The sequence below is a fragment of the Bubalus kerabau genome, chromosome 2 (genome assembly GCF_029407905.1).
Source record: "Bubalus kerabau isolate K-KA32 ecotype Philippines breed swamp buffalo chromosome 2, PCC_UOA_SB_1v2, whole genome shotgun sequence".
Classification (NCBI taxonomy): domain Eukaryota; kingdom Metazoa; phylum Chordata; class Mammalia; order Artiodactyla; family Bovidae; genus Bubalus; species Bubalus kerabau.
Genome location: NC_073625.1, coordinates 72035589 through 72323946, shown reverse-complemented (window position 1 = coordinate 72323946; position 288358 = coordinate 72035589). Strand labels below are relative to the sequence as shown.

The 288358-nt window shown below is 38.0% G+C and overlaps 1 long non-coding RNA gene and 1 other non-coding gene across 2 annotated transcripts; both read right to left on the bottom strand.

Moving 5' to 3' along the window:
- Window positions 1-49952: 49952 nt before the first annotated feature.
- TRNAG-UCC (transfer RNA glycine (anticodon UCC)) lies at window positions 49953-50024 on the bottom strand. The gene has a single exon. It is a non-coding gene; the product is annotated as a tRNA-Gly (tRNA).
- Window positions 50025-239982: 189958 nt separating this feature from the next.
- LOC129644763 (uncharacterized) lies at window positions 239983-244455 on the bottom strand. The gene is made up of 3 exons (XR_008710969.1): window positions 244319-244455; window positions 244031-244108; window positions 239983-240291 (listed from the first exon to the last, which is right to left on the bottom strand). It is a non-coding gene; the product is annotated as an uncharacterized LOC129644763 (long non-coding RNA).
- Between the last annotated feature and the right edge of the window lie 43903 nt (window positions 244456-288358).

Below are 288358 nucleotides of genomic sequence, written 5' to 3'. Positions count from 1 at the left end.
CACCTCTTGGCATTGGCAGGTCGGTATAAACCCGTGACAAGTTTCTGCCATAAGCAATAGGAAGTCACCACGGAACCACAGAGCAGGGCTTCTCACTTGCGTTGCACAGGGCGTTTCATTCATTCACATAAAGACCCCGGGATTCTTGGCCTCCAGAGGAGAAGAATTCAATCCGGGGCCAGAGATGAGGCTTGATCGCTCAGAGCTTTTGTCTAATAAAGTTTTATTAAAGTATAAAGGAGATAGAGAAAGCTTCTGACATAGGCATCAGAAGAGGGCATAAAGAGTACCCCTCTGCTAGTCTTCAGCTGGATGTTAGTCACCAGCAGTCTGTTAATGAAAGAAAGGAATGTCTTAAAACTCAGAATGGCACCAGGCCCCTCATCCATAAGATGTATTTTGGGATAATCTTGGCACCAGACAAGTCATCCCGGGCCATAAACTGATTGACTTGAATCTTGTAGAAGGCAGATTACCATAAAAATAATTTTGTTTACATAGATTAGGGGAACAATGTCTGAGTATAACATAATGGTTTGTCAAGTAGGTTCTGAGCCATTAGGCAAACCGACTTGAATACAGAGTCTGGGGTAAATGCATAGCATATTAACATAGCTTAAGACAAACATTTCCATAAGAAAAATCCATTGGTTAATACAAGGTAACTTCAGGTGAAACCAGGTGTCATTATGGCAACACAATATTTTAAGAGAAACCTTTTAAATTTGTATAGAGAAGGAAAAAAATATCGCTAGTTTGTTTCCTCCTGCTGCTTAAGAGAGATAAAAACGTCTGACACTTGCAAGCTATTTTCTCTGTTTGGAGACCCTTGGCCTTCCTGCCTGTTACCCTCTCAATGCTATCTAGGTTTGTCATAGCTTTTGTTCCAACGAGCAAGCATCTTTTAATTTCATGGCTGGATTCACCATCTGCAGTGAGACCAAGAAAATAAAGCCCATCACTTCATGGCAAATAGATGGGGAAACAATGGAAACAGTGACAGACTTTATTTTCTTGGACTCCAAAATCACTGTGGATGATGACTGCAGCCATGAAATTAAAAGATGCTTGCTCCTTGGAAGACAAGCTGTAACTCCTTTGTTCCCCCACCCCAACCTTCATAAATAGGCCTGTGATGCAATCTGGGCAATGAGAAGCAAGAAGAATTTGGGGAAAGAGAAAATTTATACTTTTTTCTCAAAGAAGTTACTAGAAGAGATTTTTTTCTTCCATAGGATGGAATTGTATGGTTTGAGAATATGAAATGTGATTTTCATAGCCATTTTGATTCCATTCAGAGAGAGTGTTCTAGAACTTTTGAGAAGAAGCCTTTTACAAGCCTAAGGATAAGGTAACAGTATGAAAAGTAATGTGGGAAGGCAGAGAAAATTTGGTCCATGGTAACATTATTAAGATGTAAGATCATGATAAAAGGGCTGCACTACTTTTAAATTTTTACTCATGTAAGTTAATTAAATTCCCAGTTTAAGTACAGTTTATCTCTCCTTATGACACAAAAGTCTTTAGTGTTATAATTGAGACTTCTATTTTGATTTCATGACTTCTCCTGTTCTGCCAGATACAGTTTATAATGTCCTTGGAAAATATAATACACATATGTTAAGAAGTAATTCAGGAGGTAATTATTTTGATTTAGTTTTTATTTGAGCCAATCTTTTGGTTTCCATTTTCTGGTAGAATGATTTAAAAATTCATCTGTATAAATCCATAATTATAAATAAAGTTTGGTACTGAATGATTTATTAGAGGATGTAAAATTTAAAAGTGTAATTTCACCAGCTTATTTTGTGTGCTGATTTTACAGACTACAGTGGGACATGCATTAAATTCAATTCCAGTGTGAGCAAAAATAGCAGTTTAAAATAATTTTCTAGTCCATATTTACAATAAGTTGACAATTTAACTCTCATGTTCACCAGTGAAGTTTATTGAATTGTTTAGCATAATTTTCAACTTTATAAGTCACATGTTAATTCGGAAGGTTTATTGAGAGACAGCTGAAATAAATATTTGCCTTTGCTCAAGATTAAAGGAGACATCTATTAATGATTTTAAAAGATTGAAGATAGAGAAATTTGAAGAGTCAAAGGAAGAAATCTTATGGTAATGAGTGAAAAATATTAATTTTCCACATTTTGAAACTATTGAGAAAGAGAAACCATAAAGCTGTTTATCAATATATTAATAGTAAATCTTTCAATTTCTAAACACATATTTATAATACATAATTGTGTTTCAGCATGATTTCTCAGGACAAAACAACAACAACAACAAAAAGAATAAGAAAAACCTTGGATGAAGCTATTTATTATTGATTACATTTCTTTCTAGAGAGGAGCATATTTTATTGACCTATACCATACCTGTGACTATACAAATTTTAAACTGGGCAGTTTTCTCTTAAAATTATTGGTAGCCATTTGGTGAAACATGCTTATTTTAACTTTCTTTTAAAATATTACAGCAGAGTATTCTCTAAAATATGTGTAGATAAGTTTTTCTTGAGTGTGATTTAAGTATAAAGTCTTCAGATACTTTGGAAAGATTTCTTCAGTAGTAGAGAGGATGAATCTTTATTCAACCAGGTACCATTCAGATGAGTATTGCACGTTACAGCCCTTTACGGAAGTGGTACTATCCCTGCCTTTAGAATAAGGGACGCAAAGCTTAGAGGAGATTACAGAAATGTTCTAAAGTCAGTAATCTGAAAGCTAATGTTTGAATTCAGAATTAATATCATACTTTACATTTATAAAATTCTTATATCCCTTCTTAAACAGAATAAATACACTAATGAGTTTTAAAGTAATATTCCTTTAAAATTATTTTTTTAATTAACATGCAGTAAAACTGGCATTTTTAGTGTGCAGTTCTATGAAATTTAATACATGTACAGATTTGCATAGCCATCGCCTTAGTTTGTATACAGAAGTTCCATCATCCTCCCAAACTCCCTGTACTAACCCTTTGCAGTTACACTCTCCCCATCCCTAACCCCAGGCTACTTGTGATCTATTCCCCATCATTATGGTTTCATCTTTTGAACATGTTTTATAAATGGAATCATGCAGGTACCCACTTCACTTATCTCTGTTCTGTCTCTTTTATTTCTTTTCTTTTGCTTGCTCTGGCCTTAGTTTCCTCTTCCTTTTTCCAGTATCTTATAGTTAAAGCTTTGGTTATTCATTTGAAATATTTCTTCTTCTGCAGTAGAACATTTGACTTTTAAAACAGTGTTTCTCTGTTTAGTAGTTTAACAGGGAAACAGTTTAGCTACATGCTACAAATTTTTTTGTGTTGCATTTCATTTTTTTTTTTTTTTTTTGCAGTTTACAATATTTTCTAATTTTCTTTGAGGTTTCCTCTTTTATCTTGACACATTTAAAAGTACATATGCTTTTTAGTTTCTATGAGTCTTCTGTATCTTTTGTTATTAGTTTTAAGTTTAGTTTCATTATAGTTTAAAAACATACTTTGTATGATATGGATTCTTTTAAATATGTTAAGATTTGTTTAATGTCCTAGGATATGATCTATTATGATGAAAGTTTCATGTGCACTGGAAAATAGTATTTATTTTCTGTGCATCAAACTGAAACTGGAGGGCTTATCCTAGGACTCTCTCTATGCCAAAGCCTACTTCTGGACTTTTGCCTTGAGTACAAGCCTCCAGATAAAAGGGGAAAAAAGGTAAATTCATTACTGGATTTGAGGCCCTTTAACTCTTTTCTTGGAGAAGGCAATGGCACCCCACTCCAGTACTCTTGCCTGGAAAATCCCATGGACAGAGGAGCCTGGTAGGCTGCAGTCCATGGGGTCGCTGAGTCGGACACGACTGAGCGACTTCACTTTCACTTTTCACTTTCATGCATTGGAGGAGGAAATGGCAACCCACTCAAGTGTTCTTGCCTGGAGAATCCCATGGACAGAGGAGCCTGGTGGGCTGCCGTCTATGGGGTCGCACAGAGTCGGACATGACTGAAGCGACTTAGCAGCAGCAGCAGCAGTGGCGTAACTCTTTTCTACTGCAATTTCTGGCTATTATTTCCTTTCCAGACTCTTCAAATAGTGGCTTCAGGCATTCTCTCCAGATATCATAGCTGCAGTCATTAGAAGAGATTGGGTAGGATGTGCTTACTTCATCTTAACTAGTGAAACATTTATTGCATTAAACTGTTATTACCATTTTTACCACATCCAAAGTCAGACATGCCAGATATTAGGTAAAATCCCTTGTCTATAGAAAGTGATTTTTTGTTTATTCATTCACAAATATTCATTTAGCCCTTTTCATGTGTTGACCCTGTTCTAGGCATTGAGGATATACCAATGAATAGAAGACTAAAAAGATTCAAGACTATGTTCTAGTAGAAGAAGACAGAAAAAATACAACTGAAAGTATGTAGAATGTTTTTTGGTGGTAGTTGTGATAAATATATGTGGAGGCAGGTGATTTCAGGTATTGTGGAAAGAGGTAATAAAATTCTAAAAAGGATCATGAGGAAAGTTATTATCAAAAAGGGGACATCTGAGTAAAGAAAAATTAGTATTTGATTGTGCAAATTTTGATTACCATTTTTGAAAACTGAATTTGAAACAAAGTTGAGGATATATATATATTTCAATTATCTATTCAATTAAAAGTTGTAGTCTTTCATATATGTATACCTATATCTGATTCATGTTGTGTATGGTAGAAACCAAGGCAATATGTAAAGCAATCATCTTTCAATTGAAAATAAATAAATAAATAAACTTGTAATCTTTCAATCACAGGTAATTTTATTAAATATCATTAACTAACTAAAGTTATATGCCAAATTTTAAACTTATTTTAGACAAAGTAATCCTAGTATTATGTAAAACTAAACTGAGTTGGCTGTAAATGATTTTAACATTGGTTGGTGTCTAGTTTATTTAACATCTAGTTGGTGTCTGGACTAGTAAACTTCTATGACTCTACATGTAATTGTTTTATTTTTTTTCTCTTATTCTACTCAGTAGTTTTCAGTTAAATTTTGATATTGCTTTGTCCATATGAATTGCCATAGTGGGAAAGTCATCAAATTAAATTTATGGTTAAGTTATAAATAGCATCTCTGTTTTTCAAATGCTGAAGCATACCTCTGAAGTCAATATTAAATGCCAGCTCCAAACAGTCTTTAACTGCTTGAACATCTTACCTCACCCTTTGTCAGAAGTCAGGAGAGCAATATAGACATGCTATGACAAAGTCAGCAGCCACTATCTTGGCTATAATTCCATGTCCAGATGTTGTCCTGTGCAGTTGCTGTGTAATTCTAATTGACTCCTTGGGGAATCCCAGTTTGTGCCGCTCAGGGCCCAATTCAGCCTCGGAGCTGTGAGTGAGGAAGTGGTGACAGGGGTTGACTCAGTGTGTTTGTGTTTGTGGAAGTGCTGAGAGTAGAAGGTTATACAAAGGCCAACAGTCATTACTTTCACGGCCCAGTGGAACTCACACCTTGCTTATCAGCTTTTACCTTAACATAATTACGTATATATTTTGAAATATGAAAACACCTGAAATTTATTAACTGAAAGGTAATAAGTCTTTCAAAAACAACTAAAAGCTAGTATGTATAAACATGCATATTTATACATACACTCATGTATATATGCATATATTTGAAACTATGCAAAGTTTTTAAAATAAATGTAGGTATTTTATCTGAGAATAGTGACATCTTTCCTGGAGTTTCACATATTTGACATTTTCATTGCTGTGCCAAGTAAGTGGTATTGATGTTGTATACGCTTAGTTTTTCTTTTTGTTCTTAAATACAGCTTAAAATATATATTCTCTGTTAAGAAATTAGTGTATCTTCAAATTCTTAATCTTACTCTAAATTCTCAGCTAAAGGAAACATATCCTAAATGTCAGTATGAGAATGATAAAAAGTATCTAGGGTGAAGCATAGGGAAGCCTGGTGTGTTGCAGTCCTTGGGATCAGAAAGAGTCTGACATAACTTAGCGACTGATCAACAACAACATCAACGGCTCTATTTTTCCTACACAAGTCGCCATCATCATTATTTGAATGTGATCCAACTCTTAAACTTCCACACGGTTTGATGCATAAATTTTGACTTCTGGAAAAAATTTTATTTAAAAATAGCTCAAGAGTTTTATAATAGAAAAAGAAAATATAACTTTTCATCAAATAGTGTCTTGAATTTTATACAGCAGTAATTAAAGAGAATGGCTCTTAAAATATAACTTAACTTTTCATAACTTTTTATCTGAATAATCTGATATTATTCTGGAGAGAAAGACTAATGTGAAATGAAGATGTATGAAGAAATGAAAACAAATCCATAGAAAGATATGAAGGTATAAAATCATAGAGAATCTACCTAGTAAAAAAGACTCATAAGCAGAGGATAAGAGAGTAGTTTGCTTTCAAAAGATTGATCTAAATTAAAATGTGCTGATAAAAATTGCATATTCTTTTGCTCTGAACTCTCTTAAGGAATCTTTTTCCTATAATTTCACGTACATGTAGAGAACATTTGATATTGTAAGAATTAAAATAAAAGAAAATTATAGGCATAGTTTTAGGCTGTTTGTATGATTATAATTAGTTTCTTTGGGAAATAGTTATGCTGTTAATTTCTATATATACATCTAATGAAAGAAAAATCTCATAAGAATATTAATACCATTTAATTTTAACAACAATGCCAACTTATTTATTGTACACTTTCTCTGGAATAAGTGAATGTTTCATATGTAATTAAAATATTTATGATAGGCTATCAGTTACATGAAATGAAATCATCTAGTTATTTGACAAATACCTTTATCAATAAGACAAACAAATAAGATTTCCTCTCACATTTGTGTGTGCTAATTTTATTTTTTTTATCAAATATAGTTCATTCTTTGGGCATATATATTGTGAGTTGAAATCTTCTTAGTTAACACTGAGGATGTATCTATTTTGCTACTTAGATATTTCTTCATGAACTTTGTTATAACTGTTTTTTTAGTCCTTTATTAACCACAGTTAGTAGTAAAGATAGAATGTCAGAATGAAAAGAAAAGTTTCAATTTTTCAGCTTTGGAGTTTTGGTATGAATAATTAAGAGTAAATAAGTGTTGGTGTGTGTATGCTTAGTTGCTCAGTCATGTCCAAATCTTTGTGACCCCATGGACTGCAGTCTGCCAGGCTCCTCTGTCCATGCAATTTTCCAGGCAAGAATACTGAAGCGAGTTGCCATTTCCTACTCGAGGGCAACTTTTCCAACCAGGAATGGAACCTGTATCTCCCACACTGGCAGGTGGATTTTTTATCTCTAGTGCCAAGTAAACTAGAAAATTAAACAGAATAATTTAGAAAATGTTAACAATAGGATACAACGTAATATTTGGCATAGTACATCGCCCTATGGCATAGTACATTATCCTGAAACATAACTATATTATACTTAAAAGTATATCACATAATGTTGAGTCTTTAAGAAAATGTTGAAATATTCATTATATTGTTCAGTGTTAGTAATCTCCATTTCCATGGTTCATTGTTCTTTTTTTTTGTCTGTTTTCAAAATTTTCCTGCATGTTCTGAAAGTTTTTTTAATGTGATCTTAGTGTTTTTCCAACTACAGGTCAAAATTCACTAATTAGTGTCAGGGACTTTTAAAAATTTATAACTACTGAATGGAAAATATTACAGTGCCTTTCATGCATTTAAGGATATGTTTCATGGGAAAATTTGCTTCACTTATATATCCTGGGTTGCAAGGGAAATTGAATTTCTTACTGTAGATTTTGGTAAAATGTTACTGAAAAGCCATTGGGCTGGATGAAAAGCAACTGAAGAACAGTGTGTATATACTGTTATTGCTTATTCCAGTAGTTCATTTACTGTATATTTTGGAATATACACAATTAATTTGATCAAGTGGCCCACTTTCAGTGCTGCAAACAAGATTTTGCTGATAGTTGATGAATTGCTCATAAGGATAAAAAATGAAGTGTTAGACTTAATCATTTTACTGTCAGAGATCTATGTATCAATCTTTAGTGAAAAACATCCTTGAGCAAAGAAACTGGCTATTACTTAATTAGCATTGGAATATTACAGGCACAGATTTTCATTTCACAACCGTATTTCAAATGAATTATGAACTAAATGAAAGTCAAAGATGTAATACAAGCTGTAGACACTGCAAAATGAAGATGGGTTTGGCCATATATAACAAACTTAACTACACTCCTGTGAATTTGCAGAAGCAATCACCACATTTAACTGAACTAGGTTAATGTGAATTTGAAAGAAAAATCCCTGAGCACAGAGATTCAGGGTGTGGATTCATTGGTAAAAATCTTATACTAAAGTACATGCAATATTCTGTGTTGCACTGGAATAATGTGACATTAAACTCTGTTTCTTTTTGTGTGAGACGAAAATAAGGTGGTGGTTTTAAACTGATAGAAACATTATACCCATTTTGGATTGTGAGGTATTTATGGCAGGGTTGTTTTAAGTCAGGGTGTTAAAATGAAAGTGGAAAAGACATTTTGATTCCTGCTCAGTACCATTAAGCCATCAGGTTATACTATCGCTATGAATGAATGAATAAATAATTTTAGAAAATGATAGTTGTTTCTATAAGCTGATACTCTATATACTCTATATATTTTGTTCATTTTTATTGTTTTTCAAAATTTTAGCACTAAGTCTTATTAATTTGGCTTTAAGTTTTTATAAAATTGTTGATGTCATATAATACAACAATATTACATAATTTTTAATATGAGTTTAGTCCAATTTCTACCCTGGCACACAGCTTCTGTTATTTGTCCATCTGCATTGTTCTTATAATCAGGGCTATAAAAGGACAACCAGATAGTAGTAGGTATAAACATAAAACTATAACTATAGATGTATAACCAGACATACACTTTAGTAATTTTAAAGTGAGGGTTTCCAACACCTTTGGTTATTTATGCTTTAAGTAGATCCTTGAACTTTTTTTCTTGATACACACAGCAGTTTCTTAGGTAATCTTTCCTTCCCTTCTTGGCTTTTCACCTTGAGATTAATTCTCCTTATAGAAAATCCTCTTCTGGCTCTCATTCTTTGCCCACTTTCTGTATTTCCTTCCTTGCTTTCGACTTAGACACTCTCTTCACCAGCCCCAGCCAACTCTCTAACAGGTATACCAGACTCAAGGGTTATGCTTGCCTCAGTGGTTTTCAATGTTGGCTGTCAGTTGGGAAACTTTCAAATAGTGTGAGCTCCATTCCAGAACTGTTATATTGTAATCTCTGGGGGTTGAGCCCTGGTGTAGAGAGACTATTTTAAAATTCTCCATTTCATTTTAACCTGCAGCTAAGGTAAAAATCATCTGCCCTAGAGCAGACTACCTCAGCCTCAGTACTATTGATCTTATGTATTGGGTGGCTCTTTGTTGTGGGAAGCTGTTCTTCTTGTGCATTCTAGGATATTTAGCAGCATCCCTTGCCTCTACCCCGTGGAGAAAGCAATGGCACCCCACTCCAGTACTCTTGCCTGGAAAATCCCATGGACGGAGGAGCCTGGAAGCCTACGGTCCATGGGGTCTCTGAGGGTTGGACACAACTGAGCGACTTCACTTTCACTTATCACTTTCATGCACTGGAGTAGGAAATGGCAATCCACTCCAGTGTTCTTGCTTGGAGAATCCCAGGGATGCGGGAGCCTGGTGGGCTTCCGTCTATGATGTCGCACAGAGTTGGACATGACTGAAGTGACTTAGCAGCTTAGCAGCTTGCCTCTACCCACTAGATGCAGTGGTAACTCCCCCAACCCAACCCTGTGACAACAAAAAGTATCACTAGACATTGCATAATATTTTCCTGGGGTCAAAAGTACCCCCATTTAAAATCTATTTTTACAGCTAAAACAAAGATAAAAAGTTTATTTATGAAACAAAAATTCTCAAGTAAAGTAATGAGGAGGACCAAGTGACTTGGGGGATGACGTCTTTCCAGACAAGTTGGATATAACTTAGGTGGAATTGACTCCAGGTGGGAAACCTGACTCTGACCACTTGTGTGGAGTAAATACTGGGGAAGCTGGGCCAGGATCAAGGTAATGGATCCAACATGTGTAAAACAACCGGTGCTGGATGCTTCCATGTGGCAGAAGAGGTGCACTGTAGGGAAATGGTGTACAATAATGATGGCTCCCAGGATAGGAGATACTCACATGTCCCACTGAATAGGGCTAGGGTTAAGGCACAAAACAAGAGAGCAGAAATAAACAGTAGACCAATGAGGGACTGCACTATGTAAATCAGGCAACATGCAGAGTGTAGGCAGGTCAGGGGTGACTTCAATCATGTGATGAAGAATCTGCAGTAGACAGTTGAGAACTGGTGTCACTGTTCAAGATTTTGCAATGACCCAGAATCTCTGTATTTTCTCTGTCATCCTTACACTTTCATGCTTATGATCACAAAGTGTCTGCTACTGCTCTAGGTATTGCACTAACATTTTGGACAAGAAAAAGGAACAAGGGTTAAGGGCCAAGAACAAAATCTCAAAGGATTTTCTCTTAGAAAGAAAAAAAGATTGTATAACCTCCCAAAAGATATCTAATTACATCTTACTGATTGCTGCTGCTACTGCTGCTAAGCCGCTTCAGCCGTGTCCGACTCTGTGCGACCCTATAGACGGCAGCCCATCAGGCTTCCCTCTCCCTGGGATTCTCTAGGCAAGAACACTGGAGTGGGTTGCCATTTCCTTCTCCAATGCATGAAAGTGAAAAGTGAAAGTGAAGTCGCTCAGTCGTGTCCAACCCTCAGCGACCCCATGGACTGCACCCTTCCAGGCTCCTCTGTCCATGGGATTTTCCAGGCAAGAGTACTGGAGTGGGGTGCCATTGCCTTCTCCGTCTTACTGATTAGGCTTCTGCTAATAGATATCCTAGCTTCAAGGGAGACTGGGAAAAGAAATGTTTTAGCGAGACTCATTGCCACTCTGGGGGTAGGAAAAAAGGCCATTAATGTAGAAGAAGGCTTCCCAGGTGGCGTTAGTGGTAAAGAACCTGTGTGCCAATGCAGGAGACATAAGAGACATGGGTTTGATACCTGGGTTGGGAAGATCCCCTGAAGGAGGGCGTGGCAAGCCACTCCAATATTCTTGCCTAGAGAATCCCATGGACAGGGGACCCTGGCAGGCTACAGTCCATAGGGTTGCACAGAGTCAGACACGTCTGAAGTGACTTAGCACGCAGCACATGCAATGTAGAAAGAGAGAGGTGGAAAGAGTATTGGGCAGGCCACGAGCAGTGTCTACAACAGGGGATCTGGAATCTAATATTGTAATCTTGAAGACAATAGTGCAGAAGAATTCACGGAACTAACTCAAGCAGTGGACGTGAGGAAAAAAGAAGATACCTTGTAGCCAAGTCAAACACCATTCTCAGTCAGGACGGTTTTATATATTCTCTGCAGAGTGGTGAGCCAATTTCATGGCACAATCAAACCAAAATCTAGAAATTGGCACAATTAAGCTATCATACAGAGCTGGCTACTGGTTAATTTCCTGGAGAAGGAAATGTCAGGACAGAGTCTGACTAAAATCTTACTTGTCACTATGTAATTTGTGAAATGCTTTCCATTTTCTCAAAGCATGAAGAAAGAAATTGGTACAAATTTAAGATGTCATAGAATTATAAGATTCCAGCTCTCTTGGGTTAATTTTGTTTCTTAAGATAGGCGCTCTTGTCTGTTTTCTAAAGTCTTAGTTTAAAAACATTAAGCATTTCTAAAGCACCACTAGATATGTAATTAGGTTTGGAATTAATTTTTTTCCACTTGGATTTTATCTTTTGTTGGAAAACCATAGGCCTTAGTGTGTTTCTTTCATGTCCATGCTCATTAGTTACAGGAAGAAAGGGCTAGATATTAGTTAGTGGATAATGGCATATCTCATTTTACAGAGATTTTTATATTTTAGTTATCCAATCAGGAACATATTTGTTTATGCACTCTCTTCTAGTCTTTTAGAGTTATAATATTGAGTATATGTTTATATGTATGTATATATATATTCAAAATTCTTTAAATATTTTAGATTGTAGTTCATTTTCTAAAAGAGAGTACATAAATTATCATAATGGATTCAGAAAAATTTTCTTCATTTTTATTGGAATTTAATTACTTTACAATGTTGTCTTAGCTTCTGCTTTACAAAAATGTGAATCAGCCATGTGTATACATATATCCCCTTCCTCTTGAGCCTTTCACCTACTCCCCCATCCCACCCCTCCAGATCAATATAAGGTCATAAAATTTATTCATGTAACTTTATGGTAGTAGTTTTCAGTGGGGTGTATGTAATTTTGTGCCCAAGGGAACATTTGGCAAAGTCTAGAGACATTTTTGACCATCACATCAGAACTGGGAGCAGGATGCTATTGGAATCTAGTGTTCTGGAAACTCCTAAGCATACTGCAATGCATAGGACAGTCCCCCACAACACAGAGTTTTCTGGTCTAAAATGTCAATAAATCCAAGTAAAACTTTGGATTAAGACAGTTGTTTGATTTTTAAAAATTCATCCAATAGGTATATATTTGTGCTCTTTCCATTATAACCCTCACAATGGTACTTTTTAAAGTGATATTTAAAAATTGTTTATGATATAGTTCAACATTTTCAATTCTGGATTCAAATCCACAGAAAAAAAATGAATGGACTGGTATTAAGCCTTTAGTTTTCTTTTATTATTATTATTTTTAAAATTAATTAATTTATTTTAATTGGAGGCTAATTGCTTTACAATCTTGTAGTGGTTTTTGCCACTGATTCATTCACATGAATCAGCCATGGGTGTACATGTGTCCCCCATCTTGAACCCCCTTGCACCTCCCTCCCCATACCATTCCTCAGGGTTGTCCAAGTACACTGGCTTTGAGTGCCCTGTTTCGTACATCGAACTTGGACTAGATAATACACATATTTCAATGCTATTCTCTCAAATCACCCCACCCTTGCCTTCTCCCATAGAGTCCAAAAGTCTGTTCTTTATGTCTGTGTCTCTTTTGCTGTCTCACATATATGGTCATCATTATCATCTTTCTAAATTCCATATATATGTGTTCATATACAGTATTGGTGTTTTTCTTTCTGATTTACATCACTCTCTACAATAGGCTTCAGTTTCATCCACCTTATTAGAGCTGATTCAAATGCATTCTTTTTAATAGCTGAGTAATACTCCATTGTGTATATGTACTACAGCTTTCTATCCATTCATCTGCCGATGGACATCTAGGTTGCTACCATGTCCTGGCTATTGTAAAAAGTGCTGCAAAGAACATTGGGGTACACCTGTCTCTTTCAGTTCTGGTTTCCTCGATGTGTATGCCCAGCAGTGGGATTGCTGGGTCATATGGCAGTTATATTTCCAGTTTTTTAAGGAATCTTCACATTGTTCTCCATAGTGGCTGTCCTACTTTGCATTCCCACCAACTGTGTAAGAGGGTTCCCTTTTCTCTGCAGGCTGTCCAGCATTTATTATTTGTAGACTTTTTGATAGCAGCCATTCTGACTGGTGTGAGATGGTACCTCACTGTGGTTTTAATTTGCATTTCTCTGATAATGAGTCATGTTGAGCATCTTTTCATGTGTTTGTTAGCCATCTGTATGTCTTCTTTGGAGAAATGTCTGTTTAGTTCTTTGGCCCATTTTTTGATTGGGTCGCTTTTTTTTCTGGTATTGAGCTACATGAGCTGCTTGTATATTTTTGAGATTAATATTTTTTCAGTTGCTTCGTTTGCTATTGTTTTCTCCCATTCTGAAGGCTGTTTTTTCACCTTGCTTATAGTTTCTTTCATTGTGCAAAAGCTTTTAAGTTTAATTAGGTCCCGTTTGTTTAGTTTTGTCTTTATTTCCATTACTCCGGGAGATGGGTAATAGAGGATTCTGCTGAGATTTATATCAGAGAGAGTTTTGCCTAGGTTTTCCTCTAGGAGTTTCATAGTTTCTGGCCTTGCCTTTAGATTTTTAATCCATTGTGTGTGTGTGTGTGTGTGTGGTGTTATGAAGTGTTCTAGTTTCATTCTTTTACAAGTGGTTGACCAGTTTTCCCAGCACCACTTGTTAAAGAGATTGTCTTTTCTCCATTGTATATTCTTGCCTCCATTGTCAAAGATAAGGTGTCCATAGGTGCATGGATTTATCTCTGGGCTTTCTATTTTGTTCCATTGATCTATAGTTCTGTCTTTGGGCCAGTACCATACTGTCTTGATGACTATAGCTTTGTAGTATAGTCTGAAGTCAGGCAGGTTGATTCCTCCAGTTCCATTCTTCTTTCTCAAGATTGCTTTGGCTGTTTGAGGTTTATTGTATTTCCATACAAATTGTGAAATTATTTGTTTAGTTCTGTGAAAAATACTGTTGTTAGCTTGATAGGGATTGCATTAAATCTATAGATTGCTTTGGATAGTAATCCTCATTTTCACTATACTGATTCTTCTGATCCATGAACATAGCATATTTCTCAAGCCTTTGCTTTTCTTATTTATTCTGTGAATTGATTGCTTTTTTTTGCAATAATCACATTTTTTTTAAAATAATCACATTTATTATGAGTTGTTTTCTGACTAAAGAAGTACATAGAAATTTAATATGAAATATAATTATGGATATTAGTAATCATTGTCAGTATTTTGGCACATATTCTTTAAGTCTCTGTTCTATACATACACACACACACACATATGCACACCAATGCACATTTTATTTTTTTAACAGGACTGAGCTCATGCTCAAATAGACTGTTGCTCCCTGGCATTAAACAGACAAAACACTGATTATTCCTGATAGTGGAGGATTCAAAGCATAAATGTACAGTTCTGGGAACTGACTTCTAAAACATCTCAAATTAGCACAGATTTAGGTCCTTCGAAGCTATTGTATTAAAGTGAATGCACCCTTTGATACAAAAAGGATTTGAATATAAGCTCTTTATTTTCCTAAGAAGTTATATTTTGAGGAGAAAAGTCTTTAACTTTATTCACACATTTATAGAATTTACAAATAATTTTTACTTGAGATCTCCAGTGTTCTCAGAGTTATGGTGCAGTCTGCTGTTGGCATGAGAAAAAAAGTCTAAGTAAGTATTATCATCTTTAAAATATTAAAATAAAATCTTTTAGAGCACTTTAGGTTCTGAATTAGCCACCTTGAGAGGAAGGTACTGATTTTTTCCACATATCCCTTGTCCTACACATGCATAGCCTTCCCTGTTATCCACATTCACCACTAAAACAGTACATTTGATTCAACTGAGGCACCTACACTGACAGATCATTATCATCCTACTCCATAGTTTACATTAGATTTCACTCGTGGTTTTGTATATTCTATAACTTTAGACACACTTCTAATGTGTCCACCACTATGGTATCATACAAAGTATTTTCACTACCTGAAAAATTCTCTGTGCTCCACTGAGTCATCCTACCCTGCTCCCTCAGTTCAGTTCAGTTCAGTCACTCAGTTGTGTCCAACTCTTTGCAACCCCATGGCCTGCAGCACGTCCTCCTCCCTAACCCCTAGCAACCCCTGATCTTTTTACTGTATCCATAATTCTGCTTTTTCTAGAATGCCAAATAGTTAGAATTATACAGCATGGAGCCTTTTGAGATTGACTTCTTTTACTGAGGAATACGTGACTAAGTTTCTTTCAGGTCTTTTCATTATTTAATAGTTCATTTCTTTTTAATGCTGCTATTTTAGTATCTGGATTACCTCAGTTTTTTTATCCATTCACCTATTGAAGAACATCATTGTGGTTGCTTCCAAGTTTTGGCAGTTGTGAATAAAGCTGCTATAAACATCTATGTGCAGGCATGTATTGTGTGTGGACATATACTCTTAAATTTTGTGTAAATACCAAGGAATGTGATTGCTAGATCATATGGTAAGAATATATTTAGTTTTATGAGAAACTGCCAAACTGTCTTGCAAAGTGGCTATAATATTTTGCATTTCCATCAGCAATGAATGAGACTCCCTGTCACTGCACATTCTCGTCAGCATTTGGCACTGTTAGCGTTTTGGATTTTGGCCATTCTAATAGGTTTGTAGTGGTATCTCATGGAGAATCTTTTAATATAACTTTGGCATCTGTATGTCTTCTTTGGTGAGGTTTCTGTTAAGGTCTGCGGTTCATTTTAAAATGTGATTGTTTTCTTATTACTGAATTTAGCATGTTGTTTGTGTATTTGGATAGTAAAGCTCAACCAAATATGTCTTCTGCAAATATTTTCTCCAAGTCTCTGGCTTATCTTCTTATACTTTTTTATTTCCTTTATTTTGAAGGATATGTTTTAGCATTCCCCTGATGATTGAAGCCCCCAAATTTTTATTGATTCTGTAGGTGCCTAAATTGTATTAGGGTTTAATCTACTACCCTCTGGAGCACTTGTGTTTTAAGAAGATTTCCAACATACTTGCCCCTTCTTACTCATCCACTCCAAATAACATGATGTCATCAATATGTCATATATAATATGTGACCATTACACACTTTTGAAGAATATCCAGATGTTCCAGGTCCCTTCCAACTATATTTTAACAGAGGTTAAGATCGTATAACCATGGGGAAAGATGGTAAATGTACATATACTCTTTTTGTCCTATGTGAACACATACTCTTTATACTGCTTCTTGAGAGGAATAGCACAAGATGCATTTACCAGATTGGTGGCCATCTACTATGTATTAGAGAACTTGTTAAGCTATTGCATCAAAAATATCACATTAGGTACAGCAGGTTTATTTGGGTTTCCTATTGGTTGAGTTTATGGTAAGCCACTATCATTCTTCTGTATCTCTTTGGCTTTTATAGAGTTCAAGATAGTAAATGAAATGGCTATATATTAAAAAAATTACCATTGCTGCATTATTCAGATCTTAACAGATGACAGAAATCTCTATTATTCCCTGTAGGATGCAGTATTGTCTTTGATATACTCTCTTGGCCAGAGGTGGGGTAGGTTGTGATAGAGACTTTCACTTGACTTTTCTCATTGTAGGGTTCTTACCACAGAGGTCAAGCAGCCAGTCTTTGGGGTTCTGCTCATCTCTAAGTATGTTCATTCCAATTTTACATTTTCATCTTGGAAATTGAACCTTGGGTCTGTAGAATTAGTAGAACTACTGTTGAGTTGGATTTGGTTCAGAACTCACTAATATTTTATTTGGATACATATAGGTATGCATATAGGTAGATTCATATAGGTATGCATCTACTCTACCATAGGGTCAGTGATGCTGCTGCAAATCCTTCAAGTCCACAAATATCATCATCAGAGCAAACTGATACCCTTAATATCCAATAATGACTCAGTAGTCCCTTTACCCCAGTGTGAAGTTATCTGAGTAAATGGCTTAGGACCCTTTGGAGAAGGACTGGAGGAATCATTATCAGGTATCAAAGTTCACATCATGGTGGATGTGGTGAAATGCCATCCATATTCCCTTCTATAAGGGACTTGCTGTTCCAGCTGTTGAGCATCTCTTCAGGAACAGCCTTAGCTGCAGAAAGTCACTTTACCAAAAGTCATGCCCTTTCTCTGGTCAGTCCACTTCCAGGGACTCATCAAGTGAGAGAAGATAAAGATTCTACCATAATAGGTCAATTTAATACAACTCTGAAGGGCTATTCTATCTCCCTAGCTCTCTGTAGAGTTTGTAGAGTAGACCAACTCTGTTGCCATCATAACACTCGACTTCAACTTCTGACACTTTTTTTACTTGCCTCTCGTTTCCACAGTTTTAAATTCTTAGTAGTCTCAAAATCCTACAAATTAAATTACATTTAAATTTCTGTTTCCAGGAAATCCAACTTGTAATGATTCAAATTCTATGTCCAACAGTTTTTGAAATGTATGAGTTCATCTCTTACTCCAATTTAGTTACACGCCCTTTGGACTAAGTCTGGGGAAATAATCACTGTGTACACATATTGGGGTTGAACAGGATCCTTCCTCCTGGGGACAAAACCTGTGCTTCATTCAGCAGATCTGGGTCTGAAAACTGATCAGTTCTGGATATTAGGAACAGATTATAAATTTTTAATGGGATTGCTTCCCTTAGCCTTCTGACCTACACTTGAATTCTTATGTTTGTACAAATTGAACAAACACTTTTTGGGCATCACAGGTTTCTTTAGTACTATTAAGCATCTCCAAGCAATCTGTAGGTCAGGCCCTCAAAGCTGACATTGCAACCTTATCACTCATTAGAATCATTGTTCACACTTGGCTTCTGCAACTAAGTGCACTGGTGGGCCTTTATTATTCTGAGAATCTATCAACCCAGTTGAACATAGTTTTATAAAAGCATCTCATACTGTTAGTTTTACCCTACAAAGGGGGATCATGACTGAGCTTCTTGGTGATACTGGTGTCCATCTCACCATGGCATTCCTCATTATTTTGGTAAATGGTGTCCTCTGGTCTCAACCAGGAAGAAAATGGTTATCTGGTTGTGTAAGAAGGGAGTCTCTGTCCTGCCAGGAAAATCCTCTGACTTTCATAATTAGCCTTAAAAGTGAAGTGAAGTCGCTCAGTCGTGTCTAACTCTTTGTGACCCCATGGACTGTAGCCCACCAAGCTCTCCCATCCATGGGATTCTCCAGGCAGGAATACTGGAGTGGGTTGCCATTTCCTTCTCCAGGGGATCTTCCTGACCCAGGGATCGAACCCAGGTCTCCCGCATTGCAGGCAGATGCTTTAACCTCTGAGCCACCAAAAGTGGTTATTAATCACTCTCCATCTTTTATTGGCTTTTCCAGTGCACTGAATACTCTCAGCAATAGTTCTCCAAGTTCACTGTTCTCATAATTACTATTATTTCCGGCACTTCTTAAACACCTGAAGCACTGCAAACATCACTTCCTTCCCCTTCACTGGAATCAATTCCCAGTGCACCACTGGTGAAAATTTTAGTAATTATGTCAGGATTACATGTAAGGACAGATTCAGTGCTCCACCTGGGTGATAAGATCCTCGTAAGTCTGGAGGTTGGTCATCCAACACCAAAATCCTGCTTTGGCACTTGCTTTCTAGTACTAGAAAATATCAAGTACATTTTTTGGAGCAGCCTTTGCAGATCAGGTTCCTGAAGAAACAGACTCTGAGAATATAAAATTGGTATTCAGGTGATTTATCATGGTGTTCCTTTGGGAACAATATCTGTGAAAGACTAGATTTTTAAATCTAGATTTTCCTTTTTTTCAAACCTCTGCTTTTACTTTTGGTATTTTCTTCTTCAAGGGCTATGAAAGATTGCTTTTTAAAAGACAGACTGAATAATGGAAATACTTCATAAAATATTTATGGAGGAGTTAATGCTTGTCTCAGAATAACAGAGGTCTAGACCCTTTTTTGGTTTGATGGTTGATTTTATCATTGCTGTGTTGGCACATATTCTTAACAGGGTCATGTCAATCTGTTTGGTTGTCAGGACTGTTTGAGTGTACAGGGTTAGGACTCAGTCTCCTATGGTGTCTGGCAGTGGTGCTGAGGGCTGGTGGGGAGTAAAGACAACAGTGTATTTAACAAGGGTTCAGAAGTCAGAGGACAAAACAGTACTAGGAAATCTCCAGAATGGTCTGAAAGACATGGAAATACTGAGAAATAAAGTGAATCTATAGCAATGCCTTCTAAATTTTTTTCTATGATCTTTCCACTCTCTTGTAGTACATTTTAGACACTTATTCCTCGTATTTATCTCATCATTTTTTTCTTTGCTCATTATCTTCATGCAGGTAAAAAAGCAATCGAAGTCATCTGCAATTAACTTGGAAGATTACACTATAGTTATCCCTTCTCCAGCTAGTTAGCAGATATTAGATCTTGTTCAAAATGTTTCAAGATAAAAGGTCCTTGAAATTTGGAATAAGCATATTGGATCCAGGTTAAATAATTGTAGACATGACTGAATATCAAGCACCTTTTGGCATGAACCAAATCTCTACAAGCTTCCCTGGTGGTTTAGCAGTAAAGAATTCACCTATGATGCAGGAGATGCAGGAGACATGGCTTTGATCTCTGGATTGGGAAGATCCCCTGGAAGAGGAAATGGCAACCTACTTCAATATTCTTGCCGGGACAGGCCCATGCACAGAGGAGACTGATGGGATATAGTCCATGGGGTCACAAACTGTTGGACCCGACTGAGTAACTGAGCATACAAATGTCTATGGATGATTTGAGTAGTACCAAATGTCCTGCAAGGCTCCATTCACTAACCCCTAATAATCCTGCTTCCTTGTTCACTATTCGTTTCCTCCTCTTATTTTGATGACTTCATTTCAGACAATTCACTCTGGCTCAGAGGTAGCTTCCTCTTAAAATGTAGATGTTGGTATGGTCCTTCAGGAGGCCCATCTATAAGAGGTATCCTGTCTGCAGGCCTTGTCTAAGCATTTTGGACACTGTCCTTGCTGGGGTCACAGCACTCCTTTGTGCTGTTTACCAGAGCAACAGGATCAGCCTTGTTGGTCCTGGAATGAGTGGCTATGCATACTCTGTCGTATTCTTAAAGATGTGTGCTTTTTGGTAGAGAACACACTATTTTACAACTCTATATAACAGTTTTCAAAGATGAAGTGAAGGCACACATTTTGAGGGTCAAAAAACTTAGTTGTTCAAATCAAACCTACAATGAGATATCACTTCACAACAGCCAGAATGGTCATCATTAAAAAAATCTACAAATAGTAAATTCTGGACAGGATGTAGAGAAAAGGAAGCTTCCTACGCTGTTGCTGAGAATGTAACCACTATGGAGAACAGAACAGAGGTTCCTTAAAAAACTAAAAATAGTTGCCATATGATCCTTCATCCCTACTCCTTAAATTTATCTGGAGCAAACTAAAATTTGAAAAGATACATGCAGCCCAGTGTTCATAGCAGCACTATTTACAGTAGCCAAGACATGATATTAAGAAGAAGTGGCAAGAATACACAGAAGAACTATTCAAAAAAGTTCTTAATAACCTGGATAACCATGAAAATATGTTCACTCAACTAGAGTCAGACATCCTGGAGTGTGAAGTCAAGTGGGTTTTAGGGAGCATTACTACAAACAAAGCTAGTGGAGGTGATGGAATACTAGTTGAGCTATTTCAAATCCATAAAGATGCTGCTGCTAAAGTACTGCACTCAGTATGACAGAAAATATGGAAAACTGAGCAGAGGCCCCAGGACTGGAAAATGTGTTTTCATTTCAATCTCAAAGAAGGGAAATGCCAAAGAATGTTCAGACTACTTCATAATTGCACTCATTTCACATGCTAGCAAGATCATGTTCAAAATCCTTCCAGTTAGCTTCAACAGTACATGAACTAAGAACTTCCAGATGTAAAAGCTGGATTTCGAAAATGCAGAGGAGACAGAGATAAATTGCCAACATCTGGTGGATCATAGAAAAAGAAAGAGAATTCCAGAAAATATCTAGTTCTACTTCATTGAGTATGCTAAAGCCTTTGACTATGTGAATCAGAACAAATTGTGGAAAATTCTTAAAGAGATGGGAATACCAGACCACCTTACCTGCCTCCTGCAAAACGTGTATGCACGTCAAGAAGCAACAGTTAGAATCATACATGCAACAACGGACTGGTTCAAAATTGGGAAAGGAATTAAGTCAAGGCTGTATATTGTCCGCCTGCTTATTTAACTTATATGCAGAGTACATCATGTGAAATGCTGGGTTGGATGAAGCACAAGCTGGAATCAAGATTGCCGGGAGAAGTATCAATAACCTCAGATATGCATATGACACCACCCTAATGACAGGAAGGGAAGAGGAACCAAACAGCCTCTTGATGAAGGTGAAAGAGGAGAGTGAAAAAGCTGGCTTAAAACTCAACATTCAGAAAACTAAGATCATGGCATCTGGTCTCATCACTTCATGGCATATAGATGGGGAAACAGTGACAGACTTTATTTTCTTGAGCTCCAAAATCATTGCAGACCATGACTGCAGCCATGAAATTAAAAGATGCTTACTCCTTGGAAGAATTGCTATGACAAGCCTAAAGAGTATATTAAAAAGGAGAGACATTACTTTACTGATAAAGGTCCATCTAATCAAAGCTATGGTTTTTCCAGTAGTCATGTATGGATGTGAGAGTTGGACCATAAAGAAGGCTGAGTGCTGAAGAATTGATGCTTCCAAACTGTGGTGTTAGGGAAGACTCTTGAGAGCCCCTTGGACAGCAAGGAGATCAAATCAGCCAATCCTAAAGGAAATCAACCCTGAGTATTCATTGAAAGAACTGATACTGAAGCTCCAATTCTTTGGCCACTTGATTAAGATGAGCCAACTGACTGTAAAAGACCCTGATGATGGGAAATATTGAAGGCATGAGCAGAAGGGGATGACAGAGGATGAGATGGTTGGATGGCATCACCAGTTCAGTGGATATGAGTTTGAGCAAGCTCCAGGGAATAGTGAAGGACAAGGAAGCCTGGCATGCTTTAGTCCATGGGGTCACAAATGGTTTTATATGGCTAAGCAGCTGAAAAGCAACAATAAAAAGACATGGGAACAACCTAAATGTCCATCAACAGATGAATGGATAAAGATGTGATATATACAAATATGTTTGTGTGTATATATATATACATGTGTATATATCACATCTTTATCCATATATAATGGAATATATATAATGGAATATCACTCAGCCATAAAAAGAAGAAAATAATGCCATTTGTAGCAACAGGGATGGACCTAGAGATTTTCATATTAAATGAGGTATGTCATGCAGATAAAGACAAATATTATATGATATCACTTATTGCAGAATTAAAAAAATTATGCAAAGAACTTATTTACAAGATAGGAGTAGACTCACAGACATAGAGAACAAAGCATGATATCTAAAGGGGATTGCAGGGTGGGAGGAAATGAATTAGGATTTAGGATTAACATATCCATTCTACTATATGTAAAATAGATAAAGACCTCCCATATCACACAGTGCACTATAGTCAATATCTTATAATAATCTCTAATGGGAAAGAAACTGACAAAGAAAAATTATATATGTATATATGTATAAACCACTTGATGAATACCTGAACTAACACATTATAAATTAACTATACTTCATGAAAAAAGAGGTCAAAATTTTAAAAATAAGAAACCTTAGTTGTGCTGCTGATTTGGGATGACTGATATAATTCAGCATTAGTATTTGGGATGGTAGGGATGATAATAATAATGTGAGATGCAATAACATGTATAGTCATATTCCATTACACTTCTGCAAACATGAATTAGAAAACAATTTCATTTTGAAGTGTCTACCAGGAGAGTGAATTTGCATGGGTTTAAGAGTATATATGGATGTGGAAAGTAAATAGAAAACAGAAAAAATCAAAGCAGTATTGTAACACTCTGTCAATCCTATTCCTTTAAAAAAAGGCTACTCAGATTCACATTCTGAGAAAAATGCTCTGGTTGACAACCACCATGAACATAAAGCTGTCACTAGATTAGACCTGGATATCTTGCATCAAGTCTAGGATGGTACAAGCTGTAGAGACAATGGGCATACACATTAGGAAACAAAGGAGGCCTATAAGCAGCACGTTGCATATCTGCACATAAGCCTAGCATCTGCAATCCCCCCATGACTGTGTATAAAAAAACCCATGAAAATGAAATATCTCAAGTATATGTTGAAATGACAATGGACTGCCTTTTGCCTTTTGCCTCAGCAGAGCAGGCCACTTTTGGCAGCATGTAGGGACAGTAAATTATAGGCATGAACACGTGTGTGTGTGTGTGTGTGTGTGTGTGTGTGTGTGTGTATGCCCAAGAGAAAGAGATTGAAATTAATGAGAAACAAAGGTAAAATTTTGTGATTAATAAATTGACTAAAATGTACATAGAGCACCTTTTAAAATTTATTTGTAAGGCTATATTGCTGGTGGACCACCAAATTCCATTCTTCAATTGACAAACAAAGAATTTCAAACTTTACAAAAATATTTGCAATTTTGATAGATTATTTCAATATGTGGCTTTAAAACTGAGGTTCACCTTACTGTAGTTATTCCTAAAACTGAGTTCTGCCTCAGGGTTCCTAATATGTTCTTCAGGAAGCAATTATCCTGTTACAAATATCTCATTTGATTCCTACAGGAATCTATACAGTAGGCGCTAGCATCTGTCTCACTGAGGGAACTAGAGCAGAGAGGCCCACAACTGCCAAGAAGCATAGCCAGACCTCAAAGTCAGCTTTCTTTCTTCAAATACTGTATTTTTTTTTTTTCTGCACAATCATTATTGTTATACAATGATATGACAATAATAATTCATGTCTGCTTGGCGACTGAAGAGTTTTCAAAGTATTTCATTACATTATCTCATGCATTAAAAAAAAAAATTCTGCCACCTAGAAACTATTTTTATTCCCTATCATATTTTTTACAGATAAAAAGTTTGTGTTCAGATAGAATAACTGACAAGCTGAAGATAAACGAGCAAGTCCTGAGCCCACAGCCTCTTATTGTGGAAGCCACATTCCTGTCATACTGCTGACCTGTTTAGGAAGCTTTCATTGTTACAAATAGCAGTGAAATAATTCTGAAATGTAAATGTGTGTTTTTGAAAGACGGATTGCATGCAAAAACAGAAGCTTGGGCTCCTGTTAAAATTTTCAAGTGATAAAACTTTAATTCAGAGCCCTTAAGCAGACAGAAACAAGGCTGGCTAATCAAATTCTGCCTGGCAATATATAAAATAACTGCAGTTGTCTGTATGTCTCAAGAGACTAATGTTCTTATATTTGTCTTAGATTTAATTTTACATAAGTCACACTGTCATTTGTTGTTTCTATATTTTTTCAAATGTGTGCCTTGCATTGTATTTCATGTCTGTCTTCAGGAAACTAGGTATTATCAAAGTACTAAAATATTAAAATATGTGTGGGATTCTCTCTCTGTCTTTCTGTTTCTCTCTTTCAGTCTTTCTCTTTTTACATCTCTTTTTACATCTCTCTCTCCTCAATACAAATGAAAATGGGCCACACAAGGGCACAGAGTAAGTTTCACTGAGTAAAATACTTCAAATCAAAATCATTCTCAATAATAAGATAGTAATTTTATAAAATTAAGGTTTTCAATAGAGAAACAATAGAAAATCCATTTCTTTTGGTTAACTTCCAACAATGAACATTATCAAATAAATGAATATTTTTAGTTATTTGCATGGTATTTCCTAATGATGGAATGTTAAATAAAAATCATTTGAAAACTTAATTTGATAAATTCTTCAGAAAATTGTTCTAGAGATGTTAATAGAAGAGCCTTGGGGTAATGGGGGAAGGTTGAAATAATAAAGCTGAAGAGGTTTATTTACAGCATTATTTCTTAGAATTCTTAAAAGGTTTTAAAGTTGCTTAATCAGAATTCCACTTCTGAATCACATTTTCATTAGGACTTCTATTAACATCTTCATTTCAGTTCAGCTCAGTTCAGTCGCTCAGTTGTGTCTGACTGCGAGCCCATGGATTGCAGTGCACCAGGCTTCCCTGTCTATCACCAACTCCCGCAGCTTACTCAAACTCATGTCCATTGAGTCAGTGATGCTATCCAACCATCTTATCCTCTGATGTCCCCTTCTCCTCCCGTCTTCAATCATTCCCAGCACCAGGGTCTTTTCAAATGAGTCATTTCTTTGCAGCAAGTGGCCAAAGTATTGGAGTTTCAGCTTCAGCATCAGTCCTTCCAATGAATAGTCAGGACTGATTTCCTTTAGGATGGACTGGCTGGATCTCTTTGCTATCCAAGGGACTCTCAAGAGTCTTCTCTAACACCACAGTTCAAAAGCATTGGTTCTTCGGCGCTCAGCTTTCTTTATACTCCAACTCTCACGTCTATACATGACTACTAGAAAAACCAAAGCTTTGACTAGATGGACCTTTGTTGGCAAAGTAAAGCTCTCTGCTTTTTAATATGCTGTTTAAGTTGGTCATAACTTTTCTTCCAAGGAGCAAGCATCTTTTAATTTCATGACTGCAGTCACCATCTGCAGTGATTTTGGAGCTCCCCTCTTGCCAAAAAAATAAAGTCTGTGACTGTTTCCATTGTTTCCTCATCTATTTGCCATGAAGTGATGGGACCAGATGACATGATCTTTATTTTTTGAATGTTGAGTTTTAAGCCAGCTTTTTCACTCTCCTCCTTCACTTTCATCAAGAGGTTCTTAGGTTCCTCTTTTCTGGCATAAAGGTGGTGTCATCTGCATATCTGAGGTTATACTGATATTTCTCTCCACAATCTTGATGTCAGCTTGTGCTTCATCCAGCCCGGCATTCCACAGGATGTACTCTGCATATAAGTAAATAAGCAGGGTGACAATATACAGCCTTGACGTACTCCTTTCCCAATTTGGAACCAGTTCTATTAACATCTTCTTCAGTAAAAACCCTTAGAGTTGATCAGTGTTGTGGTAGAGCTATAGACAGACTCCTTGTTAAAAAAAAATATGACTTGTTATCAAGGACAATTGTAATTTTTGCATCCGTTTTGTAGATTCCCTTATAGTTTCCACATTTCTGATAAAAAATGAAGATTTCATTTTCTGTATCTGTAAAACAACCTTAAATATTTAGATCCATAGTAATCATAATTTAATAGTGAATAATCAGATGGGAGATTTTGAAATTCAGAAAAAAGTAGGCTTTCCCTTATTGTTATATTCTAGTATCTCAGAGAAAATGATACTCAAACTACTCTCTATTAGTAAGAGCTTTCCCTGGGGCTCTTAACTGCCCCAGGGACCTTGCACACTCTCCCCATCCAATACCATCAGTCTCTTTTTGACTCAAAAATGTTTTTTTTCTTCTGTAAACTCAGCATAACTTAAAGCAGTCATGTTACACTTAACATCAGTATAAACTCAATTTCCACATTACTTTCAAAATCACCATCTCTTTTCCAACTTCACAGGCTTCAAGTTTATGCTTATTTGACTGCATTCTCTCCATTATCCTGTTATTTCAGTTTTAAGAACCCCTTGAAGCTTTATTGAGTGTCTTTCATTCCACACACTGTGCTAAGTGCTCAAAGTCAAATATTGAGTGATAAAAATTTCTGGCTTCAAGGTACCATTTAGCTGGGAATAAGTCATGGAAACAAATCAGTATAATGCAATGCCACAAAAGAAGTGTGTACTCAATATAAGGGAATGCTGGTCACTTCCTGACAATAGGAAGGGGCTGGAATACACAGGAAATACCCCACAGAGAGAAAAGGTCATATCCACAGGTCTTAAGTGGTGCCATGATTTGAGAGTGATGGCTATCCAAGTACAGACAGCACTGGAAATAGACATGGGAGGAAGACAGTAGAGTCTGTTGGTAGGGGAAAAAGTTTGCTTTGGAGTCTTCCATGTCATGCTAATGGATTTGAACTTTTTCTTATAGGTATACAATGTAGGCTTTCATTTGGTATTAAAATAAATGATTGAGTTTTCAAAAGATTGTGGACAAAGTTATACATAGAAGGAGAAGCCATAATGAGATGGTAGCAGGGGTGCGATCACATTAAATCAAACCCCATATCGGCTGGGTGGGTGACCCACCAACTGGAGAACAATAATACCAAAGAAGTTATTGCACTGTTGTGAAAGTTCTAGGCCCCACTTCAGACTCTCCAACCATGGGATCTGCCAAAGGGACTGGAAATCCCCAGGGAATCTGACTTTGAAGCATAGCAAGATTTGATTGCTAAACTTCCACAGGACTCGGGAAACAGAAGCTCTTGGAGGGAATAAACAAAACCATATGTGCACCAGGACCAGGGGAAAGAAGCAGCAATCCCACAAGAGACTGAAGTAGACTTGTCTGTGAGTGTTTGAGGGTCTCCTGCAGAAGCCTGGGTCAGCAGTGGCCTACCATGGAGACAGGGCCGCTGGCAGCAGCAGTCCTGGGAGCATATTGGCATAAATCCTTTAAAGGTCACCTTTAGCCAACCTTAGAGCCTATAGGAACACAGCCCCACCCATCAGAAAATTGGATTAAAAATTTACTGAGCATGTCCCTGCCCACCAGATCAAGATGCAATTTTCCCCAAAACCAATACCTCCCATCAGGAAGCCTCTTATCCTCACCCATCAGAGGACAGACAGAAGAAGCAAGAATTACAATCCTACAGCCTCCAGAACTGCAGTCACAGTGCTTTATTGTCACTTTGCTTATTTAAATTATATGCAGAGTACATCATGTGAAATGCTGGACTGGATTAGCCACAAGCTGGAATCAAGATTGCCAGGGGAAATATAAATAACCTCAAATATTCAGATGATACCACTCTAATGGCAGAAAGTGAAGAGGAAATAAAGAGCCTCTTGACTAAGGTGAAAGAGTGAAAAAGCTGGCATAACACTAAACATTGGATACACTAAGATCACAGCTTCCAGTCCCATCACTTCATGGCAAATAGATGGAGAAAAAGTGGAAACAGAGACTGATTTTATTTTCTTGGGCTCCAAAATAACTACAGACAATGACTGCAGCCACGAAATTAAAAGAAATTTCCTCTTTGGCAGAAAAATTATGACAAACCTACAGAGCACATTAAAAAGAGACATCACTTTGCTGTCTAAAGTCCATATCGTTAAGGTATGATTTTTCCAGTAGTCATGTACAGAAGTTGACAATTGGACCATAAAGAAGACTGAGCACCGAGAAATTGACACTTTCCAGTTTGGTGCTGGAGAAGACTCTTGAGAGTCCCCTGGACAGGAAGGAGATCAAACCTGTCATTCCTAAAGGAAATCAACCCTGAATATTCATCAAAAGAACTGATACTGAAGCTGAAGCGCCAACACTTTGGCCAAGTGATGTGAAGTGCCAGCTAAATGGAAAAGACCCTGATGCTGGGAGAGATTGAGGGCTGAAGGAGAAGGGCCAACAGAGAATGAGATGATTGGATGGCATCACTGGCTCAAAGGACCTGAGTCTGAGTAAACTCCAGGAGATAGTGAAGGACAGGGAAGCCTGGTGTGCTGCAGTCCATTGGGTTGCAAAAAGTCAGACACGACTTAGCTACTGAACAACAACAACAATTGAGATAGAGTGAGGATGAGTAAATCAAGAATCGGGGATAGTAGTTAGGATAAAATGTCAGGTTAAAGTGAATGATTATGAGGGCTTGAACTAAAGTTGTAATCGTGGGACAAAAATGGAGATGATGTAAGTTGCCATGTTGATAACATGACTGGTTATCAAAAGAATCATATGGCCAATGATCATGTTAATGGGGATGACCTATTTAGTATCTAAATTTCTCAACAGACTTTTTTAATGGAAACACAGTTTATTTTGCTCTCCTCATTCACTGACTCTCAGGGTCAGAACCTGAATCTTACATACTATGAAATGGCTGTATCTTTGAAATATTAAAGAAGTACTACTTAGTCTCCAGCAGCAGCTCTATCCCCCCAGTGATTATGCTCAGCCACTCCTGCAACTTTTGTTTTTGACCTTCATTGAGTGTCCTAGTCATTGACCCCTTTCCTCAACTTCCATTCCTTCTGAATTATCTTCCTTCTCTATGCATTTTTCTATATGTCTGAATGTATGCATTTACTTTAGTCTCACTTTCATATAAAAAACTCAATCAAGTATCTGTCTTTTCTCTGCTTGCCTTGCTCAGATAAATACTGCTTGGGAGAAAAATCACATAATGGGCAAGGGCAACTTAAAATGCATTATCAATAATGTTAACCCAAAGTACACAATGTGACAATAATTTTCTATTGAACTTATCTCTCTTGCTCTTCACAAAGTGTGTTGGAGGTTTCCTGCCAGCTTCTCCAGTGTTTTACCTATTTCTGCCCCTTGGGGTCATTTAGTACAATCAAGGCAGCCAGGGCCTGGTTGCTGGTATAGCAAAGGTTCTGAGTGTCACTTAGGGAAAGATGGAGATGGGTTATGGGATAGGAACACAGAAAAGGGACCTATTCCATAAACAGTTTACATTCTATAAAAATTTCCAGTCACAATAGCTGAAGCAACTTTAGCTTAAAAAGTTTACTGGAATATTGTATTTCACAAGAATTACAGCTAATTGAAGAAGAAATCATTTATCATATCACACTCATTATCTGCCCAATTAATCAATAAAGTAACATAGGAAAAAGAACAGATTAGTTGCTCTCATCAAAAATAAGTGCAAGCACTTCTCCTACAACCATAGATACAAGTCCACTCTAATGACTCATGAGTCAGAATATTGTAGCTATTTCATTCATCTAAACATTTCAACACCTTAGAAAAATGACATTTTAAAAACTAGGAGAGTTGTCCCTGATGTTTTTGAAAATGATGAATATTATAGTTAATTGGTAATCTTGTACACAAGACAGCACCCCGAATTACATTTTATATCTAAAAATGTAACTTTCACATCACTGATATTGATTCAGAGAGTAGTTCATCTAGATACTTTCACTAAACTTGAAAAATATTTTTCCAGTAATATTAAAATATTGAAAATATTTGGTCTGTGCAGATATACTAATAATCAATCAAATTACACAATGAAAAATTAAATCATTTTATAATTTCAAGCAAATGTATAAAATAATAAAATGACATCGTATTGTAAGTCAAATGTCACTGATTCTTCAATTTACTAAGAAGTAAGTAGTTTAAATACTTGTTTGAATAGAGTAAATTTGCATCTAATTTATATTCAATGTCATGTAAAAATAAATCTACTTTAAAAATAATTTCTTACATGAATAGTCTGTATAAATGCTCAATTTTAATAGCATAAATGAGAGCAATTTAGAAGTGTTTCCAGTCTGAAAGTTCTGTTTAATGAATTATTTGAAATTGACTGAGTTACTTTTCAGATCAAAAGCCCACAACTAACATTTTTTTAATATACATCAAGCTACAAGTTTGTTTTTATCATTTTAATTTTAGAATATGTAAAAATTATTTTAGAAGAGATTAAAATGTTTTTGATTGGAACTAGGACGGCTGTGGTGTTGGAGAAGACTCTTAAGAGTCCCTTGGACTGCAAGGAGATCCAACCAGTCCATCCTAAAGGAAATCAGTCCTGGGTGTTCATTGGAAAGACTGATGCTGAAGCTGAAACTCCAATACTTTGGCCACCTCATGCAAAGTGTTGACTCATCGGAAAAGACTGATTCTGGGAGGGATTGGGGGCAGGAGGAGAAGGGGACGACACAATGAGATGGCTGGATGGATCATCGACTGGATGGACATGAGTTTGAGTGAACTCCGGGAGTTGGTGATGGACAGGGAGGCCTGGCGTGCTGCGATTCATGGGGTCGCAAAGAGTCGGGCACAACTGAGCAACTGAACTGAACTGAACTGAAGACAGCTTAATGACTGAAGTGACTTAGCAGCAGCAGCCTCAGTAGGACAGGTTAATGTTTAGACTTGAAAGAAAAAATTGTCAAAATCTGTCGTGTTTTTTTTATAGCATGAAAATTAACGCAATTTAGGTCAACAAAAGAGAAACAAATAAGATGAGGGAAATGCATATGAAAGAAGGTAGAGGAGGGGGATTAAGGACAGAAGTATTTTTGTAAAGGGAAGCACAGAAAAAAAGGAAATAGGGGATGAGAGAGAAAAAAATGAGAAGATGAGAGAAGCCAGAAAGGGAGGTGAGGCAAAGAAAAGGATGAGGCTGGATGAGGAAGAGCTTGTCAGTGCTCACTAACTGTGCATTTGACACAAATAGCTGAACCTCTCCCAGTGGCTTATGATATTACTGTCATAGAGCTGCTGAGTCGGTGGACCTGGCAATGGAGTCCAACCATGTCTCTATGCTGGTCTTGCTTTTAACTCAGCATTTCCCTGAATCTTTTAGAGAAGGGTGAGAAATGTGAGTAGAAAGAAGAGTGAGAAAGACAGAGAATGACTGAAAGGAGAGAAAAGAAGAAACCTGAACAGGGCTATGGACATTTTCTGAAATACCCTTCAGAGTAGTCACAGTTTTGATGACAGACATTTTACAATTTAGTTAGGTGCTAGTAAGAATAATTTTGAAGCACTTTAGTTGAGATGAACAAAGACCTTAGAAGATGGGATTTGGAAGATATTTTAATTTCTGCTAATTCTACTCTCTAGTCACTGCCCTCTAACAGACATACTTTACAAAAGTCTTTCCAAAGCATTTTCGTTGAGAACCCAAGAACAAGGAGGGTTTACAAAAAATACCATGCATTGTACAACATAGAGAGGTCTATGCATTATACACAAATTTTTTGTACATATTATATACAAAACTTGCATCACTTTAAAAGAGACAGAGTTGATTTTTGTCACTGCTTGTCCCACCACCAAGAATGTATCTTGTCTGACTCTGCTTAAGGCAAGACCATTGGTAAAAGAAGGTACGGATTCAGCCCTTACGTTCAGTGTTGACAAATGGCATAGATATCAGAGTGTTAGATAGGATATTTTGATTCTTAACTGTGGTCCTTAAAAGAAGGTTTGAGGGAGTTTTTAATTCTAGGTCTTAATCTGTATGCAACCTGAGCAAGCAGCTGCTCTTAGGACTTAATGTACTTCTCTTGGACAGCTCTGTGTGGAGATAATCAGCCTTCACTAGAGAGCGAGGTAACAGTGCTTTCCTCAAACTTGCAGAAGTCCATGATGTGTGGTGGAAAACTGGATTCTTCATAGAATCATGGATACTAAACTCTCTCTACTTCCATTACAATTTTTTAAAATCATGGAATAGGGCATTTCGTAAAGAATAATTGGGTTGATCTCCAATTATTTCAGAAGTGTGGAAATAGGAAATAAGGAACACAACTCTGTTACTTACTAATGGCCTCCCTATGATAGATTTTTTTTTTGATGAATGAAGATGGTTTGTGAAATTATAATTAATCTTGTTCTTTTAAGAGTCCACAGAAACCAGAATTGAAAATAAATCAAAATTTATAGTTAAGATCTAAAACATAGAATGATCCCATTCTTTCTTAGTTGTGTGCCCTCTCAGCCTCCATTTTCTCATACTCAAAAATGGGAAAAACAAAACCTACCCCCGAGACAGATAATATATGCTTCAGTACTTTGAAATTTTAAGCATTATGTGAGTGAAATCTAATATCATTACTCCCATAACTTATATGTTACTGTTCCCCCAAATATTAAAGGCTATGATGGACTGCTGTTCTCTGAAATATTAAAGGATGCTGCAGCATGAACCCTGGGGTAATTGCAAACCTAATCATAAACTCCTGTTAAAAATGGGAGTTAGGTTCAATGAGGGCACAAAAGTTTTGTGACAGTGTACGAGAGTGAACTTACATTGATAGATTTTGTTAAAGCTATCTTTTCTCGCCGTGTTCTATGGTGATAAACTGCAGCCATATGTAACAATTCAGATGCATCTCAAAATCAAATGATTTGGATTTATAATTGATTTGATTACGCCACTGTCTCTTGTGAAGTTTGTACACACCATTTAAAAATAGCTCCACTCCCCACCAAGTTTACCAGATTTAAATGCTGCATTTTGCAGAGTGTATGATACCATCAAGATGAAATTACAGTGGTGTGATGGAAGACAGCCATGCTGAGAAGCAATATGAGTAATGCCCGCTTGAGATACTGATGGATAGATGGTCAGGGATCTAAGGATCAGTCATTGTTATTAATCATGTACTGTAATATAACTGATTGTTATTACTTCATACACTAGGTGGCTAGGAATGCAGCCAGTTCAATAAAATCATTTTAACTTCCTTTTCATGGTGGTCATTTTTCTTGTGTCTGCTTTCCTCCTTTGGTGTTCTTCAATTAAGGGAGAAAAGGACTTCCTTTCATTTCAGTGTTAGTGACCCATAATTGGGGTTCACTGGGAGAAAAAAATATGACCATGCTATTCAGAGTATGTCTTCTCCTGTGATGTGAGGGTTCTGCAAGGCTGGCTCTAAACCATAAAAAGAATTAGGTAAGCTGCATTCCTCCCGACTCTCCACCTGTGGTTCATAGTCTTATTACTAAGGAGAGGTAAAGAAACACAAATTTGTCTTTTTTTTTTCTATATGGTAAGTACATTCAGATTTTTCTGTACATATTTAATGCAGAAAAATTTCTCTGTAAATGGAAAAATAAAAGAACTTCTAAATGTGGAGTAGACCATATGGTTTGCTATTTGAAATATCCCCATTTGAATTTTTCAGGAAATGTAACACAGCTAATAAAACGTGGCCATAAGTGTTGCATGTTCTGGACTAGAGATGTTTTAAAGGCAACTTATGGCCTTGAAGAGTCCCAGAAATTCTAAACTGTAGGGGATATTATTTTGCCTTTGCTGAATGCAGTGCTACATTTTAGAATTATTAAAAATTCAGATAAAAATGACTTTAATTTAGTAGAAGTGGAGAAATATCAATGAAACTCACCTATGGAGGAAAAGGGCTTTCCAGGTGGCTCAGTGGGTAAAGAATCCCTCTGCAATGCAGGAGACTCAGGAGAGGTGGGTTCGATTCCTGGGTCAGGTAGATCCCCTGGAGAAGGGCATGGCAACCCACTCCAGTATTCTTGATGGAGAATCCCATTGACAGAGGACCCTGGAGGGCTACAGTCCATAGGGTCACAAATAGTTGAACATGATTGAAGTGACTGAACACCCACACACATGGAGGAATTGTCATCTGTGCATGGCAGCATATTTTTGTCTGATGTGAATCTAAAGCATATTCAAGACCAGTGTTTGATTATACAGTATGCTTGCAAAGCTATACTGTAAATGTTAGAATTATGTTACATATTCAGTCAATCAGTTCAGTCGCTCAGTGATGTCTGACTCTGCGACTCCATGGACTGCAGCATGCCAGTCTTCCCTGTCCATCGCCAACTCCTGGACCTTGCTCAAACTCAGGTCCATCGAGTCTGTGATGCCATCCAATCATCTCATCCTCTGTTGTCCTCTTCTCCTGCCTTCAATCTTGCCCAGCATCAGAGTCTTTTCCAATGAGTCAGTTCTTCACATCAGGTGGCCAGAATATTGGAGTTTCAGCTTCAGCATCAGTCCTTCCGGTGAATATTCAGGATTGATTTCCTTTAGGATGGACTGGTTGGATCTCTTTGCAGTCCCTTGTTACATATTCATATATACACAAATACAAAACAATTGGAAAAACTTGCTACAAAAACCACAGTGGGGAAAAAGAATGGGAATATAATACATAATTTATTTGGTCATAGTCATTTTGGTAACTGATATTAAGTTTAAATGACCTTCTCTCCCATCATTTACTGTTGCTGTGAACCCAGATTTTGAGTTATTTTAAAAAGGGGCTGTCAAGTAGTTCTGTCCATTTGCATTTGCTGGTAAAGAATAATCCTTTTGATTGTAAAAATTCCAGGCACTGACAGTGAGAGATTAACTAAGACGGTATTTTATTCCCTGCTGTAATGGTGAGTACATAGCATTAAATGTACTGTTAATTCAACAAAATATTTTTATACTAATCCATTTGAATCCATCAGTGGGCCCCATTGTAATTGATGGATTACTGCATTACCATTTAATTTAGTTTTATTTTAAAGGCATAACACTTACTATCATTTTAGTTAATTGTACAACCAAATAAGGAGAGAAATTGCTTCAGGAAAATGAGTAATGTGAAAGAGGATTCTTGTTGTTAAGAGAATTATTATAAATTGTTTTCTTAAGGGCTTTACACCTAGAACTGTTTACACTCTTAACAGTAACCTTCAGTGTGACTCAGAGAGGAGGGGAGAAGGAAATCCAATTAGCGTAGTTTGGGAGTTCTACCTCTCCCTTTAAAATATCAATAATAATATATCAGGTTAGTTTTTGACTTTAGTTTTTTTCTCAGAGCAATTTTCAAATACAAAACACACTGTGCTCAGAAGAATTACTGGAAATCAATTTCTGTTTCATTTATGATACTTAAAATTGCACCTCCTGCTATTTCTGCTCAGTTATGCCAAACTCAAATAATTTGTTAAATATCTGCATGTTATTGACTCAATTTATGGAAGTGAATGCTACCTATATGGTTGTGATTTTAGAAAACAATAGAAAACTCTTCCTTTGATGAAAATTGCTTGAATTTGAGACTTCTGAAATTCATATTGAATTGATCAGTTATAATTCTTTCAAATATGAGAATAATTTAGACTTTCAGAATTATTGTGAAGTGTACAGAGAGTTACCATATATGCCAGACTCAGTTTCTCCTCTTTCTAACATCTTATATTCCTATGGTATATTTGTCACAATTACTAAATGAACATTATTATATTATTGAATCCCAATCTTATTCAAACTTTCTCAGTTTTTCCCTAATGTCCCTTTCTTGTTCTAGGATCCCATCCAGATTACTATATTAAATTGAGAAATCACATCTCCTTAGGCTTGTGTTGATTATGGAAACTTCTGAAATTTCCCTGTGTAATGTTGATAATTTCCAGGAGTACTGGTCAGGTATTGGGTAAAATGTCCATCATTTGGGATCTGTCTTATGCTTTCATGATTAGACTGGGATTATGGGTTTCAGAGAGGAAAACCACAGAAGGGCAATTCTCATAATATCCTATCAGAGGTACATGCTATCAGCATGACTTACCATTCTTGATGTTGACCTTGATCATTTGGCTGACGTTGTTCTGTCAAATTTCTCCACCGTAAAGTCACTCTTTTTTGTTTACTTCTCACAGTGTATTGTTTACTAGGAAGTTACAATGAGCAGCCCATACATAAGAAGCGGGGTGTTGTGCTCTCTCTTTTAAGGGCAGAATAAATGCATAAATCATTAAGAATTTTTCTGCATTGGAAATTTGTATCTTCTTCCCACTTACTTTTTTATTTAGTAGTTTATTTATATAAGTACAAACTAATGGATATTTGTTTTATACCTTGGGAGAGAAGCCAATACTATTCCTTTACTTTTATGTGTGTATATATGTTTTGCATTTAGCTGATATTGTTCCAGTTTTGGCAATTGAGAACTCTTGCTTGGCACTGATATCCATTTTACATATCCCATTATTGTGTGGGGTTTTTTGATTTGTCTGCATTTTGTTTTGCACTTCCTTGCTTTCTGGAAATACAAGATGCTCAAGGCTCTTGTTATATATTTCCTGCCCAGTGATAGAATCAGACATTTCTTCAAGGAGCCCTGGTGTTTGTATTGGAGAATGGTTTTGTATTGGAGAATGGTTTTGTATTGGAGAAAGCTTTAGGTGCTAAGTGTGTTCGATGGGTTTTTTGCTCTTCATGCACATCTTTGGTGAGATGCCTTGGGAAGTTTATCTGTATGTGTTTAATCAAGAAAAATTGAAAATATTAATGCATCTTAAAATACAATATAGATTGTATTTTAAAAATAAAATTTAAGTGACTTTTTAGAGATGCCTAAACATAGCCTACCAATCTCTGAGATTACCTTTGATCTTTGAAAGACAAGCAATTCATGCTGAGTTAGATCAACAAAAGGTAGACATTTCAAAGCAGGGAACTATTGTAAATGTTGTCTGAGATATGGATTCACTCACAAAAGTAGATCAAAATAGAGGCATGATCCTTCTACTGAGGTTTAGATAAATTATTTCTCTAAAAAATGTCCAATTTTTACATTCAAACAGCTCTTGTGGTTAATAATTTACCCTGAAATTTAAGCAACTCTCCTGCCTCAGACAGAAAAATTTTGACTTAAAGTTGACTGTCATTAGTTTGTTGTTGAAAATTCTTGCTTTTCCAATTGTGTAGCAACAATTATCTGGAAAGAATTTGTGCACAGGAAAAATAAAAATGTGTGTTCTTTCCTATTTACAGTAGACTTGTGTTGATTTTGATTCTCATTTACTAGTCAGTAAGTGTTTTAAATGAACACTCTGATAGTCTGCAGATCTTGTAAACTTTAGTATTTGTTTGTTATGTAGTTAGTGAACAATAAGATTACAGTGTGTTCTCTGGAGATGAAGTAATAGCAAAGATCTATCACACTGGCTTCAGTAGGAATTGACTATTACCAAGTTAACTAAACTTACATGTCTCTTGAACAAAGTTCTCAAAGACCTAAAAGAGCAAGATTTATGGGTATCTAGTTTATAGAGTGATACTGCAGTTTTTAAAAGTATCTGACATTTAAGGAAAATAAACTACAAAAGTTTCATCACCACACTGGAATTAATGGCCAGGGTGATTGACTAATATACTGAATAGATCATATTTTTACTAAATTTATTCTACTAATAATAATACTCAATAATCACTACTAATACTATTTGTTCAATAATATTAAGTTCAATGTACCAGCCATTAAGCTATCACTTTGCATATAATATGAATTTAATGTCTACAACAGGATCACATGTTTAATACTTAATTCAAAAGTGAGGAAATGGAGGTTGTAAAAGAATAGTTAACTTATTGAATATCATACGGACAGCAAGGAAAAAGGCTGGTTTTCAATACAAAGGACTTCAGATTCATGTTCCTAATTGCTAGACCATATCACCTCATTGAACATGACAGATTTGGGGACATAAATCCATTTATAGCTTAAGTAAAAATTTGTCTGGCAGCGTTATAAAAAGCCTAATCAGCTATATAAGGATGCTTATACAGATGCTAATCAGTCTCTATAAGGTTGTATATTGCTATTATAGAGCTATGCGTGTACACATATATGTGTGCATATGCACATACATAAATATAGAGCAAGTGGGAGAGAGAATAAATTTAAATTAAATGTTTTTATTAAATTAATTCGACAGCATTTGGAGATTTTACTAATTGCTAATATGGCTTTCTAAGTGAATTTTGCTGTGGTTATTAGGATATCCCCTTATAGCTATTAACAACTCAGAGAGAGAGAAAAAAAATAAGAGCATACTAATGTAGATGAGAAATTACTCATGTTGCTGAAACATTGTTCATTTGCTTCTGGCATAAGTTGAGGGAAGAGACCATATATTTATGTCACAACATAATGGCATACTGCAGGCTATTTCTATATGCATTCTCATTCCAGACTAATTTGTCAATTGTCGGTAAATTCAGCATCTTCCACATCCCGATAAATATAGATTTCTTTCTCGGTTGATGGTAAATACATTGCAGCTGCTCTCTGGCAGGCAGTAGATAGATGGAGACGTTAAGGTGACTTTCTTGCTGAGTGTAAAGTATAAAATCAGGCACTCTGTAGACAGTGTATATGGAATACGTTAGAAAAATAAGCTAAAGTCTCAGACCAGTCTGACCATAATCATCATGATTCTTGCCTTGGCCAGTGTGGTCACTTCAGTGGTGGGAAGGTAATTAGAAGCAGGAGGATCAGTCCACAACAAGGGGCTAAGGAAATCAGGCCTTGATTTCAATAACTTTGTGGTTTAATTAGCTTTGCTTTGATCTATCTGCCTCAAATTTTGGAAAAAGGTGAGAAATAAACATCTAATTAACTAAGAGCATAATACAAACTTTGATCTATAGTCATCTTTGATTCATTGTATAGTAATATTATCTCAAAAATGTTATAAAAGGGGAGAGAGTTCAAGTAAGAAACAGATATTAAAAAGAAAAGCATAGAAAGAAAATGTCATAATCTTTGAATAATGTAGTCCTAAGTATTATATTCAAATAAAAGTATAGCACCATAAAAGAAATTAATTTGGGGAGATTCAAAACAAAATAAAGTTTTAGAAAGTAATGCACAGGACTTCCCTGGTGGTCCAGTGGCTAAGACTCCACACTCCCAATTCAGGGGGCATGGGTTCACTCCTTCATCTAGGAACCAGATCCCATGTGCTGCAACCAAGACACAACACAGCTAAACTGATTAATTAATTAATTTTTTAAAACTGGTGCATATGGTAGTATAGTGATTCTCAAAGAATGACATCAGGACTGGAAGCATCAGGAATCTTCAGAATATGTCAGCAAATTAAATTTTCAAGTCCCAACTGAACCTGACTGAGTCTGAAACTCTGAGGATGGGGCCCAAGGATTAGTATTTCAATAAACTTTACTGGTGATTCTTATATGAGAAACATTGGTTAAGTTGCATTCACTAGAGTTCCTGAAAATAGAGTAAGACTGAATTTACCTGAAAGGAACAAATACAAAACTCTTGTGTGAATTAATGATATCAAACTGAGTTATTTGTAGATGTTATTATCACCGATATGGATTTTATTGTTGTTGTTGTTAAACAAATTCTTTATCTAATTTATTGGGTATCTTGGGTAAAAATAACATTCCACCTACTCAGAAGTGAGGGCTTCCCAGGTGGCTCAGTGGTTGAAAATCCTCCTGCCAATGCAGAAGACACAGGAGATGTGAGTTTGATCTCTGTTTGGTAACCCACTCCAGCATTCTTGCCTGGAAAATTCCATGGACAAAGGAACCTGGCAGGCTACAATCCATAAGGTTGCAGAGTCTGACATAACTGAGTGATTGAGCTCAAGCACAAGCACTCAGAAGTGATTTCCATACATTTTCCCATGTAGATCTCATATCTCAGATTTGCAAAAACAGATATGGTGATCTAGATAGATGTATAAGGTCCCTAAGAGTTAACCTTCCTAACAACCCCTGAATTGAAGGGATCAGGAATCTAGAACATGTTATTGGTGTTTGGTGGCCAAATTCTAATTTAATTCATTAAATACTTATTGAAGGATGATTGTTAGTATGCCAATGAAGTTGGTGATTTGGAAAATATATGAACAAACCATGACTTCTGATATTAAATTGCTTACCATTTTTATTTACTTAAGAAAAATCTTGGAAAAGATGTATTTTACTAGAAGGTATTTGCATAACTATAAATCATCCAAGCTCTCATTTTGTGTTGGCATTCCCTGAAATCAGAGCTCAAATTATTTTAGATATCCAGCCCAGGTAAATCTGCATAATGATCACTTTCAGAAAAGTCCCCTCATGAATACAAATTTATGATTTTCTTTTAGAATTCATTCATTGTTGAGGTACAAATTTAGTAGTAAATAATAAATTTCTAGTGATCTTAGTCTTCAACAACAGAAGGTCATGAATTCTCAGCCTCATTACATTAAACACAAATTTTTGTGAATGATGTTTAAAAGCAGCAAATAGGTCAATTCCTAGTGTAGAAGTAAAAAAAACCCTGAATTTAGCATGAAGGAATAGAACATACCATATCCTTGTATAAAAGAAGGAGATAGTTGGATGACCAAAGAGTGGAAATTAAATGCCAAAATTACTGAAGTAGCTATGAACATCTTTTTAAAGGGAGCAACTAAAATAGAACTCAGTAGTGTACCAATAACTGGAATAGACTTATAATGGTAGGGAAAGTATGGATTAAAAACAAAAGATTAGGCCTAATGGAATAAATTAGAATACAAATGTAGTCATATATATTTGGAAATGAAAACAGTTAATTTTTATTAGACTTGAATGAAAAATTGATGCTGGAACTAAAATAGAAAATCTACTGAAGAATTGATTAAAACTCTGGTGATGATTAGGAATAATTAACAGGAACTAGGCTATCCTAAACTTGGAATCTAATAAACTAAGATAGAAATAAAAACATTTTTTGTTAAATGTACATTTAAGTGGTCATTTCTGATCACCTGTTCTTTACTGAATCCATGGAAAACTTAAAAGTCAAAATTATTCAGTAAACTATAATACAAAAACCTCTGAGAAATTGACTGTAAAATTAATATGAAAAAGTTAACATGTAAGAAGATCCAGGATGTATAACTGTTTACAACAACTTAGTGGAATAAGAAAATTTGAAAATTCTTTCCATACAATATGTAGAAATTCTGGAAAAATATAGAAAAAACTTGAACTTCTTGTTGTTGTTCTTCACTCATTCAATTGTGTCCAACTCTTTGTGAACACATGGACTGCAGCACACCAGGTATCCCTGTCCTTCACCATCTCCTGGAGCTTGCTCAAACTCCTGTCCATTGAATCAATAATGCCATCTGACCATCTCACCCTCTGTCATCCCCTTCTCCTCCTGCCCTCAATCTTTTCCAGTATAAGGGTATTTTCTAATAAGTCTGCTCTTTGCATCAGGTGGTGAAAGTATTGGAGCTTATTTCAGCATCAGTTCTTCTGATGAATATTCAGGATTAATTTCCTTTAGGATTGACTTGTTTGATCTCCTTACAGTCCAAGGGACTCTCAAGAGTCTTCTCCAGCTTCACATTTCAAAAGCATCACTTCTTCAGTGTTCAGCTTTCTTTATGGCCCAACTCTCACATCCATACCATGACTACTCGAAAACCCATAGCTTTGACTAGATGGAACTTTGTTGGCAAAGTAATGTCTCTGCTTTTTAATACACTGTCTAGGTTTGTCATAGCAGTTCTTCCAAGGAGCAAGTGTCTTTTAATTTCAAGGTTGTCACTGTCCGGAGTGGTTTTTGAGCCCAAGAAAGTAAAGTCTGTCACTGTCTCCATTGTTTCCCCATCTATTTGCCATGAAGGGATGGGACCAGATGCCATGATTGTTGTTTTTTAAATGTTGAGTTTTAAGCCAGCTTTTTCACTCTCCTCTTTTACCTTCATCAAGAGGCTCTTAGGTTCCTCTTTGTTTTCTGGCATAAGGGTCATGTCATTTGCATATCTGAGGTTATATTGATATTCCTCCCCACAATCTTGATTCCAGCTTGTGCTTCATCCAGCCTGGCATTTCACATGATGTACTCTGTATATAAGTTAAATAAGCAGGGTGACAACATACGGTCTTGACTTACTCCTTTCCCAATTTGGAACCAGTCTGCTGTTCCATGTCTGGTCATATCTGTTGCTTCCTGACCTGTATCCAGGTTTCATAGGAGGTAGGTAAGGCGGTCTGGTAGTCCCATCTCTTGAAGAATTTCCCACAGTTTGTTGTGATCCACACAGTGAAAGGCTTTTGCATAGTCAATGAAGCAGAAGTAGATGTTTTTCTGGAATTCTCCTGCTTTTTTGTGATCCAGCAGATGTTGGCAACTTGATCTCTTGTTCCTCTGACTTTTCTAAAGCCATCTTGAACATCAGGAATTTCTCGGTTCACATACTGTTGAAGTCTGGATTGGAAAATTCTCAGCATTACTTTGCTTGCATGTGAAATGAGTGCAGTTGTGTGGTAGTTTGAATATTCTTTGACATTGCCCTTCTTTGGGAATGAAAACTGATCTTCCAGTCCTGTGGCCATTGCTGAGTTTTCCATATGTGCTGGCATACTGAGTATAGCACTTAAACAGCATTATCTTTTAGGATTTGAAAAAGCTCAGCTGGAATTTCATCATCTCCACTAGCTTTGTTCATAATGATGACCCATTTGACTTTGCACTCCAAGATATCTGGCTGTAGGTGAGTGATCACACCATTGTGGTTATCTGGGTCATTAAAGTTTTTTTTGTATAGTTCTCTGTATTTTTGACACTTCTTGTTAATTCTTCTGCTTCTGTTAGGTCCATGCCATTTCTGTCCTTTATTGTGCCCATCTTTGCATGAAATGTTCTCTTAGTATCTCTAATTTTATTGAAGAGATCTCTAGTCTTTCCCATTCTATTGTTTTCCTCTATTTCTTTGCTTTGATCACTCAGGAAGGCTTTCTTATCTCTCCTTCCTAGTCTTTGGAACTGTGCATTCAGATGTATATCTTTTCTCCTTTACCTTTAGCTTCTCTTCTTTACTCAGCTATTTGTAAGGCCTCCTCACACAACCATTTTGCCTTTTTTTAATATATATATACTTTTCTTTTTTTAATTTAATTTTATTTTTTAAGTTTACAATATTGTATTGGTTTTGCCATATATCAACATGAATCTGCCACGGGTATACACGTGACACTGATGTATAGACCATTTTGTCTTTTTAAATTTCTTTTTCTAGGGGATGGTCTTAATCATTCCCTATTGTACAATGTCATGAACCTCTGTCCACAGTTCTTCAAGCACTCTGTATATCATATCTAATCCCTTTAATCTATTTGTCACTTCCACTGTATAATAAGGGATTTGATTTAGGTCATCCCTGAATAGTCTAGTTGTTTTCCCTACTTTCTTCAATTTAAATCTGAATTTTGCAATAAGGAGTTCATGATTTGAGCCACAGTCAGCTCCCAGTTTTGTTATTGCTGATTGTATAGAGCTTCTCCATCTTCAGCTGCAAAGAGTATAATCACTTCACACACTTGCAAAGTAATGCTCAAAATTCTCCAAGTGTGACTTCAACATTATGTGAACCACAAACTTCCAGATATTAAAGCTGGATTTAGAAAACACAGAGGAACCAGAGATCAAATGCCAATATCTGTTGGATCACAGAAAAAGCAAGAGAGTTTCAGAAAAACATCTACTTTTGCTTTATTGACTATGCCAAAGCCTTTCACTGTGTAGATCACAACAAACTGTGGAAAATTCTTCAAGAGATGGGACTACCAGACCACCTTACCTGTCTCCTGAGAAATCTGCAGGCAAGTCAAGAAGCAACAGTTAGAACCAGACATGGAACAATGGATGGGTTCCAAATTGGGAAAGAAGTAAGTCAAGGCTGTGTATTGTCACCCTGCTTATTTAACTTATATGCAGTGTATGTCATGCAAAATGCCAGGCTGGATGAAGCACAAGCTGGAATCAAGATTGTGGGGAGAAATATCAATATAACCTCAGATATACAGAGGATACCACCCTCATGCCAGAAAGTGAAGAGCCTCTTGATGAAAGTGAAAGAGGAGAGTGAAAAAACTGGCTTAAAGCTCAACATTCAGAAAACAAAGATCATGGCATCTGGTCCCATCACTTCATGGCATATATGTGGGGAAACAATGGAAACAATGACAGGATTTATTTTCTTGGTCTCCAAAATCATTGCAGGTGGTGAATCCAGCCATGAAATTAAAATATGCTTGCTCTTTTGAAGAAAAGCTATGACCAACCTAGATAGCATATTAAAAATCAGAGTCATTACTTTGCCAACAAAGGTCCATCTAGTAAAAGCTATGGTTTTTCCAGTAGTCATGTATGGATGTGAGAGTTGGACCATAAAGAAGGCTGAGTGCTGAAGAATTGATGTTTTTGAACTGTAGTATTGGAGAAGACTCTTGAGATTCCCTTGGATTGAAAGGAGATCAAACCAGTCCATCCTAAAGGAGATCAGCCCTGAATATTCATTGGAAGGACTGATGCTGAAGCTGAATCGCCTGTATTTGGCCACCTGATATGAAGAACTGACTCATTGGCAAAGACCTTGATGCTGGCAAAGACTGAAGGTGCGAGGAGAAGGTGAGAACAGAAGATGAGATGGTTGGAAGGCATCACTGGCTCAATGGACATGAGCTGGAGCAAGCTCCAGGAGTTGGTGATGGACAGGGAAGCCTAGTGTGCTGCAGTCCATGGAGTCACAAAGAGTTGGACACGACCAAGGGACTGAACTGAGTGTTTTTTTCTAGTGATGAACACTTTGGCTCTTTTATTATTCATTACAAAGAGTGAAACACAAAAGTTTATGATTCACAGTTTTCAAAGACAAAGGCAAACTAATAGCTTGGAAAGAAAATAACTATGCTCTGTGTTCAAATGAGGGAGAAATGTCTCCAGCTGATCCTCAAGGCTCCGTTAAATGCAATCATTAAATTTAACTACATTTCCTCACAAAATTCCAGAAAACTGTCTTGGCAGCACCAATGAGAGGGATCTAAGTATATATATATACTTATACATATAACATATAACTTTATGTTTTTACAATATCTATTTATTAAATTTTTATTGAACACATTATATCTCAGGCACTGAGGATGCCTGGCCAGAGGGATTCATATTATCATATCCTAAAGGAAAAAGACAAACATTATGTCAACAAATATAGTGTGATGTGATAATTAAATATTACATAGATATCCACAAAGCACAACAGGCTTAAAGAGAAGACTGGGTAAGTAGCTTAATCTGAGCAGAGTTTTTTCAAAAGAGATAAAACTTCACAGAAAGATAGAAATACTCTAGTCAGGGAAGTAATACTGCGGCTTGCAAGTTCCAAGAATAGGAAATACACCCTTCCTATTCTCTGGAGTTTCTGCTGCTGCTGCTGCTAAGTCGCTTCAGTCATGTCCGACTCTGTGTGACCCCATAGATGGCAGCCCACCAGGCTCCCCCGTCCTTGGGATTCTCCAGGCAAGAACACTGGAGTGGGTTGCCATTTCCTTCTCCAATGCATGAAAGTCTGGAGTTTCTAATTTATTTAATTATTTATTTCATTTGCTGATTACTTTATTGATACTTATTTATAGATACTTATTGATTACTTCGGAGAAGACAATGGCACCCCACTCCAGTACTCTTGCCTGGAAAATCCCATGGACAGAGGAGCCTGGTAGGCTGCGGTTCATGGGGTTGCTGAGTTGGACACGACTGAGCGACTTCACTTTCACTTTTCACTTTCATGCAGTGGAGAAGGAAATGGCAACCCACTCTAGTGTTCTTGCCTGGAGAATCCTAGGGACGGGGAAGCCTGGTGGGCTGCTGTGTCTGGGGTCGCACAGAGTTGGACACAACTGAAGCGACTTAGCAGCAACAGCAGTAGCAGCATTGGTTACTTTCTTTGTTTTTGGCACCATATTAGGTAGGTGGAATGCAATAGTGATGATATAGTCAACTAATTTCCTAAAACACAAATATCCTCAAGTCACTTATTTTATAGATTTAAAAATATGTACTGACTCTTTCTTGACAATGGAAGTGTTCTATAAACTGAGACACTTGTACATCTTGGCCACAGTAAGACTCTTTAGGGAGTATGAGATTTAAATGAAGCACATTTCCAGTTCTTCAATTTTCTTATATATTTTCTCCTACAGTAGATTTTCCTGAAAATGATCTTGCTGTCTAGAAATCCTCCTTTCCCAAACACTCCTTTGATAATTATCATTGTCCTTTTTACTCATCCACCTTGAATAATATTTTGTACATTCCCAAGAAACAGGTATCTTCAGAGTTATAAACAAAAGGGCATTTCAAGAATTCATAGCTTCTGATAGTGATTTCCCTGAGAAAAAAGCCAAAAGAGCTTCATTAAGAAATGTTAAAGTTTGATTTTTCCAGTTCCATTCTTCTTTCTCAAGATTGCTTTGACTATTCAAGTTTTTTTGAATTTCCATACCAATCGTGCAATTATTTGTTCTAGTTCTCTGAAAAATATCATTGGTAGCTTGATAGGGATTGCACTGAATCTATAGATTGCTCTGGGTAGTATACTCATTTTCACTATGTTGATTCTTCCAATCCATGAATATGGTATATTTCTCCATCTATTTGTGTCATCTTTGATTTCTTTCATCAGTGTTTTATAGTTTTCTATACATAGGTCTTTTGTTTCTTTAGGTAGATTTATTCCTATTATTTTATTCTTTTCGTTGCCATGGTGAATGGAATTGTTTCCTTAATTTCTCTTTCTGTTTTCTCATTGTTAGTGTATAGAAATGCAAGGGATTTCTGTGTGTTAATTTTATATACTACAACTTTACTATATTCATTGATTAGCTCTAGCAATTTTCTGGTGGAGTCTTTAGGGTTTTCTATGAAGAGGATCATGTCATCTGAAAGCAATCTTGAGAAAGAAGAATGGAACAGGAGGAATCAACCTGCCTGACTTCAGGCTATACTACAAAGCAACAGTCATCAAGACAGTATGATACTGGCACAAAGACAGAAACATAAATTAATGGAACAAAAGAGAAAGTCCAGAGATAAATCCATGCATCTATGGACACCTTATCTTTGACAAAAGAGGCAAGAATATACAATGGAGAAAAGACAATCTCTTTAACAAGCCGTGCTGGGAAAACTGGTCAACCACTTGTATAAGAATGAAACTGGAAAACTTTCTAACACCATACACAGAAAATAAACTCAAAATGGATTAAAGATCTAAATGTAAGACCAGAAACTATAAAACTCCTAGAGGAAAACGTAGGCAAAACACTCTGACATAAATCACAGCAGGATCCTCTATGACCCACCTCCCAGAGTAATGGAAATAAAGGCAAAAATAAACAAATGGGATGTAATTAAACTTAAAAGCTTTTGCACAATGAAAGAAACTATAAGCAAGGTGAAAAGACAGCCTTCAGAATGGGAGAAAATAATAGCAAATGAAGCAACTGACAAAGAATTAATCTCAAAAATATACAAGAAACTCCTGAAGCTTAATTCCAGAAAAATAAGTGATCCAAACAAAAAATTGGCCAAAGAACTAAACAGACATTTTTCCAAAGAAGACATACAGATGGCTAACAAACACATGAAAAAATGCTCAACATCACTCATTATCAGAGAAATGCAAATCAAAACTACATTGAGGTACCATTTCACGCCTATCAGAATGGCTGCTATCAAAAAGTCTACAAATAATAAATGCTGGAGAGGGTGTGGAGAAAAAGGAACACTCTTACACTGTTGGTGGGAATGCAAACTAGTACAGCCACTATGGAGAACAGTGTGAAGATTCTGTAAAAAACTGGAAATAGAACTGCCATACGACCCAGCAATCTCATTGTTAGGCAAGAATACTGAGGAAACTAGAATTGCAAGAGACACGTGTGCCCCAGTGTTCATCACAGCACTGTTACAGCCAGGACATGGAAGCAACCTAGATGTCCATTGGCCGACGAATGGATAAGAAAGCTGTGATACACGCACACAATGGAATATTACTCAGCTATTAAAAAGAATGTATTTGAATCAGTTCTGATGAGGTGGATGGAACTGGAGTCTACTATTAGAGTGAAGTAAGTCAGAAAGAAAAACACCAATACAGTATATTAACACATATATATGGAATTTAGAAAGATGGTAACAATGACCCTATACGCGAGATAGCAAAAGAAAAACAGATGTAAAAACAGACTTTTGGACTCTGTGGGAGAAGGCGAGGGCAGAATGATTTGAGAGAATAGCATTGAAACATGTATATTATCATATGTGAAACAGATCACCAGTCCAGATTCGATGCATGAGACAGGGTGCTCAGGGCTGGTGCACTGGGATGACCCTGAGGGATGGGATGGGGAGGGAGATGTGAGGGAGAGTCAGGATGGGGAACACATGTACACCCATGTCTGATTCATGTGAATGTATTGCAAAAATCACAACAATATTGTAAACTAATTAGCCTCCAATTAAAATAATGAAAAAAAAAAAGAAATGTTAAAGGAGTCTTTGTTTTATTTCAGCCAGATAACTTATTTTTGTCAAGGCTTCATTTTGTAATCCACCTGTCTGTCTGATGATTTTCCAGGCAAGAAAACTTGAATGGGTTTGCATTTCCTTCTCCAGGGGACTCTTCCTGACCCAGGGTCAAACCTGGATTTCTTGTATTGTAGGCAGATTCTTCACTGATTGCAGTATAAGCAAAGCCCTGTCTACCTACACATCTAGCTATACACCTACTTGCTTATCTTGCTGATATGGATGATGGGTTTTAATGACAGGACATCTTTTATTTAGCTTATGTGAAGGCTCTTTTATTTAAATTAAATGAGACACTCTGGAGCTCCAAGATTTGCAAATACCATTGTTCTCTGCATCTGTGAGGGATTGGTTCTAGGATGTGCTGTGGACACCAGAATCCTTGGCTGCTTCAGTCCCATAGTTGGCCCTCTGTATCAATGAGTTCCACAACTATGGAGTAATGAATGACTGATGGTGTGTTAAGTTTGTGATCCATCATTGGTGTAATCCAAGAATGCAGTACCTGAGTATACAAAGAGCTGATGGTATATGTTTTGAAAAAAATCTGTGCATAAGTAGACCCTTGAAGTTCAGAACAATGTTGTTCAAGAATCAATCATACAACTAAAACACGTATATAATATAACAGAAATTATTCTTTGACTACAAAGCACGTGGAATATTAATTCCCTGACCAGGAATCGAACCTGAGCCCCTGAAGTGGAAATTCAGAGTCTTAACCACTGAACCACCAGGGAAGTCCTCATAAATTATTCTTTGAAACCATTTAAAATTTGATAATTTTTTATGTCAATTTGGAAATATAAAACAGTATATAGTTTTCTTGACAATATAGTATATATTTTTATACTGCATATAGTATGTAGTATACACATACATATTATATTACATGGATAATTTTTAACATTTTGAGTGTGCATGAATGAAAATGTATGATTACCACTGGTATAAAATTAAGGCTTATCTTCTTGACATGATAAAGAAATCTTACAATATGGTTAAATCCTCCTTTTTTATCAGCTACTCTTTTCTTCTTGTCTTGCACCCTATGTTCTTTGCCACATGGAACAATTTCCTCTCACAAAACACATTTTGATTTTATAATCCTTAATCTCACAATCATTATTTTCATTGCCTTGAAAACACTTCTTTTTTTCTCAATCTTGTCACTTTCCAAAGTCTTCCCTGTAATTTACATAGTTACTTCCTTCTCTGTTCTCTTTAAATCAGTTAGGGCTTCTATGGTGCTAGGTTATTACAAGGTAGTTGTCTGGTCACAGCTATGTCTCTTTTCCTCAGTACAGGTCTGTGAGGGCAGGGACTGTACTATATATTTAGCTATAACCATTCTTATCATGCTAACTATAGGATGTAAACAGAAAAATAAGAAAATTGCAATTTCTTATATTCTCAAATGTCCCCTCTTTCAAGATACTATTGACAACTTGATGAACATCTTTGCATAGATTCTCATACACAAACACAGGAATATATTAATGATTATAATTTTATCTCTTCCTTTTCATTATATAGGGGCTCCCCTGGTGGCTCAGATGGTAAAAAATCTGTCTGCAATGCCTGGATCAGGAAGATCCACTGCAGAAAAGAATGGCTATCCATTCCAGCATTCTTGCCTGGAGAATTCCATAGGCAGAGGAGCCTGGTGGGCCTACAGTTCATGCGGTCATAAAAAGTTGAACATGACTGAGTGACTAACACTTTCCAGTATCTATACCCTTGCTTGTTCATTGCTTCCTTTCTTTCTTTCTTTTTATTTGCTGAAAATCATTTTATTCAAGTATTTGAAGAAAATTTGTACTCTTTATAAGTAAAATATTTTTTGCTACATGTCTTTTCTCAAAGTAGCAATATTAAGTGAAACTAAAAGGACTTAGGGAAGACTCAATACAAGGCATTTCTTTTTTTTAAGGGAGAAAATAATTTTATTTGTAGACTGTATAATATAATAGAAACCAAAGGCAATCAGTGGGAAAAAAAAATGCACACTAGACTTTTGAAAAATAGTGTCCGTATAGGGAACTTGTTCCTGAATTAAATGAAACTTCCTCTAGTGATTCACTGTTTCAGAATAATCTCTGTAATTATTTCTAATTTCTACTTTTTGTGTTATTTTCTATTTCCAGCTTGCCAAAACAAATGCCAGAAATACTTGGAAATTACAAAAGACATTTGTCTCCTATTCCCATGATTATATGATTTTTTCCATTCAGTTAATAATTTAATGAACAAAAAATACATATTGTTAAACCATCTTCATATATATAGGATAAATTATATTGTACATAAGCTGCTAGTACTCAGTCATGTCTGACTCTTTGATACCACATGGACTGTAGCCCATCAGGCTCCTCTGTTCATGGAATTCTCCAGGTAGGTATACTGGAGAGGGTTTCCATTTCCTTCTCTAGGGGAATGTATTATTATTTTAGTGTATATTAAAGTTATCATTATTTTATCTAATCCATAGTTGTTTTCTCTATTTTTATAAGTGCGTAATGACTCTATCTTAATTTTATTTTATATTCTTAGTATTTAGCATAAAGGTGCTCAATAAATATTCCTTGAAGAAATGGATAGATATTAATATCTGATATTTTTAGTTAGTTCTAGTTCAGTTGGTCAGTCATGTCCGACTCTTTGCAACACCATGAATTGCAGTACACCAAGCCTCCCTGTCCATCATCAACTCCCAGAGTTCACTCAGACTCACATCCATCGAGTCAGTGATGCCATCCAGTCATCTCATCCTCTGTCATCCCCTTCTCCTCCTGCCCTCAATCCCTCCCAGCATCAGGGTCTTTTCCAATGACTCAACTCTTCACATGAGGTGGCCGAAGTACTGAAGTTTCAGCCTCAGCATCAGTCCTTCCAATGAACACCCAGGACTGATCTCCTTTAGGATGGACTGGTTAAATCTCCTTGCAGTCCAAGGGTCTTGCAAGTGTCTTCTCCAGCACCACAGTTCAAAAGCATCAATTCTTCGACACTCAGCTTTCTTCAGAGTCCAACTCTCACATTCATACATGACCACTGGAAAAACCATAGCCTTGACTAGACGAACCTTTGTTGGCAAAGTAATATCTCTGCTTTTTAATATGTTATCTAGGTTGTTCATAAATTTCCTTCCAAGGAGTAAGCGTCTTTTAATTTCATGGCTGCAATCACCATCTGCAGTGATTTTGGAGCCCCCAAAAATAAAGTCTGACACTGTTTCTACTGTTTCCCCATGTATTTGCCATGAAGTGATGGGACCAGATGCCATGATCTTCGTTTTATGAATGTTGAGCTTTAAGCCAACTTTTTCACTCTCCTCTTTCATTTCATCAAGAGGCTTTCTGGTTCCTCTTCACTTTCTGCCATAAAGGTGATGTCATCTGCATATCTGAGGTAATTGATACTTCTCCCGGCAATCTTAATTCCAGCTTGTTCTTCTTCCAGCCCAGCATTTCTCATGATGTACTCTGCATATAAGTTAAATAAGCAGGGTGACAATATACAGCCTTGACGTACTCCTTTTCCTGTTTGAAACCAGTCTGTTGTTCCATGTCCAGTTCTAACTGTTGCTTCCTGACCTGCATATAGGTTTCTCAAGAGGCAGGTCAGGTGGTCTGATATGCCCATCTCTTTCAGAATTTTCCACAGTTAATTGTGATCCACACAGTCAAAGGTTTTGGCATGGTCAATAAAGCAGAAATAGATGTTTTTCTGGAACTGTCTTGCTTTTTCGATGATCCAGGAGTGGCGGCTGAGAGGAGCAACCCCACGTCCAAGGAGAGGTGGCTGCATGGGCACAGGAGGGCAGAGAGCAGCTACTCCACGTTCAAGGTCAGGAGGGGTGACCTCATCCAAGGTAAGGAGCAGTGGCCATGCTTTGCTGGAGCAGCTGTGAAGAGATACCCCACGTCCAAGGTAAGAGAAACCCTAGAGAGATGGTAGGTGTTGCGAGAGGGCATCAGACGGCAGACACACTGAAACCATAATCACAGAGAACTGATATTTTTACTTGTACATACTTTGATATGCAATTCACTACATTTATTTAGCAGTCTCTCATTTGTATCTATCTTCATTTATTCATTTATTGATCCACTCATTCACCTGTTCAGCAAATATTTGCTAGCACCCTCTGATGTGGCAGGTGCTCTGCTAGGAGCTCGTTATATACTGGTGATAAAAATAAACATGGTCTTGATCCTTGTGGAACTCTCAGTCTAGTATCTATACTACCATGAAGTTATATTAAAGACCTGAAGAAATCTATATTTTTATTGGAAAAATAAAAATAGATATTATATATATCTATTAGGAAACCCCTAAGACACAAATGGAGAGTAGCAAATCAAGCATGTTATCCACATAAAATGTTTTACAGAATTCTAGATTAGCATATGACAATCTTAATGTTATCCTCTTACTATATTCAACATTTTATCTCTATTAGAGGACTGTAACCAATTTGAGGCTCCTTAAGGCAATGGCATCCCACTCCAGTACTCTTGCCTGGAAAACCCCATGGATGGAGGAGCCTGGTAGGCTATGGTCCATGGGGTCGCTAAGGGTTGGACACGACTGAGTGACTTCACTTTCACTTTTCACTTTCACACATTGGAGAAGGAAATGGCAACCCACTCCGGTGTTCTTGCCTGGAGAATCCCAGGGACGGGGGAGCCTGGTGGGCTGCTGTCTATGGGGTTGCACAGAGTCGGACATGACTGAAGCGACTTAGCAGCAGCAACAGCAAGGAGTTTAAAGAACTTTGTGTAGGATTCACTGCAGAACCACATAAATGAAAGAGCTGGAAAATTATACTTATGAGGAGAAATTAAAGGGATTGAAATGATTCTGCCTCTAAAATGAGAGAGCAAGACCAATTTCAAAATAATCCTGAAGGGCTCACTCAGAAAACAAAAAGAAAAACAAAACAAACAAAAACTGAACAGCTCTTCTAAATCTACTGAGGACAGAATTCTACTAAACAATCATTCAGTTCAGAATATATTTCATTTATGGCCTCCAGACTAGAGAAACTTACTGATGGTGAGAATGGATTAACTTTCGAGTGAACAGCAGGAGTTGGTGATGGACAGGGAGGCCTGGCATGCTGCGATTCATGGGGTCAAAAAGAGTTGGACACGACTGAGCGACTGAACTGACTGAACTGATGCTATCAAAAGAAAATGTAAAATAATCAAAAGTGGGCAAAACAACTGTGCTGGTTTACTTGTCTTGGAAGGGTGACACTTACTTAATGACCAAAGATGGCTCAAGAGTTTTCTTAGGTAAATAATAATAAATTACAATATTAATAACAATAATCTAATATTTATTGAATACCTACAGTTCTAAGTCTATGTGTTTTCTCATTTAATAATGGGCTTCCCTGGTAGGTCAATTGGTAAGGAATCTGCCTACAATGCAGGAGACCCCAGTTCAATTTCTGGGTGGGGAAAATCCCCTAGAGAAGGGATAGGCTACCTACTATAGTATTTTGGGGCTTCCCTTGTGGCTCAACTGGTAAAAAAAATCCACCTGCAATGCCAGAGACCTGGGTTGGGAAGATCCCCTGGTGAAGGGAAAGTCTACCCACTCCAGTATTCTGGCCTGGAGAATTCCATGGACTCTATAGTCCATGGAATTGCAAAGAGTCAGACTCGACTGAATGACTTTCACTTGCACTATTTTTTATGGGAAGACCATATGTCCTGGATTCTCTTGAATGATCCAGCTTTTTATGCCTTTTTTTAGACTAAACTTACTATTTGCTTTCTCTACCATTCACAAAACTGTCTCTGGGTGGAAAATAAATTACATTTATTAGGTAGTAAACTAGCTACCCTAGTTAAGATCTATTTTTCAGCATGAGTCCTTAAACTACATAGAGGTTAAGTAATTTACCAAGGTCACTCAGGTAGTAATTGGAAAGCTGTGAATTTATGATTAAATGGCTGCATATTCATGAAAATAAGAAACAAGGCTTAGCATCTGACCTCCTGCAATTTATTAATTAAATCACACTATTTCTGTGCCTAGGTATGGCAAATGCAATTCTGGACATAAATAGAGAGGAAGCCACACAACTCAGTAATATTTAAACTATACTTAAAATTCTGTGTTTAATGCATTAGAATCTATATATAAATATTACAGTTCTCTTAGTTCTCAGAGGTTATATTCTTTCAGTAAGTCTTAGAAGTAAGCAATTGAGGATAGTGTTTGAAACTCAAGTAAAAAGGACGTTTGACTTTAAAAAGTAAGAAAGGTGACCTTGACATGGAATATGCAGCAAAAAGGGCAGCATTAGCAGAAAGTAACCAATGGAGCTGGAGGAGATGAGAAAACTCACAGGATAAAAGATAGCTTTACTATGGGTATCTGAGCTCCTGCATATAACATCCTTTCCCTTCCTTTATTAAAGGGGAACAGAAGGCTTGTATCTAAAACACAAAGGAACCTCCTGGAAGAATAAGCTTCTTTAATCATCTAAAGGCTACTAGCTTTCTACCTGACTGGCTTCCCTTTCCTTCATTCTTGACCCAATGCACTCACAAATATAATAGTTAATAGAAACAAAGGAATATTTTTGTGAATGCATTTCTTAGCATGTTTGGATGGTATACAGATCAGTGTTCTTGGTTTGTGACATCTGAAACTGGTAAATTGTGAGAATAATTTCCAGAAACTATATACTTTCAGGGTGAATCCTCAGTTGAAGTGGAAAGCCTAACAGTTTTACTTTGTTTTGTCCCTTCATTTTCTCACTTACTGAACACTGAATGAACAGCTGTTATATCACAAGCATCAAAATATATGCTGAAGATACAAAATGATGTCATGTCTCTTTCTGCAGACAGCTTGTAGCCAAATGAAGTAAACATAAAAGTGAACTAATAAGAAAATAAACTGAGTGAAAATTTGAAAAAACAATTAAAACAATTGAGAAAATTTAAAATAAATTTAGACATTTTATTTTGTGTCTCAGAAATTAAAAAGAAACATCAAGTTCTTGATTCACTTGAAATTAAGTCCACTAGCAGACACAGCTGCTCACTTCCTATTTAATGCATTTTCTTCACTTGGATTCCCACACAAGACCCTCTCCTGCTTTCTTTGTGGGGGTTCCTTGGAGTTTGTAGCACTTTCACAGCATCATCTTTCAGGATTTGGAATAGCTCAACTGGAATTCCATCACCTCCACTAGCTTTGTTCGTAGTGATGCTTCCTAAGGCCCACTTGTCTTCATATTACAGGATGTCTTGCTCTAGGTGAGTGATCACACCATCGTGATTATCTGGGTCATGAAGATGTTTTTTGTACAGTTCTTCTGTGTATTCTTGCCACCTCTTCTAATATTTTCTGCTTCTGTTAGGGCCCTACCATTTCTGTCCTTTACTGTGCCCATCTTTGCATGAAATGTTCCCTTGGTATCTCTGATTTTAAGAGATCTCTAGTCTTTCCCATTCTATTGTTTTCCTCTATTTCTTTGCATTATTACTGTGAAAGTGCTGCACTCAATATGCCAGCAAATTTGGAAAACTCAGCAGTGGCCAAAGGACTGGAAAAGGTCAGTTTCATTCAAATCCCAGAGAAAGGCAATGCCAAAGGATGCTCAAACTCCCGCACAACTGCACTCTTGTCACACGCTAGTAAAGTAATGCTTAAACTACTCCAAGCCAGGCTTCAGCAATATGTGCACCGTGAACTTCCAGATGTTCAAGCTGGTTTTAGAAAAGACAGAGGAACCAGAGATCAAACTGGCAACATCAGCTGGATCATGGAAAAAGCAAGAGAGTTCCAGAAAAGCATCTATTTCTGCTTTATTGACTATGCCAAAGCCTTTGACTGTGTGGATCACAATAAACTGTGGAAAATTCTGAAAGAGATGGGAATACCAGACCACCTGATCTGCCTCTTGAGAAACCTGTATGCAGGTCAGGAAGCAACAGTTAGAACTGGATATGGAACAACAGACTGGTTCCAAATAGGAAGAGGAGTACATAAAGGCTGTATATTGTCACCCTGCTTATTTAACTTGTATGCAGAGTACATCATGAGAAATGCTGGGCTGGAAGATGCACAAGCTGGAATCAAGATTGCTGGGAAAAATATCAATAACCTCAGATATGCAGATGACACCACCCTTATGGTAGAAAGTGAGGAGGATCTAAAAAGCTGTTTGATGAAAGTGAAAGAGGAGAGTGAAAAAGTTGGCTTAAAGCTCAACATTCAGAAAACGAAGATCATGGCATCTGGTCCCATCACTTCATGGCAAGTAGATGGGGAAACACAGTGGAAAAAGTGGCTGACTTTATTTTTCTGGGCTCTAAAGTCACTGCCGATGGTAACTGCAACCATGAAATTAAAAGACACTTACTCCTTGGAAGGAAAGTTATGACCAACTTAGATAGCATATTGAAAAGCAGAAACATTACTTTGCCAACAAAGGTTCATCTAGTCAAGGCTATGGTTTTTCCAGTAGTCATGTATGGATATAAGAGTTGGACTATTAGGAAAGCTGAGTGCCGAAGAACTGATGCTTTTGAACTATGGTGTTGGAGAAGAGTCTTGCGAGTCCCTTGGACTGCAAGGAAATCCAACCAGTCCATCCTAAAAGAGATCAGTCCTGGGTGTTCATTGGAACGACTGATGTTGAAGCTGAAACTCCAATACTTTGACCACCTGATGCGAAGTCTGACTCATTGGAAAAGACTCTGATGCTGGGAAAGTTTGAGGGCAGGAGGAGAAGGGGATGACAGAAGATGAGATGGTTGGATGGCATCACCGACTCGATGGACATGGGTTTGGGTAGACTCTGGGAGTTGGTGATGGACAGGGAGGCCTGGTGTGCTGCGGTTCATGGGGTCGCAAATAGTTGGACATGACTGAGTGACTGAACTGAACTGAACTTGGAGTTTGCTGCTCTCTCCTTTTCTCTTCCTGCTGCTTCTTTTTTTTTTTTTTTTTTTTCAGCATCTGCTTTTTATTTTTTTTTTTAATTTTATTTTATTTTTAAACTTTACATAACTGTATTAGATTTGCCAAATATCAAAATGAATCCGCCACAGGTTTACCCATTGCTAATTTTATCAGATAACTGATTAAAAGTTGAGGTGGGGGAGGGGCACACTGGGCTTGCTCTGTTCTTCAGGTACCTCCATTCTTGCCTTTCCCTGCCTCACCTACAGTGAAGATGGTTCTGTGATAGGAAGACAAGTACCCTCCTTTATAGGGGCTGCCAAAAGACACACCAGTCACTATCATCTCTCTTGTGCTTTTGTTAAGATTGTTTCCCCCTTTTGTTATGTTGGGTTTTGTTCTTTGGGTTTTGGTTGGGGTGGGTTGACAGTATTAGAAAATCAATTTACACAGCAGCTCAAAAATGTGGTAATAATTGTAGTGGAAGAGAAATGGCTGGGAGACTGGACAGAGCATCAGTTGTAAGCTCAGACCTGGGCTCTGACCCAGCTATTTTGTGACTTTAAGTAGATTTTTAGTAAGTTTCCTGGAAAAGTTAGGCTCACCCCTCACTGCATGCCTCAGGAGGGTTCAGTGGAGGTGAGTGAGAAGGAATTACTCTGTATTTAATAAAAACTTTTTATTGAAGAACAGTTGATTTGGGAAGCCTGGTGACTCAGATGGTAAAGAATCTGCCTGCAATGCAGGAGTCCTGGGTTCGATCCTTGAATTGGGAAGATCCCCTGCATAAGGGAATGACTACCCACTCCAGCATTCTTGGCTAGAGAATTCCATGGACAGAGGAGCCTGACAGCCTACAGTCCATGGTCTTGCAAAGAGTCAGACATGACCGAGCAACTAACATAATTGATTTACTGTGTTGGGGTTCATTTCTGCTCATAAAAAAGTGATTCAATTATACATTTCTTTCTTTCATATTCTTTCCCATTATGGTTTATTGCAGGATAGTGAATATAGTTCCTGTGCTGTACAACAGGACCTTATTGTTCACCCATTCTGTATATAATAGCTTGCATCCATTAATCCCAAATTCGCAATCTTTTCCTCTGCCCCACTCGGGAAACCACAAGTCTGTCTCTTTGTGAGTCTCTTTCTGTTTTGGAACGTCAGAGGACAACATAATTGGGAGAAGAAAAAAAACTGAACCCACAAATTACGCACCTAGCCACGACTCCCCCTGGAGAAGTAGCCTGGATGCTCATGTCTGCCAGCAGTGAGCAGGAACTGAACAGAGAGGTACAGGCTGCATGTACAGGGTGGGGACCGGGCCTGAATGCCCCGAGGGCAATCTGAGGGAGTTAACATGAGATAGCAACCCAACCTACTGTGGGATAGCCAGAGAGGAAAGAGAGAGAGAGAGAACTTTTCTGCCAAAAGGTCTGAGTCACAGCCTGGCCCACTCACAGAACAAAGGATTAAGTGAATACCAGAGGAGAGCTAGCCGGCTGTGGACCAGCCCCTCCCCCTGCTGGAGGCAGAGAGACAGGTGGGCGACAGCCAGAGCCAGAACGCAAGGGGCAACCTTGGCTCCAGAGGTGGCATCCTCCACCAAACTGTGCACAGGCTCCCATTTACTAACAAAGTCTTCCTGTAATTCTGGATGGTTGACATCCGCCAGGAGGGTTGCAGTCAGAGAATAGCTCCCCAGGGGAGACACACGGCATACCTGAGATGGTGTTCTCACAGTGCACCCAGGAAACTGAGGGGCTAAGACTGTGGGGGTAATAAGACGCACCACCCAGCTGGGAGAGTGTGCTCGCCAAGCACCTGGTCATCTGAGCTGTATGGACCTGGGAAGGGCACAAAATGCAGGCCCAACCGAGTCTGTGCCTTTGTGGAGTACCCAAGAAACTGAACCTGAGCAGTTTAGACCTGGGAAGTGCACGCAACCCAGGGCCTGCTTTAGAAAGTTCCCCTGCAGAGCAACCTGGAGCCTGAGCAGTGTAGACCAGAAAAGCACACATGCCATAAGCAGGGGCAAAGCCAGTGTGGCCCAGACACCATGAGCACTCCCCACACATGTCAGTGATATTTGTTTGCAGTGTTCCTCCCTCCCCAGAACATAACTGAACAAGCCAGCCTAAATAAGTGACCACCTTTACCCCCTTGTGTCAGGGCATAAATTAGGCATTGAAGAGACTTGCAAACAGAGGAAGCTAAAATAAACAAAGAAGAGGGAAAAACTCTGGAAGTGACAGGTGCAACAGATTAAAACCCTGTAGTTAGCACTGACTACATTGGAAGGGGCCTATAGATCTTCAGAAGAAGTATAAGCTGGAACAAGAAACTATCTGAAACTGAACTGACCCCACACTGCCCTTAACAGCTCCAGAGATATTCCTAGATATATTTTACTATTATCATTTTGTAATTTTTAAAATTTTTTATTTTTAAGTTCTTTATTACTCCTTTAACTTTCATTTTTATGACCTATTATTACTTGCAAAAAAAGACCCTATTTTTAAAGCAAATTTCATACATATTTTTATAATTTTTGTGATTTTTTTTAATATTGTATTTTTGAGAGTCTAACCTCTACTCTAGATTTTTAATCTTTGCTTTTTGGTTTTTGTTATCAATTTTGTACCTTTAGGAATCCAATCTTCAGTACCCATTTTTACTTAGGAGTATTATTACTAGCTTGATTGCTCTCTCCCCCTTTTGACTCTCCTTTTTCTCCCCCAGGTCACCTCTATCTCCTCCCTCCCCCTTCTCTTCTCTACCTAACTCTGTAAATCTTTTTGGGTGGTCTGGGCTGTGGCGGACACTTAGATAACTAATTACTGGCTATATCTGTCTCTGTCTTTTTGACTCCCCCCTCCTCTCCTCCTGGTCACCTCTATCTCCTTCCTCCTTCTTCTCTTCTCTGTGGAATTCCTGGAACCTCTCTGAGTGTTCCAGACTGTGTAGAGCACATAGGGAATTGATTACTGGCTAGATTGCTCTCTCCCCTTTTGATTTCCCCTCTTCTCCTCCTGGTCACCTCTATCTCCCTCCTCCCTCTTCTTTTCTCCATGTAACTCTGTGACTCTCTCTGGGTGTCCCTCATTGTGGAGAATCTTTTCACCATTAACCTATATGTTTTATCATTGGTGCTGTATGGATGGAGAAGTCTTGAGACTACTGTAAGAATAAGACTGAAAGCCAGAGGCAGAAGGCTTAATCCAAAACTTGAGAACACCAGAAAACTCCTGACTCCAGGGAACATTAATTGACAAGAGCTCATTCAAAAGCCTCCATATCTATGCTTAAACTAAGCTATACCCAAGAGCCAACAAGTTTCAGAGCAAGACATATCAAGCTAATTCTCCAACAATGCAGGAACATAACCCTGAGCATTAAAATACAGGTGGCCAAAAGTCACACCAAACCCATAAACACCTCAAAACTCACCTCTGGACACTTCATTGCACTCCAGAGAGAGGAGATCCGGCTCCACTCACCCAAACACCAATGCAAGCTTCCCTAACCAGGAAACCTTGACAAGCCACTCATCTGACCCCAAACACAGGGAGGAACCTCCACAATAAAGAGGAACCACAAACTAGCAGCATACAGAAAGGCCACCCCAAACACAGCAATCTAAACAAGGTGAAAAAGCAGAGAAATATTCAGCAGGCAAAGGAACATGATAAATGCCCACCAAACCAATCAAAAGAGGAGGAGACAGGGAGTCTACCTGAAAAAGAATTCAGAATAATGATAGTAAAAATGGTCCAAAATCTTGAAAACAAAATGGAGTTACAGATAAATACTCTGGAGACAAGGATTGAGAAGATGCAAGAAATGTTTAACAAGGACCTAGAAGAAATAAAGGAGAGTCAATAAATAATGAATAATACAATAACTGAGATCAAAAGCACTCTGGAGGGAACCAAGAGTAAAATAACTGAGGCAGAAGATAGGATTAGTGAGGTGGAAGATAGAATGGTGGAAATAAATGAAGCAGAGACAAGAAAAGAAAAAAGAATTAAAAGAAATAAGGACAACCTCAGAGACGTCTGGGACAGTGTCAAATGCCCCAACATTCGAATCATAGGAGTCCCAGAAGAAGAAGACAAAAAGAAAGGCCATGAAAAAATGCTTGAGGAGATAATAGTTGAAAACTTCCCTAAAATGGGGAAGGAAATAGCCACCCAAGTCCAAAACCCAGAGAGTCCCAAACAGGATAAACCCAAGGCAAAACACCCCAAGGCACATATTAATCAAATTAATGGGGATCAAACACAAAGAACAAATATTAAAAGCAGCAAGTGAGAAACAACAAATAACACACAAGGGGATCCCCAAAAGGATAACAGCTGATCTTTCAACAGAAACTCTTCAGGCCAGAAGGGAATGGCAGGACATACTAAGTGATGAAAGAGAAAAATGTACAACCCAGATTACTATACCCAGCAAGGATCTCATTCAAATATGAAGGAGAAATCAAAAGCTTTACAGACAAGCAAAAGCTGAGAGAATTCAGCACCACCAAACCAGCTTTTCAACAAATGCTCAAGGATCTTCTCTAGATAGGAAACACAGAAAAGGTTTATAAACTTGAACCCAAAACAACAAAGTAAATGGCAATGGGATCATACTTATCAATAATTACCTTAAATGTAAATGGGTTGAATGCCTCAACCAAAAGATAAAGACTGGCTGAATGGATACAACAAGACCCCTATATGCTGTCTACAAGAGATCCACCTCAAAAACACATATAGACTGAAAGTAAAGGGCTGGAAAAAGATATTTCATGCAAATGGAGACCAAAAGAAAGCAGGAGTAGCAATACTCTTATCAGATAACATAGACTTTGAAATAAAGGTCGTGAAAAGAGACAAAGAAGGGCACTACATAATGATGAAAGGATCAATCCAAGAAGAAGATATAACAATTATAAATACATATGCACCCAACATAGGAGCACCTCAATACGTAAGGCAAATGCTAACAAGTACGAAAAGGGAAATTAACAGTAACACAATAATAGTGGGAGACTTTAATATCCCACTCACACCTATGGAAAGATCAACTAAACAGAAAATTAGCAAGGAAACAGAAACTTTAAAAGATACAATGGACCAGTTAGACCTAATTGATATCTATAGGACATTTCACCCTAAAACAATGAATTTCACCTTTTTCTCAAGTGCACATGGAAGCTTCTCCAGAATAAATCACATCCTGGGCCATAAATCTAGCCTTGGTAAATTCAAAAGAATTGAAATCATTCCAAGCATCTTTGCTGATCACAATGTGGTAAGATTAGATGTCAACTACAGGAAAAAAACTATTAAAAATACAAACATATGCTCAAGTCCAGAAAAATAAATGACCCATCAAAAAATGGGCCAAAGAACTAAACAGACATGTCTCCAAAGACATACAGATGGCTAACAAACACATGAAAAGATGCTCAACATCACTCGTTATCAGAGAAATGCAAATCAAAGCCACAATGAGGTACCATCTCATGCTGGTCAGAATGGCTGCTATTAAAAAGTCTACAAACAATAAATGCTGGAGAGGGTGCAGAGGAAAAGGAACCCTCTTACACTGTTGGTGGCAATGCAAACTAGTACAGCCACTATGGAGAACAGTGTGGCGATTCCTTAAAAAACTGGAAATAGAACTGCCATACGACCCAGAAATCCCACTGCTGGGCAGACACACTGAGGAAACCAGAATTGAAAGAGACACGTGTACCCCAATGTTCATCGCAGCACTGTTTATAATAGCCAGGACGTGAAAGCAACCTAGATGTCCATCAGCAGATGAATGGATGAGAAAGCTATAGTACATATACACAATGGAGTATTACTCAGCCATTAAAAAGCCATTTGAATCAGTTCTGATGAGGTGGATGAAATTGGAGCCTATTATACAGAGTGAAGTAAGTCAGAAAGAAAAACACCAATATAGTATATTAACACATATATATGGAATTTAGAAAGATGGTAACGATGACCCTATATGTGAGATAGCAAAAGAGAAACAGATGTAAAGAACAGACTTTTGGACTCTGTGGGAGAAGGCAAGGGTGGGATGATTTGAGAGAATAGCATTGAAATATGTATATTATCATATGTGAAACAGATCACCAGTCCAGGTTTGATGCATGAGACAGGGTGCTCAGGGCTGGTGCACTGGGATGACCCTGAGGATAGGATGGGGAGGGAGGTGGGAAGGGGGTTCAGGGTGGGGAACACATGTACACCCATGGCTGATTCATATCAATGTATGGCAAAAACCACTACAATATTGTAAAGCAATTAGCCTCCAATTTAGATAAATAAATTAAAATTAAAAAAGATTAAGTTTCATAGATTAACTTCTAGCTGCATATTTAGGACACTGTCATGTTGTTATACAGCTCGCTCTTTCAAAGCATGGTGGGTAAACTGAGTCACTACATGGTGGGTAGGAAGACTCCTGAATTATAGTCTTAGAAGCAGAGGTGACTGGAACATACATAAACATATCCATTTGATTATGGATATGGGGAATATTTAATGTATCCCAAAGTCAACTATCAGAGATTTGATAGGAGCCAGCAAAAGAGAAGGAGACTTGATTATCTTTGTGATAAAAACCAAGTCCTTACAATGACCTTCAAAGACCTAGATCATGCTCACCCAGTCCCCTTTACCTTTCTGATCTCCTGCCCCTTCTTCCTGGTTTCTCCTTGCTCCCTGCTTCTAACTACACTGGCCTCCTTGCTAGTTTCTCATACATCACAAAGCCTTTGTTTCCTTTCCCAGGGTTGCTCTTCTGCAGAAATTCCCTCAACTTACCTTCCTTACAGTCTTCCTCTAAACCTTTGCTCAAGTTCATTTTCCCTTAAGACCTACACTGACTGCTTCATTTGAGACTACACTCTGCCTTCCTACCCCTTACTTCCTACTCTGCTCTACTCTGTTTTATCCATAGCTTCAATCATCTTCTCATATAATATATAAGTGCTTATTTGTTATGTTTACAGTCTGATGTCCTTGGAAGGTAAGCTGCATGAGGGCAGGGATCTTCACTTGCTTTTGTTCACTGATATATCTGGCACCAAATAAGCTTGCAAACAAACAAACAAATTGAATGAATAATGTATATTGAATATATAAAATATGCTTTTGTTTAAGCATTTAAAGCTATTAGAGTATATGTTTACTTTTAAAATAGGATGTATTTGAACTTATGTATTAACTTTTGTCTGGTAAGCATTTCCAAGGTAACTTATTAAAGTCTATAATCTTTGGTCAGGGGGAAAAAAGACTACTACTTGCTAATAAATTTCAAACTTTTATTTTTATTTGAATTACATGTCCTGCTGCTGCTGCTGCTAAGTCACTTCAGTCATGTCCAACTCTGTGCGACCCCACAGACGGCAGCCCACTAGGCTCCCCCGTCCCTGGGATTCTCCAGGCAAGAATACTGGAGTGGGTTGCCATTTCCTTCTCCAGTGCATGAAAGTGAAAAGTGAAAGGAAGTCGCTCAGTTGTGTCCGACTCTTCATGACCCCACGGACTGCAGCCTACCAGGCTCCTCTGCCCGTGGGATTTTCCAGGCAAGAGTACTCGAGTGGGTTGCCATTGCCTTCTCCACATGTCCTACATTGCTTATAGTTAAGTAGAAATTTTCATAAAATTAGATTTTTTATTAATTCCTGGTACATATACAACATGAAATTCATTAATATACAAATAATTCATAAAGTTTATTGGTAGCATTCTCTGTGTGTTGAGAAGGACCATAAAGTAAGGGAAATAAACATCATGTCTCTGACATTAGAGATGATGTAAACATTCTTACTGCCAGCTTCATCCCTGTCCACAGCAAGATTGATATGGTAAGCCCATTGATTTGACTTTTAGAACCCTTGATATAATTTCTTACTAAATAGTAAAGTACTGTAGTGTTTTATTTCCATTTACCCCCAAATCCTTTAATATGTACTTCAAAACTGCTGCTTTGGACAATTTATCCCCTCATAAATCTCATTTTATATGGTTAAACTCCCACTTCTATATTGAATTTAATTTCTCAAATGTCACCCATAACCTTCAAATTTAGTTACCTTTCTTCAGTGCTACTTGGCCTGTCTATGGTATGTGGTGTCATTAAATCTCTATTCCTTGGAAAATTTTTTCCTTGCCTTGCATTTACCCATTCTCCAATCTCTCTATCACTGCTTCTACTTCTTTCCTTCATTTCCTTTTTCTTTCCCCATTTCTTAAATGTGACTGTCACCCAAGCCTTCAGTTGAGTCTATCTTTTCACTCCTCAATGCAGTTATACCTTTTTAAGACTGTAAATACCACTGAGTAGGTGAGTCTCCAACCTGCAATTCTAGTCATGGTCTTTCTGCTGTATTCTTATTTATTTCCACTTTCCACGTGTGTGTGTGTGTGTGTGTTTGTACTAGCGCTCAGTCATGTCCAACTCTTTGTGACCCCATGGACTGTAGCCCATGAGGTTCCTCTGTCCAGGAATTCTCCAGGCAAGAAATCTGGGGTGGGTTGCCATGACCTTCTCCAGAGGGTCATCCTGAACCAGCGATCAAACCCATATTTTGTATCTCCTGATTGGCAGATGGATACTTTACCACTAGCACCACCTGGGAAGGTGAAACTTTTCATATAACATTAGTTAATTGTTCTGCTATTCCTTGCAATGGGTGAAGTCTGTGCTCTCAAGGACCTATATTCAAGGTAGGAAACAAACATTAACAAATCCCTAAATTTGTAGAAGTGTCAACTGTAATTGTGAGAACTACAACAAGAGACAGGGGAATCTAGCATAAAGAAATAATAAGATATTTGTAGTAGTTTATTCATTCATTTTGGAGAAGGCAATGGCAACCCCCTCCAGTACTCTTGCCTGGAAAATCCCATGGATGGAGGAGCCTGGTAGGCTGCAGTCCATGGGGTCGCTAAGAGTCAGACACAACTGACTGACTTCACTTTGACTTTTCACTTTCATGCATCGGAGGAGGAAATGGCAACCCACTCCAGTGTTCTTGCCTGGAGAATCCCATGGGCAGAGAAGCCTGGAGGGCTACAGTCCATAGGGTTGCAAAGAATTGGACACGACTGAAGAGACTGAGCACACATGCACGCACATCATCTTCCTATCTAAGACAGGGTTTGGTTCTAAAGACTTAATTTAGGGGAATTCATAGGTATGAATTGATTGGCCACAGCTGGGTTGAAAGGAAGGCCTCAGGGCTTGAGATATAGATAGAACCTGGCTTGCTCCAGCTAAACAAAATGTTCCCTCCTCTAAATTCCTATCAAAGTCCTTACTTAGGATGATCCTGGGAAGCTTTGAATTGATTATTTTAAATTTACTAACAACAAAAGCAACAACCCTCTTTTAAAAACAATTCCAGTTTGAAATTGCCTAACCAAAGTTTCAGAAAGAATACAAAGAATTTCTTTGTATTCCTTATCTGGCTTTTCCAAATGCTAGCATCTAATATAACCAAACCAGTCATCAAAACCAGGAAATTAATACTGACACAGTACTGTTAACTAATCTGTAGAACTTATTCAGATTTCTTCAATTGTTTTCCAAATGTCCTGTTTCTCCTTAGTTTCCTCTGATCTGTGCTAAAGAAAGATAATTTCTTTAGCATTTGTCTTATTGAAATTCTCACATTTGAAGAGTGCTAAAGATATGCTTTGTTGAGTGTGCCTCAATTTTCACTAGTCTGAGGTTTCCTCATGGTGGAAATCATGCTATGTATTTTTGGAAATAATATCTCTAGAAGTGTTGTGCTTATTCTTTCTCACTGTTTCATATCTCAATGGCTCAAAGTATCAATAAGTCCAATTAATGGATATAAATCTCTACCAGCTTGTTAAGATGATATCTACCAGGTTTCCCAACTATAAAGGTAATTTTTCCATCGTAATTAATAAACATTATATGAAGAGATACTTGTGACTGCAGCCATGAAATTAAAAGACACTTACTCCTTGGAAGAAAAGTTATGACCAACCTAGATAGCATATTGAAAAGCAGAAACAGTACTTTGCCAACAAAGGTCCGTCTAGTCAAGGCTATGGTTTTTTCAGTGGTCATGTATGGATGTGAGAGTTGGTCTGTGAAGAAAGCTGAGCGCTGAAAAATTGATGCTTTTGAACGGTGGTGCTGGAGAAGACTCTTGAGAGTCCCTTGGACTACAGGGAGATCCAACCAGTCCATTCTGAAGGAGATCAGCCCTGGGATTTCTTTGGAAGGAATGATGCTAAAGCTGAAACTCCCGTACTTTGGCCACCTCATGCGAGGAGTTGACTCATTGGTAAAGACTCTGATGCTGGGAGGGATTGGGGGCAGGAGGAGAAGGGGACGACAGAGGATGAGATGGCTGGATGGCATCACTGACTCGATGGACGTGAGTCTGAGTGAACTCTGGGAGTTGGTGATGGACAGGGAGGCCTGGCATGCTGCAATTCATGGGGTTGCAAAGAGTGGGACACGACTGAGCGACTGAACTGAACTGATACAGATACTTGTTTTATATTTTACATTTACCCACTAATTTCAGCAACTATTGATGATTCTTAATTGTAAGAATTAGTTAAAATTGCTATCGATCATGTGTTTGCCAAATAGTGGTTTCCTATTTATGCCATTTTTTTCTATATTTGTTCATCAGAGTTCCACTATAAGGAAGCAAATCCCTTTATATACTCAAATGCCTATCATCATCAGGATTCAAGGATATTTATATTATTTCAATTTTGATAATATTATTATTTATTGTTACTGTTCAGTCATTAAGTCATATTTGACTCTGCCACTGCATGGACTGCAGCATTCTGGGATTCACTGTCCTTCACCATCTCCCAGAGTTTGCTCAAACTCATGTTCATTGAGTTGGTGATGGTATCAAACCACCTCATCCTCTGTCAGCCCCTTCTCCTCCTGCCCTCAATCTTTCCCAGCATCAAAGTCTTTTCCAATGAATCATCTCTTTGTATCAGGTGGCCAAAGTTCTGGAGCTTCAGCTTCAGCATCAATCTTTCCAAAGACTATTCAGGGTTGATTTCCTTTAGGATTGACAGGTTAGATCTCCTTGCTGTTCAAGGGACCCTCAGGAGTCTTCTCCAGCACCACAATTAAGCATCAGTTCTTTGGTGCTCAGCCTTTTCTATGGTCCAACTCTCTCATCAGTACATGACTATCTAAGTTTGTTATTATGTATTAGAAAACAGAGACATCATTTTGTCAGCAAAGGTTCATATAAGTCAAAGCTATGATTTTTTCAATAGTCATGTATGGATGCGAGAGATGGACAATAAAGAAGGCTGTGAAGTGACAGTAGCTCAGTCATGTCCAGCTCTTTGTGAACCCATGGACTGTAGCCCACCAGGATCCTCTGTCCGTGGAATTCTCTAGGCCAGAATACTGGAGTGGGTAGCCATTTCCTTATCCAGGGGATCTTCCCAACCCAGGGATCAAACACAGGTCTCCTGCATTGTGGGTGGGTTCTTTACCATCTGAGCCAACAGGAAAGAAGGCTGCGTGATGAAGAATTGATGCTTTTGAATTGTGGTGCTGGAGAAGACTCTTGCGATTCCCTAGGACTGGAAGCCTTCTAATACACTATCTAGGTTTGTCATGGGGCTTCCCCAGTGGCTCAGTGGTAAATAATCCTCCTGCAATGCAGGAGACATGAGGTTGATTCCTGCATTGGGAAGATTCCCTGGAAGAGGGCGTGGCAACCCACTTCAGTATTCTTGCCTGGAAAGTCCCTTGGGCTGAGGAGTCTGGAGGGCTACAGTCCATGTGGTCACAAAGAGTTGGACATGACTGAAGTGACTGAACACATACGCACCCACAGGTTTGTCATAGCTTTCTTTCCAAGGAGCAAGTGTCTTCTAATTTCATGGCGGCAGTCACCATCTGCAGTGATTTTCGATCCAAGAAGTTAAAATCTGTCATTGTTTTCATTTTTTTCCCCTTCTATTTGCCATAAAGTGATGGGATCAGATGCCATAATCTTAGTGTTTTTGAATGTTGAGTTTTAAGCCAGCTTTTTCACCCTCCTCCCACCTTCATCTAGAGGGTCTTTTGTTTTCCTTCACTCCCTGCCATTAGAGTGGTATCATCTGTGTATCTGAGGTTGTTAATATTTCTCCTGGCAATCTTGAGTCCAGTTTGTGATTCAACCATTCCCTTCTCCAGGGAATCTTTCCAACCCAGGGATTGAACCCAGATCTCCTGTGTTGCAGGCAGATTCTTTTCCATCTGAGCCACCAGGGAAGCCCAACACATTATAATCAGTACTTACTTTCAGTTCTTATCCTGCTCAAGATCCCCCAGATTTGGCTATTGGGAATTCCTTCAATCTGGCTTCTATGTCCTTTTGACATGCTCTCATTATTTTCTGAGTATTTCGTTATTTTTTTAGAGCTATAAGATGTCAAAAAATAATTTTAACATATACTTCTTCCATTTTTATAATAAAATCACTGAGCACTACAAATGTACATGAATTGTGTCTACATGAATCAACAATATCTGCCTAAGGAAATAAATTGTCATTCTTCCACATGTTTAGACCTAGTCTTCATAGAATATTTTGGATTAATATCACTAACTCACTGAAATCAGTAATTTAAAATGAAGTTTTATAGTATTAGAAAGTATTTTTAATATTTTAAAGTTAATTTTGTCAGTTCTTAAATCATCAAACCTTAGAAATATTTGTAAATAAAGACTAGTACATGTAGCAGTGAAATAATATTTATACAAAGACAGTGATCAACACAACCCACAAATTTTTGTCAGGTAGTATATAGAGACATTATTGCTTACCAGGTAGACTAGATATACCTCATTTGTTTACTGACTCTACATGCATCTTTTCAATGAGTTATTGATGAGCTTGTAACTCAAGAGTGGTAGAGCAAAACAAAGTTAGAAAATCATGATGAAAGGTCATCAATAATTTTGTGAATGCATTCACAGCCTGCCAAATGAATATATTATTTATGCAACACTGGTTTCAATATATATTATGTCACCATATGGGAGTTGTTGGAGATTTATTTCACTTATCTGGAGGAACCTTGTTTCAAACAGTTGTTTCTGACCTCTTAGATGACTGGCAATTCTACCTCAAAACATAATTACCAGCTTCACCCAGGATAATTCAGTTCCCTGTTTCTGAACAACCCCCCTTTTCTTCCTGTCACACCATTGAGTTTTCTAGAATATATTTGAACCTTACAGTGTATGTGTTTATAGGGTATGTTTGTGGTGTGTGTATAGAAGTTGGAAACCAGTACAGGATTATCAGTTTATATTTTACACAGGCAAGACTATTTTGTTAACTACTATTTCCTATCACTGTTATTCTATATAGAAATTTTTAAACACTAAACTGCAGAAACAACATCATCTCAGAATGATCATATTAGCACATCATTCTCCTTTAAATTCAATACAGTCAGCTTTGTGACAAACTCATATATTGCTACTATTTTTTTCCATTTCACCTCAGAATGTTGAACTGAAGACATGAATGAAATGTTTTGAAGAGCAATCTCAATACTAGCAGATAAACAACATGTAATAAACAAATGGGTACACTACTATTAAACTATTAATCCTTCAGAGAGTAGCTAGATGGCTCATTTTGCAAGAATCATCTCTTTTCTTACACTTCTACTTTTTTGTGGATACACTTCTTTTTTTATAAAGAATAGGAGGGCTCTGAGACAAGCTACTACTATGACTAATTCTAATCTAAAAGGAAGAGTGATCTGGAGCTCAGGGTAGTTGTACAGACTTGCTAACTGCTCCTAGAGTATGAGCACGGCCCAAATTCTTCATGAAATATTCTCTGCACCTACATTTAGAAGGTTTAAGAATTTCCTTTCACTAGTTCTGCCTTATCAGCGCTCTACATTCTGGTGGTATCTCTTGCTTTTCCATAACTTCAAATTTAGTCTTACTACATAGTCTTGAGATTGATTTTCTTTTGGATGGTCTTGTTCTTGAACTTAATTTTTACCAAACTTTCAGTAACACCTGACTTCAAATTTTAAAACCCACAAGTTAGTTCTGCCCTCTACTTTCTTGTCTAATCTCAGCTCTGGGACACACCTATAAGAGCCAGAGGACTTCCAGTTCTCTGAAAATGATCTTCATGTCTGAAGGTAGAAACAACTGCATTTTACTACTGTATAACTAGATTAAACACTAGTTCTGTTCTCTATTTTTATCCCAGCCTTACTGAAGTAGTATTATTTCTGAGCAAAGCTCTCTAGCAGGTTGGGTCTTGATTTCAAGTTAGATAATACATAAACTTGTAGATTTCTGGATGTTTGAGGGCTAAGTTTGATTTTGGAATGCTTGATCCAACAATGGATATTAGTTAAGTATCTACTGTTAGAGTTACACTTGATCCATGGTCATGGACATTCCTTTGAGAAGTGATGCTGACTGTCACTTGCTCTATATCCTCTCTTCTAGGTTTGATTTCCTCTGGCTGAATGCTCATGAGTTGACTCTAGAAAAACCTAGAATTTCCAGCCATCTTCAAGCTTCAGAAACCACTATTGTTTGGGACCACCAACAATTCACTCAATGCTTACTACCCCTTATGCCAAAGATAATAGGCTGTGGAGAAGTGTTATTAACATTGAAGCAAAGAAACTGTTTCTCGTCTAGGTCTAATTTGTGGCAGGCAGCCAAAATTACATGCTGTCTCCTCTCCAGATTCTGTTCACAAGTGGCATGAAAAACAGAGTTTCACTCTTGGAGATACATCATTCAGAAAATCATAGCCATCTAGGGGAGCCCATAGTTTGACATTACTTGTTGGCTCTGGTTAGAAACAGACAACTACATGTCATGTTGCCTATGAGCAGGTCAGTTGTCAGGGAAGTTTCAGAACCAATTAGCAGAAAACCCAACTCAGTTTAGGTTAGGAAATAAAAGGAAATTTATGGTTCAGAAAATTGATAAAGGTTAGTGAAAGTATTGGTCACTCAGGCATATCTGACTCTTTGCAATCCCATGGACTATATCCTCTCTTCATGGAATTTTCCAGGCAAGAATACTGGTGTGGGTTGCCATTCCCTTCTCCAGGGGATCTTCCCAACCCAGGGATCAAACCTGGGTCTCCTGCATTGCAGGCAGATGCTTTACCAACTGAAGGTGGCTCTAATTTAAGGCCCAGTTGAATCAGTGTTAAAATGGTGTGATCACAACTTGGTATTCTTATGGTTATAAGTTGTTTTGTGTCAGTTGTATTGTTTCACGTGGGTCCAGTCTGTTATTTTCCCAAACTACTTCCAAAACCATGTTCCTGTGGCTTGTATTTGTCTACATACTTTGTCCAAGATTTGAAGACATTGAAACGTGATGGGCAACTAGCTAGGTTTTACTCCTATTCTCTTCTTTTGGAGATAGGAGTGAAATCTCACCTAAACACATGGATTAAAAGTGGGAAGTGTGTCAATGTCCAGAGAAAATCTTGGTTATTAATTCAAGAAGTAGGATGAATGGTGGCATTCTATTCATAGGATGAATGTTGGTGTCATGAACAACTGGTTTTTCAGAAAGAAATAAATAACAGTGGCTGGATAGTAGCTATGAATTGAGTCGTGCCATGAAGAACTGAAGTTCAAAGCTGGTAAATTGTCCCCTCATGATCCTTCCTCCCAGAAAAGAAATAAAAACAAAAACAGTTGACTACTTCCTGTCTTTTTATTGTTTCTAGATATATATAATTTATATAACTTAAATTTGGTACCCATGTTCTTTTTAGTTTGCATAGTGGAAAATGGTTCCTGGTGGTGCAATGGTAAGGAATCTGCCTGCCAATACAGGATTTGAGGGTTTGATCCCTGGGTCAGAAGGATCCCCTGGAGAAAGGAATGGCTACCCACTCCAGTATTCTTGCCTGGAAAATTCCATGGACAGAGGAGGCTGGTGGGCTACAGTTCATGAGGTCACAAAGAGTTTTGAACATGACTGAGCATGCACAGATGCACATACATAGTTTTATGATTCTAAGTAAGAAGTAACCCTGTCCTTTGCAAATTCAAAATAGATAAAATAATTTTGTTTTGAAATCATTAAAACTCATTTGTCCAAAGTTAATGCTCAGATATGCTTACTCAGTTCCTTCTTAACTTTCCTTCCAAGGAATCTATGATCTTGCCGGTTGTTCATTCCATGTTGTTCTTGTTCAGTCTCTAAGTTGTATCTGACTCTTTGGGCCCCATGGACTGTAGCACACACCAATACAGTCATCTTAAAGCTATCATTTGTGAGGCACAAAGCTAGATGCTGCTTGATAAACAGTATATAAAATATGAGTTTTGCTTTTCAGATGTTTATAATCTAATTAAATTTTCAGTGTTGACAAAGGACCAACCAAGAAGAAAGTCAACAGATGCTTGGAACTGCTCTTGGTCTCTCTATAGGGCTTCTTCACATAAGCTAATTTGATGCCTATAAAGGACTAGTAAAAAATTAAATGATTTGAGTGTTCCATTTAGAATTTCCAAACCATGTGAGCAACCATCTTCAAAAACCTCAATACCGGAGAAAACTGTACAGTCCCTGAGAATGTACAAAGAGCTTAGGCATGAAATAGAATATAATTGTAGGAGTATGAATAATTAGCCTTCCAAATCACAAGTGCTTTCAACACAGGATATGCCTTTAGTCTCCCCAGTAAAGAGGTTAATGATTAAATTGTTTTTCCATTTCAAACTTACTTTTCAGATCTTTATTCTATTTCAAAATTTCCATAATGAGCATGTTGTGCCTGTCACAAGTTCACTTCATTGCTGAAACTTTCATGTTCCTATCATTTACTTTCATCCCCAAAGTCTTAAACTTCCAGTCGCTCCCTATAATTACTTCTCCCAGTCACACCTGCCATTAATCATCTCAGAAAAGCCCATGCAAAGTCATAACATTTGAAGGGCATAAAAAAGATGTAAAACCTCTGATGGCATCGCCTGTGTTAGCTTACATGAATTGGAAAAATATTGAGCTTTCTCCCCAAAGGACGATTATTGACCCAGCTGGGACCTCAAATAACAAAGCAATAGTCTGAGCAAGAAGAATTCTATTTACTATGCAGATTTATACTTATGTTTTTATGCCAGCTTAAAAAAGAATCTTGAATAAAACAGGAGAAAAAAAAATGAACAATGAAAGATCCTTAACTTTACTCTGCCAAATACTTCTTGCCAGTTAAAGTTTTAAAATACCTCAAAATATGACATATTCTTCTCTAGACATGTCACTTTCTATAAGCATAATAGAATTTTAGATGTCTTTTATAAGACAAAAGTCTCAGCGAACATTTTAATCTTAGACCCCTAAGCAAATATTTATGGTGATTTCCACCCCCAAGTACATACAAACCTAACTGACAAAGCTATAAATTAAATGGAAACTGGCTGGCAGTAAACTTGGCAGTAGTTGTCAGGATGAGTGGTACTTGGTGTCGTTTCTTTGCCTTTGTGGAATTATAGGGGTTAGATGAGGAGGAGCTATGACATGACCATCAACTGATTTTCATATACTCAACAAGTCTGCCAGACCACTTCCCCAGACAAAAAAGTTATCTCAGTTGATGTCTTAGCCAACCAAAGCTAGATTGGATGTTAATTTGATGATAACTTAGAAATTATTTAAGTCTTATTTTTTAATATTTGGAAGTTAACTCTTTTTTTTAATTGATTTTTTTTTTTTTTCAATTTTTGGCTGTGCTGGGTCTCTGTTGCTGTGCCTGGGCCTTCTCTAGTTGTGGCAAGCAGGAACGACTCTTCACTGTGGTCCATGAGCTTCTGACCGCAGTGGCCTCTCTTGTGGAGCATGGGCTCTTAGGTGCGGGGCTTCAGTAGTTGTGGCTCCTGGGATCTAGAGCACAGGCTCAGTAGTTGTGGTGCACAGGTTTATTTGCCACGTGGCACGTGGTTTCTTACCTAACTAGGGAACAAACTCATGTCTCCTGCATTGGCAGATGGATTCTTTACCACTGATCCACCAGGGAAGCTTAAGGGAGGTAAACTTTTTAAAAAAATCTATTTAGTACTTTTTTTTTTTTTTTACTATCCTATGCTATTATCTTCACCCTATTTATATAAATATTATCACCTGGCATCAAAAGTTACTACTTATATGTGAAGTGAAAGTCTCTCAGTCATGTCCGACTCGGCAATCTTTTGGACTAGACAATTCCAACCCTTTGGAATTCTTCAGGCCAGAATACTGGAATGGGTAGCCTTTTCCTTCTCCAGGGCATCTTCCCAACCCAGGGATTGAATCCAGGTCTTCTGCATTGCAGGTGGATTCTTTACTAGCTGAGCCACAAGGGAAAGCCCCAGAATACTGAAGTGGGTAGCCTATCCCTTCTCCAATTGATCTTCCCAACCCAGGAATAGAATCAGGGTCTCCTGCATTGCAGGAGGATTCTTTACCAACTGACCTATCAGGGAAGCCCAAGTTATATGTAATGATTGAGAAATCTAAATCATTTTGGATAATAGTATTCAAAGAAATTAGGGATGATATGATTGTTTCAATAAAGACTGAACAAGGCAAACAAGTGGGAATAATTAGACTAAGTAATAATATACATAGACTGTTCTTTATGAAGTTTCTAATTAACTACATGGAGCATTGTGATAAGGAGTTCTTGATAGATATGTTCTTATTCCTTAGGAAGTAGAATGAATGGTTCCAAGAATTCTTAGACTTAACTCCTGACAATGGTTAAGTGTTAGTCAATCTTTTAGCTAGAAATAAAAAGACCCTATGTCCCTTTTTTTTTTTTTGGTGATATAAGTGACATTAGATTCTTGTTGAACCTTTTCAGTAAATATGCATCTGACCTTCTCAACCCTTGTGTTGGCAATGATTTTACATTTCTCCTTTCTCTAAGTCATGTGATACAAATATATCTTTCTAAACTTTATGTGACTGAAGTTAAATTTTGGTGGTTTCTTTTGACACTTTTCATCAAATGCTTAATTCTTGTGTTTTCTAATTGTATTAGGATTCTATAAATGTAATGCAACCTAAAAACTATCCTGTGAAAATAATACAATATAAAAAAGCATAAAGGTACACATATGAAATATTTGGTGTAGTAATCATATACAACTCACATTAGATTGTTTTAAAACTTATTATGCACCTGAGTGCCATGGTCCTCAGCTGTCAGCCTCCTGAGCTTGTATCAGTATCCATCTGGCATATGTTAGTGATATGTATCTTGATGTATGATGGTATATTGGTTTCACAAATGATTCATTTCTTTCCCAGCCTCCTTCATTGCATTAAATGCAACCACTATGCACCCAGTTGCTTAATCCTGAAATATGAGAGTTGACCTTGACTCTACATTTCCTCACTTCCCCACATCTGGCATATCAACAAACCCCAATTGTTCGTTTATTCAAGGTCTCCAGAGGAAACAGAATTCATCCCAAAAGGTTCAAATGAAAAGACTTCAATAAAAAAGATGAGTTTCAGTGGCGTGAGAATTATGAAACAGACAAAGAACAGTGAGGCAAACAGAGATTAATAACAGTAGGAAGCCAATAATGTCCCAGGGGCTGAATGGATAAAGGGAGAAAGGAATATTATCAGAATCAGGAAGACCTGAGAAGATGGAGTAGATGGGGGAGAAATCATAGTCTTGGGGAAATGCAGGTATTATCAGAGATCAAGGCTGAAAGTAGGGAGTGTGTAAGAGAGGGAAAAATACCTTCGTACCTTCGAATTTTCTACCAGAATAATCCTGTTGACTAAAAGCAAATGGAAGACATCTGGAAATGGAGCATGGGTGATACAGTAAGGAAGATCAGCCTCTTAACTGCAGAGTAGAGCAGAGAAGATGAAAAAGGTTTGGAAGCCAATAGGATAAATTGACAATATATGGCATGTTGTACCTTAAAAATATAGCCAAACTTATTCCTTTTAATTTCATTTTGTTGTAAAACTACTCTAAGCCAGGGTCATGTCTCACTTGGCCCTTTTCAATATCATCCCAACTGTTCATTCCATAACTGCATGATTACCTCTCAACAACAGATTTTATAAAATTATAAATTTCTCCTGCTTAAAACTCTTTGATAGCTCTCTGTCACACTTATAAAACCCAAATTTCTCACTGTGTGGTAGGTACAAGGCATAGGGTTGAAAAAGAACAAAGTGGCAGTAGATTCAGAATGTTTTTCCTAAGGTTGTCTATGTTGTTAATGGAAGCTACACTAAACTTTCCCATTTGAGCCTATTATTAACAGTCATAGCCACAGTTCTTGACTAGGCTGCTTATTTATTCACGCTGAAAAGAAAGATCTTCCTATGACGTGATGAGGAAATGAAAAATACCTTTCATTGTTTACGTGTTTTATTTAAAATTTTATAATGAAAATTTACCTCTTTTCTCAAGGCTTCTCATAAAATTATAAAATATGAAATTTAAAATATAATTGAGAAAGTCATTGGTACAACTCTCCAAGTACAAGAGGGGGAACAGCGAGTCTCAGAAATATGAATGGATTTGTTCCATGTCAGTAGAGCTAGATAATGTTGAATTCTGTTTTAGAATCCAGTTCCTTCAACTTCCAAGTCAGTTTTCCAATAATTACATTGATTTTCTTCATAGCTGATAACTAGTTTCTTATATCTAATACCTTTGAGGACATAGAGTGTGGTGCCTTTGCAATACTTGATATTTATTTTAATTCTTTGGTTTTTGCTTTAAAAGCAATGTAATAAAATATGTCTCCTTTTTTGCTTTTATCAAATACATTCAGATTAAAATAAATTGTTTGGTCACTAGAAATAGAATCTTGACAACCACTAGTTAGTGTTTGGAGAAGTTCAGAATGAGAATGAGTACATTGCTGTTACGGTTGTCAGTGCTGTGGCAGCTAATAACACACCTCTAGGTTTCCGAATCATTGCAGCCGTGTGCACTGAAGCTTCTCATAGCAGTCAGCTTGTAAGAGTCTACTGTCGCCACAATGAGTTTTTATCAAGGTCATGTGAAATTTATCTTTAACTTTATTGTTGTTTGTCGTGATGAATGTACACATGTTGACTGTCGTGAACAGGTTTGGTCTGGAAGCGTGGAAGCTGCCAGTATTTTCTTATAGAAAACTAAATACCTAACAGGCATCAATCTATCTAAAAATAGCTACTCCAAAAGAACAATTTTACAATTCAGTTGTGTTTTAGGTGAAAGCATTCTTATGCTTTACTTAAACTCTTCTTGGTACAATTAGGACAATGGAGTTATTTTTAGACTATAATCAATTATGCTTAGTTGCTCAGTCATGTTCAACTCTTTGTGGCCCCATGGACTGTACTCCACCAGTGTCCTCTGACCATGGAATTCTCCAGGAAAGAATACTGAAGTGGGTAGCCATTCCCTTCTCCAGGGGATCTTCCTAACCCAGGGATCAAACTTGCATCTCCTGCATTGTGGGTAGATTCTTTACCATCTGAGCCATCAGGGAAGACCCATATAATCGAATAGTTACCAAACTAGAATCATTTGCCTGTTATCAATGTTTTAGTTTTTTTTTTTTTTTTTTTTTTTCAGAAATAGCTTTTCTTTTCTATATCATTGCTTTGTACTGCTTTTAATTCTCACCCACAACTTATCATAACACAAGAAAAATTTGCTAAGTATCTATTACGTACCAATCACTGTGCCAATAATTATAAAGATTAATAGGCCATAATGTACTCAAGAAACAAATATAACAGAGGATCGGGGTAGTATTATGAAAGATGGAAATCAACCCTGAATATTCATTGGAAGGACTAGCACTGAAACTGAAGCTCCAATACTCTGGCCACCAGATGTGAAGAACCAATTCATAGGAAAAGATCCCAATTCTGAGAAAGATTGAAGGCAAAAGGAAAAAGGGGAGACAGAGGATGAAGTATTGGATAGCATCACAGACTCAATGGACATGAGTTCGGGCAAACTCTGGGAGATAGTCAAGGACAGGGAAGCCCGGTGTGCTGCAGTCTGTGAGGGTCACAAAGAGTCAGATACAACTTTGTGACTGAACAACAACAAATGAAAGATGAAGGGCATTCACTTACTCATTTATTTCAGTTCAGTTCAGTTCAGTCACTCAGTTGTGTCCAACTCTTTGCGACCCCATGAATCGCAGCATGCCAGGCCTCCCTGTCCATCACCAACTCCCAGAGTTCACCCAGACTCACTTCCATTGAGTCAGTGATGCCATCCAGCCATCTCATCCTCTGTTGTCCCCTTCTCCTCCCAGCATCAGAGTCTTTTCCAATGAGTCAACTCTTCGCATGAGGTGGCCAAAGTACTGGAGTTTCAGCTTTAGCATCATTCCTTCCAAAGAAATCCCAGGGCTGATCTCCTTTAGAATGGACAAGTTGGGTCTCCTTGCAGTCCAAGGGACTCTCAAGAGTCTTCTCCAACACCACAGTTCAAAAGCATCAATTCTTTGGTGCTCAGCCTTCTTCACAGTCCAACTCTCACATCCATACATGACCACAGGAAAAACCATAGCCTTGACTAGACGACCTTTGTTGGCAAAGTAATGTCTCTGTTTTCGAATATGCTATCTAGGTTGGTCATAACTTTCCTTCCAAGGAGTAAGCGTCTTTTAATTTCATGACTGCAGTCACCGTCTGCAGTGATTTGGGAGCCCCCAAAATAAAGTCGGACACTGTTTCCACTGTTTCCCCATCTATTTCCCATGAAGTGGTGGGACCGGATGCCATGATCTTCGTTTTCTGAATGTTGAGCTTTAAGCCAACTTTTTCACTCTCCACTTTCACTTTCATCAAGAGGCTTTTTAGTTCCTCTTCACTTTCTGCCATAAGGGTGGTGTCATCTGCATATCTGAGGTTATTGATATTTCTCCTGGCAATCTTGATTCCAGCTTGTGTGTCTTCCAGTCCAGCGTTTCTCATGATGTATTCTGCATAAGTTAAATAAGCAGGGTGACAATATACAGCCTTGACGTACTCCTTTTCCTATTTGGAACCAGTCTGTTGTTCCATGTCCAGTTCTAACTGTTGCTTCCTGACTTATTTATTTAGTAATCTATTAAATGATACATGCTGAGCACTGCTAGTTTCTAGGGATACAAGGATAAATGACTAAGCCTCTATTCTCAATTTCACCATCTATTGGGATCAATATACACAGAAATCAGTGTAACACACTATGATTATGTGTATGTATAGAGACATACAACTTGAGTTATGGGTGCACAGAGAAAGAGGAGGTGTTTCAGACTTAGAGGGTCAGGGAAACCTCTCTGGAAGAGTAATTACTTACATGGTAGAACACAAGTAATACAGATATCAAAATGAGAAGCAACACGGTGCACCTGGGGGATCTACTAGCAGTTGTGATTAACATAGAGTAAAACACAATATAGGGAGTACTGAGAGGTAAGACAGGCGAGTTGAGTAGGGCAAGATTTTGAAGGACTTCGAATGTCATATCAGGGACATTGACATTTGTTCTTTGGTCAAAGAATAATAATAACATGGTTTTGAGCAGATGAGCAGCATAATTGTATTTTCATATACCATCATGCCAGTGTATTAGATATTAAAATTTTCAGTACAGAATGCAAAGCAGAGAGCTGAGTTACAAGACTGATGCATTAGAGCAGGCCAGTGATGACCACAGATTAAAGAGATTGGTAGAATATATGAATAAAAGGTTTATAAATTATAAAGGATCATGCCTATATGGCAAGAGTTTATGATTGATTGCAATTAGATTAGGGAAATAAGGAAAAGAAATGAATCAGTCTTATGCTTAGATCTCTAACAGAAAAAAATCAAGAAAAGCAATAGAGGTTTTTTTTTGAAAGTGGAAAAGGATGATGAGCTTAATTTTAGATATAGACTATAAATTTAAGAAGGGCAGAAAGAAGTATGCTTTGTTAATAACCATATGCCTGGTGACTAGCACAGTTCATCCTACACTTTGGGCATTTCATACATATATATATATACACATACACATATACATATTATATATATACATATACATATTATATATATACATATACATATTATATATATATTAAATATACACATATATATGATACAATGACAAGGGTATATTGAAGTGTGTTTGTAATATTAATATTCATTTGAAATATTTACCAATTTTTTATACATGCATCTGAAACTTAGGAAAAAGAAATGATTAATGTAAAACTTATAAGTCTGGGTTAAACTTGTATTGGAAACCATGAACATATAGGTGGTGATTGCAACCAAGAGAATGAATGGTATCAGAGAGAGTCAATCATGATAATTTCAATGTGCTAAAAACCAGGGAGAGAGAGAGAAAAGAGAGAGGAGGAGTCCTAGAGTTACAGGGAGAATCAGAGAATCATATCTGTGTCACAAATGTGAATGAGTAAGGATTTTAGGAGAGTTTGATAATATCAGATACAATGAAGAGATTCTAGGCATGATGTAAAGTATGTTCTTGATTTGGTAATTAGGAAAAATCAAGTTCAGTGGAATATAAGAAGAATCCAGATCAAATAATAAGTGCTGAATGATAAATAGGTTGTCAGGAAGTAAACTCATCATGTTTAGATCACTCTTGGAAAGAAAATGGCTTGAAGATGAGTGTGGTGGTAATTTTGCATCTGAGGATGAGATTTTTCAGTGACAGTCTTAAAGATGAAAATAGGATGAAAAGCAGTTGAATGTGGCAATAGAAAGAGATTATGAAAGAGGGAAAGAATAAAAAGAAAAAGGAACTACATGAAAAGAAATATGATTTTCATAAACGATTAAGCACTACAGAAACCTGAAGATGAAACGTTTTTGTGTTAAAATGTTGGAAGGAAATTCACTCTTCAAAACTAGAAGAAAGGCTAAGGTAAGTGAAAGTGTCAGTAAATGTTTGAATCACATTGTGTTATTTCCTAACATAAGAGACAAGTTTGCTTTCTGAGAGTTCTGAGATCAGGAACTGAGTATAGGGTTTGAAGAGATATGCAAATAATTATTACTGGAGAACACCTGAAAGAGAAATAACTGAGGGTAAATGGAAGGATTGATAGTCAGTACTCTGATACCCAACTGTCATCCAAGGGCATACATTTGAAGTGATAATTCTGTGTAGATATTCTTCTATAGCTCTCAGCCACTCTAGGCTTTGGACCAGTGAAAGTGGATAGCAATGTCAGCCAATGTGATACATTTTTTCTGGTTGAATACATTTTTAGGGGAAAAAGAAAAGAAGTTTAAAATGTGGCAGAAAAGTAATTTAATATTCATCGGTCTTAGGCTAAATCAGAAAAGAACAGATGTTTTGAGGAAGAAAATTGAGACATCAAGGGTTTTTAAATCTCTATATATAAAGTTAAAGAGCAGCAGATGTGTGATTCATGAACTAAAGGTTAGAAAGTGAAGAAAGCTGTAGTCAATATATAGTTGAATTCAGGATTTCAGAAGTAAATGTTGTAGGTGAAAAATATTAAGGTATGGCCAGGAGAGTAAATGACACAAATATAGATGTGGAGTCACCAAACTGTGGGGCTAAAAACTTGGATAAATTTAACCATGTGGATTTTGAAACCACCTAGATGACAACTGGGGGAGAAGGAAATGGCAACCCACTCCAGTATTCTTGCCTGGAGAATCCCAGGGACAGAGGAGCCTGGTGGGCTGCCGTCTATGGGGTCATACAGAGTTGAACACTACTGAAGCGACTTAGCAGCAGCAGTGGCAGATGACAATTGGACTTAAGGCAGAGACGAGGAATATGACAGAGGTACCAAAAGGTTTAATAATATGGTGATATAAATATATATTTAGAAAATTACAGAGATAAGTATAGATAGAGCAGAAAGGCATGAGCTTTATACATAGATTTATGGAGAGAGACCTGGAGATCTAGAAGATTGTTCACACATCTCTCTACTCAAACATAAGATAATGAGTAAGCTATCTTTGAAAGCACTGATAGAGCCATATAGGCAAACAGATAGTGTTTAGTTGAAATCTAGCATATAGACCATATGAAAGTAGATTAAGGATACAAGTTATTTTATTCCACAGCCTAGGGTGGAAATATTTGATCGGCAATAGTAAGAGATTTGGCTGCCCTTATAATAAAAAGAAGAATATGGTATTGTGAGAAAATAGATGAGGAAGAAAGTAGTGAGGCTAAAGAAGCAAAGGAATTCTGTTCAATTATTAATTGAATGAGGAGTAGCAATTATTCAGGAGGCTGCTATAATTCCAACGGAAGGGACAGCATGCCCAAAACCAAAGAGAGAAGAGATTGTAGTGAGAATGTGAGATGGTTATCATGATTTGAAGGGTGTTGTGTATAGTACACGATCAGTGTGTGCCTACTTGTGGATGTGTATACCCCTGTCAGCATGATATATAATAATAGAGATTTGAAGTAAAATTTTGGGAAATTTTTTGGAGTATTTGGGTTGCCAGTTCAAGGTGAGTTCAGTTCAGTTGCTCGGTTGTGTCCAACTCTTTGCTTCCCTGTCCATCACCAACTCCCAGAGCTTGCTCAAACTCATGTGCATCAAGTTGGTGATGCCATCCAACCATCTTATCCTGTTCTCCCCTTCTCCTCCTGCGTTCAACTTTTCCCAGCACCAAGGTCTTTTCCAATGAGTCAGTTCTTTGCATCAGGTGGCCAAAGTATTTCAAAGTAGTACTGTTAAATCCATAGGTAATATAGAGGAGACTTACGGTAATATATTCGAATTTAATAAAGATAACTGTGTGAGCAGTTCAGAGCATGGAATGTATGGGGACTGTGTGAATAAAATGAAGAGGACTGATCAGGAGTTAATGTAATACATGAGATGACAAAGCAAGGGCACTGAAATGAAAATGAGACTTAAGACACTTATATTTGTAATTGATACAATTTTGAGAGGGGTTAAAGATGACCCAATATTTTATACTTTGGAACACAGTGATCATTACATAAAATAATGGTAATTATTTTAAATGATATTGTTTGAGGACTAGTAAAAAATCCATCTGCAATGCAGGAGACCCTGGTTCGATTCCTGGGTTGGGAAGATCTGCTGGAGAAGGGATAAGCTACCCACTCCAGTGTTTTTGGGCTTCCCTGGTGGCTCAGCTGGTAAAGAATCTGCCTGCAATGCGGGAGACCTGGGTTTGAACCCTGCATTGGGAAGATCCCCTGGAGAAGGGAACGGCTACCCACTCCAGTATTCTGGCATGGAGAATTCCATGAACTGTATAGTCCATGGTGTTGCAAAGACTCAGACATGACTAAGTGACTTTCAATTTCACTTTCACTTTGAGGAGTCTATAGCATGTTTGATAGATAATAACTATTAAAATAAATAAGCAGGGTGACAATATGCAGCCTTGACGTACTCCTTTTCCTATTTGGAACCAGTCTGCTGTTTCATATCCAGTTCTAACTGTTGCTTCCTGACCTGCATACAGGTTTCTCAAGAGGCAGGTCAAGTGGTCTGGTATTCCCATCTCTTTGAGAATTTTCCACAGTTCATTGTGATCCACACAGTCAAAGGCTTTGGCATAGTCAATAAAGCAGAAATAGATGTTTTTCTGGAACTCTCTTGCTTTTTTGATGATCCAGCAGTGTTGGCAATTTGATCTCTGGTTCCTCTGCCTTTTCTAAAACCAGCTTGAACATCAGTAAGTTCAGGGCTCACTTATTGCTGAAGCCTGGCTTGGAGAATTTTGAGCATTACTTCACTAGCGTGTGAGATGAGTGCAAGTGTGTGGTAGTTTGAGCATTCTTTGGCATTGCCTTTCTTTGGGATTGGAATGAAAACTGACCTTTTCCAGTCCTGTGGCCACTTCTGAGTTTTCAAAATTTGCTGGCATATTGAGTGCAGCACTTTCACAGCATCATCTTTCAGGAATTGAAGTAGCCCCACTGGAATTCCATCACCTCCACTAGCTTTGTTTGTAGTGATGCTTCCTAAGGCCCACTTGACTTCACATTCCAGGATGTCTGGCTCTAGGTGAGTGGTCACACCATCGTGATTATCTGGGTCATGAAGATCTTTTTTGTACAGTTCTTCTGTGAATTCTTGCCACCTCTTAATATTTTCTTCTTCTGTGAGGTCCATAGAATTTCTGTCCTTTGTCAAGCCCATCTTTGCATGAAATGTCCCCTTGGTATCTCTAATTTTCTTGAAGAGATCTCTAGTCTTTCCCATTCTGTTGTTTTCCTCCATTTCTTTGCACTGATCACTGAGGAAGGCTTTCTTATCTCTTCTTGCTATTCTTTGGAACTCTGCATTCAGATGCTTATATCTTTCCTTTTCTCCTTTGCTTTTCACTTCTCTTATTTTCACAGATATTTGTAAGGCCTCCCCAGACAGCCATTTTGCTTTTTTGCATTTCTTTTCTATGGGGATGGTCTTGATCCCTGTCTCCTGTACAATGTCACGAACCCGATTCCATAGTTCATCAGGCACTCTATCTATCAGATCTAGGCCCTTGAATCTATTTCTCACTTCCACTGTATAATCATAAGGGATTTGATGTAGGTCATACCTAAATGGTCTAGTGGTTTTCCTACTTTCTTCATTTTAAGTCTGAATTTGGTAATAAGGACTTCATGATCTGAGCCACAGTCATCTCCTGGTCTTGTTTTTGCTGACTGTATAGAGCTTCTCCATCTTTGGCTGCAAAGAATATAATCAATCTGATTTTGATGTTGACCATCTGGTGATGTCCATGTGTAGAGTCTTCTCTTGTGTTTTTGGAAGAGGGTGTTTGCTATGACCAGTGCATTTTCTTGGCAAAACTCTATTAGTCTTTGCCCTGCTTCATTCTGTATTCCAAGGCCAAATTTACCTGTTACTCCAGGTGTTTCTTGACTTCCTACTTTTGCATTCCAGTCCCCTATAATGAAAAGAACATCTCTTTTGAGTGTTAGTTCTAAAAGGTTTGTAGGTCTTCATTGAACCGTTCAACTTCAGCTTCTTCAGCGTTACTGGTTGGGGCATAGACTTGGATTACTGTGATATTGAATGATTTGCCTTGGAAACGAACAGAGATCATTCTGTCATTTTTGAATAGGAAAATAGGAAAAGGAGTACGTCAAGACTGTATATTGTCACCCTGCTTATTTAACTTATATGCAGAGTATATCATGAGAAACACTGGACCGGAAGAAACACAAGCTGGAATCAGGATTGCCAGGAGAAATATCAATCACCTCAGATATGCAGATGACACCACCCTTATGGCAGAAAGTGAAGAGGAACTAAAAAGCCTCTTGATGAAAGTGAAAGTGGAGAGTGTAAAAGTTGGCTTAAAGCTCAACATTCAGAAAACGAAGATGATGGCATCTGGTCCCATCACTTCATGGCAAATAGATGGGGAAACAGTGGAAACAGTGGCAGACTTTATTTTTGGGCTCCAAAATCACTGCAGATGGTGACTGCAGCCATGAAATTAAAAGACACTTACTCCTTGAAAGGAAAGTTATGTCCAACCTAGATAGCATATTTAAAAGCAGAAACATTACTTCGACAACAAACGTCTGTCTAGTCAAGGCTATAGTTTTCCCTGTGGTCATGTATGGATGTAAGAGTTGGACTGTGAAGAAAGCTGAGCACCAAAGAATTGATGCTTTTGAACTGTGGTGTTGGAGAAGACTCTTGAGAGTCCCTTGGACTGCAAGGAGATCCAACCAGTCCATTCTGAAGGAGATCAGCCCTGGGATTTCTTTGGAAGGAATGATGCCAAAGCTGAAACTCCAGTAGTTTGGCCACCTCATGCGAAGAGTTGACTCATTGGAAAAGACTCTGATGCTGGGAGGGATTGGGGGCAGGAGGAGAAGGGACGATAGAGGATGAGATGGCTGGATGGCATCACTGACTCGATGGACGTGAATCTGAGTGAACTCCGGGAGTTGTTGATGGACAGGGAGGCCTGGCGTGTTGCGATTCATGGGTTGCAAAGAGTCAGACATGACTGAGTGACTGAACTGAACTGAACTTTTAAAAAGTTGAATGAAGATGGCTGGAGCTAAGGCTATAGAAGCGTTTTAAGAATGTATTTTTGAAAGTAATCTGAATATACATATAATAGTAGAACTGATGGATAAAAAGTATTGTCAGGGCAAAAGTATGACATAAAAGTAAAACAGGACCATGGACAGAACCCTACATAGTGTTTCTGAAATGGCTAAGAAGATTAGATGGAAGAGGGAGCAGTGGAGTAATCAGGGCAATTAACACAAATGAAAGAGCATCTTCCTAAAAATGTATTGAGAAAGTGTCAAGAACTGTGAAGAATGACAATTTTACCTTGCTTGCCAGCAAACAAGTTAACATGTCACTATTTTCTGGATGCCAACAGAAGATGCAAAGCTGCTGGGTCAGTGATGAAGGACTTTATTATTCACATCAAAAGCATTAGCCAGATTGTCTGTGTGGTCATGTAGGTTTTCTGATCTTCAGTTCGCACATGGGTGATACAAGTGGGCCTAGATGGATGTCTGTACACACAATGGGCTATAGTATAAGAGAGATGCTAAATCTTGGCAACTTACCAGTTTATAGCAGCCTGTAAGCAAGCCTGTGTTTTTTTTTTTTTTTTTTTTCCCAAGGGAAGACCTTACATCATCCCTTCATATTGCTGGCTGCAAACAGAAACATGAGGAATGGTCCTGTGAAAAGTGATCAGGGTCTTAACTTCTTGCTATGTATAAGCAAGATGTAGAAGAGCCCCCAGAGAAGACTACCTCCTAACAAAGTTTTAAAAAGGAGGGTATGGAGAGCATATCACATGGTGCAAGAAGATAGGATAGTTTGGGAAAGAAACTCATGGATTTGGCCATTAGACCTTTTTGGTAATCTTTTAACAGGAATGTGTTTCCTACCTAGCATCACTGAGGTAAATATTCCACAAATTGGAGTTCACTGAATTTTTGAGAGTTTTGGACATATCCTTGAGATTTAGCTATAAAATCTTAATTTCCTTGTTCACTTTTAATGTATTCTAGAAAAGATGATGTAAGCATATGCTGAGTTATTTGTATACGTCTTATGTAGTCATTTGATTTCAGTCTCTCTGCACATTTATTTTTAATGTAGAAGAGCAAGTGATTTTTATTTTAATTTATTGGCTGCATTAGGTCTTAGTTGTATCTGTGGGATCTTTCCATGTGACGTGCACTCTTCTCTATCTGTGCCCTCCAGGCTTAGTTGCCCTGTTGCATGTGGGATCTTAGTTTGCCTACCAAAGATCAAACCTGGGCTCCCTGCAGTGGGAGGAGAAATTTTAACTACTGGACCACCAGGCAATTCCCTGTATGCAAATTTGATCATTATAGATGTCTCATATGCTATTATTTTGGTTGAAATATGCTAAAGAGTTTGTCCAAATTTAAAGTCAAATGATATTATAGCATGCTGCAAGAATGATTTGCATAAGTCTAAACATAGAAAGGGCTTCCCTGGTCGTTCAGAGGATAAAACGTCTGCCTGAAATGCAGGAGACCCGGGTTCTATCCCTGGGTTGGGAAGATCCCCTGGAGAAGGAAATGGCAACCCACTCCAGTGTTCTTGCCTGGAGAATCCCGTGGAATAGAAGCAAGCAGTGGATCTATGCCATAACACACTATTTGTCATAGAAGTATATCAAACTTGAAAGAACTGTGCCACATATCTCAGTTTGATATACATGTTGCCATAGTAAACTTAATTTAAGCAAAATGCCTGTATGTGCTTGGTCACTTCAGTCATGTCTGACTTTTTTAATCCTATGGACTTTAACCCGCCAGGATCCTCTGTCGATAAAATTCTCCAGGCCAGAGTACTGGAGAGGGTTGCTATGCCCTTCTTCAGGGGCTCTTTCCAGCCCAGGGATTGAATCCAGGTCTCCTGAATTGCAGGTGGGTACTTTACTGTCTGAGCCACCAGGGAAGCACTTTAAGCAAAATAAAATGTTTTAAATATGGTTTTACTAGTTATGTGATGCTTTAAAAATCTCATATGCTGTATTACTTATATTGTTACATTGTCCAAACATGACTAAAAGAATATTAGAAAAGAATCTTACTATGCCTTTCTCCATTTTTCACATCATTTTCCTTTCCACACTAGTACACACATATACACCCAGGTTGCAACTGTTATTACATTCTCATCTTTTTTTTTTTTTTTTGAAAATGTAAATTGAGTTTCAACTGGGACTAGATCGAGTACCTGATGAACTATGGACAGAGGGTCGTGACATTATACAGGAGACAGGGATCAAGACCATCCCCATGGAAAAGAAATGCAAAAAAGCAAAATGGCTGTCTGAGGAGGCCTTACAAATAGCTGTGAAAAGAAGAGAAGCAAAAAGCAAAGGAGAAAAGGAAAGATATAAGCATCTGAATGCAGAGTTCCAAAGAATAGAAAGGAGAGATAAAAAAGCCTTCCTCAGGGATCAATGCAAAGAAATAGAGGAAAACAACAGAATGGAAAAGACTAGAGATCTCTACAAGAAAATTAGAGATACCAAGGGGACATTTCATGCAAAGATGGGCTCGATAAAGGACAGAAATGGTATGGACCTAACAGAAGAAGAAAATATTAAGAGGAGGTGGCAAGAATACACAGAAGAACTATACAAAAAAGATCTTCATGACCAAGATAATCACGATGGTGTGATCACTCACCTAGAGCCAGACATCCTGGAATGTGAAGCCAAGTGGGCCTTAGGAAGCATCACTATGAACAAAACTAGTGGAGGTGATGGAATTCCAGTTGAGCTATTTCAAATCCTGAAAGATGTTGCTGTGAAACTGCTGCACTCAATATGCCAGCAAATTTTGAAAACTCAGCAGTGGCCACAGGACTGGAAAAGGTCAGTTTTCGTTCCAATCCCAAAGAAAGGCAATGCAAAAGAATGCTCAAACTACCACACAATTGCACTCATCTCACATGCTAGTAAAGTAATGCTCAAAATTCTCCAAGCCAGGCTTTAGCAATCTGTGAACTGTGAACTTCCAGATGTTCAAGCTGGTTTTAGAAAAGGCAGAGGAAATAGAGATCAAATTACCAACATCTGCTGGATCATGGAAAAAGCAAGAGAGTTCCAGAAAAACATCTATTTTTGCTTTATTGACTATGCCAAAGCCTTTGACTGTGTGGATCACAATAAACTGGAAAATTCTTCAAGAGATGGGAATACCAGACCACCTGACCTGCCTCTTGAGAAACCTGTATGCAGGTCAGGAAGCAACAGTTAGAACTGGATATGAAACAGCAGACTGGTTCCAAATAGGAAAAGGAGTACGTCAAGGCTGTATATTGTCACCCTGCTAATTTAACTTGTATGCAGAGTACATCATGAGAAACGCTGGGCTGGAAGAAGCACAAACTGGAGTCAAGATTGCAGGGAGAAATATCATTAACCTCAGATATGCAGATGACATCACCCTTATGGCAGAAAGTGAAGAGGAACTCAAAAGCCTCTTGATGAAAGTGAAAGAGGAGAGTGAAAAAGTTGGCTTAAAGCTCAACATTCAGAAAACAAAGATCATGGCATCTTTTCCCATCACTTCATGGGAAATAGATGGGGAAACAGGGGAAACAGTGTCAGACTTTATTTTTGGGCTCCAAAATCACTGCATATGGTGATTGCAGCCATGAAATTAAAAGACACTTACTCCTTGGAAGGAAAGTTATGACCAACCTAGATAGCATATTCAAAAGTAGAGACATTACTTTGCCAACAAAGGTCCATCCAGTCAAGGCTATGGTTTTCCCTGTGGTCATGTATGGATGTGAGAATTGGACTGTGAAGAAAGCTGAGAGCTGAAGAACTGTTGCTTTTGAACTGTGGTGTTGGAGTTCAGTTCAACTGAACTGAACTTGCATATAAAAAGCACACAGGAATATATCTGTAGAAGTTCAGTTCAGTTCAGTCACTCAGTCGTGTCCGACTCTTTGTGACTCCATGAATTGCAGCATGCCAGGGCTCCCTGTCCATCACCAACTCCCGGAGTTCACTCAAACTCACGTCCATAAAGTTGGTGATGCCATCCAGCCATCTCATCCTCTGTTGTCGCCTTCTCCTCCTGCCCCCAATCCCTCCCAGCATCAGAGTCTTTTCCAATGAGTCAACTCTTCGCATCAGGTGGCCAAAGTACTGGAGTTTCAGCTTTAGCATCATTCATTCCAAAGAACACCCAGGACTAATCCCCTTTAGAATGGACTGGTTGGATCTCCTTGAAGTCCAAGGGACTCTCAGGAATCTTCTCAAACACCACAGTTCAAAAGCATCAATTTTTCGGCACTCAGCTTTCTTCACAGTCCAACTCTCACATCCATACATGACCACTGGAAAAACCATAGCCTTGACTAGATGGACCTTTGTTGGCAATGTCATGTCTTTGCTTTTGAATATGCTATCTAGGTTGGTCATAACTTTCCTTCTGAGGAGTAAGTGTCTTTTAATTTCATGGCTGCAATCACCATCTGCAGTGATATTGGAGCCCCCCAAAATAAAGTCTGATACTGTTTTCACTGTTTCCCCATCTATTTCCCATGAAGTGATGGGACCAGATGCCATGATCTTAGTTTTCTGAATATTGGGAAGGATTCTAAAGATGTCCCATCAGACTCAGGTCCCCTGGTTTTTAACCAAATGCTAATCTAGTGACTACTGTGTGGACCTAGCAAATGTAATTAAGGTTACTAATCAGCTAACATTAAAATAGGGAGATTATCTTTGATTATTCTGGGCTTGAGGTCACAAAACCCTTTAAAAACAGAAGAGGAAGGCATGAAAGTAAATCACAGAGAGGAAAGCAGAAACTGAGGCAGAGGGAAAATCAGAGATTTGAGGAGTGAGAAGGAGCAAGCAGCCATTGATGGTCTGAAGATCAGCTGCCCTCTTAAACTGGGAATGTGAGTGGACTCGAGCTGAAAAAACCCTCAGCCAAAAGCCAACAAGGAAATAGAGACCCCAGTCCTATGATCACAGGGAAAATTGTTCTGCCAACAACCTTAACGAGTTTGAAATGTACCTATCCCAAGAATCTCCAAAGAGACTGGGATGCCCATCACACTGATTTCAATTTTGTGAGACCCTAACATGAGTAACTTTACAGAAACCATGAAATGGTAAATTTATATTGTTTTGAACTGCTGAGTCTGTGGTAATTTGCATGGTGGCAACAGAAAATGAATTAAAGTATTTTTATTTTTCCTCTCCTTTTAATATAAAAGCATCATACCATCATACAATTCACATTTTGCTTTTTTCACTAAACATTGTATCTTGGAACTGTTTATATAACAGCACTACAGAGTTTTGTGTTATTTATCAGCTATGTAATACCTTACTGTATAATGTACCTTAATTTATTTGACTAGGTCCCCACTGATGGATATATCTGAGCTGCTTTTCATCTTTTCATAATATGTTACAATAATAACTCTGTTTAAACTTTGTTCACATATGTGCTAGGGTATCTGAGAGGTAGGTATTGCTAAGTCAAAGGACATACAAGACATGCAAATATAATTTGGATTGATATTGCTACAAAGGTTGTTTCCTCTATTTTCTGTGCAACTTTTAGACTGTGTCCTTCTTCTACACTCATTACTATTACCTACCAGATCTATACCTCTTAACCTGTTTCATCCTGAAATATTATGCTTTTATTACACTTGTTTTCTTTCTGTTTCTCAAACATTCTAACTTCTTTTGCCTTAAAGCTGTTGAATTAGATGCTGTCTTGGTTTATTATAGTCTCCTGTACTGTGCTTTGCCGTTCAGTCGTGTGTGACTCTTTGTGACCCTATGGACTCTAGCCTGCCATGCTCTTCTCTCCATGGGATTTTCCAGGCAAGAATACAGGAGTGGGTTGCCATGCCCTGCTCCAGGGGATCTTCCCAAACCAGGAATTGAATCCTGGTGTCCCGCACTGATGTGGATTCTTTTCCATCTGAACTGCCAGGGAAACCCAACAATTCTAGTCTCCACTCTTCTGTTTATCTCCACATGCTAGTCTCTTGGCTGGTTAGGTCTCAGTTCATGTATTCCTTCGTTAGATAACAGAATGAAGCATCTAGTGGTTGGTCTACACTTTTCGGCTGGATGAATAAAGAAATCATTTACTAAGGGAAGTGGTTCAGGGAGGAGCATGGCCATAAACTCTGCACTGGAGTTAGACAGACTGGGGCTGGAATAAAACTTTCCAAGCATGAGGACAATACAGATACAGATTATGGGTAACTGTGATGAGAACATCACATAACGTGAAGCTCATCTTATGGACGAGGAGAATCACTGATGGTTTTTGAATATGGAAGTGATAGAATAAAACCATCTTGAAGATCTCTACCTTCAAAATGAGCGGGGAAGAGTAACAGATTCCATCCTAGCATGGGATATCGTGTATGTCACCATGTAATTACACAGTGAAAATAAATTTTAAGAAAATATATTTTTAATAAAAGCGAAACTCTTGTGTTAGACTTATAGTATTATTATATACAGATATTTTACAAGTTCCTGATGTTCTATGTATTAGTATATTATACATATTTGACTGTCAATCATTGCAATTTTCATTAAATATATTTTGTTCTATCCGTGGAATCCAAAAAGACATTATAAAAGTAAAATTCACTCATTAATACCTCAGACTATTGTTAATGTTATTGCTACAAGTTAAAAAATAAAGACAGCTCTTAAAAGGAATTCATAAAGCACAAAAAACTTCTCATAATTGTTTTTTTTTTTAGAGAAAACAACAGTTTTTGCTTATCTCATTATAGAATTTAAAAGAAATGATAGTACACAGCAGAATAAGATAATACGATGTTGAAATTTTTAACAAGAGATGCAGAGTACACTGGAGATGATGTAGTTGCGTTTCTAAAGGAAGTTGAAAGTTTTTCTAAAGATAATGTGAGTACTGTCAGCTATGGTGCTTATTATTGAGGCAGTGTGATGTTTTCAGAGAAATCAGCGAACATGAAAGGGTCATTGGTGACACAGCACGTAACTACTTTTTGCCTCTAAAGAAATGACAGCAGCTGTGGAAGACTTCTAGTGCCACAAGTTCAGGACGGATTTGACAAAGAAACTTCTCTGGAGAAATATGATTTTTAAAGAATTGACCTTCTAAGAAGAACATGTTTGAGAGGCAAGTGGAGGAGAATAAAATATCAGGGTTTGGCACTTCAATAAGTGAGATTATGTTTGTAGAGAAAAGTGAGGAGTTTGAATATAAGACCTGGATTTCCCATACTTCAAATTTTCATTTTTTATATTTTCTCAAAAGCATGTGTTTTTACATTTAAAACAAAATTACCTTAATAATTAGAGATAACAGTTTTTTAGTATGTCAATCTTGCCCAATAAATGCCAGTCTTCACAATTAATTTGACAACCAAGAGGTTGCGATCCCTCTACCCCACCCCTCACATACAAGCACACACGTTCATACCTTCAAATGGGACTGTGCTACCAGTTTCAAACTGCTAGTCCACAAATATTCTCCCTGTTTATAATTTCAAGGGAAAAGCAGAGTAACAGTATGATAATCAGGCCAGGGTAAATGAGGAGGAGGAAGACTTAAGAAGATAGAGTTTTATCTATATCCACAAAACCAAGCATCATCATGCCAGAAAACATAGTGTAACAGATTTGCAGAACTAAAATTAAACTGAAAGCAAAAGCTTTTTCATCTTCAAAAACAATTTTTTTTTAAGTCTTGCATGCATGCTAAGTCACTTCAGTCATGTCCTATGAAGTGTAACCCACCAGATTCCTGTGTCCTTGGCATTCTCCAGGCAACAATACTGGAAAAATACTGGAGTGGGTTGCTGTGCCCTCCTCCAGGGGATCTTTCCAACCCAGGGATTGAACCTACACCTCTTATGTATCCTGCATTGGCAGGTGGGTTCTTTACCACTAGAGCCACCTGGGAAACCCCTTTTTAAATCTTAAAGTTCATTTTTTCTTAAAGCTTTATAGATAGTATTGTGACTCATCTAGTGAAAGAGTTGAAGGATTAAGCATGTTTTTCAGTGTCATATTTAATTCTATAAGTGAGCAAGAATATATTTCAGATCAATAGACTGATAGTAAAGTTGAGAGTTCATCTTTCATTGTCCTATCTTTTTGCTGTTTCATACTGTTCATGGGGTTCTCAAGACAAGAATACTAAAGTGATTTGCCATTCTCTTCTCCAGTGGACCATATTCTGTCAGACAATTCTGCTTTATTGACTATGCCAAAGCCTTTGACTGTGTGGATCACAATAAACTGTGGAAAATTCTGAAAGAGATGGGAATACTAGACCACCTGACCAGCCTTTTGAGAAACCTGTATGCAGGTCAGGAAGCAACAGTTAGAACTGGACATGGAACAATAGACTTGTTCCAAATAAGAAAAGGAGTACGTCAAGGCTGTATATTGTCACCCTGCTTATTTAACTTATATGCAGAGTACATCATGAGAAGTGCTGGGCTGGATGAAACACAAGCTGGAATCAAGACTGCCAGCAGAAATATTAATAACCTCAGATATGCAGATGACATCACCCTTATGGCAGAAAGTGAAGAAGAACTAAAGAGCCTCTTGATGAAAGTGAAAGAGAAGAGAGAAAAAGTTGGTTTAAAGCTCAACATTCAGAAAATGAAGATCATGGCATCTGGTCCCATCACTTCATGGGAAATAGATGGGGAAACAATGGAAACAGTGTCAGACTTTATTATTTTTTTGGGCTCCAAAATCACTGCAGATGGTGATTGCAGCCATAGAATTAAAAGATGCTTACTCCTTGGAAGGAAAGTTATGACCAACCTAGATAGAATATTCGAAAGCAGAGACATTACTTTGTCAACAAATGTCTGTCTAGTCAAGGCTATGGTTTTTCCAGTGGTCGTGTATGGATGTGAGAGTTGGACTATAAAGAAAGCTGAGTGCTGAAGAACGGATGCTTTTGAACTGTGGTGTTAGAGAAGACTCTTGAGAGTCCCTTGGACTGCAAGGAGATCCAACCAGTCCATCCTAAAGGAGATCAGTCCTGGGTGTTCATTGGAAGGACTGATGCTGAAGCTTAAACTCCAATACTTTGGCCACCTGATGTGAAGAACTGACTCATTTGAAAAGACCCTAATGCTGGGAAAGATAGAGGGCAGTAGGAGAAGGGGACAGCAGAGGATGAGTTGGTTGGATGGCATCACTGACTCAGTGGACATGAGTTTGGGTAAACTCTGGGATTTGGTGATGGACAGGGAGGCCTGGTGTGCTGCGATTCATGGGGTTGCAAAGGGTCGGACAGAACTGAGTGACTGAATTGAACTGAACTGAAAATTGAGAGGCAATGATTAGAAATACATGCTGGAGTTGTGGGGTTAGCCTAAATCGTAGGTGGCAAAGAACTTTCAAATAGGTTTTACCAGGCCCTAGAAATTGTGAGAATGGAACATTGCTAGTGATACAGAATTTAACTGTTCTGCTGCTAAGTCACTTCAGTTGTGTCCGACTCTGTGCGACCCCAGAGACGACAGCCCACCAGGCTCCCCCGTCCCTGGGATTCTCCAGGCAAGAACACTGGAGCGGGTTGCCATTTCCTTCTCCAATGCATGAAAGTGAAAAGTGAAAGTGAAGTCGCTCAGTTGTGTCTGACTCTTAGCGACCCCACGGACTACAGCCTACCAGGCTCCTCCATCCATGAGATTTTCCAGGCAAGAGTACTGGAGTGGGGGTGCCATTGCCTTCTCTGATTTAACTGTAGACAATGTGCTAAATGTAAGCAACTATTCACATAATTTAAAACAAATGGAAGTTTGCCTCAGTTACCTATGTTTTTCAGCTGACATATTTTTGTTTGAATTTCTCATTTTAACTGAAGCAATTCTATGTGTCTTTTTGCACTCACAGCAAGATTTGGATTCAGAGAAGTTGTTTCCTTTGCTTCTTGATACTCTGTCACACAGCTGGACTCAGAGCACCCCAAAAAGTTCAAAAATCTTGAGTAAAATGGTTTGAGTTACATGTCAGTTGCATTCAGAGGGGAGGAAAAGGATTTGGAGAGAATATGGAAAATTACTTAGCTGGTCTTTTCAATTATTGATGAGAAGGCAGAATAATCCAGAAAGGGACTGTCTACCTCCCTCAGCTCTGTATTCTCTGATTAAGTCAAGGAAGCTGCTATTAGAGTGTATCTGGACTCAATACATTGCACCAGAAAAATCTGCAAAGGGTTATATTATTACCAGAGGGAGAACACATAAAGAAAATTGATATACACAATAAATAGGAGTACATGACAAGTCCTCAAGCAGTGTAACCTCAATGAAAATATTAACGTCAAATATATGTACATCCAAGATGAAAGGTAGAATATTAAAGTTGTTGAGACAGGTGCTCTACAAAATGATGAGGGAATGCTGAGAAATGGCGAAAACTGGAAACTGACATCATGTACTTCATAGCTAAAAAAAAATTTTTTTTGTGGAAACAAATTAAGAACTATAAAGAGCATAAGTAGATTCTTGGATATTGCTGGAGTGTAGGTTGCCAGGACCTTAACAAAAGGAGACGGGGAAATGTTTTTATAGATTGGAAAAAGCTGTAGCAAGGCACGTTCTTTGATCCAGGCAGGATTTTAATTACTTTGCTGATGATTGGCATGCAACTATGTTCAAATGAAGGAAGAGCACATATTTTGAGAGCTGTTTCAAGGATTGCTTTCTGATACACTTCATTGAACAGCTTCAGTGGTTAGAGGCTATTTTGGACCATAGCCTAGAAATGGCTCTGAGTAGGATAAATAAGGCTGAAATAGAATAAAGTTGCTATTTCACAGTATAATCACAATACCCTTCATTTAAAAATACTCTTGAGAGGTCAGGAAAGAAACAAATGCATTACAGAGAGAAGTATATGAAATCTTAATTGGAAGAATTCTGAAATGCTTTGATAAATTTTGATTGTCTCCTTAATAGAAATAAATAGCAGCAGTAGAGCTGTTTTTCCCTTTGGGTTTCAAAGCACCTGTGAGAGTGTGTGTGTGTGTATTTGTGTGTGTGTACATACCCATACAAAATCCTGAGCAAATGATATGAGCAAAGAGTTTCTGTGGGTTGCTCTGTCTTTCTGAACTCCTTTCCTAAATGATGAATTAAAAGATGGTAGGACAAGACATGACAAGAGCAACAGACAGACCACTGCATGTTCTTGACAAAGTACATTGTGTACTGTTATTTTCCCCAGGGGATTCATTACCCTGCAGTATGGATCAGGAACAGGGGAGTGTTTAGAAGCCAGGATACTCCATAAAAATTCTGGTTTTTCTCTTTATGATTGTCCCCAAGGCTAAAGGAACATTTAGAAAGCTCATCTGTATAGAGCCCATCCTGAATATCCCAACTCAGGAATTTTTTTTTTTTTTCAGAAGTGTACACTCTTGAGGTCTGTGGCTTTGTGTAGACTTTGCTTAATAGTATTTGCTTTCACTTTTCATTCAAATGCATCCATAATGTGTCCTATTTTTAAAAATATAAGCTTATGGTTTAATTTTTAAACGTTATTCCTACAGCTGTCCAGTAGAAGCATATAAGGTCCCCATGAACTAGCTTGATTGTTTCTTCCTACTATCCATTAGGAAGAAGGGGGGAGTCTGACAAAACCTTTTGATAATCTTAGCATATGGTTGAAAGGACACAAATAATTTTGTTAGACGTACTTTAATGCCAAGAATTAAATTATGGGTTAAAATATTTTATTCCCACATTTTAGTCCTGTCTGCAGGACAGTTCACATCAAGATGAAAACTGAAGCCATTGTCTATCTGTTTATTTCCTATATATGATGCCAAACATGCAGCTCTGTAGAGAAAATTGAACAATGGGTAATTTTCCATTTTATCCTGGGTGTTTTCTTTGGAAACTTTGGTGCGTTTATAGGCTATCTTCCTATAAAGAACACATCCTCTAGCTTCCTCTTCTAATCAGGACATTTCTCTAGATGTCCCACAACTCTCTGTCTTCACTGATTGTGTCATGTTGCCTTCCAAAAGGACTCTAAATAGCCTCATCAGACTGTTCCCTCAAGGATGACTGGCATGGCCTTGTGTGTTGGTTCTCCTCAAGATTCTACTTCTTGGACTACTCCTCGTACTCCATGAATTATAGCCATTGGACCAATAACATTTCTATCAGCCATCTGGCTTCAGCACTAGTATATCAACCTAACCAGGAGCTTGAGGGCCTTGCTTCTCTGATATTCTACTGCCAGAGCTGTTTGGGGGGCCATGTGAAAAATGACAGTTGTTTCTTTCTATGAACTGATCCTGTACTCTAGAGAGAGATTTCCCTACAGTAGAATAGACAAGGTCCCAGACTCAGGTTGTTGGTGGAGCAATAATGACCCTGAAAGGAAGGAAAGTTCAATGTAATCAGGCTCCCCTACCCCACCTTTACTAGGGCAGAAATGTCTCCTTACCCCAACCACCACCAGTACACACATAGTTCAACTTCTTTTGTGACTTCATTTTCACTGTGCTTTGGGATTTTTCTGTTTCAAAAATGTTCCCCCCAAAAAAACTTTGATAAGGAGTATATCATTGCCATTAGTGACACAGTGTGAAGATACCAGTATTCCATTAAATTTTCCTTGTGTTTCAGTGTTCCAGTTTCATTAAACTGACCTCTTTTTGTCTTATTTCAGAGTAGTTGAAGTTCAGCCTCATTGTAAAATAAATGTGCATTCAGAGTAAAGGCAGGTGGTAACCTATCTGAACAACTGTCTGATATTCAGGATGTAGAAGGTAGCTTATAAGACGTGGGTTAGATAAACATATCTGGCATACGCATCAATAAATAATAAGCAGTTCTTCTTGTAGCTCTTTACCTGCTCTGTGCTATTGCTTGATGAGATTTGCAGACTTGCCATAAATGAGAATAGGCATCTTCTTCTCCCTCCATCCTTATTAGTGGAAGCAGTGTCCCCAAACCCAAAGCAAAACCTCCACCTGGGCATTGATTTGATCCCCTCCTGGCTACTTTGTCACCTTTCTCCATCAACTATCATCTCTCTTTTCTGTTGGATTCTCAATTTCCTTTTTTTTAAACCAGGAATTGCAAAAACATTTCTACTTGAATCATCAAAGACCTCCTTAATATTTGTTGCTATTGTTCAGTCACTCAGTCCTGTCCGACTCTTTGTGACCCCATGGACTGCAGCACTCCAGGCTTTCTGGTCCTTCACTATTTCCTGCAGTGTGCTCAAACTCATGTGCACTGAATCGAAGATGCCATCCGTCTCATCCTCTGTCATGCTCTTCTCTTGCATTCAATCTTTCCCAGCATCAGGGTGTTTTCCATTAAGTCTAAAGAAATTCATTCTTCAGTTGCACATCATTCTTTTCTAATTGCCTTCCTTGTCTTCTATATTCTTGCTACTTCTGCCATAATTTATTTCACAAGATCTAAATCAATTTATTATAGTTAATGCTCTCTTATTGCAATCTTGTTGATTTTTTTACCTCTTAAGTATTGTATTCCCTTGCATATCATTTTTTTTAACATCCCCATGACTTATTTATTTTATATCTGGGAAGTTTTACCTCTTGATCAAAATGGGTGACTATTTTGCCCACCCCTTAATGCTCCTTCTTTCTGGTAACCACCAATCTGTTCTCTTTATCTATGAGTTTTGTTTTGCTGGTTTTGTTTTTTTCAGATCCCACACATGAGTGAAATCATACTGTATATTTGTCTATCTCTGTTTGACTTATTTCACTTAGCATAATACCTTCAATGTCTGCCCATGCTGTTGCAAAAGGCAAGATTTCATTCTTTTTTATGGCTGAGTAGTATTCTACTGTATACTTATACCATATCTTTATCCATTCATCATTGATTGATATTTATGTTGTTTCCACATGTTGGCTATAGCAATTAACAGAGGGGTACATAAATCTTTTGAATTATTGTCTCATTTTCTTTGGATAAATACTCAGAAGTGCTGGGTCATATGGTATTTTTAACTTTTTGAGGAACCTACATAATGTTTTCCATAGGGATTGAACCAATTTACATTCTCACAAATAATGCAGGTGTTCCTTTTTTCCACATAATCACCAATATTTTTTAATTTTAATTTTTTGTTCTTTTGATAATAGCCACTCTGACAGATGTGAGGTGATATCTCATGGTGGTTTTGATTTTCATTTCCCTGATAATTTGTCAAGTTGAGCATCTTTTCACATGCTTATTAGCCATCAGTATGTCTGCTTTGGAAAAATATCTATTTATATCCTCTGCCCATTACTGTGGAGAAGGCAATGGCAACCCACCCCAGTGCTCTTGCCTGGAAAATCCCATGGAGGGAGGAGCCTGGTAGGCTGCAGTCCATGGGGTCGCTGAGAGTCGGGCATGACCAGCGACTTCACTTTCACTGTTCACTTTCGTGCATTGGAGAAGGAAATGGCAACCCCCTCCAGTATTCTTGCCTAGAGAATCCCAGGGAGGGAGGAGCCTAGTGGGCTGCTGTCTACGGGGTTGCACAGAGTCGGACACAACTGAAGTGACTTAGCAGCAGCAGCAGCAGCAGCAGCCCATTACTGGTTACTTATTTTTTTGTGTGTACAGTATTGAGCTGTATGAGTTCTGTATATTTAATGGATATTAACCCTTTATCAAATATCCTCTTATGTCTTTAACCTTTGTCAGGTATCCTCTCTTGTCTTGTTCGTTTGATATCATGGTGCTCTATAATCAGAGTTACTTATCTCTACTCCACATCATTGTACAGGAGGCAGTGATCAAAACCACCCCCAAGGAAAAGAAATGCAAGAAGGAAAAATGATTGTCTGATGAATGCCTTACAAATAGATGAGGAAAAAGATAAAAAAAAAAAAAAGTGGAAGGCAAAAGAGAAAAGGAAAGATATACCCATCTGAATGCAGAATTCCAAAAAATAGCAAGGGGAGATAAGAAAGGCTTCCTACACAAACAATGCAAAGAAAGGGAGGCAAACAATAAAATGGAAAGACTAGAGCTCTCTTCAAGAAACTTAGAGATACTAAGGGAAGGGAAAACTTCATGCAAAGATGGACACAATAAAGGACAGAAACGTTATGGACCTAACAGAAACAAAAGATTTTAAGAAGTGGCAATAATTCACAGAAGAACTATAAAAAAAAAAAAAGATCTTAATGACCCAGATAACCACGATGGTGTGGTCATTCACCTAGAGCCAGACACCCTTGAGTGTGAAATCAAGTGGGCCTTAGGAAGCATCACTATGAACAAAGCTACTGTAGGTGATGGAATTCCATTTGAGCTATTTCAAATCCTAAAAAATGATGCTGTGATAGTGCTGCACTCAGTATGTCAGCAAATTTGGAAAACTCAGCAGTGGCCACAAGACTGGAAAAGGTCAGTTTGCATTCCAATCCCAAAGAAGATCAATGCCAAAGAATGTTCAGACTACCACACAATTACACTCATCTCACTTGCTAGCAAGGTCATGCTTAAAATCCTCCAAGCTAGGCTTCAATAATATATAAAATGAAAACTTCCAGATGTTAGAAAAGGCAAAGGAACCAGAGATCAAATTGCCAGCATTCATTGGATCATAGAAAAAAACAAGAGAATTCCAGAAAAATATCTACTTCTGTTTCATTGACTGCGCTAAAGCCTTTGACTGTGTGAGTCACAACAAGCTGTGGGAAATTCTTCAAGAAATGGGAATATCAGACCACCTTACGTGTCCTGAGAAACCTATATGCAGGTCAAGAAGCAAAAGTTAGAAGCAGACATGGAACAACAGACTAGTTCAAAACTGGGAAAGAAGTACATCAAGGCTGTATATTTAACTTATTGAACCCTGTTTATTTGACTTATATGCAGAGTACATCATGTGAAATGCCAAGCTGGGTGAAGCATAAGCTATAATAAAGATTGCAGGGAGAAATATCAATAACTTCAGATAAGCGGATGACACCATTCTTATGGCAGACAGCAAAGAGGAACTAAAGAGCCTCTTAATGAAAGTGAAAAAGTGAAAAACCTGACTTAAAACTCAGTATTCAAAAAACAAAGATCTTGACATCCAGTCCAATCACTTCACGGCAAATAGATGGAGAAACAATGGAAACAGTGACAAGCTTTATTTTCTTGGGCTCCAAAATCACTACAAATGGTGACTGCAGCCTTGAAATTAAAAGATGCTTGCTCCTTTGAAGAAAAGCTGTTACCAACCTAGACAGCATATTAAAAAAAGTGAGACAAAGGTCCGTATAGTCAAAGCTATGGTTTTTCCAGTAGTTATGTATGGATGTGAGATTTGGATCATTAAGAAGGCTGAGCACTGAAGAATTGAGGCTTTTGAACTGTGGTGTTGGAAACAACTCTTGAGAGTCCCTTGAACTGCAAGAAGATCAAACCAGTCAATCCTAAAGGAAATCAGTCCTGAATATTCATTGGAAACACTGATGCTGAAGCTGAAGCCCCAATATGTTGGCACCTGATGGAAAAAGCTGACCCATTGGAAAAGACCCTGATGCCGGGAAAGATTGAAGGCAGGAGGAGAAGGGGACGACAGAGGAAGAGATGGTTGGATGACATCATTGACTCAATGGACATGAGTTTGAGCAGGTTCTGGGAGATGGTGAAGGACAGGGAAACCTGGTGTGCTCCAGTCCATGAGGTTGCAAAGGGTCAGACATGATTGAGCAACTGAACAATAACTACTACTCCACATCAGAGTGTGTTGCTTGAGGACACAGACTATGTCTTAATTAACTTCTTATCTTCATAACTGATCAGAGTGGCTGGTGCTTTGCATGCATCATTTTTTAAATATAATTTGTCAACATTGGGTTTCTTCCAACATTTCTCATCCTGGGATAGTGTTTAACCCCATTCTGGGCTCTTGGTTCACATTTAACCATACTAACAGAAGAGGGCTTTTACCAGAAAGTGAGGATGGGGCTATCATTATATCAGTGAAAATAGGTGCCTTGTTATGATCTGATAAGGGACTTGAAAACCAAAATAAACAATTCTTTTGCCCTCACTCTTGGTTCAGTGTTTATATTTTATAATCTGATGGTAAAATTTTTTTTTCTGGTAATGCTATCTGCCTGCTTTTTCTACAGCTAAGAATAATACCCATAAGATTTTTTTTAAGAAAGACAAAATTATCAAAACAATAGGATCTATGAGAATCCAGGAATGTGGTCCAAATGTGACTTTACATTTTGGTAGCTCTAACTTCAGACACATTTTGCAGAGAAGAGGGTGAGAGCCAGTATTGGTTTGGTGGAAATTTGTTGATCTTTTCTTTCTCTATAAAAATAAAATGGAAGATCATGTTTTACCACTAAGAAAAAATATATCAAAAACTGATATCCAAATTCAGATGTGTAATTTTAAGTAAAGAAACTACTTCTGGGAAATGTAACATAAACTTACTTTTAAATCATATCTTGGCTGTATGTTTAAATAATATATTCCAGTGATCGTTAGCCTACAGACACCTTTCAGATGAAACATCTCTAAATTTAAAGCAGTGGGTGTAATTGTTAATCTGATAGAAGTACAATATTTAAACCTTTTTATCCTATGTATTTCTAGACACTTTGACACCTGTATTATATTTGTTGTACTGTTTTCAGATTAAAAATTGAACCCATTGCTATAAATTTAGAGGCATTTAACCTGAAAACATGTTGAGCATTATTTGAATATGTAACTTGCATATTATTTAAGAATAAATTTATTCTCTGTTCCCCAGCTTTGTGGACACCCTGAATTATAACATTACAGATAGCATATGTTTAAGGATGTGAGAAACTTCACAGTATCTATGTTAAGTAAAAAAGAAAAAACAAGATATAAACATATAATTTGATGTATATATAGCAATATCAAATTTGTGAATATATTTTGAAGAGAAAATGGTCTGCTAACAATGACCATCTCTATTGATGTGATTTCTTGAATCAGCAAAATTTTTAGAGGAATATTTCTTATTCTTCATAATTCAACAATTTATTTTAAAATTTTTATTTTCCTGATAATTTTCACAGAAATATAGGATAGAATCAGTCCTTGAGAACATTTTAGTAGGTTTGAGAGAGTGGCTTGGGTGTTTTCAGCACTATTCTGGTTAACAGCCTGCATTAATGATATTTGACTTAATCCTGCTTTTGAATGGTTACTTTTGATCATAGTCAAGAGCATCTATTTCACACTGACAATCCCAAACCTGTTTGATAATGTTTACTGACAATTACAGGCTTAGCAAAGAAGTAACAACAGGGAGTAAAGCAGTCTTTGAATAAAGTTGGCCTCAAAATGAACAACAGTAGGGGACTGATTGGCTTAGTTTTATTTAACATGTTTAAAGCCTGATCTTTGACATTTTCATTAGTGAACAGAATAGTACATTGATGCAGTTCTCAGGTGGCTCGCAGAGGAAAATGCTAAACATACCAGAAACAACTAAATAATTCAGAAGATCCCACTATGTTTAAAAATATAGACATACATAGAGAAATTTTAGGTTTCTTAACTTTTAGTAAATTTAGGGCACTGTTTATCACTGCCCTTTCCCCTTGTTCTAGAGGAAACAAAAATTTATTTGTGGAAATCAATGATCCTGTTGTCAAAATCTCAAAGAATTACTGAAATTATGACACTGTGTTATAAAGTCAAGGAACCATAAACATCTCATGAAATTTTGGGGAAATTTTATTCTTGTTTTCTCAACTAATTACTGGAAAGACTTATGAAAGTCAAAAATTCTTCCAACATCCGTCTTATCAACTTCAAAACAAAAACCCTAAAAAAAAGATGTGAATTAACCAAGTAAATCATGTCCAAGCAATTACATATGCTGATACTTATTGTAACATAAACATTGGAAAGAGAATGGACATTTTTTGTTGAACTTTCATCAGGTTATATCCTTGCTACTTTGGTTGCCTACTGCCTATCATTTTGTTTTTCAAATATCAATGAGCACCTTACCAGAGCTATGTGAGATTATGTAGGCAGTTGTAAAATAAGGTCAAAGAGTGAACATGGGGCATTTCCTAAAATTCCATTATTAAGACATTCATAAATATTAATATTAATGGCTACATCAATATTACTGGAGAATTGTCTCTCAATGTTTTTGAAGCCGATGCTTAAGTGACAAGTCAAGAAGAATTTTCCCATATTATTGAAGCTATATTCCAGCCCCTGTTGAAATGGACCTAAAATTCAAATAACAAAGTTAATACTGAGTATTAAGAATTTAATCTGTTCTTAAAATGAGAGTCACCTGTACAGATCTCATTTGTTCCTTCAGTTATTTACTAATTTGACAATATCTATTGAGTACTATTTTCAAATTATTATAGAAATTAAGATTTTTTTTAACCTCCCATTATTCTTGGAATCTGGAGATCTTAAAGGTAATGTGTCATGTCATCCTTTGAAACATTTTCCTCCACCTCTGTCTTGGGCATAAAGTGTGTTTGCCATGACTAAGGTGTGGCAACATAATGAGAGATTTTGGAATCAGACTTGGTAGATTCAGATCTTTGTCTGAAAACTTCCTCTCCCCCACAGACAAACTCAACATCTCTGAGCTTTAACTCTTCATCTTTAAATGAAAGTATTACAATTGGGCTTTAGCACAGTTTCTTGCCATAATAAAGACACTAAAATATAATAGCTATTGTTTTTCAAAGACTTTACTTTTTTTACAAGATATGATGAAACAGAAAATTCTGCAATGCAAGTAATTTCAATTGCTGCCTGTAACTTTCATTAATCTCTTATTGTGTTTGTGTGTGTGTGTGTGTGTGCATATATGTGGAGGGAGAAAAATTAAATGTTTATATGGAAAATGGGACAGTCATGTTAGAATGATAAGATAAAGGATTTAAAGGTTAAAGGTCAAAAGTCCCTGAAGCCTTCAGTCCTCCAAACTGCAAGATTGAAAAGATGAACAGGTTAGAGGGGTTCCTCAACTGAGAAATTGAAGCACAGTATAAATCTGCTGAAATGCTGTCTCTAAATTCCAAAAACATCTCAACTAGAACACTCTATTCAATATCAGACCAATTATGTATGATTGCGTACTGTTGTTATATATTGGGAATGTATTCTGGTAGGCTTTTAAACAGGCAGGAAGATATAATACTGATAATACAATGTGGAGTAAGCATTTAAAACAAATCAGATATTTTCTTGTGTTAATGTTTATAAATTAAGATAATACTATTGCCTGACTGAAATTTTTTTCAGTTTATTTGAAAACTCAATAATGTGTACTCAGCATTTCAGACAGAAGGGATAATTGGTTTTAGGGGCAATCCTATCAACTTTTAATTAATTCTTTGGAAGTCTTGCAACAGAACAGAGAGCATAAAGTAATGCTATAAATGGGTTACATGACCCTCACTTCCTTCAAAGCCATGTTTCAAAAGGAAATCTATATGTGCAGTACTTCCAAACTTCAACTAAAAATAGTTTTAATGATCAAATTCTTGAAGTTGAAATAGAAAAGGAAATATGCCTATTCCTTATTATTGAACTGCTTTGAGAAGAAAATATCTTGAAAATCAAAATGAACTAGTCAGTCTCCATTTCCCAAGAGAATATATATAAAGGGGGGAGGAGGGGAGTGATGATCTCGAATTCTTTTGGGAATGAATATTGAAGGAAGATTTAACTCAAGTTCATAATTGCACCTAGTACATTCATCCTCCTCACAGAAATAGTAGAACCTTTCTCTCAAAAAATAGTCTTCAAAAGATGATACAGATATAGGACAGCAATGGAGATGCAGACATAGAGAACAGATTTTTGGACATAGTTGGAGAGGGAGAAGGTGAGATGATTTGAGAGAGTAGCATTGAAACATATACAATGCCATATGTAACATAGGAGCCAGTGGGAATTTGTTATATGACATAGGGAACCAAAGCTGATGCTCTGTGACAACCTAGAGGGGTGGGAGGGAGGTTTTTGAGGGAGGGGACATAAGTATACTTATGGCTGATGGTTTCTGCCATTGATGTATGGCAGAAATCATCACAATATTGTAAAGCTATTGTCCTCCAATTAAAAATAAAATAAATGGCATTCATACATTTACACAACTATGCCCACCTGGGTTAATGCTACATTTTAAATAATAAAAAATGGTACAAATCAATTTATGTCATCTCAACTTACAATACTGAATTTGGGAGAGACTTGAACCACATAAACTGAAAAGACCAACTATATGTACAATAGATGTCTTGAGTTGAAGGTTGAAGAAAGTCACACATATACAAGTTCTCAGAATCTTCTTTTTCCCCCCTATCATATGTTAGTGTGGAATTTTGACACATAAAAATGAATTTTTTTCATATGAAAGCTGTTACTTATGACTTGTTCAAAACCTGATTCTGGTTTCGGAGCATGGTGTCTGTTCCAGCTGTACTGTTTTTAATACCTCCACTAACTTCAATCCTCTTTGTCCCTCTAATAAGTGTCAGAGGTTGAGAAAGAAGAATATCCTATTCCAGTGAAGCTGAGTTCAGGCCAACTCAATCCAGGTTATATATGGAGTTAAAGCACTTTGCTATAAGGAATGTGTGTTATGAGAGAGAAGGTCAGATCACTGGTCCATATTGTTTGTATTTACTAGCATGATTAATAAATAACTGCTGCTGCTAAGTCACTTCAGTCGTGTCCGACTCTGTGCGACCCCAGAGACGGCAGCTCACCAGGCTCCCTCGTCCCTGGGATTCTCCAGGCAAGAACACTGGAGTGGGTTGCCATTTCCTTCTCCAATGCATGAAAGTGAAAAGTGAAAGGGAAGTCGCTTAGTTGTGTCCAACTCTTAGCGACCCCATGGACTACAGCCTACCAGGCTCCTCCATCCATGGGATTTTCCAGGCAAGAGTACTGGAGTGGGGTGCCATTGCCTTCTAGGGTATATATCAATAGTTCTGCATTAAACACTGTCCTGCTACGTATATTTTACATATTTTCATTTTTCGAAGATAAAACTCAGAGTGAGATTATAGTGTCTAATTTTAATAGCTGTTATGAAATTCTTTTCCAAAATTACTAACTCATATTTTTCTAGCAATGTGAAGAATATAATTTACCCACATTCTAGTTAGCAATAGATACAATTGTTCTCTTTATATTTTACCAGTTGTGGAGGGTAAAGTAATATCTTTATGTTCATATTTCTTCCGTTCCTCCTACCTTTCACACACTATTCTAGGTATCATATTAAAATTGTGAACAAAAGACAAGTTCTGTTCTCATGGAACTTATATTCTAAGAGGGAAACACAAGTAATTAACAGGTAGACAAGTAATATAAACTTAGTCTTCAGTAAACTACTAAGATTTTGTATTTTACAGTTGTTGATCTTAATCATTGTGTTGAAAAAAATTTTCTGTAAATATTTTTGTCTATTGACTTTATGATCTCCTTTGTCACATTTTATGCCATTAAATATCTTTTTATTTTCAAATTTCTGGTTTACCAATCTTATTTAAGCAGATTTCTTCTACCACTAGATTGCAAATTGAAACCCTAGACTTTTTCCTAATATTTCTGATGAATCAATAAGTATTGCAGCTTTTAAATAAAGGCAATCTGGATGATCAGAAATAAAGTAATCAGTGTTGGCTAAAAGATATGGAAAGTGGCTCATAAAGGAGGTGAAACTCATTGAGAGTCTTTGAAAGATGATAGAATTTAAATCGATAAAGAGAAGCTGCAATTTTTAAAAAAAAAAACTTGGAGCCATGCCTGAGAAGATACATTGCATATATATTACTCTGTCTTGAAGAGATAGATCACTAAATCCCACATATTTAGTGATGAGAATCTGAATCACTTGTTAAACTAGACAATTACACGATTACTACACAGTTACTTATAAATAACTTGTCAACAGCTTCATAATACATAGGAATAATTATGAAGACAATAAAAGTACAGCAACAGCTAACTGTTGACCATTTTGCCCTCATACATTATTTTTCTAATTATGATCAAAAGAGAGAAGTATTCCAACCAGCCAATTTATCTATAAAGTTCTCTGATGTAGATTATTGAGTGTGTTTTTTATTCTAAAAGGTATGAGTTTTACATTTTTCAACATCTTTTCTGGACAAATTAGACTGCAGTGTTACAAATTATGAAGAAATTTTTATATCTATTACAAGGTAAATTTGAAATTTGTAGCTCTTTTTAAATTAGGAAATAAAGTTTTTTTTAAAATTAACCTGTGAATTTTTCTTTTATTTTCCCCACATCTTTCTCTTATAAATAAAAGCAATAAAAGCATCCTAAATATAACTAAGTAATTTTTTCCCACCTATCTTTTTATATCTGGGTTGACTATCTTCCATAAGAAATAAATCAAAGTACCCATTATATTAAAAATGGCTTCATACCATTGTCTTCATACAGGGAGAAGACATATTTATTTGTTCTGCAAATGTGTATTCACAGTCACATTAATTGTTTTCACAATTCATAAATTTTTCTGCCTTTGCCATGTAATGTATTATGTCTCATAGCACCTTATACTTGATAGCATTTTAAATTTCAAAGAAATTTTGTGTATTTTAACTGAACATATTGAGCTCATCATGGGATAATAGGGTTACTATGAGTTATTTGAAATGATTTTCTACTTTATTTGCCTTTCATCTCTTTTAAATGCTGGTATATTCTTAAACTGGGGCTTCCCTGGTGACTCAGAGGGTAACGTGTCTGCCTGCAATGCAGGAGACCTGGGTTCAATCCCTGGGTATATGGTTTTCAATATCATGTAGCTAAATAGACACACACGCACACACATGTATATTTTAATTTTGTACGATCAAGTTATTCAACCCTTACTGCTTTTCCATAGCTCTGTTATGAGTTCCCCCAAAAAGAATGCAAACTGAGTGACTTGTTGGAGATAACTCTGTTTGTACAAACCTAAATCTCACTGAATTTTATTTTCTGCCTTATTGCATGCAATTTGCTTCTTCTCCTATATATTTTTTCACATCATTACTCCTTTTCAAGTTTAATCCATTAAGTGTTTTGTAGAATTTTCTTTCAGTGTAATAGCCCTGTGCATTTAGAATACAAATTGTATACTACACCCATTTTTCTTACCACCTATTGTGCATTTAAAAGTCATTTATCTGTGCCACTAAAACATTTTAGAGGAAGCAGGTATGTCACTAGGTTGGACACCTAAATGGTTTCACAGACTTCTCTAAATATAAAGAGTCCTCCATATTTTATACTTTGAAGAGAGTCAGGACAGTTCCTATACAGAAGAGAAACTCCAAATTTTGACTCTTCTAGTAATAGCAGTGTTAGTTGCACACCTGCGTCTGGCTGTGTGTGACCCCATGGACTGTTGCCCGCCAGGCTCCTCTGTCTATGGAGTTCTCCAGGCAAGAAGGCAAGAGTGTGTTGCCATGTCCTCCTCCAGGGGATCTTCCTCAACCAGGGATGGAACCCACATCTGTTACATATCCCCCATTGGCAGCCTGGTTCTTTACCAATAGCACCACCTGGGAAGTCCTAACTGTGTTCTAATTTATTAAAAGCTTTATTGACAAAATTTGGATTAGCCTGATAAAAATATATTACATTTTTCTTTTACGTTTTCTTCCTTCTATCCTGGAAAGTGTTAGTTGCTGAGTCATGGGGCTCTTGGAACCCCATGGACTGTAGCCGGCCAGACTCCTCTGGCCATGGACTTATCCATGCAAGAATACTGGAGTGGGTAGCCATTTCTTTCTCCAGGGGATCTTCCCAACCCAGGGATTGAATCCAGATCTCCTGCATTTCATTCCAGATTATTTACTGTCTGAGCCACCGGGGAAGCCTCCTGAGCTCCTCTGATCCTGGACAATTACATGATTAGATAGTTTCTGGGACCAGAACAGAATCTTTTGCTGTGGTTACAGGCCACACTCAGGTGATTTCTCCACAACTCTTGGGTTCTGGCTTAAAAAGAAATAATTTGTAGCTGTGTCTTTAAATAGAGTCCTATAATTTATAAATTCACTTTAAGAGGTCTTTGTGATATACAGTGACTACTGGCCTACCCTTGACATTTTGTCCCTTTGTAATTGTAGCATAGTTTCAACCCTAATAATGGATCATTGATGTTACTTCTTTTTCTTTTGATTAGAAAATTCTAAGACATTATTTTCTAAAATTTTACATCAATTCAATGCTACTGTATGTTGGATAAATCCAACGTACAGTGTATTTCACACTTTGCTAACTTTGAGAAGATTAGCACAAATTAAATTTCACATTAACCAGCCTAAAGCCATGAACAGGAAACTAGGCTCTAGGGTATTTGGTTAATTGTGCTAAAAATATATTCATGTTATTTGTGTAGAGCATAAATGTAGCAAAACTAGTTATTTAAATAAAATACTCTGAGTTTAATTTCTTCTGCTTTCCCATTCATTTGTAGATGTGAATAATAATGACTTGATATTCTGAAAATCTGGTAGATAATAGTTCACCAAACTGTTATACTTTTATTATTTTGTAAGTGTTTGAGAGAGAGATACATTGTAAAATCAACTTTTTAAATGTATGCTTTTATTCAGGTTCTTTATTTTATTAATTTGTAACCATTCAATATAAGCATATACTTAGAAAAAAAGGAAAATCGTAGTTAGATCAATTATATATATATGTATATATACACACACAAATTTAAAAACTATTATTCATTAAAAACTTGAAGTGTAAAGTCACTCTACTCTTTATTACATCTTTTTAATTTAATGATCAAAAACAGCATTATTGCTTGTATGAATAGATGTGCATTTCTCTAAGGATGGCACTGTTAAGGCACAAGGATTTCATTAGATTTTGAAGGGTTTCTGTGTCCCCAGATGTTACTATATAAAATATTAAATGTTTTCAGAAATGATGACAAGTTTTAAGGAACTTGTAAAATAATTGTGATCCCCAGTGTTGGTCTGGAGTAATTGCCGGCTCCTTATTAATGTCATCGGATGAATCCCTAAAATATCCTAAAATAGCTATCAAGCAGGTACACTGTATTTTTATCTCATTTTTCTTTTCCTTGAATTTTGTCAAATGACTACATAGAAGACAAAGACACTGAGAAGTTTTAAACCTAAAAAACTCCAGCATATTCCATCTTTCAATATTGCTTAGGCCTTGTACTTAGCATTTCATTTTTCTTGCTGCTACACTCACATTTGCTCATAGACCATTAGCCATGAAAGTTTGCCCTCTTCATTATTTTGTTCCCATTCAGTGGTTTAACCAATCTGTGACAAGGGTGATGCTTCCTTTTTGCACCCTGGTATCTTGTATTTTTAATTTAACATTTGAATTGTTAATATGTCTTGATTATTATAAGCTCTAACCCATTGGATTACATTTCTAAACCTGGAAATAGACCCACTCAGGAAAGGGAAATCAGTGGTCCATTTGAATGCTAATTACTATACAAGTCTTGTCTACTGTATCAAAACAGCATAAACATGGTCATCAGGGGAGGTGAAAAAAACCATTAAAATGCTCCCCGGGAGACTAAGCTCATTAGAATCTACACTGATACCCAACAAAGAAGAAAAAGAGTTGCTTAGCTGGATCCATTCCTCTTCTGGATATGTAATCCATATACTCAGTAAGGATTCAACATATTATTCCCTATCAAAATAAGAAAAGACATTTTTGAAACCTTTCAAAATATAAAAGTTGAAGCTAGGACAAAGATGCTTCAATGAAAAGAAAGAAGACTGTACAAAATAAAGTTTAGTTAAGGTTTCTGTGAAATAGTTTTATTTCATAAAAAATGAAAACATTTTACATTAAAGAATTTTCTTTAAAAAAAGAAAAGGTGGTAGTTATTGACAAAACACTTGTTTTCACTAACTTGTGTCTATTAAGCACTTCAGATACCTGTTTATCTTATCTGGATTGCCTCATGCAGTTTTAACCAAGCTGATTTAGACATTTTGACTAGTATTTCTAAAATGTCATTAAAGTTTTAGCTGATACATAAACTAAAATTTTCATTCATGGGAAAGGAATAGGCAATGACACTGGACACAAACAGAAACTGAGGCAAAAATATCACCAAGCAAATATTTTCTTGACTCTCACTTACATTTTGTTATTTTATTCAATGACATTTAACTATAAGATATTCTTTCTAGTATAATTTAATTAGATCTGTATCAGTTTATCCAGAATATAATCCATGTTGTTATTATCAATTCCTTCAATCAGTAGCTTTTAAACTCTCTGTGCATCACATTATTGGGGATACTGGTAAAACCAAGATTCCTGGGGCCCAGTGCCCATTGGGAACCTGCATGTTTAACAACCACTCCAGGTAATTGTGCTGTAGCTGGGCACATTACCTCAAATAGATAGCATTAATTAAATGATGCTGTGTCTGTCCATTTTCAGTTAATTTATCTGTGCTTCACTGAGAGATCTGGATGATATACTGTTGGGACTACCTCTGTTTTTTAAAAAGAAGAAAAGGGAATGAGAGAACTGTTTTTTTGTTTGTTTTATTAATTTTTACTGGAGTATATAGTTGCTTTACAATGTTTGTTAGTTTCTTGATATACAACAAAGTGAATCAGTCATATGTATACCTTCATCCACTCTTTTTTCTATTTCCTTCCTAATGTTCCAACAACAGAGCATTGAGTAGAGCTCCCTGGACTATACAGTAGATATTCTCATAGTTACCTATTTTTTGCGGTGTGCTAGTCACTTAGTCACGTCCAGCTCTTTGCAACACTATTGACTATAGACCACCAAGCTCCTTTGTCCAGGGGGTTCTCCAGGCAAGAATAATGGAGTATGGGTTGCCATTCCCTTCTCCAGAGGATCTTCCCAACATAGGGACTGAACCCAGGTCTCCTGCGTTGCAGGCAGATTCTTTACCACTGAGTCACCAGGGAAGCCCATTTTATACAGAATAGTGTATATATATATATATATATATATATATCTCAATCCCAATCTTTCAACTCATCACTGCCCCCCACCCTGCCACTCTTGGTAACCATAAGCTTGTTTTCTACATCTGTGACTCTATTTCTGCTTTACAGATAAGTTCATCTGTACCATTTTTCTAGATTCCAAATATAAGTGCTATTATATGATATTTGTTTTCCTTGAGAGGACTATTTTAAATGTCTATAGCATTTTTGACTCAAATGACTGTATTTTTTCACTTTAATTAGATTTTACCTGGTTTTAGCATTTTATAGATCTTTATTTTTCACATCATATGGCTTTAAACACATTATATCATGAAAGTTGATATAACATCAAATTACCTTTTTACATACTCATTAAAGGAGAAGGCAATGGCACCCCACTCCAGTACTCTTGCCTGGAAAATCCCATGGACAGAGGAGCCTGGAAGGCTGCAGTCCATGGGGTCGCTGAGGGTCGGACACGACTGAGCGACTTCACTTTCATTTTTCACTTTCATGCATTGGAGAAGAAAATGGCAACCCACTCCAGTGTTCTTGCCTGGAGAATCCCAGGGACGGGGAAGCCTGGTGGGCTGCCGTCTATGGGGTCGCACAGAGTCAGACACGACTGAAGTGACTTAGCAGCATACTCATTAAAAAGCATGATAGTTATGGTATAGTAAGAAATATATTTGGACTTTGTCCCTGGCACAGAGTTCCTAAAACCCTTGGAATTTTCTGAGTGAATGGAGTATCTTCTATTATTCATCAGAAATCCCTTTTGATCTCACCTGAGGTTATGCTAATGAGGTGATTTGGGTTGGGGTCCTACATAGCCTCAGGATGGGGCTGGTCAGTGGAAAGAATGATTAGAGGGTTGGCACTGTCAACTCCATTCACTGACCTCTAAAAACGGGAAGATGGGGATGGAGATTAGGCTGTATAAACATTTCTGACCAACAAGATTTGGTAAGCTTCCAGGATGATGAACACATGTAGGTGCTGGGAGGTTGATGGACACAGAGACGCTCTGCACATGGCTGCTCCATACTGTGCCCTATGTATTCCTTACATCTGGCTATTTCTAGTATCCTTTTACAATAAGCCAGTAAACATAAGCAAAGCATTTCCCCCAGTTCTGTGAGTCGTTATAGCAAATTGTCAAACCCAAGGAAGGGGTTATGGGAATTCCAATTTATAGTTCTTTGATCAGAAGACCTCAACTCGCCATTAGCATCTGAAGTAAGGGTAGTCTTGTGGGACTGAGCCCTTAACCTGTAGGACTAGAAGAGAGTGTCAGAACTGAGTAAATTTGTAGGATGTCCAGCCAGTGTCTACTGTGAATTCCTGGTGTCAGGAAAAAATCCACACATTGTGGGGCTGGAAGAATTGAGTCTGTGAGTAGAGATTAACAGATTTTCCTTTCAATAATGAAGTGAACATCATTTAAAAGGTGGAGGCATACCTTTCTAGCCCAAAAGATTCACCAAGATGATAGTGGTCCCTTCACAAACAGATATTGAAGACCAAAAATAACACACACATGCCAGATAATGTACAAGGCATTGGTTGTTCAAAAGACTGGCCCTAGAGAGAACTGGATATCTTGTCTTTTACTTCTTTTCCCTTTTAATTTACCATTTATAAATGATCTGATTAAATGCAACTGATGAATTAGTCTATATTCCTAGATATTTGGGGGATTAACAGTATTTATATTTTTTAATTCTATGCAGTTGAAATGGCAATTGTAATATATATGCTCCTAGTTCTTTAATAATGATTCTTTAGATCTCAGAGAAAAAGAAAAGCTGTCAGAACATGATCAGAAGCATTTTGGAAAAAGGAAGCAGCATAAAAATAAAAGACACAAGTTCTCTTATTTATTCAACAACTACTCATTGACTACAGATGTCTAAGTGGCAAATAGCCACTGCATAAGCCTAAGCTGTATTTACTGTCAGATTCACACGTGCTCAGGCATAACTTGGAAGACTGGTTAAGAGCAGAAAGAGGTTTGTTTACATGGAGCATCAAAAAAACCTCCAAGAAAAGTAAAAATTCATCCTAGGGGAAAAAAGGTCGAGATGGGTAAAGTTGGTTGAAGGTTTATTGGCAAATATTTAACACAGGAGGGAAGAATGATTCTGAGCATGGTTTGTGTCCCTGAGATTATTACATAGCCCAGATCTCATTGTTTCAAACACAACTCCTCTGGCTAGAGGGCTGAAAGGTAAACTGAATAGTGGCTTAGAAGAGCCATTGCTCTACAATTGCCGCAGGACATAGGGTGTGATGCTCTGACAGCGCTGGCGCTGAGGGTGTTAGCGAGCACTCCTGGGGCGTGACATTGGCTGGGGTCGCTTTGTAAATGCCAGTAAGTGTTGGCAACTGCACCGGTGACCATGGCACTAGGAAATATGTAAACACTGGTGATGCCAATGTGATGGCTGAAATGTCTTTTGGGCCTTGCATGCTGGAGGAAGATAACAAACAGGAGAGAGAAGGAAGGGCCAAGAGTGATTTCCAGGTGTTTTCTTAAACATATGGTTATGTAGTTTTCCAAAATGGAGAACATTCAATAAGAAGCAATTCAAGGAACGATAAAATTTCATTTTTGTACATATTGAACTTGAGCCGTCTGTTTTATGTATAAGCTGCAATTGGATATGTATGTGTGATGCTTAAAATAAGGGATCATATCCCCACTTTGGAAGTCATCAGTAATAGGAGATAGGAGAAGTGGTTTAGATAATCCAAGGAGAAAGTTTATAATACTGAAAGAAGAGGGAAAAGATTTAGAATAGAGGACTGAAGGGCAATGATATTTAATATCTATCTTCCTGGACTGGGTTTGAAGGATGAAAGTGAAGTACTCAGTAAGTTCATTGAGGAAAGTTATAAAGACCAAGCCAGGCAAAGACATATAAAAGCAGAGAAGAAGAACATTTAGAGAGACAAAAGCATTTTAAGAACCAGAGGAAGTTCAGTATCATGAAAGTGTAATGTTCAGTGTTACAGGTTATAGGATTTTGTTAAAGGAGTAGAAGACAAGGCAGGAGACACAATCAGGGACCTGATCATAAAACACTACACAGCATATTCAGGAACATACAGAAATGGAGACCATTATAAAGGTTTTAAGCAGAGAAGGGATATAATCAGATTTGCATATTAAAAAGATGACTTTGTTGGCTTAGTTAAAGAAAAGTTGAAAGATTTTAGTTTAGGTAGAGAGAACAGTTAGGGGGCTATTTCCATAGCCCAGGAAAACACTGACAAGGGTCTGAAAAATTAAGTGAAAGTGATAGTGAGAGGGGATAAAGCAGGGCTCCAAAGAAAAAAGGGGCTCACATAGTTCTATTACAGATCTTGTCTTTATTTAGAAATTTGGTGTTTTATCCATCATAGATTTTTTCATTATTTTTGGTTAAACAGTTATCACATTAAGTACTATTTATCTTTAAAAATAAGACGGGACTTCCCTGGTTGGCAATCCACTTGCCAATGTGGGGGATGCAGGTTCAATCACTAACCTGGAAAGATCCCACATACTGCTGAACACCTAAGCCCTTGTGCCACAACTACTGAGCCTTCACACCCTCGAGCCTTGCTCTGCCACAAGGGAAGACGCCACAATGAGAAGACCAAGCGCTGCAATGAAGAGTAGCCCCTGCTCGCCGCAACTAGAGAAAGCCCATATGCAGCACTGCACAGACCCAGTGCAGCCAAAATAAATAAATAAAAAATTAAAACTCTATTAAAAAAATAACAAGAGGAATGGAGGTGTTGAAGATGACTTTATTTCTGATTTAGGCAAGCGAGAAAATTGGATTGTCCTAAGATAGAAATCTTCCCTGGGTGGGGAAGATCCTCTGGACAAGAGCATGGCAATCCACTCCAGTTTTCTTGCCTGGAGAATTCCATGGACAGAGGAACCTTGCGTCCATGGGGTCACAAAAAATTAGACAAGACTGAGCAAATAACACTTTCACAAGATAGAAATACTATTAGAGGAAGAGGAACTTTGAGGAAGCAAATGGAATATAAAGATGATATGACTATGATGTGAAGCTGTTCACATAGTAGTTGGCTTTAATGTGGTTCCCCAAGATAAAGTAACAGAGTGGAATGGATTGCTTAGAGGGAAGGTGTATGTGAAGAAGGATTTCTAGGCACCTTAAAAGTACGTCTATTACACAACACACAAATCAGATTCAAGTTAGATTATATAAAGAGTTTTTATGCTGTTTTCTTAAACTATTCAAGGATGGGAATAAGAGTGGACCAGAGGGATAAAAGGGGATAATGACTAAAACACTGTCAGGGTTATTTACCTCTACTGGGCATTCCTTAGCTATTCCTTTCAGTTCAGTTCAGTCACTCAGTTGTGTCCTACTCTTTGCAACCCCATGAATCGCAGCATTCCAGGCCTCCCTGTCCATCACCAACTCCTGGAGTTCACCCAGACTCACATCCATCGAGTCAGTGATGCCATCCAGCCATCTCATCCTCTGGCGTCCCCTTCTCCTCCTGCCCCCAATCCCTCCCAGCATCAGAGTCTTTTCCAATGAGTCAACTCTTACGCATGAGGTGGCCAAAGTACTGGAGTTTCAGGAAGGAATGATGCTATTCCTGTACACAGCTATATTCTCTCTTTCTCTTTCTCTCTCTTCCTCTTTCCCCTCTGCCTCCTAATGCCTCTATTTTGTTGACACATGTGAATATAATGACAGTGGGGCACTTTAATGTTCTGTTCTGGTTCTAAAAATCTGAGGGAAGGTTCTGATGGGCCCAGTCTCAGCCTTCCCATGAAGCATTTTCAGGCAGCAGGGCAGAATCATATTGTAGAAAAGGTCTATTCCTTGTATAACAATGTGAATCTTAGAAATGAAGTTTCTAGAAAAGTGTCCATGTGTTTGTTTAAGGGTGAAGATGGGGAGATAAATATTTAGGCAAAAGGCATACAAAACACTGTGCCAAGTAATGAAAACATTCCAATGAAAATCATCATTTATGTGATGAACAGATGAAAGGTGCAAGTCAAGGAGATTGAGAAGCAATATTCAGAGGGAAAGTAGGAAAATGAGGAAAGTGCATTATGAAAAGCAAAAGAGGAGAGAATTTCACCAAGGTAAGAGAGGCAATAGATCATTTATAATAGATAATTGTACTTACAGTCAGATAAACATTAGTAAAGACTCCTGGAGAAGGGAATGGCTACCTACTACAGTATTCTTGCCTGGAGAATTCTATGGACAGAGGAGCCTAGTGGGCTATAGTCCATCAGGTCACAAAGAGCAACTGATTTACTCTCTTCTCACTTAAGTTATCTAGACACATTAAAAAGTAGGTAGCTTGTGGTCAGGGACAAACAGTTATAGCAAAAACACTAATAAGGATCAAACACATTACCTCAACCATACGCACTGTCCATTAATAATAGTATTGAATTCCTTATTTCCTAATGCTGCTCTGACTCCCAAGTCTTAGAATATATGCGATAGGTTTTATAGCCTTTTTTCTCCTCTTAATGCCGTCTCATGACTCCTTTTCCTTCCCAACATGTACATATACACACAGAGATGCAAATTACTGAGTTGGGTTCAGACAACAGTTCTTGGGGTGGAGTTTTCAAGAGCTAAGGCTGCAAATCAAAAACTGTTACATCCAAGTGTCATATTCTTTTCATGGTTTCTCAAACTTGGCACTATTAACATTTTAGGCTATATAATTGTCATTTTTACTAGGGTTGTCCTATGTGTTGTCAGATTAACATCATTCCTGAACTTTATCTACTAGATGAGAGTAACAACCTCAGTGCAAGTTATGACAAACATCTCTCCATAGGTCCTGGGGGGATGCAAGGATAGGAGGGGACAAAATCATCGCGGCTGAGAGCCATGGCTCTGTTTAGTTTCACCTTCTTTGGAATATTCTCTTGGATAGCTCCTCCTCTGCAATGCATTTCCTCTGTATTCTTTCATCTTTTTATTTTATTTATTTATTTATTTATTTTAGATTATAACATTTAATTTTTATTTTCTTTTTAAACTTTACAATATTGTATTAGTTTTGCCAAATATCGAAATGAATCCACCACAGGTATACATGTGTTCCCCATCCTGAACCCTCCTCCCTCTTCCCTCCCCATACCATCCCTCTGGGTCGTCCCAGTGCACCAGCCCCAAGCATCCAGTATCGTGCATCAAACCTGGGCTAGCAATTTGTTTCATACATGATATTATACATGTTTCAATGCCATTCTCCCAAATCTTCCCACCCTCTCCCTCTCCCACAGAGACCATAAGACTGTTCTATACATCAGTGTCTCTTTTGCTGTCTCATACACAGGGTTATTGTTACCATCTTTCTAAATTACATATATATGCATTAGTATACTGTATTGGTGTTTTTCTTTCTGGCTTACTTCACTCTGTATAATAGGCGCCAGTTTCATCCACCTCATTAGAACTGATTCAAATGTATTCTTTTTAATGGCTGAGTAATACTCCATTGTGTATATGTACCACTGCTTTCTTATCCATTCATCTGCTGATGGACATCTAGGTTGCTTCCATGTCCTGGCTATTATAAACAGTGCTGCGATGAACATTGGGGTACACGTGTCTCTTTCCCTTCTGGTTTCCTCAGTGTGTATGCCCAGCAGTGGGATTGCTGGATCATAAGGCAGTTCTATTTCCAGTTTTTTAAGGAATCTCCACACTGTTCTCCATAGTGGCTGTACTAGTTTGCATTCCCACCAACAGTGTAAGAGGGTTCCCTTTTCTCCACACCCTCTCCAGCATTTATTACTTGTAGACTTTTGGATCGCAGCCATTCTGACTGGTGTGAAATGGTACCTCATAGTGGTTTTGATTTGCATTTCTCTGATAATGAGTGATGTTGAGCATCTTATCATGTGTTTCTTTCATCTTTTTAAAAGTCAGAATATTGGTAAATATCTCAGACTACCTTCTGATAAAGAAGAACACTTCCACCAGTCTATAACATAACTGTCCTGGAAAGGCATAGGCCTAATAGTAGGCTATAGAAAGAAATATAAGTACTTTCATTAAATTGCTTTTTTCTTTATATCTCTTCTCCTTTCATCAAGTACTATTTTGAAGATAAAATTGGATAATTCATATTAAAACCTGAACTCTCTTTAGCAAATGATAAGCAACAAGTTTTATCCACCCAAATATTTAAGATTCTCAGCACCAAAAATGCATATGCATAGGCATAGTGTAGCTGCTAAAACTATTCAGTCTAGACAAAGTCCTCAAGACTTAGCCCAGCTCATAATCATATGAAGTTTCATCAAAATTTTGGATCCATTATGGAAGTTACACAGAATTTGGGGTCCAAAGTATGGGACAAAAAACTATGCTCAATTTTTACACTGAGGGTTCACATTTCAAAAGTTGTGGTATTTTGGGGTACATGGTGGGAGAGGGAAGGGCTTCCCACATGGCTCAGTGGTAAAAGAATCAGCTAGCCAATGCAGGAGATACAGCTTCAATTCCTAGGTCAAGAAGATCCCCTGGAGGTGGAAATGGCAATCCACTTCAGTATTCTTGCTTGGGAAATCCCATGGACAGAGGAGACTGGAAGGCTACAATCCATGGGGTTGCAAAGAGTTGGACATGACTAAAGTGACTGAGCACTTTCACTCACCACACACACAGGAGGGTGCCAAATTCAATAATCCTCCGGGAGTTGGTGATGGATAGGGAGGTCTGGTGTGCTGCGATTCATGGGGTCTCAAAAAGTTGGACACAACTGAGCGACTGAACTGAACTGATGCTTATGTATTTTTATCTCTTTTGTTCCCATCTCAGCAGAAAGAAGTTCCTTTCTTATACTTATTTCTCTATATGATTATACTTCTACCTAGTCCTCATAGCCAGAAGTCATATAACAGCTGCTTTTCTTTTTCTTTTTTTAAATGAAAGTGAAAGTGAAAGTCGCTCAGTCGTGTCCAGCTCTTTGAGATCCCATGGACGATACAGTGCATGGAATTCTCCAGGCCAGAATACTGGAGCCCAGGAATACTGGGGTGAGTAGCCTATCCCTTCTGCAGGGGAATCTTCCCTACCCAGGAGCTGAACGGGGGTCTCCTGCACTGCAGGTGGATTCTATACCAGCTGAGCTATCTTTGACTGTGCTGGGTCCTTGTTGCTGTGTGGGCTTTTCTCCAGTTGCAGTAAGTGAGTGCTACTCTTTAGTTGTGATGCAGGTCTGCTCATTGCAGTGGCTTCTCTTGTTGTGAACTGGCTCTAGGGTACATGGGCTTCAGTATTTGTAGGATATGGCTTCAGAGCTGCAGTTCCTGGCCTCTAGAGCACAGGCTCAATTGTGGTGCAAAGCATGTAGGATCTTCCTGGATAAGGGATCAAACCTGTGTCTTCTGCATTGGCAGGCGGATTCTTTACCACTGAGCCATCAGGAAGCACAGGAGCTGCTTTTTGGGAGCACTGAAAAAGCCCATATACCATTCTCTTCCTATCAACTTTGGCTCCTATTCAAACAAGGGTTTTGGAATGAGAGTGCGTAAAACTATTATAAATGTAGATTGTAATTTTATATTTGTAGTATAAATAAACAATAAAAATGAAGAAACTGTTAGTTTTATGAATTCTCTTTGAAGAGATACCCCACGTCCAAGGGCACAGGAGCCCCAGCAAGATGGTAGGTGCTGGAGCAGAGGCTGCACAGCCCTGGAGCAATTTTGAAGCAGTACCCCTCATCCAAGGACAAAGAAGAATCCCCAGAAAGATGGCAGGAGGGGGAAAATCGTGTTTAGAATCAAACACCATACCTGCCAGAGATGCTCAGAGGGCTCAAACATAACTTGTGCACACCAGGACCCAGAGATCCCACAGAGACTGAGACAGAACTGTGTTTGAGTGTCTCCTGAGGAGGTACAGATCAGCATTGGACTGCCACAGGGTCAGGGGCTCTGGGTGCAGTAGACCTGGGTATGGAATAAGCCCTGTTGGAGGAGGTCACCATTAACCTCACCATAGAGTCACCAGAACTTACACAGGACTGGGGAAACAGACTCTTGGAGGGCACAAACAGAACCTTGTGCACACCAGGACCAAGGAGAAAGGAGCAGTGAGCCCACAAGAGACAGAACCAGACTTGCCTGGGGTGTCCAGGAGGCTCTGGTGGAGGTGTGGGTCAATGGTGGCCTGCTGCAGGGTTGGGCGCACTGAGTGTAGTAGTGTGTGCATGGGATTTTTTGAAGGACGTCCCCATTATCTTCATTGCCTCTACCATAGTTTAGCCTCAGGTCAAATACAGGGAGAAAACACAGCCCCACCCATTTGTTAATTGGGCAAAATTGGATTAAAGACTTACTGAGCTTAGCCCCAATCATTAGAACAAGACCCAGTTTCCCCCTCAGTCAGTCTCTCCCATTAGGAAGCTTCCCTAAGCCTCTTATCCTTCACCATCAGAGAGCAGACAGAATGAAAACCACAATCACAGAAAACTAACCAATCTGATCACATGAACCACAACCTTGTCTAACTCAATGAAAATATGAGCCATGCCATGTAGGGCCACCCAAGATGGATGGGTCATGGTGGAGAGTTCTGAAAAAATGCGGTCCACTGGAGAAGGGAATGGCAAACCACTTCAGTATTCTGGCCTTGAGAACCCCATGAACAGCATGAAAAGGCAAAAAGATAGGACACTGAAAGATGAACTCCCCAGGTTGGTGGTTCCCAATATGTTACTGGAGATCAGTGGAGATTTAACTCCAGAAAGAATGAAGAGATGGAGCCAAAGCAAAAACAACACCCAGTTGTGGATGTGACTGGTGATGGAAGTAAAGTTTGATGCTTTAAGAGCAATATTGCATAGCAACCTGGAATGTTAGGTCCATGAATCAAGGCAAATTGGAAGTGGTCAAATAGGAGATGGCAAGAGTGAACATCAACATTTCAGGAATCAGCAAACTAAAATGGACTGGAAAGGGTGAATTTAACTCACACGACCATTATATCTACTACTGTGGGCAAGAATTTCTTAGAAGAAATGGAGTAGCCATCATAGTCAACAAAAGAGTCCAAAATGCAGTACTTGGATACAATCTCAAAAACAACAGAATGATCTCTGTTCCTTTCTAAGGAAAACCATTCAATATCACAGTAATCCAATGCTGAAGAAGCTAAAGTTGAATGATTCTATGAAGACCTACAAGACCTTCTAGAACTAATACCCCCAAAAGATGTCCTTTTCATTATAGGGGACTGGAATGCAAAAGTAGGAAGTCAAGAGATACCTGGAGTAACAGGCAAATTTGGCCTTGAAGTACAGAATGAAGCAGGGCAAAGGCTAATAGAGTTTTGGCAAGAAAATGCACTGGTCACAGAAAACTCCCTCCTCCAACAACACAAGATAAGACTCTACATATGGACATCACCAAATGGTCAATACCAAAATCAGATTGATTAAATTCTTTGCAGCCAAAGAGGAAGAAGCTCTATGCAGTCAGCAAAAACAAGACTGGCAGCTGACTGTGGCTCAGATCACGAGCACCTTATTGCCAAATTCAGACTTAAATTGAAGAAAGCAGGGAAAACCATTAGACCATTCAGGTATGACCCTACGATTATACAGTGGAAATGAGAAATAGATTCAAGGGATTATATCTGATAGACAGAATACCTGAAGAATTATGGACAGAGGTTCATGACATTGTACAGGAAACAGGGATCAAGACCATCCCCAAGGAAAAGAAATGCAAAATGGCAAAATCGTTGTCTGAGGAGGTCTTACAAATAGCTGTGAAAAGAAGAGAAGCAAAAGGCAAAGGAGAAAAAGAAAGATATAAGCATCTGAATGTAGAGTTCCAAAGAATAGCAAGGAGAGATAAGAAAGCCTTCCTCAGCGATCAATGCAAAGAAGCAGAGAAAAATGATAGAATGGGAAAAACTAGAGATCTCTTCAAGAAAATTAGAGATACCAAGGGAACATTTCAAACATGGCAAAGATGGGCTCGATCAAGGACAGAAATGGTATGGACCTAACAGAAGCAGAAGATATTAAGAAGAAGTGGCAAGAATACACAGAAGAACTGTACAAAAAAGATCTTCACGACCCAGATAATCACAGTGGTGTAGAATTATCACTCACATAGAGCCAGACATCCTGGAACGTGAAGTCAGGTGGGCCTTAGGAAGCATCACTAAGAACAAAGCTAGTGGAAGTGATGGAATTCCAGTTGAGCTCTTTCAAATCCTAATAGATGATGCTGTGAAAGTGCTGCACTCAATATGCCAGTGATTTGGAAAACTCAGCAGTGGCCACAGGACTGGAAAAGGTCAGTTTTCATTCCAATCCCAAAGAAAGGCAATGCCAAAGAATGCTCAAACTACTGCACAATTGCACTCATGTCACATGCTAGTAAAGTAATGCTCAAAATTCTCCAAGCCAGACTTCAACAGTACATAAACTTCCAGATGTTCAAGCTGGTTTTAGAAAGGCAGAGGAACCAGAGATCAAATTGTGAACATCTGCTGGATCACCAAAAAGGCAATAGAGTTCCAGAAAAACATCTACATCTGCTTTATTGACTATGCCAAAACCTTTGACTGTGTGGATGATAACAAAATGTGGAAAATTCTTCAAGAGATCAGAATACTAGATCACCTGATCTGCCTCCTGAGAAATCTGTATGCAGGTCAAGAAGCAAAAGTTAGAACTGGACATGGAAAAACAAATTGGTTCCAAATCGGGAAAGGAGTATGTCAAGGCTGCATATTGTCACCTTGCTTATTTAACTTCTATGCAGTACATCATGAGAAATGATGGACTGGATGAAGCACAAGAAGGAATCAAGATTGCCAGAAGAAATATCAATAACCTCAGATATGCAGATGACACCACCCTTATGGCAGAAAGAGAAGAAGAACTAAAGAGCCTCTTGATGAAAGTGAAAGAGGAGAGTGAAAAAGTTGGCTTAAAACTCAACCTTCAGAAAACGAAGATCATGGCAACCGGTCCCATCACTTCATCACAAATAGATGGGGAAACAGTAGAAACAGTGACAGACTTTGTTTTTTTGGGCTCCAAAATCATTGCAGATGGTGACTGCAGCCATGAAACTGAAAGATACTTGTTGCTTAGAAGAAAAGGTATGAGTAACCTAGACAACATTTTAAGAAGCAGAGACATTGCTTTGCCAACAAACATTTGTCTAGTCAAAGCTATGGTTTTTCCAGTAGTCATGTATGCATGTGAGAGTTGAACTTTAAATAAGCCAAGCACCAAAGAATTAATGCTTTTGAACTGTGGTGTTGGAGAACACTCTTGAGAGTCCCTTGGACTGCAAAGAGACCCAACCAGTCCATCCTAGGAAAATCAGGAAATCCGTCCTGAATATTCATTGGAAGGACTGATGCTGAAGCTGAAACTCCAATACCATGGCCACCTGATGTGAAGACTGACTCATTTGAAAAGACCCTGATGCTTGGAAAAATTGAAGACGGGAGTAGATGGGGATGACAGAGGATCAGATGGTGGCATGGCATCACCAACTCAATGGACATGAGTTTGAGTAAACTCCAGGAGTTAGTGATGGACAGGGTGGCCTGGCATGCTTGCAGTCCATGGGGTCTCAAAGAGTTGGACATGCCTGAGTGACTGAACTGCACTTATGAATTTTTCAATAATAGTAGTAAATTATTTATTACCTATCTCACTCCTGATTATAACATGCCAGAATTGTATAGCACTGCTCTACCCTATACCCCGACAGGCATCAGTCTATTTAAAATATAAAAATGTCTGCATAGATGAATACACATTAAGTGCCTAATGATTTACGTATATGTAATTTATTTAATCTTCATAATAATCTATAATCTTCATATTAATCTAATGAGGCATGTTTATAATCTCCAATTATTAGATGAAGAAGCTGCAGCCCAGAGTGCTTAGGAGTCAGCTCAAGGACACACTGCTTGAAAATGCTAGATCTGATCTGAAGTCAAACTCAATCTGTCTCCAAATGTATATCCTTATTCATCATGCTATGATGCCTATGCTAAACAGAAAGAAAAGTATGATCCATTAATTATTTAGTTTATATATAGCTTTGTATGATTGATATATATATATAAAAACATTTATATATAACCTATATATAGATGACATAATTGATTCTCCTTTTTATTATATGAAATATTGCATGATTTTCATGAGACATATTTAAATCTCAGTAAGGTGGATTACAGATAGCTTAACATGAAAGGTCATCCATCTTTAAATTGAAAAAGAACATCATTGTGAACAAATGCATCATACTAAGTTGTAGCAAAATGGTTGATTGCCCTCATGCATGCAAGAAATTAAGTTGTCTGTAAACTTTGGTGCATGTATCATTCCCACATGAATAATCTCAATTCTATATTCCACGAGCTTTCTGAGTGGGTGATAACCACACTGTGTATCTTCAACTACTTGTATGTGGTATATGATTTACTAGACCAGGACCTACTTTCCATAGGTGAAAAACCCACCCAATTGGGGAAAAATACAATAAAGAAAATACACATTTAGAATATTCACTGAGATAATGACTACAAACATTTCCTGAGGTGAGCAAACTGAGGAGAAATAGCATTTTGTGTACCTGCAAGAAATATTGAAATTGGCCCATGAGAAGAAAACAGCCAGACAGCTTTCAAAGTCATCTTGACTGTGCATAGGAATGCACTGTGTGACATGTCTAACCACGCATAGATCCTGCACGGGCTGGCATTCCATCTTCAGGTTTTGTATTACCAAACAAACCTACAGTGTTGTGACCTTGCAAAATCTCTTTGAGCCTCACTGAGTTTTAAAGTCTTAAATCAAGATCCTGCCAGGATGAGGTGATTCTTATAAGAACGATAACCCACAGATAAGGCAAAATGAAATGCAGTTGGATCTAGAAATGACTTGAGCTAACTCTAGCAATGGAAATGTCAATCAAAGAGTCTCATGCTAAGGCTAAATCCAAACTTGTGTTTGACTCCTAAGACTAGATACCTTGGGTATTATTGCTTCTATTATGTTTATACATTTTTCAACTTCAAATGTAAAAATATAAAACCATAACCTGCAATGAACAAATATCAGGAGGCTGAATTCCTCAGTAATTTAATTTGAAATAAGAAAAAGAAGTTTGGTTCTAAATCCAGAGAGATTTTGTACCATGTAAATCAAGTCTGGGCATTAAAGGCTCTAGTGATTCCTCTTTTGTTTTTCATTTTGTTTTGTTTCCTTGTGATACTGAATCTGGTTATTTTTGTATGGCCACTGAGGAAAAACAGCAAACACATTCTTCATAGAGCTTGAATTTAATATTAAAAATTAATTTTGACCATTAGATTCTGACTTATTTTATACTGATAAAATTATCTAGAAAATACATTATATGTATTATTTCAACCAACAAATATTACTTTGGCCCTTCTCTTTGTGTAAGTAATAAGGAATTTTCTGTTTTTATAATACTACACTGAAGTGAAATATTTTTTAACATGTGTCACAGTCTTGACAAGAAATCTTACTCTATAAATATGGTTCTCTAAATAAAATTTGAGGACTTTGCAACTTTTGACTATCCAGTTTCTATTTTCTAATCTGAAATCATGTGGTTCTACTTTTTAGCAAAATATTTATCAGTCACCTCTTTAGCAGAATCTGCTAATTATTCTCCATTATCCATTTTCTCCTTCCTTTTACTGCAAACAAAATATCCTGAATTTTAAAGGGGTTCAATGAGAGCCTGACATATTTCCTGGTCTGTTGATGTTAGATGTGGCATTATAATCAAGTTCCAGGCTCTGAGATGTAAGCAGCAATGATGCAACTGCCTTGGTTATGGCCTTAATAGAGGAAAGAGGTTGCCTTCACATCTTCAATTTTCTTTTCCTGAAGGCTAAGACAGTGAAGTAGATGCTCACTAACCAATCTGAACTATGTGGACTAGAGAATATCATGAATCCACGTTGCTGTTTGTGCTCAGTCACTGTCATGTCCAACCCTTTGTGTCCCCATGGACTGCAGCATGCCAGGCTTCCCTGTCTTCACTGTCTCCTGGAATCTGTTCAATCTCATGTCCATTGAATTGATGATGCCATCTAACTATCTCATTCTCTGCCCTCCTCCCTTTCTCCTTTTGCTTTCAATCTTTCCCAGAATCTTCCCAAGAGTTGGCTCTTTGCATCATGTGGCCAAAGTATTGGAGCTTCAGTTTCAGCTTCAGCACCAGTTCTTCCAATGAATATTCAGTGTTGGTTCCTTTAAGATTGATTGATTTGATCTCCTTGCAGTCTAAGGGACTCTCAAGAGTCTTCTCCAGCATCACAATTTGAAAGCATCAGTTATTCAGTGCTCAGTCTTCTTTATGGTCCAACTCTCACATTCATACATGGCTACTGGGAAAACCATAGCTTTGACTATATGGACCTTTGTCAGCAAAGTAATGTCTCTGCTTTTAAATATGCTATCTAAGTTTGTCATAGCTTTCCTTTTAAGGAGCAAGTGTCTTTTAATCGCATGGCTGCAATCACCATTCACAATGATTTTGGAGCCCAAGAAAATTAAGTCTATCACTGCTTCCCCTTTCCCCCCTTCTGTTTGCCATGAAGTGATGAGACCGATGCCACGATCTTAGTTTTTTGATTGTTCACTTAAAGCCAGCTTTTTCCACTCTTCTCTTTCACCCTCATCAAGAAACTGTTTAGTTCCTCTTCATTTTCTGGCATGATGAGTCCATCAGTTCAGTTCAGTCGCTCAGTCGTGTCCAAGTCTTTGCGACCCCATGAATCACGGTACACCAGGCCTCGCTGTCCATCACCAACTCCCAGAGTTTACTCAGACTCATGTCCATAGAGTCAGTGATGCCATCCAGCCATCTCATCCTCTGTCGTCCCCTTCTCCTCCTGCCCCCAATCCCTCCCAGCATCACAGTCTATTCCAATGAGTCAACTCTTCTCATGAGGTGGCCAAAGTACTGGAGTTTCAGCTTTACCATCATTCCTTCCAAAGAAATCCCAGGGCTGATCTGCAGAATGGACTGGTTGGATCTTCTTGCAGTCCAAGGGACTCTCAAGAGTCTTCTCCAACACCACAGTTCAAAAGCATCAATTCTTCGGTGCTCAGCCTTCTTCACAGTCCGACTCTCTCATCCATACATGACCACAGGAAAAACCATAGCCTTGACTAGACGGACTCTTGTTGGCAAAGTAATGTCTCTGCTTTTGAATATGCTGTCTAGGTTGGTCATAACCTTCCTTCCAAAGAGTAAGCGTCTTTTAATTTCATGGCTGCAGTCACCATCTGCAGTGATTTTGGAGCCCCCAAAAATAAAGTCTGACACTGTTTCCCCATCTATTTCCCATAGAGAATGGCATATATGGAATAGTCCCAGAACCCCTTATGGAGCAGAGTCATTTACTGGCCTCCAACCACCTGTCCATCTCAGAAGCATTAAGTGACAGAGATACCTGGAGCAATACATAGGTATATATGTATTGCTCCAGGTATCTATGTTCCAGGTACCAAAAACAAATAGAACTATTTTAAAGTGTGCATTTCTGTGGCACTTAGTACACTCACACTGTTACGTAACCACTACCTCTATCTAGTTCCAAAACATTTTCATCACTCCAAAATAAAACTCCATACTAATTAAGCAGTCACTCTTCATTCCCACTTCCCACTGTCCCTTTGTAACAACTGATCTGCTACTTTGCTTGTCTTTTCTGCATATTTCATATAAATCATAGAACATGAACCATAGAATCATAGAACATGCAATTGTTTCTGTTGGACATCTTTCATGCAGTATAGTATTTTTGAGGTTCATCCACATTATGTCATGTATCAGCACTTCATTCCTTTCTTGACTGTATTTTGGTATATGTGTATGTGTGCTACACTTCGCTTATTCATTCATTTGGTGACAGACATTTGAGTTGTCTTCAACTTTTTGCTATTATTTATTAATAGTGCTGTTTTGAATACTCTCTTACAAGTGTTTGCTTGCATACTTAGTTTGAATTCTTTCAGGTATGTGCATGGGAGTAGAATTGCTGGGTTGTGTGGTAATATTATGCTTAAGTTTGGAGGAGGTGTCAACTGTTTTCTACAACATTGTTATTTTCAGGCTATGGCTTAACCCCAGTGCCCAGATCTTTATGTTTACCCAGTGGTATGTGCTGCTGTTGTAAACAAGGTGCTTTCTCTTGGTGCATATAGAGAGTAAGAGCTGTTTCAGAAACACAACCAATATTTATAATAAAATAATAGAAAAAGACTAGCTCTGGAAACCTCTGGAAATGAGATTTTAAAATGTAACAGGATGGTTAAAAGAAAGTGTTAGCAATGATTTTCATGGTTTCCTCTTCCACTTGTGGAGACCAAAGGTGAGAAACATCAGTATAAATCTTCCCTAAGGTAGCATGCTTTCATCCACTATCACTTACAGAATATCCACTGAGTGTTATGGACTGTAATGGGTGCAGAATGAATGCAGGGATTAGTGACATATGGATTCTTACTTTCAGAAACTTAGAACACAAGAATAATCTAAATACGTATTATATTTTGCTATGATATTTTATCCCAAGGAAGTTGCAGACAAAGTCTATACTGATTGTTGTAAGATAAGATAAACACTCTCCTTTGAGAGAGGATCAGAAATGGCAGATTGGATGTATTTTGTTTTGGATGTGTTACTTTGTGATTTATGTCATGCTTTTTACAAGTTAGAGATATCAAGAAGGCATGTAGATTTTTCTAGCCTGAGTCAAGAGAGGCCTGACCTGGAGTCACAGCTGGAATCACAAATACAGAGTAAACACATAAAGATGCTATTTAAAGTCAACAAGTTGTATGAGATTACCTAAGATGATGCTGTGTATGGAGAAGAAAATCTAGGACTGACTTCTGCAGCACTCAAAGATGTATTTGTTGAGAAAGAAGAGTCAGAAGTGACTAAGATGGAAGTGTCACCAAACACCGTGGAACCCAAGAAAATTGTGATCCCTTGGAAGCCAAGAAAGCAAAGTGTTTTAATGAGAAGACAGTGATTAAAAGTGTTGAATATTACTGAGATATTAAGTAATATATGGATCATAAATGGCTTTTGGATTTGGCAACATGGAGACAGTGGGTAATCATGACAAAAACCGTTCTAGTGTCATGGTAATCATGGAAAATAGGAAAGTCATCTAAAGGTGAAAGGAAATGAGGATCATTATCGATTACGCTTTCAAGAAATTTTCCTGTGAATGGAGGATAAAGATGTGGGAAGGTCTTAAAGTGCCTTGAGATCAGTGAATAACCAACAAAGGCTAACATTTCTAGAGTACAACCCGGTGTGGGAATTGTTCAAACTGTTTCATTTATTAACTCACTTCATCTTACATCAACTCAGATAGGTAGATATTGTTCCTATTTTGCGGACAAGGAAACTGAGGCCTTGAACCTTCAAAAACTTTGTCCAGGAGCACGAACTAATAAGTGGCAGAGCTGAAATTCAAATCCAACCAGCTTATTATTCTAGAGTCCATACTCTTTTCTAATTTTGTTGGTTTTGACAATTAGATATCTTTAATATACGTTTTTATTCCATTGCCTTTTACTTAACAAGGACCCAGCTCTTTGATAGTTTGGTAATCAGAATGCCCTTAGACTATAGATCTGCCCTTCAGATCTATAGTGTTCGGTCCTGGCTAATTTTTTTTTTTTTTTTTTGAGGGGGATCAATTTTATAGTTTTTATTTAAGCATTATGAGTTGGGACTATTCTATAATTTTTAGAGAAAAATGGCCTTGGCCTCTTAATTCATTTGTCACTTGGAGGTTGTGATGCAATTTCTCTTCTAATAACCAGCAAGAAGAAAGGAGGTAGTAAAGTCAACTGCTGAAGAGTCTTCAAACAGGAAGGAGATTCAGGCATTGGCTACTCTCAAAGTAATGTTTACAAGCATGCAGGGGACCTAAGGGAACCAGCCACACTTTTTCCTCAGTAGAACTAATGATGACAGCCCCCCTACCCTGTGAACCTAAGCTTCTTTACACATGATTGGGGGCAGCCTCTTCTGTACGTCTTTCCCAGATTCATGGTATTTTGTTAATTAGGTTGTGAGAAAGCTACTGTGGCAAATGGAGAACATCAGGGTGTTGGATGGTGTATTTATCATTTTTCCATTAGACCAGATGCCTTTGCAGTTAGTTCACAATTGGTGGAGGCTTTCCCCTAAGTAGACAGAAATAATCACATGGTCCTCCCTCTCTATATATTTATTTATTAAAAGTTTCTTATGCCTAAGTGTTGTGACATGTGCTAAGGAGGAAAGAATGTGGCCTGGGGCTTGCAGCTTGGTTGGTAGAAGAGGGTAAACATGCAAATATGGGGAGCCCTTTTGGGTGAAAATGTCTCAAAAACTTCATGGAGTTAATACTTTACAGAGATCACTTCATATCAATAGTTGGAAAAACAAGGGAAACAGTGATAGACTTCACTTTTTTGGCCTCCAATATCACTGCAGACAGTGACTGCAGCCATGGAAAAGCTCTTTGTTCTCGGAAGAAAAACTGTGAAAAACCTAGACAGCATGTTAAAAAGCAAAGACATCACTTTGCTGACAAAGGTCCATATAGTCAAAGCTATAGCTTCTCCAGTAGTCATGTGTGGTTGTGACAGTGGGACCATAAAGAAGGCCGAATGCTGAAAAACTGATGCTTTCAAAGTGTGGTGCTCGAGAAGATTCTTGAGAGTCCCTTGGACATCAAGGAGATCAAACTAGTCAATCCTAAAGGAGATCAACCCTGAATATTCATTGGAAGGACCGATGTTCAAGTTGAAGCTCCAATACTTTGGCCACCTGATATGAAGAGCCAACTCATTTGGAAAAAAACCCTGATGCTGGCAAAGATTGAAGGCAGGAGGAAAAGGGGGAGACAGAGGTTGGATGGCGTCACAGATTCAGTGGACATGAGTTTGATCAAACTCCGGGAGATAGTGAAAGACAAGGAAGCCTGGCATGCTTCAGTTCATGGGGTCGCAGAGTCAAGGTGTGACTGAGTAATTGAACAATAAAAGGGAATCCATAGTGGGGCTCAATTAAGATTAAAAAAGAATAGCTGATCTAGAATGCTTTTAAATCTTATGTTAACATAGTCCTCACTGTTGATTTGACCTAAATACAAAAATACCTTTTTTTTTCTTCAGGTCAAAAGTAAGTATAAATATATCCTATTAGAATTTATCCTGATGAATACCATGTCTGCCTGTATTTATATGTGTGAAATGTAGACAACTTATTCATCTTTATTGACTTAGTTCTACTACTTATCAGCTGTGTGGCCTCAGGCAAGTTATTTAAACTCTTACCAGTTTTGGTGGCTTGGAGGGTGAAGCATTTGCCTGCAATGTGGGAGACCCAGGTTCAATCCCTGGGTCAGGAAGATCCAATGGAGAAGGAAATAGCAACCCACTCCAGTACTCTTGCCTGGAAAATTCAATGGATGGAGGAGCCTGGTAAGCTACAGTCCATGGGATTGCAAAGAGTCACCTTAATTCTTTATCTAGAAATGAGAATAGAAATGAATATCTATTAATTGAATACAAAGTTGAGTTAAACATTCTCTATTTGTATTGGATGAACTAAATATTGCATTCAATATTTCTTAAAACCACCACATATAAGAAACACACACACACATACAGACACACACACACTGACATTTCTTTGACATTCTCAGTCTTAGCAGATGTAGTATATTCTCACCAATTCCAAGTCTCTCCTTCTTTACAGTATGCACTAACATAGCAGCAGTTGTCCTAAAATATTATTAACATCTTGCTTTTTCTCCACACAAGAGCTAACAATAGTTTTTCTACTATTTACATCAAATCCCATTTATTCTACATGTATTCTAACTCTCCCAAGTTTGACGATTACTCTGTTTCCTAATCTTTAACTTTCTTTGATCTACTTTGGTGTTCCCTGCTGCTGCTGCTGCTGCTAAGTCTCTTCAGTCGTGTCCGACTCTGTGCAACCCCATAGATGGCAGCCACCCCTGGGATTCTCCAGGCAAGAACACTGGAGTGGGTTGCCATTTCCTTCTCCAATGCATGCAAGTGAAAACTGAAAGTGAAGTCGCTCAGTCGTGTCCGACCCTCAGCGACTCCATGGACTGCAGCCTTCCAGGCTCCTCCATCCATGGGATTTTCCAGGCAAAAGAGTACTGGAGTGGGGTGCCATTGCCTTCTCCTTGGTGTTCCCAATTTCCTACAAATAAAACATTCTTGTTATACCAAAAATTTACCTCAAATCTTTTCTTAAATATTTTCAAGAAACTCTTTGTGTTTAAATCCCATATCCTGCAAGATAAAGTTCAAATTTCATATGTATTATTGCAGTAAATATGTTGGATTGAACCCATATTTACTGTAATTTCATTCTGCTGTAACTCCTGTATCATAGAGATAAAAAAATTCTGTCTTCAAAGTTTCTTAGGGCTAGGCTTCTGAATGCAAATTAAGTTGCACCAGTTAGAAACATTTGCATTGCATTTGGAAAGGTGACATGGCAGTGCTGGGAAGATAGATTGGACTGTGGAGAGAGTGACAGATGAGGAAGTGAAGGTGACCATTATTGATTATTCATGTTTCTGTTGCATTGGTGTGTTTTCTGCTGTCATGTATGGAAGTAAAGATAATTAGGTTTTCTGTAGTGGTGTCAAAATTTCACAAGTGTTGAAAGGCCATTACAGTGACTATATCAAGCTTTCTGATTTTTGTATTGAATCTTTGTTGGTATTATAAAAAAATAATAAACAGAAACTTCAATTAAATAGATAGAGAGATCAGAAAGGGGAGTGATCATACACTGAAAGAGTCCAACAGGAAGAAGAAAGACTACTCCTCTTTCCTGGCAAGGACTCAGCAAATGAAAAACCAGAGACTTCTATAAAAGTTGTTCCCTTCCCTTGCCACATGGGACTTGCACAATCCTCATCACCCTTGTAGATCCTGGATTGCTCTTCTCTGCTGATTTTGAATAATACCATTTTTGCAGGGGAAATACTGGCAATCATTTTACTTTAGGTCAACAAAATCGTTTTGGGAGTCATTCCTGGAAACAGCCTAGAACCCATTCCATCCAATTTTGTAAGCTTTTAATCTGCTTACAGTTGCAAAAATATTTGTTATTTTTATTTGTTTGTTTTCTTCCCACCACAGATCCTCTACTCAGCCAAATAAAAAAGACCCTTTACAGACTGTTCCCAATCTCACTTTCCTGCCTAATTAGCTACAATTGTTGTATCTTTATTTTTCTTAAACTGTTTATGAGCTAAACAACTGCATGTGTATACGCTTGCACATGCGCACTGTGCTCAGTTGTCGAGTCCTGTCCAACTCTTTGTGACACCATGGACTATAGCCCACCAGGTTCCTCTGCCCATGGAATTTTCCAGGCAAGAATACTGGAGTGGGTTGCCATTTCCTAAAACGGTGGGTCTTCCCAACCCAGGAATTGAACCTGTGTCTCTTGTGTCTTCTACATTGGCAGGCAGATTCTTCACCACTGCGCCACCTGAGTCGAGACCACTATAATTTCTCAAACGTTCAAAGAAATATGAATGTACTCTATCCCCTCTGAAGAACATTTACTCTTTACTTGTGTAAGAACTACTCCCTTTTCCAGGATTATAGAGACTTCCTAGCTCTGTCAGGCCAATTAACTTCTCTCCACTAGATTTCAACAGCAACTCCTATGTATTACATATTTTTCATTGTCTAGCTCGGAGAAGGCAATGGCACCCCACTCCAGTACTCTTGCCTGGGAAATCTCATGGACGGAGGAGACTGGTAGGCTACAGTCCATGGGGTTGCGAAGAGTTGGACTCGACTGAGCGACTTCACTTTCACTTTTCACTTTCATGCACTGGAGAAGAAAATGGCAACCCACTCCAGTATTGTTGCTGGAGAATCCCAGGGACGGGAGCCTGGTGGGCTGCCGTCTATGGAGTCGCACAGAGTCGGACACGACTGACGTGACTTAGCAGCAGCAGCAGCACTAATCTCATTGTGTTCTGATTATTCATTGAAATCCAGGCTTAGGCTCTGAGAGGCAAGAAAGTTGGAAGAAGGTCCCAGCTATTTGTGCATTACATGGTAGGTTTTATATCTGGATAGTTCAAGGTAATTTTAGTGTTTTAAAATGTCTATTTCACATCGCAAATTCTCTTGAAATCTTTGTCATTAATTGTAGCCACAATAATGTTATATCTTTTGTAATGACTCAAACTGCAAAGGGGCTGAATTTTAAAGTTGAAAGGAAACTAAGATATCCTTAGGTCCACATTATTTATGTGCAGGGACCTTTTAAAGTCATATAGATTGACAGTAGATCTTAAGTTTTATTGTTCCCAAGGTAACTCCCCAAATGCTGCCTAATATTCAGTGTATTAAATTCTAGCTCATTATTTCATGCAAATTATGTTAATATTAGCTAATAGTAGATAATAGAACCCTGTTTTATATATTTTCTATCTATTAACTTATAGAATTTGTTGGTAAACCAATTTTTAATCCTTCAAATGCAGTAACGATTTTATTTAATCATTTATTTTTCAACAGAATTGTGTACTAAGTCACTTCAGTCATGTGCAACTCTTTGCAACCCTATGGACTGTAGCCCACCAGGCTCCTCTGTCCATGTGGTTCTCCAGGCAAGAATACTGGAGTGGGTTGCCATCCAATACACATAGAGATCCTCCAGGGGATCTTCCCGACCGAGGGACTGAACCCATGTCTCTTAGGTCTCCAGCACTGAGGCAGTTTCTTTACTACTAGCACCACCTGGAAAGCGCCAAATGAGCACCTACAAAGTTCCAGGCAGACACTATGTGCCAGAGAATATCATACCAGCTGGACAGGCTCCCTACCCTCATGAAGCTTAATTATAGCTAGGAGAAAGCAGACATATAGGTAAAATAATGTCAGATTTGATAAGTGCTGTCACACTGACAATAATAGAAATGCTTTAGGCAGGATAGTTCAGTTCAGTCGCTCAGTCGTGTCTGCCTCTTTGTGACCCCATGGACTGTGGCATGCCAGGCCTCCCTGTCCAACACCAAGTCCTGGAGTTTACTCAAACTCATGTCCATTGAGTGGGTAATGCCATCCAGCCATCTCATCCTCTGTTGTCCCCTTCTCCTACCACTTTCAATCTTTCCCAGCACCAGAGTCTTTTCAAATGAGTCAGCTCTTTGCATCAAGTGACCAAAGTATTGGAGTTTCAGCTTCAACATCAGTCCTTCCAATGAACACCCAGGACTGATCTCCTTTAGGATGGACTGGTTGGATCTCCTGGTTGGACAGTCCAAGAGACTCTCAGGAGTCTTCTCCAACACCACAGTTCAAAAGCATCAATTCTGCAGCTTTCATAATAGTCCAACTCTCATGTCCATACATGACTACTGGAAAAAGCATAGCCTTGACCAGACAGACATTTATTGGCAGAGTAATGTTTCTGCTTTTTAATATGCTGTCTAGGTTGGTCATAACTTTTCTTCCAAGGAGTAAGCATCTTTTAATTTCATGGCTGCAGTCACCATCTGCAGTGATTTTGGAGCCCAAAAAAGTAAAGTCTGCCACTGCTTCCAGTTTCTCCCTCTATTTACCATGAAGTGATGGGACCGGATGCCATGATTTTAGTTTTCTGAATGTTGAGCTTTAAGCCAAATTTTTCACTCTCCTCTTTCACTTTTATGAAGAGGCTCTTTAGTTCTTCTTCACTTTCTGCCATAAGGGTGGTGTCATCTGCATATCTGAGGTTATTGATATTTCTCCCAGCAATCTTGATTCCAGCTTGTGCTTCCTCCAGCCCAGTGTTTCTCATGGTGTGCTCTGCATATAAGTTAAATAAGCAGGGTGACAATATACAGCCTTGATGTACTCCTTGTCCTATTCGGAACCAGTCTGTTGTTCCATGTCCAGTTCTAACTGTTGCTTCCTGACCTGCATACAGATTTCTCAGCAGACAGGTCAGGTGGTCTGGTTTTCCCAGGCAGGATAGTTAAGAACAGCTAAACCTGTGATGGACAGGGGAGATGAGATCCAGAGTTTGGTGGAAATGTGACGTTTCATGAAGGAAAAGACACTTTATTGTAACTATAGTGAGAAGAGAAAAGAAAGAATTAAATATAGGTGGATTTATTGCATTGATTACAGAAAAGTAAAAAATTCCAAATTAATGGCTGTCATAGCCAATGGAGAATTAAAGATCAATGAGTATATAGAGTAGTGTGTGAGGTCAGAAAAGAAAGAAGGTCTCTCTGTAGCCTCTGCCAAATATCTATACAGTTTCTTCCACTCAAATGCCTCACTTACATTCTGTATATCAGAATTTCATATCTAAATTTTCATCCTATTTAATTCTGAGCACATTTTGGCAAACAATAAAGAAAATACAATCACAAGAGCTGCTAATAACATTCATGCTACTCAGATTTAACAAGCATTTAACTGGTTTTCATTGTGCTCTGAAGAGAGATGGGTGGTCTTTGATGGATGTTTATACCTATACAAATAACTCGATTGTGACTGTCCAAAACTGAAAGCTTTTTCAAGGCTTTGTACATTCACACAAAAGCACAGCTTTTGTTTGCTGTGAGTTAATAATTTTAGCAAACATGTAGCCAAAATGGTTTTTGAATGGAAGGTGACCCTTGAAGCTAAGTCACCTTGCTAGGCATATCAGAAGGGAAATAACTAATTATGTGTAGGCACTACAGGACAACTGTTGTTATTTTGTGTACTGTAGATACAATGTGCCAGGGACACAATACCCCTTGATTGAAGTTTGGATAAAGATAACCACTTCCCTTTTCTAGTTATCTCCAAAGATATTTTTATAACATGTTTTTCTGCATGTGCCCAGATACTTGCCTAACAGCAGCTACTGATATGTAGTAAGAAATTAGCTCTTATAATAATGGTCATAAAATAGAAACAAATGATGTTGTCTAAGAACAATTAAAGATCCATGAAATGTTCTATGAAAATGCAGAAAAACGATGGCTCTTCTATCTACATTACATCATATGATCCCTGTGCTGTTCTGTATGCTGTTACACTTATAAGTTGTTGATTCCAATAGTTGTCTTTCAGTTCAGTTTAGTCGCTTAGTTGTGTCCGACTCTCTGTGACCCCATGGACTGCAGCACGTCAGGCCTCCCTGTCCATCACCAACTCCCAGAGTTAACCCAAACTCATGTCCATTGAGTCGGTGATGCCATCCAACCATCTAATCCTCTGTTGTCCCTTTCTCCTGCTGCCTTCTATCTTTCCCAGCATCAGGGTCTTTTCAAATGAGTCAGCTCTTTGCATCAGGTGGCCAAAGTACTGGAATTTCAGCTTCAACATCAGTCCTTCCAATGAACACCCAGGACTGAATGGACAGGTTGGATCTCCTTGCAGTCCAAGGGACTTTCAAGAGTCTTCTCCAAAGCATCAGTTCTTTGGCGCTCAGCCTTCTTTATAGTCAACTCTCTCATCCATACATGACTACTGGAAAAATCATAGTCTTGACTAGATGGACCTTTGTTGACGAAGTAATGTCTCTGCTTTTTAATATGCTGTCTAGGTTGGTCATAACTTTTCTTCCAAGGAGCAAGTGTCTTTTAATTTCATGGCTGCAATCACCATCTGCAGTGATTTTGGAGCCCCCCAAAATAAAGTCTGCCACTGTTTCCACTGTTTCCCCATCTGTGGTCATTATTTACATTTAAAGTAAAGAAGAGAAAAAAAAAACACACATAAAATACTATACTTTTTGCAGGGTGGTGGTATTGTCCATTGCCTTATCGAAATTGGATTTTTTATTAGCATGAAATATGCAAGATGAGTTTTTAATAGATTGTTCTCTGGTATTTTTTCCACCCTCCCCCTTTATTTAGAAAATAAATATTTTAAAATTAAAAATATATACATATAGTCTTCCTTGGTGGCTCAGAGGGTAAAAAATCCACCTGCAATGGGGGAGACCTGGGTTTGATCCCCAGGTTGGAAAGTTCCCCTGGAGAAAGGCATGGCAACCCACTCCAGTATTCTTATCTGGAGAATCCCCATGGACAGAGGAGCCTGGTGGGCTACAGTCCAAGGAGTCACAAAGAGTCAGACACAACGGAGCAACTAAGCACACAAATCAGTTTATATTAAAATTACATGTAGTAACCAGTTTAAAAACTGTATATAGTAATCAGTTCATATGATCATTAATTATAATTGTATCCAGTCTACACACTGTTTTCATAAACCCATTTTAAAATAGAAAAAAATCACCGTTGATGAGAAACTGAACAAGATCACTCAACTGAAAACATTCTTAAGTACAGATTGCTTAAATCCTGCTTATATGTTTGGCTCATGTTGTTTTTCTCCTTTTATAACTCATATAAAATGAGATAATTTTATCATTTTTATATCAGATATTTCACTTAATAAGATCCTATAAAATACTGATTTTGAAAATTTTAGCATAGGCTAGTTTCTATGTACAATTAAAAAGAAAATGAAACTAAGAAATGAGGAAAATTTTACCAGTCAGTTTTTGCTGTTGCATATTTGTTTACTGCCAGATAAGAAAGCAGTAATATAAATGATGGTAGCATTACACTACATTCGATAAGATTATAAAACATGCCACACTGTAGGAGCATGTTAAGTAATCATGGTGAAATTTTGCGTACATTGTCAGAATATTATTCCCTCCTTTGCATATTTTTTCTTTATTCCTAATTCTTGTTGTTCTTATATCTTGAAAGTGAAAGTGAAGTCGCTCAGTCGTGCCCAACTCTTTGCAACCCCATGGATAGTAGCCTGCACCAAGCTCCTCTGTCCATGGGATTTTCAAGGCAAGATTATTGGAGTGGGTTGCCATTTCCTTCTCCAGGGAATCTTCCCAACCCAGGGATCGAACCCAGGTCTCTCACATTGTAGACAGACGCTTTATATCTTACATTGTAGTAATTTATGTACAAAGCTTACTCAGTAGATTTTAAGTTGTGTTGGGACCTAGACAGCAAGAGTCAAGCCAATCTAAATTCTAAATCAAATCGCTAAAATGAACTAGAGTTTGATGCGCTGCAACTGGCTTACAGTTTTTGCTCTTGGGGAGATCTAAGAGTCACGACACGTACACAATGTATCCGTATCCGTTTGGTCATTCAACAAATATTTATTGAGTTCTTATTACATGCCAGGGACTGTGCTAGGTGCTTCATGTAGGAAAATGAACAAAAGAGAAATGACCTCTGCCCCATGAACTTCAGAGGGATATTCAGCTAATCAACAATACACCTCCAAATAGTGCCTTGCAGACAGAAGAATTTCTGTTTCACTAATCAATATAACACAATTTATGTTCAGGTGTTTGGACTAAGGATGTAGTCTGGAATTTTGCCAAGTGCATGTCATCTACTGTGTGCTATGAACACACCCTTTAACTCTTCTAGCCATATTTGAGTTTCTCATTTTGTAGCATATGAGAGAAACTGATATTTGGAGATAAATGTTTATAGAAACTCAAGCAAACACAAAATCTGTTAGGTGTATTTTCCCTAAATCTAGGCCAAATTTAGACGTTTAAAAATAAGGTCAGTGAGATAAAAAATTAATATTTTGAGTCAAGCAAAACTGCTGATGGAGATTTATCAAAACTGAGGCCAATGTATCTTGCATAGAATTTCAAGTTTTTGTTTAGTCACTCAGTTGTGTCCGACTCTTTGTGACCTATGAACTGCAGCACGTCAGATTTCCCTGTCCTTCACCATCTCCCAGAGCCTGCTCAAACTCATGTCCATTGAGTCAGTGATCCCATCCAACCCCATCTCATCCTCTGTCACCCTCTTCTCCTTCTGCCCTCAATCTTTCCCAGCATCAGGGTCTTTTTCATTGAGTCAGTTCATTGCATCAGGTGGCCAAAGTATTGGAGCTTCAGCATCAGTCCTTCCAATGACTATTTAGGATTAATTCCCTTTAGGATTGACTGGTTTGATCTCCTTGCAATTTTTTAATTTAAAGTTTTAATTTATTAATATATTTTATTATTTTTCCTTTATCTCATCTCAGTTTCTTCTCTGAAATTGTGTGATGATTAATTCTACGTGTCAACTTTACTAAGTCATGAAGTTTGAGCAAACATTATTTGGATAAAGATTATTCTAATGGACTGTGGGGGTGTTTCTGGTTGAGAGATTAACACTTGAATTAGTAGACTGAATAAAGCAGATTGCCCTCACTAATGGGAGTGGCTCTCATTCAATCAACTGAAGACCTGAATAAAACAAAAAGGCTGAGTAAGAGGGAACTCTGTTTAACAAGGAAGATTAGTCTTTTCTGGTCTTAGGCCTTGGATTGGAACTGAAATATTAGCTTTCCTTAGTTTTTGAGACTTTGGCTTTGGGACTGGAACTTATACCATTGACTCTACAGATGTGCACTAAACTAGACTCAAACAACCAGGCTACCCAACAGTACTAACTGGGAAGAATGTCATTTGCAAAAGAGAGAAGTACAATAGAATGGGATATTGTAGCTAAAAAGTGTAAGAAGTCTGATGCTCAGGAAGGCAAACAAGGAATGAAGATCCTTTGGAGTCCATATGGCTAGCCAATTTGCAAAACTCATTTGTTCATGGAAATATTTAAAAAAAAATAACGTATTGGAGGAAAACCAACATATGGGATAATATGTATGTTTAGATTACAGAAGACAGCAAATAAAAATGGTCTTTAGGACTAATTAGTCTGAGAAATAATAAACATTTGAGTCATATGCCTTTATATACAATAAAACCCAATTATCAAAAATATTTTTGAAATATTAAGATAAACAATATAACCAAATAGGCAGTGAAATATAAAACAATTAATGAGACATTGCTGCCTCTGCCATCAGTGCACAGATTTTGTGAAGATTTTGCATAGATTTTGTAACTCTATGCAATATCCTGATGTTTTCTATTCTGGAAAGTAATTTCCTAAGATCAACTGTAGCATAATAATAGTTTTCTAACACATATACTTTATATATCAGAAGCAAAAACATTATTAATACCAATCTTTTTCATATAACATATATTAATATTTCACAAAGCAGATTATCCTTGGGAGATGCTTCCATGGGCAATGGGAGACTTTAGTCAGAGGGAGTAATAATATCAAGCTATTATTTTAAAGAGTTCATGGCAGCAACTGTGTTTATAAAGGAAAGAGGCAGATGACATCCTTGGGAAATTAGAAAATAGTTGGAAGTGGACTTTTTGATTGTGGAAAGAAGGCAAAGAAATAGATTAGAATGATACTAGCAACTTAGAGTAAATCTGATTTAATAACCAGTTGTATCTTGTAGTAGGGGAAAGAAAAGAACCAATAAAATTTACCCCCAGGTTTCTAAAAGACTGTATTGTGTTGTACTGTTTCTTTGTTGATTGTAATGTTTTAAGTTTGGAGAGAATGAGTATGGAAAGGGAGAATATAAATACAGTTAATGTATGATTACTTACAGTCAGAGAAGCTTATGACTTCTTCTTCTTTACAGAAGCTGGGAAATAGGAAATGCTCAATCAGTGCTCGTTGAATATATGAATATTTTGTTTAGTGCCAGAGAAGGAATTGAGTCAGAGTTACAGGTTTTGAAATTATGGGCATTCAGATGGTAGCTTAAGTCATGACAATAAGTGAGTGAGAATATGAAAAGGTGGTATATGCCTCGTATTTAATGTGCAGATGCAAATATAGCAAGAGCTTAAACAGAAGAGTGTCGGTGGAGTGAGAGACAACAGATTGCAGTGAATGAAGAGTAAGTAGAAACGAGGAGGCAATGACAAGACCATTGACCTGCTTTTCTCAAAATACACTGCAAAGTTCTCACCCTGCAAGATCATGATGCAATGGGTCTGGGAGAGCAGTGGGCTTCAATCACAGTGTCACCTGTACTGGTGTTTTTATCAGTAGTGGTATGAGTGTTCTTAGCTAAAACTCAAAAGTTTATAAATGACTTAACTTTTGTTTATTAAAACAAACATTTAAAAATTATCTCTGTAATATCTTTTTCATTCTCTTCCATTCCAAAATGCCCTTATGAATATAGAGAGAGCCCACACAATAGGAATTAATTAATGGACTTGTACAGTGCCTGCAAAAATCAGTTGCTCTATGAGACCTAGTCAGTGGAAGTTTAAGGACTGTAAGGTATGGACCGGTGGATAGGTAGAGGAATAATCCATGTAAGGTAAAGATTCCTTTCCAGTAATAAGGGAAAGAAGTAGGTGAGAATGGGCATTTTTCTTGATGAGTAGACAGTTCAATAAACAAATTATTTAGTATATAAAATCAATTTTACATTCCTAAGTGAATAATACCTGTGCTGTGTTGTGCTCAATCACTCAGTTTCCTCTGACTCTTTGTGACCCCATGGATTGTAGCCCACCAGGCTCCTTTGTCCTTGGGGATTCTCCAGGCAAGAATATTGGAGTGCATGGCCATGCCTTCCTCCAGGAGCACTTCCCAACCTAGGGATGGAACCTAGGTCTCCTGCAATGCAGGTGGATTCTTTACCATCTGAACTGCTAGGGAAGCCCATAAAATCTGTAAAAATTGCTAAAAATAATATATTTACTGAGGAGTTTGTGTATAATAAACATGAATAATGTGTATTTTTAAAGAGAAAACTACTAATTTTAGTTAAAAGTTTGAATAGTTTCCCATTATCACTTACTGCTAAAAATGTAAAAAGGGTTTCTTTAATAAGTTGTATCCAGTCATGATCCACTTGCAAGATTCTGCACCATTTCTAAATGTGAGAGATTTTTGCAACGGATACTTTTAAATCAATTAGAAGAAAGCTTTCTTCTTACTGGGGAACACAGGGGCTTGAGGACATCCCACCTATGAAGCAAAATTGCTGGGAAAGTAACATCAAAATGCTATTAACAAGTCTTTGGATTCCTTAGGTGGGGCACAGGGAACCTGTGGAGAAGGGTGAGATGGAGTGGAAATTTACAGAATCCTCTCTCTTATATGGGCTTGGCATACTATAGGAAGAATTTTTAAGGGAAAGGAAATGAAAGAAGGAAAAAAGAAGGATAAGAGAGAAATGACGGGGCTAACCCCAAAATATAATACCTCCACATACTGAATATTTTCAGCTAATGGAATTTTAGAGGTGATGATACAGGAAGGACTCTCTGACCTCCACTCTCTCCTCTGAAGCAGAACATAAAGTCCTCCTTAAAGAAGCTTCCATGTACCTAGAAGAAAGGAGCATCTTTATTTTCAAAGATGGGGGAATGCTGAGAAGAATCAGAATGAATAGACCTTGATAAATCCCCACAGTTTACTACCCTTAGTCCTATCACATTTTTCTATGACTTTCTCAGTTCAGTTCAGTTCAGTTGCTCAGTTGTGTCCGACTTTTTGCGACCCCCTGGAGTGCAGCATGCCAGGCTTCGCTGTCCATCACCAACTCCCGGAGTTTGCTCAAACTCATGTGCATTGAGTCAGTGATGCCCTTCAACCATCTTATACTGTCATCTGCTTCTCCTCTGGCCTTCAGTCTTTCCCAGCATCAGGGTCTTTTCCAGTGAGTTAGTGCTTCACATCAGGTGGCCAAAGTATTGGAGTTTCAGTTTCAGCACCAGTCCTTCCAAGGAATATTCAATTAGGATTGCCTGGCTTGATATAAATCCACATATTCTGGCTACCTATTTGAGTCTAATTTCTTTGTGAACTCCTGGGCATACAATTGTAATTAAAACTGCTTTTTTTTTTCTTTTCTTTTCTTAATCTCTGTTTTATAGGTTTAATTCACAGGCCTCTCAGCCACTGAACTTACCAGGGTAGAGGAAAAATGTTTTTCTTTGGATCTGGAAGCTATTAAGATGAGTCTCATTTATCTTCTGGTAATGTTGCTGGTATTATAGTTGTTATTAATTCTTACTTGTGATGAATTGTCCACATTTTTGTCTGATGAAGATATGTCTGTTAAGCTCTGTTGTTGTTTAGCCAGTCAGTCATGTCTGACACTGAAAAGCCCATGGACTACAGCACGCCAGGATTCCCTGTTCTTCACTATCTCCCAGAATTTGCTCAAACTCATGTCCACTGAGTTGTTATGCCATCCAACCATCTCATCCCCTATCACACCCTTCTCCTCCTGCCTTCAACCTTTTTCAGCATCAGGGTCTTTTCTAATGAGACAGCTTTTTCCATCAGGTGGCCAGAGTATTGGACCTTCAGCTACAGCATCAGTCCTTCCATAGAACATTCAAGGTTGATTTCCTTTAGGATTTACTGGTTTGATCTTCTTACTCTTCAAGAAATTCTTGAGAGTCTTCTCCAACACTATGGTTCAAAAACATCAATTCTCCAGTTCTCAGCCTTCTTTATGATCCATCTCTCACATCCACACATGACTACTGGCAAAACCATAGCTCTGACTATAGGGACCTTTGTTGGCAAAGTGATGTCTCTGCTTTTTAATACACTGTCTAGGTTGATCATAGTTTTTCTTCCAAGGAGCAAGTGTCTTTTAATTTCATGGCTGCAATCACTGTCTACAGTGATTCAGAGCCCAAGAAAATGAAATATTTCACTGTTCCATTTTTTTCCCGATTTTCCATGAAGTGATGGGACCAGATGTGGTAATTTTAGTTTTTTGAATGTTGAGTTTTAAGCCAGCTTTTTCACTCTCCTCTTTCACCATCCCCACTTTAAAGGTGAAGTAATTATTTTTCAGTACCATTAGACATTTTAGCAAACCTCTGTGCTAAATATTTTATTTTTTGGTGATTGTAAATTTTATTTTTTGTTCTACACAGTGATTTTAAAAAATGTAATAGATTGCCTGACAACATGAATGATCCTGAATAGCATTATGCTGAGTACAAAATGGTATCTACTGTATGATTCTATGTATATGAAATTCTAGAAAATGAAAATTAATCTATAGTGGAAAAAAGTCAGATCAACAGTTATCTTGGATGGAGAGATTTAACTAGGAAAGAGCACCAAGGAACTTTCCAAGGTGATGGAAATGTTTTATATCTTTTGCAAATATTTTCTCCAATCCAGTAGGTGGCCATTTCATTTTGCTGCTAGTTTCCTTCACCGTGCAAAAGCATTTCAGGTGGGGTTTTTTTTTTTTGGTTTGTTTTAAATATTTATTGAAATATAGTTTACAATGCTGGATTAGTTTCAGATTTATAGCAAAGTAAATCAGTTATACATATATCTACTCTTTTTTAGATTCTTTCTCCATATAGGCCATTACAGAATACTGAATATAGTTATCTAAGCTATATGGTAGATCCTTATGAGCTAATTAGCTTTCTATCTTATATATAGTAGTGTGTATATGTTAATCCCAATCTCCCACTTTATTCCTCCATCCCCTTACCCCTGGTAACCATAAGTTTGCTTTTTACATCTATAACTCTATTTCTGTTTATAGATAAGTTCATTTGTACCCCTTTTAAAAAAGATTCTACATATAAACAATATCATATGATATTTGTCATTTTTGTCTAACTTACTTCACTCAGTATGGAGATCTCTAGGTACATCCATGCTGATGCAAATGCCATTGCTTTGTTCACTTTTATGGCTGAGTAATATTCTATCATATACATGTACCATGTCTTCTTTACCCATGCCTCTATTGGTCGACATTTAACTCACTTCCATGTCCTGGCTATTGTAAATACTGCTGAAATTACTATTGGAGTGGATGTATCTTTTGAACTACAGTTCTTTCCAGACATATACCTAGAAGGGGGATTGCTGGATCATCACTTCAGTTCAGTCGTTGAGTCATATCCAACTCTTTGTAACCCCATGGACCGCAACACGAGAGGCTTCCCTGTCCATCACCAACTCCTGGAAATTGCTCAAATGCATGTCCATCGAATCAGCAATAACATTGAACTATCTCGTTTTCTGTTGTCCCCTTCTCATCCTGCCCTCAATCTTTCCCAGCTTGAGGATCTTTTCCAATGAGTGGAAAAAATTGGGTGACCAAATTATTGGAGCTTCAGCTTCAACATCAGTCTTTCCAATGAATATTCAGGACTGACTTCCTTTACAATTGACTGGTTTGCTCTCCTTGTAATCCAAGGGACTCTCAAAAGTCTTCTCCAACACCACAGTTCAAAAGCATCAATTCTTTGGCACTCTGCTTTCTTTATGGTACAACTCTCACATCCACACATGACTACTGGAAAAACCATAGCTCTGACTAAATGGACCTTTGTTGGCAAAGTAAGTCTCTGCTTTTTAATATGCTGTCCAGTTTTGTCATAGCTTTACTTTCAAGGAGCAAGCATCTTTTAATTTCATGGCTGCAATTACCATCTGCAGTGATTTTGGAGCCTAAGAAAATAAAGGCTGTCAGTGTTTCCATTGTTTCCCCATCTATTTGCCATAATGTGTTGGGACTGGAGGCCATGATTTTCATTCTTTGAATGTTGAGTTTAAAAGCCACATTTTTCACTCTCCTCTTTTACTTTTATGGAGGGTCTTTAGTTCCTCCTCACTTTCTGCCATAAGGATGATATTATTGCATGTCTGAGGTTATTGATATTTTTCCTGGCAATCTTGATTCCAGCTTGTGCTCATCCAGCCCAACATTTCACATGATATGCTCTGCATGAAAGTTAAATAAACAAGGTGACAATATACAGCCTTGATGTACTCCTTTCCCAATTTGGAATCAGACTGTTGTTCCATGTCCAGTTCTAACTGTTGCTTCTTGACCTGCACACAGATTTCTCAGGAGGCAGTTCAGGTGGTCTGGTACTCCCATATCTTTAATAATTTTCCATAGTTTGTTGTGATCTACACAGTTAAAGTCTTTGGCATAGTCAATAAAGCAGAAATAGATATTTTTCTATAATTCTTTTGCTTTTTCAATGATCCAGTGGATGTTGGCAATTTGATATCTGGCTCCTCCGCCTTTCTAAATCTAAATTGAATATCTGGAAGTTCTCAGTTCACATACTGTTGAAGCTTCAAAAGCCTTGGAGAATTTTCAAAATTACTTTGCTAGCATGTGAAATGAATGCAACTGTGTGGTAGTTTGAACATTCTTTGGTGTTGCCTTTCTTTGGGATTGGAATGAAAACTGACCTTTTCCAGTCCTATGACCACTGCTGAGTTTTCCAAATTTACTGGCATATTGAGTGCAGCACTTTACAGCATCATCTTTTAGGATTTGAAATAGTTCAATTGGAATTACATCACCTCCACTAGCTTTGATCGTAGTGATGTTTCCTAAGGACCACTTGACTTTGCATTCCAGGATGTCTGGCTCTAGGTGAGTGATCACACCATCGTGATTATCTAGGTCATGAAGATCTTTCTTGTATAGTTCTTCTGTGTATTCTTGCCACCTCTTCTTAATATCTTCTGCTTTGTTGGGTCCATACCATTTCTGTCCTTTATTGTGCCCATCTTTGCATGAAATTCTGGATCATATGATGACTGTTTTTAGTTTTTAACAAATCTCCATACTGTTCACCATTGTGAATATACCAGTTTACATTCCTATCAAGAGTGTGGGAGGTTTTCCTTTTCTCCATACTCTCTCTAGTATGTATTGTTTATAGATCTTTTGATTATGGCCTTTCTGACTAGTGTGAGGTCATATCTTACCATAGTTTTGATTTTCATTTCTCTAATAATCAGTGATATTGAACAATCTTTTCATGTGCTTTTTAGCTCCCTGTATGTCTTCCCTGGAGAAATGTCTATTTAATCTTCTGCCCATTTTTTGTCATTTTTTCTTTTTCCTTTTTGCTTTAACATAAGAAATGTTATGATCTATAAGTATAATGTCATCCAGAAAATTAACTAAAAGTTTTATAATTCTCCTCTCCCACATTGACTATATTTTTTGATTGCATTTTTAGTTTTTTTACCCAATTGGCTTAGTGTAATAGATTCTTAGGGCTTACCTGATTGCTCAGTTGGTAAAGAATCCGCCTGCAATGCAGGAGACCCTGGTTCAATTCCTGGGTTGGGAGGATCCCCTAGAGAAGAGATAGGCTACCCACTCCAGTATTCTTGGGCTTCCCTGATGGCTCAGATGGTAAAAAAAAAAAAAATCCCTGCAATATGGGAGACCTGGATTTGATCCCTAGGTTGGGAAGATCCTCAGGAGGGCATGGCAATGTACTCCAATATTCTTGCCTGGAGAACCCCATTGACAGAGGAGCCTGGGGGGCTACAGTCCATGGGATCACAAAGAGTCAGACATGACTGAGTGACTATAGCACATGATAGTGTCTCAATGTGTTTGCAGATTTGTTTCTTTGCAGCAAAAGCATAGGTGAACCAATGACTTCTGTTATTGCCTTCTTATAGGCCTCTGATAGGGGAGTAAAGATAATTTTCTCTTTCATCTTCTGTGTTCTTGATTGAGGACCGCTGCTCCTTAAACAGAGGGCAGATTAATAAGAAGAAAACATGTAGAAGTGCATAAACATACATATCTCATGTATACATAGGAGATACTCAATGAAACTCTGTAACTTTTGGAGGTGGCCCAAGCCACCACCTGAAATATAATCATCAGCTAAAGACAAAAATTGTGGTGATGCTAGAGATCCCCTTGAGGAGGACACAGCAACCCACTCCAATATTCTTGCCTGGAGAATTCCATGGACAGAGAATGTTGGCAGGCTAGTGTCCATAGGGTCACAAAGAGTGGACATGACTGAAGTGACTTAGCATGCATGCAGAGACCAGTTTAGGGAAGTTACTAGAATAAGCAGAGTAAACAAGAATAAGGTTGTTTATTTGCAGATTTAAATCTCTGCTTTTTCCATTGATGAGTTGTTTGAGAGATTTAGAGTTATCCTTCTTTCCATGGTGTAGAGAAGCAGACACTTAGAAATGGCAATTTCCCTTATAAATGTAACCGTTTCTTACAAAAGTTCAAGTTTGACTCCATTTTCAGAGATGCTCCTGTGTATGCAGTTTATCAAAATCTGTCAGTTCAGTTCAGTCGCTCAGTCATGTCCGACTCTTTGCAACCCAATGAATCACAGCATGCCAGGCCTCCTTGTCCATCACCAACCCCTGGAGTTCACTCAAACTCAGGTCCATTGAGTCAGTGATGCTATCCACTTATCTCATCCTCTGTCATCCCCTTCTTCTCCTGCCCCCAATCCCTCCCAGAATCAGGGTCTTTTCCAATGAATCAACTCTTTGCATCAGGTGGCCAAAGTATTGGAGTTTCAGCCTCAGCATCAATCCTTCCAATGAACAGCCAGGACTGGTCTCCTTTAGGATGGACTGGTTGGATCTCCTTGCAGTCCAAGGGACTCTCAAGAGTCTTCTCAAACACCACAGTTCAAAAGCATCAATACTTCTGTGCTCAGCTTTCTTCACAGTCCAACTCTCACATCCATACATGACCACTGGAAAAACCATAGCCTTGACTAGACGGACCTTTGGTGGCAAAGTAATGTCTCTGCTTTTGAATATGCTATCTAGGTTGGTCATAACTTTCCTTCCAAGGAGTAAGCGTCTTTTAATTTCATGGCTGCAATCACCATCTGCAGTGACTTTGGAGCCCAGAAAAATAAAGTCAGCCACTGTTTCCACTGTTTCCCTATTTCCCATGAAGTGATGCGCCCAGACCCATGATCTTAGTTTTCTGAATGTTGAACTTTAAGCCAACTTTTTCACTCTCCTCTTTCACTTTCATCAAGAGGCTTTTTAGTTCCTCTTCACTTTCTGCCATAAGATGGTATCATCTGCATATCTGAGGTTATTGATATTTCTCCTGGCAGTCTTGATTCCAGCTTGTGCTTCTTCCAGCCCAGCATTTCTCATGGCACACTCTGCATATAAGTTAAATCAGCAGGGTGACAATATACAGCCTTGACGAACTCCTTTTCCTATTTGGAACCAGTCTGTTGTTCCATGTCCAGTTCTAACTATTGCTTCCTGACCTGCATACAGATTTCTCAAGAGGCAGGTCAGGTAGTCTGGTATTCCCATCTCTTTCAGAATTTTCCACAGTTTATTGTGATCCACACAGTCAAAGGCTTTGGCATAGTCAATAAAGCAGAAATAGATGTTTTTCTGGAACTCTCTTGCTTTTTCCATGGTTCAGCAGATGTTGGCAATTTGATCTCTGGTTCCTCTGCCTTTTTAAAAACCAGCTGAACATCTGGAAGTTCGCGTATTGCTGAAGCCTGGCTTGGAGAATTTTGAGCATTACTTTACTAGCATATGAGATGAGTTCAATTGTGCGGTAGTTTGAACATTCTTTGGCATTGCCTTTCTTTGGGATTGGAATGAAAACTGACCTTTTCCAGTCCTGTGGTCACTGCTGAGTTTTCCAAATTTGCTGGCATATTGAGTGCAGCACTTTCACAGCATCATCTTTCAGGATTTGAAATAGCTCAACTGGAATTCCATCACTTCCACTAGCTTTGTTCGTAGTGATGCTTTCTAAGGCCCACTTGACTTCACATTCCAGGATGTCTGGTTCTAGGTGAGTAATCACACCATTGTGATTATCTTGGTTGTGAAAATCTTTAGCTCAAAATAATCTTTGGAAGAGGTATATTTTGGGGTGGTACATTCTTTTACCCCTCATTAGTTTGGGGGGTGGGGTGTTGGCACAATATGTCAGACACTTTTCTGCTCTCTGACCTCCCTAACTTTGCTCTTGGGATTGGGAAAGGAGAGTGTTGTTTTGAATTAACTTAAAAACAAATAAGCCCAAATGCACCTTCTTTGGAGAAGGCAATGGCAGCCCACTCCATTACTCTTGCCTGGAAAATCCCATGGATGGAGGAGCCTGGTAGGCTGAAGTCCATGGGGTCGCTAAAAGTCGGACAAGACTGAGCAACTTCCCTTTCACTTTCATGCATTGGAGAAGCAAATGGCAACCCACTCCAGTGTTCTTGCCTGGAGAGTCCCAGGGACGGGGGAGCCTGGTGGGCTGCTGTCTCTGGGGTCACACAGAGTCGGACACGACTGAAGTGACTTAGTAGTAGCACCTTCTTAGGAAAAATATATTAAGTTGATAAGTTACAGCTGTTGTATGTTGTAATCAAATAATACCAGAAATTATCACAGCAAAATGTTGAGACAAACCAACTAGGCACAGTGAAGTTTCATAGAAGAGCCAAGTCAGTAAAGAGTGACTCAAAATTTGGTGACTAGAAAACAGTAGTGTCTGTCAAGGGTTTGTTGTGGTTGTCTTACTGTAGTTTGTGAGTGCATGTGTGTACATGGGTGCATACATGTATGCAATTCAATATGTCATTTTAATTCTGGGTGACTATATACTTAAGAAAATAAGCTTGATAACTAGCAATTGTATACAATTCAGTTATTTGGAATTTCACAGTTTAGTACATTTATATTAATTTAGTTATGTTTAACACTGAGATAGAATAAAAAATAGCCAAAAAATTAAGCCAAACATTTTCCACCTTTGGAAACAAAAAATTGTGTGACTTGTGGGATAACCAGCAAAAGATTAGAACAGTTACTCTGTGTCATTGGAAGGCCTATGTATAACTGTGGTTAGAAGAGGTCAGGTTTCCTGGAGGGAAGTCATTTGTCCAATTCTACATAAACTGATCTTCCAGCTAGTGATGGAGGCTCTTTGAAATTAAGTACAATTTCAATAAATTGGTACAACCTGAAATCAATGCCTGAACACGAGCAATCAACAGTTCAAAGTCCTGGAGCAAGATAGAAGTGATTCAGAAACGAACTCACTCAAGTGAAAAAGAATAGAAAGAAAAACAAACTTTCTATGGATTGTACATGCACAGCTGAAAGTTTCATTGGTTTAAGGATCCTCCTATGTTAAGAGAAATAACCTCACTATATTAAAGGATTGGGGGTAAATAGTTTGGGCAAGAGCCTTCATTCTTTCCATAGTATTCTGTGCCAACTCAATGCCCAAGTGGCCAGATGTGACTGGAAGTGGTTCCATGTGTTTAAATGGTAGCACTTGCGGGCCCAAGTCAATGATTGGACTAATGGCTCTTGGCATGATGTCATTTAATCTAATTGAATGGGTGTTCTTGTCTTGCTGTGAAAAGAAGTAAAACCTGCCTTATTATTTCATTTGTTGGGGTATCTTCCCATGAATTTGAAACAGGAGTTGTCCTCATTAACTTTCATTTCCTAAATAAACATCTAACTTATTTATTGAAAACAAATTACATTGACCTATATAATATATTCATTAATTTTTATTTTTCTGATTTAAAAGCTATATGATGCATTAGATAATTTTAATATTACTAATTTAAGGCATTAAAATTAAAATTAGAAATTTTACTGATCCTAGATATCAAAATATCTTTCATAAGAAGAAATCATTTTAGAAAACTCATTACTGAATCAGTATTATTAGAAATATTTTTTAAAATACTAATTTTTATATCAGTTTCTGAAAGAAAATAGGGTTTAGAGAAACTGACATTTTCAAATTAGTGACTAAATTTTTCACATAAAATGGTTTTAATAATACAGTAAAGAATTCACACAAAGTGTGTCAGTCATTTTTCTCTTTTCTTTCTCTTCCTTAAGTGTGTATGTACATTCTTTCAGGATGTGGTTGATTGAAAAAATAATTCCCACAGGTATACATGTGTTCCTCATCCTGAACCCTCCTCTCTCCTGTGGTGGATTCATTTTGATATTTGGCAAAACTAATACAATTATGTAAAGTTTAAAAAATAAAATTAAATTAAAAAAAATAAAAAAAAAAGAAAAAATAATTCCCATTGCAAATATTGTGCCTATATGTTTGATAATTTTAAAACCATCACAAATTGACTCATTTCCTAACTTCCAAAGAATGTCATTGAGTAAATAAAGATTAATATTGGAACCTCTGTCTTTTCACTTGTGTCCTATCACTTTTCACTTAAGAGTACATTATCTGTGGGAGATTATATTCTAGTGACAAGACTGTTAGTTTGCTTTTACAGCTTGGTTTTTAGTGACACATTCTAAAAAGCTAAAGTACTTTTACAATCAGACATCTCATTATTAATAAGATCATTTTAACTACTTTCATCCACTTATTCTATTTTTGTAAATCTTTGTACTTGGTCTTATAGCAATTATAGATATTTCTAGTTGTTATAAGATTTCTTCTGGATTTTGCTAGCACCAGGACATCACCTATATTCTATGAAAACAGTTGGACTCTTTTGACATAGCTTCTGAGTACTCGTTGTTTCTCCTCATTTTTAGTGGAATGTTTTTCCTTTCCTGAAAATGATTACGACTTGATTGTGCACAGCATCCGCACTGCCAAATGTATCCTTAGCATTTTGTGTAATTGCAAGTGCATGAATGTATACAAAAAAGTATTGTTTATAGACATCACACGTGTGAAGCTCATTCCTTGTGCTTTCATTCTGTATCTGATTTAACTGCATAAATGCTATTCTAACCAACTTTGGAAAGTTTCAAAGATACTTCATAAGATCAAAATTTAAGATTTGCTTTCTCAGAAAAAAAGATAAAAATTTCCCCTTTGCTCACTCAGTGTATGAAGGAAATGTAATTATAAAAACATCATTAATATGTAAATTGCAGCATTTTGATTAGCACTTGCAGACCCCTTTTGTTAAGAAAAAAGACGGAAGGAGCTAACCAGATTGCAATAATTTACATAATAAAAACTCAGTGGTGGCAATGCCACCAAGTAGAGAACCTAAAGAAGGCTAGAATGTCTTTTTTAAACAGCTTAATAAAATATTAGAATCACAAAGTACAAAAGGAGAGAAAATATTTTTCTCTTAACTGACAAACTCTATTTTTGGAGGAAATTACAGGTACTACAGATTATATTAAGATGATAGAAATGAATATGTAGCCAATAGTGTCAACACACACATAATTTCAATTTAGAAGTGAATGTTTCTATCACTGCTGTTTGGGGACTTAAATATAAAATATGGCCATCTACTTATGAACTTGATTTTGATAAAGAGAGAAAGCCTAAGAGGAGACTTCAGTTTGTTCTAGAAATTGCCAACTCATGTTCATTTAAGGGATTAAAAGCTACATTTCAACTAGATGTGAAAATTTTAAAAACAAATTTTAAAAAAAACACTTGATAAAGTAAGATATTTGATAATTCATTTCATAGTATATATATTTTTTGGTACTTTGTAACCTAAGGGACCTTTTGTGTTTAGGTCATCTAAATAGAGAAAGCCAAATAGAAAAATGAAAACAATATTCGGAGTACTTTGATAGAAAAGAATTTTTCTTGGAAATATGTAGATGGCACTGTAGGTTAGGGAAAAAAACTTCTTTCCCTCTACTCATCTTAGGTTCATTGTCTGGGTCCCTGTACACTAGACTAACAAAAGACAGATTTAACGAGAAAAACAAAAGTTTATTAACATGTGCATTTCAAATACATTTGAGAGTAATCAGTGATGAGTAACTCAAAGTGGTTGTTATGGCACCCCACTCCAGTACTCCTGCCTGGAAAATCCCATGGACGGAGGAGCCTGGTAGGCTGCAGGCCATGGGGTCACTGAGGGTCGAATACGACTGAGCGATTCACTTTCCCTTTTCACTTTCATGCATTGGAGAAGGAAATGGCAACCCACTCCAGTGTTCTTGCCTGGAGAATCCCAGGGACGGGGAAGCCTGGTGGGCTGCCGTCTATGGGGTCACACAGAGTCAGACACGACTGAAGCGACTTAGCAGCAGCAGCAGCTTTAACAGAAGAACAACGCATTTTAAGAGTAGTGACAAGATAAAGGGGAAAAAAATAAAAAAAAATTAAAAAAAAAAGGGGGGAAAAATAGACAAATTGTGGGAAGACAAACATATGGAAATAAGGAAGATAAAGTTTAGATAAAAAAGTTTGCTTTGCACATTCTTCTGGTGCTGTCTTTGGGCTGATAGAAATCTAAGTTTATCTCCAATGATTAACTTTGTCCTTCTTGACAAAGAAAAGAGGAGGAACCTCTTTATAATGTTATGTTGTCCTTTTAAGCAAATAGAAGGCAGAAATATTTTCTTATATCTGAGTCTTCTCAATTGCCCTCGGCTCAGAATAATTCTTATATCAAAATGGCATATTTGAGGATGGCATAGTCTATTATCCTATTTAGCACAAGTAAAACTAATAAATGGATTTTTTGAAGTATTGCCTGTCTCCCTCTCCACTTATTTGTTAAATACATCTACATAATCATTTAATGTACAGTAAACAAAAATTCAAGACTATGGCTCATGTGAAAATATGACACTGTAGAGGTAAAATATATAAATATTATTTAGATTTTTTTAAAAAGGATTTTCTTTCTGGAGAAACTTGATAACAGAAACTGTGGCTATGTTAGGTAGTTAGAATAGGAAAAAGGAGTCCAGAATGGCCATGGCTAAAAGACAAGGAAGGAAAAAGCCCACAAAAATAGAAAAAAGGAAGGTCCCAGGACCAGACTGGAGTGAGGACCTCAGGTAAAACAAACAACACTCCTGGCTAGCCCAATTTACCTAGGGCAGGCCCAGGGGGAGGAGAAAAACATATAAAAAGATAAGCTAAAATTGAACCAGGGACCTCTCTTCTCTTAGCATCTTTTGGGTTGGCATGCCCTCACATCTGGAGGATGTATTTTCCTTTACTTTCTAAATAAAACTGAATTGTAACATGGAGCTGTAACAGTGGTCCATCCAAGGGCTGTATCACTTGTTTGTCCGATGCTTCAAATTTTTCTTGTGAGACAGAACTATTGCAGGAAGGAGGACCCCTTCCAGGGCCCGAAACTGGGCTCTTGTCTAACACTCAGAAATGAATTGTCCGAGGAGACACATGTGCTGACAAAGCCAGAGATTTTATTGGGAAAGGGCACCCGGGTGGAGAGCAGTAGGGTAAAGGGACCCAGGAGGACCGCTCTGTCACATGGCTTGCAGTCTTGGGTTTTGGAAATTACACACTCCCCTGACAGATAAGATAGAAAACAGTGAGCTGGGCATGAGGATACGTTAATGAGATTCTTCCAGTTGAATCCAGCAAGGCAAAAATCATACTTGGCAACAACAATTTGTTTATTGCTCAAAGGAGTTCAAGAATTGTCTTTAACAGCTGACTGCTACCTAGAAGGGAGGTAATTCTGGTCCCAACGCTTTATCTTTTGTAATGTTCTTGTCTTTAATGTCACGGCAATTAGGTTAGCACCAAAGAAACCTATTAATCATTTCTGTAACTGCTAAATTGCATAAGTGTGTCGATTTGGAATCTTGGGGTGAAAATAGAAGATTAATGAGCTGACTTCAGCTCAGTGTGATAATTCAAGAACTAAATATCTGGTGCCTGTCTTGTTTTACAGAGTTGATATTACAAATTTTACTCACTCTAAACTCTACCTTAATATCAAGTAGAAAATCAGGTGGGGACTGGTTCAGAAATAGGAAAATACAAAGATATAATAAAGAAACATTGTAATAAAGATACAGTATTTCCTATCAAAGGAGAAGTTATAATAAATAAAGAAGTGATTCATTCCTTGAATAGTAGAACAAAAAGGTATATACCTGAAATGTGAATAAGATTTCTAAAATAGTGGCTAGTTGCCAATCCTTTGTTCTTTCCCTCATTCTCCTTACTCATAAGCACATTTTGGTGGGCTAATTCTGAGGCCCTTATCCTGCACAAAAAACTAAAAGGATGGGGAAAATAGTTAATATGAATCCTATTAGGAACTTACAAGTACTATTCCTGGCCCTCGTGGAGACCAATGAACCAATAAAAACTTAGGTGACATCCAGGAAAGATTGCAAGTCTGTGGTCCTCAACCTATGAGGAGTCAGATGCAGCCCTAACCTGCATCTTAGGGCTAAAAACCACTAGTAAGTGGTAAGTTCACTTACCACTCGGTGTGCTTGCTCCCAGACCTTTGCAGCACACTCTTCTGCAGATGTACAGACTGCCTTGTCAAGCCATTTTTGATTGTCTGTCTTATTCTTGTGACACCCTCTGAGAGTCATTCCAACAATGTTAAACCAAGCAAGGGTTTTTTAGGGGGATGAGCATGGGGTGGGGAAAATAGACTAAAAATTAATGATACCTTAATGTGTTGTAGAAACTGCAAAGGTCCTTCCTTCCATATTCACTATGGCACATTTGATGAGTCTCGTAAGGAAGACTGGCCTCTGTATATGTGACTTGATCATTTTATGTGGTACCTGCACATCACTTGTATGCTGAGTCTTTATTAATCCTAGTCAGGTGCAAGCAACAGAGTCCAAAATCAGCTTTGGTTGTTCAAGTCTCAGGAAGGCTTTAATAATTCTTTCACACCCTTGGTCTCCCGGTGCTGATGACTACATTGGCTTTGACATATTTTATAGTGCCAAAAAATATCAACCCCTTACTCAGAAAACTATTCAAATACAAAGAACAGAAAGGGAAAGAACTGACAGGCAGAAGACACTGGTCTAATTTATTAGAGCTGGAATTGTTGAGATTATTCTGAGTGCATGTCTGCTTAAATGTATAGATATCTTTAAAAGTATATAGTTCAGAGGGATTACTTTGCTACAATTTTGAGAGATTTTTTCCCGCCTCAGCTGGTTTCTACAAAAAGAAATTCTATTATAATATAACCAAAGAAAATATTGGTGTAATTCTAAGAATAACAACATCTTTTTATTTCTTTGAACCAAAGGGCTGTTTTATTTCAATGGAAAAACAGTTCATATGAAGCAGTGTACCCATGGGGAACTTAATATAGATTAAAAAATAAAAAAAGAAAAAGAAAGAAAGAAAACCTGCAGAAAGGTTTGTGGTTTAGTGAAACCCTCAGAACATTTACCAACATTTTTGACATTTTAACCATAACAAACTTTGAAAAACATTTTGTTCAGAGGAAATCACTCATAGCATAGTTGAAGAAAATAGACAAAAAGAAAGAAAAAACTCTACCACCTCCAGCATCTTAGTCTTGTACATAAATCAAGTGTTACTCTACAACCAAATGACAGAAAGGTAAAACATGAATATTAATGTTTATTTTAGAAATCTTTAAGGATACATACAGTTGGATATTCCCTTTGCACATTTTTATGTGCTGAAAGGGTATAGATCAGATTAATTAAAGTTCTTGTAAAAGCTAACACTAATAGTCGAGACAAAAATACAAGAATAACTGAAAATCTCTCTTTTTCCTGGATGTTAAAATAGTTCTCTAATATTTATATTTGTGACAGAATTAACTGAATATGTATTTCTGTTTGTAACTTCAGCTTGCATGTTTAAGCACAAGTCATGACATTTATGATGATTAAATACAGAGTGAGTATATAATACACACTACCAGCCTTCCGCTGTACATCTTTACTCAAAAATTGTATATTCCTTTGGGAGCATGAGCTCTTGATATATTTGGAGATTAAGGGACCAAGCTGTGATTTTACATCAATCTTTTGCAAAGTTCAGGTCACAAATTATTACATGCATCAAATAACAAGTAGTGTTTTCCATCATAATATAGCTAGTTCATAAGAGATAAAATTTGAACCCAGATTACTCTAAATCCAACAATTCTCACCTTATCTTGTATATATGCACTGCCCAGCAGTTTAGCTCAGTGATGGGTTATCAGAGAAAAAGAGCACCCTTTTTTTCTCTTATCATCCCCCTGTTTGAATTTTTGGAGTTGATGAGAATGGGATATTTGATAATATATTTGAAATTTATTTGTAATTTGTATACTGGGTTTTAGATTAATTCAATTATTTGATAATTGTTTATTATAGATTGCTAGCTAGTGATATGGTTATGACACTTTTTTGTTCTTCAAAGTACATTTTCTCTGATTCTGATAGAGTTTGTAAAGAATAGTTTGAGAAAATGGAATTTTTGAATGTTATATTGCAGATAATTGGGAAGACATTGAAATTTTCTATCAAGGAAATAATATAATGAAGGCTGTATGTAAGAATATTCTAGTAATTTTGCATGGGGTATATTGCTATAAGAAGAGAGAAGTGTCAGGCAAGCTAGCATACTAATTCAGAACTCAAAGTCTGTATACAGACTAATTCCCCTAAATCAATCACTCACCCAGACAGCAAATAATTCATGCTTGCTTAAAAAAAAAAAGAATGTTCTTCTATCATTTCATGATGGCTGAATATCATAAAGGTCCTCACAACAAAAGAAATATGCATAGTACATGCTTTCCTTTTTTGTGATTTCTCTATTCTTAAAAGTGGGTTATAAAACTGGGATCTTAGGAAAGTGCTAAAGGAGGAGGAAACCTGTGTTCATTATGGGTTTCTTATAACTCGATTCCATCCTTAAACAGAAGGCTTTACAATTATTTAATTAAACTATACTATTTTTCATACCTAGGATAATTATACTCAGATAATGAATTAAAAAAACAACAACAACATTGCAGTCTTCACATAAAGACAAAAATCTAGTTTTCTTTATCTATAAGAACATCTTATAAAAATGTAACAGAAAAAAAACCCTTAATTATTAGCCTTAGTTATAGAAATTCACATTCCTTCACTCAGTTTAGAGTTGAACTGTTTTGACCTGGGAAAGAAAAATAATAAGCCAGAGTAACAACGTATTCAGAAAAATTGGAGTCAGCTAATCAATTTTCAGTAACTCTCTGATTTATATGTCTAATAACATGACTGGCAATTTATAGTCCCTATCACTAAATCTCAAAACACAATTTGCTGCAGCCATAAGCAATTTGTTTAGTGTAAATGGCCTTTAATCCCATTGATGATTGATTAATCTATAAATCACCAAAAGAGTCACAGGAGCCTGAAAATAATGTCCCAGCTTTCTTATTTATTTTTAATTTTTAAGTTCTCTAATAAAAAAAAAATGGTCGTCTTTCAAACATCCGAGAAAAGAATCTTGATTAATAATATATGAAGACTCTAGTTATTACTACTGTTAAACCATTTTGAAATAAACTCAGGAAAACACAGAATTATTTAAGGTTTAAAAATACTTTAAGACAATTTAGTTTACTTGAAAATTGAATTGTGTTTGATTAGGTAGGCCATAAATAATTTCATCTTATTTCTTCTCTAGAATCTGAAAATTTCTTTGTCAGTTTGGTAGGAGGTAAACAATTTAACATAATTTTTTTTTTAGGAAGATAAAGCATAAAGTAGGACATTCACTTGGAAATATGAAAGGCGGTCATTTATACACTTTGTGACAGAATATAATGATTTAACTAGTTTATTCTATTTAAAGGCTTCACCCGTGGCTCAGTGGTAAATAATCCGCCTGTGATGCAAAAGACTTAGGAGAGGAGGGTTCGATCTGTGAGTCAGGGAGATCCCCTGGAGGAGGGCATGGCAACCCACTCCAGTATTCTTGCCTGGAGAATCCCATGGACAGAAGAGCCTGGCACGCTACATTCCATGGGGTCACAAAGAGTCGGATAAGACTGAAGCGACTGAGCACACACCCACACTCTATTTAAAGAGAGAAGGCAACTAAAACACAGTGTGACTAAAGGGGAAAGCAACACATTTGAATTTCTTTCTGTATGGGGTTGCACAGAGTCGGACATGACTGAAGTGACTTAGCAGCAGCAGCAGCAGCTGTTTGCTTCCATGGGGGAGCAAAGTACCTAGTCAGAGCAACATGTATACAGGATTTTCTTACAGTTTTGACAAATAAACCTGTAGGTAAGGACAGTTATTAGAGGACTGACCATAATAAAATATATTCATCAAACTTCTATAGATGTTGAAAATGGTATAATCTTGTCATAATCTTACTTAGGGTAATCTGCATAGGTAATTTATCTTCTTTTCTTATACTCTAATATAGGTACAAGATCAAAGTCAAGATCAAGGACTTGGATCAAGGTCATTTCCAGTTTTACCCACCTTAAGGAAAAAAAAAGTATTTGTGTGAAACATGACTTGCTCAATTTTTGACAGTTTTTGTAACACCAATGTTTACCTTCATCTTTTTTCTCCCCTCAAAGTGGCCTCAAGTTAACACTGGACTTTCAGCAATGAGTAAAACCTGGTGAGTTTGGTTAGCATACTTCTTCCTCTATGTTGAAAGCAAATTGGAAAGAAATTTAATTCTATTGCTTCTTGTTAGAACATTTCAAAATACTCAGATGTCAAGTGGGAGAAATTGATTTTGATAGAGTTCTGGGCTCAGTTTGTCTAGGCATACTTATACAGGCTTGTGTTCACTCCCATTCTAATCTTTCCGGTGAGCAGACTGCTAAGGCATTATTCATGCATGTCATAGGAAGTTGGTAGTTCCATTTAGTGATTTACTGGCTTGGTTGCTTTTTGTTGAAGCCTGAATAAAGTGACAGGAATCTTTTTTATTCAAGATTGTTCTTGGCATAGCAAATGCAAGATATTCAGCTAAAATAAATACCCGTGAGAGTCATAAATGCCATTAAGGACTTGGATTCAAAGGGAATACTTAAGTTAGGCTTGAATAAAGAGAAAAAGAGAATTTCATTGTTACAATTGCTGATGCTGGCAGATATAATTGTTTTCTCAGATGCATTTTCTTTAGGATCTATAGGTTGTCAGTTCCAGAGAGGAAAGAGGAGAGAAAGGTTTGGTCCTCTCCTCACCCCCATCACCCACGCCCTGCCTGGAAGAAAATATCTAAAACCTGAACATCAGTGAGAGTTCATGGGCTCCACTGGTGCCTTGGGAAACACGCAGAGCTTTAAAGATTTCCAGCTCTAGCCCTCTCTCCTCTCCTTTCTTCCCCTCCTAGCCAGTTGGTAAAGTATATTTTACTGTGTAATTATGCACTGGATTGTTTTCTCTTCATGTGCTTTTAAAAAAGAGAAATTCTTTTTTAGCAGGTGGTGGCAGATTTCAACAAGGCAATGTGCAAAGTGACAAGATAGAAAAGTGTTTTTTTTCTTTCTTTCTCTTTTTTTGGCCTGCAGAACCAAGACTTTGAGCCCTTTGTGAATATATTAGGTTGGCTGGCAGAACATTATATCAAGGACGCCAAACCAGTGTAAAGACCTATTCCATAACCTCTAATCTTACAGACTTGAACTCTATTATTTCCCATTAAAATTAGAGGTTACCAAATTGTAACAGATGTCCTTAACAGACACGTCTTTATTACTGGGGAACATTAGGTAAATGAAAATTGAACCCCATATTTTAAGTTGCAGATCATGAAAATACAAAGCTGGATCTGGCATTTTAAGCCTAAATTAAAGGAGCCTTTATACAATTTGCATTAATTGATGCATCAGCAATTTTTCTAAATCACAGCAAGTATGAAATAATGGGTATTAAAAAAAAACAATTGAATTCTAGCTACTCTAAGCAAACTACAATATTTGACATCCCCTAATTCATAGAGACTATACAGTGCATTTCAATAGCAAGAATATTTTAATTAACTGCTAAGAGAATAGGGCTAAGGGTGGAAATCTTCCAATAAGACCTGTAATGAAGACAAGCTGAGGGATGAATAACTTGATAATAAAAGAGCTTTATGACTATGTGTTATTGCAGGTGTCTGAATATTTTAAAACAGATTAAGATGATCTTTATGTATAGGACTATTAAACTACAAACACACATGCACACAAAATGGACAGAAATAATGAGACAAATCTGCTTTGCTAAAGTCACTGAAATTAGATATCATGAAGCTATAAAATTACTCTCATTGACATGCTTAATTAAACTTAAATATATTAATATTCTACATGTGCAAAATTCTATATACCTCCAGCATTGTAACTGAGCAGGACCCCATGGGGCCTTCCTGGAACAGACCCCTCCCCAGTATCCCCTGCTTTAGTTCCTCTCTCAAGGTAACAGGATGTGATGCACATTTCGTGAGATGTTTTAAAGATGCTAAAGATGTTTTAAAAGACACCCCTCACCAAATGCAAGGCTTTAGCTACTTGATGGCCTTGAGCATATAGTCCCCAGACTTACTGGAGCCCAAAGATTCATCATGGTAACCCTGTGACACCACCTTGTCAGCTCACCGTCAACCAATCAGAGAACTGTTATGAGCCAGTCACATACCCTGGGACCCTCCTCCCTCACCTGTCCTTTAAAAATGCATTCTTGAAACCCAGTGGAGAGTCTGGGAGTTTTAGCTGTCTCAGACTCCTTGCTTGGTGTCTGCTGATAAATGCTGCACTTGCCTTCACCACAACCAGGTTTCAGTAGATTGGCTTTACTGGATGTGGGTGAGCAGACACATGTTTGGTTAGGTAGCAGTATCACGTCCGAAGTTTTAATTTTACAGTTCTGTTTTCCTCTGCTTAACAAACTGCTTTCAGAAAGAATTGAGAGTAAAGTTTTTCATGGTGCTTACATCTAGGTAGGTATAGAATTTAAAGAGGAGATAAGTATTTAGTGCCTAAGAACAAGAAGAAATGATTTTTACATGCATATATTTTCTCACATTTATAAACCCTTGTGAAAGAAAAGATGCTGTATTTGTAGCATTTCTCATAGTAATAATATGTCTATTTAATATAGCCAGAAAAACAGCATGTTCAGATTTTTTTTTTTAATTGTTTCTCAATAGTAGAAGTGGCAATGGCAATTCTGGGACAATTTGGAGAGTGTGTAGACTATATGTAAGTGGGAAAATTTGACAGTAAAACCACACTGTAAAAACCATAAAAGAATTTCCAGTCTAGCATGTAGAGAACTTGGAAATTTTCACTCTGTTCTAAAAACCATAAAAGAATTTCCAGTCTAGCATGTAGAGAACTTGGAAATTTTCACTCTGTTCTAAAAAAAAACAAATAAGAAGCTGACCAAACTGAAAAATCAAAACTCCTCTTGGATCTGTCAGAGAAGTGATGTCACAGAGCAAAAACCACTGCCCCTGTAATTAGAAAGGCAGGCAGGCAGATACAGAGAATCACCTTATTGGAGCAAAACTTAGGAGCAGAAACCTCAGTGGGAAACAGCACTAGGTGAGCAGTGACAAACTGTGGAGGCTCACTCTACACAAGCCTAGAGGCAAAACCTCTAGGAGACTCAGTCAATGCGGAACAACACACTTCTGTGAGTTTTACCTCCAGGAACCCTCCCAGCTTCTCACAGTGAGCGTAAGGGGAAAATTCCCCTGTAGGAGGAGAGGGAAACAGAACAGTTTTGAAACATGTCAGAGCACTCTTTTCTCTTAACAAGGCATGCACTTACTCAAGAGAAACTGTCTTAACAGAGCCTATACTATTGGGATTTTATCAGAGCCCAACCAACTACGGAAAGGGAAATACACAACTTCAGCCCACTTGAGCCATCCTGTTCCACCAAAGAGAGGGGAAAAGAAGAATCACAAGCTGACTGAAGGACAGAGGCCTAATCACAGGACTCTAGAACCCTTTCCCTTCCCTCACATTTTGCTACTACATTACTAAAGGTCTAATGGAAATTCTCTGGTGGTCCAGTGGTTAAGATTCTATGCTTTCACGGCCAAGGGCTGGGGTTCAATTCCTAGTTGGGAACTAAGATCCCACAAGCCATGTAGCCAAAAAAAAAAAAAAAAAAAAGTCTATTTGCATCAGTTTCTTTTACCCAGTATATCATATCTAGCTAAAAAAAAAAAAAAAAATACAGTGCATATAAAAGGTAAAAAGTGCAGTTTGAAGAAACAGAAAGCATCAGAATTAGAATCAGATATGGCGTGGATGATGGAATTATCAGATGAGGAATTTAAAACAATGATAATACTGTACAAGAGTCACATGGATGAAATAGACAGCATGGAAGAATACATAAATAAGAATGAGAGTAGAGACAAGGAAATTCCAAGAAAGAATAAAAAAGAATACTACAGATTAAAAAAAAAATCCTATAACAGAAATTAAGGGCTTTGATAGCATCATTAACAGACTGGATATAGCTGAGGGAATATCTCAGCATTATGATATGACAATTCTGGTGTTTTAAAAGAACCATTCATTGCTGTGAAAATCAAGAGGCAATGGGAGGACTCCATGAAGAAGATTTGGTGGTTATTTAGCTGTAAAGAATCAAAATGAAGTTGAAGAGAACTCTGAAATTGGAGTCTGGAAAATGTAAACCAGAACCTACAAACCTCTTGCTGAAAAATCTCCTCAAATAGCTCAATGTCTGATTTTAGAATTTGGGAGCTGTTCCTCACAGCAGTCCCAAGAAATATCTTAGGTTATAGCTGCTCATTCTATTAAAGAAAATGATTTATTAGATGTCTTTTTAATATTTGGCTCTGAACTTGATGCTTTCAAGTTAGCATGCCTAGTTAGGAACTGGCAACTAGTATTCCTCCAATTTGATGGTTTTTTTTTTTTCCGATTTTGCTTGTTTTGGTGTAGTTTTTTTTTTTTTTTATCATTATTATTACTGGAGTATCATAACTATTTCTTCTCTCACATTTACTTCTTTATTATTTGTATATGTGAACTAAAAACAGAATTTGGAGAAATATCTATTCTACTTAAGTGAGTTTGCTCAAACTCATGTCCATTGAGTCAGTGATGCCATCCAACCACCTCATTCTCTGTCACTTCATTATCCTCCTGGCCTCAAGCTTTCCCAGCATCAGAGTCTTTTCCAATGAGTCAGCTCTTTGCATCAGGTGGCCAATGTATTGGAGTTTCAGTTTGAGCATCAGACCTGCCAAAGAATATTCAGGGTTGATTTCCTATAGGATTGACTGGTTTGATCTCCTTACAGTCCAAGGGACTCTCAAGAGTCTTCTCCAACACTACAGTTCAGAAGCATCAATTCTTTGGTGCTCAGCCTTTTTTATGGTCAACTCTTACATCCTTGCATGACTACTGGAAAAAACATAGATTTGACTATACAGATCTTTGTCAGCAAAGTAATGTCTCTGCTTTTTAATACACTGTCTCGGCTTGTCATTGCTTTTCTTCCAAGGAACAAGCCACTTTTAATTTCATGTCTGACAGTCAACATCCACAGTGATTTTGGAACCCATGAAAATAAAATCTGTAACTGTTTTCATTTTTTTGTGTGTGTAGGTAAATGGCAGTGTGGAAGGACATGTGTTCATCTACTCCTGTGGGAAAACTAAAATTGCAACTAGCTGCTGAACAACCCTTAACAGGAGGATGTTGGAACTCATCAAACAAAGATATCCTACATCCAAGAACAAAGAAGAAGCCACAGTGAGGTGGTCAGTCAGTTCAGTCAGTTCAGTCACTCAGTCGGGTCCGACTCTTTGTAACCCCATAAATCGCAGAATGCCAGGCCTCCCTGTCCATCACCATTTCGCGGAGTTCACCAGGCTCATGTCCATTGAGTCGGTGATGCCATCCAGCCGTATCATCCTCTGTCGTCCCCTTTTCCTCCTGTCCCCAATCCCTCCAAGCATCAGAGTCTTTTCCAATAAGTCAACTCTTCAGATCAGGTGGCCAAAGTACTGGAGTTTGAGCTTTAGCATCATTCCTTCCAAAGAACACCCAGGGCTGATCTCCTTTAGAATGGACTGATTGGGTCTCCTTGCAGTCCTAGGGACTCTCAGGAGTCTTCTCCAACACCACAGTTCAAAAGAATTAATTCTTTGGCGCTCAGCTTTCTTCACAGTCCAACTCTCACATCCATACAAGACCACTGGAAAAACCATAGCCTTGACTAGACGGACCTTTGTTGGCAAAGTAGTCTCTGCTTTTGAATATGCTATCTAGGTTGGTCATAACTTTCCTTCCAAGGACAAAGCATCTTTTAATTTCATGGCTGCAATCACCATCTGCAGTGATTTTGGAGCCCCCAAAAATAAAGTCTGACACTGTTTCCACTGTTTCCCCATCTATTTCCCATGAAATGATGGCACTGGAAGCAATGATCTTAGTTTTCTGAAAGTTGAGATTTAAGCCAACTTTGTCACTCTCCTCTTTCACTTTCATCAAGAGGCTTTGTAGTTCCTCTTCACTTTCTGCCACAAGGGTGGTGTCATCTGCATATCTGAAGTTATTGATATTTCTCCTGGCAATCTTGATTCCACCTTGTGCTTCTTCCAGTCCAGCATTTCTCATGATGTACACTGCATATAAGTTAAATAAGCAGGGTGACAATATACAGCCTTGATGTACTCCTTTTCCTATTTGGAACCAGTCTGTTGTTCCATGTCCAGTTCTAACTTTTGCTTCCTTACCTGCATATAGGTTTCTCAAGAGGCAGGTTAGGTGGTCTGGTATTCCCATCTCTTTCAGAATTCTCCACAGTTTATTGTGATCCACACAATCAAAGGCTTTGGCATAGTCAATAAAGCGGAAATAGATGTTTTTCTGGAACTCTCTTGCTTTTTCGATGATCCAGCAGTGTTGGCAATTTGATCTCTGGTTCCTCTGCCTTTTCTAAAACCAGCTTGAACACCTGGAAGTTCATGGTTCATGTACTGCTGAAGCCTGCTGTGGAGAATTTTGAGTGTTACTTTACTAGCGTGTGAGATGAGTGCAATTGTGCAATAGTTTGAGCATTCTTTGGCATTGCTGTTCTCTGGGATTGGATTGAAAACTGATCTTTTCCAGTCCTGTGACCACTGCTGAGTTTTCCAGATTTGCTGGCATATTGAGTTCAGCACTTTCATAGCATCATCTTCCAGGAATTGAAATAGTTCATCCATCACCTCCACTAGCTTTTTTCGTAATGATGCTTTCTAAGGCCTACTTGACTTCACATTGCAGGATGTCTGGCTCTAGGTCAGTGATCACACCATCGTGATTATCTGGTTTGTGAAGATTTTTTTGTACAGTTCTTCTGTGTATTCTTGCCACCTCTTCTTAATATCTTCTGCTTCTGTTAGGTCCATACCATTTCTGTCCTTTATCTAGCCTATCTTTGCATGAAATGTTCCCTTGGTTTCTCTAATTTTCTTGAAGAGATCTCTAGTCTTTCCCATTCCATTGTTTTCCTCTATTTCTTTGCATTGATTACTGAGGAAGGCTTTCTTACCTTTTCTTGCTATTATTTGGAATTCTGCATTCAGATGCTTATATCTTTACTTTTCTCCTTTGCATTTTGCTTCTCTTCTTTTCACAGCTATTTGTAAGGCCTCCCCAGACAGCCATTTTGCTCTTTTCCATGGAGATGGTCTTGATCCCTGTCTCCTGTACAATGTCATGAACCTCAGTCCATAGTTCATCAGGCACTGTATCAGATCTAGTCCTTTAAATCTATTTCTCACTTCCACTCTATAATCATAAGGAATTTGATTTAGATCATACCTGAATTGTCTAGTGGTTTTTCCTACTTTCTTCCATTTAAGTCTGAATTTGTTAATAAGGAGCTCATGATATGAGCCACAGTCAGCTCCCAGTCTTGTCCTTGATGACTGTATAGAGCTTCTCCATCTTTGGCTGCAAAGAATATAATCAATCTGATTTTGGTTTTGACCATCTGGTGATGTCCATGTGTAGAGTCTTCTCTTGTGTTGTTGGAAGAGGTTGTTTGCTATGACCAGTGCATTCTCTTGGCAAAACTCTATTAGCCTTTGCTCTGCTTCATTCTGTATGCCAAGGCCAAATTTGCCTGTTACTCCAGGTGTTTCTTGACTTCCTACTTTTGCATTCCAGTCCCCTACAATGAAAAGGACATCTTTTTTGGGTGCTAGTTCTAAAAGGTCTTGTAGGTCTTCATAGAACCGTTCAACTTCAGCTTCTTCAGCGTTAGTGGTCGGGGCATAGACTTGGATTACCGTGATATTGAATGGTTTGCCATGGAAACGAACAGAGATCATTCTGTCATTTTTGAGATTGCATCCAAGTACTGCATTTTGGACTCTTTTATGGACCATAATGGCTACTCCATTTCTTCTAAGGGATTCCTGCCCACAGTAGTAGATATAATGGTCATCTGAGTTAAATTCACCCATTCTAGTCCATTTTAGTTTGCTGATTCCTAGAATGTTGACGTTCACTCTTGCCATCTCCTGTTTGACCACTTCCAATTTGCCTTGATTCATGGACATGACATTCCAGGTTCCTATGCAATATTGCTCTTTATAGCATCAGACCTTGCTTCTATCACCAGTCATATCCACAACTGTGTATTGATTTTGCTTTGGCTCCATCCCTTCATTCTTTCTGGAGTTATTTTTCCACTGATCTCCAGTAGCATATTGGGCACCTACTGACCTGGGGAGTTCCTCTTTCAGTATCCTATCATTTTGCCTTTTCATAGTGTTCATGGGGTTCTCAAGGCAAGAATACTGAAGTGGTTTGCCATTCCCTTCTCCAGTGGACCACATTCTGTCAGACCTCTCCACCATGACCCGCCCATCTTGGGTGGCCCCACAGGGCATGGCTAGTTTCATTGAGTTAGACAAGGCTTTGGTCCTAGTGTGATTAGATTGACTAGTTTTCTGTGATTATTGTTTCAGTGTGTCTGCCCTCTGATGCCCTCTTGCAACACCTATTGTCTTACTTTGGGTTCTCTTACCTTGGACATGGGGTATCTCTTCACAGCTGCTCCAGCAAAGTGCAGCCACTGCTCCTTACCTTGGACGAGGGGTATCTCCTCACCACTGCCCTTCCTGACCTTGAACGTGGAGTAGCTCCTCTAGGCCCTCTTGCACCGGCACAGCCACCGCTCCTTGGATGTGGGGTTGCTCCTCTCAGCCGCCACCCCTGACCTCGGGCTTGGGTTAGCTCCTCCCGGTAGGTAGGGTGAAATCACCTTAAAATCAAACTTCATAACTGCCAGAGACTTTTGGGGAGCACAAACAGAACCTTGTGCACACTAGAATGCAGAGGAAAGGCTAAGTGTCCCCCATAAGAGATTGAGCCAGACCTGTCTGTGAGTGAGGCTTTTCTGCAGAGGCATGGGTCAGCAGTGGCCTGCTTCAGGGACAGGGGCGCTGGCAGCAGCTATCCTGGGCGGTGTGACATAATTCCTCTTGGATGATGTCACCATTAGCCCTACTGTAGAGCCTGTAGCCCTACCATAGAGCTGCTTGGTGGGCAACCACAAACTGGAGAACAATCATACCAAGGAAGTTCTCACACTGCTGAGAAGGATCTAGGCCCCACATCAGACTTCCTAACCTGGGGATCTGCCAAAGGGACTGGGAATCCCTACGGAATCTGACTTTGAACGTCAGCAGGATTTGATTACAGAACTTGCACAGGACTGCAGGAAACAGAGACTCTTGAAGGGCACAAACAAAGCCTTGTGCACACCAGGACCCAGGGGAAAGGAGCAGTAACCCCACAAGAGACTGAAATCACTTAAAATTCTTGATTAAAACCACAAAGAAGGAAAACAAGGGAGAGATTTAAAACAAAAATCAAGGCAACAAATAGAAAACAGTAACAAAAACAGTTTAGACATTAATCCAACTCTATCAATAATCACTTTAAACTTTGATAGTCTAAATGTACCAATTGAAAGACTTAAATTGTCAAAGTAGATCAAAAAACAAGACCAACTACATGTTGTCAACAAAAAACCTTCTTTAAGTATGAAGATACATATGGATTAAAAATAGAATACAGAAATATATGTTCAGTTCATTTCAATCACTCAGTCGTGTCCAACTCTTTGCGACCCCATGAATCGCAGCATGCCAGGCCTCCCTGTCCATCACCATCTCCCAGAGTTCACTCAGACTCATGTCCATCGAGTCAGTGATGCCATCCAGCCATCTCATCCTCTGTCGTCCCCTTCTCCTCCTGATCCCAATCCCTCCTAGCATCAGAGTCTTTTCCAATGAGTCAACTCTTTGAATGAGGTGGCCAAAGTACTGGAGTTTCAGCTTTAGCATCAGTCCTTCCAATGAACACCCAGGACTGATCTGCTTTAGGATGGACTGGTTGGATCTCCTTGCAGACCAAGGGACTCTCAAGAGTCTTCTCCAACACCACAGTTCAAAAGCATCAATTCTTCGGCGCTCAGCCTTCTTCATAGTCCGACTCTCACATCCATACATGTCTACTGGAAAAACCATAGCCTTGACTAGACAGACCTTTGTTGGCAAAGTAATGTCTCTGCTTTTAAATATGCTATCTAGGTTGGTCATAGCTTTTCTTCCAAGGAGTAAGCATCTTTTAATTTCATGGCTGCAGTCACCATCTTCAGTGATTTTGAAGCGCCCCCCCACCAAAAAGTCTGACACTGTTTCCACTGATTCCCCATCTATTTACCATGAAGTGATGGGACCAGATGCCATGATCCTAGTTTTCTGAATGTTTAGCTTTAAGCCAACTTTTTCACTCCTCTTTCACTTTCATCGAGGCTTTTTAGTTCCTCTTCACTCTTAATCCACTATTATAATTGGAGACTTTAACACTCCTCTATCAGAAATGGACAGATCAGCAACAGATAAATCACTTAGGACATAGTTGAACTCAACACCACCAATAATAAGTTGGATACAATTGATTTCTATCAATACTTTTATCCAAGAATGTGGATTACATATTCTTCTTAAGCTCATATGGAATACTTACAAACATAGACCACATTCTGGGTCACAGAACACCAGTTAACAAATTTGAAAGAATAAAGATGATACATTACCTGATCTCAGACCACAATAGAACTAAATAGACATGAATAACAGAGAGACAAATGGAAAATTCCAACATACTTGAAAATTAAAGAGTTCTAACTATCGATATTGACAAAGAAGGAAACTCAAGAGAAAGATGTTATTTTGAACTAAATGAAAATGAAATTTATCAAAATTTGTGGGATGCAGCAAATCAATGCTTAGATGGAAATGTATAGCATCAAATACATTATTCAGAAAAAAGTAAAGATCTAATAATATCAATAATCTAAGCTTTCACCTGTAGAAACCAGAAAAGAAGAGTAAATTAAATCCAAAGTAAGCAGAAGAGGAGACATAATAAAAATTACAGCAGAAATGAATGAAATTAAAAAAACAGGAAAGCAACAGAGAAAATCAGCAAAAGCAAAAGCCAGTTCTTTGAAAAAAATAGTAAAATTGATAAGCCTCTAGCCAGGTTAGCAACAAAAAAGAAAGAGAGAAAAAAAGAAAGAAGAAACACATTACTAATATCAGAAATGAAAGAAGGATATCACTACTGTTCTTGTGTACCCTAAAAATTAGCAAAGATATGAGCAACTCCAAACCTACTATTTGATAATCTATATTTGATGAACAATTTATTGAAAGACAAAGCTTCTCTGATGGTCTCGCGTGGTAAAGAATTTGCTTGCAATGCAGGAGAGCTGGATTCGATCCCTGGGTCAGGAAGATTCCTTGGAGAAGGAAAAGGCAACCCAGTCCAGTATTCTTGCCTGGAGAATTCTATGGACAGAGGAGCCTGGCGGGCTACAGTCCATGGGGTCACAAAGAGTAGACAAAGTCTGACACTGTGACTAAACAGCAGAGGGTTGTACAAATCCAAAAAAGAAGGGAGTTGCTAAATACAAAGCTAAGACCAGAACTACATCCTAAAGCATTGGATGAATATTCCTAATATACAGATTAATAACCAAGAACAAATAGATTATTATCACTTGTAGTTCTTTTAGGAGGTGAAATAATTTTCCTAAGTTCACTTAGCTTGTACATAGCAGAACTAGAGAATTAAATCCCAAAATCTACCTACTCCACAGTCAGGATTTGTAGGGTTCTGAATGGCAAACCACGAAAATAAGCAAGAAAGATAAATAATGGTGCTTCATTTTTTTTTATAAGAATAATTCTAAACCTATTCTATGGGAAAGGATATGTTCCAGTGTAATCCATGTTCTATTTTGTGATGTTCATGTAAAACAAGGAATGTCACCAACTGGTTCTGCACAGTTTATTAGCCACTATAATTGCTGACCTACAGTAAGTTCTGAAAGGAATTCATGACAAAAAACAGCATGAGGCACTCTGTGCTTTGAGAAATAGGCAAAACTGGCTCTTAGATAGTTAGATATATTTCAGGAACAATGTTTATGGACCTGGATTCTTGCATTTTTCCACAGTTAGAAAAGCACTAAAATTAACTGAGATATCTATTACTCGTGACTAGCAGTAATCTTCTACCAAGATGCATGTTGGATCGCCTGTACCCCTTAGCCAAAATCACCATATATACTGGCCTCTCCCCTACCTCTTTGGAGCACTTTTTCAGAACTAACTTAGAGGTGATTGTCCTCAGGAAGTTTTCAAATAAAACTGAAACTAAAGTTGTCCATTTTTATTTCAGTTGACAGCAGTAATAGGAAGGTGGTGGTGGTGCTTTGAGAAACAGGCAAAACTGGCCCTTAGCTAGTTAGATATATTTCAGGAAAAGTGTTTATGAACCTGGATTCTTGCATCTTTCCATAGTTAGAAAAGCACTAAAATGATCTAAGAGGAATAGAAGTCTTGGAATGCGTGATGCATCTGGAGAACGCCAGGGTTTTATTGATGGTATGGGGCTGGAATTAGGAGGAGTTTGTTAATTTTTTTTTGAGCTTGAGTGCATGTATAGCACTTTGTCCTTCCAGATGTTCAGAATTAGGAAATAAGGCAGCCTAGGCTTTATTTGAAAGTCTTTAGACTTAGAATTTTCTAACATATCCTACAATAGATTTCTCTTAATTGTAAACTGGCAAGTGACTGCTTTCTCATAAAGACAGAATCTAAGCTTCAGGGAACAATGGCTGCCTCTGTTGTTTACCATGGATCTCTGAAGCCTAAATCAGAGAGTCAATAGATATTTGTCTCATGAATGAAGGGAAGATATATGTAATAATCCATCTATGTTCTTCTGTGGAAGGAGAGTAAATGTGATTTAACCTCTCACCAACCCAACTGCTAAGCATAAAATTTGTCAATTAGAGGGCTGTTTTAACCTGCTGTGAACTAAGCCACACCCCCTTTCTACTCTGGAAGGCTTTACAAAAGGTTGTGACCCCAGGATAATTAACAATTCTGTTAACACTTATTAATAATTGGTTTGAAGAGGTTTGCCTGCATCTACAGGGAGGGAATAGGCTATCTCTTCTTTTTCCTTTTCAAATACAGGTTTCATTCACATGTATTATGAATTAAACAATAAAAGTGAAAATGAATGAAGATTAAAATGACATCCTATCTTCTAGCTCACTCCCAGTTCTCAGGAATCTGGCCTAAATTGTCAATGGTGATGAATAGGCTTTGGCATCTGAAAATTCTGGACTGATTTATCTACCAATAGTGAGTGAATGTGTTGGGATGTATGTGTACATGTGTATGCATGTGCGTATATGTGCATATAATATACCTGTGTTAATATTGTCTTCCAGATGCTACTAAACCATACTACTAGGGATTGCATTTTCTTCTCAGTTCTGTAACTATGACCAGAAACTAATATAGTAAAAGATTTAAAATCTATAACAAGTCATATTAACATTAAAGAAGGAAAGTTCTACAGGAAAATAAACCTTATCCCTATGAAAATCTATTCAAAGAGTTAAAATATTCCTTAGTAAAAGATTCTTATAGATATCCTCTTTAAATAATTAAAAAAAAAATACCCCAAAGGAATTGTTCTTAAGAATTAAAAATCTACTCCCATTTATTATACCTGAAAAATAGAATTTGCATTTGTGAAGTATCTTGATCATGAGCTGAAATAATTTTGATGTTTTAAATTTTTTAATTTAAAAATATTTTTTACTGACATAAAGTTCATTTACAATATTGTGTTATTTTCAGGTATAAAGCAAAGTTGATTCAGTTATATGTGTGTGCACACACACACACACACACACACACACACATATACATACATACAGATTGTTTTCCATTATAGTTTGTTATAAGATTTTGGATATAGTTCCCTGTGCTGGGTTATACAGTATATTCTTCTTGCTTATCTATTTTATGTATAGCAGTTTGTCTCTGTTAATCCCAAACCCATAATTTGTCCCTCCCAGCAATTCCTTGGTGGTCCAGCAATTAAGACTCAGTGCTTTCACTGCCATGGGCCCAGATACAATCCCTGGTTGTGAACTAAGATCCCATGAGCTGATCCTTGTGGCCAAAAATGAAAAAATAAGGGCTTCCCTGGTGGCTCAGTGGTAAAGAATTCACCTGCCAATGCAAGAGACATGGGTTCAATCCCTGGTCCAGGAAGAACCCACGTGCCTTGGAGCAACTAAGCCTGTGTGCCGCAACTATTGAGCCCGCGCTTGAAGCTCAGGCTTCAAGCAGTTGCAGCTGCATCTACTGAGCCCTACACTGCAAGTACTGAAGGCCATGCACCCATGCAGAGCTCATGCTCTGCAACAAGAGAAGCCACAGCAATGAGAAGCCAGCACCACAACTAGAGAGTAGCCCCCATTCTCCACAACTAGAGAAAAGCCCAAGATGCAATGAAGATCCAGTGCAGCCAAAAATAAATAAGTACAAAAATAAAAATAAGTTATCCCAACCACTTCCCTTTCCCCCTTGGTAACCGTAAGTTTGTTTTCTATGTCTATGAGTCTATTTTCATTTGGGGTATATAGATTCACTTGCATTATTTTTTAGATTCCACATATGTGATATCACATCAATATGATATTCCCTAGGTCCCTTCATATTGCTGCAAATAGCAATGTTTCATTATTCTTTGTGGCTGAGTAATATTGAATATTATATATGTGTGTATATATGTATATGTGTGTGCATGTGTGCTCAGTAGTGTCTGACTCTTTGTGACCTCATGGACAGTAGCCTGCCAGGCTTCTCTGTCCATAGAATTTTCCAGACAAAAATACTAGAGCAGATTGTCATTTCCTATTCCAGGGGATCTTCCCAACCCAGGGGTTGAACCTGCATCACTGGCATTTCCTGCATCGGCAAGTGGATTCTTCACTGCTCCATCACTTGGGAAGCATATATGACCACACACACACACACACACACACACACCACATTTTCTTAAACCGATCTGTTGATGGGCACTTTGGTTGTTTCCATATCTTGGCTACTGCAAATAGTACTAGTGAAAAAGTTGGCTTAAAGCTCAACATTCAGAAAACTAGGATCATGGCATCCGGTCCCATCACTTCATGGCAAATAGATGGGGAAACAGTGGAAACAGTGGCAGACTTTATTTTTTTGGGCTCCAAAATCACTGCAGATGGTGACTGCAGCCATGAAATTAAAAGACGCTTACTCCTTGGAAGAAAAGTTATGACCAACCTAGATAGCATATTCAAAAGCAGAAACATTACTTTGCCAACAAAGATCCATCTAGTCAAGGCTATGGTTTTTCCAGTGGTCATGTATGGATGTGAAAGTTGGACTGTGAAGAAAGCTGAGCACCAAAGAATTGATGCTTTTGAACTGTGGTGTTGGAGAAGACTCCTGAGAGTCCCTTGGACTGCAAGGAGATCCAACCAGTCCATTCTGATGGAGATCAGCCCTGGGTGTTCTTTCGAAGGAATGATGCTAAAGCTGAAACTCCAGTACTTTGGCCACCTCATGCGAAGAGTTGACTCATTGGAAAAGACTTGGATGCTGGGAGGGATTGGGAGCAGGAGGAGAAGGGGACGACAGAGGATGAGATGGCTGGATGGCATCACTGACTCGATGGACGTGAGTCTGAGTGAACTCTGGGAGTTGGTGATAGACAGGGAGGCCTGGCGTGCTGCGATTCATGGGGTCACAAAGAGTCGGACACGACTGAGTGACTGAACTGAACTGAACTGATGAACATTGGGGTGCATGTATCTTTTCAAATTAGTTTTCCTCTTTTCAGGGTATATGCACAGGAGTAGGATTACAGGATCATATGGGAGCTCTATTTTTAATTTTCTGAGGAACCTCCATATTGTTTTCCATTGTGACTGCAACAATGTACATTCCCACCAACAGCATTTATTATCTGTAGATTTTTTGATGATGGTCATTCTAACTAATGGGTTTCCATGGTCAATCAGTGGCAAAGAATCCACCTGTCAAGCAGGAGACACAGGTTCAATCTCTGGGTTGAGAAGATCCTCTAGAGAAGGAAATAGCAACTCATTCCAGTATTCTTGACCTGGGAAATCCCATGGACAGTGGAGCCTGATGGGCCACAGTCCATGGAGGTGCAGAAGAGTTGGACATGACTCAGTGAGTAAACAAAACAACAATTCTGACCAGTATGAGATTATACCTCACTGTGGTTTTGATTTCCATTTCTCTAATAATTGGCAGTGGTGATCATTTTTCATGTGCCTGTTGGCCATCTGTATGCCTTTTTAAGAGAAGTCTATTTAGTTCCTCTGCCCATTTTTTGGTTGGGTTGTTTGTTCTTTTCGTATTGAGTTGTATAAGCTCTTTACATATTTTGGAAATTAAGCCCTCTTCAGTTGCATCATTTGCAAATATTTTCTCCCAGCCTATGGGTTGTTTTCTTGAAATGTGTTAATTATTTCCTTTGCTGTGCAAAACTTTTAAGTTTGATTGTCTCATTTGTTTATTTTTGCTTTTATTTCTTTTGCATTATGAGGCAGATCTAAGAAAATATTGTTACAGTTTATGTCAGAGTACATTTTGCAAATGTTATTTTCAGTTTTACAGTGTCATGTCTTACATTTAAGTTTTTAAACAATTCTGAGTATATCTTTGTATATGATGTGAGGGAATTTCTTATTTCATCGATTTACATTTAGCTAACTTTCCTAACACCATTTTCTCCATTGTATATTTTTGCCTCCTTTATTGTAGATCAATTGACCATAAGTTTGTGGGTTTATTTCTGGGTTTTCTGTTCTGTTCCATTGATCTATATGTCTGTTTTTGTGTCAATACCATGCTGCTTTGACTACCATAGCTTTGTAATATTGCCTGAATTCTAGTAAGGCTATGCCTCCAGCTTTGTTCTTTTTCCCCAGGATTGGTTTGGTGATTCTGAGTCTTTTATATTTTCATAATAATTTTAGGATTATTTGTTCTAGTACTGTGAAAAATGTCATGACTATTTTGATAGGGGTCACATTAATCTACAGACTGTTTTTGGTAGTCTGTGGCCATTTTCATGATATTAATTCTTCCAATTCAAGAGCACAAAGTATCTCTCCATTTCTTTGAATCATCTTTGATATCCTTTATCAATGTTTTATAGTTATCAGCATATAGGTCTTTCACATTCTTGGTTAAGTTTATTTGAGGTTTTTGTTTGTTTTTGGTTTTTTTTTGTTTGTTTTTTGATGCAATTTTAAACAGAATTTATTTTTACTTTCTCATTCTGATATTTCACTATTACTATAAAGAAATGCAGTAGATTTCTGTAATTAATCTTGTATCCTACTACTTTGCTGAATGTTTATCAATTCTCATAGTTTTTGTTTAGAGTCTCTAAGATTTTTTATAGACATTATCATGTTCTCTGCAGAGAGTGATAATTTCATCTCTTTCTAATCTGGATAACTTTATTTATTACTTTTGTCTGATTGCTATGGCTAGGAATAGCAAGTACACTATGTTCAATGGAAGTGGTGGGAGTGGGCATCCTTTTCTTGTTTCTAAATTTCAAGGTAAGACTTCAGCTTTTCATTGTTGAGGATTACATTGGTTGTGAGTTTGTCATAAATGATCTTTATTATATTGAGATATGTTCCTCCTACACCTACTTTGACATGAGTTTTTATCATAAATGGACATTGAATTTTGTCAAACGCTTTTTCAGAGTCTATTGAGATGATCCTGTGGCTTTTGTCTTTTATTTTTCTTAATGTAGTGTATTACATTAATTGACTTGCATATGTTGAACGATCCTTGTGACTCTGGAATGAATCCAACTTGATCATGGTGTATAATCCTTTTTATATATTGTGGAATTCCATTTGCTAATATTTTGTTGAGGAGTTTTCCATCTATATTCAGCAAAATTATTGGTCTGTAATATTCTTTTTTTTTTGTAGTGTCCTTATCTGGATTTGATTGTGATGGTGGTTTCAGAAAATGAAGCTGGGAGTATTCCTTCCTATTCAATTCTTTGGAATAGTTTGATAAGGATATGGATAAGTTCTTCTTTGTATGTTTGATAGAATTCCCCAGTGAAGCCATCCCATTCTGGACTTTCACTTGCAGGGAATTTTTAAATTACATATTCTATTTCACTTCTATTGATCAGTATATTGAAATTACTTGCTTCTTAATTCAGTTTTGGCAGGCTGTATGTTTCTGGAAACATGTCTGTTTCTTCTAGGTTGTCTATTTTGGCATATAATTCTTCATATTTTCTTTTGGTATTTTGTATTTCTGTGGTATCAGTCATTATTTTTCCTCTTTAACTTTTTATTTTGTTTATTTGGGTCCTCTCTTTTTTTCTTTTTGGTAAGCCTAGCTAGAGGTTTGTTAATTTTGTTCATCCTTTCAAAAACAGATCTCTTGGCTTTATTGATCTTTTCCATTGTTTTGTTGTTGTTCTCTATTTTATCTATTTCTTCTTTGATCTTTTTTATTTCCTTCCTTCTGCTGACCATATTTTGTTTGTTCTTTTTCTAATTCTTTATGTGGAAGGTTAGATTGCTAATTTGTATTTTTTGTGTTTCTTGAGGAAGGCCTATATCTTCATGAACTTTCCCCTTAGAGTTGCTTTTGCTGCATCCCATACATTTTGTTAGGTTTATTGTTATTTGTCTCAAGGTATTTTCTGATTTCCTCTTTGATTTTCTCATTGATCCATTTGCTTTTAGTAACATGTTGTTTAGTTTCCTTGTAGTATAGTTTTTTTTCCTATTTGATTTCCAAGTTTTTCGATAGACACATTCACATTAAGTCATTTTTCACACCCTTATAAACTCAAATATTAGTGCTGGATGAGGATACATGGATCTACATTCTTTCATTTTTACACTGTGTATTGGTTGAGAGTACAGCCCTGGTAGTAAACTGTCTAGATTTTAATCCAGATTCCAGTACAAAGTAGCTCTGGACTCAGGACACTTAAAAAAATTCACAGTGCCAGTGGTTCCTAGTTGGTAATATGGGATAATATTACTTGGCAGATTAAATGACTTAATGATAAGTACTCAATATATTTTAGATATTATTACTATTCACACTAAGAATTCTAAAGAAATGAGGAGCTTTATTTCCAGTCATTTAGTAGCAAAGGCAGAACCAGACCCAATTTTTTTTAAACATTTTTGCCTGAGATGTCCCACTACTCCAGGGACAAAAACATCTAGAACTAAACAATTTTATTAATTTTAATGAAAGACAATTTTTTTCCATAACCAAAATGATTTTTTTGCCTATTGTCTTTTCTGTCTTCTTCCTAGTATATTCTCAGATTAGCCTAATTTGAAAGGACACACACATACACTCTGAGATCTTGAACAGAGAATCATATGTTCATTCAAAAAAATATTATTTGTTGAATCCAAATAAAGTAATATCAATCTTTCTGGTGTTAATATAAGAGGCCAAAAAGGCAGTTTTTTTTTCTTTTTTTTAATGAGCAGAAAAGACTCCCAGAACCTAACTTTCTATTAACTTATTTTATTTAATCTACAAAACAGACTAGATTCATAAGTAATTATTCAATAATAAGTATGTTTTCAACAAGCTATGTCTGTAATTTCCTGTTAATCACCTGTGGTTTTAATGTTGTAGAAAATGAGAATTATCTGATCCAGTAAGTATATATCTTTCTCTAGTAGAATGGAAAAGCATAAAAATAATATTTTTGATGTGCCAAAGATTTAATAAAGGTTCATTTAACCTTTAATACAACTCTTTGAAGTGCCAATAATAACATATACTGTAGTATATGTATATATCATGTTTTGGTACTATGCTAATGTTCATAAAAATTAATCTTCATAACAACTCTATGAAGGAGATTCCATGGTCATTTACAACTTGTAGAGGAGGAACCACACCCTAACAAGTTACATAATCAGTCTATGGTCTTGTAGTGAGTGACAGTGAAAGTCACTCCATAGTTTCTGACTCTTTGCAACACCATGGACTATAGCACATCAGGCTCCTCTGTCCATGGAATTCTCCAGGCAGGAATACTAGAGTAGGTAGCCTTTCCACTCTCCACGGGATCTTCCCAACCCAGGGATCAAACCCAGGTCTCCAGCATTGCAGGCAGATTCTTTACCAGCTGAGCTATACTGGGTGAACTGGAATGTAAATTCAATTTTTCTGGCAAAGTGCATACCTTTTTGTGTACATTCAGCCTCCTTAGCTATTAGCACCTAGCATAGTACCTAGCATCTAACATGATGCCTGGTTCATCCTAGACAAACCATAAATGCTTATGAATAAGTACATGCAAGAAGAAGTATGGCGGGGAAAGAACAGAGGGTTTGGTTTCAGACAGCATGGTTAAAAATCCTTGTGTCAGTACTTATAATTAATTAACATTATATTCTTTTATCAATTATACAACTTGTTTCCATGTCTCTAAAATGGGCTTAACTGTAGACATACTACTTTATGCAGATAAATGTGTATTTACAGTCCTTAGCCTAGTGCCTCTATATTCTTTATTAGATACTATTGTAGTTACCGCTATGTCTGGTATAAGACATCAGTGTAAAATGCCTTAAATATATTTTACATATTATCACAATAATGCAAAGAGGCTAGTAAAATTCATTAGTAAGAATTTCCTATTGTTTATTTTTTTGTTGTGGCTTTCTTTGTGGCTCAGCTGGTAAAGAATCTGCCTGCAATGCAGGAGACCTGGGTTCAATCCCTGGGTTGGGACGATCCCCTGGAGAAGGAAAAGGCTACCCACTCCAGCATTCTGGCCTGGAGAATTCCATGGACTGTATAGTACATGGGGTCACAACTATTTTTTGTTCTAAAGTTTCATTATTCTACATATAAACTTTATTTTCCTGCAATCAAAAATTTTCCTTTCAATTTGAACTTTCTTCTCTAAATCATAAGAAAAGCAAAGGCACAGTTATTTCTACATAAAGCATTACCAATAATATCAAGTGCATAAAACATATTTTAATGAAATTTTTAATAAGGAAAGTATGTGAAGTTTCACAAAAATGTTTAGAAGAAGAATGTATTTATATTACAAATATATATATATATATATTGGGCTTCCTGGTGGCTCAGATGATAAAGAATCCACTTGCAATGTGGGAGACCAGGTTTTGATCCCTGGGTTAGGAAGATACCCTGGAAAAGGGAATGGCTACCCACTCCAGTATTCTTGACTGGAGTTAGATTATAAATTAAAATGTATTTATAAATTAGAAGATTAACATATACTGAGTATTGATGATGGAAGTATTTCCTAGAAATAAACTGCCCATTTTGTGATAAATATATTTGATAATCACTAAATTCATCCTTATTTATGACATTTAAAACACAAAATAACTTGCAAATATGTAGAGCATATATAATCACTATATTTTCTTCCCTTGTTTTAAACTAATATTGCTGTTTATTGATTTATCCAGCTAAGTGATTATTTCAGGCTCTAGATATTTATTGGCATAAATGATCTAATGTTGAGGTTGTTTAAAAGTGAAACAGTCTGTTGAAACACCTAGATGAAGAGTACACGGATATTTTAAGTTAATTCTGATAGAAGTCTCTTTTGACAAACATTTTGTTATTCTTTCCCATAACATATGGATCAGAGTTTCCCTTTATCCCTCTGGCAATTCTGGCAAGTGTTCTAAGCACCTACATTTATTTCTTACTATTTTCTGCTTCTCATTAGTGAATAGTTCTCAGTATATCACAGTACATGGAATATTTTGTACTGAGTGGCTCTTGTTACCAGATCCTCTGAGGATTTTTTGACATTCAAAATGATGTTCTACTACAACAGTGAAATCTTTTTCTTTATGTCAAATTCCCAGTGTATAAATTACACAGTTAAAAATAACATCTCCAACATGTTGTGGCTTCATTCTCCACAGACATTTTGTAATATTGGGGAAAAAAAGCTTTCAGGATACAGTGTACAATATCTGATACGTATTGTCTTTGAAATAAATAAGTTTAGGAGAAAACCATTTTGTTCAGGTCTGCTATAGTTTGATATTTTAAAAATCCTTTACTATCATTAAAGTTTTTTCCCATGCTACACTTAATCTTCATTCAGTTATTTGTATATAGTTATTCACTTGTTCACTTGAATCATTTGTTCAAGTGCCAATCAGGTTGTGTAATGGCATTAAAAGACAACAAAAAGCTCTCTCCTCTGTATCACAGCATTATTCTCCTTATCTATGGAGACATCAAAATTTTTCATGGCTTCATTAACATAGGTCTTGAAATGCCTTTACAAATGTTTCTATATTTCATCTCAAATAATGAAATATTTATCCTGAAATTCCTAGAAAAGCTTTTCTCTTTCATTAGACCCTTAAGTAAAGCCTTTTGTATTTCTGTATCTTTCATTCAGTCACGTATGCTAAAGTTCTCAGGACAAAGGAATTTCTTTTATTTAAGCTGAAAATTAATAGAGAGATGGACAGAAAGGGTACCACCACCTGCAAATAGCAAGCAAAGAGCAGAGTTGGTGAAAATTTCTATGAATGACATTAGTAAAATCAAAATTAAAGTAAAAAACATGTACTTCTGAGTATTTTGTAACCGTGATTTTGTTGCTGCTGTCGTGACAAATGATTTTATAGTGTCTGGAAACTATATAAGGCAGACACTTATCTCGCTTGGGGACTTTTTCTTAGCCACTACTTTTCTTTTAAAAACCAGGTGGATACTATGGGCATATCTGTTTTATTACGAAGATTAAAAAAAAGGAGGCCTGCAGAAAAATATACTAATATTTACCTAGATCCCTCTATAACAAGGGCTTCCCTTATGACTAAGCTGGTAAAGAATCCATCTGGAATGTGAGAGACCTGGGTTCAATCCCTAGGTTGGGAAGATACCCTGGAGAAGGGAAAGGCTACCCACTGCAGTACTCTGGCCTGGAAAATTCTATGGACTGTATAGTCCATGGGCCACAAAGAGTCGGACGTAACTGAGCTATTTTCACTTTCACTTTTCTCATTAATAAACCCATTTAACTTTTCAAGGACATTCTCAATACTCCCAATTAAAAATTTAAAATCTATTTTAGAGTCATGTAAAAGACTAATAACTATTATAGAGTTTATTCATATGCAATGATTATTTGAAGTGAATTTTTTAAAATAAATGTTAAGTCATTAGTCCATTAATGTACCTTTTCAGATGATGAATTAAGTCTTACTAATACAGACTTAAATTGAAAAAAGTAGGGAAAATCACTAGATCATTCAGGTATCACCTAAATCAAATCAGTTATGATTATACAGTGGAAGAGGCAAACACTTTCTTTTTTTTTTTTTTTTAAATTTTATTTTATTTTTAAACTTTACATAACTGTATTAGATTTGCCAAATATCAAAATGAATCCGCCACAGGTTTACATGTGTTCCCCATCCTGAACCCTCCTCCCTCCTCCCTCCCTATTCCATCCCTCTGGGTCGTCCCAGTGCACCAGCCCCAAGCATCCAGTATCGTGCATCGAACCTGGACTGGCAACTCATTTCATACATGATATTTACATGTTTCAAAGGATTAGATCTGATAGACAGAGTGCCTGAAGAACTATGGACAGAGGTTCGTGACATTGTACAGGAGGCAGGGATCAAGACTATCCCCAAGAAAAAGAAATGGAAAAAGGAAAAATGATTGTCTGATGAGGTCTTACAAACAGTTGAGAAAAGAAGAGAAGTGAAAGGTAAAGGAGAAAAGGAAAGATATACCCATCTGAATGCAGAGTTCCAAAGAATAGCAAGGAAAGATAAGAAAGACCTCCTCAGTGATCAATGCAAAGATATAGAGGAAAACAATAGAATGGGAAAGATTAGAGATCTCTTCAAGAAAACTGGAGATACCAAGGGAACATTTCATGCAAAGACAAGCACAGTAAAGCACAGAAATGGTATGGACCTAACAGAAACAGAAGATATTAAGAAGAGGTGGCAAGAATACACAGACGAACTATGCAAAAAAGATCTTCAACCCAGATAACCATGATGGTGTGATCACTCACCTAGAGCCAGACATCCTGGAGTGCAAAGTCAAGTGGGATTTAGGAAGCATCACTATGAACAAAGCTAGTGGCAGTAATTGAATACCAGTTGAGCTCTTTCAAATCCTAAAAGATGATACTGTGAAAGTACTTCACTCAATATGCCAGCAAATTTGGAAAACTCAGCAGTGGCCACAAGACTAGAAAAAGTCAGTTTTCATTCCAATCCCAAAGAGAAACAATGCCTAAGAATGTTCAAACTATTGCACAATTGCACTCATATCACACGCTAGCAAACTAATGCTCAAAATTCTCAAAGCCAGGCTTCAACAGTACATGAACTGTGGGATTCCAGATGTTCAAGCTGGATTTAGAAAAGGCAAAGCAACTAGAGATCAAATTGCCAGCATCTACTGGATCATTGAAAAAGCAAGGGAGTTCCAGAGAAACATCGACTTTTGCTTTATTGACTACGTCAAATCCTTTGACTGTGTGAATCAAAACAAACTGTGGAAAATTCTTCAAGAGATGAGAATACAAGACCACCTGACCCACCTCCTAAGAAATCTGTATGCAGGTCAAGAAGCAACAGTTAGAACCAGACACAGAACAACAGATTGGCTCCAAATTGGGAAAGGAGTACGTCAAGGCTGTATATTGTCACCCTGCTTATTTAACTTATATGCAGAGTACATCATGCAAAATGCTGGGCTGGCTGAAGCACCAGCTGGAATCAAGATTGCTGGGAGAAGTACCAATAACCTCAGATATGCAGATGACACCACCCTTATGGCAGAAAGCCAAGAAGAACTAAAGAGACTCTTGATAAAAGTAAAAGAGGAGAGTGAAAATGTTGGCTTAAAGCTCAGTATCCACATAACTAAGAACATGGCATCCAGTCCCATCACTTCATGGCAAATAGATGGGGAAACAATGGAAACAGTGACACAGTTTATTTTCTTGGGCTCCAAAATCACCGCAGATGAAGACTACAGCCATGAAGTTAAAAGATACTTGCTCCTTGGAATAAAAGGTATGACCAAACTAGACAGCATATTAAAAAGCACAGATATTACTTTGCTAGCAAAGGTTTGTCTAGTCAAGTTCATTTCAGTCACTCAGTCATGTCTGACTCTTTGTGACCCCATGGACTGGAGCAAGCTTCTCCTTCTGCCCTCAATCTTTCCCAGTATCAGGGTCTTTTCAAATGAGTCAGCTCTCTGCATCAGGTGGCCAAATTATTGAAGTTTCAGCTTCAACATCAGTCCTTCCAATGAACACCCAGGACTGATCTCCTTTAGGATGAACTGGTTGGATCTCTGTGCAGCAGAAGGGACTCTCAACAGCCTTCTCCAACAAGCTATGACCAACCTAGACAGCATATTATAACAGAAACATCATCAACAAAGATTTGTCTCAGTCACTCAGTCGTGTCTGACTCTGCAACGCCATGAACCACAGCATGCCAGGCCTCCCTGTCCATCACCAACTCTTGAAGTTTACCCAAACTCATGTCCATTGAGTCACTGATACCATCTAACCATCTCATCCTCTGTCGTCCCATTCTCCTTCTGCCCTAAATCTTTCCCTACATCAGGGTCTTTTCATATGAAGTTTGTCCAGTCAAGTTCATTTCAGTTGCTCAGTCATGTCCAACTCTTTGTGACCCCATGGACTGGAGCAAGCTAGGCTTCACTGTCCATCACCAACTCCCAGAGTTTACTCAAACTGATGTCCATTGAGTCCGTGATGCCATCCAACCATCTCATCCTCTGTTGTCCCCTTCTCCTGCCTTCAATCATTCCCAGCATCAAAGTCTTTTCCAGTGAGTCACTCTTTCACATCAGGTGGCCAAAGAATTGGAGCTTCAGCTTCAGCATCAGTCCTTCCAGTGAACACCCAGGACTGACTTCCTTTGGGATGGACTGGTTGGATCTCCTTGAGTCCAAGGGACTCTCAAGAGTCTTCTCCAACATCACAGTTCAAAAGCATCAATTCTTTGGTTGTCAGCTTCCTTTATAGTCTAACTCTCACATCCATACATGACTACTGGAAAACCATAGCTTTGACTAGATGGACCTTTGCTGGCAACAATGTAATGTCTCTGCTTTTTAATATGCTGTCTAGGTTGGTCATAACTTTTCTCCCAAGGAGCAAGCATCTTTTAATTTCATGGCTGCAGTCACCATCTACAGTGATTTTAGTGCCCCCCCCCAAAATAAAGTCTGTCATTGTTTCCACTGTTTGCGCATCCATTTGCCATGAAGTGATGGGACCAGATGCCATGATCATAGTTTTCTGAATGTTGAGTTTTAAGTCAACTTTTCACTATCCTCTTTCACTTTCATCAAGATGCTCTTTAGTTTTTCTTTGCTTTCTGCCATAAGTGTGGTGTCATCTGCATATCTGAGGTTATTGATATTTCTGGTAATCTTAATTCCAGCTTGTGCTTCATCTAGTCTAGCATTTCTCATGATGTGGATGTCATGTATGGATATGAGATTTGGACCAAAAAGACATCTGAGTGCTGAGGAATTGGTGCTTTTGAACTGTGGGGCTGGAGAAGACTCTTGAGAGTCCCTTGGACAGCAAGGAGATTAATTCAGTCAATCCTAAAGGAGATCAGTCCTGAATATTCATTGGAAGGACTGATACTGAAGCTGAAACTCCAATACTTTGGCCACCTGATGTGAAGAACTGATTCATTGGAAAATTCCCATCACCTGATGATGGGAAAGATTCAAGGTGGGAGCAGAATGTAATGACAGAGAAGGAGATGGTTGGTTGGCATCACTGATGCGATGAACATGAGTTTGAATAGGTTCTAGGAGTCGGTGATGGACAAGGATGCCTGGCATGCTGCAGTCCTTGGGGTCTCAAAGAGGCAGACATGACTGAGTGACTGAACTGAACTGAACTGAATATAGAAGTTTTAGATATTATGACGATTTGTGTCACAAAATTTCATACAAGGTTATTTTCAGAAAGAGTTTATTCTAAAGAATAAAGTATAAACATTAGTCCAAGGTGAGATAAGGTATTTGCATATTCCAAGTTTATTGTAAATCACATGAAAAAGAGAAAGCTTAAACCAACAACATAGGAGGAGTGATGGTTGTAAACTGCAAGCACCAATTTTGTGATTTTTGTTAATCTCCCTGTTATTCAGGTAACATTAACCACTGTTGATCCTCAGGGTCTTCTCCTCTTCTATATGTTTAGAAATGTAAGCATTGCTTACTTTTTTAACCAGGCTTTGCTTGTATATATTGTATTCTCAGAAGGCAATCACCCAAAGAGAGATGGTAGGCTGATGGATTTAGAATATTTTACTTTGCTGAGAACCTCTGCCAATCTGCTGATACTCTTTATACCAAGATCATATACTACATGTAGAACCAAAATAATTTTTTTCATTTATTTTCAAGTAAGAAAGAATTCCAATTGACATTATATTTGGTTAAATATGTATATAGTTACTTTAACTCATATGAAAATCTTTACCCTCAAAGCAAAGTCATACACCACTTAATTTCTGTAGTTACTACAAGTCATTGTCCCAGGTCTCCTTCCATTTCTATGCTATATTCTCCCTTGCATAACTTTGTCACCAGAGAATTAGTTTCCATTTCCTCATCTTTGAGATGGGCTCACCATATCTACAACATAAAGGTGCCCTGAGGATTAAATTAGACAAATGCTTAAAAAATACTTAGTGTAATGCCTGGTATGTAGTAGAACATGACGAACGATAGATTGTATCCTCCTTTCTCTTCATTTTAAGGCAAAATCCTATAATTTTTAGTAAAAATACATATAAGGGAAAGTCTTTCTTTTGGAATGTAAGAATTTCATTATTTGCCTATAAGAATAAAAGCATTGTTATTTTGTAGAGATGTGTTCAGTTCAGTTCAGTCACTCAGTCATGTCCGACTCTTTGCGACCCCATGAATCGCAGCACGCCAGGCCTCCCTGTCCATCACCAACTCCCGGAGTTCACTCAAACTCATATCCATCAAGTCAGTGATGCCATCCAGCCACCTCATCCTCTGTTGTCCCCTTCTCCTCCTGCCCCCAATCCCTCCCAGCATCAGAGTCTGTATAGTAGCTTTCAAATAGAATGAGTATTTCAATAAGGTATGAAGAAGCAGAACATTAATATATAGGAGTCAGAGTTTCAATAGGGCTTGGGGAAGAAAGACATTAACTTCTGGGGATATGATCAGTTATTTACATTTAAAAAGCAACATCATAAATAGCAACTGCACTTCAATATTAAACTAAAATTGTGCTTTTTCATTGTCATTTAGACATGCACTATAGGAGCACAGCTTGTGTTAGTTTTGAATTTTCTATAAAAAGACTTTTTCAAGAGTAGCGTTTCAATAATATTTAAAAATGAGATTCTTGTTTCTTTTGAAACTGAGTTTTGCATTCCTACAGACATGGTAATATGGGGAAAATAGAAAATTAAATCCAAATTCTGGGAAATCTGTTTATATCAGCACCAGTAATATCTTGATTTAATGTCAGATCAGATATTATACAAGACAAATCAAGGACTGTATTTTATTTCTAATGGTATCAAGGTGGCTAATCATCATTATTAAATTGAGGGCAGATGAGTCATGTGTGTGAAATGAATGTGTGGACTCATTCCAATTCCTCTGAGAAAGACCCTATAATTGGCATCAATTAGTCCTCTTGTTGGCAGTTTTAGTAAACCATCTGAAATTTAATAAACAAAGACTGAAATGCATTCTCAACGAAAGACCGTCATCTTGGACATTGATGAGAGCTGATTAGCAAATTGGCAGTTGGTATTCACCCTCCCTCTTCAAATATTGACTCAGTTGACTTAATGCTTTCCTCCACTTTATCAGTGTAAGACTTCATTTTTACCACCTTCAAAAATAAATTCTTGCAAATAAATATTTATGAGATAGTTTTACTTTAGCCCTTTTCATGTGCTGTAATATAAATGCATGTGCCTCAGAGAAATGGGGAACCCAAAGATACCATTCGCTGCATTGATGGTATATACATTAAACAAAACTATGACTTTGAAGAGTTGATGCATTATCTCAAATGTTTAGTTTACTTATGGGGAGTAGAGCTATTCACTGAGAGATTCTGAGCAGTGTTTTCATTTTCAACTTACAACTTTGTAAGATATGAGGCAGTGTTTTTTTCCTAATTTATCTGTGAGGTAATATGAGGCATGAACCCTAAGACAAATTAGATCAAGAAAATATTGCAAATTATTATTCTGTTTTTTTTTAATTTAAATTTATTCATTTTAATTAGAGGCTAATTACTTTACAATATTGCATTGGTTCTGTTTTTAAAACTTATTTTCTTTCTTTTTTTTTTTTAAACTCATAACCACCAAGGCTATGTTTCCTGACAAAGTTTCTTGACTAAGGATAAATGAGTGTGCATTCTATCAATTTTAAAAGAGTCATGATATGGCGGCTGGGAGTGAGGGGGCAGAGTCTATAGAAAAATATGAAGGAAAGTAGTAAGAAGTTCATCAGTTATGTTTGTCATTTTACAATGTTGATTAGATAATTTTTTAGTCTCTTTTTCTTCACTATTAAGCAAACTACTTTTAATAAGTGTATTAGTTCATGGTTTTTTATATGTTTTGCTTGATTTACCTAAAAATTTTATTCTCTTTCTTCTCTAGGAAGTACACATGCCAGTACCAAATCTGTTGACATTCACATTTAACAATCACTTTTAAAATACCTGCTGAACAACATAATGAATGTTGAAAAAAAGATAATATAATATGAACTGCTACTGCTAAGTTGCTTCAGTTGTATCCGATTCTGTGTGATCCCATAGATGGCAGCCCACCAGGCTCCCTGTCCCTGGGATTCTCCAGGCAAGAATACTGGAGTGGGTTGCCATTTCCTTCTCTAATGTATGAAAGTGAAAAGTGAAAGTGAAGTCAGTCAGTCATGTCTGACTCCTAGTGACCCCATGGATTGCAGCCTACCAGGCTCCTCTGTCCATGGTATTTGCCAGGCAAGTGTAATATGTTACATATTTCTCATGAGGCATGGTGAAGGACATGGAAGCCTGGTGTGCTGCAGTCCATGGGGTCATAAAGAGTTGGACACAACTTAGAGACTGAACAACAAGAGGCATAGTGCTGTTCATTAGTGGGTAAAATTTATTGAAATCTATATTAGATATCATATTTAGGTATTTGTATTTATGCTAGCCATATTCCAGGAAATTCTTCAGTTTGCTCACTAGTCATTGCAGTGAGACTCAAGATACAGAACATGCGAGCTGAAGTTAAGGACTTGCATTCCTTAAGTGGAGATGAGCCACATAAACACTCATCTGCATTTCTGATGTGCAGTATAGTGATGTGTACCGTCTCCCCCTCAAATGATATCAATGAGGCGCTGAGAGCCCAACTCAGTTAAAATTTTCTAGTGATTTAAAACTTTGATAAAGAAGCAACCTATATATCACTTGTAACTTAGATATCACTTGAAGTCATCTTGTCCTACCACATTCTAGAATAAAATGTGCTGGCCCCACTACTCCAGTACTGTGGGAAGGCCATCCCCAAGATACATGTGATTTCTAGAAGATTGTAGTTGCAAGGCCCCCTCTTATGCCATGTTTTGATTTTTAGTTCACTCCATTTTACTTCCATCTCATCCTTCAGGTTGCTTTTACTCTTCATTCTGCATGAATGCAAATGTGATGACCTTTGGGTTGACTCTACCCAAGTACTTAGCCTGGTCCTTAAATCTCCTGAGGCTCTTCTCTGGGAACATTCCAGTTTAATTTTGCAAAGTCTTTTAGTTTCTCTTCTCCAAAGAGCCATAGACTGACCATTTTATTCTACTACACTAAGAGGTTTCTTCCATTTTCATTGTTTCTCAGAGAAGAAATGAAAATATTAGTCTTTTCTTTCTTAATTTCTCCTAGGGACTGGAAATGGTACAAAAGAGAATTATGAGACAGAGTGACCTTCATCAACTTTGATTTTTAATGGTGTCTTGTTTTGTTTTTCCCAACATATCACATTGATCTTTAGGAGTTTCATTGCTGTAACACAGAGGTCAGATTTCATAATAAATGGCAAGTTTTCATTTCTGTTGAGGATATAATATTCTTTCAGACAACAAAATCAATGAATGCTTCCTGTGTTGTAGCTTCAGTGAGGAGAAACACACACACATGAATGACACGTAGTAGCCTATATGTAATAGAAGAAATCCAAAGAAAAATATATCCATAACTTCAACAGAGGTGGATAAGCTCCAGGAAAAATAATTCTGACCTTAAAAAAAAAAATCCCTAGTGTGCCAACTATTTATCAAAAGATTCTTGAGGTAAGAAGCTCAAGTTTCCCAAAAGCAAAATGAAAATCAAAGTAGCTTTTAAAAATATACAGCACTATTTGTCCATTTTTAGGATCTATTCCTCCAAATCCTGTTTTTAAAACCCACCTGGTATCTGTCCCTAGAAGTTAGCCTTTTATTATACATATTAGTTTTCCATTACTCCAGGACTTTGTCCTCACCTTAAAATGCTCAAGATTTTAGAGAAATTTCAGGGAAAAGTATTTGTTTTGAACAGCTTTTCATAGTCAGATGAGTGAATTATGAATGGAGGAAACTGGGGTAGTAAGAAAGTCATTTTTGGTATAAAGCCCTACAGACATTTTCATTGTGTCAAAGAGGTAACCTAGTAGTCTACCTATTTGTATCCAATCCAAGTCAAGGTCTTACCAAATATTCCCAAGTATATTACCTAATATCTAATAACGTAGGGTGGGAGAAGGAAATGGCAACCCACTCCAGTACTCTTGCCTGGAAAATCCCATGGAGAGGGGAGCCTGGTAGGCTACAGTCCATGGGGTTTCGAAAAGTCGGATTTGACTGAGCGACTTTACTTCACTTTTTACCTCCAAGCATTGGAGAAGGAAATGGCAACCTGCTCCAGTATTCCTGCCTGGAGAATTCCAGGGACAGAGGAGCCCGGTGGGCTGCCGTCTATGGGGTTGCACAGAGTCGGACACTACGGATGCAAATTAGCAGCAGCAGCAGCAGCAATAACATAGAGTAATATATACATATAAATTATGAATTTTATATGCTATAATGCTTGCTAAAAGTTTAATACTGCTTGTCACTGTTACTCGTCTTTTGTCATCTCCCATCTGGTTTCTCTCCGCATTTATTCCCAACTTTTCACCTTTCCTGACTCCCACCCACCCCTTAGCTGATGACCTTGCTTTCCATCTCACAGAGAAAACTCAGACATAAACATGCCTTCCATTAAATTCATGTCCATCACCCACTTCATATTTCCAACAGCCTTTTTAGTCCAGAACCATAGAATGATTTATAAAACCATTGACAGAGTGAGTTCTTTTCTATCTATTCAAAGACAATCTTCCCATGTACCTGTTTTCTTAATTCCAAATGCTATCACTTACCACTTACTCTAGAATCTTATTCGGCCTGTTATCTTTTCCTTCTCTTATCAGATCAGATCAGATCAGTCGCTCAGTCGTGTCCGACTCTTTTCGACCCCATGAATCGCAGCACGCCAGGCCTCCCTGTCCATCACCAACTCCCTGAGTTTACTCAGACTCATGTCCATCAAGTCAGTAATGCCATCCAACCATCTCATCCTTTGTCCTCCCCTTCTCCTCCTGCCCCCAATCTCTCCCAGCATCAGAGCCTTTTCCAATGAGTCAACTCTTTGCATGAGGTGGCCAAAGTACTGGAGTTTCAGCTTTAGCATCATTCCTTCCAAAGAAATCCCAGGGCTGATCTCCTTCAGAATGGACTGGTTGGATCTCCTTGCAGTCCAAGGGACTCTCAAGAGTCTTCTCCAACACCACAGTTCAAAAGCATCAATTCTTTGGTGCTCAGCCTTCTTCACAGTCCAACTCTCACATCCATACATGACCACAGGAAAAACCATAGCCTTGACTAGACGAACCTTTGTTGGCAAAGTAATGTCTCTGCTTTTGAATATGCTATCTAGGTTGGTCATAACTTTCCTTCCAAGGAGTAAGCGTCTTTTAATTTCCTGGCTGCAGTCACCATCTGCAGTGATTTTGGAGCCCAGAAAAATAAAGTCTGACAATGTTTCCACTGTTTCCCCATCTATTTCCCATGAAGTGATGGGACCGGATGCCATGATCTTCATTTTCTGAATGTTGAGCTTTAAGCCAACTTTTTCACTCTCCACTTTCACTTTCATCAAGAGGCTTTTGAGTTCCTCTTCACTTTCTGCCATAAGGGTGGTGTCATCTGCATATCTGAAGTTATTGATATTTCTCCCGGCAATCTTGATTCCAGTTTGTGTTTCTTCCAGTCCAGCGTTTCTCATGGTGTACTCAGCATATAAGTTAAATAAACAGGGTGACAATATACAGCCTTGACGAACTCCTTTTCCTATTGGAAACCAGTCTGTCATTCCATGTCCAGTTCTAACTGTTGCTTCCTGACCTGCATACAAATTTCTCAAGAGGCAGGTCAGGTGGTCTGGTATTCCCATCTCTTTCAGAATTTTCCACAGTTTATTGTGATCCACACAGTCAAAGGCTTTGGCATAGTCAATAAAGCAGAAATAGATGTGTTTCTGGAACTCTCTTGCTTTTTCCATGATCCAGAGGAGGTTGGCAATTTGATCTCTGGTTCCTCTGCCTTTTCTAAAACCAGCTTGAACATCAGGAAGTTCACAGTTCACATATTGCTGAAGCCTGGCTTGGAAAATTTTGAGCATTACTTTACTAGCATGTGAGATGAGTGCAATTGTGCGGTAGTTTGAGCATTCTTTGGCATTGCCTTTCTTTGGGATTGGAATGAAAACTGACCTTTTCCAGTCCTGTGGCCACTGCTGAGTTTTCCAAATTTGCTGGCATATTGAGTGCAGCACTTTCACAGCATCATCTTTCAGGATTTGAAAGGGCTCAACGGAATTCCATCACCTCCTCTAGCTTTGTTCGTTGTGATACTTTCTAAGGCCCACTTGACTTCACATTACAGGATGTCTGGCTCTAGGTCATTGATCACACCATTGTGATTATCTGGGTCATGAAGATCTTTTTTGTACAGTTCTTCTGTGTATTCTTGCCACCTCTTCTTAATATCTTCTGCTTCTGTTAGGTCCATACCATTTCTGTCCTTTATCGAGCCCATCTTTGCATGAAATATTCCTTTGGTATCTCTAATTTTCTTGAAGAGATCCCTAGTCTTTCCCATTCTGTTGTTTTCCTCTATTTCTTTGCACTGATCACTGAAGAAGGCTTTCTTATCTCTTCTTGCTATTCTTTGGAACTCTGCATTCAGATGTTTATATCTTTCCTTTTCTCCTTTGCTTTTCGCTTCTCTTCTTTTCACGGCTATTTGTAAGGCCTCCCCACACAGCCATTTTGCTTTGTTGCATTTCTTTTCCATGGGGATGGTCTTGATCCCTGTCTCCTCTACAATGTCACCAACCTCATTCCATAGTTCATCAGGCACTCTATCTATCAGATCTAGGCCCTTAAATCTATTTCTCACTTCCACTGTATAATCATAAGGGATTTGATTGAGGTCATACCTGAATGGTGTAGTGGTTTTCCTACTTTCTTCAATTTCAGTCTGAATTTGGCAATAAGGAGTTCATGGTCTGAGCCACAGTCAGCTCCTGGTCTTGTTTTTGCTGACTGTATAGAACTTCTCCATCTTTGGCTGCAAAGAATATAATCAATCTGATTTCGGTGTTGACCATCTGGTGATGTCCATGTATAGAGTCTTTTCTTGAGTTGTTGGAAGAGGGTGTTTGTTATGACCAGTGCATTCTCTTGGCAAAACTCTATTAGTCTTTGCCCTGCTTCATTCCATATTCCAAGGCCAAATTTGCCTGTTACTCCAGGTGTTTCTTGACTTCCTACTTTTGCTTTCCAGTCCCCTATAATGAAAAGGACATCTTTTTTTGGATGTTAGTTCTAAAAGGTCTTGTTGGTCTTCATAGAACCATTCAACTTCAGCTTCTTCAGCATTACTGGTTGGGGCATAAACTTGGATTACTGTGATATTGAATGGTTTGCCTTGGAAACGAACAGAGATCATTCTGTCGTTTTTGAGATTGCATCCAAGTACTTCATTTCGGACTCTTTTGTTGACCATGATGGCCACTCCATTTCTTCTGAGGGATTCCTGCCCACAGTAGTAGATATAATGGTCATCTGAGTTAAATTCACCCATTCCAGTCCATTTTAGTTCACTGACTCCTAGAATGCTGACGTTCACTCTTGCCATCTCTTATTTGACCACTTCCAATTTGCCTTGATTCATGGACCTGACATTCCAAGTTCCTATGCAATATTGCTCTTTACAGCATTGGACCTTGCTTCTATCACCAGTCACATCCACAGCTGGGTATTGTTTTTGCTTTGGCTCCCTCCCTTCATTCTTTCTGAAGTTATTTCTCCACTGATCTCCAGTAGCATATTGGGCACCTACTGACCTGGGGAGTTTCTCTTTCAGTATCCTATCATTTTGCCTTTTCATCCTTCTCTTATAGCTTCTATTATTCCTTATCTACTGTCTTCTTGCCTTTAACCTGCACTAATATGCTAAAGTTCTTCTTTTCTAAAAAACAAGCCAAACCAAGGAAACACAGCTCTCTTTTGAGTTTAGATTCTCAGTCCAGTGTCTACCTCCTCTTCTCCCATTCACATTTTTCAAAGTAATAATCTTGTAGCACTGTCCCCTTACCATTAGATGAATCCCCAACCAGCTTCTATCCTATTTCTGTCTCTTACTTCTGCTGAAACTGTTTTTTATGAGAGTTCCATTGGATAATTTCCTACTGATTTGGCTTGATCTAAAATTTAACAGTATCTGGAAAATGTTGCCTGTCCATCAGGCAAACCTCATAAAATGTTTCGGATGCATTTGATTATGATTATCGCCTGGGGAGTAACTGGAACACAGTGACTATAGATTGCTACTGGTTTCCGTTCCCTGGAGTTTGTCTCACATGGGAGAAGATGGTGTTGTTCCTCCAGGGCTAGTTCCCTTGCTGATATGTTCATTTCTTAGATCCATGACTTTCTTATTCGTAGCTTCCTTTTTCTAGTTCTTTTCATAATCTGCTCAAGTTCTTTGTTTGTGTTCATACCCTCCACTTCTCTTCCCTAGAAATGTTGCTTTCATTCTGATGGAATCTTCTTTTCTTTGGGATCACAAGCTTCTTCTATTTCTGAATATGTTCCCTCTCCTCCCTGCTGCTTTATTGTCTCTTCTGGTTGTCTTTGCAGTTGTTCTTCATGTTTTTTTTGGCTTCCTCAGCTTCTCACCACCAGAATTCTTCCTCTCTGTGAGTCTGTTCTCCAGCCATCTTTGAGACAATTAGTCTTTCTTTTATCTTGTGCGTTCTTCCCTCCTCTTCCCCTCTCTTTTCTTTTTCTTGGCTGTTCTCCTCTTAGCTAGAAGTTTTGTGTTCCCTTTGGAGATGGTAGTCCTCAAGGGGGGTTTAGTAGAAGAAGAGGAAGTCACATTGGATAGCCTGTTGGGGGCCAAGATTGGGGCTGGGGCTGCAGCTAGAGCAGCAGGGGTGGTGTCTAACTTGATAGGTGACCACTCTTCAACTGTGGCTTCTGCTTTCATTAAGTCTGCTCTGCCTTTTATAGTGGACCATCTGATAATTTTCCTTTCTTTCAGTTTTCTTATTCAGGCAACACTCTGCTCTGGGGCAAGGCAGCTGCCTGGGGATAGGAGCAGGGATGAAGGAGAGAAGCACTAGCTGAGCTCAGAGCCAGAAAGAAAACCAGGAGAAAGTTGGTCTGAGTGTGCCAAGCAAAGTAGGAATGGACTTGGATGGGAGCCAAAGATGAGAGGGAGCTGGTGATACAGCTCTTGGATTAGGTGGGATTAGAGAGAGCCTGTCTGATGCCAGATGTAATAGAAAGTAGAAAGGTACATCCATTCTCTCTATTTTTCTCTGGTTCCTCCTGCTCACAGAGCTCTCCAGTTGTTACAGAGAATTTAGTCACTTTGTAGGACATGACATAATATTAACACTACTATGAAGTGCTGCATCTCTAGACAAGGCTGCTGTATGTTTACTTCTGGACAGAAACCAATGGGTGGTGATCAGGACTGTATTAACAAAACTAAAGGGAAAATATATGTGGTTGTGGAGTCAGAAGTGACTCAGGGAAGGATACTCAACTTTGATTAAGAACTGATTTTTTCCTAATCCATCCTCTTTGAAAATCAGTCTGTAGTATGTTAAATGTTCTCATAAGGTTTTTTTTTTTTCTTTTTTAATTTTATTTTATTTTTAAACTTTACATAATTGTATAAGCTTTGCCAAATACCAAAATGAATCCACCACAGGTATAAGAACTGAAGCTAATATGTGTCTCTTAGAACAGTGCCTAGCATGTAGTAAATGCTCAAAAATGTTACCCATTAACACTTATTGTCCACATGCATGATGAGTTGCTTGAATCTTGTTCAGCTCTTTGCGATCCTATGGACTGTAGCCAACCAGGCTCCTCTGTCCATGGGATTCTCCAGGCAAGAATACTGGAGTAGGTTGCCATGCCCTTCTCCAGTGTATCTCCCTGATCCAGGGATCAAACCTGCATCTCCTGTGTCTCTTGTATTGGCAGGCAGGTTCTTTACCACTAGGTACTATGAGAAAACAGAAAATCACAAGTAGCATGAAAAAACCATAGAAATTTAGTAGCTTCTTACAAGAGGTTCCAGGGACTATAATTCCTTACCTGCTAGTAGACTCAATTTCGGAGAAGGCGACGACACCCCACTCCAGTACTCTTGCCTGGAAAATCCCATGGATGGAGGTAGGCTGCAGTCCATGGGGTCACTAAGAATCGGATGCGACTGAGTGACTTCACTTTCACTTTTCACTTTCACGCACTGGAGAAGGAAATGGCATCCCACTCCAATGCTCTTGCCTGGAAAATCCCAGGGATGGGGGAGCCTGGTGGGCTGCCATCTATGGGGTCGCACAGAGTTGGACACGACTAAAGTGACTTAGCAGCAGTAGCAGCAGCAGACTCAACTTTACAGACAGTGGCTGAAGTTTATGGGTTTCTAGTCTAGGCTTTTATTGCTAAAAGTGACATTTCTAAATCCATACCCATAACTTTTATGAAATCTCTCACTGGAGGCAGAACAATGAATGTGACTTTAAGAGGACAATTTGGATTTCTGGTCTTCCATATCAGCAAGGCCCTATTTATTAAACCTGGGATAAGCTCAGGAATGAATTACACTCAGTACTAACTTACCTTGTTAAAGAAAAAAAAATGAAAAAAATATTTAAAATATTTTTAGTGGCTTCACTTTACATTTGTTTCTTCTTTTAAAGTGTGTTGTGTGTTTTTAATTTGTGTAAGTAGAAAGAAGAATACATTTAGAAATTTTCTCTAGCTTAAGTTTTCCTTCAGTGACAAGAAATAAACTATCATTCAAAAAAGTCTCTCTATATTTAGCATTTTCAGACAATTCAATTCAATTCAAAGTTGTGTATTTATGAAATGTCATACACCTAACCAGATGCTATTCAGCATTTTTATACAATATGACATTCAAGGGCTGGTTTGGATGTGAAGAGTAACTTGGCAAATGTCTGCTTTTCTGTCTTGTATGTAGTTTAAACTGTAGTCATACTGTTAATGATGAAATGTAGTACAAATTGAGTCCTAATAATTTATTGATACTGATAATATATTTATTATTTACCCTTTCTCTAAAAACATGGGCAATGGCACTTTGTTATAAAGTAAATAAATAATCCCATATTAAATATTAAATCATTTTTACTTCCTTAATGTATCAGAGCTTCTCTACACTGAACATTCCAAATAGTAAAACATCAGCATTAGAAAGCCTTGTTATTGAGATAATGGTAAGACTTATGGTGGAAGATATTGGCATATTCTATTTATTTATTTATTTTTCAAATGAATGATATTTATTACTCCAATCTCTAAGGGCTTCCTTTGGGTTAGAGCTATAAATTGAGTAAATAAAACTCCAGGTAGCCCTTACTTTCAAAGATTTTGCAGTTCATTTTTCATCTTGTTCCAGGCAGCAGAGCAGATCAGAATTGAAGCCTAGAAAATACATCACACAGATTCTAGCTTTGTAGGAATCTGGCAGAGCAATGAAAGATAAGCAACTTTCAAAAATGAGATTCACCTAGAAGTATAGTCTCCAGTTAAAGCTGCAGTTCAGTTCTGTTCAGTCAGTTAGTCACGTTCAACTTTTTGAGATCCCATGGACTGCAGCACGCCAGGTCTCCCTTGTCCATCACTAACTCCTGGAGTTTACTCAAACTCATTTTCATTGAGTCAGTGAAGCCATACAACCATCTCATTCTCTGTCATCCCTTTCTCTTCCTGCCTTCAATCTTTCCCAGCATCAGGGTCTTTATCAATAAGTCAGTTCTTCGCATCAGGTGGCCAAAGCATTGGAGTTTCAGCTTCAGCATCAGTCCTTTCAATGAATATTCAGGACTGATTTCCTTTAGGATGGACTAGTTGGGTCTACTTGCAGTCCAAGGGACTCTCAAGAGTTTTCTCCAACACCATAGTTTAAAAGTATCAATTCTTTGGTACTCAGCTTATTTTTAGTCCAACTCTCACATCCATACATGACTACTGGAAAAACCATAGCTTTGACTAGATGGACCTTTGTTGGCAAAGTAATGTCTTTGCTTTTTAATATGCTGTTTAGGTTGGCCATAGCTTTTATTCCAAGGAGCAAGCATCTTTTAATTTCATGGCTGCAGTCACCATCTGCAGTGATTTTGGAGCCTAGAAAAATGAAGTCTGTCACTGTTTCCACTGTTTCCACTGTTTCCCTATCTATTTGCCATGAGGTAATGGGACCAGATGACATGACCTTAGTTTTCTGAATGTTGAATTTCAACACACTTTCACTCTCCTCTTTCACTTTCATCAAGAGGCTCTTTAGTTTTTCATTTTTTGCCATTAAGTGTGGTATCATCTGCATATCTGAGGTTATTGATATTTTCCCCAGCAATCTTGATTCCAGCTTGTGCTTCATCCAGTCCAACATTTCTCATGATGTAATCTGTGTATAAGCTAAATAAGCAGGTGAAAATATACAGCCTTGACATACTCCTTTCCCTATTTGGAACCAGTCTGTTGTTCCATGTCCAGTTCAAACTATTGCTTCCTGACCTGCATACAGATTTCTCAAAAGGCAGGTCAGGTGGTCTGGTATTCCCATCTCTTTCAGAATTTTCCACAGTTTATTGTGATCCACACAGTCAAAAGCTTTGGCATTGTCAATAAAGCAGAAACAGATGTTTCTCTGTAACTCTCTTGCTTTTTCAATGATCCAAGGGAAATTGGCAATTTGATCTCTGGTACCTCTGCCTTTTTCTAAATTCAGCTTGAACATCTGGAATTCATGCATGGTTCATGTACTTTTGAATCCTGGCTTTGAGAATTTTGAGCATTACTTTACTAGCGTGTGAGATGAGTATAATTGTGAGGTAGTTTGAGCATGTTTTGACACTGCCTTTCTTTGGGATTGAAATGAAAATTGACCTTTTCCAGTCCTGTGAAACAGCTGAGTTTTCCAAATTTTCTGGCATATTGAGTGCAGCACTGTCACAGCATCATCTTTTAGGATTTGAAATAGCTGAACCAGAATTCCATCACCTCCATTAGCTTTGTTTGTAATGATGTTTTCTAAGGTCCACTTGACTTCACATTCCAGGATGTCTGGTTCTAGGTGAGTTATCACACCATAGTGATTATCTGGGTCATGAAGATCTTTTTTGTATAGCTCTTCTGTGTATTCTTGCCACCTCTTCTTAATATCTTCTGCTTCTGTTAGGTTCATACTGCTTCTGTCTTTTATTGTGTCCATCTTTGCATGAAAGGTTCCCTTTGTATTTCTAATTTTCTTGAAGAGATCGCTAGTCTTTCCTATTCTATTGTTTTCTTCTATTTCTTTGCATTGTCACTGGGGAAGTCTTTCTTATCTCTCCTTGCTAGTCTTTGGCACTGCATTCAAATGAGTATAACTTTCCTTTTCTCCTTTGCCTTTAGCTTCTCTTCTTTTCACAGCTATTTGTAAGGCCTCCTCAGACAACCATTTTGCCTTTTAGCATTTCTTTTTCTTGGGGACAGTCTTGATCCCTGTCTCCTGTACAATGTCTTAAACCTCCATCCTAAGTTCTTCAGGCACTCTGTCCATCAGATCTAATCCCTTGAATCTATTTCTCACTTCCACTGTCATATCATAAAGGATTTGATTTAGGTCATACCTGAATGATCTAGTGGTTTTCCATACCTTGTTCAATTTAAGTCTGAATTTGGCAATTATTAGTTCATGATCTGAGCCACAGTCAGCTCCCAGTCTTGTTTTTGCTGATGGTATAGAGCCTCTCCTTCTTCAACTGCAAAGAATACAATCAATCTGATTTCAGTATTGACCATCTGGTGATGTCCATGTGTAGAGTCTTCTTTTGTGTTGTTGGAAGAGGATGTTTGCTATGACCAGTGCATTCTCTTGGCAAAATGCTATTAGCCTTTTCCCTGCTTCATTTTGTACTCCACGGCCAAATTTGCCTGTTAGTCAAGGTATTTCTTGACTTCCTACTTTTGTATTCCAGTCCCCTATATTGAAAAGGACATCTTTTTGGGGTGTTAGTTCTAGAAAGTCTTGTAGGTCTTCATAGAACCTTTCGACCTTAGCTTCCTCAGCATTACTGGTTGGGGCATAGACTTGGATTAGTGTGATATTGAATGGTTTGCCTTGAAATGAGCAGAGATTATACTTTCGTTTTTGAAACTGCATGCAAGTACTGCCTTTCCAGCTCTTTTGGAGACTATGACAGCTACTCCATTTCTTCTAAGGGATTCTTCCCCAAAGTAGTAGATATAATGGTCATGTGAGTTAAATTCACCCTTTCCAGTCCATTTTATTTTGATTCCTAAAATGTCGACGTTCACTCTTACCATCTCCTGTTTAACCACTTCCAATTTACCTTGATTCATGGACCTAATATTCCAGGTACCTATGCAATATTGCTATTCATAGCATCAGACTTTACTTCCATCACCAGTCACATCCACAACTGGGTGTTATTTTTGCTTTGGCTGCATTTCTTCAGTCTTTCTGGAGTTATTTCTCCACTGATCTCTAGTAGCATAGTGGGCACCTACTAACCTGGGGAGTTCATCTTTCAGTGTCCTGTCTTTTTGCCTTTTCATACTGTTCATGGGGTTCTCAAGGCAAGAATACTGAAGTGGTTTGCCATTTCCTTCTCCAGTGGACCATGTTTTGTCAGAACTCTCCACTATGACCTGTCTGTCTTGGGATGACAAGATTGTGGTCCATGTGATCAGTTTGCTTAGTTTTCTGTTTGTGTTTTCATTCTGTCTGCCCTCTGATGGTGAAGAATAAGAGGTTTTCGGAAGCTTCCTGATGGGAGGGACTGAGGGGGAAACTGGGTCTTCTTCTGATGGGTGTGGCCACGCTCAGTCAATCTTTACTCCAATTTTCTGTTGATGGGTGGGGCTGTGTTCTCTCCCTGTTATTTACTTGGGGCCAAACTATGGTGGAGGTAATGAAGATAATGGTGATCTCCTTCAAGAGGTCCCATGCAGGCACTGCTACACTCGGTGGCCCTGACCTGCAGCAGGTCACTGCTGACCCATACTTCTGCCAGAGACTCCTGGACACTTATGGGCAAGTCTGGGTCAGTCTCTTGTGGAGTCACTGCTCCTTTCTCCTGGATCCTGGTACACACAAGGTTCTGTTTGTGCCCTCCAAAAGGCTTAAAGTTTAGTTGTTGATAAGAAACCTGAATACATTTTAAAACTGCATTTGATTAGAGGAGAATGCAATGGACATCACATTTTTTATAAACACGACAATATGTTTTTGATTTTTAATCCTGTACATAGTTAACACATATATCATAGTTAGCATATGTATACATGTTATTGCAAAACTATGAACTCCATGCAAAGAGAAAACTCATCAACAAGCCTTTTGGTGCTGGCTGTAGCTCTATTGTGAAAACTGATAAGGTCACCTTATAGTGACTTAAGCTAAACTCCCAGTTTCCATCCTGACTTTCAGTAGAATGCTGGCAGAGACCTAGAAGATAATTTTCCCAGCTTTGAAATTCAAGTTCTTGTACTCTTACCATGAGAAGTAATAACTCTAAACAATCAAACTGATGGTTTTCTAGCAGGGTACACATAACCCTGGTTAGCAAATTGTTAATAGCAGTTCTCATTTTGAAAATGATTAAATATGTTTATAAAGAAAAATACACACACACAAATACAAACCAGCTATAAAGTTTCTTGACCATGTTGTTTAGAGAAAATGTAAACAAATTATCTGAGTAAACTCTTACCTATTTTCAGGTTCCAAATTAATAGGTTCTTTGGCTAAGGTCATAGGTAAAAGATGGTCATATATGCTTATATTTATTTTTTTTTTAACTTTTTTATCTAGTATTTGATAAGGCCACAAAAAAAGATACCCTGCATACATCCAAGGTCAAAGTAGAAGCCCCAGAAAGATGGTAGGAGGGACGAAATCATGCTTAGAATGAAATCCCATACCCTCCAGAGATGCTAGGAGGGCTCGAACAAACCTTGTGTGCAGCAGGACCAGAGGCCCCACTGAGGCTGAGCCAGAGCTGCCTTTGAGTGTTTAAGTGTCTCCTGCAGAGGCATGGGTCAGCAGTGAACTGCCAAGGGGACAGGGGCTCCAGCTGCAGCAGACCTGGGTCACACAGCATGTGACATAAGCCGTCTTGGAGGAGGTCACCATTAGCCCGACCATAGAGCCACTGAGCAGACAATGCACCAACTGAAGAGCAATTATATCAAAGAAGTTCTCACACTACTAAGAAAATTCTAGGACCCACAACAGATTACCCAACCTGGGGATCTGGCAAAGGGACTGAGAACCCCCAGGGAATTTGATTTTGAAGGCCAGTGGGAATTGATTATAGAACTTACACAGCACTGGGGAAAAAATCTGTAGGGGGGCACAAATAAAACCTTGTGCTTACCAGGAGCCAGGAGAAAGGAGCAGTATGCCCACAAAAGACCATGCCAGACTTGCCTGTGAGTGTCCAGGAGTCTCTCGCAGAGGCATGGGTCAACATGGCCTGCTGCAGGGTTGGGGCACTGAATACAATAGTGCATGCACAAGTCCTTTTGAAGGAGGTCAACATTACCTACATTACACCTACCATAGTTTGGCCTCAGGTCAAACAACAGGGAGGGAACACAGCCCCTCACCAGCCCAACAACAAAAAATTGGATTAAAGATTTACTGAGCATGGTCCCACCCATCAGAACAAGACCCACTTTCCCTCCAGTAGGTCTCTCCAATCAGGAGACTTCCATAAGCCTCTTATCCTTCTCTATCAGAGGGCAGATAGAATGAAAACCACAAACAGAAAACTAACCAAACTGATCACATGGACCACAGTCTTGTCTAACTCAATGAAACAATGAGCCATCCCAAGACGGATGGGTCATAGTAGAGAGTTCTGACAAAATGTGGTCCACTGGAGAAGGAAATGGCAAAGACTTCAGTATTCTAGCCTTGAGAACCCCATGAACAGTATGAAAAGGCAAAAAGATAGGACACTGAAAGATGAACTCCCCAGGTTAGTAGGTACCCAATATGCTACTGGGAAAGAGTGGAGAAATAATTCCAGAAAGAATGAAGAGATGGAGCCAAGCCAAACAATACCCAGGTGTGAATGTGACTGGTAATGAAAGTCCAACGCTGTAAGAATAATAATGCATAGGAACCTGGAATGTTAGGTCCATGAATCAAAGTAAATTGAAAGTGGTCAAACAGGAGATGGCAAGAGTGAACACTGACATTTTAAGAATCAGTGAACTAAAATGGACTGGAATGGGAGAATTTAAATCGGATGATCATTATATCTACTACTTTGGGCAAGAATCCATTAAAAGAAATGGAGTAGCTATCATAGTCTCCAAAAGAGTCAGAAAAGCAGTTCACTTCAGTTCAGTTTAGTTGCTCAGTAGTGTCAGACTATTTGCGATCACATGAATCACAGCACGCCAGGCCTCCCATCCATCACAAACTCCCGGAGTCCATCCAAACCCATGGGCATCGAGTCAGTGATGCCATCCAGCCATATCATCCTCTGTCATCCCCTTTTCCTCCTGCCCCCAATCCCTCCCAGCATCAGAGTCTTTTCCAATTAGTCAACTCTTCAGATCAGGTGGCCAAAGTACTGGAGTTTCAGCTTTAGCATCATTCCTTCCAAAGAACACCCAGGACTGATCTCCTTTAGAATGGACTGGTTGGATCTCCTTGCAGTCCAAGGGACTCTCAAAAGTCTTCTCCAACACCACAGTTCAAAAGCATCAATTCTTTGGTGCTCAGCTTTCTTCACAGTCCAACTCTCACATCCATACATGACCACTGGAAAAACCATAGCCTTGATGAGACAGACCTTTGTTGGCAAAGCAATGTCTCTGCTTTTTAATATGTGGTCTACATTGGTCATAACTTTCCTTCCAAGGAGTAAGTGTCTTTTAATTTCAAGCTGTAATCATCATCTGCAGTGATTTTGGAGCCTAGAAAAATAAAGTCTGACACTATTTCCACTGTTTCCCCATCTATGTCCCATGAAGTCCCATGATGGGACCAGTGGCCATGAGAGTTTTCTGAATGTTGAGCTTTAAGACAACATTTTAACTCTCCTCTTTCACTTTCATTAAGAGGCTCTTTAGTTCTTCTTCACTTTCTGCCATAAGGGTGGTGTCATCTGCATATCTGAGGTTATTGATATTTCTCTCAGCAATCTTGATTCCAGCTTGTGCTACCCCCAGCCCAGCATTTCTCATGAGGTACTCTGCAAATAAGTTAGATAAGCAGGGTGACAATATACAGCCTTGATGTACTCCTTTTCCTGTTTGGAACCAGTCTGTTGTTCCATGTCCGGTTCTAACAGTTGCTTCCTGACCTACATACAGGTTTCTCAAGAGGCATGTCAGGTGGTCTGGTATGCCTATCTCTCTCAGAATTTTCCACAGTTGATTGTGATCCACATAGTCAAAGGCTTTGGCATAGTCAATAAAGCAGAAATAGATGTTTTCTGGAACTCTCTTGCTTTTTTGAATATCCTGCAGATGTTGGCAATTTGGTCTCTGGTTCCTCTGCCTTTTCTAAAACCAGCTTGAACATCTGGAAGCTCATGGTTCACATATTGCTGAAGCCTATCTTGGAGAATTTTGAGCATTACTTTACTAGCGTGTGAGATGAGTGCAACTGTGTGGTAGCTTAAGCATTCTTCGGCATTGCCTTTCTTTGGGATTGTAATGAAAACTGACCTTTTCCACTCCTGTGGCCACTGCTGAGTTTTCCTAATTTGCTGGTATATTGAGTGCAGCACTTTAACAGCATCATCTTTCAGGATTTGAAATAGCTCAACTGGAATTCTATCACCTCCACTAACTTTGTTCTTAGTGATGCTTCCTTCCTAAGGCCCACTTGACTTCACATTCCGGGATGTGAAGCCACATTCTGGCTCTAGCTGAGTGTGAGTTATCACACCATCATGATGATCTGGGTCGTGAAGATCTTTTTTGTACAGTTCGTCTGTGTATTCTTACCACCTCTTCTTAATATCTTCTGCTTCTGTTTGGTCCCTACCATTTCTGTCCTTTATTGAGTCCATCTTTGCATGAAATGTTCCCTTTGTATCTCTAATTTTCTGGAAGAGATCTCTAGTCTTCCCCATTCTGTTATTTTCCCGTATTTCTTTGCACTGATGGCTGAGGAAGGCTTTCTTACCTCTCCTCTCTATTCTTTGAAACTCTGCATTAAAATGGGTATATCTTTCCTTTTCTCCTTTGCTTTTTTTTTTTAATTTTATTTTTAAACTTTACATAATTGTATTAGTTTTGCCAAATATCAAAATGAATCCGCCACAGGTATGCATGTGTTCACAGCTATGTGTAAGGCCTCTTCAGACAGCCGTTTTGCTTTTTGCATTTCTTTTTCTTGGGGATGGTCTTGATTCCTGTCTCCTGTACAATGTCATGAACTTCCATCCATAGTTCATCAGGCATTTTATCTATCCGATCTAGTCCCTTAAATCTATTTCTCACATCTACTGTATAGTCATAAGCGATTTGATTGAGGTCATACCTGAATGGTCTAGTGATTTTCTTCACTTTCTTCAATTTAAGTCTGAATTTGGCAATAAGGAGCTCATGATCTGAGCCACAGTCAGCACCCGGTCTTATTTTTGCTGACTGTATAGAGCTTCTCCATCTTTGGCTGCAAAGAATATAATCAATCTGATTTCAGTGTCGACCATCTGATGATGTCCATGTGTAGAGTCTTCTCTTGTGTTGTTGGAAGAGGGAGTTTGCTATGACCAGTGGGTTCTCTTGGCACAACTCTATTAGCCTTTGCCCTGCTTCATTCTGTACTCCAAGGCCAAATTTGCCTATTACTCCAGGTGTTTCTTGACTTCCTTCTTTTGCTTTCCAGTCCCCTATAATGAAAAGGACATCTTTTTTGGGTGTTAGTTCTAGAAGGTCTTGTAAGTCTTCATAGAAGTGTTCAACTTCAGCTTCTTCAGCGTTACTGGTCGGGGCATAGATTTGGATTACCGTGATATTGAATGGTTTGCCTTGAAAACAAACAGAGATCATTCTGTCATTTTTGAGATTGCATCCAAGTATTGCATTTCGGACTCTTTTGTTGACTATGATGGCTACTCCATTTCTTCTAAGGGATTCCTGCCCACAGTAGTAGATATAATGGTCATCTGAGTTAAATTCACCCATTCCAGTCCATCTTAGTTCACTGATTCCTAGAATGTTGATGTTCACTCTTGCCATCTTCTGTTTGACCACTTCCAATTTGCCTTGATTCATTGACCTAACACTCCAATGTTAGGTTAATATTAATGTTAATTCCTAACATTAATATTGCTCTTAAAGCATCGAACCTTGCTTCTATCACCAGTCCCATTCACAACTAGGTGCTTTGTTTTGTTTTGTTTTGTTTTTGCTTTGGCTCCATCCCTTCATTCTTTCTGGAGTTACTTCTCCACTTATCTTCAGTAGTATATTGGGCACCTACAAACCTGGGGAGTTCATCTTTCAGTGTCCTATCTTCTTGCCTTTTCATACTGTTCATGGGGTTCTCAAGGCAAGAATACTGAAGTGGTTTGGCATTTCCTTCTCCAGTGGACCACATTCTGTCAGACCTCTCTACCATGACCCGTCTGTCTTGGGTGGCCCCAAACAGCATGGCTTAGTTTCATTAAGTTAGACAAGGCTGTAGTCCATGTGATCAGATTGGCTAGTTGTCTGTGATTGTAGTTTCAGTCTGCCTGCCCTTTGATCCCCTCTCTCAGTGCAGCGGCTGCGATGGCCCATGATTGCTGTGGCCGCCATGGCACAGGAGCGCAGCAGAGAGGAGCTACCCCACCCCTGAGGTCAGGGGCAGCGGCCGGGAGGAGCTACCCTGAGTCTGAAGTAAGGAGCAGTGGCTGTGCTTTGCTGGAGCAGCCGTGAAGAGAGACCCCACGTCCAAGGTAAGTGAAACCCAGAAAGGCAGTACTTGTGTGTAATCTCAAAAATGACAGAATGATCTCTGTTCGTTTCCAAGGCAAACCATTCAATATCACAGTAATCCAAGTCTATGCCCTAATCAGTAATGCCAAAGAAGCTGAAATTGAATGGTTCTATGAAGACCTACAAGACCTTCTAGAATGAACACTGAAAAAGGATGTCCTTTTCATCATAAGGGACTGGAATGCAAAAGTAGAAAGTCAAGAGATAACTGGAGTAACAGGCAAGTTTGGCCATGGAGTACAAAATGGAGCAGGGCAAAGGTTAACAGAGGTTTGCCAAGAGAATGCACTGGTCATAGCAAACTCCCTCTTCCAACAACACAAGTGACTACTCTACACATGAACATCACCAGATGGTTAATACTGAAACCAAATTGATTATATTCTTTGCAGCCAAAGATGGAGAGACTCTATACCATCAGCAAAAATAAGACTGGGAGCTGACTGTGGCTCAGATCATGAACTCCTTATTGCCAAGTTCAGACTTAAATTCAAGAAAGTAGGGGAAAAGCTAGACCATTCAGGTATTACCTAAATCATATAACTTAGGATTATACAGTGGTAGTGACCTAAAAGAAGCAGAAGATATTAAGAAGAGGTGGCAAGAATACACAGAAAAACTATACAAAAAAGGTCTTAATGACCTACATAACCATGATAGTGTTATTACTCACCTAGAGCCAAACATCCTGGAATGTGAAGTCAAGAGGGCCTTAGGAAGCATCACTACAAACAAAGCTAGTTTAGATGATTGAATTCCAGCTGAGCTATTTCAAGTTCTAAAACATGATGCTGTGAATATGCTGCACTCAATAGGACAGCAAATTTAAAAAACTTGGCAGTGGCCACAGGACTGGAAAATGTCAGTTTTCATTCCAAGCCCAAAGAAAGGCAATGCCAAAGAATGTTCAAACTACTGTACAATTGCACTCATCCTACACGCTAGCAAAGTAATGATCAGAATTCTCCAAGCCAAGCTTCAACAGTATATGAACCGTGAACTTCCAGAAAATGATATTCAAACTATTCTCTATTACTAAGAGTTTTCCCTGGGCCTCTTAACTGCCCCAGGGGTCTTGCACACTGTCCCTGTCCAATACCATGAGTCTTCTTTTTCACTCAAAATTTTTGTTTCCTCTGTAAATTCACCAGCCTTAAAGCACTCATGTTACTCCTAAAATCAGTATCAACTCTATTTCCACATTACTTTCAAATTGCCATCTCTTTTCCACTTTCACAGGTTTCAAATTTATTTTTATTTGACTGTATTCCTTCCATTATCCTGTTATTTCATTTTAAGAACCCCTTAAAGCTTTATTGAGTGTCTATCATTCCACACACTGTGCTAAGTGCTCAAAATAAAATGTTGTGTAATAAAAATTTCTGGCCTCAAGATGCCATTTAGCTGGAGAAAATTCATGGAAGCATATCAGTATAATGCAGTGCCACAAAAGAAGTGTGTACTCAGTATGAGAGAAGGCTGAAAGAAGGGCATGCTGGTCATTTCCTGACTATAGGAAGGAGCTGGAATACACAGGAAATGCTCCACAGAGAGAAGAGGTCTTATCTGGAAGTCTTAAGTGGCTCCATGATTTGAGAGTGGTGGCAATCCAAGTACAGACAGCATTGTAAATAGGCATGGGAGGAAGAAAGAGGAGTCTGTTGGTAGGGAAAAAAGTTTCCTTTGGAGTCTTTCATGTCATGCTAATAGATTTGGATTTTTCCTGTAGATAACCAATGTGTGCTTTCATTTGGGAATAAGTAAATGATTGAGATTTCAAAAGCTTTTGGACAGAGTTATGCATAAAAGAGAAGCCACAATGAGACAATAGGAGGGGCACAATCACATTAAATCAAATCTCATAAATGCTGGGTGGGCGACCCACAAACTGGAGAAAAATAATAACAAAGAATGGCAAATATAATGCGAGTAAATTTGGAAAACTCAGCAGTGGTCACAGAACTGGAAAAGGTCTGTTTTAAAACCAATCCCAAAGAGAGGAAATGCTAAAGAATGTTCAAACTATTGCACAATTGCACTCATCTCACCTGGTAGCAAGGCAATGCTCAAAATTCTCCAAGCAAGTCTTTATCAGTACGTAAACTGAGAACTCCCAGATGTTCAAGCTGGATTTAGAATAGGCAAAGGAACCAGAGATCAAATTGCCAACATCCATTGGATCATCAAAAAAGCATGAGAGTTCCAGAAAAACATCTGCTTCTGTTTTACTGACTATGCCAAAGCCCTTGACTGTGTGGGTCACAACAAACTGTGAAAAATTCTTAAAGAGATGGAAATACAAGACCACCTTACCTGACTCCTGAGAAATCTGTATGCAGGTGAAGAGGCAACAGTTAGAAACAGACATGGACTGGTTCCCAATTGGGAAAGGAGTATGTCAAGGTTGTATATTGTCACCCTGCTTATTTAACTTATATGCTGAGTACATCATGCGAAATGTAGGCTGGATGAAGCACAAGCTGGAATCAAGATTGCTGAGAGAAATAACAATAACCTCAGATAAGCAGATGACACCACACTTATGGCAGAAAGTGAAGAACCAAAGAGCCTTTTGGTGAAAGATGAGAGTAAAAAGCTGCCTTAAAGCTCAACATTCAAAAAACAAAGATCATGTCATCCGGTCCCATCTCTTCATGGTAGATGGGGAAACAATGGAAACAGTGACAGGCTTTATTTTCTTGGGCTCCAAAATCACTGCAGGTGGTGACTGCAGCCGTGGAAGTTAAAAGATGCTTGCTCCTTGGAAGAAAAGCTATGACAAACCTAGACAGCATATTAAAAATCAGAGACATTGCTTTGGTGGCAAAGGTCCATCTAGTCAAAGCTATGGTTTTTCCAGTAGTCATATATGTATGTGAGAGTTGGATCATAAAGTAAGCTGAGCACAGAAGACTTGATGCTTTTGAACTGTGGTGTTAGAGAAGACTCTTGAGAGTCCATTGGATTGCAAGGAGATCAAACCAGTCAATCGTAAAGGAAATCAGCCCTGAATATTCATTGCAAGGACTGATGTTGAAGCTGAAACTCCAATACTTTGGCCACCTGATTCGAAGAACTGACTCATTGGAAAAGACCCTGATCCTGGGAAAGCTTGAAGTCAGGAGGAGAAAGGGACAACAAAGGATGAGATGGTTGGATGGCATCACCAACTCACTGGACACGAGTTTGAACAAGCTCCAGGAGTTGATGATGGACAGGGAGGCGTGGTTTGCTGCAGCAGTCCATGGAGTCACAAAGAGTTGGAGATGACTGAGCAAGTGAGATGAACTGAAGCTTGCAAAGAGTCAGAGATGACCTAAAGTGACTTCACATGGACACAAGCATAGCTGGTTAACAATGTTGTGATAGTTTCAGGTGAACAGCGAAGGAACTCAGCCATATATATACATGTATCTATTTTCCCCCATGCAGGCTGCCATATAACACTGATCAGAGTTCCATGTGTTATATAGTAGGTCCTTGTTGATTATTCATTTTAAATACAGCAGTGTATACATGTCTATCCCAAAATCTGTTAACCATCCTTTACCCCAACAACCGTAAGTTCATTCTCTGTCTCTTTCTGTTTTGTAAGTAAGTTCATTTGTATCATTTATCTTCAGATTCCACATATAAGGGATGTTATATGATAGTTCTCCTTCTCTGTCTTACTTACTTAACTCAGTATGACAGTCTCAAGTCCATCCATGTTGATGCAAATGGCATTATTTCATTCTTTTTAATGGCTGAGCAATAGTCCATTATACATATATATATAACACCAGATGTGTTTTTTAACAAAGTGCGTTATATACAGTACTCAAAATTTCACTAGTAATAAAATTTTATTTACCAATTTATTTATTGAGCATATATTTTCAGAGTCTGTATCATCGTGGTTAGGTACAGACTCTGGGGCCACACTTTTTGGGTTCAGATCATATCTCTATCAAGGTCTAGTAATATGACCTTGAACAAATTACTAAACCTTTCTGCGCCTTAGGCTTCTCATATCTGAAATGGAGAAACTGGCTCTAGTACCTATTTCATACTAAATTAAATAAGTGAATGATGTCCTAAGGACTCTTTGAGTGTTATTATCAGTAACATGTGACAGGCATTATTTATATATAGACAAAGTGGTTAACTCCATGGAGTAGCATTCTAATAGAGACACAATGCACAAATAAATAAGTATAATAAAGTGTCATTTTTATTTCCTGCATTATTATTTGAACTTAACATAGTTTGTCATAATGCTCTGCTTGTTTCTTAGAAGAAAAATTATGACAAACCTTCAAGCACATTTTAAAGCAAAGACATCACTTTGCTGACAAAGGTCTGTATAGTCAAAGCTATGGTTTTTCTAGTAGTCATATACAGATGCAAGAGTTGGACCATAAAAAAGGTTGAGTGCTGAACTGATGCTTTCAAACTATGGTGCTGGGGAAGACTCTTGAGAGTCCCTTGGACAGCGAGATCAAATGAGTCAATCTTAAAGGAAACCAACCCTGAATATTCTTTGGAAAGACTGATGCTGAAGCTGAAGCTGTGATACTTTGGCAACCTGATGTGAAGAGCTGACTCATTGGAAAAGACCCTGATGCTGGGAAAGATTGAGGCAGAAAGAGAAGGGAGCAACAGAGGATGAGATGGTTGGATAGCATCATAAAATCAATGGACATGAATTTGAGCAAACTCCAGGAGATAGTGAAAAACAGAGAAGCCTGGTATGCTTCAGTGCTTGGGGTCATAAAGCACTGACACAACTGAGTAATGAATAATGAACAACAAATACAGGTAGAAAAAATATATAGTTTTTCATGAAACGTAAACTAAATATCATCTCTTTCCTGTTCCTTCTCTTGGTCCTCCAAAAAATTACAAATCAAAGAAGTAAAATACTCATTCTCTTTCCTCCATGAACCATTTTTGTTTTACTCCTGTATCCTAGATAAAGCTGTAACTGCAACAGGATATATTAGCCACTGCAATCTGAACAGAAGGGCAGTTCCTAATCAAATTGGCACTAATTTCTTTCAGTACAAATTATCATCATTCACAGCAAATTTGCTTTCAGTGAGCTGTGCCAACTTGAGGTATGGTTCTCAGCACTTTTATCTCTGCCCATCAATACGACAGATCAAATCATTCTGTTAACAACCATGTCTTTTCCTCTCATTTTTTATGATGACCAGTAAGGTGGAATGCCAACTTTTTTCCATTTATTCCAGTCTTGTTCCACTCAAAAGAAAACTACTATAAATGGGGCTCCATTTCTTTATAATAATTCTTACTGAAATGAATTTAGGTAAAATATGGGAGTTAAAAAATCCATTGTAAATATTGCAATGATATTAAGAAATATGTTTGGTTACTTATCTATTGAGTATGTATATTACCTAGTCCAACATTTTACTTCTAAAAAGATGTATGTATGCATTTGTATATATGTCAGACTGCAGATTCATATGTTCCCAACTGTTATGCTACTTTATATACATTTTACAGACTTCCAGGTGTCATCATAATATTTATATATAGTTCTCTGATTCTTCATCATGTACACTGTTGTAGTTTGCTATGCCATCTGCTCAAAAAGATGCATTTTTATAGGTTCAGAATAATACTTTCATCTTGCCAAATTGCAAATATTGTTAAAATATACCAGAAAGATAGAAATGTTAGGCAGTGCTCTAGACTTCTGTAGTCTTATACCCATCTGCATTTAATTACCTTACATTTTTGCTCAGGTGTTGAGCCATCTCATGTAGAAACTTATGGCCAGGAAATTTTCATAATTATAGTTTTATTATTTCAATTTTGTAGTTTTAAACACAACAAGATGAAAGGCTTTACCTGAAAATAACTGTCTTACCTGTAAAACATGTTAATTACAGCACAAATGATGTCAGTGAAAATATTGGAAACTTTCAGGTTTAATTAGGTCTACCACAGCAATAGAACTAACACAGACTTGGCATTTTGGTAGTTTTAATTCCTGTATGAGTTTTCATCTTTAAGAAGATCATGTATAGAGGGTGAACAAATGAAAATGTCATTTGTTTAAAACATATCATTTAAGTATATACCCAAGCTGAAGTGTAATATCCATTCACAATATGTTATAGTGACAAAATATTTTCTACCAAGGTTTCCACAAAGACACACATTCATTCCTTAGGCATTGCTGCTTTTCCTTGTCTTTTCATAAGATATGATGAGAAACTGAGCCTCTAAAGATAAAAACAGTTCCTCAGACATATTTTGAAAAATTATGCCTTCTGTATATCACTTTTCTAGTTTCAGTAATCTCGAGATTTGAAAATAACCATCCCCAAAAGAGTAGGATATATTCTAAGCCCAGTGGAAGCACAGAAACAAAGCCTTACAACTGCAATGCGGTAGTCTTCCTGCCAATAAAAAGATCTTAATTGCTATAATTAAAAACAAGAGTCCCTTTTATTAAAAACTGAATCCCCTGTTGTGCATCTCATTCTATTAATACTTTGCATAACACTCAGGAATTTCTAATGCCTAAGGATAATACAAAATATAACTTTCCCTGACTACTTGCAACTGTAAATATATGGTTTGCCAGTGATGGTTTCAAATAATCAAATTGAGATATTAAGAAATTAAATAATAAAAGCACCAAAAAATGAATGAAGAAAAAGTGAAACATGACCATATATTTTTAAAATATAGATTTGACTTCCAATCCTGATAGGAAAATAAAGGAATTCTATCAGAAAAACCTTGTATAATTCTGTCACCCCCACAACTCTAGTATTCATCAGGAGCCATGCCAACAATTAAATGAGTTACCAGCAGGATTCCCAAAACAAAGCCAATGAAGTGACGAAGAAAGTCTCATCTGTGACACAGAATCCATGTCTTCATGATGCAAAAGGGAATACAATGTTGCATATGGATTTTGTTAATATTTCTTAACTCTCAAACATCTTTACTATATTGTATACATAATGAAGCAGCCTGGGGAAAATTAGTTATTGACAAGCCCAAATGAGTAAGTACAGATTATTACAGTGGTATACTCCCATCCACTCCTTTGGTTATTTGTTTTGTATCTTAATTCTCATGTGAGCTATCGCTTTAGTTCAAAACATTCAACCTACTCATTTCTGTTCTCTTCCACTGCCCTAATTATAGCTGCTTCTTTATATTTTCTCTGCATACTAGATAAGAAGTAGCTTAGTTACCCCCACAATAACTAGGTGGAATCCTCCTCCACATTTTCATCAGAAAAAGATAAAACAAGCCTCTCTCTCCTTATCACCCATCCCCCGCCCCGCCCCCATATCATATAAGGCTGTACCTGAGGGTGGGAAAGAAGAGGGAAGACTCAGAATCTGGGATCATCTGCTTTGAGGGGAATTAATTATTCAATTAAATAACCCGTCCTACCCCTTTACTTTCACCAGTCAGTGGAACCTATACTCAGAGAGAATCAAAAGGGATTAGAGATCCCTGAAAGAAAGGGAGACTAAATTCTTGGCCTTAGGCTTGAGGCTTCTAGGTTGCAATCTACAAAACTACTCAATGAACAACAAAGATGAACAAGATGAAGTAGTTTTTGAGCAAACTTGAAAACTTCACTTAGAGTTTAGAGATGTGTATGAATTTGGAGTGGGTTTCCCTGGTGGCTCAGTGATAAAGAATCTGCCTGACAATACAGGAGACTTGAGTTTGTTCCCTGGGTCAGGAAGATCTCTTGGAGAAGGAAATGGCAACCCACTTCAGTATTCTTGCCTGGTAAATCCCATGGACAGAGAAGACTGGCAGATTACAGTCCATGGGGTCACAAAGAGCTGGACACAACTTAGCAACTAAACAGCAATGAATTTAGAGTATGGTTCACGATTCTTACCCAAAGATTTAACAGCTGGGAGACTGGGAGGGACATTTTTTCCCTGTTGTTTGTAACTTGGTATAGAGTGCCTGGGAAGAAAAGAGTGCCTTTCCCATACCAGGTTTCTTGGAAAGACCTTTAGCAGCTATCATGTTTCTATAGGAAGAGTACAGTGGATAAAGCAGGGAGAAAAGCAAAAGCCTTTGAACTTTCTAGGTGGGTCAGTTGAAGAAAGCAATATACCACCCATGGAGCACTTGGGGGTTGGATCATTGTCAGGCCACACAGAGAAGTAGCTGGCATTATCTGAGGGAATACTCAGTTTTGAATAGGCAATGTATCCCCACAAAGGAATACCACGCTGTCTAACCGAGACTACCATGAGACTACATACTAGATACAGATAGAAACAGAGCTAGTATGGGGTGAGAAATGCCATCCCAATCTGGGTAGATGCCCAGGGATGTAAGCAGACAGCTATCTCCTGTCTTCCCCCTCCCTAACTACCAACAAGAAAAGGTTTAGGCCTTGGGGAGAGAAACATTGCTTTCATTTCAAAATCAGACCAGGATAGATCAGGATAATGGAGGGAGAAGAAGAATGAAATCATATCATGCCTTCTACCCTCTCTAGAATCTTTCAATCATCAATGGTTCATTTTTACACATAATAAAAACTTCTAAATAAACTTTTGAACAGGCTATATTATGTGTATGTGTTTATTAGGTGTCAGTAGCATATTATTAATAAATCATTTATATTCATTTCAGTCTTATAATCTATTATGCTCAGTCGCATCTGACTCTTTGTGACCCCATGGACTGTAGCCCACCAGGCTTCTTTGTCCATGGGGTTTTTCAGACAAGAATGCTGGAGTGGGTTGCCATTTCCATATCCAGGGAATCTTCCTGACCCAGGGATCGAATCCATGTCTCCTGTGTTTCCTGCATTGGCAGGTGGATTCTTTACCACTGAGCCACTGGGGAAACCCAATAACCTATTGAGCTATAAGAGTTACTGTTTTTATGCCCATTGTGGAGTTGAGGGAACTGTATGGACATGAAGCTATATTTAAACCCAGGTCTGTCTGATTTGTCATTTCTAGTAACTCTTCCATGATTTCCCATTTCTGTAAGGCTGCTGCTGCTAAGTCGCTTCAGTCGTGTCCGACTCTGTGCGACCCCATAGACGGCAACTTACCAGGCTCCCCATCCCTGGGATTCTCCAGGCAAGAACACTGGAGTGGGTCATGAAGGTTTAGAGGGTCCTTTATAATCAGTATTCTGTTTTTCTTTATGACTCAACAAGTATCTCTTTCTTATTTTGCTGTTTTTTATTTCTAAATATGTGGTAAAAATGAAAGTCGCTCAGTCAGTTGGGTCCAACTCTTCGCAACCCCATGGACTGTAGCCTACCAGGCTCCTCTAGCCATGGAATTTTCCAGCTAAAAAAGCTGGAGTGGGTAGCCATTTCCTTCTCCAGGGGATCTTCCCAACCTAGGAACTGAGCCCAGGTCTTTACCATCTGAGTCACCAGGGAAGCCAAAATATGTGTTTCATACATGTAAGGTAAACCAGGTACATTTTTTTTTTTAACTTGTAAAAGAAGAATACAAAATTCATGATAGTGTAGGAAGAATGATTTCTTTTCAATCCTGTGATCATGCAAGAGACTTTAGAGGTCAAAACATGAACAGGAACATTTGTATGCTTAAAGTCATCTGCACAGTTGAGAAAGGGACAAAGACAAAGTGTCATCGGAAACCATTAAGGATTATTAATTCTTTTTTGGATGAGATAATGAGATCCTCTTAGGAATCTAAATGAATATGCATGAAACATTTTAGGTTATGAAAGAAACGTCATCTGTTTTGAAAAAGTTCTTACCCAAAATATAACCAAGATGAGTATAATTGTTTTTTAATAATAAAAGGTTTCTAATTTTACATTCTAATTTTTAAGACTTAGGCTCATTCTTTCACATCAGGTAAATAGCATATTTAAGTTCCATTCAAGCATTTTTTGGTTCATGATCAAATTTCTTCCCTTTCAAAAGGAAAGGATTTCTGTGTTTCTATATTAGTACTTTTTAAAAAATTGGAACTATATATCCTCATTTCAAGTAAGAGTTTATAAGCAATTTTCAATATAACGGGCATGTATTTTATCTATAGTACTTTGATTTTTCCATTATAGGCCTTTGATTTTCCCAACGTTTTCTGTTTACCTTTATATCATTTTTTTAAAAAAAATATTCACCAGGTGGAAATTGTTGAAGCATAGATAATCCACAAATTAGTGAATATGTTTTGAGGTCTAACCTGTGCCAGGCACTTTGGCACAAGGAGATGACAGTCCAGCGCCCAGATGGAAATGATGACATAATTAGAATACAAACTGATGAATGCAGTGATGGGTCACGTGCAGAGAGCTGGGGACACTCAAACCTCAGCTGGATCCAACCACCAACACATGTAACGACACCTCTGCTCTTTCTTTGAATATAGCAATAAACCATCCAGGAAATTAAGTGATTAGTCAAATTCATTTATTTCATTTATTTGAAAGTTTTAGGGGAAAAAAAATGTGCAAGGAACTTGAAGGTGAGCAATTGACTCAAGGTATTGCTTCAAATGACTCTTCGGACAGTCTGAATAACTTCCTGCCTATTATTTGACTTAAAAACAAAGTCAGAAAGAAGGAGCTGAAGCTTTTATTGCTCAAATGATGCTTTACCCAACAGATTCCAGATTACGCTATGTTTGTGTGTGTAAAGATGATGTTGTCTATATTTAATACAAATATTTACTTTTATAAGAATGCTATGTTATTGTAGCTTTATCTCAGAAATGTTACTTTTAGTCACTACTAGTTTTAACTTTCTGCACATCTGTAAATGGTGTAATTTGTGAAAGGATTTTTCTTGTGCTATACCCTCACAGATTCTTCCTTAAGTCTATAGGTTTTGTTAACATACTTTTTATTAGTAATTATTTATTATTCATGGGAGGACATCAGCATTTTCTCTTTTTTTGGAAAATAATAGCTATTTACTTTTATATGTTTTGAATTATTATTTTATGAAAGTGGCCTTTCTTGGGGTTGGTAAGCACTTGAAGAAGCCCAAAAGAATCAGAGAAGACTGATGGATGAAATGGAAAGACTCTCACTAGGCTGGACACAGTCAGTGGCTACTCTGTAAATGACCCTCCCATCGTAAAGAGCAATTCTGCAGGAGGTTCAAATGAAATAAAATGTAAAGAGATGGCATTTGGGCTGCTGTGCAGAAAGGAAATGACACAACTATGTTGACTTCTGCTGTCAGGACCCCATGGCCTCTAAGAAAGCCTCTACTGTTAACTTAGAACAGTAAAGATAGACTTTATCTAAGGGCAAAACTACGAATGATTGCGCTAAACAATGAAATGGTTAACGAAAAAATCAGTGAAAGGAAGACGTTTGTACTTCTAAGGAGCCAACGTTGTCAAGTTCTCTAGGAGTGATGGAGTTGACTCTAATAGTAATAATAATAAAACCATTTATTGATTACTTACTATGTGCCAATCCAAGCACAATGCTAAGATTTCTATATATATTGTGTCATTTAATTATCACAACAACTTTCTGTTGTACTTACTGTTATTACTATTGATTTTACTTAATTGGTCAGAAAACCAGGTTGTAAGCCATTAAGTAATTTGCTCAAAGTAATACTACTAATCAAGGTCAAATGATTAATAGTACTAATCAAGGTCAAATCTAGCCTTCAGTCTAGAATCTGTGATGCTATTCAATATTAGAAAGTAAGAGTCGCTTAACTTAAGTTTCCTGGAGAAGGGAATGGCAACCCACTCCAGTATTCTTGCCTGGAGAACAACATGGACAGAGGAACTGGAGTGTTATAGTCCATGGGGTCACAAAGAGTGGGACACGGCTCACTAACAGACTGACTAACACTATCACTTTCACTTTAGAGCATGGATATCAGCACCTTCATCAAATAGGAAGCTCAAGAGCCATGATTAAGTTTCTAGAAACCAAACCAGTGATTTTCAACTGGAAGAGTTTTACTCTCTTCCTCGGGGGCATTTTGGGTTGTCACAACTGAGAGATCGTGCTAGTGGGTAAATGTTAAGGATGCTTCTGTATATTCTGTGACTTAGAGGATGATAACTCTCAATAATTACCCAGCCAGGAATGTCAAAAGTGCTGAAATTCAGAAATCTTGAACTAAAATATTAGGGCAAATTACATAATTGATGGGTCCTGGTATAAATGAAAATTCAGGGTAGCATACCCAAAACACTGAGGAAAAAATGTGTTTTCTTTTCTTTTTCCCATTCCTCACTGTATCTCTCATGGTGGTTTTTATTTGCTAAGGGAAGTCACTTTCCTTGGGCAAGATTAGTGGCTGGCAACTGCAGGTCCTCACTGATGTCCAGAGCTCCACCCTACAACTGGGTACTGATTTCATCTCTCTCTTTGTCTACATTCAGACTCTGCCAAGGGAAGAGGATGGCACAATTGACCAAATGACTGGGCAGGGATGGGGAGCCGGTGGCAGTGAACCCACCCCAGGGACCTAGAGAAGCCGAAGGAATCAGCAGGTCAGTGAACCAAGGCTCTAAGCCACTAGTATGCACTTCAGTTGTACCATAAGATTGCACTATAAATATATTAAAATATAGAAAAAATTTATATTTTATAAGTATAAAATTTTTATAAATATATAAAAGTATATAAATCCAAAACTGAGCTATTAAAAATTTCTAGATGGTGAACAAACAGCTTTATATCCTTAGGATGCCAGCCCCTTCTGAGTGTGAGGCCCTGTGTGATTGCTTTGGTCCATCACCAATGAAGTTGGCCCAGAAACTATAATGACAGCTGGAGAGGATTATGAAGTATATGGCTGGTGCAGGAATCTTGAAAGAAAAAATCTAAAGGGCTAGATAAACATTACTCCTTTTATTCAAATGTTTAGATACCGCAGCAGGAAGCCAAAATCTGAGTGTCCAGGTTTGTCCCCATTAGGGACATAGAGTATATCATCAGAAAGCAGCAGCCACTTAGAGTGACTGAAGATCAAAGGAGAGGAAACCAATAATGGAAACCTACTGTAGGATATTGACAATTTAGTAGAGAAGGGACAGTCCTTAGAATACATTTAGTAACATACTGTGAGTCTGAGCAGGGACAATAGAGATTCAGAATAGTTCTGGGAAGGAATAGAGATTCTTAGAAGAGCTAATCTAAAAGATGGTGTGGGGTGGCTTCCGAAGTGTATATCTCAGACACTGATAGTATCTGATAATTTGAGGTTGAGTTGGGTCATTCCAGAATCCTTCTGAAACAAGAAAAGCAGAAAAGGGAAGAAGTATCTGATTGCTTTGGCTCAATTTGGTGCTGCTAGACATTAAATGCTTGTGTTAGCAAGTAACATGTTGTGGTAGGCAGGATAACGGTCCCCCACGATGCTCACACCCTGTGAATATTTTACCTTACATGGCAAAAGGGTAATTGCAAATGTGATTAAAGCTAATGTCTCCTGACATTGAAATCAAGAGATTATCAAATTATCTTGAATTATCAAAACGTACTCAATCTGATCAGTTGAATTCTTGAAAGAATCTCCTCTAGAGACCTCAGGAAGGAGCACAATCCAGCCAATATCCTGATTTTAGCACAATGAGACCGTGTCGTACTTCTGCTCTACAGAACTATAGAATGACAAAGTTTTGTCCTGTTTTAGCCACTGCATTTGTGATGATTCACTACAGCAGCAGTAGGAAACAAATACCCATGTTCTGTGCTTGCATGATAAACTGAGCACTGTGAGAACACATGAAACCCGGCAAATTAGAGCTAGGATGATCACTGAGATAACTGAATCTAACATCCTCATTGTAGAGAGAGAAATCTGTTTTTAAAAGTGGTTAATTGATACACCAAAGGTCACACAGCCTAATCTTTCAGCCAAATCCCCCTGTCTTTCTACTGTACTACACATTTCTTGATAAAGGGATTCTCGGTCAGGAGATGAGGACAGATGAAAATAGATGGAACACTCATATCGTCGAGGAAAAAAGCTGTAAGAGCCAGGGTGAGAGTAAACAGGAATGAGAGGAAGAAATGAACCAGGAGAGAAGTAAATCTTCTTGGTTCAAAGACAAGTTCCAGTTAGAACTGAAAACACTTAAAGCATAGCATGCCAGGGGGAAAAGATAAATCAGCCCCAAGAAGCAGAGGTAAAGCATGAAAAATGATCAAATGAGGCAGGAGGGAGAAACCCTCGCCTGTGTTTCAGCACCACCTAAATCAGAGCAGCTTCCTTTTTGTAGTTGCTCCCAGAGTCAACTTCCCCTTGATAAACTAGGTGGTGAGTCCAAGAGGTGGCTGGCATTGCAGAACTGTGTATCTCATTAGTCCTGTGAGGGGCAACGGGGGAAGATACACCTTCCCTCAGAGAAACAGTGTTGCCCTTGGAGAGTAATTCCACCGGAGTGGCTGACCTGAAAACAGACCTTTTCTTCTAATGCCATGTCTCAGAGGAGAGCTGCCTTTCTCCAGACGTTCTTTATGGGCCGTCTCTTGGTTAGAAATTAAAGAAAAATATGTCAGACACAGAATCGAGGAACAAAGTATAAAACATGACTCCAGTATGTTACTATTAGTGATGGTGCCATTGGAAATACCCAGAAAAGATCAAATTGTCAGGATTTAAAAGGTCAGCAGGATCTTCAATCATGTAAGTCTTGCTCTGATTTGTTATTAATTTCTTTTGTAAGGGAGGATACACCTGAGAAGTCCAGTGGTTAGACTTTTTTTTTTTTTTTTCAATGCAGCTTCAGTTTGTTTAGAATGATGTTTGTACCCATGCAATTGTTTTTCCACCTCTTTTGATTAAACAGTCATAGGATTTGTATGAATGAGTGTATAGTAAGAAGGAAAATTAATTCCCATATTAGATTATTTTAGTTACACTTACAAGATGATTGCCCCTGAAAAAGCCAAATATGCAAAACTTTAAAAATGATGTTTGTTTTTGCATGGTGTCTGTCTTGTCTGATCTTCATTTGGCCACCTCATCCACCATATGTCCCATGCTTCCTTCTACTCTTTTCCATAGTTTCTTGATGAGATATTCCTCCAGATTTCCTCCTATACCCCCCAACTGCAGTGGTAGACCATGTAGTTTGAAAAAAAATTTCTGTAATTGCAATAAAACATCTAGAAAACTCAGTGTCATCTGCTCCAAAAACAGAAGCTTTCTTCTGAAGAGATACTGCCCCTCCTCCATTCTCTCTAACACCAAAGAGCCCTACTCCTAGCCCCAAGCTAACAAATCTTCATGTGAGTCAAGTATCAATCAGATGAGAAGTGAATGATTTATTCTTCATTATACTCTGAGAGTCAGATTTGATATATGAGTAAAAACCTTGGCCTTCCTTCCCTTTCTCAGCTTCTCTCCAAATTTCCACTTAGTCCCTTCATCTTAAGGTTCTCTATAATGTAGGCAGATATGGAATAAGCCCTTATTTAGAACCATCTTTTTGCTATTTTTCGTATTAATAGTTGATTTTAGGCCTTCTGTATATTGTTGAACTAGATTAAGATATCTTGTATTATTATTTCCCTTTGATTAGCTTTTTTATTCCCAAACTTACTTCTGAGATTGTTTTAGGATAATATATTTAATGTTTAACTGTGTTTTTAAGGATGAATTGCATTTTGTTCTCTAAATTTACTTTCAGTCTTATCCAGAAAGTGACTAAATAACTAAATGTTATTTTAGCTATGGTGTTTATCTGACACTCTGTCTTAGTATAGGAAATCAGAATCTAAGGCATGAAATTCAAAGGGAGAAAGACAACAGAAGTTGCATAAATCCCCCATCCACACTCCCTACCTTCTGAACCCTCTGTTAGGGGATCATGTCTCACCCCTCCTAGCATCAAAGAATGACTACTCTGTAGATCCTCCTGTCCTCTTTTACATCACTGAATATAGTTCCTCTCACAATCCTGAAGTCAGTAGTATTTTTATTCCAATCTTTAGTTTAAAAACCTAGGTATAGGTTTACCGGTTTAAAAAAAAAAAGTTGAATAATCTTTTAAATACACGTCCATTTGATGAGAAAGCCTTTGTACTTCACTACTCTACTATGCTGCTCACAGTCGTCCTTTAAAACCTAGAAACTGACTCTTAATACTTTTAGATATAACATAAATTTTGTCACAGAGAGCAAAACAATATAAAAAGCCAAGAGTAAAGAAAGAAAAACAAGGTCATAAAAGAAAATATACATTTTAATGGTTTAAAGACAAATTCATCTTAGTTTTCTTTACCATTTGTCCATGTGTAACCTGCCTGCCAATGCAGGAGACATAAGAGATGTGGGTTTGATCCCTGGGTCTGGAGCGTTTCTGGAAAAGGGCATGGACATTCACTCCAGTATTCTTGCCTGGAGAATCTCATGGATAGATGAGCCTGGTGGGCTACAGCCCATAAAGGTCAAACAGAGTTGGAAGCATGACTGAAGCATCTTAGTGCACACACACACACCAATGAAAAACCTACTAAGGGAAGGTCATTGTCTCTGAGGTGTATGCCGGCTCATTGCAGGCATATTCTACAATTGGCAGGTGCCCAGGTAAATTCAGAAAAAAAAATCCTTCACTTTATTCATCAACTATTCTTTAGGGATTCAGTGTCAAATTGGGTTCTCTCCATATATTGTGAGTTTGGAAGCTGGGAAATTTACTTATCATTCTTATCACAATAAAGCAAACAGATGAATGAATGAAAACAAGAAAGAGAGGAAAGACTAGGTAATAAATTTTTAATATTTCAGCCCCTATGATCATTAATTTTATGTGTCAGTTTGGCCACAGGGTGCTCAGATTAAATATTATTTCTGGGTATGTGTGAGGGTGTTTCCAGATGAGACTAGTATTTGAATCAGTGGATTCAGTAGATTGCCCTCTCCAGTGGAGGTTAACATCATTCACTCTACTGAGGGCGTGAAAGACATCAAAGGCAGGGGAAGGAGCAATTCAAGTCCTTTTACCTTGCCTCACTGTTTGAGCTAGGCTATCTCATCTTCTCCTGCCCTCAGACTAGGATTTATGTTCCCCTAGTTCTCAGATGTTCAGACTTGGACTGAAATACACATGGGCTCTTCAGCTGAAAATGGCAAATGGTGCAACTTCTCAGCCTCTATAATTGCATGAGCTACTTCTCTTAATAACTAGATAATAATTTATTGTTTATGTTTCTCTAGAGGACCCTAATATAGCCCCTGGATGTACGGACTCTCTAATTTCTATTCATTTTCCCATTTTCTGCCATAGCATGTAAGGAGGCTTGGTAACATTAAACTGTAGTTATTAATCTATAGTAATATAGGTAGGACATAGAATTAATAAATAGCCAGTAGTTCCAAAAGTTCTAAAGTACATTACAGAAAAACTCTGTGTTTCTCTTGGGTTGCACCTCCAGAAAACCCATGAGTTTGATAGGGAAGAGGCAGAAAATCTGAAGTGAGATGGCAAGAAGAATCCAATTTTTCAATAAAATTTCTACATAAAGATAAATAAAATCAACCACAATGTTTTCTAATGTTTTCATTCTTTTACAAATGAAGATCACAGTATTGAACAAAAATCCAAATTAATTAAATTCATATTTGGGTACAGGGAACTCTTTAAGTTCAAGTTATTTGATGAAAGGAAATTCTTCTTTATGTAGCTATGTTTACTTAAATTCATCTAGAATTATTGTATTAGGCTTCTCCAGAGGAACAGAACTGATAGGTGATATATGTATGGAGAAATCTATTATATAATTATAAAATATGAGGATTATGTTATTATTACATTATTATTTCATGAAATCATTATATAAGGAAGTGGATATAATTATGAAATAAAACATATACTATAAGGTTCAGTTCAGTTCAGTCGCTCAGTTGTGTCTGACTCTTTGCAACCCCATGAATTGCAGCACACCAGGCCTCCCTATCCATCACCAACTCCTGGAGTTCACTCAAACTCATGTCCATCGAATCGGTGATGCCATCCAGGCATCTCATCCTCTGTTGTCCCCTTTTTCTCCTGCCCCCAATCCCTCCCAGCATCAGGGTCTTTTCCAATGAGTCAACTCTTCGCATGAGGTGGCCAAAGTACTGGAGTTTCAGCTTTAGCATCATTCCTTCCAAAGAACACCCAGGACTGATCTCCTTTAGAATGGACTGGTTGGATCTCCTTGAAGTCCAAGGGACTCTCAAGAGTCTTCTCCAGCACCACAGTTCAAAAGCACCAATTCTTCGGCGCTCAGCTTTCTTCACAGTCCAACTCTCACATCCATATGACCACTGGAAAAACCAGAGCCTTGACTAGACGAACCTTTGTTGGCAAAGTAATGTCTCTGCTTTTGAATATGCTATCTAGGTTGGTCATAACTTTCCTTCCAAGGAGTAAGCGTCTTTTAATTTCATGGCTGCAGTCACCATCTGCAGTGATTTTGGAGCCCAGAAAAATAAAGTCTGACACTGTTTCCACTGTTTCCCCATATATTTCCCATGAAGTGATGGGACCGGATGCCATGATCTTCGTTTTCTGAATGTTGAGCTTTAAGCCAACTTTTTCACTCTCCTCTTTCACTTTCATGAAGAGGCTTTTTAGTTCCTCTTCACTTTCTGCCATCAGGGTGGTGTCATCTGCATATCTGAGGTTATTGATATTTCTCCCTGCAATCTTGATTCCAGCTTGTGCTTCTTCCAGCCCAGCATTTCTCATGATGTACTCTGCATATAAGTTAAATAAGCAGGGTGACAATATACAGCCTTGACGTACTCCTTTTCCTATTTGGAAGAAGTCTGTTGTTCCGTGTCCAGTTCTAACTATTGCTTCCTGACCTGCATACAGGTTTCTCAAGAGGCAGGTCAGGTGGTCTGGTATTTCTATCTCTTTCAGAATTTTCCACAGTTTATTGTGATCCACACAGTCAAAGGCTTTGGCATAGTCAATAAAGCAGAAATAGATGTTTTTCTGGAACTCTCTTGCTTTTTCCATGATCCAGAGGAGGTTGGCAATTTGATCTCTGGTTCCTCTGCCTTTTCTAAAAACATCTGGAAGTTCACGGTTCACATATTGCTGGAGCCTGGCTTCAGAATTTTGAGCATTACTTTACTAGAGTGTGAGATGAGTGTAGTGGTGTGGTAGTTTGAGCATTCTTTGGCATTGCCTTTCTTTGGGATATTATAAGGTACTTCACATTATTTTGGAATCTGAGAAGTGCCCGTATCTTCAGTTGGCAAGCTGGAGACTCAAGAGAACCAATAGTGTGGTTCCAGTTTGAGTCCAGAGTCTTGAGAAACAGGGAACTTGATATTTGAAGGAGAATCAACCTTTTTGTTCTATTCAGGCCTTCATCTGATTTGATGAGAGCCACCCATGTTGGAAAAGAGAGATTTCTGCTGTTCCCAACTACTAATGCAGATATTAACCTCATCTAAAACACCCTTATAAATACATCCAGAGTAAAGCTTGACCAAATATTTGGTAACTCTGTGGCTTGGCCAAGTTAACATATAAAATTACTGATCCTACTTACTAATAGGAGTGAAAAGTGAAGAAGGGTCTTTTAGAGATAGATTGAACTTCAGGATATTCTGGCAAAAGCCACTTTTCAGAGCTACATAGTAGGCATGATCTGTGGGAGAGGGAGCTATATTTTTTCTGAGGAAAATGCCCCTAAGTAACAATGGCTTCTTTTTATAACGTTAATTATGTATAAGTCTGCTTCAGGCTTCATATCTTTCTGGAAATCAGGAAACCTGAACTGCATTGATGTATTGATCCAGAGCTCATTTTAGTAACTATATTTAACATTTCTTGTCACAAGGAAGAAACTATTTTTATTTCTACAGCCTTTTGTAAATATATATGTTGTGAAAAACCTGGCTAAACAACCACTTCCTGTTTAGAGAGAAAAAGTACATTTAACATGTATTTGAAATGCCATAGAGCAATGCTCTCAGTAATGATTTTTCAACAAACTTGTACATTTCACAAATTTATATTATAGTTCCCCTTGTGTTTCAAGGGAAAAACATTCCTCCTGTAAATTCCTTTTTCAAAAAATTAATGTTATAGAATCATAATTCTTTAGGAAATATTTTTTCTTTTTATAAGAAAAATGAAAAAAATATGTATCAACCCATCTTCAAATTATTAGACACATGAATATGATAAAGACTCAGGGTTAAATTTAATTTTATCCTAGGTCAGCCTTGTTCGCTCAAGGAATCTTTATGAAACAGTGGTTGTTTTAATCCATATCAGATACTGGACTGTGTAGGTAGGTATGTGTGTGTGCTCATGCTCAGTCATGTATGACTCTTTGCGAACCCATGGACTATATAGCCAGCCAGACTTTTCTGTCCATGGGATTTTCCAGGCAGGAATAATGGAGTGGGTTGCTGTTTACTCCTCCAGGGCATCTTCCCAACACAAGAATATAATCAGCATCTCTTGCACTGTTGGGCAGGTTCTTTACAACTGTGCCACCTGGTAAACCCTTATACAAGACACTGTGCTTTACTTATGACTGTGGCCAAGAGAGGAAATGTCTAAGTTCTTTGAGATAACACAGTGGGAAGTCAGCAATTGTAGCCCAGGCATTAAACAGCTCTTTCTACAACACGTCACATTACAATTGATTACTCCAAGAGGAACTTGGCATTTTGAGGGTCTCTGACCAGTCTCCTACCTGACCATGGTTGTGGTCAAGAACCTCATTTAGAGATGATTTGCCTTTCCTCACAATCCAATGTTCCAGAGTATTTGCTGTGCAAAGACAGGAGCTTGGACAGAGGATTTTCAATTAGGAATTTACTGACAGTTCAGAGAGAGAGAGAATACTGACTCTGATGAACAGAGGGCTGAATGATTTGCACATATAAGATGGCTTAGTGTCTTGAACCATGATTGGTTAGATTTATTCTGGAGGGGAAGCATCAGAACATTCTTAAGTATGGAAATTGAAGCTATATTGCACATGCTGGCTGTGCCACTTTCTGGCTCTTGCTTAATCTCCCTTGAAACCCAATATTATGCATTACTTAGTAATACAATATTTATTTTTTATGTAAAATATAAAATGTACTCAACTCTTCTAACTGCAAGAGTGGGATAGTTCAACCTATCCTCTTGAGCACCTTCAGGTTCAACTTACTTATGTGTGGCACTCAGGCCAACTGGATGACAGCATAGTACAAAGAAATTTATCCACAAAGTTTTTTCTTATCATATATTTAAATTAATTTTTCTGTGCTCATTTTCTGACATTTGAGGTATCTCTGTGATAGATAATTAAGTATAGTTTTGATGTGTACACAGTTGCTCAGTCTTCCCTTGTGGCTCAGTTGGTAAAGAATTTGCGTGCAATGCAGGAGCTGCTGCTGCTAAGTCACTTCAGTCGTGTCCGACTTTGTGTGACCCCATAGACAGCAGCCCACCAGGCTCCCCCATCCCGGGGATTCTCCAGGCAAGAACACTGGAGTGGGTTGCCATTTCCTTCTCCAATGCATGAAAGTGAAAAGTGAAAGTGAAGTCGCTCAGTCGTGTCCGACCCTCAGCGACCCCATGGACTGCAGCCCACCAGGGTCCTCCATCCATGGGATTTTTCCAGGCAAGAGTACTGGAGTGGGGTGCCATTGCCTTCTTCGGCAATGCAGGAGACACGGGTTCAATTCCTGGGTCAGGAAGATCCCCTGGAGAAGGAAATGGCAACCCACTCCAGTATTCTTGCCAGGAGAATCTCATGGACAGAGAAGCCTGACAGGCTACAGTCCATGGGGTCACAAGAGTCAGACACAACTTAGTGACTAAACCACCCATCACCACTCACCACCACCCAGTTGCTCAGGCATGTCCAACTCTTTGTGACCCCATAGACTGCAGCACACAAGACTCTTTTTTCCATGGGATTTCCCAGGCATGAATACTGGAGTGGGTTGCCATTTCTTCCTCTAAGGAATCTTCCTGTCCCAAGGATATAACCAGTGTCTCCTTCATCTCCTGCATTTGGGGTAAATTCTTTACCCCCGAGCCACTGGGGAAGCCCCTATAGCTTTGCTAGCTGATAACAATTACATATACATATTAGGCTGTGTACTGAAGGTCTGCTATGTCTAATCCATTAGTCATATGGATTAAAAAGAAAAAGCCTCTCCTTAAGAAAATTGTCTCCCTTGGGTATATACACTCATTTTATAACCATGTACAGTCAGTTTATTGAAAGCTGTTGAACTGGTTGTTGTCTGTTCAGACATTTTTTAATTCTAACAATAGCAAGGTCAAATAAAATCAGTAGGTAATATCATGAGGAATGTCACACTTTACGATTTGAAGATCAAATTCACTTGCACCCACTGCAAAACATCCCATTGCCTGTCTCATTAAATAATCTTCATTATATATCATTGTATTTATGGGAGAAATATTGAAGGAAAAACTTGGACATGTTCATATTTTCATCAGAGTCATCCATCACCATAATAAGTAACCAAAGTCCCTTTGAAAATAATACATCTAGCAATGCATAGATTCCAAAGAATTGACTTCTTGTGTAACACACTTTGGAATATATTAATATGAATGTTATGCTAATTTGTCTGCCTTTGACCTAGAGTTTATTTAAAATCCTAGAGGATTTTCAAGAGGCTATTACTTCATTAAATTAACTCACAAAGCAAAGCTAACTTCCACCTCTTATCTTATTAAGACAAATTAATCTGAAAAAATTATTTGAAGAATGAGTCAACACAAGCTCTATAAGAAGTATAGTTCAGTTTAAGCTTTAGTTGATATCTGCAGTAATAGTTTAAAACTAGAGTCAAATATTCTTGAATTTCATTCCCAACTTTACTACTTATAGCTTTATGTTCTTAGGTATGCTATTTATAGTATTTTAATTCCTAGTATATTCAACAATAAATTTCAGTAAATGGTAATGTCTATCTCACTGAGTGTTATAAGGATTAAATATAATAACTATCGGAGAAGGCAATGGCACCCCACTCCAGTACTCTTGCCTGGAAAATCCCATGGACGGAGGAGCCTGTAGGCTGCAGTCCTTGGGGTCGCAAAGAGTCGGACACGACTGAGCGACTTCACTTTCACTTTTCACTTTCATGCATTGGAGAAGGACATGGCAACCCACTCCAGTGTTCTTGCCTGGAGAATCCCAGGGACGGGGGAGCCTGGTGGGCTGCCGTCTATGGGGTCGCACAGAGTCAGACACGACTGAAGCGACTTAGCAGCAGCATAATAACTATATAAGGATTTATTCTCTGGCACTAAATATATAGTTATTATTAACTGTGTCTTAATTATTATTTTTAGAACATGAATTTGTAACAGGAATTGTGTAGAGAAAAATTCAAACTATTATTCAATTCAGAAATTTTCCTCTGAGGGTAATCATAATGTTTCAGCAATTTGAGAAAATGGTTTCTTTTTGAAATCTTTTAAGTATGAAATTATTAAGCATTAAGTTCAAAATATGAGCATTTTAAGATAAGTATTTATGGCAGCCTTTCACTGAATAGAATCACAATAAGTCCTATAGATTAAATGACATTTCTAACTTCATGATCCAATTTTTTAGACAGGACATAAGTAGAATAAAGCAACCATCCCATATCAAGCAGTAGCAAGTGACAAGTGATAAAGAATTTGAGATGAATGAAATCATTATGGACTTATGGAGGCAATAAATCTTAACTGTAAGTTTTAAGAAAGGATAGAATTTAAATTAATAGATTTCATAGAAATTCATAAAACTTAGATTCTTAAATATTTGGTTAAATATGAGTAAGAAATTTAAAGATGATTTTATTATGCATTTGAGAAATTAAGAATGGACTTTTTTATTTAGAATGAAATTCTTATAGGAAGGGAGAGGTTGAAAAATCTTTGGGAATTCTTGAATATTAGAAAAGATATATAACCTGACTTGGGACTTCCCTGGTGGCTTAGAGGTAAATAATCTGACTGCAATGCAGGAGACCAGAGTTAGATCCTTGGGTATGGATGATCCCCTGGACAAGGAAATGGCAACACACTCCTGTATCCTAGTTGGGAAAATACCATGGATGGAGGAGGCTGGGCAGCCACAGGGTTGCAAAGAGTCAGAAGGTACAGAGCACTTAACTTGACTTACCACACAGAAGTGTCAATTAAATTAAAGTGCAATCCTAATAAACCAATGGGAGAAGTAAAAAGATGCATATTTAAAGTTTTTCCCTTAATGATTTTTTTCGGACTGGTTTGTCATCTATTTGACATCACTTAAATAAATCTGGTCCCATCATTTCATGGGAAATAGATGGGGAAACAGTGGAAAACAGTGTCAGATTTCATTTTGGGGGGCTCCAAAATCACTGCAGATGGTGATTGCAGCCATGAAATTAAAAGACGCTTACTCCTTGGAAGGAAAGTTATGACCAACCTAGATAGCATATTCAAAAGCAGAGACATTACTTTGCCAGCAAAGGTCCATCTAGTCAAGGCTCTGGTTTTTCCAGTGGTCATGTATGGATGTGAGAGTTGGACTACTCTTGCGAGTCCCTTGGATTGCAAGGAGATTCAACCAGTCCATCCTAAAGGAGACCAGTCCTGAGTGTTCATTGGAAGGACTGATGCTGAGGCTGAAACTCCAATACTTTGGCCACCTCATGTGAAGAGTTGACTCATTGGAAAAGACCCTGATGCTGGGAGGGATTGGGGTCAGGAGAAAAAGGGGACAACAGAGGATGAGATGGCTGGATGGCATCACCGACTTGATGCACATGAGTTTAGTGAACTCCAGGAGTTGGTGATGGACAGGGAGGCCTGGCGTGCTGCGATTCATGGGGTCACAAAAAGTCGGACAACTGAGGGACTGAACTGAGCTGAAATAAATCATGCTGCTTTAATTGATTATCCAGGTATTAGCTCCTCCCCAACATATATACGGCTCTCATCTTTCCCACCCCTCTCCAATCCTTTTTCAAGTTTCCATAACAAAATAATCATTCAAAGCACATCATGCTATTTTTGGATTTACTTTACAAGACTTACCACTTACTGAAAAATTCCACTGGACATGTTTCATCTTTCTTCTGTACCACATCTCCATACCGGAGGGGAGGTTTTCTCTCTGCACTACCCCATTCCAACACACACACACACTCACACATTCTCCTTAGCTCTGCTAGCTCCTGTCTCTTTGCATCTGGTCTTTTTCACTCTTCACTTGTGCAGTACATCCATATTCTCCTCCCTTCTCAGTAATGGGCAGTGTCCTCTTCCTCTGGACTTCCAATCCCAGTCTGACACCCATGATGCCACTTTCCTCATTTTGGTGGGATTATCACAGCATTTTCTGAGCAAAGGCTGCCTTCTCTCTCTCCCTAGGGTTCTTGCTCTGGTTATAAACAAAGACAAAGATTCCTCCTAAATTATTGGATAGACACAGCAGGTAGTCAAATGCTACTAGAGATGGCTAAGTAACTAGGAAATTTTTCCTATGAATTAAGTGAAAAACAGTTACAGATTAGTATATATCATGAGGTTCCCTTTTTGGCAGAAAATATGTACATAAAATATCTGACATTTTTAGAAAATAGTTAATAGTGGTTATACTTTAAGAATGATATGGTTTTCTCTTATTTCTTATATTTACTTCTAAATTCTGTGAAGATTTTATAATATTCATATGTTAGTTTTATGAGAGAAAATAATGTTTTCATTTGATGTATAAATCAACTACATACATTGACTTAAATGATTTTAGAGTGCAAATATAGTATGCAGTTATTAATATATTTGAAAAATTATAAAGACACTGCTATTTTGTTTTGTATATAATAAATACCAGTCTTATATTTAGTACTTAAAATATACATTTGCACTGTATCCTCTATCCACCTCAAAATAAGTATTTTTCCCTATTTCATCCATAAAGAGGCACAGAACACTTAAGTGATTTGTCCAAAGTCACACAGATAGTAAATAGTAAAGCCAGAATTAAAATCAAGTTTTCTTATTGTTGTTCAGCATTATATGTGGTTGTTCCTTAGAAAGAAAATCCATTCAGCTAGAAACAAAAGATGTTTTTATGGATTTGGTAGCCAAGAGGTATTTATTGTTTACACTGCAGAAGATAGAATAGCTGAGGGAGATAGTAATCAATTTTAGGAGTTTTAAGTTTTAGGGTAATTTGATTTTTTCAGTTCATTGTGACTCTTGATTGTGTCACATGGAAATTTTTATTTTGCTGTATATACCATTGAATCAGCCTGGAGGGAATTAATCCAACTAAATGTTACAGTTATTTTCTAAAATACTGATTCCACATAAACCCAATGGGCTATGTTAAGAATCCATGAAGAATTCATTGGCATCATCAGGGTCTGCTGTGTTGCACATTGTGGCCAAATGATATCCTTATCAACATTGAAAATGTTGTTGCTGCAGTAGAAGTGGTGAGTGTATTGAAAAAGCAGGACTTTCCATCATATTGTTTGGAAGAAATTTGACTCTATGAGCTTTAGGTTTATAAACTTTTAAGTGTCAGAGGAAAGGTCATTAGGGAGCTAAAGCTAAAGAATTTCTGTTGTGTTCATTTCTGCTATGCAGCAAAATGGTTCAGTTATACAAATATACATATTATTTTTATATTCTTTTCCATTATAATTTGTCACAGGATGTTGAATATAGTTCCCTGTGCTATATAGTAGGACTTTGTTGTTTATCCACCCTATATATAATAGCTTGCATCCGCAAATCACAAACTTCCAATATTTCTCCCACCCAATCCCCTCCCTTTGGCAACCACAAGCCTGTTCTCTATGCCTGTGCGTCTGTTTACTTTGTAGAAACAGAATGATATGTTCATTTGAGTCACATTTTAGAATCCACATGTAAGTGATATCATCCAGTGTTTGTCTTTCTGATTTACTTCACTTAGTATGATAATCTCTAGGTCCATCCATGTTGTTGCAAATGGCATTATTTCATTCTTTATTATGGGTAATAGTCCCTTGTATATATGTACCACATCTTTCAATTCATCTGTCAAGAGGCACTTAAATTATTTTCATTTCTTGGATATTGTAAATAGTGCTGCTATGAACATAGAGATGCATGTGACTTTTAAAATTATAGTTCTGTCTAGGTATAGGCCCAGGAGTTGTATTTCTGTGTCATATGGCAAATGTATTTTTAGTTTTTTTGAGGAATCTTCATAATGTTTTCCATAATGGCTGTACCAATTTACATTCCCACCAACAGTGTAAGAGAGTTTCCTTTTCACTATTCCTCTTCAGTATTTGTTATTTGTAAACTTTTTAATGATGGCCATTCTGACCAGTGTGAGGGTACATTTGTAGTTTTAGGGTACTATTGTAGTTTTAATTTTCAAGTCTCTAACAATTAGTGATGATGAGCATGTTTTCTTGTGCCTATTGACCACCTGTATGCCTTCTTTGGAAAGATGTCCATTTATATCTTCTGCCATTTTTAAATTTTTTTTTATTGAATTGTTTGTATATTTTGGAAAGTAAGTCCTGCTGGTTTCATCAATTACAAATGATTGCTCCCATTCTGTGGGTTGTTTTTTCATTTTATTTATAGTGTCCTTTTCTGTACAGAAGCCTGTAAATTTGATTAGATTCCATTTGTTTATTTTTACTTTTATAACAGTATTATCTTCTGTGAACTAAATTAAAACTATCCTAACAGTTCTCCAATGCTCTCGAACTTCTGGTCTTTGTGATCTGAGTTTACATTATGAAGGAAAGGAACTAAATTTATAAAAGAGAAACAGGAAAGGAAAGAAGAAAAAGTAATATGGCAAGATTCCAGTGGAAACAAGAAGAGATAGCATATAGAATAGAGATGGAGAAGTTTCTGTTCTCTGTGCACTGTTCTCAGAAATGGCTAGAAAATGGTAACAATGAGTTCAGAGGAGCAGTCGGTCAATATAATCTGACACATATGTTTCCAAAAGTCACCAGCTATCTTAGAAGACTATAGTTTCTCTCAGAAAAGAGCAAGAGAGAAGGACAGAGACAAACAGGGAGAGAGGGATTTTAAGGCATTGACTTACCCAGTTATGGAGACTGGCAAATCTGCAGGGCAGTTTGGCAGTCCAGAAAACCAGGGAAGAGTTGATATGGCAACTCAAGTTCAAGGGCAGACTGAGGAGGCCAAATTCTCTCTTGTTTGGGAACCTCAGTCTTGTTTTCCTTTAGGCCTTCAATTTATTGGCTGAAGCCCATCCACATTATGGAGGGTGATATGCTTTACTAAAAGTCTACTAATTTAAATGTTATCCTCATTTAAAATATCTCATAGCAGCATCCCGACTTACACTTGACCAACTACTGTGACCTAACCAAGGTGACACATAAAATTGACCATCACACAAAATACTACAATAAATGTAACAGATTTATCTTGGAAAAAACAAAAAATTTACTTTTAGAAGTAGATGTTGGAAAGTTACAGCTTGAGAGTTACTGTGAAGTGGTGGAAGGAGGTTTACCTAACTTTGGCCAGAAAGGAGCGATGCCAGAGGTGGATGAATGTGGCTCATAACACAATGGGGTAACTGAGCTGGCAGATGTTGGAGGTGTGTCTGTGGGTGCATTTGATTTATTTCAGTGCGGCTCTATTCAACTCAGTGCAGCTTTCTATGCTTACCTAGTGTTTCTTATGAATGAAATCATGCACTAGGGAACCTAAAATTTGTTCTGCTTAAATTGTTTCTTAATGTGTCAATTGTGTTGGAAAAAACTCTCACTTTAAAAACAAAAATAACTGCATTTAAATTTATGGTGCTAGGCTGGGGAGAATGAATAGAATTACCAGGAGAGTCGGACACGACTGAGCGACTGATCTGATCTGATCTGATCTGATGCTACCATCAATGTTCCTTGCAAAGGAGTCTAACTACTTTGCTGAATGAGAAAGTGATGGGCAGGAGAATCCAAAAATATATAGAGGTCTGCCTCAGGCACACTAGATACTGAGTAGGCAGTCAGTAAAGATTTATTGAATGACTGTGTAACAGAGTAAACAAAGGAATTCTTATAGTGAATAGAAATTGAAGTGATTTTTGCATCAGGCAGTAGAATTCTAAGTTGGCATTGATTGCTTACCTGAGTTAAAAAGAAGATCATTGCATTGATCCAAGGTAGAAGATCGTGAACATCCTGGTAAGACGCAGAACTGATACACTGTATATATGTAAGGATAATGAAATAAAGGAAGTAAGAAAGGAAATAAACTTAGGAGGAAGAATAACAGAGAGAAAGAGATGGGCAGAGAGCATGAGAGGTGTGAAAGCAAGAGACATCCTGATGAGCACAAGAAGCTCCAGTGGAGCTGAAGGATGCCCAGCTGAAAGCTTTTGAACCAGTAGCCTGTAAATGGCATCACAGACTTACCATACTTCATAGCTCTAGCTCCAGTAGTGATGTTCAACCCTTTGTTGGGGACTGTGGCCATTTATATGATTCCTGTTTTGGTCAGCTTTGTCTAGAAAATTGGGTGGGAGTGAGCCCATCATGGAAATACTCCAGCTGAAAGGTGAGGAGGAAATTAGCATTTTCTATTTGCCGCCCAAGTACCATGAAAATCATAAGCAATCAAATTAGATTAATGTAGCCAAGCTCTTCCTAACAATTTGAACTGTAAAACAGTGGAATGGGCTGCTACATTGCAAAGTATGATATGTACCTTCACCTAAGACCAGAGTACACATTAGTGTTGCCATTGCTTTTGTTGTTATTAGTTTTATTATCAATAAGATGTTGTCAAAAGTAGTCTTTTATTACTGGAGAGATCAGATTCTATGTTCCTTAAGGAAAAAGTGAAATCACCTCTGATTTTTATGTTTTATGGTCTTATTAAATAATTGAATCACAGAAAAACTTAAATAGTTTATTGAATTTTATTTGTCCTTACTTGCCCATGTACATATATGTACCTGACAGTTTGGTTACTTGGAGACAATTTATTATATATATGAAATCAAATTTAAGAGAACATTTTCAGATTTCTACAGGTAGCCTGAAGAGCTGCATTTAAAGAACATCCACAATTATTGAACTGTTAGCAAGCACTGCTTTACTCCTCTATGGCTTACTTAGCATCAATAATTTCCACCTAACTGGATGATAGACCCCAGGTCTTGTTATAATATTACTTCCCCAAAATGTGAAGTTAAAAAAAAAAAAACCTCAATTTCACTTTGCTAGAAACTGTAATTTTCAAACTTTAGAATCTATAAGAATCATATAGGACATTTACTTAAAGATTCAGAGTCCCTAGCCCTGGTCCTGGAAATATATATTTTTTAGTAGATTTGGGGTAAGAAGCAGGATTTGTGTTTGAATCAACACTGTAGAGATTCCAATGCAGACAATCTGTGGGTCACAGTTTGAGAAATAGTGGCCTGGAATGATCAATTCTACCAGTTGATCAATTTGGTCATGTCAGTATGACTGATTAATTTTTCATTCAATCAACTCATTTGAAGTGAAAGATAAGTTAAATCAAATGACACTCTGGTTATAAGCATAAACAAAACTTCATTGTATGGCATTAGATCAATATTTTAACTTTTCAGCATCTCAGTTTCTGGATCTATAAAATTGTAACTATATTTCCTCACTATGTTCTTTAAAAGAAGAACTATTAAAATATTACAAAACAAGTTTTAAATGTGAAGACTTAATGGCAGAATACTCTCAATGTATTATGGAAATTAAATAATTAGTATGAGTGGAATTGATTTCAGTGTTATGTAAAAGTACATGTTTCTATGCTACAAGGAGTAGCTTGAATTCTGATATGATTTGATCTACTATTTTTATACTGAATATGCATTACTGGAAATAGGTCACAGCAGGAAGACAGATTAAGGCAGTTTAAAGGAAAATAGAAACTGTAGAAACTATAAAAAATAAATTTGCAATTACAATAAGAAAGCAGAGCTGTCTCTTTTTCTTTGTTTACTCAGCAGCCAATATAATCATTCTCGATTTCACATACACGTTAACCCTTGCATCTCCTGACGTCTTCTTTCACATTCTTAAAAGAAAGGCAGCATATTTCTTCTGGTTTTAATACTGGAGCAAAGTGTGTTTAGCACTATGAGCAAATGTAGGGCCAAATAGACCATAAATATTAAACTTAATAAAGCATAACCCCCTACTATTGTAATTGAAGGTTAAGACCAAAAAGAAAAAAAATAAAAGAGGAGACAGAGAAGATAAAACAAGTAAATATGAGAGAATATGAGTGAATAAATATGAAAAAACATAGTGTTTTAATGGATGACTATTAAAGTATAATCATGAATTACATTTCGTGATTATTGATATTTTGATAGTTCAGACTTTAAACTTTGTATTAGAATTCACAATTGCCTACCACACAGCTCTTCCTTCATACCATTCCAGCCCCATTTTCTTTGTTGTTCCTCTGATATACTCCTCAAGCTCTTGTCTCAAGATCCTTGAACTTGATCTTTCCCTTCCTGTATCACACTTCTCCCAAATACCTACATGGTTCACTTTCATACTTTCATCAGATCCTTCTAAAATATCTCCATAGTAAAATATCTCCACCTTCCTTGAACTCTCTCTCTAAAATCACATCTCAGAATTTTTGGCAGGGGGTCCTGTGTTTTCTAAGGGAGCTTTGGCTTTCTTCAAAATATTGTTCTAAGATAAATAAGGAAGAGTGCTTCACCCATAAATGACAGTCTGCCTCATATTCTGAGGCTCCGAGAGAAAACTGGGTCAATAATGTTGATGAAGGCCATCTACTGGAGAATGAGAAATGATGCAAATACATCACAATAAGGCCTCATAGTCACTGCTGCTACTCTGGAAAACTCCTCCAGTCTGAACATTAAGACCAGGTGATATCTAAGAGAGGCTATCATGACAATGTGGTGATAGCAAATGCCCTTAGTTAAGGTGGTATATGCTTAGTCGCTCTGTTGTGTCTAACTCTTTGTGACCCTTTGGATTGTAGCTTGCTAGGCTACTCTGTCCATGGGATTTTTCAGGCAAGATTACTAGATTACTGAGTGGATTACCATTTCCTCCTCCAGGGATCATCCTGACCATGTCTGCTGTGTCTCCTGCATTGCAGGCAGATTCTTTACCCTCTGAGCCATCAGGGAAGCCTAATTAAGATGGACTCCTTGACATAAAGTTTAAGTCAAGCCTGAATCAGCCCAAAGGAGTAAACACTATAGCTCTAGCTGAAAGCAATGTGGCTGTAGTTGTTGAGTTGAGGTGTCCCTGAAACTGACATAGATGGTGGCAATAACAATGACCTTGATTTTTAATGTAAACCTTTGGATGGACAGACAGTATTTAACATTTTGGGGTTTTTTTTGTTTGTTTGTTGTTGTTGTTGTTTTTAATTGAGTGGCCAGCAGTCCCAGTTCAGCTCAAAATCACAAGTAAATGTTCCATGCTATTTTGTCCATTAAGGATGCTATAACAAAATACTACAAACTTGACTTATAAGCAACAGAAACTTATTTTTCATCATCTGGAGACTGGAAGTTTGTTATCAGAGTGCTAGTTTGGTCAAGGGGCAGGCCCCCTTCCAGTTTGAAGACTTGTGATAATGTCCCAGCATGGTGAAATGGTCTCAAGAACACTAATCCCATTCATGAGGGCCCACCTTCATGACTTAAACACCTCCCAATACCTTTTAATAAGTCCTTATACTTTCACATTGAGCATTAGGATTTCAATATATGATTTGGGGTGGGTACAAATATTTAGGCAATTGTACACATGCATATGCTTAATGGCATAGAAACACTTTTTACTCCCTAACTCTTCAATCCAAACTTAGCTGCTTTATACATAAAGATGATTGAAAAGAGGCTAAAATCTCTCTGACCCCAAGAATGGACCCATCGGATCCCTTAATCATCCATTGGATATGCTGGGAACTTCCAGGAAGGGAGGAACTCATTTATGATTCTGTTGGATACAAGTGCTAAAGTCACCATGCCATCAGGCCCTGTAGTAAGACCATCTTCTTTCAACTGATGGGGAAAGGAGGCTAAGGAGGCCTGTGAATGAGACAATTTGAGCCTATTCAGTGTGCTAATGTCATTTCTACTACTGAAATGTATAATGGTTCTCCATTCTTGAAGAAAATGGTAGTTGGACTTATATCAACTACTTATGATTGCTCCTCAATCCATCTCTCAGTCTTTTCCTGAGTGGCCCAACAGAAATTGTATAGACTCTCAGGAGAGGAAAAAATTTAGAACTTTGATTAAGGTTATAAATATAACAAGCATAATAGAGATGCAGGATGCTCACATAGCAATCTTACATGACCAATCCAAGGGAGCTGGAGGATTATGATTAGTTCAATAGAGTTGCTTCTCTGGGCTTCTGGTTCAAGATGGCAGAGTAGAAGGACATACACTTAGAACACTGAAACTGCAACTAGCTATTGAACAGCCATCAGCAGGAGGATGCTGGAACCCACCAAAAAATGATTCCCCATGCCCAAAAACAAATAAGAAGCTACAATGAGATGGTACAAGGGGCACAATCATGATAAAAACAAATCCCATACCCACTGGGTGGGTGACTCACAAACTGGAGAATAACAACACCAAAGAAGTTTTCCCACCATTGTGAAGATTCTGAGCCCCACATCAGACTTCACAACCTGGGGATCTGGCAAAGGGACTGGGAATGCCCAGGGAATCTGATCTTGAAATCTAGCAGAATTTGATCGTAAGACTTCCACAGGACTGGAGGAAACAGAGATTCCACTCTTGGAGGGCAAAACAAAATCTTGCTCACACCAAGACCCAGAGGAAAGAAGCACTGATGCCACAAGAGACTGAACCAGACCTATCTGCTAGTGTTGGAGGGTCTTCTGTGGAGGCATTGGTTGGCAGTGGCTCATCACAGGGACAGGGGAACTGGTAGCAGCAGTACTGGAAGTTTTCCCTTGGCATAAGTCCCCTTGAAGGTTGCCATTAACCCTACTATAGAACCTGTAGATCCCAGGGCTGGGTCACCTCGGGCCAAGCAATTTACAGGGAGGGAGCACAATTCTACTCATCAGAAGATAATTGGATTAAAACATTACTGAGCAAGGTCCTATCCACCAAAGCATGACATAGTTTTTCCCATCTAGTCCCTCCCATCAGGAAGCTTACACACACCTCTTAGCCTCCTCCACCAGAGGACAGACAGAAGAAGCAAGAACAACAATTGCTCAGGCTAGAATGAAAGCCATATTATGGAAAATTATCAGGATAAAAAAGTAGAGAGTTAAATCCTAGAGCAAGGAACACGATAAAATCCCAGAAAGACAACTAAATGAAGTGGAGATAGGCAACTTTCCTGAAAAAGAATTCAGAATAATGATAATGAAGATGACCCAGGATCTCAGAAGCAGAATTGAAAAGATGCAAAAAATGTTTACCAAAGACTTAGAAGAACCAAAGAAGAAACAAATAGAGATGAACAAGTTTTTAGAAAAATTAATAGGAAAATAAATGAGGCAGAGGAATGGATAAGTGACCTGGAGGACAGAATGCTGGAAATCACTGGTGCAGAATAGACTATGGAAAAAAAATATGAAAAAAAAAAAAAAGAAGAAAGCCTAAGAGACCTCTGGAACAATTTTAAACCCACCAACATTCATATTATAGGGGTCCCAGAAGGAGAAGAGAGAGAGAAAGGACCTGAGCAAATATTTGAAGAGATAATAGTTGAAAACTTCTCTATCACTGGAAAGAAGTCAGCCAAGTCCAGGAAGCACAGAGTCCTAGGCAGGATAAACCCAAGGAGCGCAATAAGACAGACAGTAATCAAACTGACAAAAGTTAAAGACAAAGATAAAATATTAAAAACAACAAATAACATACAGGGAATCTCCCAAAAGATTATCAGCTGATTTCTCAACAGAACCTCTACAAGCAAGAATGGAATGGTATGATATATTTAAAGTGATGAAAGGAAAGAGCCTATAACCAAAAATACTCTACCCAGCAAGACTTGTTCAGAGTTGATGGAGAAATCAAAAGCTTTACAAACAAGCAAAAGTTAAGAGAGTTCAGCACCACCATACCAGCTTTACAACAAATGCTAAAGGAACTTTTCTTGGCAGAAAACACAAGAGAAGGAAAAGACCTACACAAAAGAAGCCCAAAACAATTAATAAAATTGTAATAGGATAGTGTTAGTCACTCGGTTAGGTCTGACTCTTTTTGGCCCCACTGACTGTAGCCCGCCAGGCTCCTCTGTCCATGGAATTCTCCAGGCAAGAGGGCTGGAGTGGGTGGCCGTTCCCTTCTCCACGGGATCTTCCTAACCCAGGGATGGAACCTGCGTCTCCTGCATTGAAGGCAGATTCTTTACCATCTGAGCTACCATACACATCATAACTACTTTAAATGGAAAATGCACCAACCAAAAGATGTAGACTGGCTGGGCAGACGAAAATATGCATGTATGCACTCCCAATTACTACACCACTCTATTTACCCTCCAAATTGTATGTAATTATTTTATATTGTTAGGTTAATTATGTTTCCATTATGGTTTGCAATTGTAATTATCTTTATTTTCCTCTGGCTATCAATTATGAAAACTCATAAACATCTTTTACTATTGTGATTATGTGACTATCATTTGTTTAATACCATTGTATCATGATTGGTGAACAGAAGATAATAGAATTCTATATCACTAAAGCTACCATTTAATAGAAAAACCTGCAATCACATTTTAAAAATCCAGATTCATATCAGAATCATCTTGAATTTTTTTGAAGAATACAAATGTCTCTTATTGCTTTTTCTCTCCAAAGCTCCAGATGTATTTCTAATGAGCATCTATGTTTAGAAACAACTAGACCATTTGATGATATTTATCTAGCTTGTTTTATTTTTTCTATTTCATATTCAGTGCTCCTATTTCAGTTAGTTTATGTTTTCAGTTTCTCTCTCTTTTTTTTCCTTTGATGTTCTTTCTCAAGCCTTTATCAAGTGTAGTAGAGATTTTTGTATATATATCAATATATATATATATCAGATCAGATCAGATCAGTCACTCAGTCATGTCCAACTCTTTGCGACCCCATGAATTGCAGCAGGCCAGGCCTCCCTGTCCATCATCAACTCCTGGAGTTCACTCAGACTCACGTCCATCGAGTCAGTCATGCCATCCAGCCATCTCATCCTCTGTCGTCCCCTTCTCCTCCTGCCCCCAATCCCTCCCAGAGTCTTTTCCAATGAGTCAACTCTTCGCATGAGGTGGCCAAAGTACTGGAGTTTCAGCTTTAGCATCATTCCTTCCAAAGAAATCTCAGGGCTAATCTCCTTCAGAAAGGACTGGTTAGATCTCCTTGCAGTCCAAGGGACTCTCAAGAGTCTTCTCCAACACCACAGTTCAAAAACATCAATTCTTCGGCGCTCAGTCTTCTTCACAGTCCAACTCTCACATCCACACATGACCCCAGGAAAAACCATAGCCTTGACTAGACGAACCTTTGTCGGCAAAGTAATGTCTCTGCTTTTCAATATGCTATCTAGGTTGGTCATAACTTTCCTTCCAAGGAGTAAGCATCTTTTAATTTCATGCCTGCAGTCACCATCTGCAGTGATTTTGGAGCCCAGAAAAATAAAGTCTGACACTGTTTCCAACTGTTTCCCCATCTATTTCCCACGAAGCGATGGGACCAGATGCCATGATCTTCGTTTTCTGAATGTTGAACTTTAAGCCAACTTTTTCACTCTCCTCTTTCACTTTCATCATGAATGATTATCATCATTCAAGAGGCTTTTGAGTTCCTCTTCACTTTCTGCCATAAGGGTGGTGTCACCTGCATATCTGAGGTTATTGATATTTCTCTCGGCAATCTTGATTCCAGCTTGTGCTTCTTCCAGCCCAGCATTTCTCATGATGTACTCTGCATATAAGTTAAATAAACAGGGTGACAATATACAGCCTTGACGTACTCCTTTTCCTATTTGGAACCAGTCCGTTGCTCCATATCCAGTTCTAACTATTGCTTCCTGACCTGCATACAAATTTCTCAAGAGGCAAATCAGGTGGTCTGGTATTCCCATCTCTTTCAGAATTTCCCACAGTTTATTGTGATCCACACAGTGAAAGGCTTCGGCATAGTCAATAAAGCAGAAATAGATGTTTTTCTGGAACTCTCTTGCTTTTTCCATGATCCAGCGGATGTTGGCAATTTGATTTCTGGTTCCTCTGCCTTTTCTAAAAACAACTTGAACATCAGGAAGTTCGTGGTTCACATATTGCTGAAGCCTGGCTTGGAGATTTTTGAGCATTACTTTACTAGCATGTGAGATGAGTGCAATTGTGCGGTAGTTTGATCATTCTTTGGCATTGCCTTTCTTTGGGATTGGAAGGAAAACTGACCTTTTCCAGGCCTGTGGCCACTGCTGAGTTTTCCAAATTTGCTGGCATATTGAGTGCAGCACTTTCACACCATCATCTTTCAGGATTTGGAATAGTTCAACTGGAATTCCATCACCTCCACTAGCTTTGTTCGTAGTGATGCTTTCTAAGGCCCACTTGACTTCACATTCCAGGATGCCTGGCTCTAGGTCAGTGATTACACCATCGTGATTATCTGGGTCGTGAAGATCTTTTTTGTACAGGTCTTCTGTGTATTCTTGCCATCTCTTCTTAATATCTTCTGCTTCTGTTAGCTCCATACCATTTCTGTCCTTTATCGAGCCCATCTTTGCATGAAATGTTCCTTTGGTATCTCTGATTTTCTTGAAGAGATCCCTAGTCTTTCCCATTCTGTTGTTTTCCTCTATTTCTTTGCATTGATTGCTGAAGAAGGCTTTCTTATCTCTTCTTGCTATTCTTTGGAACTCTGCATTCAAATGCTTATCTCTTTCCTTTTCTCCTTTGCTTTTCGCTTCTCTTCTTTTCACAGCTATGTGTAAGGCCTCCCCAGACAGTCATTTTGCTTTGTTGCATTTCTTTTCCATGGGGATGGTCTTGATCCCTGTCTCCTCTACAATGTCACCAACCTCATTCCATAGTTCATCAGGCACTCTATCAGATCTAGGCCCTTAAATCTATTTCTCACTTCCACTATATAATCATAAAGGATTTGATTTAGATCATACCTGAATGATCTAGTGGCTTTCCCTACTTTCTTCAATTTAAATCTGAATTTGGCAATACGGAGTTCATGGTCTGAGCCACAGTCAGCTCCTGGTCTTGTTTTTGCTGACTGTATAGAGCTTCTCCATCTTTGGCTGCAAAGAATATAATCAATCTGATTTCAGTGTTGACCATCCAGTATGTATTATATAATATATATTTTAGAAAACATAAATTTTTACCTAGCTAAAAAGTTTATGACATTTTGATTCCACTTGTTTGACTTATTACATATAGAGTGCTAGATTTCTAATTTATATTCACCCAAAACTTTGATTAGTTCTATGTACTTTGGCATCTAATATTATTGCTAAAAGTCTGGAAAGTTTATTATCTTTGTGATTAAAAAAAAAATACATTGAATGAGGCTTGAAACTTCTAATCCAATTCTTAGAATGTAAAGAAACACTATTGTAAAAAAAATACTGCAAAAATTAATTAATAATTTTATTAATTAATACTGTTAATACTCATTTTGTTCAACTTTCACATAATTTAATGCTAGTGTCCATTATTAGTTTTCATACCTTATTCAAGATTCTATGTTATTTTTAATTGCATTGATCAGCTTCAGCTACATGCAACAAATTCTGGTAAATTCTCTTTTCACTTTTATTCTATTACAGATATTTCTATTTTCTTGTTATGGCTTCTTAGATACACCCATAATTTAAAAATGAGCATTTAGTTTCCAAATATATGAAGTATTTAAAGTATCATTGATATTAATTTCCAATTTTGATATTAATCTCTTATTTAAATGCTTTCTTCTTGCAATCTCTGTGTTCTTTCAGTCCTCTACTTTATTGTTAAAGCCTAATTTAGGCTTTCAATGACTAAGCCAAAGATCTCTCTTAGTAAATAACACATTGTCATTGAATATGTGTGGGTTATTTTCAAATATCTTTTGATATTGATTTCTAAGATAATTCCTCAGTGATAAGAGAACAGACTCTGTGTGATTTCAATACCTTTAGACCATCAAGTTTTTGCACCTAGTCTTATGTCTCTGGATATGTTGCAATTTATAGTTTATAGTCCATGGTAGCTTGAATAGAATTTGTATCTTGCTGTTTTGTGAAAATTGTATAAATCTTAACTATGTTGAACTGGTTCATAGTGTTTTTCAGATCTACTATATCCTTCTACTTCTCTGTATATTATTCTATTAATTTTTGAGAGTTGGATATTGAAACTGCAACTAAAAATCTTAATTTATCTACTTAAAAAATAATTATAATATATAATGGAACTATATATAACTTTGTTCTATATTTTCTAAGTCTCCTGTAAACATGTTATTATATTTTCATAATTTAAGAAGTTTTTTTTTAAAAAAAGGTAAAAAATAAAGTTGCTTCTCCTATAGACCCAACTATTTTAGCCACAGTGGTTGTACATATAGTGTGTTTCACAGACTGATGGTGCTTGATATTACTGTCTTGGACATTGCTGGTGCCTTCTTTTCTGTTTTACTAGCACCAAGGATCAAGATCAATTCACAGTTATCAGCATTGGTTTTACACGGAGCATGGTCATCAGAAAACCACTTAATGGTCTTAAGTAGGAAAGAAATATGAACAGATAACTGAGGGACAAGATTCTCAGTAAAGTGGAAAGTTCAGTGATGGTGGGGAGATTGATACAAAGGTCCTACAGGTCCACCTTATTCAGGATATGAATGAATGTGGCTCAGTTATGCATGTGCATTTGGTCTCTATATGCATGTGCTCAAAGGTCTCCATAAGTAATGCCACAAGCTTTAAAATTAATCCAGGTCACCTCATATTTGCATTCTTCAGAGAATATCTACCACTTGTTTTCTTCTTTCTTGTATCTTTAATCCTACCTCACTATACCTGCTTCTCCAGGCTTAGCTCCAAACCAAAAACATGGCCTTCCCTCCCCCCCTCCCCCTACCCAATTTGACCTGGGTGCTTTTATTCCCAGACAATTCTTTTTGGTACTGTTTTTTGTTGTTGTTTTGTTATTACCCTCAGTCTAGCTCACAAACATTCATGCTTGCTCTTATAGGCCTTTCTCTCTGAAAATATGGTTAGACTAAGAAGAGAGGTAGTGACATCAGAATTAAGGCAACAGAAGTAGGAATGGAAAGAAGGAGACATGTTGCTGCTTTCATACTGATGTACTGAAATGAATAAACCACAGTTAGAAAACAGATATGGGGAAGAAGAGAACAGGGAGGATGCAAAATGACTTCCAGTATTCCAGCTCTAGTGCTTAATACACCATGGTGTCATTTTCTGAGACTGAAAATACAGAAGAAAGAATGGGGGGAAGGTGGTTAGTTTAGTTTTGACCTATGAGAATAAACAGGCTTACATAGTCTTCTCCCTTAGCTATGATTATTCCTGTCACAAGATGTACTAAGAGCTATACATTTTCTGCAAGGGCACAGTTATTTTTAAGATAGACAAGAAAATTGTAAAAGAAACCTACTTGAGAGGACTATTCTTGACCCACTCTGTGGCCAGAGTTTTGTTCCTTGAGGTAATCTAGTTATGTGCCTTTTATGAATCTATCTGTTCCTTGAACTTAGAAATATAGCAAGGTTATCCAAAGATAAATTATTCATTAAGCCTTTTATTTTCCCAAAAGCACCTTATGTAGGGCAAGAATGGTTTCCACTAAAACAATAATTCATGATGTGATATTTACTTGACTTTGATGTCTTTGTAGCATATCTCCTTAGCACCTATGACACTGACCTAAACAACCTTGCTTGAAATTGTGAACAGCACTTGAATGACAGGAAATACTTTCTCTAAATACTTATCTCTCAGTAAAAGCAGCTTAATGATTTTGAAGGAAAACCAGATTTTTTTTTCTCAAATCAATTTTCCATGTTTTATTTATTAATTCAATAACTATTAATTATGCACTTACCATGTTTCTTCATGTCTAAGCCCTAATTTTTATCAGTAACCCCTCTATTCTTCTATCTATTGTTTCTCTATTTTAATTAATCAATTCTTCCTCAGGCTCTCAATTCATTTTATGTGCTGCTTTGACTAGAGCATTGTGTGGCCTTTCCTCCTACCCAGTGAGTGGTCTAGAACTTCCTTGGGAGCAGGGGCTCTAGCTTTTGAGATTCACGCATACTCATCAAGACTCTTCAGTTATAGGTCAAAGGCAGAAATACAAGTCAAATTATTTTAAGAAGAAACATAGAACAAGTAAGTAAATTTTGCCTCACCTAAGGTGAAGACCAAGGTATATAAATTATTTTCTGTTATGGATAGATTTAAGTACATGTGAAATGACATGACTCTATATCTTCATCTCTCGACTCTCTCTCTACCTGAATGATCTTAATCATTATGTATAAGATGTCAATAGAAAAACTGATCCATAGAATCCAGAGGGAGAAATATATTCTGGGCTAGGAGGTTTAGAGAAGGGTCAGGGATCAAGACATGCTTTGAATAATATTCTAGATATTACTCTTACTTTAAAGTATCTATAACAAACTCAATTACCTTAAGGAATTGTATTCACTTATCTAACAGGGAAATATCAGGGAGAATGTGATTTCAGACACAGTTGCTTTTAAGATTCATACAAAATCAACAGAACTCTCTAATTTCTCAGCTCTGTTTCCTTTTACTTTTTGGTTTCATGTCTCCTTCTGCAAACAGATTTCCTCCATGTGGCTGGTGGAGGTTGCTATTCCCATCAGCCACAATTTCACATTCTACCAACTTAGCCCATGTGGAAAAGAAAGTATCACTCTTATTTTCATATCTCAGGTTTTAGAAACACTCAGATTGGCCTTAGTTTGGTCAAGCAGTCATCTCTGAACAAACCACGGTGTCTAAGACAATCCATGACTTGGTAAGCCTGAATTACATTCAACCTTGGGAACAAAAGATTTAAGATGGGGAAAAACAAAACAAAACATTCCACAGTCCCAAATCCACCAAAATGTGTGGCATATCTGTAGAGAGAGAACAGTTGAATAGACTGTCCAGGTAGAATATTGGCATGCTCAAAGTATTAAACAGTTCAATAAATATTTTTTAAGTCTACCTTTGTCAGATGTTATGCTAAGTGCTGAGACTAAAAAGATGAGTAAGAAACAGTACCTACCTCGATGCAACAAGTTTTCTCTTTATAGCTATAGCCTTAAGACATGTTTATAGCACAACATGGCAAAACAAATATATATATATATATATATATATATATATATATATATACTCAGGACATTGGGGATACCACGTGGGCACCTAATCCATGTGGCTGAGGCAAGACTATAGAGAAGTCAGGTAAGACTTCTTGGAGAAAGTGATTTCTGACCTGAATTAGAAAAGCTGAATCAGAATTTGCTGGAAGACGACCTGGAGATAGTAGAGGGTGTGTGGTTATAAATAATAACACTATTGGTATAACTCTGCATGGTGTACAAGTAAGAGCAGGAGAGGAAAAGGCCTGGAAAGATAATCAGGGGACTAATATGCTGTTAGACTTTACCTCATAAGGAATGTATTAGGAGGAGAAGTGACTAGGCCAGACTGTTCTTTACACATATCATTTTGACAACTCTGAAGAAAGAGAGAACAAATGAAATAACAATTGGATAAAAAGTATGGTATGCCAAGCCAGAGAAGAAGGCCTGAGATAGTATGAAGACAGTAGAAATGGACAAGACAAAGATTAGGAAGATATTTACAGGAATAAATTGACAGGACTGAAGGACAGGGAAGCCTTGTGAATTGCAGTCCTTGGAGCTGCAAAGAGTTGGACATGACTGAAGAACTGAACAAGACAAGACTGATTTCCTGGATATGGGAAGTGAGGGAGAAGAACCAAAAATGTCTTCCAGAGTACCAGCCAAAAATATTGGTTGGCTATTGGAGGAATAACCAGGTAAAGTGTGATGAGTTTGATGCATTGTAGACCATCTAGGCAGAACAAGATATTCAGCATTATTTTGGATGAGTCTGAATTCAAGGTAAAATCTCAGTTGGAAATACAGAAATATGACTTAACACTATGTAAAAAATGAGTGAGTTTACTCAGGGAGAACCTGTGTAGTAGGTCAATGATGGATTGAGGAAGAGAGGAATACTATCATTAAAGGTATGGATAGAAGGCATCTATCCATAGGATAGATGTAGGAAGAGTCAGAGGACACATTAAAAACAATAGCAACAACTGAAGAATGCAGTATCAAAAGACCATAGAATAGAAAATTTGAAGTGAGGATAATTAGTATTAAAGTAAGCAGAGAGATACATGAAATAAGATTCATACAATGTTTGATGATTAGAACTAGAAAACCCTATTAAAGCCCCATTGAGGTTATTTTGGAGGCTAAGAATATATATTCTTTTCTTTACAGCTGTGTGATTTCCTAGCAGTACTTAACCACCTTGATTGCAGTTTTGCTGGGAAGAGGAAAAAATAAAATAAAAAGAACACATACTTCTACTACTAAGTCACTTCAGTCATGTCCGACTCCTAGCAACCCCATGGACTGCAGCCTACCAGGCTCTTCCGCCCATGGGATTTTCCAGGCAAGAGTACTGGAGTGGGTTGCCACTGCCTTCTCCAAAAAAGGGTACATAGGAAGGTACAGATGGTAAAGAATCTACCTACAATGCAGGAGACTGGGGATCATTCCCAGGATCTGGAAGATCCCCTGGAGAAGTGAATGGCTACCCACTCCAGTATTCTTGCCAGGAGAATTCTATGGATAGAGGAGCCTGGTGGACTACAGTCCATGGGATCTCAAAGAGTCGGACATGACTGAGCAACTAACACTTTCACAGGATAAAAATACGATAGGAGGAAGAGGAACTTTGAGGAAGCAGATAGAATGTAATGATGATATGACTATGATGTGAAGCTACTCACATAGTAGTTGGCTTGAAATGTGGTTCCTCGAGATAAAATAACAGAGCAGAAAGGATTGCAAAGCTGGACAGGACTGAGTGACTAACACTTTCACATTTGCTTTTCAGGAAGGTATAAAAATAAAGATAGGCATGCTTCTCTATAGCTTGGCTTTAGTTCATATAAGCAAACTGAGGTCCAAGCTAAATATGAATGCAATAGAGGCTAAAAGAAAACTGAGAGACCATAGAGCTTATAAAGTGCTCACAGAGAATAGAATGGAAAATGGAGAGGACAAAGTATTAAAGGTTCCTATGAGGTCCTTAAGATTGGGGGTGGAGTAGGGAAGAACTCAGAAGTTGAGCAGGAAGACAGATGAATGGTGGCAAGGAAGTGGGCTATTTGAGTTTCAGATTCAGAACAGTGCCTTAGATGAAAGTGGCCCAGGGCATGCAGAGAAGTGAAGCCACTGAATTTAAGAAGCTGTAGAAATCTCAAGGTGAGTTTATCCGATTGTGTACACATAGAAATAAAAATATCTTTGAGAGAGAGCAAAGAAGTTCTACTAGACTGCGAAAGTAAAGTCACTCAGTCGTGTTCGACTCTTTGTGACCCCATGGGCTGTAGCTTACCAGGCTCTTCCGTCCATGGGATTTTCCAGGCAAGAGTACTGTATTACGTTGCCGTTTCCTTCTCCAGGGGATCTTCCCGACCCAGGGATTGAACCCACGTCTTCCTCACTCCGGGTAGACGCTTTACCGTCTGAGCCACCAGGGAAGCTCACTAGAGCTGGCCCCAAAGTCTTTGATAAATGAAGAGAAGAGAATGGAATTTTGTTGGGTAATGGCAGAAAGAAAGAGACCACATATAGGACTTCTTCAGTTCAGTTCAGTTCAGTCGCTCAGTCCTGTCCGACTCTTTCCGACCCCATGAATCGCAGCACGCCAGGCCTCCCTGTCCATCACCAACTCCCGGAGTTCACTCAGACTCACGTCCATCGAGTCAGTGATGCCATCCAGCCATCTCATCCTCTGTCGTCCCCTTCTCCTCCTGCCCCCAATCCCTTCCAGATTCAGAGTCTAATCCAATGAGTCAACTCTTCACATGAGGTGGCCAAAGTACTGGAGTTTCAGCTTTAGCATCATTCCTTCCAAAGAAATCCCAGGGCTAATCTCCTTCAGAATGGACTGGTTGGATCTCCTTGCAGTCCAAGGGACTCCCAAGAGTCTTCTCCAGCACCACAGTTCAAAAGCATCAATTCTTCGGTGCTCAGCTTTCTTCCCAGTCCAACTCTCACATCCACACATGACCACTGGAAAAAACAGAGCCTTGACTAGATGGACCTTTGTTGGCAAAGTAATGTCTCAGCTTTTGAATATGCTATCTAGGTTGGTCATAACTTTTCTTCCAAGGAGTAAGTGTCTTTTAGTTTCATGGCTGCAGTCACCATCTGCAGTGATTTTGGAACCCAGAAAAATAAAGTCTGACACTGTTTCCACTGTTTGTCCATCTATTTCCCATGAGGTGATGGGACCAGATGCCATGATCTTTGTTTTCTAAATGTTGAGCTTTAAGACAACTTTTTCACTCTCCTCTTTCACCTTCATCAAGAGGCTTTTTAGCTCCTCTTCACTTTCTGCCATAAGGGTGCTGTCATCTGCACATCTGAGGTTATTGATGTTTTTCCCAGCAATCTTGATTCCCACTTGTGCTTCTTCCAGTCCAGCATTTCTCATGATGTACTACTCTGCATAGAAGTTAAATAAACAGGGTGACAATAAACAGTCTTGACACACTCCTTTTCCTATTTGGAACCAGTCTGTTGTTCCATGTCCAGTTCTAACTGTTGCTTCCTGACCTGCATACAGATTTCTGTAGAGGCAGGTCAGGTGGTCTGGTATTCCCATCTCTTTCAGAATTTTCCACAGTTTATTGTGATCCACACAGTCAAAGGCTTTGGCATAGTCAATAAAGCAGAAATAAATGTTTTTCTGGAACTCTCTCGATTTTTTGATGATCCAGTGGATGTTGGCAATTTGATCTCTGGTTCTTCTGCCTTTTATAAAACCAGCTTGAACATCTGGAAGCTCACAGTTCACATATTGCTGAAGCCTGGCTTGGAGAATTTTGAGCATTACCTTACTCGCATGTGAGATGAGTGCAATTATGTGGTAGTTTGAGCTTTCTTTGGCATTGCCTTTCTTTGGGATTGGAAGGAAAACTGACCTTTTCCAGTCCTGTGGCCACTGCTGAGTGTTCCAAATTTGCTGGCATATTGAGTGCAGCACTTTCACACCATCATCTTTCAGGATTTGAAATAGCTCAACTGGAATTCCATCACCTCCACTAGCTTTGTTCGTAGTGATGCTTTCTAAGGCCCACTTGACTTCATTCCAGGATAACTGGCTATAGGTCAGTGATCACACTGTCATGATTATCTGGGTCATGAAGATCTTTTTTGTACAGTTCTTCTGTGTATTCCTGCCACCTCTTCTTAATATCTTCTGCTTCTGTTAGGTTTATACCATTTCTGTCCTTTATTGTGCCCATCTTTGCATGAAATTTTCCCTTGATATCTCTAGTTTTCTTGAAGAATTCTCTAGTCTTTCCCAATCTGTTGTTTTCCTCTATTTCTTTGCATTGATCTCTGAGGAAGGTTTTCTTATCTCTTCTTGCTATTCTTTGGAACTCTGCACTCAGATGCTTATATCTTTCCTTTTTTCCTTTGCTTTTCACTTCTCTTCTTTTCACAGCTATTTGTAAGGCCTCCCCTGATAGCCATTTTGCTTTTTTGCATTTCTTTCCATGGGGATGGTCTTGATCCCTGTCTCCTGTACAATGTCACAAACCTCCGTCTATAGTTCATCAGGCACTCTATCTATCAGATCTAGGCCCTTAAATCTATTTCTTACTTCCACTGTATAATCATAAGGGATTTGACTTAGGTCATACCTGAATGATCTAGTGGTTTTCCCTACTTTCTTCAATTTCAGTCTGAATTTGGCAATAATGAGTTCATTTTCTGAGCCACAGTCAGCTCCTGGTCTTGTTTTTGTTGACTGTATAGAGCTTCTCCATCTTTGGCTGCAAAGAATATAATCAATCTGATTTCGGTGTTGACCATCTGATGATGTCAATGTGTAGAGTCTTCTCTTGTGTTTTTGGAAGAGGGTGTTTGCTATAACCAGTGCATTTTCTTGGCAAAACTCTATTAGTCTTTGCCCTGCTTCATTCCGTATTCCAAGGCCAAATTTTCCTGTTACTCCAGGTGTTTCTTGACTTCCTACTTTTGCATCCCAGTCCCCTATAATGAAAAGGACATCTTTTTTGGGTGTTAGTTCTAAAAGGTCTTGTAGGTCTTCATAGAACCATTCAACTTCAGCTTCTTCAGCATTACTGGTTGGGGCATAGACTTGGAATACTGTGATATTGAATGGTTTGCCTTGGAAATGAACAGAGATCATTCTGTCGTTTTTGAGATTGCATCCAAGTACTTCATTTCGGACTCTTTTGTTGACCATGATGGCTACTCCATTTCTTCTGAGGGATTCCTGCCCACAGTAGTAGATATAATGGTCATCTGAGTTAAATTCACCCATTCCAGTCCATTTTAGTTCACTGATTCCTAGAATGTCGACGTTCACTCTTGCCATCTCTTGTTTGACCACTTCCAATTTGCCTTGATTCATGGACATGACATTCCAGGTTCCTATGCAATATTGCTCTTTACAGCATCAGAGCTTGCTTCTATCACCAGTCACATCCACAGTTGGGTATTGTTTTTGCTTTGGCTCCCTCCCTTCATTCTTTCCGAAGTTATTTCTCCATTGATCTCCAGTAGCATATTGGGCACCTACTGACCTGGGGAGTTCCTCTTTCAGTATCCTATCATTTTGCCTTTTCATACTGTTCATGGGGTTCTCAAGGCAAGAATACTGAAGTGGTTTGCCTTTCTCTCTAGAATCCCCAAATAATTTTTTTTTTCCTTTCTGTTTTGTGTACTGCAGTTGAAAAAGTATCAGAAGAAACAGTTTATGCACAGGAGCCACTGGGGAAAAAAAGGTGGAATAATAAATTAAAGATCTGATCTATTTAGTGTCAAATTCATATGAGAGATGTTGAACCTGATTCTTCAAGTGATACTACATTTGGATTTATTTTCCCACTTCTGAGATTAATGTGAGAGGGAAAAAAGGCCTCTCTGCTACTACTCCAAAGATTTTACAGACAAAGAGGGTAAAATGAATTCCTAAAATCAGGTTTTTAGATCTTTCATTGACTGTTCAATTAAACTTCATTCAACAAATATTTATTGAGCAAATACTGTATGTAAGAAAAGTATGTGCTTGATACTGTGCAAGTTTAACATATGCAGTTTGATTTCATCACAATTTTTCCATTCTGAATTGCTAAATAACCTTGGACCTTTCTCAGATATCAAATGCAATAAACATCAAAAATTGCTTTCTGTTTAGGAATATAGGTTAAAGGGTAAACACTAATAGGATCATGGTGCCATGGTATTAAATCATTTTCATGTGAAAGAAATCTTATATTAAACAAACTATTTTCAATATCATTTCTTTGCTATATATAATTTGTAGTTTCAGGAAATTATATGATTTTATGTAGCTTCAAATGACTTGTTCTTTCCTAACTTTTTGTCTTATTCCTTTTTGATAAGTTATTTGAATATCTTTTGTTAAATATATGTAGTAACAAATTTGGCATTTAGGAGAATTTTTCTGCCTTTATCTTCCATTAAAGGATGATTAAAATAGTATACTAGATATATTCTATTTTATGGGTTAAATAAAATAGAAACTGCTAGTATATTTTCATCTCTTGGAATACTTATACAGCATACTGATTGAAATTGAGAATTGACAGAATTACTAGTCTTAATTATTAACATATATCTCTAGCAAAGAAAATAATGTGTGCAACAGTATATTATTTTGGCTGTTCTCTTTCCCATCAGGGATATTCACAGCCAACAGTACTCTGAATATTATGTCAAGAGGCCAATGAACTCAGATGTTCAGGGAATGAGTAAGTGTTTCCTCATCGTTTGCACTTAGGAAATTTAACATTGCATGCATTAGTTATGGAGGAACTTCCATCACAAATATTTAGGTTTCTGTGATAAGTCAAGCACTATTTTAGGCATTGTGATTATGAAAATGAATTAGCTAAGTACCCTGTCTTTCTAAAACTTCCATTTTAGTTGATGGAGGAAAAACAACAAACATGTAGATAAATTCTTTGTACTATAAGAAAGATGAAAGAATATAATATAACAGAGCATGGTTGTGGATGCTGTTAGGAGAAGCCTTACTGAGAAGGAGACATTTGAGTTTAGAACTTAATGTTGACCTAGAATGAGCAATGTGCAGTTTTGGAGAGAAGTAATATGTACAGAAGTACAAGGTCCCTGAGATGAGAATAAATTCAGTAAGTCTGAAGGACAATAGGTGAATAAATATAACCCAGCGTAACTTGACCAGGAAAAAAGAAGAGGGAGGAGAGAATGGAAAGATTTGTGAACAAACAGAGAAAGGGCAAGATAGTGTAGGAGCCTTTAGGCTATGTAAGCAGTTTCAGTTTTATTGTAAGTAAAGTAGGAAGTCCATTGTTAATCCATGTCATGTCAATTTGATTCTTAGACCAGCCATGAGGAACTTTGAGGGGTAGAAGTTCTTTCCTCAACACAGTATCATTGTTGTTGTCAATGTTTAGTCACTAAGTTGTGTCTTAACTCTTCCACTTTATGGGCTCCAGAACCCCAGGCCTCCCTGTCCCTTACTATTTCCTGGAGTTTGCTCAAGTTCATGTCCATTGAGTTGGTGATGCCATCCAACCACCTCATCCTCTGCCACCTTCTTTGCCTTTTGCCTTCAATCTTTCCCAGCATCTTTCTAGTGAGTCAGTTCTTCTTATCAGGTGGCCAAAGAATTGAAGCTTCAACTTCAGTATCAGTCCCTCCAATGAATATTCAGGATTTATTTCCTTTAGAATTGACTGATTTGATATCCTTGTAGTCCAAGGGATTATCAAGAGTCTTCTCTAGCACCACAATTTGAAAGCATCAGTTCTTCAGTGCTCAACCTTCTTTATGGTCCAGCTTTTACATCCATACATGACTACTGGAAAGACCATAGCTTTGACTCTCAGTCAGTCAGTTCAGTCACTCAGTCGTGTCCGACTCTTTCCGACCCCATGAATCGCAGCACGCCAAGCCTCCCTGTCCATCACCAACTCCCGGAGTTCACTCAGACTCACGTCCATCGAGTCAGTGATGCCATCCAGCCATCTCATCCTCTGTCGTCCCCTTCTCCTCCTGCCCCCAATCCCTCCCAGCATCAGAGTCTTTTCCAATGAGTCAACTCTTTGCATGAGGTGGCCAAAGTACTGAAGTTTCAGCTTTAGCATCATTCCTTCCAAAGTAATCCCAGGGCTGATCTTGTTCAGAATGGACTGGTTGGATCTCCTTGCAGTCCAAGGGACTCTCAAGAGTCTTCTCCAATACCACCGTTCAAAAGCATCAATTCTTTGGTGCTCAGCCTTCTTCACAGTCCAACTCTCACATCCATACATGACCACAGGAAGAAACATAGTCTTGACTAGACGGACGCTAAGGACGTTTATTGGCAAAATGACGTCTCTGTTTTTCAATACACTGTCCATGTTTGTCATAGCTTTCTTTCAAAGAAGCAAGCATCTTCTAATTTCATGGCTGCAGTCACCATCTGCTTCCACTTTTTTCCCCTTCTATTTGCCGTGAAGTGATGGGACTGGACGCCATGATATTCATTTTTTGAATGTTGAATTTCAAGCCAGCTTTTTCACTCTCTTCTTCTACCCTCAGCAAGAGGCTCTTTAGTTCCTCTTTGATTTTTACCATTAGAATGGTATCATCTGCATATCTGAGGTTGTTGATATTTCTCCTGGAAACCTTAATTCCAAGATGCCAAACTCATCCAGCTTAGCATTTCACATGATGTACTCTACATAGAAGTTAAATAAGCAGGGTAACAATATACAACCTTGTATTACTCCTTTCCCAATTTTGAACAAGTCAGTTGTCCATGTAAGATTCTAACTGTTGTTTCTTTACCTGAGTACAGGTTTCTCAGAAGACAGATAAGAGAGTCTAATATGCCCATCTCTTTCAGAATTTTCCAAAGTTTTTTGTGATTCACAGAGTCAACTGTTTTTGCACAGTCAATGAATCAGAAGTTGATATTTTCTGCAATTCTCTTGCTTTTTCTATGATCCAACATATGTTGGAAATTTGATCTCTGTTTTGTCTGCCTTTTTTAAACCTATACCTGGTACATCTGAAAGGTCTCAATTCAAATACTACTGAAGCCTGTTGTTCAGTTGTCAAGTCATATCCGACTCTGTGACCTGTGGACTGCAACATGCCAGGCCTCCTTGTCCCTCACTGTCTCCTAGAGTTCGCCCATGTTCATGTCCATTGAAACAGTGATGCCATCCAACTTTCTCATCCTCTGTCACCCTCTTCTCCTTCTGCCTTCAATCTTTCCAGCATTGGAGCCTTTTCCAATGAGTTGACCCTTTGCATCATATGGCCAAATTATTGGAGCTTCAGCTTCAGCATCAGTTGTTCCAATGAAAATACAGGGTTGATTTCCTTTAGGACTGACTGGTTGATCTCCTTGCTGTCCATGTGACTCTCAATAAATGGGGTTCCCTGGTGGCTCTAGTGGTAAAGAAACCACCTGCCAATGCAGGAGACTTAAGAGACTTGGGTTCGATCCCTGGGTTGGGAAGATTCCCTGAAGGAAGGCATGTTAACCCACTCCAGTATTCTTGCCTAGAGAATACCATGGACAAAGGAGTCTGGAGGGTACAGTCCATAGGGTTGCAGAGAGTCAGACACGACTGAAGTGACTTAGCACACACCCATGCAGAGAGTCATTAACAACCAATGGGACTCCTCAAACTCTCCACAGAATTCACTGCTGAAGACAAGCCTGAAGGATTTTGAGCATAACCTTACTAGCATGGGAAGTGAGTGTATGCTAGTAAGATCTGGTAGCTTGAACATGTTTTAGCACTGCCCTTCTTTGGGATTGGGATGAACACTGACTTTTTCCAGTCCTGTATCCACTGCTGGTTTCCTGGCATATTAAGTGCAGAACTTTGGAATTCTAGCACCTCCACCAGCCTTGTTCATAGTGGTCCATTTGGTTGGATATAACTTTCATTTATCCCTTATTTGATGCAGTCTGAATATGAAAGATCATATATTAAGTTAAGGAATTTAGCATTCTATGTATGGGAAGATGCAAGTCTCTGAGCTCACTGAATTCATTCATTTCATATGCACCTCAGATGTCTGGGAATATCCTGTGTCCTTGTTCACTTTGTTTCTAACATTCTCCTAGCTCCTCAGCAAACACTCTGTGGAGGCCAGTGGCAGCATCCACTGGACTGCAGCTTTGGGAGCCCTCATTCACATTTGGAGGCCAATTGATGGCTATGACATTTCTTGTTCATTGATATGGCAGGAGATATTTTCATTTCACAGGTTCAATTTAATAATGGCTGATCTATCATGAACTCCTTATTGCTAAATTCAGACATAAATTGAAGAAAGTAGGGAAAACCAATAGACCATTCAGGTATGACCTAAATCAACTCCCTTATGACTATACAGTGGAAGTATAGTACAGTGGAAGAAATAGATTTAAGGGGCTAGATCTGATAGATAGAGTGCCTGATGAACTATGGACAGAGGTTCATAATATTGTACAGGAGACAGGGATCAAGACAATCCCCACGGAAAAGAAATGCAAAAAAGCAAAATGGCTGTCTAGGGAGGCCTTACAAATAGCTGTGCAAGGAAGAAAAGTGAAACACAAAAGAGAAAAGGAAAGATACAAGCATCTGAATGCAGAGTTTCAAAGAATAGCAAGAAGAGTTAAGAAAGCCTTCCTCAGCAATCAATGCAAAGAAATAGAGGAAAACAACAGAATGGGAAAGACTGGAGATCTCTTTAAGAAAATTAGAGATACCAAGGGGACATTTCATGCAAAGATAGGCTCGATAAAGGACAGAAATGGTATGGACCTAACAGAAGCAGAAGATATTAAGAAGAGGTGGCAAGAATACACAGAAAAACTATACAAAAAAGATCTCCATGACCCCAATAATCATGATGGTGTGATCATTGACCTAAAGCCAGACACCCTGGAATGTAAAGTCAAGTGGTCTTAGAAAGCATCACTATGAACAAAGCTAGTGGAGGTGATGGAATTCCAGTTGAGCCATTTCAAATCCTGAAAGATGATGCTGTGAAAGTGCTGCACTCAATATACCAGCAATCTGGAAAACTCAGCTGTGGCCACAGGACTGGAAAAGTTCAGTTTTCATTCCAATCCCCAAAAAAGCAAAGCCAAAGAATGCTCATACTACCACACAATTGCACTCATCTCACACGCTAGTAAAGTAATGCTCAAAATTCTCCAAGCCAGGCTTCAGCAATACGTGAACTGTGAACTTCCAGATGTTCAAGCTGATTTAGGAAAAGGCAGAGGAACCAGAGATCAAATTGCCATCCTCCTCTGGATCATGGAAAAAGCAAGAGAGTTCCAGAAAAACATCTATTTCTGCTTTATTGACTATGCCAAAGCCTTTGACTGTGTGGATCACAATAAACTGTGGAAAATTCTGAAAGAGATGGGAATACCAGACCACCTGACCTGCCTCTTGAGAAACCTGTATGCAGGTCAGGAAGCAACAGTTAGAACTGGACTGGTTCCAAATAGGAAAAGGAGTACTTCAAGGCTGTATATTGTCACCCTGCTTATTTAAATTATATGCAGAGTACATCATGAGAAACACTGGGCTGGAAGAAGCACAAGCTGGAATCAAGATTGCCAGGAGAAATATCAATAACCTCAGATATGCAGATGACACCACCCTTATGGCAGAAAGTGAAACTGAAGTCTCTCAGTTGTGCCCGACTCTTTGCAACCCCTTGGACAGTAGCCTGAACCAAGCTCCTCTGTCCATGGGATTTTCCAGGCAAGAGTACTGGAGTGGGTTGCCATTTCAAGAGGAACTAAAAAGCCTCTTGATGAAAGTGAAAGAGGAGACTGAAAAAGTTGGCTTAAAGCTCACCATTCAGAAAACTAAGATCATGGCATCTGGTCCCATCACTTCTTGGGAAATAGATAGGGAAACAATGGAAAGAGTGTTAGAATTTATTTTGGGGGGCTCCAAAATCACTGCAGATGGTGATTGCAGCAATGAAATTAAAAGATGCTTACTCCTTGGAAGGAAAGTTATGACCAACCTAGGTAGCATATTCAAAAGCAGAGACATTACTTTGCCCACAAAAGTCCATCTAGTCAAGGCTATGGTTTTTCCAGTAGTCATGTATGGGTGTGAGAGTTGGACTGTGAAGAAAGCTGAGCACTGAAGAATTGATGCTTTTGAACTGTGGTGTTGGAGAAGACTCTTGAGAGTTCCTTGGACCGCAAGGAGATCCAACCAGTCCATTCTGAAGGAGATCAGTCCTGGGTATTCTTTGGAAGGAATGATGCTGAAGCTGAAACTCCAGTACTTTGGCCACCTCATGTGAAGAGTTGACTCATTGGAAAAGACTCTGAATCTGAGAGGGATTGGGGGCAGGAGGAGAAGGGGACGACAGAGGATGAGATGGCTGGATGGCATCACCGACTCGATGGACGTGAGTCTGAGTGAACTCCAGGAGTTGGTGATGGACAGGGAGGCCTGGTGTGCAGCATTTCATGGGGTTGCAAAGAGTCAGACACGACTGAGTGACTGAACTGAACTGAACTGAAGAATTAAATTAATTAAATCAAATCAGTCAATCCTAAAGGAGATCAGTCCTAAATATTCATTGGAAAGACTGATGCTGCAGCTGAATTTCCAATACTTTGGCCACCTGATGCAAACAATTGACTCATTGGAAAAGACCCTGATCCTGGGAAAGATTGAAGGCAGAAGGAGAAGAGGGCAACAGAGGATGAGATGGTTTGCATCACTGACTCAATGGACATGAGCAAGCTCTGGGAGTTGGTGATGGACAGGGAAGCCTGGCTGCAGTCCATGGGGTTGCAGAGTTGGACACAACTGAATGACTGAACTGAACTGAACTATATCAATACTGTGGTTAGTGCTTATCTTTGGTCAGCTTGAAGCAGGAGCTTTATGGGCCCCCAAACAAAACTGCTGGAATTCATGCCCTGTGAACAGAACTTCAAAATATCAATAGCAGGACAACTGAGAGAGGATGCTGGGCTCTTCTCAGATAAAAGATAAAAGATCACCTATTTCTCATTCTCGAAGTCAAGGAGATCTTCTCTACTAGAAAGTTCCCTGGAGGTCAAAAGGGGAGTGATGTCAAGGCTTTCCATGGATGTCTTCGCTGGAATCCATCTTGGCTGAGAGATGCACATGCATACATGGGAGGATTCTGAAATATAACCAATATAAACTCAGAACCAGGCAAATCAAGATGATTGGCCAAATGAAACCTGAAAGAAATGCCCCACATAAATGATTTAAATTACCACAACAGCCTGACTCTCTTAGTCTGCCTGTGTCTATTCACACATACTATTTTTCCTCCTAATAAATACTTTACTTGTTTCACTTCTTTCCATATCTGTAGGAGTTCTTTTCTGCAAAACCAAAGGGCCAAGGCCTTGTCACTGACCACTCTTCTAGTGGCAAGGGTTCAACAGGCTCGCTGGCATGACACAATCTCAATCTCTGGCCAGAGAACCGAAAACCCTGCTTCAAGTTGTTGAAAGCTGAGGCCACTCAAGATCGAGCTCTTCTCCAGGACACTGGCTGAAGTAGTCCCTTTATGAAGCACATGCCAGTTCTCAGGTCTGAAGACAAAAATCAAGAGAGCTTGTGGTAACTCTGAAACCTCTTTAACCTTCTGCTAGAAAGTGGCTTAGTCGTCTCTGCTCATGTTTATTGACCTAAGCATGTCATGTGACCAAATCCAAATTCAATAGAGTGAGGTATTGTCTCACAGAAAAGAGATAAGCATTATTTTTCAAGGAATATACAGATAGATGAACTAAGTTTGACCTGCCCTGTTTAGTATTACTTAAAATTATTTTCCTTACAGTCAGAGTTACTTTTCAGAGTTCATTCAAGATTACACACAGCTGAAGCAAACTGAAATAACAAAACCTGACATTTGAATTTTTTTTTTTTTAATTTCAAGACTAAAAGAAATTTATACATGTCATTTTATTGGTCCATTAGGTAAGATCATAACTATCATATAGGAAAGGAAGGAAGCTTGGAGTGTTACCCATCAAGGACTCACTGACAGAGACAATACTATGGTATCAGCTTTTGAGAAAAGAAAAAGCTTAATTTAAAGGTCAAACACGAAGGAGACAGGAGGCAGTACTCAAATCTGTCTCCCTACTATGGTGTTTGGTGAACTTTTATAAGTTGTGAGTTGGCATGTGGAAGTACCAATGAGGAAGGTTTCAACTGGAGGGCTTTGGAACCTGGCCATTATAGTTGTTACTGTTCAGTTACTAAGTTATGTCCAACTCTCTGTAACCCCATTGACTGCAGCATGCCAGGCTTCCCTGTCCTTCACTATCTCATGGAGTTTGCTCAAACTTATGTCAAGTCAGTAATGTCATCCAATTCTCTTTCTCTGTCACACCTTTCTCCTGCCCTCAATCTTTCCCAGCATCAGGGTCTTTTTCAATGAGTTGGTTCTTCATATACGTTGAAGAGCTTCAGCCAAAGTATTGAAGCTTCAGCTTCAGCATCAGTCCTTCCAATGAATATTCAGGGTTGGTTTCCTTTAGGATTTACTGGTTTGATCTCCTTGCAGTCCAAGGGACTCTCAAGAGTCTTCTTTAGCACCACAGTTCAAAAACATGAATTCTTTGGCACTCAGCCTTCTTTATGGTCCAACTCTCACATTTGTACATGACTATTGGAAAGACAATAACTTTTACTACACAGACCTTTGTTGGCAAAGTAATGTCACTGCTTTTTAATATTATATCTAGGTGTGTCATCACTTTCCTTCCAAGGGGCAAGCGTCTTCTAATTTCATAGCTGCAGGCACCATCCACAGTGCTTTTTACTTTGGTCATTATAGTAAGGCAAGATAAAAAAAGCATGTTAACACTGTATCTTCCTGGACAATGGGAACTTTGCTTCTGAAGGAGTTCAGGTGTTCAAGTTCTGGTCATGTCTCAGTTCTTTGGTTCCATGGAGCAGGGGGAGAAACTTTGATTCCAGATGTTATTTAAAGTCAACATTTTCTCCTCTGTGCATGCTTCACCTGAATAACTTGCAGTTTTGTTCTGTTGTTTCTGAAAAACAGCTCAGTATCTTTTTAGAAAAAGGACAGGGCCATTTGGGTCTGGTTCTTGTGTGTCAACTACAAATTTGCACTTGTCATAGGGCTTCCCTGAGCGCTCAATTGGTAAAGAATACACCTGCAATGCAGGAGACCCTGGTTCAGTTCCTGGGTTGGGAAGATCCACTGGAGAAGGAATAGGCTACCCACTCCAGTATTCTTGGGCTTCCCCTGTGGCTCAGCTGGTAAAGAATCTGCCTGCAATGTGGGAGACCTGGATTCGATCCCTGGGTTGGGAAGATCCCCTGGAGAAGGAAAAGGCTACCCACTCCAGTATTCTGGCCTGGAGAATTCCATGAGCGACTTTCATTCACTTCACTTCATGGGTCCTTGCCTTCTACCTCTATAAGGATTAAATCAAGTGTTGTAGCTGCTGACCTTAATGCCCTCTGGAAAGGATTTCAGGGTGGAGAGCAGAAAAGGGGCACTCTATGCTGGGGAAAAGCTGACAAGACACATCTTCAGTTAGTTAGATATTCTCCAGAGCCAATTATATTAGCCCAATTATTGTGTCTCCTTTATATCTCGAACAGCACTAAAATCCTTCAGAGTGATGATTGGTTTTTGTGACTAGTAAAAAGCTTCATTCACCAGATTAGCAGAAAAGTTCTGGGAAAAGTATGTGCTTGAGTGCATGTATCCCCCGCTCCACCAAAATCACATATATACTGATCTTCTCCCCTTCCTAACTGGAACAGTTTCTCAGAGCTATCTGAGATACCGTCTCCCCAGCTGCAGTCCTCATTTTGCCCAGTTCAGTTTAGTTCAGTCACTCAGTTGTGTCTGACTCTTTGCAACCTCATGGACTGTAGTACACCAGGCTTCCCTGTCCATCACCAACTCCCAGAGCTCACTCAAACTCATGTCCATAGAGTCAGTGATCCCATCCAACCATCTCATTCTCTGTCGTCCCCTTCTCCTCCTGCCTTCAATCTTTCCCAGCATCAGGGTCTCTTTCAATGAGTCAGTTCTTTGCATCAGGTGGCCAAAGTGTTGCCACCAAATAAAATTTAATTCACAACTCTCGCCTTGTGCAATTATTTTAAGTCAACAGAAGTTATAAGAGTGGTTTAATGACTTACTCTTTGTGGTACCGCTAGTTAGAGGGAGACTTAGGATCTAAACATAGGTATGTTTGACAACAGGGATTATGCCTTTTAGCCTCTGTGTAACCATACTTGTCAAAGTCTCTTGTCCAAAATGAATTCCAGTTGGGAAACCACTGTAAAAATAGCTATGATGTGGGTAATGTTGATAAAACATGCCATAACAACTGATATTACAATCTGGATATGTCCATAAATCCTGAAACAAAGAAGAAAGAATGAATGGAACTTCAGTTTAAATTACATATTTATAGAAGTCCTACTCTTTGGAAAATTTTAAATTTATGTTAAGTAGCCATAGCTTTTAACTCCAACCCATCTGTAGTTATCAGTATTGTATTTGAACCAAGAAAGAAAGAAAAGAGAGACGATGAATCACTTAACGGCAAAAATTATTCAATAAAATTGCCAATTTAGTATTTCTTTTTGGTCACTTACTGCCTGCAGCATATGCTTCTACATTTAATGTTTGTATTTCTTGATATAAAGTAATTGTTTAATTAATCAAGTAGTTGCTTTAAAGAGACAGCAAAATCTGTTTCGATTCTTTTATTCCTGAGGAAAGTCTTGGATAAATGGCATTTTCACTGCTCTCAATTTATATTTGTGTATTTCAGTCTATTCTAAGTGAAAGCAAGCACTTAAATGCACCATCAAATTGAAGATAGGCCCTCAGGAAAAGTGAGCTCATTTGCATGCAGCTTATAGTGCTTTTTGTAAAAATGTTTGACTTTGCACTTTTCCTTAGTAGCAAATGGGAACAGAATAAGTGTAGTGTGCAGAATTTAGTTGACAGCTTAAAAACCTTAATAGCATTTGGTTCTTTTTATGTTATATATTCCTAACAATGCAAATTTTTATAGGAGAGTAAAATCTCTAGTATTTTAAACAAAGACATTTGCATGATTTTAGATTGAAAAAAAGTTCATGCGACATCTCAAAATATAGCAAAGATATTTAAAAAGTAAATAGCCCACTTATTTAGTTCTCATTCAATTAAATGTAAGTAAAAATTGATTATTGAGAATGAGTATGCAAAAGTGGAAACAACAGATTTTTCTAAAGAAGGGTAACTAACCTATTTGATGGAAAATTACTTAAGGATCCTATAAGAAAATAAAAAATGACATTTTCTTTGTTAAAAAGGAAGCTATAAACCATTTTTATAAAGTCAGAACAAAGAACTTTTTAAAAAATGTAAGTACAATTACAAATGAACTTCAGCTCTCTGTCATGAAATAGATAACAATTGTTGTCTAAGCACACTATAAATTTCAGTCCATAGTATACACTCTAAAGACACTGACATGAAATCGTATATGAGATTACACGTAAATGTGTCTTTAATATCTTAATTGACGTCAGATATCACTATGCAGTGGGCAATTTGACTTGCCTATGAGAGCACTGAAATCAGTGAAAGTATCGTTGGAGTACCTGGAAAGCCATCATAGGTGTTGAAACTCACTAGCCTTTCAGAGTTTTCACAGAATCTATTTGGGCAATGACGTTCTATCCTCTCACCTGAAAGTTGTCTGCAATCACATAATATGTAATTCTTGGCTTTCTGAGGAAGATATCTGCTCATTTTGTGGACAGATGATCACTGGTTTTGGAGTTGATCACTGGGAGGCACAAAAGCAACTTTGTTTTTCAGAGCCACTTTAGTCCCTTTCTGAATTGGAAGTGGGAAAAGAGCAGTCTAAGTGGCTTGTTTATAACTAATAAAATAGTCTTGATTTTGGACAGCTCCTTGCAACTTTCATCAATTCTAATTTCCCTTTCAACAACTCCCTTTTACTATCAAAATTTGCTGGTAGCATGCCTACATTTGAACATTTTATTACCTAGGTTTGCACAGATAAGTCTTCTCAAAGGAACCACAGTAGTCTGCGTCAAGGTTATTTCAATCTTGTCAGCACAGCCAGATCCTAGCTCTCTTTTACTGAGTGGATTCACAATGATTCTACTGTTACTATACTTGACCTCAATAGAAGTAAATGACATAAGGAAGTATTTTGAAACATCTCAAGTAGTTGCCATAATATGCTCCAGAGTTAGTAACTTTTGGTTATGGAAAAAAAAAAAATCAACAAAACTAACTCTTTTATAATTATGGCATTAGACAAAAAAAAAAAAAAAAAACTTTTGAGATTACTATAAACTCACATTTATTTGTAAGAAATAATACAGACAGATTCTGCATCTCTTTCATCCAGTTTCCCTTAATAACACATCTTGCAAATTATAATACAGTACTACAATAAAAACATTAACATTGATAAATACACTGATATTTCCAGATATTTACAATTTTACTTGTACTCATTTGTGTTTGTATGTGTGTATTGAAAGCTGAGTGAATTGATGCTTTTGTACTGTGGTGTTGGAGAAGACTCTTGAGAGTCCCTTGGACTGCAAGGAGATCAAACCAGTCCATCCTAAAGGAAATCAGTCCTGAATATTCAATGGAAAGACTGATGCTGAAGCTGAAACTCCAATACTTTGGCCATCTGATGCAAAGAACTGACTCATTGGAAAAATCCTGATTCTGGGATAGATTGAAGGCAGAAGGAGAAGGTTGAGATGGTTGGATGGCATCACTGACTCGATAGACATGAGTTTGAGCAAGCTTTGGGAGTTGGTGATGGACAGGGAAGCTTGGCATGCTTCTGTCCACGGGGTCGCTAAGAGTCAAACATGACTGAGTGACTGAACCGAACTGTGTGAGTACTGAGTTCTATGCAATTCTATCACATGTGTAAGTTTGTGTATCCATTACCACAGTTAAGTTACAGAAAGTTCCACTGCAACAGAATCATTTTGCACTCCATGGCCAAACTTGCCTGTTACTCCAGGTATCTCTTTACTTCCTACTTTTGCTTTCCAGTCCACTATGATGAAAAGGATACCTGTTTTTGTTGTTAAGTCTAGAACTTCTAGAAATTTTAGTGATTTATATTTTAACATTTTAGCACAGCATAATTCAAATATGACTAATGTTTTTAATGTCATTTTAAATTATTTAAGAAATCATAAACATCAATATTAATCTAATTATAGAACCAAACTGCTAGCACAATTTCAGGATATTAAAATGTAAAGCTAAATAGATGTCTATTCACACAACTACAAAGAAATAATGTTAATAATTTAATGAGATAGGTTTTTTTAAATTTTTTAAACTTTTAAATGTATATTGGAGTACAATTGAGTAACAATAATATGTTAGTTTCAGGTGTATGACAACGTGATTTAGTTACATGTATCTACTCTTTTTAAAATTTGTTTCCCAATAGGTTGTGATAGAGTACTGAGCAGAGTTCCTTGTGCTTTATGGTAGGTCCTTGTTGGTTATTCACTTTAAATATAGCAGTGTGTATATGTCATGCATTTCCCTAACTCTTTGACAGTGATCCTGATAGCTATCTTAATGATGGTAAAGGACTATTTGCTTATTCTCTCTCTTTCTGTTTACTTTTTTAATGTATTTTTTCTTTTAATATTTTGCAGTTTTATTACCATGTATATAAATGTGGAATAAATTTCTCCTGTATTTCTCAGGATAAGTCTCATTCTTTAACCTGAGGATTTATCTTTTACCATTTAAAAAAAATTTAACCATTGTATATTTAGATATTACTTCTGTCTCACTCATATTTTCTTCCTCTGAAGTATCTATCTTATGAGTTTTGGAAATTTTAATACTTCTTGCCTCTAAATCTCACCTCTATGTTTTCCCACTATTCACCACTCTGTTCTATATACTATTTAATTTTATTTGGTTTATCCACCAAATTACTAACTCATTTATTCAATGGTGTTTAATCCTTAGTTTATTTTTTCTTAGTTTTTTTTAGAACTTTTGCTTATAATTTTGTTTCTACTTTTCTAAATTTTACAAGTTCTTTCTGATACAGTTTCAAAACCTGCTTCTCTTCTCATATCTTGTAATTTAAAAAGTTTTTTTTTCTTTTGATAGTTCAGTTGGTTCCTTTATTGACTGAATTCATCTGTTGGTTAACCATTACAAACTCAGGGTGAAACATTGTTCTAGTGATTAGGGGAAAATTGTTGAGGAAATCAGACATAATTATAACTATCACAGATCTCACTTTCTAGTCAGGAAGTAAACAGTGAACCTGTCATCAATTTTATGTATCTCACTAATCACATTTATCATTAAGAGTTGCTAGGAAACTGTTGAATTATCGAAAATTATTGAAATTACTGTCCAGTTGCTAAGTCATGTCTGACTCTTTGTGACCCCGTGGACTGGAGCAAGCTAGGCTTCCCTGTCCTTTACTGTCTCCTGTGTCTTGCTCAAATGTCCATTGAGTTGATGATGCCATCCAACCATCTCATCCTCTGTCACCCTCTTCTCCTGCCCTCAGTCATTCTTAGCATCAGGGTCTTTTTCCAGTGAGTCAGCTCTTCCCATCAGGTGAATCAACACCATTTTTTTTTTTTTTTAATTATTGTGCATGTTAGGCTGGTTCCTGGGGGCACAGTTGGCCATCTTGCTTTCCCATGTAATTAGTTCATTTGGATCACCTCTTCCATCGAGTTAAAGCTCAAGAATTCCACCTTTTCTCCAGTTTCCCCTTTATCAGAAGTGAAGAGATGGTGCTCCAAACACTACATACTCCTGGAAGAATTTTCCATCTCCCACTCAGTACTCACAGTCTCACAACCTCTTTGAGATCCACAGAAATAGTATCACTCTTCTCTATAGCCTCACTTGTATCCATCACCGCAAGAAATGCAGGACTCGAAAGTCATTTCCTGGATTCAAATCTCTATTTTGCTTAAGCCATCCCCTAAAACTAACCTTGTCTTACATCTCCTTCAACAATCTAAATCTTTTCACTTTGATCTCTGGAACTCATGATTTGCCATTTCCCAAATATCCTACATCATCAAACTCTTCTTTGAAGGATCTCTTTACCCTCTTGCTCCAATTGTGAATTGGTTCTTTATGCTTTCTCACATATTCATTGTAGTATTGGGTCAGAGTGGGGGAAATTGTTCTCACTGATCCTCAAGCTTGTTTACATATCAGTCATATTTTCTCTTCCTTAAAACCTTCAAACTTTGAATTGTACATTAAGTTATATCACCCAGTTAAGTTTACCAAATGAAGAGTAAATACAAGATAAATACAAGATATTCTATTAAATTTGAGTGTCAGATAAATGAATATTTTTAATATAATTTTATACCCCAAATTTGTGTTGTTTATTTGAAATTAAAAATTAAACTGGGCATCCTATATTTTTTCTCTAAATCATACACCCAGTGCTTTCATTATTGCTGTTAACTTCTGCTATCATTTCACTTTCACTGAATTTAACTTCCATGATTCTGTTATTTTCTCCATCATGTTTTCAGTTCTTGATGATTTCATTATTCCCATATATAATTCTTCTAATATTCTGTACTCTCATTTTTTTATTTCCTCTTCTGTATTAATTTTGTAATTCATGCAACCCCATCTAAAGATCATACATCAAATTTCACCATTAGTAGTAATTACAAAAATTTCCTAATCTCAATTTCAATTATCCTGTTCTAAAATTACTTCCTAAATTTCTACCCCACTATCTTATTTTACTAACTCCTGAAATCATTCCCTGTCACCAGGACTTAAATAATCTTTTCAACTTTTCTTCATCACCCTCATGAACTCACTTTGCTTAGTTCGTTAGTTCAGTTGCTCAGTCGGATCCGACTCTTTGTGACCCCATGAATCACAGCACGCCAGGCCTCCCTGTCTATCACCAACTCCCGGACTTAACTCAAATTCATGTCCATCGAGTCGGTGATGCCATCCAGCCATCTCATCCTTTGTCGTCCCCTTCTCCTCCTGCCCCCAATCCCTCCCAGCATCAGAGTCTTTTCCAATGAGTCAACTCTTCGCATGAGGTAGCCAAAGTTTTGGAGTTTCAGCTTTAGCATCAGTCCTTCCAAAGAACACCCAGGATTGATTTCCTTCAGAATGGACTGGTTGGATCTCCTTGCAGTCCAAGGGACTCTCAAGAGTCTTCTCCAACACCACAGTTCAAAAGCATCAATTCTTCGGTGCTCAGCTTTCTTCACAGTCCAACTCTCACATGACCACTGGTAAAACCATTGCCTTGACTAGCCGGACCTTTGTTGGCAAAGTAATGACTCTGCTTTTTAATAAGTTATCTAAGTTGGTCATAACTTTCCTTCCAAGGAGTAAGCATCTTTTAATTTCATGGCTGCAGTCACCATCTGCAGGGATTTTGAAGCCCCCAAAAATAAAGTCATCCACTGTTTCCCCATCTATTTCCCATGAAGTGATGGGACCAGATGCCATGATCTTAGTTTTCTGAAAAAGATGTTCTTTTCCTTATAGCGGACTGGAATGCAAAAGTAGGAATTCAAGAAACACCTGGGGTAATAGGCAAATTTGGCCTTGGTATTCGGACTGAAGCAGGGTAGATGCTAATAGAGTTTTGCCAAGAGAACGCACTGGTCATAGCAAACACCCTCTTCCAACAACTCAAGAGAAGACTCTACACATGGACATCACCAGATGGTCAACACCGAAATCAGACTGATTATATTTTTTGCAGCCAAAGATGGAGAAGCTCTATACAGTCAGCAAAAACAAAACCAGGAGCTGACTGTGGCTCAGATCATGAACTCCTTATTGTCAAATTCAGACTTAAATTGAAGAAAGTAGGGAAAACCACTAGACCATTCAGGTCTGACCTAAATCAACTCCCTTATGATTATACAGTGGAAGTGAGAAATAGATTTAAGGGACTAGATCTCATAGATAAGAGTGCCTGATGAACTATCGACTGAGGTTCGTGACATTGTACAGGAGACAGGGATCAAGACCATCCCCATGGAAAGAAATGCAAAAAAGCAAAATGGCTGTCTGGGGAGGCCTCACAAATAGCTGTGCAAAGAAGAGAAGTGAAAAGCAAAGGAGCAAATGAAAGATATAAGCATCTGAATGCAGAGTTCCAAAGAATAGCAAGAAGAGATAAGAAAGCCTTCCTCAGTGATCAATGCAAAGAAATAGAGGAAAACAACAGAATGGGGAAGACTAGAGATCTCTTCAAGAAAATTAGAGATACCAAAGGAACATTTCATGGAAAGATGGGCTCGATAAAGGACAGAAATTGTATGGACCTACCAGAAGCAGAAGATATTAAGAAGAGGTGGCAAGAATTCACAGAAGAACTGTACAAAAAAGATCTTCATGATCAAGATAATCACGATGCTGTGGTCACTGACCTAGAGCCAGACATCCTGGAATGTGAAGTCAAGTGGGCCTGAGAAAGTATCACTATGAACAAAGCTAGTGGAAGTGATGGAAGTCCAGTTGAGCTCTTTCAAATCCTGAAAGATGATGCTGTGAAAGTGCTGCACTCAATATGCCAGCAAATTTGGAACACTCAGCAGTGGCCACAGGCCTGGAAAAGGTCAGTTTTCATTCCAATCCCAAAGAAAGGCAATGCCAAAGAATATTCAAAATTTCTCACAATTGCACTCATCTCACATGCTAGTAAAGTAATGCTCAAAATTCTCCAAGCCAGGCTTCAGCAATACGTGAACCGTGAACTTCCTGATGTTCAAGCAGGTTTTAGAAAAGGCAGAGGAACCAGAGATCAAATTGCCAACATCTGCTGGATCATGGAAAAAGCAAGAGAGTTCCAGAAAACAATCTATTACTGCTTTATTGACTATGCCAAAGCCTTTGACTGTGTGGATCACTTTGCTTACCCAGCTTTAAATTATGGACTATCATGATATGATAGCCACTTTGCACTTCCTTATACATACCTTCAACTATCTTGTCTGTTCTTGCTTTTTAGTTACACTTGCTTAGAAAAACCCCAGTTTTGACTGTTTACTGTCTATATATTCCATATATATGCTGCATAGCTGAGTATGGCTGGCAAAAAACAAAGAAAAAACACACCAAAATAGAACAAATACCAAATAATCAAACAAAAATTCCCAAAACACACAGAAATTTTGCAGTCCCACTATAAATCATGGTTAGTAATCTCAAGTGGATCCAGAGGATTTCCAACATTTTCCTCTCATCTATTTACTCTTCTAGACAAATATTTTATATATTCTCTTTTCTTTTAAAACTTTCAACAACCCCTAGTCCTCACCAATCTAATCTCACTTAGCTAGTGATATTGCATTATGTTCCACCATATAAATGCAATTATTCAGACTTTTCCCCATATGCTTTCCTATTATATGTGCAAACTTTTCTATGTTTGAGTCCATATCTTTTGCCCTTCTTTCGTCCTGTGTGTGTGTTAGTTGCTCAGTTGTGTTTGACTCTTTGTGATCCCATGGACTGTAGCCCAACAGGATCCTCTGTCCATGGAATTTTCCAGAAAAGAATACTGGAGTGGGTAGCCATGCCCTTCTCCAGGGGATCTTCGTGACCCAGGGATTGAACCTGGCTCTCCTACAAAACAGGACAACTGGGAAGCTCCTCTTTCCTTCTAATGTGGTTCAATTGCACATACTCCTAGCTAAGACCAACATTTCTACTTGTTCAATAGAGCTCACTTCCTGTTACCTACTTAAGAATATGACCCTAGCAATTATCCTTTTTCTATGGATTAATGCATTTTTCTTTATGAAATAATTGTTATCAATAGGGAAGTATTTTTAAATTTATCTGGTTATGAGAGGATCTCTGACCCACATTTGTCTTCAACTATTGTCCTATTTCTCTCTTTTTGATAAAAGCTTTTGAAAATTTTGTCTACATTTAATTCCTTAATTTGCTTCTATTTTCTTTTTTTTTTAACATTTTATTTATTTATTCATTTATTTTTAGCTTCACTGGTTCTTTGTTGCTGCCACACAGGCTTCCCCTACTTGCAGAGAGTGGGGACGACTCTCTAGTTGTGATGTGTGGGCTTCTCGTTGTGGTAGCTTCTCTTGTTGCAGAGCATGGGCTTTGCATGTGCTTCATTAGTTACCACAAATGGACTCTAGAGCACAGGCTCAGTAGTTGTGGCACACAGGTTTAGTTGCCCCATAGCACGTGGAGTCTTCCAAGAGCAAGGTTCAAACCTGTGTTCCCTGCATGGGCAGGCAGATTCTTAACCACTGAACCACCAGGGAAGTCCAATCAATTTTCTTTACATTGTATTATGATAAGGCTTTCTTCCTCAACAAAATAATGAAGCAGTTCTTATGAAGGTCATCAATTACTTTCACATTTTAAAATCCAATGATTTATTCTCAGTACCTATTTTTTACTTTGTTTATCATCAGGATTAGCTATAGTTGATCACTTCCTTTTCCCTACAAGTCTCCAAAAATCTGATCTTTTCCCATTTCCTTGGCTCCTTACCAGGCTTATTCTTTTGTATACCTTTATTTTCTTCCCAGGTAGTCTTGTTCAGACTTTAAGTATCATTCATACACTACGACTCCCAAATTTGCATCTTGAGCTTGTATCTCTTCACCTAATTCTCAGTTCACATATCCAAATGCTTATTCAACATCATTACTTTCATTACACTCAGCATCTAAAGTGTGATATTTCTGAAACTCAGTTTTGTTCCTCTTAAATCTACTTTTCTCCCTTTCCTCCACATCTCAAGTTAATGATGATTTAATTCTTTGTGACTTTTTGTTCAAGTCAAAAATCTTGATTTCACTTTTAAAGACTGGCTCTCTTTTTCCAATGTACCACACTCAATAGAGGAGAGATATCCTATTGTCTCTATGTTCAAAATATTTTCTAAAATTCCACTATCACCAGTCTGGTCTTGCCACCATCTTCTCTTTTTTGGATTATTACAATAGACCCTGATTAATCTCTTCACTTGTTTTGATTTTCTCCAGTCTATTTTGGACATAAAATCTACATTAATTATTTTAAAATAAAATATCAGTATATTCCTACAAAGACTGATTTGTGATTTGCTTTGTTTACTGGGCTTCCCTCATAGCTCAGTTGGTTAAGAATCTGCCTGCAATGCAGGAGACTCCGGTTTGATTTCTGAGTCAGAAAGATCTGCTGGAGAAGGGATAGATTACCCACTCCAGTATTCTTGGGCTTCCCTTGTGGCTCAGCTGGTAATGAATCCACCCACAATGAGGGAAACCTGGGTTCAATTCCTGGGTTGGGAAGATCCCCTGGAAAAGGGAAAGGCTACCCACTCCAGTATTCTGGCATGGAGAATTCCATGGACTATACAGTCCATGGGATCACAAAGAGTAGGACACGACAGCGATTTTCACTTTCACTTGTTTACTGTACATCTCCAATATCAAGTACAGGGCCTGGGACTAAATGAATATGTAATCTTCTTAAGTGTAACTTTATTTGTTGGAATTCTTGAAGTTTCCATTGAGGGCATGTTCCTCCAAAAAGTTTGTCTTTGTTTTTGCTAAGTGTCTTTGAGTTTTTACCAGGTTGGCATTTTTTTTTTTTTTTTAGTTACTTACTTGAAGGAATCTCTTGGCTATGTAGATTCAGTTCAGTTCAGTCACTCAGTCATGTCCCACTCTTTACGACCCCATGGACTGCAGCACATCAGACCTCCCTGTCCATCACCAACTCCCGGAGCTTACTCAAACTCATGTCCATTGAGGCAGTGATTCCATCCAATCATCTCATCCTCTGTTGTCCCCTTCTCCTCCTGCCTTCAATCTTTCCCAGCATCAGGGTCATCATAGTCCATAGAATTTATGTGTATTACATAAATTCTAAGTCTGAATCTTGTTTGATACAGATCTCTGATTATGGCATCACAGTTGAGATCTTTTGATGAACCAAGGCCAAGAGTGACCGACTTCCTTGTCATCTTCCTCTATGCTTTCTTTCTTTTTTTTATTCCTTCCTTCCTTTTTCTTTGTGCCCTTCGCATGAGGTGGCCAAAGTATTGGACTTAAACATCAGTCCTTCCAGTGAAAAGTCAGGGTTGATTTCCTTTAGGATTGACTGGTTTTGATCTTGCAGTCCAAGGGACTCTTCAAGAGTCTTCTCCAACACCACTGTTCGAAGGCATCAATTCTTCAGCACCCAACCTCTTTATGGTCCAACTATCATATCTGTACATGACTACTGGAAAAACCATAGCTTTGACTATATAGACCTTTGTTGGCAAAGTAATGTCTGCTTTTTAATATGCTGTCTAGGTTTGTCACAGCTTTTCTTCCAAGGAACAAGTGTCTTTTAATTTCATGGCTGCAGTTCTTATCTGCAGTGATTTTGGAGCCCCCAAAAGAAAGTCTGTCACTGTTTCCATTGTTTCCCCTTCTATTTGCCATGAAGTGATGGAATCAGATGCCATGATCTTAGTTTTTTGAATGTTGAGTTTTAAGCTAGCTTTTTCACTCTCCTCTTTCACCTTCATCATCTGATATACAGTTCTTCCTCCACCTTCCCATAATTTTACCAGATTCAAGTTCAGTTGATAGCTGCTTGAGTAAAATACTTGAAAGACAAGTTTTGGTTAGAAGGAAAGATTGCTTTATTCAGGAGGCTGGGAGAATGTGGACTCATGGACAAGAATCAGTTCTTAAGATAGGTCATTTAACATATAACCAACCATCGGTCTCAAAAACTTATATAATTGTACTTTACCTCTAACAGGTGGAACAGTTCTCAGAGCTTTCTGAGAATCTCTTCCTGGGTTATAATCCTCGGTCTGGCTTTAACAAAGCTTTCTTTCTTAGATTGATTAATTTTTCACTGAGATCAGTATGATTCATATGTCATTCAGATGAATAGAAATATAGAAGAAAAAGATTTCCTCCCTTTGAGGGAGAAAGGGGACAGGGTATCATCTTTAAAATGTGACATAAACAATTAGAACCAACTAGCTCCAAGACAGAAGATGATTCACTTCTACTAGACCTTGAGCCTCAGTATGGGTTCATTGTGTTACATCAGCAAGCTAAATGACATACCATCAGGCACCATGACATTTCCTAGGCCAACCATAAAAGGCCAAAATGTAGGTGGTGGTCCAATTCCTGGAAATCCCCCAATGGCCCCAATAGTTGGAATACTTCTCCCACTCATTAGCCTATGAAAATACCCACCACTATAAAAAATTTACAACTCCATACGCAGGGGCCTCACTTGCCTTCTGAGATGGCTCACACTCTATGGAGGGTGTATCTCCATGTATAAACATTCTTTCACTTTACTATGGCTTACATTCAGAAAACTAAGATCATAGCATCTCGTCCCATCACTTCATGGCAAATAGATGGACAAACAGTGGAAACAGTGGCTGACTTTATTTTTCTGGGCTCCAAAATCACTGCAGATGGTGATTGCAGAAATTAAAAGATGCTTACTCCTTGGAAGGAAAGTTATGACCAACCTAGATAGCATATTCAAAAGCAGAGACATCACTTTGTCAACAAAGGTCCGTCTAGTCAAGGTTATGGTTTTTCCAGTGGTCATGTATGAATGTGAGAGTTGGACTATAAAGAAGGCTGAGCACTGAAGAATTGATGCTTTTGAACTGTGGTGTTGGAGAAGACTCTTGAGAGTCCCTGGGACTGCAAGGAGATTCAACCAGTCCATCCTAAAGGAAATCAGTCCTGGGTGTTCATTGGAAGGACTGCTGTTGAAGCTGAAACTCCAGTACTTTGGCCACCTGATGCTCATTTGAAAAGACTCTGATGCTGGGAAAGATTTGGCAAAACTAATACAATTATGTAAAGTTTAAAAATAAAATAAAATTTAAAAAAACCCAAAATATTGTGTGTAAATTGAGAAAACAAAACAAAAAAAAGATTGAGGGCAGGAGGAGAAGGGGGTGACAGAGGATAAGATGGTTGGATGGCATCACTGACTCAAAGAACATGGGTTTGGGTGTACTCCGGGAGTTGGTGATGGACAGGGAGGCCTGGCATGCTGCAGTTCATGGGGTTGCAGAGTTGGACATGACTAAGCAACTGAACTGAACTGACTCTTGAATTATTTCCTGTGAGAAGCCAAGAACTCACACTTGGTAGCTGTCCCAGGAACTCACCTGAGACCTGGGATATGATCATTCTCTCGCACCCCACTTTTATTTCCTGCAAAATGCTACAGCATGAAGGAAGAGACTACATACGCTACAGTAAAAGGATAATGACTGTGGGAAACCTAGGTTAGCTAGAAATACTCGTATGGACACAGAGTCATCTCACAGTAGATCAACACTATTATAATGTAAGTCAAAAGAAAGATGTTAAACAAAATACATTTGTAGCTACAAAAATGCTGTCCAAAGGGACAGCAGCTCAATCAGGTCTTTACTGCTGATGGGTTACCTCCTATGACTGGGTATTTAGGGGTGCTAACAGCCCTAAGATAGCCACCCAGAAGGAAAGAGCTTCTATCTTTCAATGTGCAAAGTGATCCTTAGACAAATCTGACTGATACTTCCAGAGTCACATTTAGACTATTGTGTTCAGGGAAATGTGGCCTTGTACCTGAACAGGACTCTGTATGGCCTTCCTGAGATGGACTTTTTCACAATATCCTCTGCTTTAGTCCTTGTCTGAAGTACCTAGATAACAGTACCTGATGGACATTTCCTGAGTTGTTTTATAGATGTGAAAACCCCTCACCAAATGGAAGCTGTTAACTACTTGACGACCAGGGAAGACACACTCCCAGGACTACTGGAGTCTAAGGATTTATATGTTAACCCCTTTGACACCACCATGTTACCTCACCATCAGCCAGACCGAGAATTGTGTACAAGCTGATCACAGAATCTGTGACTCCCCTCCCTCACCTGGCTTTTTAAAATGCTTTGCTGAAAACCTTCAGGGAGTTTGCCATTTTCTTAGGGCATGACCCACCAGTCTCCTTGCTTGGCTATGCAATAAGCCTTTTCCTGCTCCAAACTCTGACATTTCACTTTGTTAGGCCTCACTGTGCACAGGGCACATGAATTTGTGCTAACAGCATGGCTATAAATTGGGGGGTGGGGGGCGCAGGATTAGAAGTTAGAAGGAAGGAAGTCATAGAGGGAGAATCTTAGAGAACTGACAACAACTTCCATGGCCTATGTAATAACTGAAGTTCTCATTTGTCAAAAGGCTTTAAACTAGTTGTTAATTTCCAGTTTTAGACCTGAAATTTTCTGCTTTTGATTATAAGCTTAATTTGTCTTCACAGCAGCAGATACATTTGAAATGTGAAGAAATAAATCAGATATTTATTATTCTTCCACCTTTTGAAAGCATTTTTGCTTACAGACAACTTCTTAATCTCAAGATATTTTTTAAAGGCTCATTTTGTCCATGGCTTTTACTATGTCTATTACTTCCATAGAAATTCTCATATTGTTTTTTCTGCTTTTATGTTTCCTCTTTGCCTATTTTATTATTCATTTCCTTCTTTGAATGCTTCAGCCATGCAAGGTCATGCAGTGATTTCAGAAGTCTGTTAGTGAAGGACTTAATTTTTCAAAGGTAAATGGAGCCTAAGACTACCTTTTAACTGGTTTATTTTGCCTCTGTTCTTTCTAACCACATCCTGACTCCATGTGTTCCACACAGTTTTAGGTGTTAGTGATGTCATGAACTAGAAACTAAAATTTTGGCAGCAATACAGAGAAAGAGCTAATTCTCTAATAGACCTTGAATATATTTGCAGTTGCTAAACTAATATTTGGTAGGTGATTTGAGATCTAAAACTATACAACATATTTACTTAGGAATAGACTCATTCAACCTGTTATTTACCTTTTGTCCAAAATGAAGTAGAAAATAAAAGGCTATGTGCATGTGAATATTGTGCTGTGTGCATATTTCATGGTGGCAGTCAAAGTTTGCAGAATATTTGCACTGAGACCTACCATATTATACAATTTGAGGTTCAGCTCTATTTTTAAGAGGAAAACA